The following is a 288358-nucleotide window of genomic DNA, read 5'->3' on the forward strand; positions in this document are numbered from 1 at the left end:
CTCCAGGTGAAGCAGTGGGCGGAGCAAAGTGTGTGCGTGTGAGTCAGATCAGGTGTTATTTTCCATCATGTAACTGAGTCTGTAATGAAGGTCAGAGAGGAGGAGGAAGAGGAGGAGTAAAGTGTGATGAAGGTCAGAGTGTCATGTTCAGGTACTGCCTGATCTGTCAGTGAAACAGATTACCTGGATAAGTGAGTGTGATGTGATGTGAGTGTGCCCCCTGCTGACAGTGCACTGAAACCTGCAGAACTCGGCTCCAACCTTTAACTTCTGCACTTTGATTTTCCAGTTCAGGGGTCATTTCCACTGTAACGAACTCAGTGCTGGACTGTCTCTGAAAATGCTTCTTTTGGGTTTGCTGTGGTTTCTCCAGCTGTTTCCAGCTGCTGTGCTTTGTGCTGTACAAACTAAAGCTGCGTGTGATCTCATGTGGTGCTGTCTGTTCAGAGCAGCGTGCTGCATACGTGCACAAGCTTGGCAGATGATGCAAGTTTATTTTAAAACGATGAGACCCAAATTTCATCCATCCATCTTCTTCCGCTTATCTGGGTCACGGGGACGCTGTCAGATCGCCACCTCCTCCAGCTTCTCTGGGGGAACGCCAAGGCATTCCCAGGCTAGCCGACAGATACAATCTCTCCAGCGTGTCCTGGTCTGCCCCGGGGCCTCGCTGGGGACCACCCAAATTTCATTAGCAATTAAAACCATTCATGTACTTTCAACAGCATCAGGTCTCCTTCTTAACACCAATAAATGTGAATTAATGCAAATTAAATATTGTTCAGATATTATTGTTCCTGTTAAGAATGAGATTTCATGCTTTGGTACAAGCAGTATGGTGGCACGGTGGTTGGCACTGTTGCCACAAAGCAAGAAGGTCCTGAGTTCAATTCCACCATCAGGCCGGGGTCTTTCTGTGTGGAGTTTGCATGTTCTCCCCGTGTTTGGTGTTTGCATGGGTTCCCTCTGGGTACTCCGGCTTCCTCCCACTGTTCATTTCACATTTAAGGTTGGCTGGATTCAACAATTATTGAGCTTCCTACAAATATGTGTGATGTCATCCTCTTCGTATCCTTTCTAAAATCGCAGGTTTAAATTAATTTCTTGTCTGTAATTATGATGTTGACAAAATGTATTTTAAGCTTTCAGGTTTTCATCATCAGGTCTTCTTATTCTGGTCGCTCATGTAAATCATAACTCCTCCCATCATCACGATTTCTTCTGGAACAACAAGAAAAAATCACAATTCTGTGACTCCTGGTTCTGAAACACTCCTTGTGATAGACTGTTATAGACCGTTATGTGTTTAATTATTGAAAATTAAAGAACACCTCGTCACCTTCCTGTAACTCATGGGAACATGTCTTTGGTGTGTCTCATCTAAAATCAGTGTTTCATCACGGGCCCAGACTGGATGAGCACCACCCTCCTGCTCTGCTGTAGGTGAAGCGGTCAGAGCTCTGTTCCTGGACCATCCTGTTCCTAACCATATACAGTCTTCTGTTGGAATCCCCTCATCTCTGCTATTAACTGGAAGAAGGACGTGTCCTTTAAACGTGTCCACAGGTGTGTCCTACCAAAGGTGTCCTTAAAACTGCTATAAAACGTGACTCTCAGGGGTTTTGGAATGACGTCTTATCTGGACCACATCAGGACAGCAGCATAAACTCGTCTCTATCTTCCATGTCCTCACTGTCATGATGGAAATGCACAACTATACTGACACTATCAAACTTTCTGCTCTTGTCCTTTTGTCAAATAAAGCTTTTTTTTTAAGTGTGCTGTGTCTGGGTAAAGGTTAAAAGTTAGTATGTGAGTGTGTCACGTGCTTCAGAGCTGCAGACTTCACACTGATTCAGCTTCAGAGCTGTGAGCCTGTGCTGCCCCCTGCTGCCTGCTGCCTGCTATTGCTGAGTGTGGCTTTACTTTGTTTCTATTAGATCTAAGAGAGTTCTGTTGCAGTGCTTCCAGTTTAGTGACTTATTGATTAAAATTATATTTTATTTTATTTCATGTATTCAGTAAAGGAAATACCAACTTTTAGAATAAATAAACTCTAAGATTATCTTATGTTATTGTGTGTGTGTGTGTGTGTGTGTGTGTGTGTGTGTGTGTGTGTGTGTGTGTGTGTGTGTGTGTGTGTGTGTGTGTGTGTGTGTGTGTGTGTTTTAAGGTCAGGTCTGAGCTGAACGGTTTGAACTTTATAACACAATCAAACATTACTATGTTTGTTTACACACGTTGATAAGAGGATGAGGTGTGGTGTAATAACACATGTGTCTGTGCAGATTCTTAGTTTATAACAGACTCGTTTTCCTTAATGATTGGTTATTGGAAAACATAAACATTTGAAATTTATGTTTCAGCTGTGTTGTACTCAGAATTATTGCTTCAATCAATCACCCAGTGCATCATGGGAATCCCCAGCAGCCTACACCTACTGCAGCATAACTAAGGGAGGATTCAGGGTCACCTGGTCCAGCCCTAACTATATGCTTTAGCAAAAAGGAAAGTTTGAAGCCTAATCTTGAAAGTAGAGATAGTGTCTGTCTCCTGAATCCAAACTGAAGCTGGTTCCACAGAAGAGGGGCCTGAAAACTGAAGGCTCTGCCTCCCATTCTACTTTTAGATACTCTAGGAACAACAAGTAGGCCTGCAGAGCGAAAGCGAAGTGCTCTAATAGGGTGATATGGTACTACAAGGTCATTAAGATAAGATGGGGCCTGATTATTTAAGACCTTGTATGTGAGAAGCAGGATTTTGAATTCTGGATTTAACAGGAAGCCAATGAAGGGAAGCCAAAACAGGAGAAATCTGCTCTCTCTTTCTAGTCCCTGTCAGTACTCTTGCTGCAGCATTTTGGATTAACTGAAGGCTTTTCAGGGAGTTTTTAGGATGCCTGGGTCGTTGACCCAGAGTTTTGAGTTTATTATATTATTTATCTTTGTAGTCTTTGGTTTCTTAGAGTTCTATCTTATGGTTTATGTCTCTGTGTCTCCCTGGTCCCACGTCTCTGTTCCCCCTGTTGTAGTGCCTGCCTGTGAGTCTGTGTCTGTAAGTTCAGTCTGTGTTATGTTTCCTGTTTTACTTTGAAAGTCCTTGTCTCATGTAAATGCGTCTGGTTGTGCTTCCTGTGTCTCGTTAGGCCTGATTTGCCCCAGCTGTGTTTCCCTCCTGTTACCAATTCCCTGATTGCTCCCTCTGTGTATTTAAGCCCTGTGTTTCAGTTTGTCCGTGTCATGATCTACCCTTATTTTGCTGTATGTTCTGTCTGTGTAAAGTTTACCATGTAGTCTCAGTTTTGTTACTTTTTTGGAGTTCAGCGTTAAAGCTGTATTTAAGTTCACCTTTGATTTCTGTGAGTCTACATTTTGGGTCCTTCATGTAGTGATGGGCAGATGAAGCCCCATGAAGCACTGAAGCTTTTCATCCAATTGGTTCACCCCAACACGAAGCTTCATGAAGCTTCATTTGCTCTAGCAGGACACCTACTGGACGTAAAAATAATAGCTGGCATGAATTTGAAGAGTGTGGCATTTTGCACACAGCCTGTAAATGTCAACAACAAAAGGAGTGTGTAAAACATGTATATTGTAGTGATGGCAGTATACTGTGTATATTTATAGTGGCAGTATGGGAAATGATTATTTGGAAATGCTTGAAATGGAAATGATCATTTACTGTGAGGTGAGGTGTGGTTGGGGTGTGGACAGTGGTTGTGCTTTTGTAACGTTGAGGTATGGACAGCTACACACTGAGGCTTTGAGCCTCAGTCCTGCCTGTTCACATTTTATTCTGTAAAAACAAAATTTTCACTGCTTTTATGACCTTTTTAGTGGGGAGAACATAGCTAGGATTTAATGATTTAACAAATCTTTTGAATCCTTTGTCCTCCACAATGCTAAATGGCTGGGAGTCCTCAATCACCATGCTGACCAGGTCTTCATCTATTTGAGATTGTTCTCCTGAGGAAAGACAATAAAGATAAAGCACAAATATAAATATCACACACGTAACTTATAACAGTTGTATAATATTGTTATATCATTTAGTAACATTACTGCATCCTATATTATCATTGCATTTGATGGCTCACCTGGTCTTGCTCCACAATCGGTGTCCCCCTTATTCTCATGCAAAGCTCTGTAGTGCCCAAGCATGGATGAGGTGTTGTTGTTGTTATATCCCAGCTCCCTGGCACATAGCAAACACTTCACCTTGTACAAAAGTCAAGACAGCTCAACATAAATTGTATTGCACCATCAGTATCATGAAAATACATCTTCTGTAGAAATTTACATACCTTGTTGGGAGGAATAAGATCAAAATGTTCCCACACAGGGGAGGACATCCTCCTCTTCTTAGCTGGCTCCATTCTCTCCTGACTTTCCTCACTCTCATAAACCTCCAAACTGTCTCCAAACTCTCACTAACCGCAACTCTCCATCAAACACCCACATTTTTGAATGAAGTCTGAGGGGTTTATATCGCTGTCATATCTCGCGGCAAAGTTCGAACCACTTCATGAACCAGTCACGTGGTACAGCCGGGCAGCGAGGCTTCGGACGTCATCATTTTCAGCTCCTCCCATAAATGAAGCAAGCCTCGATACGCGCTTCGCGGAAACGCCCCCTCCATTACTCGACACACGCTCCGAAGCCTCGATACAGAACGTCCCATCACTACCTTCATGTCACCACTCCTGCCTGCACACAGCCTTCCCATAACACAGTCGTCCAGCCTGGAAGTAATAAATGCATGAACTAGTTTTTCAGCGTCACTCTGAGACAGGATATTTCTAATTTTAGAGATGTTGCGCAAATGGAAGAACGCAGTCTTACATATTTGTTTAATATGTGCGTTGAAGGACATGTCCTGGTCAAAAATGACTCCAAGGTTCCTCACAGCGTTACTGGAGGCCAAGGTAATGCCATCCAGAGTAAGAATCTGGTTAGACACCATATTTCTAAGATTTTTTACTGTGAATATTAGAGATAGTCTCATGGTCCTCACGTCTTCTCTGGTGTTCTCTTTGTGGTTCTTGCTCCCTCTTCACTCCTCCCCCAGCAGGGTGGCGCTCCTCCCCAGCAGACCTTCCTGGACCCCTGCCTGTTTCCTTTGGGCCCTGTTTGGATGAGCATGAGTGAGTTTCTGCGTGGGACTGGACTGAGAGTGTGTCAGTCACAGACTGTGTGTAGAGGAGTGTGAACGAGTTAGCCTTGCCCTGTACTTTTACCCTGGAGTCTCAGTCCCTTCGTCACAGTACATATGTATATATGTCACCTGGTGTTGTAAATAAACCTCCCTTTAATGGCACAATTCTGAGTCCTGCCTGAGACAGATTAATCATATTTAAGACTGAAGCATTAATTAATGGCAGGACTTCTTTGAGCAGTTTTGTAGGAATGGGGTCTAAAAGACACGTTGATGGTTTGGAGGAAGTAATTATGGAAGTTAACTCAGAAAGATCAATTGGAGAAAAAGAGTCTAACTTAACATCAATGGTACTAAGAGTAGCTGTAGATAATATTACATCTGTGGGATGATTACTGGTATTTTTTTCTCTAATGATAAAAATTTTATTTGTGAAGAAGTTCATGAAGTCATTACTAGTTAATGTTAAAAGGATGGTTGGCTTAACGGAGCTCTGACTGTTTGTCAGCCTGGCTACAGTGCTGAAGAGAAACCTGGGGTTGTTCTTATTTACTTCAATCAGTGACGAATAGTAAGATGTTCTGGCATTGTGGAGGGCTTTCTTATAAAGCAACAAAATATTTCTCCAGGCTAAATGATGATCCTCTAAATATGTGACACGCCATTTCCTCTCCAGATTACGAGTCATCTGCTTTAGGGTACATGTTTGAGAATTATACCACGGAGTCAGGTACTTCTGATTTGAGACCTTAGTTTTCACAGGAGCTACAGTATCCAGAGTCGTACGTAGTGAGGAAGTGAAATTATTAACAAGATAATCGACCTCTGTTGGGATAGTGTTCAGATAGCTGCTCTGCTCTATGTTGGTACAGGGCATTGAAGATGATAACAGTGGGTGGATTATGTTAATGGATTATGTTATCTTAAACTTAGTTACAGCGCTTTCAGAAAGACATCTACTTTGATAAAGTCTACTCTCCACTGCTGTGTAATCAATTATTGTAAATGTAAATGTTATCAGGAAATGATCAGACAGGAGAGGGTTTTCAGGAAACACTGTTAGATGTTCAGTTTCTATGTCATATGTTAAAACAAGATCTAGAGTGTGATTAAAGTGGTGGGTGGGTTCTTTTACATTTTGAGAGAAACCAATTGAGTCTAATAACAGATTAAATGCCATGTTGAGGCTGTCATTTTTAGCATCTACGTGGATGTTAAAATCACCCACAATAATTATTTTATCTGAGCTCAGAACTAAATCAGATAAAAAGTCTGAGAAATCAGACGGATTTTTGATTCATTTAAACAACATAATCATCCTGCTGTAACCAGGTTTCAGTAAATCAATTTGTTGATCAATTATTAAGTCATGCACTAACAGAGACTTGGAAGAGAGAGACCTAATATTTAATAATCCACATTTCCTGATTTATTTAAAAGCAGCTTGTCATCACTGTGCCACCACGAGAGGAGAGCAGAGACAGGAGCCTGCTTATCTTTGTTTGGTCTCCAGTTTGAGCCTAAAACTCATTTCATGTTTATTTATAATAAGCCCTCTTCTCCTGTCTTCTTCCAATAATAATTATCTGAGTAATAAAATCAAAGACTAACAGGAGGAGCGTGTAAGTCTGTGCTTTTACCGATAATAAACCTTTGTCTCTGATGAAAACACTGAGCGCGATCCGCAGCCTTCACATTGAAACCTTCTCTGTGTTACATAGCAAACATGGACAGAAACATGTAGACTACTTCCTGTGAGGCCAAACTGAGCCTGTGTGTTAATTAAAGCCTTCATCAGCCTCCTCCTCCTCACGTTTTGAGGACAGACAGAAAGACATGCTGTGATCTGAAACTGGTTTGAAGCACATGAGAACATGTGGAGGTACCTTTGGAGGTCAGATGACAGATACACTGGATAATATTTCCCCAGAAATCCAACCAAAGGTATCAGTTTAAAACTTATTTCATATATTTATTGTCTTTAAAGTGTTTTCATGTCTTTTAATCCTTATTTGAATTAATGCTTTACTTCACGGAGGTGTTTCTAACAGACAGGAAGCAGTGAAGCCGATCTATGGTGAACGTCATCACTCAGGTGTTTGCAGGTGTTTGGTGGTCCTCTGTGTGAGTCCTCGTTGATGCCTTGATGCGCTCAGTGACAGCACGCTGAAAGTCAGACCGGTGAGCCGCTTTTATTCTGAAAAACCGGAATGCTTTTATTTTGTAGAGCAGAAAGCGGATGTCCTGTGTGTGTGTCGATCGAGTTCGTGAGCTGCAGTACATCAACAGGTGAGAGAGACGGCGCGCGCTCAAAGGAAACGGAGAGGTGCGAAGGCGAGAGGATGGAAGGTGAGGAGGTGTCAGGGGAGGAGGTGTCAGGGGAGGAGGTGTCAGGGGGTTCCGCTCCTCTCTGAGCGGAGGACGGCAGAGGGTAGCAGACCTGGGGAGGAGGAGGTCCGCTACTTTCCGGAAAAACAGTCCGTGATTTGTTTCCGCCTGCTCGCGTTAATGATCGACCAGGCTTCGGTTAATCGACGCGCCGAGCAGAGTCATAGGAGTTGAATCAAACGCCGCGCTCAGATCTAACGACGCTGTCATCTTCAGTATCCAGTCATCAGTTACATCGCTGTTCATTGTTATTATTAAACACACAGGTCAGGTCATACACTGTTCTTCCACCATCCTCTCAGAGTAACACACTGATGGTTTCAACACATTTATAGTTTCATTCAATCTCTGTCAAACCTTGTATGACTTATTTATTGTGTTATTTCAATCACTTTCATGTTGTAGATGTCTTTCCTTAGAGTCCAAACTTTCTCCTTAAAATAAACACTTTGGTAATATCAGCAGGTTTAGTCTACAAATGATGGGGTTGATTTAGCCCTCTGCCCATGGACTTCAGTTCTGTTACCATTTTGCCACATGAATCTTACAAAATTAAGTAATAACTTAATTTTGTGCATCTCCTGCCTGATGTGCTTCGGCAGACGTGTGTGTTTCAGGTGTTTGCTGAGTCCCGTGCTGCGGAGTCCTCTGCTGTCCCCGCGGTCCTCGATGAAGATCCATGAAGGTAATTTGTGTTTCTTCTTTGTGGCGTCGCTTTAAGCAGCTGGACACGGTCACGGCTCAGCGATTAGGGGCGGGTTTTTATAATCGATTCATCGATTAAAATCGATTCTGGCTTGGATAACGTAAAATCGATTCATTAAAATCCTGAATCGATTTTTTTAATATAAATTTATTGTGCCCGAAATGCCAGAATCTCTGGTGACATCTCACAAAATTTCAAGAACCACCAAACAGTTAAGACAGTAAATGAGAGCAGGAACACGGATTCTGCACATAGACTTAAACACACAGCGCGACCCGCGGATCAGAATCAGTTAGATGTCGCCTTTCTCACGGTCGGGGCTGAAAGCCGACAGCTCGCTGATCCTGATGTTTCGGCGGGTTCGCGCTTTGTGTTTACGCCCTTTTTGCGCCGATTCTAAAGCTGTTAGTTTGATCTCTCTCCAAACAATATTGACCGAACCAGCAGCAAAAAAAGATCCAAACGCTTCACATAAACATCATCATGAATTCACTCTGACTTTTACTGTTTTGCTTCCACCGCGATGCACAGCTCTCTCTCTCCCTCTCTCTCTCTCTGTACTTCAAGAACAGTTTCCCTTTCGTCATTATTCGCTTGCTTGTTACGCACAAGTCTACTGTTGTTTACAGCGCTGTCGGCCGCTGTTTTTTTCCCTTTTACATTCTTCCGAAAAGACAACCTCATTTCTGCTGTTCAATACTGAACAAATTTAAACTTTTTAAAATTATATAAAATGCAAAATGCTCAGCTGTGTCTGTAAAAAAACCCGCTGTAATTTCAGAGGTAATGTTCATAAGGTGATCAATGTTTTTCGTTCGTTTTTGATGTACTGCAGAATATTTTTATAAAATCCCAGGCCAGGAAAATCACCTTCATGTTTTTCTGTGTTTTATCTTCAGCTACTTTGACACAAAGGCATCTGCTGTGACGCTCACACCTGTGATAAAGTCTTGCATGTGTCAGCTTCCTTTTTATTGATACAAAAATATGTAAATGTACTGATCTGAATTATAATATTTCTCACTGTCAAAATTTCCCAGATTTAAATCAAATCGAATCGAATTAAATCGAATCGTGGATCGAATCGATTCGGGACCTTGTGAATCGGAATTGAATCGATTCTAGAAATCAGTGACGATACCCAGCCCTATCAGCGACATCAGCAGTGACACATCTGTGACCCTGTCACAGATACTCACAGCAGTTTCCTGAGTGATTCACTCGCTCCGCTTGAACTCTGCTCTCTGATTGGACGGTTTCTGTCAGTGGTGACGTGACTCTGTGGCCGGTCGTGGTCACTGTGGACCCAAAGAGGCGACTGGACGTGCCTGACAGGAGAGTGTGACCGCAGACTCCGAGGTCAGGCTGAGACACGATCCACCCACGCTGAGTCAGAGTCGAGCTGACATCACCTGAGCTGCTGGAACAACAATAGCAACCAGACTGAGATGTCTGTAGCTTTACTCTGTCCAGTCAGGCTGTGATGGGTCTAGATTTAGACCTCAGAGAGCTCAGGTGTGTCAGGTGTGACAGGTGACACTTTGTACAGCTGTGAGTCAGATTCCTGTCGACAGCACGTATTATAATATTTACTGAAACTAAACAGTAAAATAAACGTTTCCAAATTGACACTGCCTGTAGGGGGCGCCACAGCGGATCATCTGCCTCCATCTTTTCATCCACTCTGATGCGAATCCCCCTGTCGTCTCTGCAGCTCCGCCCATCATCAGTGCATCCTCTCCTCCTCCCCCATCCTCCCCCATCCTCCCCTCTCCCTGAGGTCACCTCGCAGCCTGAGAGCGTTCACACCAAACCTAAAACTTTGTTAGAGTCAGTCATTGGACATTGAAGTTTACTGAGCACGAAGCATCGGATCAGTTTTCCTCACTGTGTGAAGGAAGTGTGGCAGAAGAGACAGGAACCCTGGATCTGCTGCTGATGTAGAGGTCCGTCCCAGGAAGCTCACAGGTAGACGTTGTCAGCTGAGTGAAACCTCTCGCTGAACGATCGGATCGGTGAGGAGCGACAAGGCCTGTCTGTGTCATGTTTCACTCTCAGGTTTGTCATAGTTGCTGTGATTTAATATGAAGGCGTGGTCTAATCCCGGCTTGGAATGTGCACGGCTCTGAAAGCTTTCCAGGTACGAAGCGTACGAGCTCTGGACTCTGAGCAGCGTGTTTGCTCTGCAGGTGGTGAATGCCTGAAGTGTCACGTCACTTTTAAGCCTTTCTTTTCCTGCAGCACACCTGAATCGTCAGCCGATCAGCTGACCGAATCCGGCCCCGCAGCATTCCTTGCCCACATTTCCGAGGATGTTATGAGCAGGATAAGCCGCTCCCGCCCTGCACACTCACCCAAACACGCCGCTGTGAATCTCATCAGCCTGCCGGGCTGCGGCACGAAGACGTCTTCCTGTTTATTCCCACTGACACGCTGGTCATCAGGCTGAAGCTCGGGCTGAGAAGGTGTGAACCTGCGCCGCACACCAACTCTGTGGAATAATAAACTGAAGTGAAAGCTTCGAGTGAGAGGCGCTTTCTGTCAGCTGTTCCTGCCCTTGGACCTGGATGATGTCACTGAGGAAGGACGATGGGATGGTGTGCGCTACGAGGTGAGTCCACCGTTCCCTCTCGGTTCCCCGGGTATCCTGACGTCAGAGATCAGGGCGGTCGGTTTCCAGCCCGCTGACTGAACATGGCTTTCTTGATCCAGGCACGAGGGCGCTCACCTGAAAGTTGGCGGAATCTGACCAATCACAGTTATGTTAGGAGAAGAATAAAGTATAAAACCAAGACGACTCAGAGGTCAGTGTCAGCAGCTCTGCATCAGTGTGTGTGTTAATAAAGTTTGAAGCCTGGACAGGAAACCATCCATCATTCAGGCATTTTATCAAATAAATGTCTGTAAAGTCAGTAACCGTTAGAAACGCGGCACGTGTGCGTGTGAGGGCCGAATCGCATGTTAAAGGTTATGAAACAGAAACTGAACCCAAAACGAATCGCATCAAAGTTGTGACTGAGAATGAACATTTGTCACTCGGAGTCACACAGACTTCAGACCTGCTGCTGTCGACGCTCTGAGGGATCCTTAGGAACGGGGACGTTGTTTTCCTGAGATCTGATTGGGTGGGGATTTCATACCTGCTGATCGCTAATCTGGAGCAGGTTCGGTTCACAGCATCAGTTTATTTTTTTTAACCCCCTTCACAGAAACCTGGAGTTACCGGGGTTACCTGGATCAGGTGAAGTCCTGCTATGTGCTGCAGACCTCAGATCTGACTCTCTGTTTCTAAACGTATCCCCCTTACTGTCAGCCTGCTGCTCCTTGTCACCCCACCTGGCCTGCCGTGTTTGCACTGCCCTCTAGTGACGTCTGGAAGGGGGCGGGGTTAAAGCAGCTTCTTTCACACACAGGATGAAGCAGTATCAGATACAGAAGGATTATTCTGAACTGCGAGTCAGGCAAAGCTGCTCTGTTAGAGTCTGGATGTGCAGTTCACTCACAATACAGGATAAAGTCTTTATGTTTGGGGTGGTGTTCACTTCCTGTCAGGGTCAGAGGTCAGAGAGAACCTAAATGTAAACCCTCTTTGTTCTCAGAGAATCTGAGTGATCCCTGTGAGGAGGAGGAGGAGCAGGAGGAGGAGGACCCACAGCACTTTGTCTCCTGTGAGAGGGAAACTTCAGCCTCTGCTGCCTGAAGCTCTGCTGCATGGACCCCACCGTGTTTCATCAACATGTCCTCTGATTGGTCCTTCCCTTCAGTCTGAAGATCTGTCAGCCAATCAGTTTCTGTCTGGGTGAGCGCCACTTCCTCTCCCCACCAGCTGCTGCAGTCACTCAGCTTACTCAGCAGCACGAGTGTGTGTGTTGTCCTGTGTGAGCCCTCCCACCTTCTTTTCCACTCCCATCCCCCTTCCTCACACACGGCCTGTGTGTGTGAGTCAGTGGAGAAAGTTACACTCTGTGTGTGTGTCTGTCTGTGTGTTGTCCTTGCAGCAGACTTTGCTTCAGTGCAGCGGGGGAGAGGAGTGAGCGAGGACGCTGCAGCTGGGTGAGGATCGGAGCTGAGGGGATCGCAGCGTTTCGGGGTTAAAGGTGAGCGTGTGCTTCCTTCAGTTTGTCCCCGCCTGCATAAAAATGGCTCTGACCCGGTTCAGACCCGGTCTGAGGGTTTTAGGTGATCAGGATTATTTGTGAATCATCGGTTTTCTACAGAGGGTGAAGGAGTTTACCATCAGAGGCAGTGCTTTGGGGCTGTTTAGACTGAGGATTTTAAATCTCAGTTATCCCCTCTGTGGGTCACCGTGCCCCCCCAGATGTTCCAGCCGTGGTGGTGGGGAGGGGGGGGTGGACACTTCCTGACTATTTGTGAAGGCTCTCAGTCATCCAGGTCATTGCAGTCTAAGGAGCTCGGGGTGTGTCTGGACTTCTTAAGTTTGCTTAAAGACGTTTCACCTCTCAAGGAAACTGAAAGACGTGCAGACACACTTCCTCAGTCATTTATTCAGTGTGTGTGTGTGCTGGAAAATCTTTTTCTTTAGTTTCTGTCGTCTGTAGTTCAGAGTTATCTTTATTAGTTATTATTAGTTATTGATGATCTATATTGATTAACAGTGGTGTAGTACACTAGTTTAAATGACGTGTAGGTGCCCTGTGTTTGTACGGCGACTGCAACCGTCTCTGTGCTTTTCTTCCTGCGAATGATGATGCTGTGTGTGAGCAGAGTGCTGATTGGTTGAAAACTCTCCTTCCAGCTGAAGTTGTTCTTTGGCGACCTGGTTGTTTGTGTCAGGCTGAGGACGTCTGTGTGAGTCTTTGTCATTTGCTGTTATTTCCCATGGAGACAGCGCGCCGTCCTCTCAGTCATCAGGGAATGTAAAGTCTGCAAGCTCCAGAGCAGACTGATGACAGCAAAATGCTCAGACATGTAATGAAATACCTGACAGTCTGTTTCTTTCACAGCCGTCTCCATCATGGAGGTGCCCAGGAGGCTGTCCTTCCCACTGGTTCTCCCTAAACCAGCCTCGTCTGCTCGGTCTCCTCTGGGAGCTGCAGGTCAGACAGCTGGAAGCAGCAAAGATCAAACTGGAGGGGAAAAGTTCATCTCAGAGGAGAAGACGCCTGAGTCAGGGGTGATTGTAGTGGTGGAGGCGCCACCTGAAGATGGAAAAGCTGCTCGGCGATTCTCCTCTCAGGACAGTTTCTCAGAGGAGAGCTCGTTATCAGAGGAGAGGCTGGAAGAGGAGGCCAGAGAGACCCAGAGGAGGGCCGAGGAGGAGGAGGCAGCAGCCAAGGAGAGGGCGGCCCAGAGGCAACAACTGGCCATCCAAGAGCTTGTGGAGTCTGAGAGGAGCTACCTGCGCCTGCTGCAGCTCAGCACCGTGACCATCAGGAGCAACCTGCAGCAGCAGCTACAGGTAGGACCTAGGAACACACCTGCCCATCGAAGCAGGAAGCAGGGGGAGGGGCCAAACTGCTTGTTTCAGACGGAGGGCGACCCTAGGGCCTTCACTGAGCCCTGGGATCAGACACAGAAGGATTATTATCGACTGTGAATCATGCAGAGCTGCTTCAGCTTTATTTATATAGCACCAAATCACAACAGCGGTGGCCTCAATTTGCTTTATATTGTAAGCTAAATAATGATAATATATAATAATACAGAGAACACCCCAACAAGGACGTCTGAGAACAAGCACTTGTTCATCGAGCTCATCCAGCTGGGGAGGAAGAAGGGCTGAGGGAGGGGACAGAGATTAATAATAAGCAGTGAATAAATGCAGGGGGGTGTATACAGTCACAGTGACAAACTCTGATAGTGACAATACAAAGAAGCAAAAAGAAAGTGGCTGAACGTAAAGCTACTGCTCAGCTGTGCAGCAGGTGAAGGTTTTAGCATCCTGCGCCCTCTCAGTGGCTTCTTATCACCTGCTTTTCATTATGCCTGTTCTGTTGCTTAGTACTGCTAAATGACAGCTTATTATCACTGTGCTAATGAAATGAGGCCTCATAAAACATAATGAAATCAGGCTTAATGGGCAAGAAGAGCTGAGCTGTGGAAACACAGCAAGGGAGCAGTGTGAAGGCGTGAGTGAATGGCGGCTCTGTGAGACAGATGAGCCACTGGATTGTGCATTGTTCAGCCTCCCAGCACCCAGCGCCCCCGTCTGTCCAGCATGAGCACAGATCCATCTTTATTATCAGAGGTCAAAGGTCAGCCAAGCTCTGACGCTGCTGCAGCACATCCCCATCACTTTTTCAGCGTTCCTCAGATGTTTTTATATACTCAAAATACATGAACACAATATGTTATAATGGGTAATATGGGTTATAATGGGAGCGTATGGGTTGTAATGGGGAACCTTCAGACTTTGGGGTTAAAGAAGTGTCTGATATCAGGTAAAAACCCTTATTTTCTGTCTCCCCTCCACCTGCTCTGACCGAAGCCGCCTCCAGCTGGACTGGACAGCATGTTTCTGCACATCGAGGAGGTGATCGATGTATCGAGCCGTCTCCTGAGCCTGCTGGACCAGAAGCAGCTTCAGTCTGGAGAGCCTGACTTCCTGCAGAGTCTCTGTAAGCGACCTGACACCAGACATTTACTTTGACGTGTCACCCTCACAGCTTCAGTCTTTCTGTCGTTGTAAACAGGAAGTCAAACAGGAAGTGGTTGTTCTTTGTTGTTTTTCTGACTCTTATCCTTTTTCTTTATTGACACAAATTTAAAGATGGAGTATTGTGATTCAGCTCAGGTGAGTTCCTGAATCACACAGGTGTCACCTCTTTGTTTTTGTTCCGGGGAAGACTCTTCTTCACTGACCAGCTCAGCATGTAAAGTCCACCTTAATGTCAGACGTTGTGGCGCTCTGACGTCTGATAAGCTGATGTTTCTCTAACTTCTCACAGTTTTTGTTGGATAAACACGAGATGATCATCATCGAGAAACCCGGGAGGTAGACAGTGAAAATGATGATTGTCTTCGCTCTTTACTCGGCACAGCCGTTTCCCGTGATGAACGTTAAAACTTCCATTCTGCTGCTTCTTGTAAAGGAGTAAAGGTGTGTTTTCCTTCGCTGACAGGTGACTCGTTTCTCAGCCTGTCATCAGAGATGGAAGCCGCCTATAAGGAGTACCTGGCGCACTACAATCATGTGACGGAGGTGGAGAAGAGCTACAAACAGAAGGAGGCTCTGTGGAACGAGGTTGTCAGAGTCATCAAGGCTGCGGCGTAAGTTTACGGCGCCTCGTATCGCCTTGGACAGGAAGTGCTCAGAGCCGAGGAGCTGACTGATGAGTCTTGTGTCTCTCTTCACCTTCAGGCCTGACGTCAACGCCACGTCGCTGAGCTTCTTTTTGGTGATGCCCGTGCAGCGGATTGCCCGCTACCCCCTGCTGCTGCAGACCATCCAGAAGCACACCGACGCCTCCCACCCGGCCTACGCCCTGCTGGAGCAGACCGCTCACACCTCTGTCGCCTTAAACTGTCGTATCAACGAATACAAGCGCTTCCGGGAAGTCGGTGAGGAGCGTGACTAATGGGGCCGGATGTTGGCGTGAAAAAGCAGAAGGTTTTAACTGTCACTCGTGTTTTCTAGCTGACAAATACAGGAAGACGGAAATGCTGACCATCAAGGACAAGATCGTCCGCCTCAACACCCACAGCATTGCCAAGAAGACCGCCAGGCTCGGTCAGCAGATCAAACACGAGGCCGGACTCAAACCTAAGGTAGACCGAACCCTGAGCCTCATCCACAGGAAGCTCCGCCCACATGTTTGTGAGGAGCAGCCAATCAGCAGAATGCTGTCTTAAAGGAGGAGGAGCTAAAACAGCTTGTGTCAGACAGCACCAGGATGACGCATAGAAGGATTACTGTGAACTGTGGATCATGCAAAGCTGCTCTGTGTCATGGCACAGTGGCCCGTGGAAATGGGATGGACTCAAGTGCAGATTCAAAACCGGAGGCCAGGGGTGAGGTGTAACGAAAAGAGATTTTATTTTACAATGCTCAGAGGCTAACAGAAAGTGCAGACTAGAATCAATGAACATAAACTAGATGTCTGAGGCGAGAGAAAATACTGTGATGATAACTAGATGGCAGGGATAACTGGGTGCAGGTACTGGGCAGGGGAAACTGTGGCGGGCCAGGGCAAAGCTTGCAGGTGGGGTTGCATGGAGGGGGAGGCAGGAGAGGTCCAGGTGGGTGCTGTATGCAATGCAGGGAGGCAGGCAGGAGAGAATGGCAGTTCCAAAACGGAGAGGGATTACCGGCGGCAGCAAACTGGTATCCAGGAGAACTTGGTAGGTGGGTTTCAGAGGCTGACGAGAAAAACAGAGATACGGTTAATACACACGATGAGTCACCAAGGAATGGACATGAGGCCGAGAACTGACTAAAGTTGGCAGATAATCTGGCGAAGACCAGTTGAGTGCGCCGGTCATAAATACTGCTGGTACGATTGCCATCAGGTGAGGAACAACAAAGACTCCACCCAGTGGGGAGGAGCCGATGCTGTGGAAAACCACCCAGACCACGACACTCTGGTGGAGTCCAGGAGTGAGAACAGCAGGTTACAGCTCATGCAAGGCCTCCGTCAATCATACACTGTAATCATACGTGTGGAAGGATCAGCAGGGGGAGCAGGCTGCAGACAGGAAGTGTCTGATCAGACCTCCCACTCTCCCCAGGCCACTGCTGTGTTCACAGTGGGTGTGAACGTCCGAGCCAGAGTGACTGTACAGCACACGTCCTCCATGAGTATAAAAATTACAATCGATGTCTTGCAGTAAGTTACTGTCAAGTTTGTTGGCGCTGGACTCTGAACTGTGGAATCAGACAAGTGGGTTTATTTACAACACCGGTGATGTGTACATGTATAGAGTGAGGCAGGGAGAAGGGGGCTGGGAAAAAGGGGAACGCACGCTCAGTCCAAATCCAGAGTCCACACCCTGCTCACTCTCACTCACACTCATCTGGGAAGGGTCCAGAGACGGATTGTACAAGGGAGATGGAGATAGACGTCAGAGCTAGGCTCAGGGAGATCAGCATCAGTCTGAGCCAGGCTACACTAACATGCATTTGTGTTGGTGTGAAGCTCAGGTGACCACTGGCAGGTCTGATCGACCAAATGCTGTTAGGTGGAAGCACAGCTGTGGACTAGGGAGAGTGGAAGGTCTGATCAGACACTTCCTGTCTGCAGCCTGCTCCCCCTGCTGATCTTTCCACATGTATCATTACAGTGTATGATTGACTGAGGCTTTGCATGAGCTGTAACCTGCTGTTTTCACTCCTGGACTCCACCAGAGCAGCTTTGCATGATCCACAGTTCACAGTAATCCTTCTGTGCGTCATCCCGGTGCTCCTCCTATAAGACAAATGTCTTCTGATTGGCTGCGCCTCACAAACAGCAGGTCTTCTCTGAACCTCTGGCTCCTACTGACACTGACCCCATTACTACACGTTTTAAAGCAGTGTGTCACACAGCTAGTTTATGTAGCGCAGCAGTGTGTGAGCTCAGAGCATCTCTTTAGACCGGTGTGTTGGATGTCTTGCAGCTGGTGGACGAGGAATTTGATGCCCTGGAAGGATTCTTCTATGTTTTGGAAAACGGCATCCTGGAGCTGCTGGACAACGTGGAGATGTACCTGCAGCACCTCCAGGTAAACTCACGGTCACACTTTGTCTTGGCTCTCGACTTCAAAGCTTTAGTGGACTTTATTGACTAAAACTTCAAACCTGAATAAACTCATTTGTAAAACATAAATTTGCAGCAGTCACTGTTTCAGGCTGTGACTCACGGTCAGACGCTATAATTACAGACGTGCAGTCATGAGTTTGTGAGTCTCTGTCAGGAGGCCACACACACACACGTACCTTTCTGTTTTCCTCATTCTGTCCTTCACACCAACACTCAGCTCTTTGTATCTCTCTGCTGTTTAGCTTGTTTAGACGTTAGCGAGGATGACCCGCCCACATCTCCTGCTCTCCGTCTGCAGCACAAACACAGACTTTAAGAAATGCTCAGAAACGTTTCTTTGCTTCAGCTTCACTCTGATGTGTTTGATTGTACATGTTTGGTTTGTAAAATAACGTGCTGAGGGCGGCGAGTCGTGTTTGGACAGCCAAGTGCTCAGCTGTGTGTGGTTGCTCTGCAGGGCTTCCTGTCCTGCCGCACGGAGGACTTTGACTTGGACATGGATGGAGAAAAGGCACCGATCTGCTACAAAGAGATCACGACGGCGCTTCGACAGTGGATCCTCCCGATGTTTGTGAGTGATTAACTCTGAGAACGGTGCTGCGGTCTTTACAGGTGCAGGAAATGTCGCAGCACTGCATCCTGTCGGCTCGTGTCCAGTTAAGAGGACAGGATGAGCTGCGATTACAGACACAGCACCAAACTTTACAGATTACATCACAGACTTCTCTCTGTGTAAACAGCTTCTGATTGGTGGATGGTCTGCATCCCACCTCCGATCTCCTCAGAACATGATCAGAGGTCAGACACAGGCCGCTGTGTCTCTGAGCGCCTGCAGAGGTGGACATGCATATTTTGCCCCCTGTGAAAGGATGATGCAGTGAACGACGGTCTGCTAATGTCGATCTGTTCTTTGTTCCTTCTTCCAGGAGAAGAGGATGAGGAAGCTGATCCACCAGCCGCTCTGCGCTCTCCGGGACCTCCTGGTGGGCCCGAGGAACCTAATCAGGAAGAGACTCGACAAGCTGCTCGACTATGAGGTGATTGAAGGAAAACCCAACCTGAGCTACGAGGAGCAGGCTGTGGCCAACACGTACAGGTGGGAACTGGTTTCTGTTGGTTCCTGATGGTTGGAGCTGTGAGTGACCTCGGATGATCTAATATCCTCATGTTGGTGTTGTTCCCAGACCATCGTGAAAATGTTGTTCCAGGTTCAACATTGCAAGTGACCAATCACATTGTTGTGACGTTATTCTTTTGCGCGCCAAGCCATTCGTGCATTTATGAAATTCCAATGTTGCAAGGACAATATCAATTCTGCTCACTGTTTATTAAAGGGTTACGGTTAGGGTTAGGGTCAGGGTCCGTTGATCGGCGGACAGAGGCGGTTTCATGCAGCTTAAGTACAGTTTTTTGTTTTACGCCAGTTTTTCCCGAAGTCGCAAAAGTATGATGTCACAACATTCTGATTGGTCACTTGCGATGTTGATCCTGGAACAACATTTAGTATGATGATCTGGGAACAACACCAACACGAGGATATCAGATCGTGCGAGTGACCTCCTCTACTCCCCTCTCCTCCTGACAGGACGTTGAACACACTGCTCCTGACGGAGCTCCCTCAGTTTAACGGGCTGGCTCTGCAGATGATGTGGAGCACGTTGGGGACGTTCAGCTGTCTGCACAGAGATCTCGCAGCAGACATGGAGCAGCTGTTTCACAGCTTCGCTCAGCAGGTGACGTCCTTACAGACAGGCTGATGCACAAAAACACGTTGGATATCTGTGCTCATCCTTCACGTGTCTCCCTGCAGCTCCCTCACAGCAGCCTTTCTCCTGGTGCATTCTGGGAGTGGGCAGAGTCTTCGGTGCTGGAAGGAGCGAGGAGGCTGCAGCATTTATGTCGAATGGTGGAGGACAAGCTCAACGCGCCAGATGCCCAGGTTAGCGTTCAGATCGGCTTTCATTCATTTATACAGCAGCAAACCACCTCAGGGAGCTTTACACTGTAAGCTACAGAGCACTATGGGCAACAGTGGACCACTCAGCTGACCTCAGACATGTTTGACATGTTTCAGCTGATTGGTTACTGCTGAAAGGTCAGAATAAAAAATATAACAGTGATTTTATCATCCAGCAAACATCCTTCTCCGAATATTTAACCACACTGACGCGATGGTGTCACACCGACGCGATGGTGTCACACCGACGCGATGGTGTCACACCGACGCTCCCAGTCTGAGCTTCAGTTTCCTGAGATTGTTGGTGTTCGGTGGGGGCAGTGGAGTTTGCTGTGTGAGCGTCGAGCATCGTTCCTGAAGTAATCTGTCTAAAAAAACGCCACCTGTATTTCCTGTTCTGCCGCATGTTTTGTGTGAACTGGTTCAGCTACTGGTCCCAGTAAAGATCTGAAGTTCCAGTCACGTCACACTTAGCTGGAGGTTATAATACAAGGTTCTGGCTGAAGAATGTGGCGAATCACCATCATACGTCATTCGCAGGCGATAATGAGTCAGAGACGAGGAAGCGGTGAATGTGCCACTTCTGGTTCTTCAACTTTGCAGCTGCAGAACCAGAAGTGTCTCTTTCTGAGCCATTGTTTTCATTTCTGAACACCTTCCAGGTAAATTTGAGCACGTGTGAGTAATTCAGCAGCTCTGCCCTCTCTGAGATCTGACGTCTGCTCGTGTCTTTCAGCCTCTCAGCCCGTCCTCTCAGCGCCGTCTGAAGCAGCTAACGGATAAGCACGGCTCTGGAAAGATCTTCCAGGTGATGAGCACGGTCGTGGGCACCCGGGACCTGGACCTGAACTTGACTAAGGGCGAGCTGGTGGCAGTGATCAGCGAGGCCGACAGCCGTGGAGACAGGAGGAGGTGGCTGGTCGATGCAGGAGGTGAGACTTTTTATGACGTTTGCACTAAAACCTGAGAGGAAGAACTGTGGTGCCATCTGCTGGCGAGCCGCTGTTATTGCAACTGAAACAGACGAGCAGCCAATGGGATCGCTCTGTGAGGGCACACCGGGTTGGTCTGACACTGTCAACAAATAAATGTTAAACTATATTTACATCTTCACGCAGGGAAGCGAGGCTACGCTGCTGCCTCGAAACTCATTCGCTATCACCAGCCAACAGACGAGCCGCCCCCTTCACCACACCCGAACCTGACAGAAGACGTGACCGCACGCAGAAGACACTCCTACAGCCCGGCGGGCAATGCCCCACTGCCCATGAGTCAGCCCTGCTTCCAGGTAATTGAATTCCTCTGCATTAGACTGTCCAGGAGACGGAGGCCACGTGCTGTCCACCAGCGCAGGGCTGCAGGTTGATCATCCAGCTGCAGTCAGAATACTTTAATAATCCCGACAGTCGCCCCGAGATAATAAGAACAGACTGAACTAATTAAGTAATACAACATGTTACAAAGTTCGCTCTGATATATACAAACGGGCAGGAATGACGTCCTGTGTCATTCAGTGGTGCATTATAGGTAATGTCAGTCTCTGACTGCGTGTGCTCCTGTGACTGGCCAGCACGTTGTGGCGTGGGTGGGAGGTGTTGTCCTTATCTTGGACAACACCCTCCTCTCCACCTTGACAGCGTCCAGCTCTGCCTGTTACTGGCCGTCCCAGCATGCAGCAGCACAGAGGACGGCTCTGGTCACGACAGTAAGACTGAATTTGTTGTTGTGCACAGCAAATGCGATGCTGTCACATCCTTGTACGTGTTGATACGCTGCTAGATGGAGCGCCGGACTCTCAGCGGTCTGCTCCTGAACAGTAATGTGACACAGAGTGGCTCTACCTGAGCAGGTGATTTAAAGACAGGTAGCTTGTTGTTGATACTGGATCCTGTCTAAGCTGTCAGTGTTTACAGTGTTTGGCCCACCCAGTAACAGCCTTCATGTGGATCTGACTCGGTCACACGCTCTGGGCTCCTACGACACGCTGCTGATGCTCCAACACAGCATCCAAGGAAGCTTCACGTTTTCATTCAGTGTTTGCACAAGTTTGTAGGGATCATTTTGGTTTGTAGGGATTTTTGTAGTAAATTGTAAATATTGTAGAACTTTTCTTCTGTCATTTAATGGTCGGGCATTGTACAGCTACAAGCATTTCACCCCCATGTCATACTGTGTATGGTTGTGTGTGTGTGACAAATAAAATTTGAATTTGAATTTGAATTTGAATCAGTAAGAATGTCAGATACAATCCTGTTCCACCCACAGCCCGTGGGTATTCTGTGAGGCGTTCATGGAAAGATCTGCTTTGTGCCAGTGCATGCACACGTCTCCAGTAGCAGCAGCAGGCCTGTGTCCACCTGTCCTCACACGCTGTCTTTCTGTACCTCAGAGGCGCAGTCCACACCGGTCTCTCAAACCTACGGTTTTTATACCATCATCTGCTGATTGTTTCTTAAACGGTAGAAGAAGATATGTTCTGTGCTGCCCTCGTCTTACACGTGACGACGTGTGCTCGGAGTACTTCTTCTTGTCTTCGTGTTGATGCGTTGCACTTCTCTGAGCGTAATTCAGTGCAAAATAAGCGCTGCTGCTGTTGAGCACGGTTCATTAGAAAGAGCCGGGTCAGGTGGTAGTAACGACCCCACGCTGGTGTTTACAGCCGAGTGTGTGTGTGTGTGATGTGTGATGACACACTGATGTGTGTAATGCTGCTGTATCAGCCTCTGCAGCTGGAAACATCTGCGACTCGCAGTGTTGTTCTGACCTTTATTTAAACGCCGTCAGGGAAGACGCTGTCACTTCCTGCCTCTGTTTCCTGTGTGCGGTCTGCAGGTATGAAAGGAGCGACTGAGTGGAGCTTAATCACAGATGGGCTCTGTAACGCTGATGATGTGTGTTCCTCCTGACAGCCAGGAGGTGCATGTACGTGATGGAGGAAGGATGTGTGGATACAAGTGACGGTGTGGAGGCGGAGACTGTTAAATGCTGCTTTTTTTTCATGTTTCCAGGTTGTGGGCGCCTACGACTTCACGGCTAGATCCAAACACGAAGTATCCTTCCGGGCCGGAGAACCCGTTCGTATCCTGGAGCCTCACGACAAACGAGGGAGCCCCGAGTGGAGCCTGGTGGAGGTCAGAGGAGGTCAGAGAGGCTACGTGCCCTCCAACTACCTGGCAATCATGCCCGTGGGAGCGGGGCTGCCCCCGAACCCCGGCTTCTTCCTTTAGGGGGGGAAACTGCAGCTGGTGCAGATGAGAGGATGGATGGAAGAGCCTCCCGGGATCAGCTGTTTACAGTCTCAGTGTTAATCCTGCCACTTTATCCAGTTTACGAATGGAAGTGTAAAGTTTCTCCTGTGGCGTTTCCTGCTTCCACTTCCTGTGCAGCGTGCACAGGATCGAAGCTTCAGGAGCAGCAAATGAAGTTTACTGACTTTAGCTTTAATAATGAAGGTTTACTGGTCTGCAGTGATCTCTGCACTAACATGCACAATCATCCAAGAACGCTCTTCAAACATGGCGTCTGTAACGCCATGAAGCTCTGACGGCGTGTCACCTCAAACAGCCTGAACATTTGGACGATGTTCGGTGTGCGGCGAGGACACAAAGCTGTTTTTAAGATGAAGGACGATTTTCATGGCTGCTGTACGGTGAAGCGCTCATTTCCCATGAACCTCAGAGTGATGCTGCATACATGCAGGGTGTGAGCTCTCTCAAGCTAACTGTAACGTGTGTGTGTGTGTGTGTGTGTGTGTGTGTGTGTGTGTGTGTGTGTGTGAGAACCCTCTTCACCTGCAGCAGCGCTGACAGGTACACAGCGCTCTCATCATCTCAGACTGAGTAATGTGATGTAAATGTGAAACGTCTCCGAGGCCGAGGAAGAACAAGACTCAGCAGGAGGAGCAGCTGGGAGAGGGGCGAAGGACAGCGGCAGTTTCTGCTTTGCCTATGAGCGGATTTAAATTTCGTTGTACTTTGATTCCAGAGTTTTACGTAGGAGTGAAATGGGTCAGGACAGAATAACCTCCTCCTGCATTCACATTCACCTGACGATGCTTGTTGCTATGGATACGGCTCAGTCAGTGCAGGTCACGTCTGTGGCATTTGCTCGGCCGGACTAAAGCTGCAGCAGCATTTCTTGATTCCCGCACTTTTGGGTCAGAATCATTTGAAAGCATCTCTGAGCCTCCTGATTGGCTCTTAGGTCATAAACAGGAAGCTGAGCTCCAGTAGTTTTGCAGCTAACAACAGCTTGAATGTTTGAGCACCACAGACTCTCTCCTGGCCTCCTCCTGTGGGGCTGAGCAGCCTCAGCTGCTGTGAGCGTGGAGCAGAGGGAGGGAGGCCGAGAGTCAGAGCTGCTCAGCTGTTCCCATCAGGCTGAATGTCAGGAGGAGGAGGAGGAGGATGCTTCTCTCCTAAAATACCAGATGTCCTCAGGGTTAGTCAGATGGACTGAAACCTCAGCCTGAGAACATTTACCTGATTTCCCCTCCTCAGAGCCCGGTTTAGGATGAGGGGAGCGGTTCATTCCTCAGTTATTTTGGGAAGTTTTAATTCCACAGACGTGCAGATGAAGCTGCAGCGTTCCTTATTTGGAGGAAGTAGATATTTGAACCCATACGCACACGGAAACCACAGAGGGAACATTTCTGGTCAGCATCTTCCTCACATGCTGTTCTCATTTTCACCACCAGAGGGAGGCAGAGACTCGGAGCGTGTGTGCATGATCAGACTAACTGTGTGTGTGTGTGTATGCATGTTTGGTAATCGTGGCCACAGTGTGTACTTCCTGTTTTGTTTCTGTGTGGTTTCACGAACCTGCTGCTCAGTCGGTCCTGCTGAGTCATTCTGTTTCCTCGATGCTGCAGAGCTGCGTGACCTCTGCTGAGCTGCCACAGTTGTGATATTGAACTCAGTCACACAGCAGGTGGGAGGCTGAGCAGCAGCAGAGTGTGGCTTCAATAAAACTAAACTCAAAACTTTTTTGTGGCATTGCATCATTTCATAATCAGATGTTAGTTGTGAGAAGAAGCACCTGAATATTTGTGATGATTTACGACGCTGTGGGGTCCACACCCACTCAGCCCCTTTTACAGTTAAACATCTGGAGACACAGCTGTTCTTGTTCATGCATCATCATCATCAGTGTGCACATTTGCACACAGCCTACAAGTTTTCGCCATCTACTGAATAACAAGCTGAAAGAGGAACCTGCAGTTCCTCTGGTGTCCAGCAGAGGCAGCAGTCCCCATACACGCCAGTGTTTTTTTTTTTTTTTTTTTTTTTTTTTTTTTGCCTGTCCCGTTTGGCTCTTTTGCCATCAGAATTGTTGTCTAAAGGCAAAGAAAGATGCCCAACGGATTTACTTTACCAAATTGACCATCCCAGCCTTGCCGTAATGGTCCATCTGATTCACCTTTTATTGTTTATTTTATTTTCACTTACTGAATACGGGACAGACTTGACTGGGGGAAAGAAGGGGAGAAAGAAAGAGGGAAAGAGAAACAGCTGAGAAGAGGGACGGGGGAGAAGGGCAAAAGACAAAAACCAACAGAATGGGCAGCAAAAAAAAAGAAAAAAAAAAAAAAAAAAATGCAAATATCAATCACCTGGATCACCTGCTGAGAAAGAAAAAAGAAAACAAGCAGAAGAAAACAAGAGTAATAGAATAAACAACATCACAATGATATATGGGAATATGACAGTAAATACTAAATATTAAACATTATTGTGCAGCACATAAGATCAACAGAACACAGTGTGCTTTGAGGTAGGAGCCAAAAAGGGTGTAGTTTGTCTGAGTTTGTGGGTGTGATCACCCGTGTGTACACCTGTGAGCATGGACGCGCTTGTTTTTTGTTTTTTTAAAAGGTTCCTTCATGTAATGATCTGCTAGAGGGTAGGGGGGGGGGGGGGGGGGGGGGGGGGCACAGCCCCGTCCTCCAGGGCATGAAGCAGGTATGGAGGAGATCAAAACTCCAGACATCCAGAGGCCCCCAGAACACAAGAGACCAAGGAAGACCAACAGAGGGGCAGCCGCGCCACTGTCCCAGAAAGAGCTGAGGAGAGTCCCAGATGAGGGCTCACTCAGCAGCTGCGGAGCAGAAGCTAGGGGGAGTTGCAGTGACGCGCCCGTGAGCTCCGCCGGCAGCCAGCCGTGCCTGAGTGACCGGGCCCCAGGGCGAGAGGCCGGGGGCACCCCACCTCTGAAGTGGCCTGAGCGAGCCCCAGGCTCCAGGCCCCGATAAGCGGCCGCCAAGGAGTGAGCCGGTGTGTACCTGGACGCCCATCCCCGGACACAAAGAACCACCAACGCACCGATGTCTGAGGGAGTCCGCCACTGTTAGGGGAAGTGGTGGGGGGAGATAGGCCTCCAAACCTTGGAGGGCCTGAGATGTCCCCAGAGAGGTGGCGCCTGACACCCAACCTGACATATAGACACAGACATACGGGCACACACAGATACAAACATCCATTCCCACCCTCATGCTCTCATATGCACTTACTCCACACTCAACCAACGTGGAGACAGACATAAAGAGACGCTGTACACACGATCACACTCCCCAAGCGTACTCTACGAACCGGGTCTAGGTACCCTTGCCCCTGGAGGGGGGAACTGCACCCAGACCCAGGTGGTGTTACCCTTTTCCCTGCGGTGGGGAGAGGCAGACCGCCCCGACTCCGCAGCAGCAGGGAGGCCCCACACTCCAGACCGCAGTCGGACGGCCAACTCCTCCTCCTAGCCCCCCCGCTCCAGCAGGCCGCAGAGAATGGGGGTGAGAGAAGACTCCAAACACCAGTGTTAAATAAACAGCCTGATACAGGAACAGCATTGGTCTCCATAGATAATTTACTCGTTCATAACAGCTGTCTTAACCCTGTGTTGTACAGAATAAAGATAAGAGGAAAAAGAAAAGTCATTATATGCAGATGACACATTTTTATTTTACTGGACTTTGTTTGAATTCAGAGACAAAAATAACAGCTGTCCAGGTGAGGATGTTTCTGTACCTCACCTGTTTAAATTATATTAAGGCTTAAGGTTTGCATTACTAGGGGCGTGGTCTCTTCGACTGACAGGTGGATGGTGACACAGGTGGGTGTAGCTGCTAGCTTCACCCGAACAGCACCTCAGCACCATGTTTGTGCTGCTTGAGAGTTTTGAAGCATTTTAATGACATCATGTGACCAATAACATTGCTGCGGTGAGGTCACTGTACTAACAGATTGTGCAGGAAGGCGGAGCTCCAGATTTAGTGCAGGGGAAATTTCTAGGATTTTGATTGGCTGTTACTGATTAGGTGGTGTAGCTGATACCTTAGCACACCCTCACGGTCACTTCAGTCTCCAGAAAACACGACTGGACTCTGAAGCTTGGATATGTTGAGTTCAAAACTAGCCGGTGCCTTGACCTCCACCTTTTTTAAATCTTTGTCAACACAGTGGTGAAGAGAGAGAGGAGTATCCTTTATTGTCCATCCTTCTGCATGCACGATGACAGTCATATGGAGTCACACAGAAGTAAGGAATAAGAGACTACAGGAAATGGAGAAACTGTGCAAATACCAGCAGGATGTTGGTATTTATTGACTTCATAACCAGTGATGGTTATGAAATCTAACGGGGAGGAAGGACCTGTGACAGAACTGGACCTCTCCAGCTGTGTGTGTGTGTGTGTGTGTGTGTGTGGGGGGGCTTCCTGATGAGCTTATCCAACTGATAGTCGATAACACTAACACACAGCATGGCTGACGCCACCCTCAGAAGCGCGTCCTCCGTCTCCTCAGCAGGTGGAGTCTGCTCTCAGTCTTCCTGTAAAGAACATCAGTGAACACCCAGGTACTTCATTACTGTACCTGTGTAGAACTTTCAGGTATCTGTACTTTACTATTTATTTTTCCCTGAAACGTTTTACCCCAAACATTTGTACACAAACATCTGTTCTTGCTCCTCCTTACATTGTCAAAATAGGCTTGTTGCTTTAGGTTTAACGTCTAAACGTCTTGATCCTAAACCCTGTTGGTTTATTGATCACTGAGGGATGTCCCACAGAGGTGAAACCTTTAATTTATGTATCTTTAAAGCGCATTTCTCAGAGGTTAATGGTGTTCACGGTGCAGATGTTAATAAAGTTGCAGTACTTCAGCGCTACAGAAGAGGAGCGGGCATAAAGGGAGGAGCTCAGCAAACATCAGCAAACACACAAACTGCTGGTGTGTGTGTTTGTCTCAGTATGTGTGTGATCTGAAGGTCCAGCTGCTGGATCACAGCATGAGATGGAGAGAGGGGGAAGAAAGAGCACAGGGAGGAAGAAGACCGTTGGATTTAAACAAAAGGACTGTTCTGTAACTCTGTGTTGTTGAACAGGTCAGCTGATCACAGCCTCACAATGTGCTGCTACAGCCACGGAGAGCTCCTCCACCTTCTTACACCATGTTGTAACAGCTGATTTCTGTTTATGGTGGCGGTGTAACCCCACTCAGTCTCTATGTCCGGTGCTGTATGAGTAAAACTCTCTGGACTCAAGATGGGTAGAGCTCAGGCGTGGTTTATTCCCCTTTTGTGGGTCTCTGCAATAACATGGGACATGAATAACCATGGGTTTCTAACGGGATAAGCTTAGGGAAAACCAGCTTACCAGTAGCAGACTTCGATTGCAGATTTTCAAAATAAAAGTTTCAAAATCAAATCTTTCAAAATAAACCCATGGTTGCGATCCCAAGTTTAACAGGAATTTAACCACAACAAAACCATGTTCATTCTTTTACATTGTTACAAAGGCAAATTACAAACTTCCTGCCCTGACGCAGAGTGTGAGCTGATAGGGATCACACCAAAGAGTTCAAATGAACTGAATAAAAACGGCAGAGTGTTGTGTTGGGTTCTTGAATGAAGACTCCTGCTCATGCAATAACATGAAGCAGTATATTTTTAATAACCATCTTCGAGGCTGTTTCCATGCCAAACCATTTCCCATTTTGTGGGTAAGTGGCGCATGCATATACAATCTATATAGTACCGCCCTATACAATTAGGGCGGTACACTCTCTCACTCGTAGCTGCATAATATTTTTTTTCAATACAGACATACCCAAACATAAACTTTGCTATTTTCATAAACACCCTTTCATCACTCTCTTAACCCAAGTTAAAAATAGTACGGGCTCAAATTGTGGTCATAAATATTTTGTACTTGCAAATCAGGATTTGTAAAAAGAATTTGTGTGTGCGTAAAAAAGATTTGTGTGTAGCCAAAAAATACGTGTGAAACTCTGCACTCAAGTTACAAGTATAAATTTTGACCTTATTTTTCTTCCTTTCATCTGATTGGCCAATGTCATGTCAATCATAAATTTAACTATCCAATCAGATGAACAGATGGGTTTGGCTATTGGAGGAGGCAGGAGGATTAGAGCTCCTCTGCATGTTGTGTTTGCTTTAGTGATGGTAAATTTGATTCTTTTTATTGAATCGAGTTTTAATGAGTCACTCACCAAAGTGAATCGAGTTTTTTGAGTCATTTGATTCACTGAGTCAGTTGACCAGAGAGTGCAAAAAATTTACATTTTCACTCAAACTTAATTAGTTTCTCTTTTCATGTAAATCCCACTGCTAAGATGAATGATTCTAAAAAACCCCCAACTATTTTATAGAGCAAAAAAAAGAGCAAAAACATTTCTAAAATTAAGCAATTTCCTATCAAAATTGCTTAATAAACATTTATTTTGTTTATTTGTATTTTATTAGTATTTTTCTTAAATGTGTCAAATATATATTTTCTCATCTAAATGTCCACTGAGCTGTGAGCCAGGGGGCGGTAATGCGCCTTAACATTGGTTGCCAACCAAGAAGAAGAAGAAGCTGTGAGCCAAGAGGGAGGGGGTGAGTGAGTGAGTGGCTGTATCCCAATTCAGGGTCTGCAGCCTTAAAGTACGCAGCCTCAACGGTCCACAAGGGCCGAGTACTCAAAGACCACTAAGGCCGGAAGTGCGAGGCTTGTGAAATGGGCTCCGTTGCGCTGCCCAGGTTGCCTAGCAACCATGATACTAACAGCTGGAAACGTTTCATACAGCTTTATTTGACAGAAATGAAAGAGAAAATCTTTTGTTAATTTGTTTGTTTGTTTCTACATGAGCTTTGATCATTCTCTGTAAGATTAAGGTCAGCTATTGAACAGCGTATATTTTAAAGTAAAGGCTTTAAGTTAGTACAAACGTCACTAATGTCACATAACTTTGCCGACATGTGGCCAACAGTAATGTTTTAATGTTCTTCGTTATTAAACATTTGCAAATAAATAAGTGACATAATATTCAGTACATACTTAAAGTTTACTCTTCGGGCACCCCTCATCCGCCGTTTTTCTCGGCAAAATTATCCACACCCATTGCCGCGCTATGCATTCTGGGATATGTTGGGCCACGAAGTCTACACCACCACATCCTTAAAATTCAGGGAAATGAAGGACGCATTTGAGGGCCGCATTTCAAGCAGCCTTTGAATTGGGACAGCCTTCGTCGCGTTGCTGTGACGTAATCGGCCTTAAAATGCGGCCTTTAAGGCTGCAGACCCTGAATTGGGAGACAGCCAATGATTCGTTCGCTCTATGATTCAGCACAGGAGGCAGGGGGGGTTAGTGAGTCCTGAGTGATTTGTTCGCTCTGTGATTCAGCACAGGAGGGAGGGGGTTAGTGAGTCCTGAGTGATTCGTTCGCTCTATGATTCAGCACAGGAGGCAGGGGGTGAGCGAGTACTAATGGAATTAGTTTGCTAACAGCAACAGGGATGAGTCAGTGAGTCAGTTGGGCTTGTGAATCATGATTCACGAGTCAGTAAAGTGATTCTCGAGTATTGAACGATTCGTTCACGAATCGAACATCACTAGTTCACTTAGTTTTTGGGTCCAGGCAGGAGAGGACCCAGATGCAGACTCATACGCGGAGAAAAAAAGAGGGAACTCAAAACACTGCTTTATTGCAGGCGTGCAAGATATGCAAAGAATAAACTACACTGGGAAATGCTAAACTAAGACATGCGGAGACCCACAGGGAGACACAGACATGATGGACGATGCGACACCGAACTAACGAGGAACATAGGAGCACACAGGGATATAATGATAATAGTGAGACAGGGCAAGAGCAACACAACATGAGGGACACAGACGGAGACTATCCTTCTGCTCTTGCTCTTGACGAAGGCGGTCGCACTTTTCTCCTTTCCTCCTCCTCTCTCTTAGCTTCCCTGCTTAGCCTCTTATGTCCTTGTCTAGTCTCTCTCACAGTCTGAAGAAAAAGAGGAATTATGGATTGGATCAACTGGTCCCTAAATGCAATTGACACCCCTTTCTCAACGAGTGCTGAAGATATCTACCTATTCCAGGGGTCGGCAACCGGCTCCGGGTGGTTTGGGAAATTAAATTAGAAGTATTTAGCTGAAGTATATTTTATTTGTGTTTAGTTCTTCTTTTAACTTGTAGTTCTAAATTGGAAGATTATTGTGATATTGAAATATAAAAATAAAATTATATCTTATTATTTTTTCCTCAAAATAAGCGTCACACTCGCGGAAGCTGGTATACCCGCCGAAACGCCTGCATTTATTGTGACTTTCAACCCCAGGTAGGCCAATTATGGATCTTTGGATCCATATTATGTTGGCAGCTGTTCTCCACCGTGAACTACTGTATGTTAAAAACAAACACAGCTCACGCCTCACAGATGACAGCTTACAGTCCTGCCCCGATTTGCAGGTGCTGTGTGCAGAGGTTCAGGACCAGAAGTCCCATTGTAAACATATCACGGCAGACCCGACGATGTTTGCATGAACACGCTTTTCAGCATGTCTTTATCGATCGCTTTTCACACATGGTTGTTGTACGCATACAGCCGGCTGTAGCTTTTCAGCTCACAACCCGACACAGACCAACACAACAGCAGAGAGAGCACAGACTTTAAGGCGGTGAGGCGTGATTGCGGGTGCCGCTCAGGTGCGTCCGACTCCATACAGCGGCACTGCAGACCACGCCCCGCCACACACATTAACCAAGTAAAATACATATTTAGATTTTAGAATTCAGAATTTTTGCAAATATCTATTTTTTTTAGCAGCATAGTGCTTTTTTTCCAATTATGTTTTAAAAGTCAGGTCAAGGCTCTGTTGTGATATTTTGATACCATGGTAGCATTTACAGGATATTGTTTTATAGTGATATTATACAGGAAAACTGTTACTCAATAAGGCCCATTTACTAGTTGTTTTTCTCTTTCTCTGTGACCCAAGAATTAATGTGTAAGAATCACAGGATGGTACCTCAAGGTTGAAAACACCACAGAGATCACTTCCTTACTCCCATCCTCCCTTCTTTATCTCTTAGAAAAAGGCTTGTTAAAGGCCAGGTGGTTTGTTTCAGAATTCACTAATGAAAGAACTCTGTATTCTATGTCTAGGAGTGTATTTCGCTGGGATAATCATAAATTGTAGCTGAACTGATAAACTATACAAAGGATACTTCTTTGCTCAGAGGGCAGGAAGACGCTTCCTTATTTGGTCTGTACCGGTTTGAACTTAGAATCTGCTGACACACGAACCTTTTTCCTCTATATAAACTGTTGTATTATGAATAAACCTTTGAGTTGATTTTGGGAAAGCAACCTGAAGCAGTCTGTGTTTCCTTGTTCTCCCAAGCTACTCCCGACGTCGTAACTAACGGCATACCTGAGTGTTACTTTGAATAATTTTGAATCTTATAGGGTACCAAGATGGCGGCGCGCACAGACGCAGCGGCCCGGAGCTCCTACACTTTTGCACTTTTGGTGGTACTGTGTATTATTTCACACAGTCTGGGGTTACTTCAATACAACAGAGATGATCTACTACAACTAAGCCGTGGAGATCTTCAACTAACATCCGAGTATCTCATCCCCCCGGAGATCGTTAAGCAACCCCCGGGGCTACCCGCAACAGCAAGCCGCAGGAGGAGACGTTGCGAGCGGAGGCAGAAGAGAGGCAAGCGGGGAGGCCTGTGGGCACGGCTAAAGACTAGTCCGTTTAAACCACCACTCCCGATCATATTCCTCTCCAACGCCCGTTCAATCCGTTACAAACTGGATGAAATACGACTGCAGATTGCCACTCGACGGACTTTTAATAACTGTTCGTGCATGATTTTCACTGAAACCTGGCTGGACAGCGCCATTCCCGATGCGGCTATCGATCTAGCAGGCCGCACCGCCTATCGAGCCGACAGGTCTGCGGACTCGGGTAAGAAGACTGGCGGGGGGCTGTGCATCTATATTAACAACCTTTGGTGCACGAACGTCACGGTAACGGAAAAACTGTGCAGTACAGAGGTAGAACTGTTGGTGTTAAAGTGCCGTCCATTCTATCTCCCTCGGGAATTTTCTGCCGTTTACATCTGCGCTGTTTACATTCCACCAGATGCTAATGCTAAGCTAGCGTTAGCACAATTGAGCAGCAGCATCAATAACAGCCTGGTAGCACACCCGGACAGTGTCTTTATTGCGGCTGGGGATTTTAACCACGCGGACCTGAAATCTGTACTTCACAATTTCCACCGTAATGTGAAGTGTGCTACCAGAGGAGATAGAATGTTGGACCAGGTGTACACCAACATGGCGAATGCGTACAGAGCCCAGGCTTATCCCCACCTGGGTCTGTCAGACCATCTCTCCCTTCTGCTACACCCAATATACACACAAAAGATCAAGAGCACTGGGATTACAACCAAAACCGTGAGAACATGGCCGCAGGATGCTATTCCGATGCTTCAGGACTGTTTCCACTGCAGACTGGGATGTATTCAAGGTGCAGGACACTGACAATCGTGTCGCATTGGACAGTTACACCTCCACTGTCTTGGACTACATCTGTTTCTGTGTGGACAATGTAACAACTTGGAAACGATTCCGTGTGTTCCCTAATAATCCACCCTGGATGACACACGGAGTTCAACAACTTATTCGAACAAGGAACAACGCTTTCAAATCCGGGGACCAGGAGGCATACAGTGCTGCCAGGGCCAACCTGAGAAGAGGCATCAAGACTGCCAAGCAGCAGCACAGGAGGCGTATCGAGGCCAGGTTTGAGAACAACACAAACCCAAGGCAGGTCTGGGAGGGCATCAGGGATATCACGGACTACAAAAGAAGAACACCATCACCCTCAGCCGACAGTTCTACTCTGGCTGAGGATCTAAATCTCTTTTATGCCCGTTTTGACAGGGAGAACACCGACCCTGTCCTGTCCCCTCTCCCCTCAACCGACCCTGCTCCGGTCCTGAGCACTCATGAGCTGAGGCGTGTGTTCCGGAGCATTAACACCAGGAAGGCGGCCGGGCCGGATGGAGTGCTGGGCCGGGTGCTAAAAGACTGTGCTGCGGACCTGGCGGACGTCTTCACCTCTATATATAACACCTCGTTGTCCTGTTCACTGGTACCATCCTGTTTCAAAGCAGCAACCATCGTTCCCATCCCAAAACAGTCAAATGTCACATGTCTGAACGATTTCAGACCTGTGGCACTCACCCCCATTCCCGCCAAATGCCTGGAGAGACTGGTCATTAAACACATCAGAGCTGCTTTTCCACCATCCCTGGACTCGCACCAGTTTGCATACAGGGAGAACCGGTCAACCGAGGATGCGATCGCCACAGTGCTGCACACATTACTGAAGCACTTGGAACACAGGAATACCTATGCACGGCTCCTCTTTGTAGACTACAGCTCGGCTTTTAATACCATCCGGCCATACAAACTACGTCCCAAACTCCACCAACTGGGACTTAACTCCTCTCTGTGCAACTGGATTGTGGACTTCCTCACTAACCGTAGACAGAGTGTCAGAGTGGGTAAGAACACCTCTTCCACCCTTGTGGTCAACACCGGTGCCCCTCAGGGGTGTGTTCTGAGCCCTCTGCTATACACTCTCTTCACCCATGACTGTATTTCCTCCTGCGCGTCCAATCTCATTGTTAAGTTTGCAGATGACACTACAGTGCTCGGACTTATATCCAACAATGATGAGACAAACTATAGGACAGAGGTGCAACAACTAGAGTCATGGTGCCACGACAATAACTTGGTCTTAAACACCAAAAAGACCAAGGAGATCATTGTAGATTTCCGGAAGAGGGGTCATAACAACCATCTGCCTCTCTTCATTGGCAGTGAGGCGGTGGAGAGGGTGAGCAGTTTTAAATTCTTGGGGGTAACTGTGACCGAGGACCTGTCCTGGGGCAACCATATCACCTCAGTTGTACGGAAGGCCCAACAGCGCCTCTACTACCTGAGGAGACTGCGGAGCGCACACATTCCCAGATCTCTGATGTTGAACTTCTACAACTGTGCCATCAGCAGCGTTCTGACGTATGGATTTCTAGTGTGGTTCCCCAGCTGCACCAAGGCCGATCAGCAAGCACTCCAGCGGGTGGTGAAGGAAGCTGGCAGAATTATTGGAACAAGTCTGCCAGAGATCAGTAATATCTTCCCCACTCGCTGTCTGAGGAGGGTGCACAGTATCCTGCGGGACCAACATCACCCTGCGCGCCACCTTTTCCATCTGCTGCCCTCAGGGAGAAGGTACAGGTCTATACAGGCCAGAACATCCAGACTGGCCAACAGCCTGTATCCACAGGCTGTGAGGCTCCTGAACTCTCTGCCCCCCTCTCACGGACAATAACCATATCCAACTTCTTAATAGCAATGAACTGGTCTGCATTGGTGCATCATATCTTTATTCTCTTCCCCCTCCTGCCCCCCCCCCTCTTTCTTAAATAGATAACTATCATATCTGATATCATATCTCACAGTACAATAATATTGAATGGGTTGCATTGTTGTATTTTGTCATGTTTCTCAGGTCTTTGTCTGAATTTCTACGAACATTATTGCTAAGGATTGTCTTATTGCATTGGAGTCACACTGGGTTAAATATGTACACTTGGGTTTTAAGGGGTATTTATTATTTTCTTCTTTTTTTGGGTTGTATGGAAGCCCCAAACGCAATTTCATTGTTCTTGACAATGACAATAAATAAATAAATACTAAATAATACTATAGGGTAAAGACAAAACTCTGCTTATAGGTGCCCACGCCTCGGAGGAAACCCGATCCACGGATGACCCGGGACGGAGATTTCTTTCAGGCTCCAAAAGCCCAAAGGCGATATAAGGCTGGCGGCTCACAACAGTTTTTTTATGCTACATGGATCATTTTAGTTCAGCTGGGTGTCTTTCCTTTTGTTATATTTCTTTAAGAGTTCAAAATGTGTTCATTACATAAATAAGATGTAATTTTCTCTGTAGCACTTCATGGATTTCATAAGCAACACACCTTAGTTGCTCTGTGGATTCTTAAAAAGCAGTTAAAAACTTTTCTGTTCAAACAAGCCTTTTGTTGATCTACGTATTTTATATTCTTTACATTATGTCAGTGCGCCCCAGGGCAGCTGTGGCTACAATGTAGCTTGCCATCACCAGTGTGTGAATGTGTGTGTGAATGGGTGAATGACTGAATGTAGTGTAAAGTGCTTTGGGGTCCTATGGACTAGAAAAGCGCTATACAAATGCAGGCCATTTAAAGTTTCTCTCAAATCTGAAATAAAGCTGATCCCTCTCTGTCCTCACACACTTGGTATCTGAACTTCTACCCTTACATTTGTTCAGTTTTCTTTTCCCTTCTTTTCCTCCCCATCCCTGGCTGCCTCCTTCGCTCCAACACACCCACCCACACAAGTAGGGCCTGGGGTGCGGGTGTGTCACAGGGGTGCAGGGGAGGCATCCCCCCCCCCCACCCCGTCCCCTTCTGGCCACCTGTGCCTCAATTTTATTCCACAACTTAGACATCCACATTACTCACACTCTCATAACACATACATATAGGGCCTTGAGGGTGGGCACGTTAACGGCGTCCAGTGGACGATCTGTGTATTCAACCCCACCTCTGGCTCCGGTGCCCACCTCTTAATTTTAAATCCATGTAGACATTGAGGGTTCTCGAGAGGGGCCGTGCTAACACCTGCTGCTCTCTGGCAGCAGCACCATGCTCTCCCGTGTTTTAAATGCACCTTAGAACAACATGCAGCAACACTACACATGAGCGAGAGGAAGGAGGTTTGGGGTCTTCACACACCCCTGTTCTCTGCTGGCCATCGGGACGGGGGGGCTGGGAGGAGGTGTTGGCATCTGGGATGCGGGGCCTCCCTGCTGCTGCGGAGCCTGGGGCGGTCTGCTTGCCTCCACCCCGGGGGAAAGGGTAACATTTTCTGGGTCTAGGTGCCGTTTCCCCCTCCACTGGACCTGGGGTATAGAGTTTGTTTGGGGAGTGTGATTGTGTGTACAGTGTCCATGTATGTCTATCCCTACTTTGGTTGAGTGCTGAGTATTTGTATATGTGTGCATGAGGGTGGGAATGCATGTTTGTGTCTGTGTTTATATGTCAGGTCGGGTCTTACACTCCACCTCTCTGGGAACTCCCAGGCCCTCCAAAAGCCTATCTCCCCTCACCACACTCCCTGTCGGTAACTGATGCCCTCAGGGGTCGGTGCGTTGGTGGTTCTTGGTGTCCGGGGATGGGTACTCAGGTATGTACCAGCTCACTCCCGGTGACTACTTGGTGGGGCCTGGTGCCTGTTGTTTGGTCAGGCCTCTTCCGGGGCAAAGAGGCCTCTGGGCCTGCAGTTTGGTTCACTCTGGCACAGCTGGAACGCCACTGCAGCCCCCTCTGGCTTCTGCTCCGTGGCTACTGGGTGACCCCTCATCTGGGGCTCTCCTCAGCTCTTCCCAGGAGGGTGGCATGATGCCCCTCCGGTGGTCCTCCTTGGGCTCTCGCACTCTGGGGCCTCTGGAAGTCTGGAGCCTGGATCTCCTCCATGCTTGCTCTCTACATCCTCTAGCAGACTATTACATGGGGAAACCTTTTGAATACAAGCACGCTGATCCACACAGGTGTGCACACGGGTGTTCACTGTTCATAGACATAAACTACACCTTTATTGGCTGCTATTTCCAAGCACATTGTGCATTGTCGGTCCTGCTTGCTACACAACAACATTCAATATTTAGTATTTACTGCTGTTTACACTTAGCTAGATTAACGTGATGGTGTTGTGTTTAGTATGTTGCTCTGTTTTTTTTGCTTGTTTTCTCTTCTTTTTCTCTCAACAGGTGATCTCCCTTTCCCATGCCTCAGTCATGTCTGTCCCATCTGTAACAACTGGAGAAAAAAACAACAACAAAAAAAAGAACGACTTAAAGTTTAAAGATAAAGTTTCTCTCAAAACTGAAAATAAAGCTGATCCTTCTCTGTCCTCACACACTCGGCATCTGAACGTCTACCCTTACATTTGTTCAGTTTTGTTCATGTAGTGAAAGATATTTTGGGGAGGATTTTACGTGATGTCCTCGAACACAGCGCGAACATCCACACCTTTCCAGCTGATAATTAGAGGAATTATAAGAAACATTGGGGGAAATGAGAAGTACAGGAAGAAACAGGAGAGAGGAGATGGTTATATCTCTACTTAGATTCAGACACACTGGTTTGAATAGCACATTATTTTTAATAAAAAAAAACACTGTACAAAGGAGTGTGACTGCAGTAAGGAACAGGAAACAACACATTTTATTGCATTGTCAGAAGTATGATATTGAAAGAAGACAACTGATCAAAAAAGCTGGACGATATGAGAGTGAAGCTGGACTTGATTGATTTATTTCGTACAAACTATATAAGTGAAAAGTATCAGGCTGTATTTTGGTTTTTAAGGCAGACCCATTTGTGCGGGAGGATTTGAATTTTGTTTTTGTCATTTTGGTCCACACTCCACACCAGTTGGTGGCTGTAATGCACCATTTTGCTGTGAAGAAGAAGGAGGAGAAGAAGACGACGACGACATCATTTGGCATTCCTTTCTCATCCAAGGTGGCCCAGAGCGTGAAGTGGCTAAGCACTGCAGAGCGATTTGATGTCTTCAGGAAAGCTGCTCATTTTACTATTGCCCTTCAGAGAGTGGATCATGCCACGCTGCTTCTGTGTTGTAGTAGCCTTGTTGTCATTTTGCAAACGTTTATGGACTGACTCCTCGTTTTATGGTCTTTTACTCTGAATTGTTTGACATATTCTGATCATGCTTTTATAAATAACTTAACCGTAGGGTGTATTTGTTCCATTTGTCTTTTAGGGATTTGTTTAATGTTTGGTTGTTTTGTTGCTTTAATGGAGGTGCGGTCGCTTTTTGAGGGGCTAGGCTTAGCGGATGGCTGAACCTTTGGCCACATGTCGGCAAAGTTGTGACATTAGTGATGCTTGTGCTTTCAGAGAGAGAGAGAGAGAGAGAGAGAGAGAGAGAGAGAGAGACTAATTATAATAACAATCGAATATTACTTCAAATGTATTTTGTGGAAAATATTTATTTTTTTTGGCTAAAAAACAGTGGGCTCATGTAAAGAAACTGGGATTTGATAAGATAAGATACCTTTATTAGTCCTGCAAGGGGAACTTTCATGTTAAGGCTGCCGACCTAACTCCCCTCAGACTGAGCTCCAACAGGGAGATCAGTTTGAGAACAGAAAAAAACACCTCTGCACATAGCACATGAAAAAACTCTTAATACACCAAAGAAACACATGACAAGCAACAGGGGTGGGTAAAGGGTGAGAGACAGCCAGTGTAGACAGTACATCCAGCCCTGCAGCATAAGCGCTGGTCTCCTTGAGCCACCGTCTGCATCGGAGGGGGATAAGCGCCAAAGGCATTTGGAAAGGGAGGGGGGATGAGTGTGTGTGTGTGTGTCCAGAGTTCAGCTGAGACAGTGTCCTTCGCCCTGCCAGGCTAAGTAAACAGTCTTCCAGCCAACACAGGTGGCCTTGCATAGAATGGGAAGAACAGTCTAAACACAGTCGTTATCAGGGTGTTGTTGTTCAGCTCCAGCCTTGAGACCGCAGCTGGCGCCAAAGGGGTATCGGCATGAAGTGATGGTGGTTTTTACTTTAGTGCAAACAACTCATGAGAATTTCACAGCTGTTCTAGCAGTCTGACACTGGTCTCTCAATCTCCCATTGGAGAGCTGTGAGCTTCTCCATGATGTTATCAAACTTACGATCTGTGATGTTGTTCAGGGTTAAAAACCCCGAAATATAATTAAAACTTTATATGAATATTTCAGGGGGAAGTAGTTTTAAAAGACTGACTCATTTAAAGTGGAAAAAAATATTAATATATAATATTTTTATAGCACTTCTTGGGGCGTGTCCGTTTTGTGGCCTTAGGAACACTTAAGGATTGCTTTTTAAGGATTTTAAGGGTTAAATATGACTTTTTCTGGGTCACAAAATAAACTTTTAAGATATTTTCAGGTGAGAATGTAGCTGTGTAAAGTTCAAATATCTGCTCGATTTATCAAGATATCACATATTTGCAAAAATGCTCAGATGTTTTCGGAGACGTCCATTTTTTTAATGCTCTGTGGCAGATTTTGAACATCTGTGGCATCTATTAATGTCAAATCTAGCCTTTCTTTAACAACATAAGCAAACTGCTTTTATATTTAACCACTCCTGTTTAATTAAATTTTACATAATAATAATAATAATAATAACAATAGTATTTGTTTTGTTAAAAATGTGTTTAAAAACAAGTTTTGTTGTGAAAGCTACAGGGAGTGCAGAATTATTAGGCAAGTTGTATTTTTGAGGAATAATTTTATTATTGAACAACAACCATGTTCTCAATGAACCCCAAAAAACTCATTAATATCAAAGCTGAATGTTTTTGGAAGTAGTTTTTAGTTTGTCTTTAGTTTTAGCTATTTTAGGGGGATATCTGTGTGTGCAGGTGACTATTACTGTGCATAATTATTAGGCAACTTAACAAAAAACAAATATATACCCATTTCAATTATTTATTTTTACCAGTGAAACCAATATAACACCTCCACATTCACAAATATACATTTCTGACATTCAAAAACAAAACAAAAACAAATCAGCGACCAATATAGCCACCTTTCTTTGCAAGGACACTCAAAAGCCTGCCATCCATGGATTCTGTCAGTGTTTTGATCTGTTCACCATCAACATTGCGTGCAGCAGCAACCACAGCCTCCCAGACACTGTTCAGAGAGGTGTACTGTTTTCCCTCCTTGTAAATCTCACATTTGATGATGGACCACAGGTTCTCAATGGGGTTCAGATCAGGTGAACAAGGAGGCCATGTCATTAGTTTTTCTTCTTTTATACCCTTTCTTGCCAGCCACGCTGTGGAGTACTTGGACGCGTGTGATGGAGCATTGTCCTGCATGAAAATCATGTTTTTCTTGAAGGATGCAGACTTCTTCCTGTACCACTGCTTGAAGAAGGTGTCTTCCAGAAACTGACAGTAGGACTGGGAGTTGAGCTTGACTCCATCCTCAACCCGAAAAGGCCCCACAAGCTCATCTTTGATGATACCAGCCCAAACCAGTACTCCACCTCCACCTTGCTGGCGTCTGAGTCGGACTGGAGCTCTCTGCCCTTTACCAATCCAGCCACGGGCCCATCCATCTGGCCCATCAAGACTCACTCTCATTTCATCAGTCCATAAAACCTTAGAAAAATCAGTCTTGAGATATTTCTTGGCCCAGTCTTGACGTTTCAGCTTGTGTGTCTTGTTCAGTGGTGGTCGTCTTTCAGCCTTTCTTACCTTGGCCATGTCTCTGAGTATTGCACACCTTGTGCTTTTGGGCACTCCAGTGATGTTGCAGCTCTGAAATATGGCCAAACTGGTGGCAAGTGGCATCTTGGCAGCTGCACACTTGACTTTTCTCAGTTCATGGGCAGTTATTTTGCGCCTTGGTTTTTCCACACGCTTCTTGCGACCCTGTTGACTATTTTGAATGAAACGCTTGATTGTTCGATGATCACGCTTCAGAAGCTTTGCAATTTTGAGACTGCTGCATCCCTCTGCAAGATATCTCACTATTTCTGACTTTTCTGCGCCTGTCAAGTCCTTCTTTTGACCCATTTTGCCAAAGGAAAGGACGTTGCCTAATAATTATGCACACCTGATATAGGGTGTTGATGTTATTAGACCACACCCCTTCTCATTACAGAGATGCACATCACCTAATATGCTTAATTGGTAGTAGGCTTTCGAGCCTATACAGCTTGGAGTAAGACAACATGCATGAAGAGGATGATGTGGACAAAATACTCATTTGCCTAATAATTCTGCACTCCCTGTATAATCCAGATTAGTGGCCTGTTAAATGGTTAAAGTCTAGGTTGGCTTTATACTTGAGAAGTAAGTAATACAGCTTTTCCTTCTAAAGAATTAAGTTAAATTCCACAGTTGAATCATAAGAAACATTATGTTACATATAAACCCTGCCATATGTTAGATCTGGTCATTTTGCTTATTAGAAACTTTATATATTGGAAGTTAACTTTTAACAAGCTTGTAATGATTATATTTAAATTAGGTGGTCTTTTTTTTAAATGCATATCTCTTTAGGCCTAAACTGACAGTGCCAATACCACACACTCAGACACAGTAGTAGATGGTGTTACTATGTTAGTCTAATTTGGTTGTATGGGGTCTACAGTGACCTTCTGTGTTGTAAGTTACAATGATTGCACAGCTATTAAGGATCAAATCGGTTTCTGAAAAATGTTTAGTTTTTTCTCCCTCTGCTTGCTTCTTACTGTCTTTGAGGCTCGGGACCAGCACTCCTGTTGTTGGACAGAAAGACATCAACTCAGTAGTAAGTATTTTGGTTTTACAATATATTAGCAACTGTCAGTGACATTTAAATTAATCAGGCTGAACTTTAATCATTCTTTAGATCAGCCTGTTTTACTTGTTGTTTTATTTGTGCTTTGGTTTGGGGAAGTTGTTTCTTTACTGATCTTTTCCTGTCTTCTGTTATTAGACTTGAGATATGACTGCACTATGCTGTTGCTGGTGACTCCAGTTAATTCTACAAGAGATGCTGGGTAAGTAAACAAACAACAACAGTTTGGTCTGCATTTATTCAAAGATCACATCCCTCAAACTTAGTTTAGAGGGTCTACACTGTAAAAAGTGAAGTCGCAAGTTTTCTAACAGCAAAATTTGTTTTGTGCCCAAATCATTTTGCACATCATTGATGAAAGTTATTGGCCATGTTTGCATAGCCCTTTTTAAAATGATGCTTTCATGACATTATTGTGTGTTGGGTGGTGGTCAGGGCTATCCAGACTGACAATTGGGACATTGAATGTCACCTGTCCGGTGGGAAGCGAGCCTGAGATTGCAGAAAAAATGTTTTAAGCAATTAAGTTCATGTTCCAAAAAATATGATTGTTTTCTTGCAGGACAACAGGAGAGATGAGTCCTCTGTCACAGATGATGTGGTCAGTGAAGATGGTCGCCTGCAGGTTCAAGCTCATTGCATCTCCAACCCACATCCACTGCCACTGTACTTAAGGGAAGTTAAAGACTTTCTTCTGCACCTACATTTGGATCACCTCGATCCATGAAAATAAGATTTAGAGGACAGATAAAGAAAAAACTGAATTATAAGATAAGAGAGGATGAGAGGAGAAAGAAAGAAATTAAAAATCCAGCCCAGGGAATATCGTGGGGAGTGAGAGTTTTTTAAAGAGAATGAAAGAAGAGAAGGAATGATAGAAGGAAGGGAACATAGATTAAGAAAGTTAAAAGAGTCGGAAGGTGAAAAAGAAAGCTCAGAGAGAGCACCTGTAAATCAATCTTTTTGAAGGTGTGATTCACTAACCTGGTTTCCAACTGCAGTGAGTTCTTCTGATGCCTTTGACAGTATAACAAAATGTCAGTCAGGATTAAGAACTGGGGACATAGAAGAACATGTGAATCTTTGGGATTCTCTTCACTCATGTAGGAAAAGAACTAGAAATTAATTAGTTCAGCCGCCATTTGTCAGCTGTAACAGCTCTGACGCAGCAGAGAGAGTCACTCAGGGTGATGAAGACTTTTTAAAAAACCCTGTTTGATCCAGTTGTACTGACTGTTTTTTTTTTTAACGTGTGGCTCATGTTTTCCATGTTAGCCTAAGCCTTCCTAGATGAGCCTAAAGATGAAAAACTGTCAAAAATATGTTTTAATTTTCCTTTACCCTGCTAAACTCTCACTATATAATATATTTTTACATACATGTTTATGGTAGTGTACAACAAATGCTAGCACTCCTCACCTTGATTAAAGCTTTTGAGAATGACCTCTGTCCAGTGAGCAATATAAATGCACTCAAGGATGCAGGGGATTAATGGAAGAAAAAGAAAAATGGAAAGCCAGAGGCAGGGTGATAGGTTTGTAGCTTGAACCTATCCGCTGGAACATTGAGGACAATATAATTACACAGCGAAGCAAGACACGAGTAGGAAAAGTTCTTCATGTTACTCGTGCACGGGAGAGACCGGACAAACGCCGTTCCTTCGCTTGACCCCAGTTGCTCTCGTCCGTTCTCCCGTACCACTGTTCTTTTATTGAGGTTACATGAATATGCATAGGTTCATTAACATATGACGTCTACATACACACAAAGAGTACCTTGCCTGTGTATGTGTGTGTGTGTGTGCGTGCACATGTGTGTGTGTGTGTGTGTGTGTGTGTGTGTGTGAGATCCAGATGTGACCCTGTGAAGACTCCCCAAAGCTGGTGCCAGGAGTCTAGCGGTCCATCTGAACAAAAGGCTCTTATACTTAAACAGATATACGTGTGCTTGCTATACCATAAATCAATAAGAAAAGATACGACCTCTCCTAGGAGGTGTGATCTATGCCAGAACACTCTGTAGAGGAGTGAACGCACTCCCCCTTCATGCTACACAGAGCTGTTACAGACCTCCTAGGATGAGACATTCTTTCAATCTACAAATAATTATACACCTCTAAGCATATATGGTTAAATATTTCTAAGCATAAATGACAATCAACAATACAAATCTAACATTTCCCCCTTTTTGACCTTTATGCTAGAAAAGTTCCCAGTTATGAATACTTCATGTCTGACAGTTTCAATGCAAACATTTTTATACTCAGCATATGTCAAATCACCATAAATTACTGAAAAAATACACAGTTTAACAAATGTATTAGCAGTTATCCCATTACTCATTGATCTCATCCAATGGCAAACTGCATCCTACAAGCAAACAAAGAAATTATTAATTTAATAGTGAAAATAAGAAAGTAACATTTTCAAAAACAGCTCAGCTTGGTGGTGCTTCCTCCGGGTGTGCAAATCACATGTCTCTCTGCAGAGTGGTTTGAGTTCTGCAGGGCGTCATGAATGTCTCTTCCAGTTGTTTCCATCATTGTCCATAGGACCAGAGTCCAAATGTATGTAGAATAGACATTCAAACACCAGTTGGTTTTGTTGTTTGTCAACATGGGTCTCAGCTATTTCCAAAGCTGCAGACCTCATAGGAAACTGCTGTTATCACCACCATAGCTTCTGGTTCCTGTGCTTTTCACAGAATCATGATGTCATCCTTAGACTCCCTCTGCGCTGTCGATGGAGCTTGGCACGCTCCCCTCATCCCTCGAGTTTTCATGTCCCAACGCTGCTGAAGATTTAAGGCAGAGCACGTCGTACACCTTAGTTGTCTTCCTCAGCGTCAATATTGAATCTTTCATTTTATTTAAATCTTGCTGTGGGACGTCTCCTCTTGATCTCCTGGAAGCTCAGTAGCACAGCTCTCCGTGTGATGTCTGCTGTGCTGAAGATGATCTCTGATCCTCCTGAAGCCTCTCTCCTGGCCTCAGCTCCCATCTTGTGGACGATCCTCTCAGGCACTCCTTCTCGTCATGCATAGTCCTGATTTTGGGCCTGCTGGATCTGTCTCTCTTAGGTGAGAGTTGTCATGTGTCCATCTCCTCTGCCTTCCTCCTGGTTCAGCTGTTTCCGGCACCAGCTTGGGTCCTATAAGGATGAGCGTCGTAGTCAAGGTAACCAAGAGGGTCCTGGTCGCACACAGATCCGTCACGCCTCACACTTGGTTGCCCTAGAGTTGATCAGAGGCTGGAGACAAGTGTCATGTGCAGGTTTTCTCAAATCAGTAAACTACAATTATTTTCATAAGTCGCCTCAGACATGGATCATCCCATGTACTCAGTCAACATTAATGTAATCAGTGACTGCTCTTAAGCAAAGTCACTCCACTCATATATTACTATGAGCTCAATAGCCCATCGTCAACTATTCCATAAACAATCCCTTATATATTTTTCTCATGTCACAGCTGAATCTTCTACACGCAGTCATAGAAAAACAAACATTAGCAACACACATTGATTATCCTGGTGGGCAGGCGTCGCCCATCCACATTCCAGAGGTGCCATAAAAACACCATAAAGTTAGCCAACCCTAGCCGTGGAAAGAATGTCATTCACATATAAACCCAGAAATCCTGTAGTAGGAAAACATTAACTAATCCTCTTATAAATCACATGATCAAACACATGATTAACCATCTGCTGTAAAAAGAAATGTAAATGTTAGCGCTGCGCAGGTGTGTACACTTTCTCACAGTAATGTCTGTGAGCAACACAAGGTAGTGAATGACACACACATAGTAAATTCACAGACAGAGAATTTAAACTAAAAAGGTTAAATTTTCAGAGTTCACAAACATAAAAATGGCATTTAAAAGGTTAAATGATCACGCAACCTCGGATGTTGCTGTCATCTTTCTGCTCCTGTAAAAGGAAACACACATAGATTCATCTGCACCTTTGTCAGGTGGGGGTTAACTTCGCACAGTCGTGTTACGTCAGTAAAGTCTTGTCAGCTTTTGTCAGCATTTACCAGTCAGTTTTTTTTTCTTTCACTCATTCATTCATTCAGTCATTCTTTCTTTCTTTGCTGATAGTGGAACCTGTCGTCGCATTTAGTTTCCACTTCCAGCAAAATGACGTTATTTCAAAAAGAAAAAGAACTTTAGATCGGATTACATCGCTGCTGAATCCCTTTTAGGCCGGGACTTTCATTTAATATTGTCCCAAATAAGTAGCTTTCTCCTGAGCCCATTTCAATGTGGAGAAAACTCACTTGTAACAGCTTTCTCGACAGGTCGTAAAGCACTTTCAATTTCTGACGTGCAGATCTGCTTAAAGAAAAGAAATAGACAAACAAAATCAGTGCCTGTTCAAAAATGAAAAATGAAAAATAACAGAGATTATCAAACCAAACTCTCAGTGCACTGTGAAAGTATCAAAATAAAAAGGCCTTGTTAAGTCATGACACAAGCTCCTCATCAACTTCACAACAGGAGAAGAATCATCAGCTAGATTCACTCCAAACCAACCATCAGCTGCACAACTCACAACATAAGCCTAATGTCTTCTTTAACTTGTGAATTTAATCACCAGGTCTGTGCTCTTCACTCATTTAGGCCACAGATCTATTTTATTCAATTTTCCTTTTTTCCCTTCATCATAAAACATGTGACATGCTGTCATGCACTTCACAAAAGAAGTTTGTTCTGACGTATTCAGAGTTGTGTATCTAAATACAGGATTCACTCGCACATCAAAGCAGGAAACTCAGTGTTTTAGAGTCTCCACTCAACACACAACAACTCCAACACATCCCATTCACTCGTGCTAGAATTCAATCACCTTTCATTAATCTAAGAACGATCAACTAATTTGAATCAGCTATTAACCCACTAAGTTGACAGGACGACAGAAATGCATGTTCAAAATGTTATCACTAAAAGAGAATTTCCCTCATACAGTAAATTTAGTAGTAAACTTGTGCTGCATCAATCAAGCAGGAAGCTTCTCCCAATTTACTATATTAACAACTAAATTTATTATCTGATCACTGGTTGGTCAAACCAGAATCTTTTTTCCCACAAAAGTTTAAATTGTTGTCCTGCAACCTAGAGAGTCAATTTTTGCGTTGGATAAATTCAGTATTTGATAACAAGTGTCTGCTAAATTGACACTATTTTAACACTGATGAAAGATAACAAGCTAATTTTCATTGCATGTGTGTTTGTGTTATTATGCAGGTTTAATGCATGTCTGTGGAGCTGCATATCCAGCAGAGCATGTTCTCTGCCTTTCCTACACATTTCTCTGCTATTATTTGATCACTTCTTAACTAATGTGCTATGAGTCCACTGGTCTTTGCATCACACGAGGTGACTTGGATAAGATGATAAACAGACTCACACGCTTAAGATGTTGTCTAATCTTCATAAGCTCTCTTGTGTTTGGAAGTGTTAGTAGGGTTAATGCATGTTGTGCTTGTGTGTGTGATTTTGTATATGTTTCTTTTTCGCAGTGTTTCAGACTCCTTCACAATTTTCCAACTTAAGCAGTCAGTTTTCTTTTCCCCAGGTTTGCTAACCCAAATTTTGATTTCCCACATTAAATAATTCCTATGTGTTCTCACCTAGTCTTCTCACTCTGTTGTCCTCTCACTCTTTTTTCCTCTCCCACTTCAACAGTCCCGGCAGTTCTCCTTCAGCTTTGTCCTGTGTTCCACTGTCTCTTCTTGCCATTTTACTCCACAGGTGGCAAATGTCAAACTCCAACTGTTCAGTTCTCCTCAAACGTTTTCTTCACATGCACAGTGAAGTTTCAGCTTGTTGTAGACACAGTGCCATTCATCCGATCAGTCAGGATGATGGGTTTGCTCTTCTTTTCTGATGCTGTTTGTCCACATTGCTGCTGCTTTGCTGGGACTCTTTGCTTAGGACTTTCTGCTGTCTTTATCTGCCATGTTATTGCTCTTTGGAGCTGCATTTTTCAGGGAGGAGTGAGCACTTGCTTGTGAGGTTGAGAGACACATACACATTAGTGATGGGTCGTTCGCGAACGAAATGGCTCTTAGAGCCGACTCTTTGACGTGAACGACACGAGCCGGCTCCTTATCGCGAGCCGTCACGTGGGGTTTTTTTTTTTCTTTCTCTCAGCCTCTCTCTCGCACTTTTTTTCCGCTTCACTCTGCACGCGAGCCTTGTGCTTTACGCTGGGCAGAGGGGGGAGGGGCGGTAGTTACACTCAGTAGCACAGGAACAGAGCCAGAGAGAGAGAAAGAGAGGCAGGGACAACAACATTAGAAAGGTATAGTAATCATCCACAACTATTTTCGGTTGCAGATGATAAAGGATTGAGAAAGTTTATTTATGCAGGTCCATATGACAGAGAATATGCATGTTCTTTTAGTTTTCATATTATAATTTATATTTAATTGTGTTGTGGTTTGCAGTGTTTTGTGTTCTTTTCACTTTAAATTTGTGAAAGGAAAAAGCTGAAAATTTAAATAGTTAAAACTTGAAATGTGAATAGTTGATTTTTGTATTATATGATTTATTTATTACATTTTATGTGGAGTGAATAAATAAAAGTATATTTACGGTGGCCCCTAGAGACAAAGCACATACAAACTTCAAATCACATACGAACTCTGAAGCATGTACAAACTCCAAAACACGTAAAAACACGTACAAACTCCAAAACACGTAAAAACACGTACAAACTCCGAAGCACGTAAAAACTCAGAAGCATATAAAAACTCAGAAGCACATAAAAACTCAAAACACGTACAAAAGACAACAGAAGTGCTCCAGGATGCTGGGCGCAGTGTTGAGCCTTTGTTATCTTGTGGCTACACAAGCCAGCAAGTACCAACGACCGGATTTGGTGTGTGGTAATAACAGGTAAATGAACTTTTTTTTAAATTATTTGAATATATATATGAGTGCCTGTGTATAAATACACAAACAATACACACATGCTTTCAATTGTGTCATTTAAGTGATCTAGTAGCTCTGCTTTGGAAGTTCAGTTCATGCTAGAAATGTGTTTTGGAGTTTGTACGTGTTTTGTCTCTAGGGGCCACCGCATATATTTATATATAAACATATATAAATAAAACCACTTGTTTTCACGTTAGTAATTCCTTTTGTGCATAATTTTATATTATTGTTAATAATAAATTAATTAAAGCAACAAAACAACCTGAAGAGCCGGTTCGGAGCCGAAAGAGCCGGCTCTTTTTAGTGAGCCGAACCGAAAGAGCCGGATCTCTAAAAAGAGCCGGAAATCCCATCACTAATACACATTGCGCTGTAAATAAGTCAGCCAGAAACTTGGCCTGCATGTTTCCAATGATGTTAAACTATAACTTTCTTCCGACTGCTGCATGTGGAAAATTGATTCAGGTCTGCTTTTCACCTGAAAGTGACAAACTAAGACATTTTCATTATTATCATCACTGCTTAATCAACACACATCTCTCTCTCTCTCTCTCTCTCTGTGTTTTTGTGAACAATCCTTTAAAAGCAGAAAATGAAATTGTGGTTGTTTTTGGCTGATCAACACAAAACCTTTTCCCTATGATTATTTTTCATCTACAATAGAAATTCTTTCTCATTTTCATCTGCATAAATAAATCACATGGCTGATGATACCATGGTGATCCATAAATATGATCACCAGTTTATTTAATTATTTTTAACCCAAAAAAACAAAAAACATGATGCTGATGCTACACACACACGAGTCAAGGTGCAGGAAAACTGCTCACGGAAACGCTGCACACTCCAGTTGTCACAGTTATCAGAGCTCTGTTTCCCTCTCTTTGAGTAGTTCTCAGACAGCTCTTGATCTGATAATGTGTAGCTTGCTCATCAGCTCAGAAGAAAAAAACCGCAACGCAACATCACACAGTAGTTGCATGCTCTGCCCACAGTGGCAAAGTCTTACACTTTCATATTCAATTCAGCTTCTCCATCATGTACTTTTAGATGTTTCATACAGGGTTCAGCATATTAGTTGTTTTCACAGGTGTGCTCTATATCTCAACAATAGCTCATAATAAGACGACAGTCTTTCACACAGGTCAAGTGCCTCTATGCACTTCATTAGTTTAAATATTTATCTATATCACTTCACCTCATATGTCATTTTACAAAATTTGAGCAACCACAAGCTTAATGTAGTTTACTTTTAACAACTATCCACCTCAATTAAATCTATGGTCTGGCACACAGGCTGCTGTCGATCAGGGCAAGCTAAAGAATAAACATTTTGTGTCAGCAAGGGGGTGGGGGAAAGCCATTCACCAGAGCATATCTTAAGAGCTGCTGATGTGGGCTGGCCCTCTCCACACACTCTTCAAGACTGGTGTGTTTTCTGAAAACTTCTCTCTCATCTTTATTTAAATACTTTGTGCTGCCAGGAGCAAAGTCCAGCACAAACGTCTGTCACGTGTTCTGCTCCGCACACACTCACACAACAACAACAACAAAAACGACGATGACAACAATGACAACAACACAAAATAGGCCTATTGTCCAGCACAATCTGGACCCCGCGGAACTTCTCAACACCCCACTGAGCGGTGGAGAACTCAGTACAGTACCCCACACAGCGGTCTGTATTTCGCCCCACTAAGACGGCGAACAAAAAAAAGTTCGAACTGCGCAACTCTGCGACTTAATGCTTCTGTACAAAAAACCCCACTGAGCGGCTTTGTACATCGCCCCACTTAGACGGCGAATTTTAGCCCCACTGAGCGGCCACGGACAATGCCCCACTGAGCGGCGAAGACGTAATTTTAGCCCCACTGAGCGGCCACGGACAACGCCCCACTGAGCGGCGAAGACGTACAGTTATAGAGTTGGACTCTAAACTTACTCGGCGTTGCTTAGCGTGTAATACAGCCTCGAATCCCGCCGATCATCATTCATCGAGGAGAGAAGATAGACAGTTAATCCACAGGAACTTCCTGGCTGACGTCAGTCTTTCAGCGTGCCCCTTCTCCCCTCGGTGAATGCCGACTCCAGGGATCCGACATCGAAGGACCAATTAATGATAGGTTTGTAGCTTGAACCTATCCGCTGGAACGTTGAGGACAATATAATTACACAGCGAAGCAAGACACGAGTAGGCAAAGTTCTTCATGTTACTCGTGCACGGGAGAGACCGGACAAACGCCGTTCCTTCGCCTGACCCCAGTTGCTCTCGTCCGTTCTCCCGTACCACTGTTCTTTTATTGAGGTTACATGAATATGCATAGGTTCATTAACATATGACGTCTACATACACACAAAGAGTACCTTGCCTGTGTGTGTGTGTGTGTGTGTGTGTGTGTGTGTGTGTGTGTGTGTGTGAGATCCAGATGTGACCCTGTGAAGACTCCCCAAAGCTGGTGCCAGGAGTCTAGCGGTCCATCTGAACAAAAGGCTCTTATACTTAAACAGATATACGTGTGCTTGCTATACCATAAATCAATAAGAAAAGATACGACCTCTCCTAGGAGGTGTGATCTACGCCAGAACACTCTGTAGAGGGAGTGAACGCACTCCCCCTTCATGCTACACAGAGCTGTTACAGACCTCCTAGGATGAGACATTCTTTCAATCTACAAATAATTATACACCTCTAAGCATATATGGTTAAATATTTCTAAGCATAAATGACAATCAACAATACAAATCTAACACAGGGATAAATAGAGTCAGGCTGGGCTGGGGAGATGCACAGATACATTGAGGAGAGGCCAGCAGGAGGGACAAGTATAGATACCTAAATAGAAGGCTTGGAGATTGAACTACAGACAAGCTGAAAGAGATGAATGGGCAGATGGAGGGATAAATACACACAAAGAATTGAAGGCTGGATAGTGTCTGGCACAGCAGCATTCCAATTTGATATCTGTTGCTGTGATCTAATGTAATGTTTCCATGTTTCTATTATTCTGTCTGTTCTGTCGTGGAGTAGAGTACTTGCTATTTTCTTTACACACACACACACACAACAACAAAGACACTTAAACTACTTATTGTTGAGGTGCCTGGGTCGACCCAGTGTTTTGTGTTTTATTATATTTCTTTATTATTATTATTCATGTTTTTTTGAGGTTATATTTCGTTTTTCTGGTTTCAGTCAGTGTGCCTTCCTGTGTTTAGTGGCAAGTCTGTACCTTTTGTGTGTTTCCTTTTTATTTTGATAGTCTGTGTTTGTTTGTCTGTGTCGTGATCTCCATCTTCCCATGCTGTGTGTTCTGCCTGTCAGCCTGTTTTTGCTTGGTTTATGTGTCACAGTTCTGGGTCATTTGACGCAGCATTTTCGGTTGTATTGTGGTATTTATCTGTATAATGGTCTATGTTCTGATTCTTTAGTTATCCTATTTTGAATATTATATTCTATGTTTCAGTTTATTCTGATTTAGGGTTTTGTTCTCAGGTTTTGCATTCTTGTGTTTAATGTAGGTTTAGTTCAGTGTCAAGTCTGCGTCCTTGTGAATTGTTTCCTGTTTTATTGTGAAGGTCTGTGTCTCATGTGAGTGTATTCAGTTTTGCTTCCCCTGTCTCGTCTTGTCAATTACTTCCAGCTGTGTTCCCCACCTGTGTATAATCTCCCTGTGTTCTTCGGTGTGTATTTAAGTCGTGTCTACTTGTGTAGTAGTTGCTGGTCTGTCTGGGAATCTTCTGTAACTCTCCCCTGAAGTCTCCATGTGGTTTTTCTGCCGTCCACCTTCTTACGCCTCTGCTCATCCTCCATGTTCGTGTCCATGTTTGCTGTTTAGTTTTTCCCCAGTATAGATTAGTTTTAGATTAGTTTATTTGCTATTTTTCACCTTGTGCTTTATTCTACAATAAACCACCTTCACATCTCAGCGAGTGCTTGTGCTTGGATCCTCATTTATTTTCTCCACACGGCTCATCCCCTTAGCTGTGACAGTACAGACCAGCCAGATTATGGATCCAGCAGCAATCGCCCCACCCGAGAAGCTTCAGGATGTCCTAATCGACGCTGCTTCGAGGTTGGTTAGCCTGTGGCTGGAACATGAGTGAGAAGGATTTCTCTGCGCTGTGGAAGCCAGGCTGCAGCAACTTATTTCCGGTCACCCCTGGCTATTGGACTCACTGCACCTGCTCGTAAAGGATTTCATCCTCCATGAACTTCACCTTTAACCCCCGCCGCTACCGCTCGCCTGCTCGCTTTGGCGGAGGATGTGCTGACCGACCCGCCGGGCGTGGAGTTACCCGGCCCTTCGGAGTGATGTCCTAGGAGGAAGCGGCGTTTGCGCCGCCGGCGCATCACCCCACAGCTGGATGTTGAGACTTCAGAACTGCTGGATGTGGTGAGTGAAAAGAACTCTGACACTAAGACATTTCTTGTAGCAAGTGAGAGAAATTGTGTTTTTCCCGGCTCACCTACAACTGCTGTAAATAAGACTGGTTTTCCCGAGACTGCAGCTGCCCTCAGTTCAGTCTGCAGCCCTCCTCCAACGCCTGCAACTAGTCCAAAATGCCGCACCACGTCTTTCAAGCGGCACCGGATGACATGATCATTTTATACCTGTCTTAGCCAACCTTCACTGGCTCACCATGAAATACTGCTTCATTTTTTAAATCCTTTTGTACACTTTCAAAATTTTAAAAAACTTGGCACCCAGCTACTTAATCGACCTCCTTGACTTATATACCCCCAATAGAGCACTTAGATCCTCTAATCAATGGCTCTTGTGTTAAAAATCACAAAGTGCTTCACAATAAAACCAGAAATACAAATAAAATAAAACTGTGAAAAAATTATTAAAAGTTTGTTTGTATAAAAAGGTCTTCAGCTGCTTTTAAAGGAGTCCATGGAGTCTAGACAGCGTAAAGACTGCAGGGAGATCCACAGCCTTGGTGCCTGAAAAGTCCCCATGTGTTTTAAACCTAGTACGTGGGAGCAACCGTAACCTCTGACCTGAAGACCTAAGCGCTCAGGATTAAAATGAACCCTAAAATTTACGGGCAACCAATGAAGAGAAGCTAAAACTGGAGTAATGTGTAACCTCTTGTGCCAGTTAAGTCTTGATGCAGCATTCTGTACAGACTGAAGGCGATCCACAGCTGATTTGTTGAGACACGTAAAAAGACGTTACAATAATCCAAACGAGAAGAGAGGAAAATCATGAAGAATCATCTCAAGTTCTGCCTCTGACACCAGTAGTCTCAGTTTAAAACGTTTCTTAGATGATAAAAACAGTTCCGGGCTAGTTGTTTAGTGTTTCTCAAGAGACATTGAACCGTCAAATATAACACCCAAGTTTCTGAGACTCTACTGAAATGAAGGGTCTAAAAACTGATATGCTGCTTTATTTCTGAGAGCATGTGATCGGGTGCAATAATCAAGGTTTCTGTTTGATCTGCATTTAACTGGAGGAAACTGTCATTTAACCATTGTTTGATTTCTGACAGACAGTCATTGAAACAAGACAATTTATAAAACTCAGAAGTTTTGAAAGAACAGTAACTGAATATCATCAGCATAAAGATAAGAAATATTATTGTAACGTTTGATAATTTGGCCTAGAGGGAGGATATACAGCAAAAAGAGAATAGGACCTAAAACAGATCCTTGAGGTGCCCCAGAGGGCAGAACTGTTTCAGACAACACATGATTCATACAGACGGTAAAGGATCTCTCAGAGATACGACATAAACCATTTAAAACAACATCAGTTATCCTAAACAAGTCCTTCAGCCTATTTATCATGATGCTGTAATCAACAGTATCAAAAGCAGAGCTGAGATCCAACAGAACCAGAACTGTGTACTCTCCAGAGTCTGCTGCCATCAGTGTCACCACACACTTTAAGGCTACGTTCACACTGCAGGTCTTAATGCTCAATTCCTTTTTTTTTTTTTTTTTTTGTCTGCTTGTTCACACGACAAATAAAACGCACTCAAGTGTGAACGCTCAAAGCGGCTGCATGCACAAAAGAAGACGTCACACACAGTGCGCTCTGTTTAGACCCAGAGCAAACGGTATTGTTTGACTGATGGCCTTAATATAAAGACTTGTTTCAGACTTTACGTTTCCCAATTTCTGCTTTAAGTTATTTTGGTATTTACATAATAATGTAAATAACCTAATAATTATCCTTATTGCTGTTTTAGAGAGGAGCGGTGCTTCAAAGGATAGTTGCAGATTTCTGTCAGAATCTGCAGATTATACAGTACAAATAAAATGTTCACGTTTCTCCAACGTTGTCTTCCCAACAGTTTCACTGGATGTCCAGGAAGCGTTCACGATGTCTTCTCCGGCGCTGATACTTGGCGTCTGTCTCATGTCTGTGATGTAAAAGATGGATTTAATGCAACATGACCGTCAAACAGCAGTCGCTTTCTAACACATCAGATATGTATCTGATTCAGTACCACATACGAAAGTGACCCAGGTCCGATTTGAAAATATCGGATTTGTGCCGTTCACACTGTCATACCATGATCAGATATGGGTCACATTGGGTCAGAAAAGTCTGATTTGATGCACTTTCGCCTGCAGTGTGAACGTAGCCTAAGTCCAGACTGGAAAATGTCCAGAACATTGTTCTTCTCAAAGTTGTTCTGCAACAGTTTTTTCCAAGATCTTTGACACCAATGGTAATTTTGATATTGGCCTGTAACTGTGTATCACAAGTTAATCTGGCTCTGTAATAAACAGAAACAAATGATCCCTGTTGTCTTTGCTTAATGATTGGCTTGACAATCCACATTGCTGGCATTGCATCTTTCAATATGTTTGTGGGTCGATTTGAATGATCCAGGTGTAAGTGCTCAGCCTCTACTGCAGATGTGTCACAAGTTAATCTAGTGGCACTTGGCCACAGGTGGCAGCAGTGGACTGAACTCCATTTGAGACTGCTCCAGCTGCTATGTGATAGTCGTAGATCTGCTACAAATTGCAGATCATATGCAAGTTTTGGAAATAAATCAAGAATATTCCTTGCTTAGCATTAAAAGTAAACATGTCTAGCTCTCCCCCACACTCAAAAACAGATGACAAACCAACTGACACACCTGAGTTACTCACTTTCTTAAATCCACTCAATCACACCGGCTCTGATTACTAATCACTGTGTAACTGCTGTAAATCCAAAGTAACTGCCATCTCCTTACAAATGTTTATTAGATTAACCACACTTATACAGACTGCATATAACAATCAACTCTCTCCAGCTATGTTGATGTATTTCCTATATTGGCTGAAAATGTTCATTTCCAGAGAAAAGACACAGGCAGACTGTGTTTACAGGATGTGATGTTACAACACTAGCGAAATAGACCCTATGCACGAGAAAATGCTAACTTCCTGGTTTGAGACCGGATGTGGGGTTGCACATTTCCGGTAGCTTTGTGGTCAATCGCTACTGCGAAGAAATACTCCAAAATCATGTCCAAAACTCGAAAACGGAAAGATCGCGTTAAGTTACAAAAAGAACAGAAGGTGGGAACACTCACCACTGTTTTGTCATAAAAAATCTCATGATCAATTTTGACATTTAAAAGAGTTTAGATCGATCAGTTGTTTACATCACTCAACACAAGCAGAACTGCATTACTGCATGCAGAAGACACATCGTCCACATTCAGAAGCACATCTCTGTATAGTGACTGGTCTTATGATTTAAGACATTCAAACTACAGGTGAAGAATAGTCAAACCAGATGTTTCCCCCATTATGTCGAGATCAGCTAGTTAAGTACACACCTACACAGCATGTTAACAAACCGTGAAAAAAGCCACACAAAAATGAATGATTGCTGGTAAGGGTTTCTATACATTAGTATGTACGAAGGGTATGTTGTGACTTACCTTCAAAATTACAGTGGTCCCTCACTATAACGCGGTTCACCTTTCACCTCGCTGTTTCGCAGATTTTTTTTTTTTTTTTTTTTTAGTGCAAGTTTGCAGGCTTTTTTTTTCTTTTTTTCTTACACATCACATTGTGTCATGTGTCCTGATCGCTGCAGACGATCTCCTCTGACGTCTCTCCTGTACAGTACAGAATCGCTGCATCGATCGCTAGCAGTGTGACTCTGCAGTGCAGTACTGTATGGCCACGAAACGTTTTGCACCGTCAAAAAATAAAATTGGCTACTTGATCTCACCTATCGCTGGTTATTTTTAGAACATAACACCCGCGATAAACGAGGGACGGCTGAGAAATATAACATTTGAATCCCTTTTCTCTTTTGCTCTGAGGCGTGGGGGAAAAATATCGACAAGTTGATGAACATCATTTACAGATATATTGGGTAAATGCCCAAGACATCTATAGAAATGTAAATCGCCGCTTGATTCATTCATTTGCTTAACTTGTTTTGGACCGTAAACAAGGCGCGAATAGGACACCGGAAACAAAGCTCCCCACAGGAGCCGGAAGTAGCATATGCTAACGTGCACATATTTGTTCAAGACGTATTTCGTTGTTATGGGAAGAAATATTATAATCATCATGAACAGCAGGAGTGGTGATTTCTATAACTTTGTGTATATAATTTTGCATTTCTTACTGATGTAGGCCAAAAATAAATGCATAATACCATTTAATTTATTTTAAAGGTTTATTTGCAAGACACAAAAACAGTCAAAATAGAAAGTTCCAAATGTATCGTGCATGAAACGAATTCTAACATGGCGATAGAGCCAGGTGCAGATGTGTCACAAATTAATCTGGCTGTAGGCTGTGGCACTTGGCCACAGGTTGAGCTAATTGACGCAACTCCATTTGAGTGCACAGCAAGTAAACTGCACGCTGTAGTTGTGAAGCGAAAACACTGAAATCGGAGTAATAACACGTACGAGGGAAACGATAACGACGACAAGATTCTCCCAATCGTTTACTCTTGCTGTCCTGTGAGCAGCATCGGCGTGGTGTTAATAGTTTGCTGTTTCCGCGATCGCCTCCTGCGTGAGAATATCACCAGGTAAACTCGCGGCATTTTTAAACATTTAGTTGTTCAACAGCAACAAGACTGACGGAGTGTGTTTGAGGGACCCTCACAAATATCACAGATGAAATATTTAGTGTTTATTTGCTGTTTTGTCGATAGCGGTTCCTGAAAAGCAAGTCTACCACACGTCTGTTCGACCAACGCCAGTTAATCTGTGACGCCAGTTAATCTGGAACACCGGCCCTCGTTCCCCTTTTTCCTCTCTTGAGGGTGGAAGTCCTGCCGGTTGTGCACAGTAGCACGCACTCAGGTGAGGAACACACCAGAGGAGGAAAAGGTTTTCTGTAGCTGTCCCAGCTGTCACACTAGCTCTCCATTGAGTCCTTGATGTTTAACAGTGTATCCCGATCATAAATTAAAGCAGCAGAAGCAAAGTCAGAATACAAAAGAGCAAAAATTATATTGCAAATAGGGCTGGGTATCGTCACTGATTTCTAGAATTTATTCAATTCCGATTCACAAGGTCCCGAATCGATTCGATTTAATTCGATTTGATTCGATTCAGTTTGATTTGAATCTGGGAAATTTTGACAGTCAGAAATATTATAATTCAGATCAGTACATTTACATATTTTTGTATCTATAAAAAGGAAGCTGACACTTTCCAGACTTTATCAAAGGTGTGAGCATCACAGCAGATGCCTTTGTGTCAAAGTAGCTGAAGACAAATCACAGAAAAACATGGTGGTTTTCCTGGCCTGGGATTTTATAAAAATATTCTGCAGTACATCAAAAACAAAAGAAAACCATTAATCAACATATAAACGTTACCTCTGACTTTACAGCGGTTTTATTAGAGACACAGCTAAGTGTTTTGCATTTTGCATAATTTTAGAAAGTTTACATTTGTTCAGTAGCCTGTTGAACGGCAGAAATTAGGTTTTATTTTCGGAAGTATGTAAAACGAAAAAAACAGCGACCGAGAGCGCTGTAAACAACGGTAGACTGGTGCGTAACAAGCAAGACGGGAAACTGTTCTTGAAGTACAGAGAGAGAGAGAGAGAGAGCTGTGCATGAAGTGTGGTTTTTTTATTTTATTTTTTATTTTTATTGTGGTGGAAGCAAAACGGTAAAAGTCAGAGTGAATTCATGACGATGTTTATGTGAAGCGCAGTTTGGCTCTTCTTTTGCTGCTGGTTCGGTCAATATTGTTTGGAGAGAGATCAAACTAACAGCTTTAGAATCAGCGCAAAAAGGGCGTAAACACAAAGCGCGGACCCGCCGACAGATCAGAATCAGCGAGCTGTCGGCTTTCAGCCGACCGTGTCCGTGCAGTCAGGTGAGAAAGGCGACATCTCACTGATTCTGATCCGTGGGTCGCGCTGTGTGTTTACGTCTTTGTGCAGAATCCGTGTTCCTGCTCTCATTTACTGTTTTAAATGTTTGGTGGTTGTTGAAATTTTGAAGGTGGTGGTGGGGGAGAGGGAGGTCTGGGCTTCTCTGCTTAGGCTGCTGTCCCCATGACCCAGCCCCAGAAGAAGATGGACGGATGGATGACACTGTTTCTTCTTATTTATAACATTTGTAGTGGATTTCTGTTTGTTTTTGTACTGTAATACATTTGGGTGCTGTTAGAACCATGTTCTAAGACAAAATATGGCAGCTGCATATTTACCAAGTAAAATTCTGTTGACAGCTTCAGTATTTACAGATGAAAAATAGCTGCTGGACTCCTACAGCAGCCTTCTATGTCCCCACTGAACCCTTCCTGACTACAACAACAGTTATTACCGTAATTGTCGGGCTATAAGCCGCTACTTTTTGCACAAGCTTTGAACCCTGCGGCTTTTAGTCAGGTGCGGCTTTTCTATGGATTTTCCATGATTTTTGTGATATCGTAAGACGATTTGTTTTGTTTGTTCCGCTGTTGTACGGCACTACGTTGCCTGGCGGAAGGATCGGGGTTCAAGAGTGGTATGTTAGTCACATGTCCGTCCGCCAGGCAACGTAGTGCCGTACGAAGTAGCGCGAAAAACAAACTTCAAAGTAGCGCTACGCATTCAGCGGGAGGCGTGGATGACGAGCGGCGATAAACTTGCGAAAAGCAAGTTATGCCCAACTCCACCGGTGGATTCTGACAGCGTGGAAAAGTGCGAAAACATTCACGATCACCAACGGATTTTGAAGGGCTGGACTGCTGCATGATGGAGAGGAGGACACCGCCACGGCCCTTCTGAGGGTGTTCGACTCTGACACTGACAACGAGGATTTCTTTGGTTTTGAAAGTGACAACGAAGGAGAGAAGCGGAGAGTGGATGACGAAGCCATCCTGAGCCTGTTCGTTTCCGACATTGGAGAAGAGGACTTTGGTGGTTTTAGAGCGCAGGAAGAAGAGAAAGATGGTGAATGACTGACTTTTCTTCTTGTTAAAGCCGTGTCACTGCACCTGAGCCTAAAAGGTAGTCCGAATCTATTTTTCTGGTGTGCTGTAGGTTACTGTTATCAGTGTTGGGCAGTGTTGGGAAGGTTACTTTTAAAATGTATTCCATTACAGAATACATGCCCCAAAATGTATTCTGTAACGTATTCCGTTATGTTACTCAATGAGAGTAACGTATTCTGAATACTTTGGATTACTTAATATATTATCGTGCTTTTTACAACAACGTGAATGTACTATTGCTGTGTGATTTATTACTATTACTGAAGGTCCGCGACTCCGAACTGTAGTAAAGGGACCTCTGACTAATACGGCGGGGTCCCTGTCGGCTCATAGCCGAAAAATAGCTTTACTTTGTTGTGTGGGTCAATTTTTCTTGCGAGAGACAGAGAGAGGCGTTGAAAGACTGCTCCAACGGAACTTATTGTTTTCGGAGGAAAACACGAACACGGTGTACAGTCGAGTCTTAATAGCTTACTTACAACTGGGCTCGTCAGGCACTCTTCTTGGCTGCAGTGGTTATTCCGTTCCAGGCGGCAGCGTTACGGTTGCCATGGTTACAGGGCGACGCTCTCTCTCTCTTTCTGCGACTGTGTGTTTCCTGGGTGAGAGAGCGCCTTTTCGTTGTTGTTGTTGTGCTAAGCTAACAGGCAGAATGCTACAAGCATAGCTCTAAAGAATGTAGCATCATGGGCAGTATAGTCCGTGTTGCAGGGAGAATGGACTGCCATACACGTTATGTGTCTGTGAGCGCGAGGAGGGAGAAAAAGGCGAGTGGAAAGGTACGAGTTGTCGTCGAGGAAAAACGAGAGCTGGAAGCATGTAAATATAATAATAACCACTGCAGCCAAGAAGAGTGCCTGACGAGCCCAGTTGTAAGTAAGCTATTAAGACTCGACTGTACACCGTGTTCGTGTTTTCCTCCGAAAACAATAAGTTCCGTTGGAGCAGTCTTTCAACGCCTCTCTCTGTCTCTGCTAGCAAAGTTGACCCACACAACAAAGTAAAGCTATTTTTCGGCTACGAGCCGACAGGGACCCCGCCGTATTAGTCAGAGGTCCCTTTACTACAGTTCGGAGTCGCGGACCTTCAGTAATAGTAATAAATCACACAGCAATAGTACATTCACGTTGTTGTAAAAAGCACGATAATATATTAAGTAATCCAAAGTATTCAGAATACGTTACTCTCATTGAGTAACGTAACGGAATACGTTACAGAATACATTTTGGGGCCTGTATTCTGTAACGGAATACATTTTAAAAGTAACCTTCCCAACACTGACTGTTATGTACTACATGTGCAAATATGTACCCATAACTTGTTTTTCAAAATATTAATAAAAGGGGTGTGTCTCCAAACAGCCATCTCTTTCCTGACAATTCCCTTTGTGCATATTCTATTACATATGATAAGTCAACATTGAAACACCTGCGGCTTTTAGTCAGGTGCGGCTAATGTATGTACAAAACAGGATTTTCCCCTGATTTTAGCTTGTGCGGCTAATATTCAGATGCGCTTTGTAGTCCAGGAAATACGGTAATTATATGCAAAATAAACAAGACCTAAAACGGGCTGAGCCATAAAAGTGAAGCTGCTGCCTCCTGTCTTCTCCTCATTACTTATGTACAAAGTACGTGTGTGAGATTCATTAACCATCATTGCAGACAAAAAACACATCTGCACTGTAAACCAGCAAAACCTAATAAAATGCATGGACTTCATTCTTTAGCCCTTAAAATAGTTTGAAATATAATAAAATTCTATGAAGCATTTTGACATTTTGGTCGCTCTTAACTTGGTAACGGAGGTTTTGTACAAATGAGTTGCAGCTCTGTTTTATGTTTCCTCTTTCTTATATTCTAACACTCTTATTTTTGAAAAAACAAAAGAAAACAACCTAGATGAGTGTTCAAAGGTGGTTGGGATAAAAAAAAAAAAAAAGAGAAGCAGATTAATTCCTAATTAGCCTTTGTTCATTAGACTTTAGTGATAATGGGGCAAATGGTAAGATGATAATTAGATTAAAATGCTAATTAAAAGTAAACTAATATTCTCTCCCAGCAAGCAGCTTTGTGAGCCCTGGAGGGAAATGTACAGCACAGGGTAATTTGTGACTCCTAACCTTGAATATATTGTATATGAAAAGTAAAAAGGTGATATAGTGCTGGTTTGAAAACAAGCTTTTGAACTATTCTAAATACTAGACACTGGAATTACAAAGAAAATATAATTGTGAATAATCAGTTCCAATATTGGTCAGAGTGCTATGGACCGATGCAGACCTGTGAAAATACATGCTGTGATTCAATAGAACCACATTTATCATCATTACACTGAAATGTGTGTTTTCTGTCAATGCAGAGGAATCCTGGCTCGATACTAAGTGCAGCATTACCTCCGCATTCTGGACTTTAATCCCCAGCAAACTGTCGATACCAAAACTCAATGGTTTGTTTGGGGGTGGCATGATCCAATATAGGTCAGTTCTGCTCCTGGACTGAGGTGGAGGTGGAGAGCCATGATTTGGGCTGGATTGCAGTTGCTTACCTTATAGTGATGAGTAGAGGGAAAGATGTAAAAAAGACAAGAACAAGGAAGACAGTGAGCTATAAAAACAGAAAGGTTTGTATAATGGACATACAACTGTTCTGAAATCAAGATTGACTTTGCTGTTGCTAACTTTGTATGTCATTGTTGAAATTAATAAAACAAAGTTGGAATAAAACAAAGGTTTCATCGATCATACAGGGAGACTGAGGTTAGCAAGAAAGCAAGGCGATTGGTTATGAGTCAGGATAACGTCAGCAGCTCGGGAAACTTAGAAGAAATCAAGTGAGCTGTTGCAGAAAATTAGTTATGGGTGAAGATCAGAGGTAAAGACTCAGTTCTATTAACTTGACAAAGTAGAACAGCAAGCACTTTGCATTTTGGTAATTTGGGCAATTTGCCAGCTTATTTTACAGCGAGTGAATCGAAAGTCACAAGGTGATGACCGGGTCACAAATGAGTCTAATAAACACCATCCAGTATTAATTTCAGTGTTAGGTGGCAATGCAGCATTCAGTGTGTTATATTGTGTGCTTCAGTAGCTGGTGGCTTAGAACTGAGTTCAATTTGAGTAATAATATCACAATTAGAATGGAAAAATAAACCTGATACCAGACGGAACATGAAATTGAAAATGAAAAGAGGTGAAGTGTGTGAAGAAAGGGCAGCACAGGGGGTACATGGAGGCACAAAAAAAGGAGTCTAACAGAAGACAGAAAGGCTCTTAAGGAAAGAGGAGAGGAAGTAACAATATTAGAGAGGTCACAGGTCAAGTGTGTGATGCAGAAATGAAAAAGAGGAAGGGGTACAGACGCTTCAGAGGTCACAATCGACCACATTTGAGAAATCCTGTGATCAGTATCTTGCACTTAATCTGATCAATATGTAAAATCCATAAACAGACTCCTGATTGTCAGTAAGACCAATTAAACAGGTGTCCGTCTTAGCACCTGTGCACGTTTTCTTATTTTATATAGCGCTCAGTTTTAAACGCACAGCACAAAGGGGTCTATGAGCCAATCCTCTAAAAGGAGGAAACCTAATTCCAATCTGTCACGTCAAAGTGTCAAAAACTGCAGTTCCTCAAGCAGGCGCTCAAAGATGGGTCCAAAGCTGTGAAACTTTGTGCTCACTGTCAGAATGTGACTGACGCGAGTGATAACTTCAGTTTGATTTATGCAGCTCCAAATCACAACAGTATCCTCGAGGTGCTTCGTACTTTGAGGTAGGAACCTCTGCAATAACACGGAGAAAATCTCACAAGTCCACAAACCGCTTTGACGAAGCACTCGGCAATAGTGAGAAGGAAGACCTCCCGTTTACCAGGAAGTAACCTCTTACAGAACCAGGATCAGTGTGGTGAATGTCGAGATAGGACAGAGAGAGAGACATCATGCCAGTTAGTGTAGGTGTATAAACACACAGTGAGTGAAAAGGTTGTTTAACAAGAAATGGCCAGTGGATCATGGGAAGCCTCCAACAGCCTACTGCAGTAAGTAACGGAGGATTCATCAATCTGGGACCAAATTTCACAGGTCAGCGTGTGACATGACGTTAAAAATCATTTCATATCTCAATAACAATATACATCACAATATAGTGCAGTTTCTGTAAATTCGGGGAATAGTTTATATAATCGCCTCATATGTTTTACACTTAAATAATCAAGTGTATTTAAGTGTATTGTGTATTACACAGTGCATCATTCACACAGGAAATAATCGAGTATAACACGAAACAATAGGAATTTAAATGTTATTCAATATGCTATTCAACATGCAGCCCTAAAAGTGGTGCCTGAACGCTGAAGGCTCTGCCTCTGTTTCTGCTTTGAAATATTCTAGGATGTGTGCGTCTGTGTGCTGCACCCGTTTTATGGATGCATGTTGATAAGCTTGCTAGCATAAAGTGCTAATTTAGCAATCTTGTCCAAAAATAGTCGCATCAATTCCCGTTCATTTCCTATGGCCGATTGCAACAACAGACCTCTTAAAAATAATGAGAACACGTGCTTTACATAGCTGTGTGTGTGTGTGTGTGTGTGTGTGTGTGTACTCACCTATTAGTATATAGATTAAAAAAAAAAAAAAGTTGTATTTCACATGAGAGAACTTGTGTTCAAAGATTGAAGAAAACTATTTAAATTGTCTTTGAATTTAAGCATTTGACATTCTTTGTGTTTATTCTGCATTTACTTCATTATATTGCAGAAATGTCTCTTACTAGAGTTGGATGTTTCAAGACCGGTATCAAGACCACTTTTACGTGGTCTTGGTCTTGTCTTGGTCTCGACGGACTTTTGTCTCGGTCTCGCTGTTTCGGTCTTGCGTTCTCAAATTGACATAGTGTTCGGGAGATTTGGAGTCAACAATCAGCGGAGCGGGGGGGGGGGTGGCTTACTGGGCTTAAGCCCGGGTCATTTTTTCAGAAGCACGGGGTCTTTTGGAGTGTAATTTGTTAGTTAGATGCCTGACTGACAACTGTATAAAACAAAAACAACACACAAAGCACAGAGCGCACCGTCGTAAATTCCCCCTAATTTTGGTATGATCCGAGCTCAGGCACTAGGCGACTGAGCGCAGCACCCATGTGAGCGAGGGGGGAGAAGCTGCTGCCTGCGAGTTTGCTGCAGACAGAGGAGAGCTTAAGTTTGACCAGGTACCAAAGCAAATCATTCGTACTGAACTAATAATGTAAATATGACGGTGTATCACAAAAGATTGATATCAAACTGAGGTATATAAGGTAAAACACAGAGCCTGTTTCTTTGACATGGGAAAATCAAGAGATGTCAACCAAAACACCAGGAAAAGAACTGTGGAGCTCCATAAGTGTGGCTCAATTTTGAATACAATTTGGTGCCATTTGCAATTACAGATAGTTTCTCTCTTTACTCTTAAAGTTAACATATGTTTTTTTATATTTATCAATCTAAAAAAATAAACATTTAGTCTGATTTAATGTTACAATGAAAAAAGTGTTTTTATCTGAAGAGTACATAAATATCTGGTTTCAACTGTATATTTGATGATGTTGGTGTTTGGCTTGATTGTCAGCACAAAGAGGGAGAGAGAGGAACAGAGGGGGAGAGAGAGGATGACGACAGAACAGAGATGGAACAAGAGCAGGTGAGAAACATATGTTAGTCAAATGATTGTTTGCCAAAACTCAACACACACACACACACACACACACACACTTCTATATACATATGCAGGACACCTTAAACTAGTGTTTTAATTAAACAGCAAGGCAGAACAAAGTCGGGCCTGTATCAAGACACGGGGACTAAACCCCAATTCAACCAGACCCAGAACTGATCAGGAATTAAAAGTCATTCTTTTTTGAACAAAACTCAAAACAGACCATAATAATCTTTCAGTCATTATACCCTCACTTAATTTCCTTTCGCTGCTCAGCTCTCACAAAGTGGCCCAGTTATGCTCCAATCACTCCATATTGTGGCCAATCACATGCGAGGATATAGGATAATATCATTATGTGAAAAACAGAGGGTGAGAGACGCGACAGTCAAGTGGAGCGTCCGTCTGTCCTCTCAGTAAGTGAGTGAGACAGACAGCGGTGAGGAGGGCTGTGCGAAAGCAAAAACACATAAATATGCCTGACACCCGTAAACGAGGCAGCATCTGGCTTCAGTTTAAAGACTTTTTTTGTCTTGGTCTTGGTCTCGTCTCAACTTGGTCTTGTCTTGGTCTCGATACCCTCTGTTCTTGGTCTTGTCTTGGTCTCGGATTAGGCGGTCTTGACTACAAGTCTCTCTTACAAGCTTAAATATAAAGTTGAAAAAATGTAATTGCAACCAGGCAACTGATCAAGTAATTGTGATGAATCACGATTAATTACAGAAGATTCTGCAATTAATCAGTTAACTGTTTTAAATCTATTGACAGCACTGCTAAAAAGACTTTGGGATTCAGAAATAAAAGAACTCATAAAAAAAAGAATTTGCTTAACTGGCAACAGGTCAGTAACATGACTGAGCAAAAGATTTGCACTATTGATAGGTAGAAGTTTAAGACGTAAAGATGGTTCACCAGTCTGCAAAAAACAGCATCTACAACAATTTCAGCTTCACAATTTCAATTTCAGCAAACTTTACATAAACATAAAACTTTACATAAAAAGCAAAACCGGTTCTTTCATCCACTACTATTCCAACTTTACTGACGACAAGAAATATATTGAGTAACTGAATCACATCTTCCTTTTCAAACTTAGGTTATTTCTTCTTGGCCTTCAAAGCACTAATACAAGTCCAGCTATTGAAATCTATTGATCGTGTATCATCTATCGAGTCAGTTTCTCTTGTAGTGTAAATCAGTTTGGGAACAACACCAGGAAATATCTGAATCACGAAGTGGTTATAACAGGAAGCCTGGCCAAGTTAATAAGGAAGAGTTAATAGGGGAAGTGGGAAACACGGGGAACATGACAAACACTGGAAATCTTGACAACATTATCGGCGTGACAACAAATTAAGTGACAGTGGGGTGAGTGATCAGCAGACTGAGTTCAGGTGGAAGCAGCAGTGGAAGACAACTCAGGGCAGACGATAAACAGGACTGAAAATTACCAACAGGAGAGTATAAAAGTCTCAGGAATAGAAGAGTGAAAGTCTAATTTAAAAGAGAGAGATTTAAAAGAGATCACAGATTATGTTTCAACAGTGCCCTCTAGTGGAAGCAGCTGCTTTGAATGACGCAAAGGGAAAGGTGGGTGATGCAGGTCAGAGGCAGACTGCTGTATTTCTAAAACATGTTGGTGAGATTCGATCAGTCACATGACTCAGTGAGCTACTCCCCTTTCTGTGCTGCATGATCCATCTGACTGTTTCCTTGGCACGCACAAGATAAACATTACTGACAGAAGATATAAATAAATGTATATTCCAGTATTTTAGTAAGTACTGTCTTTGTTCCAGGCACTCTGTGTGAGGTATGCTGTGCCAGAGCTTACAGCCTTAGTGCCACCATGACTGTGATATATGGCCACCTCTCCTTCAGTAATTAGGACTAACCGTTATGATTCACTGAAGCTGGCAATTCAAATTAAAAGCAGTGCATTAGCAGTCCACGCTAACATAATTGGCTACACTTTGAAGGCAGTATAATCACAGAGCAGGAACCCCTGGGCCTCCTTGCCAACACACAGGGTTAGCAACCCTGAAGTGATTAAAAACCTGTCATGTATGAACGAGGAAGGAGAAATCCAGTGGATGTTAGACTGAGTGGCAAACAGCCTTCTTATTTGGCAGGTGATTTATACGAGTAGATTACGTACTGTAAAATCTCCACCAGTTTCTCCAAAGTCGTGCTGCTGAATATTCTTACTTACGAACGATGAAGAAGATGTAACACCTTTGGCATTAGCAATAGTGAATTACCACCTGACTCATTTCTATGAAGCTATGGAACTTAACATCCAGTACATTACTGGTAACCAGTTTACACCGAGCTATTCTACAAAATGTTGTCAGTCTTTACAGAATTTTGGCCCATTTGAAGTGTTTGGGTACAAAAATGGAGTGTGTTTAACTAAAACGTATAATGCCACAATGGATGAGACTTACTATGATTTGTAACATTTGACCTGTGGGTAAAACAAAACCCAACACAGTACAGGGTTGAGCCTCATTTGTTCCACTCGTGTTAGCTCTGATTCCAGTAATACCCGGCTTCTCCAAGAGCACCAGAGCCTTCTCGGCTTCTCTGACAAATTCAGAGGTAACGCCACACATCACCTGAGCATTAAAGAAAGAAAATCACTTTCAGGTTCTGTTGGAAAAGACTTTCTCAGCCATCTCTGCTGATGGCACAATGAGCTAACTAAGCAAAGCTACAGTCCATTTTCTTTCAAACTGTGAGGTTACAGTTGTGATTCTATTAAATCACTTTTCTCATAAAGTTATCGTGTCATTAAATCAATATCAACATGACTCTCTCTGGCTTTATTCCCAGTGTGTCTTTCGTCCCCCCTCACCCCAAAGTGCTCACAGCAAATGGCTGCATGTCGCCCCCCCAGTCTGGCTCTGCCTGAGGTTTTGTCCTGTTTGTCCTGGTGTTTTCCTTCCCACTGTCGCCAAGTGCTTATACATATATGTGATGTGTTATGTGCAATGCTGTGTTAACATCTTGAATAGAACACCTGGCAAACGTGAACACTTGGAGGATGTTCATGCAGTTAGTTTACAAAAAAGGTTTGGGTTATATCTGTGATTTATTTATTTGCTCCTGTCTTTCCATAATTTTTGTTAGGAGCTGTATTACAGTGATGTCTCACATACTTTGACACCTTTCTACAGAATGAGTGACAGCTTAACAAGTGGTAAAGATGTGGTGTTGATACTGACAGCCCACTGAGAGCAAGTGCATATGGTTTGCATGTCTGTTAGGAGAGACATGCAGTCAGACGGACACGTGTGCTAATGAGTACAGTGTTTTCAGTGTTCGCTGACATCTGTATCAGTGGCAACCATCTGCAGCTCTCATCTGCAGGAGACTGAAGGACAACAGTTTAATATACACTCAACAAAAATATAAACGCAACACCTTTGTTACTGCTCCCATTCCCCATGGGATGGACGTAGAGACCTAAAATTCATTCCAGATACACAATATAACCATCCCTCCCAAACAGTGGTCACAAATCAGTCCAAATGTGTGGTAGTGGGCACATCTGCTATATTGAGATAATCCATCCCACCTCACAGGTGTGCCACATCAGGATGCTGATCTGACATCATGAGTAGTGCACAGGTGTACCTCAGACTGCCCACAACAAAAGGCCACCCTGGAATGTGCAGTTTTTTGCGCCTCTCCAACGTGCCAGACGCCATCGAATGTGAGCATTTGCCCACACAAGTCTGTTACGGCGATGAGCTGGAGTCAGGTCAAGACCCCGATGAGGACAACGGGCATGCAGTTGAGCGTCCCTGAGACGGTTTCTGACAGTTTGTGCAGAAATTGTTTGGTTGTGCAAACCAATTGTTCCAGCAGCTGTGTGGGTGGCTGGTCTCAGACGATCTTGGAGGTGAACCTGCTGGATGTGGAGGTCCTGGGCTGGTGTGGTTACACGAGGTCTGCGGTTGTGAGGCCGGTTGGATGTGCTGCCATGTTCTCTGAAACGCCTGTGGAGACGGCTTATGGTTGAGAAATGAACATTCAATGCACGGGCGACAGATCTGGTTGACATTCCTGCTGTCAGCATGCCAATTGCACGCTCCCTCATTGCTTGTGGCATCTGTGGCATTTTGCTGTGAGACAAAACTGCACATTCCAGGGTGGCCTTTTGTTGTGGGCAGTCTGAGGTACACCTGTGCACTACTCATGATGTCAGATCAGCATCCTGATGTGGCACACCTGTGAGGTGGGATGGATTATCTCAATATAGCAGATGTGCCCACTACCACACATTTGGACTGATTTGTGACCACTGTTTGGGAGGGATGGTTATATTGTGTATCTGGAATGAATTTTAGGTCTCTACGTCCATCCCATGGGGAATGGGAGCAGTAACAAAGGTGTTGCGTTTATATTTTTGTTGAGTGTATTTTTTGTGAATTTGTAAATCTTCCACATTTTGGTTTTTAAAGACTAACGACTCCAGACCTGTCGGAGAATTCTGTGCCATATCTCTCATGCAGCATCTCTGTGTAGAGAAAAGATCGCCAAACCTCAAAGAGGACATAAGCATTATACATATAAAGGCTAATTTACACCACCGAGCCCTGCTCTCAAAAACTGACATAGATGTAACTCTGTGAGGCTAGATTTTTTTTTTTTTAACTCTTTATTTTGTACTTTTTCCTTTGTATTACATACGGACAAGACAATAATAATAATAACACAACAACAAACACACAAAAAAAACAAAAACAAAAAAAAAAACAAAAAAAAACAAAAAAAACACGAGAGGTCCCGCCCTATAAGGCTGACTGAGACTTATAAATTATCCATTTTGTCCACTGTTTTCGGTGTTTGTCAGATTTCAGTCTCAGAGTGTAAGTCATTTTTTCCATTGTATATATGTCCTCGATTACGTCCATCCAGTCTTCCAGTTTTAAAGGATCGCTTTTCAGCCAATTCTTTGTTATCACCTTTTTGCTTGACAACAACATAATCTTAAACAAATACCAGTCCTCCTTTTTTACATTTTCCCATATTCCAAAATACATTACTCGTGCCTCACACAGTACTTCATACCCCAGCACCTTCGTCATTGTTGCCGCGATTCTTTCCCAATATGATTTAATATATTTACACTTCCAAAACACATGTGAGTGATTGGCGTTCCAGTCTCCACATAATCTCCAGCATTGTTGGGGTGTTTTCAACTGCTTGCTTTTGATATACGGAGTAATAAAAAACCTAATCACATTTTTCCAGCCATATTCTCTCCATCGTCTAGAGCTAGTGGAGTTATGCTGTGTGAGACATAAGGATCGCCAATCATCCTCTGACAACTCAATTTGTAGTTCCGATTCCCACTTTTGTTTAATATATAATGTTTCATTCCTATTCGAATTTTGTAGGCCATCATATAATTTCGACAGAATTCCTGATGGAAGATTTTTATATGCACCTGTTATTGTTCCTATTATACGATTTCTTTCTCTCGAGAGCTTCTTTCTAATTTCTGTATTGTAAAAGTGTCTTAATTGAAAGTACCTAAATAAATCTGATTTATCCAATCCGAATTGTTTCTGTAGATTCTCAAAAGATTTAAATGTTGTCCCATCTATTAATGTACACATTGCTGTAATTCCTTTATTGACCCATCTTAAAAATGTGCTATCCCATTGTCCACTTTGGAATTTTCGAGAGTATGCAGGCCAAATCAGCAATTTACAGTCTTCTGTAATTCTATATTTCTTCATTATTGTCCACCAGAGTTTAATAGTAAATTCAGTGATGAGATTTTTGTTCGTGGGCTGGGTAGTTTCTTCTCCCAATCTTGCTTGTGGATGACATGATAGGCAATAATTTAACTCTATATGCTTCCATTTTGAAGTATATTCTGATGAACACCAATAAACAGTATATCTCAGCTGAGCTGCATAGAAATATTCCTTGAAATTCGGGAGGGCAAGTCCTCCTTTTTCTTTTCCTGATTGGAGTATTTTAAATCTTATTCTTGGCTTTGTCCCTTTCCAAATAAATCTACTAACTAATTTATCCCATTTACCAAACTGTGCATCTGTTATTTGGACTGGTAATGAGGTGAATAGGTACAATAACCGGGGAAGCACATTCATTTTTATTACCTCTATTCTTGAGCTAAGGTCCTTGACAAGCGGAGCCCATTTAATCAGATCTTTTTGGATTGTGTTACTAAACTTCACATAGTTTGCCTCGTATAAAGTACTTGTATCACTAGTTAAATAGACACCTAAGTATTTGATCTTATTTGAATCCCATTTTAGTTTAAGTTCATTTTGTAATAATTCTTTGGGGAAATAATTCAGACAGAGTACTTGAGTCTTTACGATGTTTAGTTTATATCCTGCGTTTTTACCAAAATATTTTAATGCTTTAAACAGCCAAGGAAAGGTCGTATCAGGATCCTGTAGATATATAATTATATCATCTGCAAAAAGACCTATTCGTTGTTCAAGTTTGGAAACAAAAACCCCTTTTAAGTCTGTACTTTGCCGTATATACTGAGCCAAAGGCTCAATATACAAAGCAAAAAGAGCTGGACTCAAGCAGCAACCTTGCCTAGTTCCTCTAAAGAGCTCAAAGCTGTCTGTCAAGTCCCCATTTATTTTAACTCTAGCCATTGGCCTATGATACAGGGATTGTATACACTTGATAAAGATACTGTCAAAGCCCATTCTCTTCAAAACAGCAAAAAGAAATATCCAAGAGACTCTGTCAAAAGCCTTTTCAGCATCTAAACTCACTAAGGCTGTTGGGATTTTTTCTCTATTAACTTCATTAATTATATGCAATGTGCGTCGTATATTGTCTTGTGTCTGTCGCCCCTTAATGAACCCTGTCTGGTCTTCATCCACCAGGTCAGGAAGGAACAGCTCTAGGCGTCTTGTGATTATAGATGTAAATAGTTTATAATCAACATTTAAGATGGAGATTGGGCGATAAGAATCACAGTTTTCCTTGTTTTTACCTTCTTTCGGTAAGACTGAGATGATGGCCTCTTTCCAGGAAGGTGGAATTTTAGCGTGTTTTATTGTCCAATTAAAAGAATCTATCAAAATAGGGGCCAAAACCTCTTTGAAAGTCTTATACCACTCATTGGGGTACCCATCACTCCCTGGACTTTTATTCGTCTTCAATCTCCTTATTGCCTTCTGTGAGGCTAGATTTAAGACATAAGTACTTAAAAACATGTTTAGCCCTATTTTTTTTTTTTTTTTTTTTTTTTTTTTTTTTTGTCAATATGTGACGTCATGTGGGCAGTCGGTCGGTTGCAGCTAATAGCTTTTTTTATTTATTTATTTTTTTTATTTTGTCCCGTTTGGATATTTAGCCATCAGAATTGTTGTCTTAAGGCCAAGAAAGATGCCAAGTGGATTTATTTTACCAAGTGGATCATCATGGCCTTGCCATATTGGTCCATTTGATTGACCTTTATTATAATTATGTATTTATTTTATTTTCGGTTGCTACAAACAGGACAGACATGACTGGGGGATAGGACAGGGAGAAAGAATGAAAGAAAGAGAGGGAAAGAAAGAAAACCAGAGGGGAGAAGAGACGGTGACAAAGGGGGCAAGAAAGAAAGAAAAACAAACAAAACACCTGGATCACCTGGGCCCTATTTCAAGAAGCCGGTTTAGAAAACTCAGAGTGAAAAACGACACTCAGGGTTGAGTAACCCCGAACTGTCCAACTCGGAATATTCGGTTTCAGAAAGGCTGATAACAATTAGTTCAATCAACGCGGAGTTGCTTTAACCCCAAGTTAAGCGCGCGCACGAGGATACATAAAGCCCTGATTAGTGGAGCACAGATTAAGCGAGTCACCATGGAGACGGAGGGAAAGAAGGCGCGGTCAATGTATTTTACAGCGCTTGAGGCCGAAATTCTGATGGCAGCATATGCCGATAACATGCCAATTTTGCGGAAAAAAAGTTACACAGCCTCAGCTGCAAAAGAAAGGGAGCATGCATGGCAAAACATAGCCGACAGAGTCAATGCGTGAGTGTTAATTTAAACATTGATCTAGGGATTTCCACCCATTTAACACGTTATTTTATCATATGTTATTTTATTTGTTATTTTATACATTTTATTTTGTGACGTGATGTGAGCGCAGGTGCAACCCAACAGGCCCCAAACGTGCCTGGCAGCAAGTAAAAATGAAATATAAAAATATAGTCCAAACAGGTAAGGTGTAATTGTAGTATGAGCCATAGTGCTTGGTCTGTTTGTCCGATGTAAATCAATTGCAGTTAGAGGCTACATTAATTTTCTTTCTGTAAGCACTTATTGAAATTATCTGAGCACATTACAAGTACATATTTGCTTACTCTGTATACTCAAATGTGACCCCGTTATAGCCAACAGAAAAAAAGCGGAGGCCTGAAAAACACCACCACTCACAGAGGCTGAGCAGTTGGCCCTCAGCCAAAACAGTGGGCGCCCTGTGGCTGAAGGCATCTCTGCGGGGACATCCTCTGAGTCAATAACCCCGCAAGACACAAGTGCCTACATAGGGGGTAAATTCAAAATAATACATGATGTGCATACATCCTTTCTTCACAGTCACCTTTGCAGTGCTACTCATTCATTTGATAAACTCTTCACCATAATGAATTTGTTTGTAGTGAAGTTATTTTCCTACTGATTTTGCCTTCCCTCAGTCTTGGTTGTCTTTGAGAGCATAATGACAATGAAGTGTAAGCTGAGTGCTATATGTTTGTTAATTGCCATTTGGTCCCTTGTAAGTTATAAGTGACCTGTATAAACCTCATATTCTATCAGTTGATGGTGGTGGTGTACTGCATCTGGTGCAGCCTCCTGTTGAGCCAGACCAACATGCAGTTGTGAGTAATACTCCACAGATTATATGAGTTTACAGTAGAACAGCAATGTTGTTTATTTCTTTACTACAGGAAAATAATGAAGAAACATTGACAGCTGTTACAGAGGAGGAAGCAACAGAGACACTTTATGAGGTTTACATCTTTTAATACTTTGTGTACAGGAAACACAGGCGACCAATAAAGCCAGTTGAACAAAAAATCTGTTTATTCTTCTTTCAACATGTTGAGGTGATGGGTCAAAGGAAATGATTGTGACATATGGTGTCTCTGACTGCGCTTCCATCTTGTATGTCCGTGGGAGGGTCAGGATGTTCATGGTTTGGATCACTGCTGATGTTTGGTTCAGAAGGACAGTGTTCTCCTCTAATTGTGGCAATGTTGTGAAGAATCACACATGCCACAATAATGTCACATGCCCTTTCTGGGGTGACCCTGAGTCTTTGCAGGCACTGGAACCGGGCCTTAAGCATTCCGATAGTCATTTCAATTCTGGCTCTTGTCCTGCAATTAGCCAGATTATATCGCTGCTGTGGGCCCGGTTCAGGGTCAGGGTAAGGGGTGAGCAAATAGGGTAAACATGGATACCCCCTATCACCAAGCAAGTAGCCAGTGAACTCTCCTAAGACAGAAGGATACACTTCAGTTCAAATGTCCCTGAAGCAATTGGTCTTTATATATTTTAAAGTATTCTCAACTCACCATGTCCAAATTTTGTGCTCAGTGTACATTCACGGAATATTTGTGAGTCATGGACAGAGCCTGGCCACTTGGCTTCCACATTTGTGATAATGTTGGCAGCATCACATATGATCTTCACCGTGCAGAGAACACGAATTAGCATCCATTACTATAATGAAATAATTTGTTAGTTTGAAATGCTACAGGGAACTATGTACCTGTACATTGATGCTGTGGAAAGACTTCCTGTTCACATAGTCTCCTTCATTTACTGAAGGAGCAATGATTGGAATGTGAGTGCCATCTATACACGCCTGGGAACCCTGAAAATAAATGTAAAATTTAAGTAGTAGTCCAAGTATCACCACATCATACATTACGTTTTGGTCACCCTGATACCTGCAATTTTGTGGAATCCCTCTTTGATAAATCTTGTGGGTCTGTGACCGGGGAACACCACAAACGAGTACAGGAGACGTTTCAGCGCAACTGTAACATTCCTGACTGCCCGACAGAGGGTAGCCTTGGAAGCGTGCTCAGCATCATCAATATTATACAGAAAGCTCCCGTTTGCAAAAAACCGAAGTGCAATACAAATAATATGTAATGAACTGAGAGCATGTCCGCGATGTGTCACATGCGTAATATATGGCCTGAGGATGTTATTAAAATAAATTATAGATTGTGCTGAAAAACGGTAACGTTCGCACAGAAAATCATCAGGAAATGATAAGATGTCCAAACGCGCTCTGATCACTCTCTCCCGGTGGAGAGCTCTGCGGAGAATTTGGGCTTCACGATCTACTGGCTCTTCAAGGAAGGAGCACGCCATGTCCGACACTTCCTACTGTCAGGTTTCCGACAAAGGGGCGGAGACAGTCAGGGTTAGTTGTAGTAAACCTGCTAGGGGGCAGGTTAGCTTCACGGCGTGTGTCGTCATAGTGACTCACTCAGGCTTCAGCTGAACTCGCTTTGTGAAACCGAAAACCCAGAGTTTTCGTTAACTCAGGGTATACTTACTCAGTTTTTCCACTAAACCGGCTTCCTGAAACAGGGCCCTGTATGGAGAAAAAAAAAAAAACAGAAGAGAAAGCAAACAACAAAGAGCAACATAATAAAAAAAACAATAAACTAGCTAGCAGTAGATAACAGTAGATACTAAATATTAACACTAGCATCCCCCAGGCTTCTACCTTTCTACCTATAAAACCTGAGAGCAGCCAAATGGCTGGTAGGCTTTTAGCTAGGCTTTAGCTTCAGCCAAGTGGAAGCTAAATTGGCTAGTCATTCATATGTAAATTGGGTCGTTATCTGGGAATTCTGGAGGGAGGGGAGTGGGGGTGTGTGATTGAGGGCGTGGGGGAGCTGCTAAAAGCTGTGCACTTCCTTTTGTGTTTCATCTTGATGCATTCTCAATCATCCAGGGAAATAAATCTCCAAAAGTCACCAACTTGGAGTGTTTCAGTTTGCCATCTTAGGGAGAAATCAACACACATGGGTGTATGTCCTTTGTTGCTGAGATTTATTGATAAAAACAGTACAAAAAACCAACCATTTGTACACATATTTACAAATGGCCTGCTGAGTGGTGCATGGAGCATGTTCATTGGTTCATGGACCTCCCTGAACTAATGGCATTTATTGCAATTGTCATCTTGCGGGGGATTAACAGGGTTCCATCTCTAAATGACTGCTGGTGGGCAAACCTGGGAAACCCACAGATAATTGGAACTATGGCACGAATCATGTTATAAAACACGGCGACTGGCCAGCGCCGTGTTCCTCTGCGGACAGTGTACTCCCGAACCATCTGGTCCATCACATCCACGCCACACTTTGTTTTGTTGTAAAGGGAGACAGTGTTTGGCTTCCTTTTGGTGGTGTTATCAGTCTGAACCACGCTGTGCATGCTGCTAAGAATATAGACTGTCTTCTTCCGTTTGGCCGCATATGCCGTCAGCGGAAAGAAAATGCAGAGAAGACTCACCACTCAGCAGGCCTTGGAAATGATCCTGACGGAAGTCGACCCTTGTGACTCGGATGGAGAAGACCTAGAAGTTCAGCCGGATTCGGACTCAGAGCTGTCTGATCAGTCTTGCGGTTAGTTTCATTTCATGTTATTTCCTTTTTCATTTCAAACAAGTAAGTGGATGTAGTTAGTAAGTAAGATATTTCAGACATTATTCTGATACAGAGGAGGAGATACTGGAATTATAATTAGTATCTATGCATGCATTTGTGATTTTGTTTGACCTTCCCATTTTGCTCACAATTTGAATTTGTTCACACTGCAGATGAGGAGACTGCTTCTCCACCGAAAAAGAGAGCTTGTTTGGGGACTGAGACAGCGAAAGATGGCACAGTGTGGCGTGAAGAACATGTGGGGACCTGTCTCCCTTTCACCCCAATAGAAGCGTACGCTGCAGATGGAGAGCCAACGGCTAAGGCCAGGAGAAGTATCTCGAGTCGCCTTCAGAGCTTCCTGTGTTTCATCACTCTTGACATGCTTCGTAGCATTCAAGAATGGACTATTCAACATGCACAGCAAACGGAGCATGTTCATTGGTTCATGGACCTCCCTGAACTAATAGCATTTATTGCAATTGTGATCTTGTGGGGGGTTTACAGTGTTCCATCTGTAAATGACTGCTGGTCAGCAAACCTGGGAAACCCACAGATAATTGGAACTATGGCACGAAACCGCTTCCAAAACATCATGCAACACCTACGCTTTGATGACAAGTCCACCCGCTGTGATCGAGCAAAGACTGACAAGTTTGCTGCAATTTCCAGTGTGTGGGGATCATTTGTCACCAACTGCATCACGTGCTACAACCCTGGTCTACATATCACCGTTGATGAACAGCTTTTCCCATCAAAGACTCGGTGCTGTTTCCTGCAGTATATTGCAAGTAAACCTGACAAGTTTGGGATCAAGTTTTGGGTGGCTTGCGACCTAAAATCCAAGTACATTTGCAATGTCTTCCCATATCTTGGCAAGGACCCCAATCGTCCCACTGGGGAGAGACTTTCTGAAAATGTAGTAATGAGGCTGATGGAACCATTCCTAGACAAGGGCAGAAATGTTACCAAGGACAATTTTTTCACATCGCTTTCACTTGCACAAAAACTTCTTAGACGGAAAACCACCATCCTCGGCACAGTCAACAGGATTCGCAGGGAAATTCCTCAATCCACTAGACAGACAGATCGCAATGAATTCACCACTCAGGTATGTTACAGGTCTTTTGTGGTTCTATGTTTATGTGTTTCATTGTGTGTAAAAGGGCTATGGAAATAACAATTTATCTTATTTCTTAGGTGTTTTCAACCTCTGCTGCCACACTGACGGCGTATGCGGCCAAACGGAAGAAGACAGTCTATATTCTTAGCAGCATGCACAGCGTGGTTCAGACTGATAACACCACCAAAAGGAAGCCAAACACTGTCTCCCTTTACAACAAAACAAAGTGTGGCGTGGATGTGATGGACCAGATGGTTCGGGAGTACACTGTCCACAGAGGAACACGGCGCTGGCCAGTCGCCGTGTTTTATAACATGATTCGTGCCATAGTTCCAATTATCTGTGGGTTTCCCAGGTTTGCCCACCAGCAGTCATTTAGAGATGGAACCCTGTTAATCCCCCGCAAGATGACAATTGCAATAAATGCCATTAGTTCAGGGAGGTCCATGAACCAATGAACATGCTCCATGCACCACTCAGCAGGCCATTTGTAAATATGTGTACAAATGGTTGGTTTTTTGTACTGTTTTTATCAATAAATCTCAGCAACAAAGGACATACACCCATGTGTGTTGATTTCTCCCTAAGATGGCAAACTGAAACACTCCAAGTTGGTGACTTTTGGAGATTTATTTCCCTGGATGATTGAGAATGCATCAAGATGAAACACAAAAGGAAGTGCACAGCTTTTAGCAGCTCCCCCACGCCCTCAATCACACACCCCCACTCCCCTCCCTCCAGAATTCCCAGATAACGACCCAATTTACATATGAATGACTAGCCAATTTAGCTTCCACTTGGCTGAAGCTAAAGCCTAGCTAAAAGCCATTTGGCTGCTCTCCGGGTTTTAAAGGTAGAAAAAGCCAAATGGCGATCCGTGGGGGTTTAAACGATATTGTGCAGCACGCAAGATCGACAGTGCACAATATGCTTTGAGGCAGCAACCAAGAAAGGTGTAGTCCGCGTCTGTGAACACCCGTGTGTACACCTGTGTGGATCAGCATGCTTGTATTCAAAAGTTTTCTCCATGTAACGATCTGCTAGGGAGTGTGGGGAGCCACAGCCCCGTCCCCCAGGGCATGAAGCAGGTATGGAGGAGATCCAGGCCCCAGATATCCAGAGGCCCCAGAGTACGAGGACCCGAGGAGGACCACCAAAAGGGGGGGAACCGTGCCACCCTCCTGGGAAGAGCTGAGTAGAACCACAAACGAGAGGTCACCCAGCAGCTACGGAGCAGAGGCCAGAGGGGGTGCAGTGGCTCGCCCGCGGGCTCTGCCGGCAGCCAGCTGTGCCAGAGAGGACCGAGCTTCAGGCCCAGAGGCTAGAGGCCTGAGGGCACCCCAACCCCTGGAAGGGGCCCAGCCGGGCCACAGGCGCCAGGTCCCGCCAATCGGCCACCAGGAGTGAGCTGGTACATACATGAGCACCCAGCCCCAGTCGACAAGGACCATCAACACACCAACGTCTGAGGGCATCAGCCACCGGCAGGGAGTGTGGTAGATAGATATAGTTTTATTTCAAACATGCCAATATAATTGAAATAACAAAAGAAAAAAAGAGAACAAAAAAAACAAAACTTAAAAATCAAGTTTTCATGTATATATCTTTGTCTACAGAATGCGTGTGCTCAAAAAGGAGGTGAGGGGAGATAGGCCTCCGTACTTTGGAGGGCCTGAGATGTACCCAGAGAGGTTGAGTCTAAGACCCAACCTGACATATAGACACAGACGAACAGGCGCACGTGGATCCCCACCCCATATACACAACCAAATACTCGGCACTCACCCAACGTGTAGACAGACACAAATAGACACTGCACAGACAGTCACACTCCCCAAACATACTCCATATCCCAGGTCTAGGTACCCCCGCCCCCAGAGGGGCAAGCCGCGCCTAGACCCAGGAGATGTAACCCTTCTTCTTGGGGTGGTTGCAGCTAATAGCTAACGAATGTCAGTCTAACTAGTGAAAGAAACAGATAACTCAGAGGAAAGTAAAAATGTGTTTAATGGGATCACTTTTGTGCTGCCCTTAACTGCAAAAATGAGTTTTATGTTAAGAAACTAAAGATATACTGTCCACTTTCACTGTCTGTCTCTTTAGCAGTAGTGGCTCTATGTTGTTTGCCTATCTGCACTTAAATGGGAAAATGTTTGGGTTTGTAAAGCACTTCATGAATGAGGACTGTGTGACCCTGTTTGAGTCAGGTGACAGGTTGATCTGGAGTCAGAAACTCTGATCCAGCTGCACGGAGTGGCACTGACGTGATCAGCACTATTTTATTCATTAAAATCCAAACAGTTTACTACTTACACAACTACACCACAAACATAGCTGAGGCTCTTCCTGAACCACGACTGGGAATCGCATCAGCAGAGTGTCTGCAGCAAATAGATCAAAATGTGCTTTGGACAAAAGAAAAGAAAAGTGGAGGCTCTGAGGAAGACATGGCACAGTTTTTGGAGACCTTCTTTTTCCCCCTCACATCATCTCACTGACTGGAATACTTCATATTAAACGTGAGGAAAAGCAAAGCCCAAATGTAATTGAGGTAACTGTAACATGGAGATTTTTTTTTTCCTGCGGACACGTTGATGGATGTTAAGATTTCAAATAGTCTTTGGTAAAAAAACTGTTTTTGGTGTGATACACGTGTACTAACCTGTTATGTAGTAAACTGTTTGGTTGTGTTGGTAAAAAGAACACTTTATTCCATAGAAGAGTGCTGATTGCATCATGTGAACAGCTGCTTTGTTAGCTGATTGAACTGCTCGGCACATCGGCTTGGTGACGACAAGCTGGAGTCTAGCTTGTTGGTCCGGTGCATCAAACAGGCTGAAAAAAGGCACAAATATTGGAGAATACCAAGATAAAAACCTTTGCTAACCCCTAAGAACACAAAGGTTTGTTATTGTTATATAAAAAACATATTTAGTTTCCAGACTAAACCTGTTTTTAACAACAGGTTAACAGTAAGAAGTTAACTTGTCAACAAGCTTGGAAAAAGCAAGGTGGGATTAAATACTTTATTTTGATCCTCCTTTAGAGTTATTAGATCCACAACTATATGACCTGTTTTCACATCATAATGGCAGAATTGCTTTTCCCACAGATAAACAGACATCAGGCATAAATAATGTTCAATTAGACATCAGGGCCCTGTTTCAGGAAGCCGGTTTAGAAAACTCAGAGTGAAAAACGATACACAGGGTTGAGTAACCCCGAACTGTCCAACTCGGAATATTCGGTTTCAGAAAGGCTGATAACAATTAGTTCAATCAACGCGGAGTTGCGTCAACCCCAAGTGAAGCGCGCGGACGAGGATACATAAAGCCCTGATAAGCGGAGCACAGATTAAGCGAGTCACCATGGAGACGGAGGGAAAGAAGGCGCGGTCAATGTATTTCACAGCGCTTGAGGCCGAAATTCTGATGGCAGCATATGCCGATAACATGCAAATTCCGCGGAAAAAAGTAACACAGCCACAGCTGCAAAAGAAAGGGAGCATGCATGGCAAAACATAGCCGACAGAGTCAATGCGTGAGTGTTAATTTAAACATTGATCTAGGGATTTCCACCCATTTAACACGTTATTTTATCATATGTTATTTTATTTGTTATTTTATACATTTTATTTTGTGACGTGATGTGAGCGCAGGTGCAACCCAACAGGCCCCAAACGTGCCTGGCAGCAAGTAAAAATGAAATATAAAAATATAGTCCAAACAGGTAAGGTGTAATTGTATTATGAGCCATAGTGCTTGGTCTGTTTGTCCGATGTAAATCAATTGCAGTTAGAGGCTACATTAATTTTCTTTCTGTAAGCACTTACTCTGTATGCTCAAATGTGACCCCGTTATAGCCAACAGAAAAAAAGCGGAGGCCCGAAAAACAGGTGGGGGTCCTCCACCACCACCACTCACAGAGGCTGAGCAGTTGGCCCTCAGCCAAAACAGTGGGCGCCCTGTGGCCAAAGGCATCTCTGTGGGGACATCCTCTGAGTCAATAACCCCGCAAGACACAAGTGCCTACATAGGGGGTAAATTCAAAATAATACATGATGTGCATACATCCTTTCTTCACAGTCACCTTTGCAGTGCTGCTCATTCATTTGATAAACTCTTCACCATAATGAATTTGTTTGTAGTGAAGTTATTTTCCTACTGATTTTGCCTTCCCTCAGTCTTGGTTGTCTTTGAGAGCATAATGACAATGAAGTGTAAGCTGAGTGCTATATGTTTGTTAATTGCCATTTGGTCCCTTGTAAGTTATAAGTGACCTGTATAAACCTCATATTCTATCAGTTGATGGTGGTGGTGTACTGCATCTGGTGCAGCCTCCTGTTGAGCCAGACCAACATGCAGTCGTGAGTAATACTCCACAGATTATATGAGTTTACAGTAGAACAGCAATGTTGTTTATTTCTTTACTACAGGAAAATAATGAAGAAACATTGACAGCTGTTACAGATGAGGAAGCAACAGAGACACTTTATGAGGTTTACATCTTTTAATACTTTGTGTACAGGAAATACAGGCGACCAATAAAGCCAGTTGAACAAAAAATCTGTTTATTCTTCTTTCAACATGTTGAGGTGATGGGTCAAAGGAAATGATTGTGACATATGGTGTCTCTGACTGCGCTTCCATCTTGTATGTCCGTGGGAGGGTCAGGATGTTCATGGTTTGGATCACTGCTGATGTTTGGTTCAGAAGGACAGTGTTCTCCTCTAATTGTGGCAATGTTGTGAAGAATCACACATGCCACAATAATGTCACATGCCCTTTCTGGGGTGACCCTGAGTCTTTGCAGGCACTGGAACCGGGCCTTAAGCATTCCGATAGTCATTTCAATTCTGGCTCTTGTCCTGCAATGAGCCAGATTATATCGCTGCTGTGGGCCCGGTTCAGGGTCAGGGTAAGGGGTGAGCAAATAGGGTAAACATGGATACCCCCTATCACCAAGCAAGTAGCCAGTGAACTCTCCTAAGACAGAAGGATACACTTCAGTTCAAATGTCCCTGTAGCAATTGGTCTTTATATATTTTAAAGTATTTTCAACTCACCATGTCCAAATTTTGTGCTCAGTGTACATTCACGGAATATTTGTGAGTCATGGACAGAGCCTGGCCACTTGGCTTCCACATTTGTGATAATGTTGGCAGCATCACATATGATCTTCACAGTGCAGAGAACACAAATTAGCATCCATTACTATAATGAAATAATTTGTTAGTTTGAAATGCTACAGGGAACTATGTACCTGTACATTAATGCTGTGGAAAGACTTCCTGTTCACATAGTCTCCTTCATTTACTGAAGGAGCAATGATTGGAATGTGAGTGCCATCTATACAGCCAATCACGCCTGGGAACCGTGAGAATAAATGTAAAATTTAAGTAGTAGTTCAAGTATCACCACATCATATATTAAGTTTTGGTCACCCTGATACCTGCAATTTTGTGGCATCCCTCTTTGATAAATCTTGTGGGTCTATGACCGGGGAACACCACAAACGAGTGCAGGAGACGTTTCAGTGCAACTGTAACATTCCTGACTGCCCGACAGACGGTAGCCTTGGAAACGTGCTCAGCGTCACCAATATTATACAGAAAGCTCCCGTTTGCAAAAAACCGAAGTGCAATACAAATAATATGTACAGAACTGAGAGGATGTCCACGATGTGTCACATGCGTAATATATGGCCTGAGGATGTTATCCAAATAACTTATAGATTGTGCTGAAGAACGGTAACGTTCACACAGAAAATCATCAGGAAATGATAAAATGTCCAAACGCGCTCTGATCACTCTCTCCCGGCGGAGAGCTCTGCGGAGAATTTGGGCTTCACGATCTACTGGCTCTTCAAGGACGGGGCACGCCATGTCCGACACTTCCTACTGTCAGGTTTCTGACAAAGGGGCGGAGACAGTCAGGGTTAGTTGTAGTAAACCTGCTAGGGGGCAGGTTAGCTTCACGGAGTGTGTCGTCATAGTGACTCACTGAGGCTTCATCTGAACTCGCTTTGTGAAACCGAAAACCCAGAGTTTTCGTTAACTCAGGGTATACTTACTCAGTTTTTCCACTAAACCGGCTTCCTGAAACAGGGCCCAGCTGGCAGTCTGTATGTAACAATACCTTTTCATGCACCACAAAAAATCAACAAAATTTACTTCAAGGTCTTGGACACAAAACAAATCCCACTTATAAACTGTAATGAGCTTTAGTAACATTAATACTTGTTTATTCTGTCCCAGCAAAATCGAAAGCTGCCTCTGGCTTTGGACCGGGTCCTGAAGGAGACCTGCCCAGCATCCTTAGCAGCCCCCCTCTGTACTTCAAGATTACTTATCCTGAATGACCATACCAAACGCCTCCAAAGGTTTAACTTAATAACTTTATTGATCTTTAAATAAACAAATAGATGAAACAGGGTCACTAGGTTGACTTGCCTTGTAAGTGTAAACCTCTACACCAGGGGTCGGCAACCTTTCTGTTGGCGAGTGCCATCTAAAATTTCCTCAGAAGTCAGTGTGCCATATGATTGCATTAGCAATAAATTTAAAAACACTATATATTAACAGTTACACAATATATAGAACCACTTTATAGAATCATATTTGTTCGCAGATGTTGGCAGCTATCAGCGAATAGTTATCAGCTATTTTGAAACCAAAAAAATACTTTTTATCCAGAACAGCAAATGAACTGTACAACAGAAAATGCAAATGCTATTTATGGTCTCCTCAAAACAATAAGAAAAATAAACTGAGCCAATATGGCATGTTTGTTAATACACATGTTAATCTGATCTCTGGTCCAGAATTCAGACGGCTACCTGAGGACACTCTTCATGTGAGTAAAAACCTGCTCACACAGACATGTAGAGCCAAGTACTGTCAATAAGGCCTCTGCAATGTTCTGAAGACAGTTAAACTTGTCAGGTAGTGATGTCCAGCAGGTGAAAATGCAGCTCCATGAACACGCACAGCTGTGGATTCCAGCTGCTTCGATGTTGCATTAACTGGTATGAACTCAGCCAGTTAATGTGAGACAAATCCAGCTGCTCATTAAAGCTTTCTGGTTTGATCAGAAAATAAACATTGGTCCATACGCCTGAAAGTCCTGAAAACACATTGTGAATTCTGTCTCAAGTCTACGGATGTATCCGTGTATTTCCACGGTGCTGATTGCTGTGCTGAGCGGAAAGCTCCTGAAGCATTTGAAGAGTCGGAAAGCTAACAACGTCCCTCTCACCAGTAGGTTAAATTATTTTTAGCCAATTACAAGTTGAATCTGGTAGTTGGGGTTGTTAGCTAAGATACCGTCATTAAGAAACTGCACAACTAATGTGTCTATGCGAGCTGATTTGCAATGTGCACTGCTGGTGTGGCCATGTTTATTTATTTATTTTTTAATGCACCTTCTCAGATTAATTCACTGCGTGTCGTGCCCAGGGCTGGACTGGGACAAAAAAATCTGCATTTTGACTGGAGACCGGCCCACCAGGTATTAAAGCCATAAAGCCTTTGAATGAAAACAAATGCTGTTGTGACAGTGATGTACAGTCTTGTTGGTATATGTATGATTTCTATACATTTTACATCAGATAAAAACTTTGGTTGTAAGCTTCAGATAATTATTTAATAACAGCCAGACATTTTAAATGAGAATAAGGAAGAAAAGTATATCTTTGTGCCCCCCTTTCCCTGTTAATGCCCTACCTGGCCCCCTGGCAAAACTTTGCTAGACCCGCCCCTACACAGTTACTCGCTGTCAGCTACGTAGAAAAAGGATCCTGGTGTTATTTGTCTGCCAGAAACAGTTCATAACTTCCCCTCAACTCATTCATGTCACCTAAAAGGTAAACCTGTTTCTCCATCACCTGTTCAGCTCTGATGATTCAGTAAGGACATCTCCTGGTTTCATCTTCATGTTTCCCTCTCACCACATATCCAAACCGACATCATGACCAGCAGTTTTACAGCTGTGGCTCCAGCAAACATCAGCTGATACTAGAAATTAATATTAAATCAATTCTAACAACAGCTGATCAAGCTTAAACGTGCTGCTGTTGTTTAGCGCAACATCTGCTGGTTTCCGCTTTCTGGCGCAAAGTGGGCGATAAACAAACAAGAGAGAACAGCCGATCAGCTGATCATTGATCAGTTTCATGATTGAAGTAGGAACAGGAGAGAGAGGGGAGAGAATGAGAGAAGAAGAGGCAGCTGTGCAGCGTAACTGTGATTTGCACAGAAGTCCAATAACAAAACACCACTCGGGTTCAGATCGGAGGGCCGTGACTGGGAGGAACGGCCAGTCACGGAGGAACCTTGTTGTGGTGTTGAGTGGATTGTTTCAGTAAGATTAAAATAACTTTGGATTTCTCTCTTTTCAGCAGTCCAACCATCTGAGCTTCTCACCTTGTGATTGAACAGAGAAAACATGAATCAGGTGCTGACAGTGTTTTTGTGAACATTAATTCCATTTTCATCCTTAGTAAATATCCTCCTTAGTCTTCTTTATAGACAAGGGTAAGTTTAAATGTACACTTTACTTTTTCCTCAGAGAATTGGGTGTAAATTTACTTCTATTTTTTTAATTTAAGGTAATTAACACTGAAGTAATAGTCCTTTGCGTAGGTCTGTTGTCTGCTGGCTTTAAAATTTCACGAAGAAATTGCCTTCATAAACCTAAACATGAGAAAACCAAGACTAGAGACACATTACATCCATGGACCATGAGGTGAGAATAACAGATGACCGGACAGAGGTTAAACTAGCCTAAAACGCAACTAAATCCTGACTAATATGAGCAACACAAGAACTTAACATATTTCCAATATAAGAAATCAAACATTCAGAATAAACTCAAAGTGCTGGGTCACATAGCTGGGCCCTGACAATAGTCTGCTGTGTGCCTTTCTCCTTCTTTCCTCAGTTTCCCTGTCTCCTGTTTGCCTCGTCCTCTCTGTTTCAGCTGATGTTTATCTTATTATTGCTTCGGGCCTCTGGGCTTGTGTGATCAACAGGTTATTTCTACTGCACTGCACTATCTACACTGAGCTATACTGTGGGGAAAAAAACCCAAAAACCCAAACTGCCCTACATATCTGCTTCATTTCTTTAAAGGAATGGCGATGTATGCTTTGCTGTCACCATAGTCTGTATCATTTTCCATAAGGTGCATTTACTAATATCAGCTTTTAGGCCTGAAAGGCCTGCGTACATAATTCAAGGGCTACATTTCAGAGCAGTAATCCCTACAGTTGTAGGGAAACATTTGTCCAACAATGTGGACTGTGCACAAAAGACTCACATAGCAACATGAGTCAGCCATTGGTGTTTGACTCCACATTTTGAAACCCCAGCATTAGCATTTTGGCTGTAGCCATGTTGGTGTTTAGACAGTGATATCAGTCAGTGCTGGCAAGCTTGATGATCAATACGGTGGCCCTGAGAGGCCAAACGGACTGCAACTTCAGAAAACACTTGCAAAAAGAAAAATGCTGCAAAAAGAAAAACGCTGCAAAAGCACACAAAGCACAACGGAAATAGGAAAAAAGACAACGGAAATGTTTCTGGGGAGACAATAACCGGATGGACCAGTTGCACGAACCAAAACATGCTAACAAGAGCACTGGGACTGGGAGACACTTCAAAGAAGTGGAGCGGCCAAAGAGTAAACTTTCAAAAGTAAGTTCTAACAGTGGCGTGTCCAGCGGGGTGGCCTGGGGGTACACAGGCCACCCCCCCCAACCAGACTGGCCACCCCAGGTGCCACACCAAAGGCAAAACAATAAAATTCAATCAAATATCAAATGTCCGATTATGTTTTCACGGTGAAGCTCAGATATCCGAGTGTAAGTGAATGCAGCATCTGCTTCTGCGCTATGCAGTGTTGCCAACTTAGCGACTTTGTCGCTATATTTAGCGAGTTTTCAGACCCCTTAGCGACTTTTTCTCTAAAAAAAGTCGCTAAAAAAAGACGTGAAAGCGCATATCGCTTTTACTCTCTTTTACTCTTTTACTCTTATGCTGTTTTGTGGATCACAAGGTTTAAAACTACTTATAAACACACACGCACACAAAGTAACTCCACCAGAGTGCCTATTTCGGGTCACTTTTGCCGGTCCAAGCCCGGGTAAAGGAGCAGGGTTGGAATTGTGACATTAAAAAAACCAATAATTGCTAAAAGAAATTTAATTTGTAGTTCTAAATAAACTCTAAATGCATTTAGGACGTTTTTTACTCACTTTATGTCTCTTTCACGATGTTATTTCTCTCTCCAACAACAGAGGTTATAGTTACATTAGCATGACCAATTATGCAAATTAGGTGATGATGTCATTTAGCGACTTCTAGCGACTTTTAGGACAACCAATAGCGATTTTCCTTACTGAGGAGTTTGCAACACTGGCTATGTGCATCACGTTAGCAAAGGTAGGCGAGCCAAGCACGAAAGACGGCACTCAGGAAACAATTTTTCGGTGAAAGAAAATGAGGACAGAATAAATGTCCCGGTAAGTAATATTAAGTTTGTTGAGTTTAGTAAACTTCGGTGAAATTAGAATACCAAAGAAAAAATAACACTTAAAGAATTATTGCATCCGTTGAATATTTCAGACAGTATGCTACTGAGGGCAGCTAACATAAGAATTATGAGTTATAAGATATAATCTAAGTCGTAACATTGCTGTATGGAGATATAAACCAAGTTTAGGTGGAGTTTATTTTAGTTGTGCTGACTTTTTACCCTCAGTTGCAATAACTCGTACTGCGTTCTAGCCAGCTTGACGGAGTTTTTATACAGCTGGGTGGGTGCTATGATGTTACTGATAGTGAACTTTATTTTATTCATAAGGTTAGTTATTGAGCTGAGAAAGAACAAGTTTGTCCCGTACTTTCGCTATAATGAAAAAAAGACACAAAGCTGGAGTTATTCTGTCGTTACGCTGCACAGCTGCCTCTTCTTCTCTCATTCTCTCCCCTGCCTCTCCTGTTGCTACTTCAGTCATGAAACTGATCAATGATCAGCTGATCGGCTCTCTTGTTTGTTTATCGCCCACTTTGCGCCAGAAAGCGGAAACCAGCAGATGTTGTGCTAAACAACAGCAGCACGTTTAAGCTAGATCAGCTGTTGTTAGAATTGATTTACTATTACTTTCTAGTATCAGCTGATGTTTGCTGGAGCCACAGCTGTAAAACTGCTGGTCATGATATCGGTTTGGATATGTGGTGAGAGGGAAACATGAAGATGAAACCAGGAGATGTCCTTACTGAATCATCAGAGCTGAACAGGTGATGGAGAAACAGGTTTACCTTTTAGGTGACATGAATGAGTTGAAGGGAAGTTATGAACTGTTTCTGGCAGACAAATAACACCAGGATCCTTTTTCTACGTAGCTGACAGCTGGTAACTGTGCAGGGGCGGATCTAGCAAAGTTTTGCCAGGGGGCCAGGTAGGGCATTAACAGGGAAAGGGGGGCACAAAGATATACTTTTCTTCCTTATTCTCATTTAAAATGTCTGGCTGTTATTAAATAATTATCTGAAGCTTACAACCAAAGTTTTTATCTGATGTAAAATGTATAGAAATCATACATATACCAACAAGACTGTACATCAATGTCACAACAGCATTTGTTTTCATTCAAAGGCTTTATGGCTTTAATACCTGGTGGGCCGGTCTCTAGTCAAAATGCCCGATTTTCTGTCCCAGTCCAGCCCTGCAGATTAATACTGGCAGTGTCACCATGCCAGCTGACTGTATTTCATCATCAGCCAGTGTTGTTCTTAAACAATATTACCAAAGTTTACCATAAGGCAGCATATACAGTGGGGCAAAAAAGTATTTAGTCAGCCACCGATTGTGCAAGTTCCCCCACTTAAAATGATGACAGAGGTCAGTAATTTGCACCAGAGGTACACTTCAACTGTGAGAGACAGAATGCGCTTTACTAACATCCTCCCCTCACCAACCACCTCCACAGACTCCAGAGGACATCCCAGCACGGAGCTAGACCTCCGCACCAGTTTGTCAATCCTGCTCCTGTCCCTGTCTGTGCATCCATGGTGTTCTTGGGATGCAACTCAGTATTCTTCTTCCTCCAAACACGACGAGTTGAGTTTATACCAAAAAGTTCTACTTTGGTTTCATCTGACCACATGACATTCTCCCAATCCTCTGCTGTATCATCCATGTGCTCTGTGGCAAACTTCAGACGGGCCTGGACATGCACTGGCTTCAGCAGCGGAACACATCTGGCACTGCGGGATTTGATTCCCTGCCGTTGTAGTGTGTTACTGATGGTGACCTTTGTTACTTTGGTCCCAGCTCTCTGCAGGTCATTCACCAGGTCCCCCCGTGTGGTTCTGGGATCTTTGCTCACCGTTCTCATGATCATTTTGACCCCACGGGATGAGATCTTGCGTGGAGCCCCAGATCGAGGGAGATTATCAGTGGTCTTGTATGTCTTCCATTTTCTGATGATTGCTCCCACAGTTGATTTTTTCACACCAAGCTGCTTGCCTATTGTAGATTCACTCTTCCCAGTCTGGTGCAGGTCTACAATACTTTTCCTGGTGTCCTTCGAAAGCTCTTTGGTCTTGGCCATGGCGGAGTTTGGAGTCTGACTGTTTGAGGCTGTGGACAGGTGTCTTTTATACAGATGATGAGTTCAAACAGGTGCCATTCATACAGGTAACGAGTGGGGGACAGAAAAGCTTCTTACAGAAGACGTTACAGGTCTGTGAGAGCCAGAGATTTTCCTTGTTTGAGGTGACCAAATACTTATTTTCCACCCTAATTTACGAATAAATTCTTTACAAATCCTACCATGTGGATTCATGGATTTTTTTTTTTCACATTCCTTCTCTCACAGTTGAAGTGTACCTCTGGTGCAAATTACTGACCTCTGTCATCATTTTAAGTGGGGGAACTTGCACAATCGGTGGCTGACTAAATACTTTTTTGCCCCATTGTAAAGTATTTACTTGCTTTCAGGTTTTATTCAAATGTTAGTCTTTTCAGTTGTTTCCCCACTTTTTTCCTGTTTCAAAATCAAACACCAGTTTGTGAGAAGATTATCTTCTTTTTTTTAATAGGCAGATAAATTTTTACATTGGAATTGGCTAATTTGTCTCTCTCAAATTATGAATTAAAATACATTAAACATCCCCACAAGCTCATAGTCTGTCATTTGTGCTCTTCAGGAGGTCATTCCATCTTGGGTGTTTGTTGAACTTTATTACTAAGACTAATCATCACAATATAAGAAACATGGTTATACATTGGTCATAAATTACTGGAAAAATTATACTCCATTTATACGTTTTAAACAAAAATGTTTGAAAACTGTAAACTTTGTGACAACTTAAATGTTTGGCTGATGTTGCTGCTGTAAACAAAAGACACTCATTACTTACACTAAAACTTCTTTTGTTGATCTGTTCCAGTTTTACAGCTGTGGCTGCACTTGTAGGAAACACCCTCCTTCAAAACTGATAAAGATGGTTTGGTCCAAAATGAAGATGCGTCTGGTCATCATTATACAAACAGCTGTCAAACGGTAAAGCTCTGCAAGTCAAAGAAGCTACATTTATGAGGCCCAATATTATGCAAAATAAGCCTCAAATGTTTCAGAACTTTCTATTTAACAGACTTCAAAGAAGTGAACACAATATCCAGAATGTATGCAACAAAACATAAAGCAAAAAAAACAAATGAAACTCATTTTAGCTCAACTTAGCAGTGACCAAGAATTTTATTTGGCTTAAATTCTCCTACAGTGAATACTTCTGACAATTTTTATCTCCTCCTGCTGTTTATTCCAGGATCCTTTTTCTTTTTCTGTGAATATGACAACAGATGTTTGTAAAATTATGAGAGTGAATGGCACTATAGTTTTTTATACATGTACAAAGAGAAATAACACAAGGAGGGTAATGGCTGTTGGGGAGATCGTGGCTCAAGAGTTGGCAGTTCGTCTTGTAATCGGAAGGTTGCTGGTTCGAGCCCCGGCTCTGACAGTCTTGGTTGTTGTGTCCTTGGGCAAGACGCTTCACCCGTTGCCTACTGGTGGTGGTCAGAGGGCCCGGTGGCGCCAGTGTCCGGCAGCCTCGCCTCTGTCAGTGCGCCCCAGGGTGGCTGTGGCTACCATGTAGCTGCCATCGTGAATGTGTGGATGACTGAATGTAGAGTAAAGCGCTATACAAATACAGGCCATTTACCATTTAATAACTGAATACATAAAATAGTGAAGTACACAGCCTCCACAGCAAATAAAGTATAAGGCATAGTTGGTATGCAGCGCTCAACTTTTATAGGCATTTGTCAGGTCCATTCATAAAGAGCACATCACATCATCGCAGTAAGTAAAGTGTTTCTTCGCTGGAGCTAGACTGAAATGATAAATTATGACCTGGTCATGGTCCCCTGTCCTCCTGCTATCTCTATTCTCCTCTTCCCAGTCTAAGTCCGTGTATGTGTATGAGTGTATGGCTCAGTACGTACTCTGCTTATTTCCTCTCAGAGTGGGCGTGGCTTCCTGAGACTGGTGCACCTGTTTCACATTAACACTTTAACTCTAATGTGCACTCTTAGAAATAAATGCCAGCATATTTAACTGGAATGAAAATGTTTACCATTCTGTGCAATAAATCATGTTAATGACTAACAATCGTCTTTTGACCTTTTTACAACAGTCATGTGTTCTGTGTTCATGATAGATTTTAAATGACTGTTTTCTAATGTTTCTGCTGTAGTTCTCATAGGGATCGTTTTCCTGGGAAGACTATGGATAATGGAATGCCCAGTTTCGAGTTGATGACCACTCGTGTCATGTGGACACACAGGGTGAACCCTGCGTTAACTTAACAAGTCGATGCGACCAGTTATCCTGACTGCCACGTTAGGGTAAGCAGATACCCTTATACTACAAAGTAAGTCTGTGTTTGCAGCTGAGAAGATCTGGAGAAGTTTGCTTACCGTTTGACCTGTAGACAACTCAAGGCAAGTAACCCTAAGACAGTGAAGATAAAGAGAACAACTGAGCTAAACATTAAAGGTCAACATTTACATGTGTCTAAAAGGGTATTTCAGAATTTTTAGCCGAGACAGCACATTACATTTCTCTTTATCAGTCATGTGAACGTTGAACTCCAGCTGAGTTAAACTGGACTGAACTACATCAAAGCCAAAACGGAGAAGTGTAACAGAGGAAGTATAATAGATAACTGTCATCTGCATAAAAACAACAAAGCATTTAATAAATTATAACAAAGATTATTTATAAATATGATGATGAGCAAGAGTCCTAAAAAAGCAACACAGTAATTTAGCAGTCCATTACCTTATGTAATTTAAATCTAATTTACTACTTGAACCAAGGCAGTTATTGAGTTGTGTTGTTTTTAAACCCTGAGTGGTGTTGGGGGAAAAATCTGTATTTTTGTCATCAATAAAAAATTTATAATACTTTCACTTTCTTACTGAATTCAGAAACAAAACAGAAGAGAACAGAAATACTGCGAACCAGAAGAAACCGAAAAAGAAAGAATAAGAAAGGAAGGAACAGGAAACATGGTAGAATACAATTACTAATAATAAACATAAACAAATAAAAAATAACAATAAACAAACAAACATATAAGCCACAAAATGTAAGCAATTACATTTAAATACAAATAAAATATTTATTGTGTACAGTAAGTATCTGAGGGGAGAAAGTATCCAGAACTTCATTGTTGTTTCTTCAAATGTAACAAATACATAATGCCACACTGTTAAACGTCTGTCATAAGAACAAAACACAAATATTTTAGAAATCTGTCAAAAACATCTTTGAAAGAACAAATTACTAAATTTACTGAACTGAAATTATATTTTTATTCACAAATTGAAGGCAACACACTGGCCTTTACTGAGAAGTCAGAAATTAATCATTCAACATTCAACAAGTAAAGCAATATTTTCTGGTCAGAAATGAAAGTAATCGAATGTAATTTAATATCTCAATCAAAAAATGATAATGTGCTAAAAATGTTTTTTGCCGATTATTACATTTGAAAATTCATAGATTGGTAAATGATAATAATAATAATAATTTTAAATTGTTCCAGGAAAAAAACTGAAAACTGAGGTGCGTTTCCGTTCTTTGTTTAAAGCATCTCCTGTCTACTCTGTTGCACTAAATCTGCAAACCTTAACAAAAGACGCTCACGTCTACCAATTAAAAGCACATTAGCCTAATCACCCAGTACAAAAAGAAAGAACCATCCATTATTGCTCACTTTGTAAATTTTATCGGTGCATTTCACCAGAGAGATGGCTCCGCTCCACTGCAAGGGCACCCGAAAGTCATTAACATTAATGGAGATGGTTGGAAATGTGTTGACAAATCAAATGAGGTGTGCAATTACCAGCAACCAATCCTTTTTTTTGATATGTGGTTTATAAAAAGTGTCTGCATGTATCAGGACATGAAATTACTGGATGCGAATTGCACTGTTTCTTCATCATTTAATCAGTGTGCTTGACACCTGTGATGCCTTAATATGCAGAGTGCCCACTGTATGTGTTGGTCATTCTGGCCACACACAGCTACACAATCGGGAGATCCTTTTAATATATGTAATAAAACTTGATTGTCATCTCCCTCTTGGCAAGAAGTGTAGCATAATTTACTTTTTAATATGTCACGGTTTATGTCCAACTTGGCTCATCTTGGATTCCATTCAGGTCTTTTAATCTAATGTTATCTGATGTACGGTCGCAGTTTTTTAAACTGAAATTGTGTCGTGTATTAAATATACATGGATATAATCTAAATAAACAATTCTTTCTTCAGGAGAATGTTGTGACTTTGCTCTTTTATCAAAACAGAAAGGTTAACAGTATAACCACTGATTGCCACCCGATCAACACCTGTTAAGAGCAATGCAAATTTGTGAAACAAAAATGAGCAAACCCACTGTGAAAGTGGGAGGAGGTGAGTGTTTTGGACTTGTGAGGGAACTCCTCTTAAACTGTCGCAGACTACGTGTGATCCTCGACCTCTAGTGCCTAATATACTGAACATTATTTACCATCAAATTCTGAGCCTTCCATGGGTGAAGATATTCTTACTGTGCCACATGTGTAAATGTGCACATGTGAATTTATACTTTGCTTTGATGCAGGCTGTGAAAGTCTGACACACTAACAAAGTCACTGTAATAGTCATCAAACATGGTGTGCATGTCTCTGATATAGAGGTGAAATAAAGGAATGACATGGAAATCACACTGCTGAGAAAAGACCTGTAGAGATGTTTTACTTACATACTGATCTATGTTTTGAATTGTGATCACCATTTTTAGAAGTATCCAAATTCATGGGCTGCATCCTCAGTCAGGTTGACCGGAAGTAAACGGCTGTGAAATTGGACGGTCTAGCCTTCAGATTTGCGTCATCGCTTTCTCGGTGGAGTTAAATAAACTTGGCCGTCTGCTCCTTGCTATCTAAAATATAACAGGACACTGGAGTTATATCTCGACCACCTCACATTTCTGTTTAATCAGTTTTCTGTTTGACGTTTACTCAGCTGTGTAAAAACTAATCTCTTGCTAATCTTACTAAACTAATCTAATAACTTTGATCTCAGCCAAACTGATTTACTCAGGAACAAATAAAACACTGAAAAAGGACAAACAATAACATTTTTAGGTTGTCTAAGTGACTTATATATTACGTTTAACCTGAGTAGTAAAAGTTGGCGGAGATCTGAAAAGGATGTGCCAGGAGTTTGCCATTCTCAGCGGCTCTAGTCACCCTCGAGCTCCCGGCTAGCTATCGAGCTGGTGGGTAACAGACGTCTCCAATAACGTTGGACGTCTTGATAAACCGAGCAGATATTTGAAGTTTACACACCTACTTTCTTGCCTGAAAATATGTTAAAAGTTTATTTTGTGACCCAGAAAGATTAATAAGAGTAATATTAAAACTTAGTAGCGGCCGCCATTGTTGAAAACTGGAATTGGCTGGGCTGTGCTATGAATTCTGGGATATGGTGGGCCACGAAGGACACACCTGACCCATACTTCAAATTCGGGGAAAAGGAGGACACATTTGTCGGCTGCATTCAGCAGAGAGTCTTCAAATTTGGCCAGCCTTCGGCGCATCGCTATGACTTAATAGGCCTACAAATGCGTCCTCAGGAGGATGCAGCCCATGAATTTGGACACGACCATTATTCATGGTGTCTGACATCCAGTCTTGGGTGTAACGCGTTACTTAGTAATGCTGTAATTAAATTACTTTTCCACTGAAAAAGTAGAGTTACTGATTACTGTTCAGTTTTAGGTATTTTAATTACAGTTACTTACAATGTACTTGCGTTACATTGTAAAATAATTAAACTCGCTGAATATCATTATTTAATTTCAATAATTTATTTTCTAAAGGTAAAAGTAAACTCTGCCGCTTTAACATCGCTGTAGTGCAGCTGCACGTCATTTCGCGCCAGTTTGCTGCACAGTCATATTCTAAAGCGGAAGCTGTCGGACTCTGTTGAAGCGAGTGGCTGTTTTATGAAATGGACATATTCCCGTCTCTTCACTTTTCTGAAACAAGCAGACAAGAACATTACAGCAATATGTAAAAACTATCGGCTGCTGTTAATAGCACAAGTAATCTACTGAAGCGCCTGACACGAGAGCATAGACGAACACTTCTAAGTGATCCTTGTTCATCATCCATGGATAACACCACAGCAACTCCTGCTAAGTAGCAAAAACTGATTTTACTTCAGCAGCACAGAAAGTGTCTGAAGGTGAGCTTAAAAAATGATTGCAGACTACATTGTGGAAGAGATGCCACTACTGCGTACTGTAGAGTCTTCGTCTTTAAAAAAAATATTTATTATTTAAAGAGTTTAATTTCTATTGTTTGTCCACTCAAGGTTTATAGGGATTTTAAGAAGTTATTGAGTAATTAAGTTACTTTTCAGACACAGTAATTAGATAAGTATTTTAAATACAATATTGATTAAGTAATTAGTAATTAATTACTTTTTTAAAGTAACTTACCCACCATTGCTGACATCTAATGGCTGTATGATTGATGCTTACACAAATAGCATTAAAGCTCTGATCTTATGTAAATACCTGTTGTATCTTATTTGCCTGTTGTTCCCATTAACTGTTTTTACACACACATATAACAGCTTACAAAAGCAAAGAACGACTGAGTCAGATGGAAGATGTATATGCACACAGTGTGTATCTGTGTCACTACAAAGTTAGACAATAACAATATCATCGGCAGACAGAGAAACACTTAGCCAAGCTGAAACCTGCACAAGAACGCTTACAGGAACTCGACCCTGTGAAGAAACTGAATACTCTCACCTCCCTGACAAGAACAACAAAGACTTACCTGAAATGTGACCTGAGGCTCAGTCAGTGCACACTCACCTGTCTAACTGGGCTTTGTCTTATGGAAGAATAAGTCTTGAAATCCTTTGCTTGATCAAGAGCAGAACACATTTCTTGAATAGTTACTGTAGCTGCAGGTGTAACTGCCCTGAAACTGGTCACCAAAGATCATTGGACTTTGGCTAAAGACAGGAGTCGCAGGGAAAACTGTGACACAAACATACAGATGATCCCAGCCACTAACCAGAACAGCACTGCTGTTGTAACACTGTTACAGTCTGATTAATATTCAACTCTACACTGGTCGAAGTAAGAACACAAATGTTTAGCTCAGCTGAGTCTTTTTCACTTTTCTTTGTTCCTTTGCTTTTATTAACTTGGGCCTTTATTCATCATTGGAAAGTCTTGTTCCTATAACCATGGTGACAATCTGGGTAAACACGATAACAATACTTTTTAAATCACCTGGGATGTGTGTCTGCTTTACTTAAAAGTATTTGGTAATAAACAAGGCAGAGCGCTAACAAACCACTGGAAGAAATGCACAGAATATAGATGATATGAGCACTGTAAGGTAAATGTAAGGGCTCTGATCCAGGGTTCAAAGTGAAAAGAACATCTCTGAGCTTCTTTACTGAGCCAAGCACAGATTCTGACAGACTGACCCCCGCGGTCTTTCACTACTCAGGTTAAACATACTACTCGCTACTCAGATAACTTAAAAATGTAATTGTTTGACTTTTTTCAGTGTTTTATTTGTTTTTGAGTAAATCGGTTTGGCTGAGATCAAAGTTATTAGATTAGATTAAATAAAACTTTATTAATCCCTCGGGAGGGTTCCTCCGGGGTTTTCACAAAGCTGCATAAACGTCAAACAGAAAGTGATTAAACAGAAGTGTGAGACGGTTGAGAATTTACACCAGTGTCCTGTTATATTTTAGATAGCGAGGAGCAGAGTTTATTAGCTGAGTTTATTAAACTCCACCGAGACAGCAGTGACGCAAATCTGAAGACTAGACCGTCCCATTTTACAGCCTCACACTTCCGGCCTTCTCGGTCTTCCAAGGACCCGGCCCACGTAGACCGCGAAGGCCGGTTCAATTCAATTCAATTCAATTCAATTTTATTTATATAGCGCCAAATCACAACATAAGTCGCCTCAAGGCGCTTCATAGATACAGAGAAAAACCCAACAATCATATGACCCCCTATGAGCAAGCACTTTGGCAACAGTGGGAAGGAAAAACTCCCTTTTAACAGGAAGAAACCTCCAGCAGAACCAGGCTCAGGGAGGGGCGGCCATCTGCTGCGACCGGTTGGGGTGAGAGAAGGAAGACAGGATAAAAGACATGCTGTGGAAGAGAGACAGAGATTAATAACAGATATGATTCAATGCAGAGAGGTCTGTTAATACATAGTGAGTGAGAAAGGTGACTGGAAAGGAAACACTCAATGCATCATGGGAATCCCCCGGCAGCCTATGTCTATTGCAGCATAACTAAGGGAGGATTCAGGGTCACCTGGTCCAGCCCTAACTATATGCTTTAGCAAAAAGGAAAGTTTTAAGCCCAATCTTAAAAGTAGAGATAGTGTCTGTCTCCCGAATCCAAACTGGAAGCTGGTTCCACAGAAGAGGGGCCTGAAAACTGAAGGCTCTCCCTCCCATTCTACTTTTAAATACTCTAGGAACAACAAGTAGGCCTGGAGAGCGAGAGCGAAGTGCTCTAATAGGGTGATATGGTACTACAAGGTCATTAAGATAAGATGGGGCCTGATTATTTAAGACCTTGTATGTGAGGAGCAGGATTTTGAATTCAATTCTGGATTTAACAGGAAGCCAATGAAGGGAAGCCAAAACAGGAGAAATATGCTCTCTCTTTCTAGTCCCTGTCAGTACTCTTGCTGCAGCATTTTGGATTAGCTGAAGGCTTTTCAGGGAGTTTTTTGGACATCCTGATAATAATGAATTACAGTAGTCCAGCCTGGAAGTAATAAATGCATGAACTAGTTTTTCAGCGTCACTCCTCCAAAGGATGCGGCCTAGACTTTGGGACAGAGCTTATGTGTTTTCCTCTGTCTGTTGTTGTGTTGTACATGCTCTCTGCTGTGTGTTTCTCTTGTGGTCCTGTCTAATTCCTAGCTCTCAGTTCCAGGTCTGTCTTCTTGTTGTCTAGGTTGAGTTTGCAGTTTCCCAGTGTTTCAGTTGTGAGTTTCCATGTTCATGGTTTTGGTTTGTTTTTTGTGAATTGATTTTATGGAGGACTTTGCAGCAATGAAACTGCTGTTTTCAGTTATAGTCATGTGTTGTGAGTCCTGCGTTTGGGTCCTACATCCTGCCTGCCACAGCGCAAACAGAGACACAGTGGTAGAAGTATCACTCTGAGAGGAAACACACAAAGATTGGAAACTGCATTTGTAGAGAAAATTGCCAAACATTTAAGAGAATTTTATAATTTCACTGAATATTTTGTACATGCAGTTTTTCTGTCCTGTTAAACATTAAAATGAAATTGAATTGTTAAGTACTTCCAAGTAAGTGCCCTGGTGTGTTATGTAACAGGACCGGTTTCTAGAAGAACTATGGAAGGGGACATCTGTTTGAATTTAAGTTGATGATGTTCTTTAGTAACCGTGGTCAAATTCCATTTTATAGGTATACTGACCACGAGTTGGAAAGCCGCCATGATGGCTCATGTAATGTACTCTACATACTACAGACTGTTGATGGTTGAATCCACAGAGCTGGTGTCCCATAAACCCCAGAACAGCGGCCGGTCCACAAAGAAAGCAAATCTCCTGGAGCTCACAACAGAAATGATGATTTGTAAAGTGAGTCATTTCTTCATGCTGCACTGCTACACCAGATCTTGGAGATCATCCACCTGCCCACTTTAACCCCTAAATGGGACAAAGGTTAACCTTGCACCTCTCCTTACATTTTCTGCAGTTCATATGTGAAAACTGCGTTTAGAATGAAAACAACACCTTTAAAGATTTAAAGTTTCTGAAAACAGTTCTATTAAAAAGTTTTATTGAAAAAAGTCATACTTCAAAAACCATGTTCTATAAAAATCTTATGCATTGTAACTTTTGATTCAGTTATATTCAAGTAATAGAAAATTTTTCATCTTTGTGTCTCTGTATTCTTCTTTTAGAGAAATCTGAAAATTTGTGATTGTAGCTTAGCAGGCAAGATATGAATGAGTATTCATGATGACAAATGTTTGGTCAACAGTAAGAAACATTTGCACTGTCCATTGTAAAAATGTATATATTCATAAACACCTGCTTCACACAGAGTGCCCTCTGCTGCTGAGAAGCTGAAGTGATACTGTGTGGTAAATTGTGACTGCTTGGGGAGTGAACTATTTGGGACAAGGGCCCTCCAGAAGTCCTGGCATGCTTTAACCTACCTCGGCGCTTTGCAACATGCTGATGATGCACTGCCCATCAGCAAATAAGCCCTAAAGAAGGCCACTCTAAAAAGTAATTCAGAGGCTTAGTAAATATCACTATAAATATAAGTTAGATGAGCCTGATAAAATCTATGAATATCCTTTTAGTAATTATTTGAGTTTGATAAATTGAAATAAATGTCTAAAATGTTAACGTATGTGTTTGTGTTAAATTAAGGTATTTATTTACATTTATCTCAGACAAGAAATTCAGTATGTGGTTCACAGAATACCTTCTTTGCATGTACTTAATATTTTTGTTTAAATTTGAATCAAAATATGTGAGAAATAGGTATCTATACTGATCAGTATCTCGTACTAAAATCATTAATTATTCAAATCAATATTATTTACTACAACTGAAAAGTGTAAGTAAAACACGATAACGTAAAGTAATTGAGTACCATGAGCCTTTTGCATTGTTTTGTTCATTTTGTTTTTCAAATACTCTGAGCGTTTGTGTTTGCTCTCCTGGTTTGACATTTATCCTTCAAGTATGTGAGGCTTTGAGCTAAAAGGGAAAAGGCTCTTGTCTTTTTAGTGCTTCTTTATTGCGAGTTATTGCCATGTTTATGAAAATTAAATTTTCATTTGGAAAAATGTTAACATGTGGTCATTTTTCATACATGTTGTTAGGTTTTGTATTGTTGATTGTCATTTATGCTTAGAAATATTTAACCATATATGCTTAGAGGTGTATAATCAATTGTGTAGTGATAGGACTGTGATCTTTAGCAGGCTGCAAAGGCTTGGTGTGTATTCCACACTGGAATGCACACCTACATCCTAGGAGCATGGAGAGGTCGTACCATGTTTTATTGTTTTATGGTAGGATTAACGTAGCTACGTCTGTTCTAGTCTAAGTGCTTTTTGTTTAGATGAACTGTTGGATTTTCCAGACCAGCAGGTTAAGGAAGTCACACACACACACACACACACAGGCAAGGTACTCTTTGTTTGTATGTAGACGTCATATGTTAATGAACCTATGCATATTCATGTAACCTCAATAAAAGAACAGTGTTACGGGAGAACGAACGAGAGCAACTGGGGTCAAGCGAAGGAACGGCGCCTGTCCGGTCTCTCCCGTGCACGAGAAACATGAAGAACTTTGCCTACTTGTGTCTTCTTTTGCAGTGTAATTATATTGTCTTCAACGTTCCAGCGGATGGGTTCAAGCTACAAACCTATCACATGTATTATGAAACACACAACTACATATTAGTTTGTTTGGTTTTGTAGACTTAAACTACCAGTGAAATACAATAACATTCATGTTTGAATGTTAGGGGGCGATCGTGGCTCAAGAGTTGGCAGTTTGTCTTGTAATCGGAAGGTTGCTGGTTCAAGCCCCGGCACCAACAGTCTTGGTTGCTACTGGTTGCCTGCTGGTGGTGGTCAGAGGGCCAGTCAGTGCGCCCCAGGGTGGCTGTGACTGCAATGTAGCTGCCATCACCAGTGTGTGGATGACTGAATGTAGTGTAAAGTGCTTTGGGGTCCATAGGGACTAAGTAAAGCACTATACAAATACAGGCCATTTACCATATTTAATATTAAGTACAATTTTGATTATATTGCATTCAGTTTACAATATTAAGAAAATGGAACAAAATTTTGGATTAACTGACCATCTACAGGGTGGGCCATTTATATGGATACACCGTAATAAAATGGGAATGGTTGGTAATATTAAAGTCCTGTTTGTGGCACATTAGTATATGTGAGGGGGCAAACTCCTCAAGATGGGTGGTGACCATGGTGGCCATTTAGAAGTCGGCCATCCTGATTACAACTTTTGTTTTTTCAATAGGAAGAGGGCCATGTGACACATTAAACTTATTGGTAATGTCACAAGAAAAACAATGGTGTGCTTGGTTTCAAAGGTAACTTTATTCTTTCATGAGTTATTTACACATTTCTGACCACTTATAAAATGTGTTCAATGTGCTGCCCATTGTGTTGGATTGTCAATGCAACCCTCTTCTCCCACTCTTCACACACTGATAGCAACACCGCAGGAGAAATGCCAGCACAGGCATCCAGTATCTGTAGTTTCAGGTGCTGCACGTCTCATATCTTCACACCATAGACAATTGCCTTCTAAGGGGGTCAGATCGGGAGAACTTGGGGGCCATTCAACTGGCCCACGATGACCAATCCACTTTCCAGGAGACTGCTACCAATAAGTTTGATGTGTCACATGGCCCTCTTCCTATTGAAAAAACAAAGGTTGTATCCAAGATGGCCGACTTCTAAATGGCCACCATGGTCACCACCCATCTTGAGGAGTTTGCCCCCTCACATATACTAATGTGCCACAAACAGGACTTTAATATCACCAACCATTCCCACACTGTAATCCCTAACAGTTGTTCTAGCTCATAACTAATAAGCTCATAACACTCAAATGTCGTTTTGTAGTTGAGCAAACTATAAAGTATTGAGCTCTGTTGGCTTTTATGCAGCTTTAATTGAATAGGGCTCAATATTTTTTAGCTAAATTTTTTGGAACGCTCAAAAAGTTTAAGAAGCATATATTAGTGACGTTCTGGTGGGTGGAGTCTTGTCGCTCCCTCAGGAAAGCTTAGTCAGCCATCTTGAATTTACCTTGATACGGGGAAGTTTTGGCCAGCCCGTGTGGATTAAGAGTCCCCAACTTCAACCCACCACCTTATTTTTTTTCATCAACTGCCCTAAATTTGGTAAGTCTAACGTGTTTTTGTTTTGTTTAAATTTAATTTCGATAAACATTCTTTTTTATTTTTTACTGGAAATATATTCGTACTTTGTGCACAGTGAATGTTTGTTATAAATGAATTCGAATCCAAGTAATTGTAATTTTAGAAGTTTTCTAATGTGACAAATACGTAATGTTATTTCAAATTAGAATGATGTAACGTTTTGGCGGTTTTCCGTGGGGGACAACATTTCCCATAATGCATTGTATTCTTGCCCGGGAAGTTGACGGTGGCAGTTCTAGCTCCATGCATTTGAACTTTCTACTAAAACTTTCCACTGGTTGTCGTATTCGCCGGTAATGTACGTGCGTATTGTGAGTATACTTATTTCAATAAGTGTCCGTGTTACACAGTCAGTAGTTTACGCTGTTGAGCTGTGTGTGTGTGCTAGCATGAAGCGAACAATAATAAACAACATGAGTGTGTTATCATGATGGTAATTAGACACGTTTGTATTTTTTCGTAGTCTCAAATGTGTGGTTGTGAGATAATCTCGAAATCCTTTTAACAGTTTAGAGGGGTATTCCACTAAGCGAGCTCTACAAGTCAAGGCTTGCGGAAAAATGCATCGCCTGATTCAGCCTAACATTATACACTGGTCGAACTCGGTGCTACGAACGAAGTTCAGCTAAATTGTTCGCGCTAATTCGACAAGGCTCAACCAGCCAGACTGAGGCGCCTCCTTGACACCTTTAAGCCAGACCCTATCGATCTTTGCTAGATAAATTGAAATGAAATGAAAATAAAGAGCCGCGTTCTGCTCCCAGGCTAAGAAAGAATCATTGATGCAGACTGTGCGGATCACAAATACTCCCTAACCTGTAAGGCTGGGGTGTCCAAACTTTTTTCACTGAGGGCTACTTACTAGAAATTAGGTAAATAACCTTAACTTTAGTGTATTAAAGATCACAAAATCACTTAAAAGTGGTCGAATATGTTATATTGTTGAATATAATTAAAGACAAAACTGCTTTCATCACAGCTTTCCATAAATGGATCTTTATTGATTCATTCAGAAAAAGCTTTGGTAGCTTATTTTCAGAACAGCAGCCTCAGATTTCTTCTTAGACAGAAGATTTACAGCACAGAGAAAAAACAATAAAAGGGAAAATAGGACGGGTAAATTTCAAGTTTGTTATTTAAGTTATTAAGCTTAGCAACACACCTATCAACATTAGTTTGAAACGGTTAACATTAACAGACTGAACTGGACTTAATAACAGGAGTGCATATAATCTTAGTAAATTATTGTGGTGAGTATCAGCTGCGCTGGGTATGTAAATCGGGCCATCCAGCTGCGGTGCTGATTCGACGTCACTCGTGCCAAAAATCCGGACAAATGTCACTTGATCAAGGAGCAGATCTGCATCAGATGAGATCAGCTGACTACTTGTGTGTGTGTGCTGTGCAAGAAATGTTTTTGAACATTAATAAGTCGTCTTTGTGCACATATTGTTTACAGATATCAGACTGCAAAGAGCGCTACAGAGAGTCAACATTTCACCAGTTGTCAGTGGGTGAGTTTTATAATTTGTGTCCCAATTTAAATAAAAAATAAATACAAAGAAACTAGAGAATTTTGCCTTGAATTATTCAAAATTTTTAGATTTTTTTTTGGGTTACCCTTCTAGATTGACAGGTTTAGCCCGTTACACAAAAAGTTTGGACACCCCTGATCTATAACAATGACAATCAGAACATGGCTATCCAACACTTTGTTTTTACTCTGCATTTGTGTAAATACTATTCTAATAGATATTGTGTGTTCATCTAGGAACAGCATGATGTAAATACAAGACGGGCCCTCGTCCTTCGTGCACTTCCTGTGTACCTGCGTGAAGATGCCTCCACGTTATTCAGGACTTGTGATGTAAGTGTACTGGCCTCAGCATCAACCATATGACATTGCTCAGAACTCAAGGAGAACCAGGGTGTACAGTGGGGCAAAAAAGTATTTAGTCAGCCACCGATTGTGCAAGTTCCCCCACTTAAAAAAATGACAGAGGTCAGTAATTTGCACCAGAGGTACACTTCAACTGTGAGAGACAGAATGTGAAAAAAAATCCATGAATTCACATGGTAGGATTTGTAAAGAATTTATTCGTAAATTAGGGTGGAAAATAAGTATTTGGTCACCTCAAACAAGGAAAATCTCTGGCTCACACAGACCTGTAACGTCTTCTGTAAGAAGCTTTTCTGTCCCCCACTCGTTACCTGTATGAATGGCACCTGTTTGAACTCATCATCTGTATAAAAGAGACCTGTCCACAGCCTCAAACAGTCAGACTCCAAACTCCGCCATGGCCAAGACCAAAGAGCTTTCAAAGGACACCAGGAAAAGTATTGTAGACCTGCACCAGACTGGGAAGAGTGAATCTACAATAGGCAAGCAGCTTGGTGTGCAAAAATCAACTGTGGGAGCAATCATCAGAAAATGGAAGACATACAAGACCACTGATAATCTCCCTCGATCTGGGGCTCCACGCAAGATCTCATCCCGTGGGATCAAAATGATCATGAGAACGGGGAGCAAAGATCCCAGAACCACACAGGGGGACATGGTGAATGACCTGCAGAGAGCTGGGACCAAAGTAACAAAGGTCACCATCAGTAACACACTACAACGGCAGGGAATCAAATCCCGCAGTGCCAGACGTGTTCCGCTGCTGAAGCCAGTGCATGTCCAGGCCCGTCTGAAGTTTGCCAGAGAGCACATGGATGATACAGCAGAGGATTGGGAGACTGTCATGTGGTCAGATGAAACCAAAGTAGAACTTTTTGGTATAAACTCAACTCGTCGTGTTTGGAGGAAGAAGAATACTGAGTTGCATCCCAAGAACACCATACCTACTGTGAAGCATGGGGGTGGAAACATCATGTTATGGGGCTGTTTTTCTGCCAAGGGGACAGGACGACTGATCCTTGTTAAGGACAGAATGAATGGGGCCATGTATCGTGAGATTTTGAGCCAAAACCTCCTTCCATCAGTGAGAACTTTGAAGATGAAACGAGGCTGGGTCTTCCAACATGACAATGATCCAAAACACACCGCCCGGGCAACAAAGGAGTGGCTCCGTAAGAAGCATTTGAAAGTCCTGGAGTGGCCTAGCCAGTCTCCAGACCTCAACCCCATAGAAAATCTGTGGCGGGAGTTGAAAGTCCGTGTTGCTCGGCGACAGCCCCAAAACATCACTGCTCTCGAGAAGATCTGCATGGAGGAATGGGCCAAAATACCAGCTACTGTGTGTGCAAACCTGGTAAAGACCTATAGTAAACGTTTGACCTCTGTTATTGCCAACAAAGGTTATGTTACAAAGTATTGAGTTGTATTTTTGTTATTGACCAAATACTTATTTTCCACCCTGATTTACGAATAAATTCTTTACAAATCCTACCATGTGGATTCATGGATTTTTTTTTCACATTCTGTCTCTCACAGTTAAAGTGTACCTCTGGTGCAAATTACTGACCTCTGTCATCATTTTAGGTGGGGGAACTTGCACAATCGGTGGCTGACTAAATACTTTTTTGCCCCACTGTATATCAGGAAGGATGTTCAACACAGTCCTCATCTGACTTGTTTTCTCCCATATATCAACTATTGTTGAATAAGATTGCAAGAAGATTGTTACGCATAAACCAGAAAACATGAAAATAGTTGAAAGATTATTATACAAAAAAAATCTGCAGATAAAAACTATCTCCCTTTTTAAAATTCAAGTGTTCTATTTTTTTGGAGGTGCCATGTTGTGGTCAGAGAAATGTTTGGTAAATAACAAAAACAAATATCTTGGCATATATTTATTATTGAAAACATTTATTTACACATATGTTTTGAAACCAAACCCAAATTAAGATTATTGTAATGCATCATGATGTATCGCAATATCAAATTAAATCGTTGACATTATAATCCTAAAAGAAACGTGCGACTTATGAAGATTCACACCTCTAATCAATAGCATGATTTGTGTCCTTGTGGGGCTGAACTCATTCTTGTATTATTTTTGTTTTGCAGTCAGCAGATGGTCCAGACCTCACTGACACTCCTGTGGCTCTGCTGACAGTTGTCACGGATGACACTACTGATTCGGCCCTCTTCAGTCCCGAAAGCATCTGCATTGTCGTTGAGGATGAAATACTTGTGAATGGTCCCACAAATCTGGCTGAGTCATTTCTCCTGCTCTTTGGGTACATCTATGCATTAGACCTACAATACCCAAAGAAACTTGAACTTACATTCACATTTATCCAAAAGGTTGTGATGTGCCTTGAGGACAACAAACCACTGAAAGGGCGTCTACTGATGCTGAAGAATGATTTGTTCAATGAGTGAATCACTCAGAATGGACTACTTGTTAAGCTGAGTATTGAGGAAGCTTTTTTGTTTGTTTTTTTCCTAATCATTTGCCTCTTCTACCTCACATTTAAGATGAATGACTGTTCAGTTCACTATTCATGTTTAATGTTCTGTTGCCTAATACGTAAATGCACTGCCTTGATGTTTGTTCCCTATAAGTACAGCAGTGGAAACCAGTACTGTTTTTTTTATGTATTTTTAAAAAAGAAAGTGAGCTGCAGCTGTCAAGGTACAGTAAGTGTTAAATGCATCAATGTTCTAATAGCTGCAATTGCTGTTAATACTGAAAATGTTATTGAATTTTAGAATTGAGATGGAGACCCTTGGAGTCTTTTTCTCTTGTTTTATTTATGAAGCACTTTTTTATGAGTGAGCTCTGTTGTTTGTGCCTTTTTAAAAGCACATTGTGTTTAATAAAAAGTTGTTAAATTGTTAGTGTTGTTACTTTCATGTTTTCTAACACTTTTAGCTGATTATAATTTACTGGGTAAACAGTTTAGAATTATTTGTAAGTGTATTTCCCACAGTATTTTAAAAAATATTGAAGATTTTAAGTGTTATTTCCCATATTATAAGTTAGAAAATATGAAAAAGTTTGAGTTTATTTCCCACATCGTATGAGTTGCAATATGTAAAATATTTTGAGTGTATTTCCCACCTTAATTAAGTTGAAAAAATTGAACATTTTGAGTTTATTACTCCCTAATTATAAGTTGAGGAATATCAACATTTATGAGTTAACATTGAGGTAATTTAAGGCAACTGCAACTATAATTTTTATTGTAGTTAAACTTAAAACTTTTAAAAACATCACTAAAAAATTGTTGTGTAATCTGTTACACAACAATTTTTGAGTTCTGTGAACTTATTAGGTTTTACAGTGCATGTTATTATGGTGTATCCGTATAAATGGCCCACCCTGTATATTTCAGTTACACTGACCAAGCATGTCAGTGTTATTTACTCAATTTTTTCACGTTTGTGTAACAACTACAATTATTAATTTCAACTTAATATGTTTAAGCTTTAGTTATTCAATTGATCAAGTATATTGAACAGATTTGACTGGTTTCCAATCTACTAAATATTTTTAAGTGTAAAAGTGTTGCCTCAAAATTTTTAAGTAAACGTCAGTTTTAGTTTTTAGAACAGCTACTGGTTTTTATTCCACCACCTTATACGCCATGCACATCTTAACCCCAAGCAATTTTAACAATCCACAATAAAATAAAAAAAATGCTGTCATCAAATTCTGCCCCTGATTGGAAGAGTCACTCATGAAAGAGTTTTTATTTTATACTTTACTAAAAAAAAACTAAATATATCTCATGAGCAGAGGTAATTGGTTCCCAACCCAGAGGACATAATCTTCAGGGTTGTGAGATGATCAACAAGGAAGCAGAGAATCAATATCTTTGCTGCACAAAATCCTTTTTATGTTTCATTCCTCGAGGATTTGCTTTTTTTCACTTCTCCTTCAGTGCATTCTTTCCACCGAGGAGTGTCGAACATCTCCACATAATAAGCAGGTTGTCAATTTTTGCAACTTTAGCATCAAAATCGGAAAGCTCTTTTATTTGTTAGGTGTTATGTACCCCTGCATGAATATCAAAATGATATGATCAATAGTAGCTCAGTGTCCTGACATGTGCTGCAGGTCAATCATGCTGATTGAAGAAACGTTGTCATCTAAACAAAAGGCAAAGCCAAGAAAACCTGTTTGAGTCCCAGAGTTCAAACCTAAATACTGTATTTGCTGTCTTTCTACAAGACTCTTAGCTCAGTGTAATGCCCTGTCAGGAAGTAAAAGTCGATTTTATAGGTGTCATTGTGCTGGATTAGGCCCCAGTCACCCCCACCCTGCCTTTCCTTCTGCATTGCAGTAGCAGCTGTAGCAGCATGTCAGGCTGGTCCTCATAATGAATCCATTTAGGGCCGGAGTGATTAGGTCTGCCTTCTGCTCTGTTCTGCACTACTGTCAAACCAGCGTCAAAGTCATTTTCTCAATTAATAACTCCAATATTAGACCCTGTGTGTGTGTGTGTGTGTGTGTGTGTGTGTGTGTGTGTGCGCGCGCATCAGAAATGGTGTGCGCTCTGCCTGAAGCCTGCACAGCATAAGAGGAATGTAAGCTGCATTACTTTTTGGTTTCTTTCACTTTCACTACTGTTTGTAGCTTTGGGTGTTTCTCTGGATTTAAATTGAAGGTTTTTTGTTGGTGATATTTTTTCTGATTCGCTTCATTTTCACAATTTGTTCACAGTTACTGTGGACTGCAACAGTACTCTGCATTTATAAACGAAGAAGGTCGAAGGTTCCCAGGTTTGAAAAATATTTTATGTTTAATGGGATTTATTTCTGAAGGCTCAGTTCTTCAGTAAAGGCGAGTGTAATTAAATTTATGACCCTGTTCATTTAATCTCACATATTATTATTATTATTAGAGTAAGTAGTCAAATTAGTACATCCATCTAATTTTATTTGAGCAGACTTAATGCTTGGAGCGGCCTGAATCACAGTAGAAGGATAACAAATACAACTCTGACAGCTCATTGATGCTCATGTTGCATATTTTAGGGTTTAAGACTTTTTAGCAAGACTCGGGCGCCCAGGGAGGAAAAGCACTTCAATTACAATGCCTAAGAAATACAGCAAGCTGTCCATACCTGAGGCCTTGGAAACTGCCAAGCAAAGACTCACAGCCTTGGCCAGCCGCTTGAGGAGGTACACCAGAGAGATAGAAGGCAGGAGAATAAACCAGCTGTTCTCCACAGAACCAGCAAAGGTGTACTCTCAGTGGCAAGGGAACAATAAGAGAACAGCACCACCAAGGCTGGAGACGGAGCAATACTGGAAGAGCATATGGGAGAAGGACGCAACCCATAACGGCAATGCTCAGTGGCTAGAGGATCGGAGGGCAGACCACAGCGACCTCCCTGAACAGGGTCCAGTAACCATCACAGTGGCAGATATCCAAGAAAGGGTCTCCAGTATGAAGAGTTGGACAGCACCAGGGCCCGACATGGTTCACGCCTACTGGCTGAAGAAGCTGACTGCACTCCACGAGCGTCTGGCAGCACAAATGAACCAGCTGCTAGTTAACGAGAGACACCCGGAATGGCTAACCGAAGGTCGAACGGTCCTGATCCCCAAGGACCCCAAGAAGTGACCGGTCCCCTCCAACTACCGACCAATAACCTGCCTCAGTACTACATGGAAGCTCCTGTCAGGCATCATATCGGCTAAGATGAACAGGCACATGGGTCAATACATGAGCGGGACACAGAAAGGAATTGGCAAGAATACCAGAGGCGCAAAACACCAGCTACTGGTAGACAGAACAGTCAGTCGAGACTGCAAGACCAGACTGACCAACCTGTGCACTGCCTGGATTGATTACAAGAAGGCCTATGACCCAAAGGCCCAATGCCCCACAGCTGGATACTGGAATGCCTAGAATTGTACAAGATCAATGGGACCCTAAGAGCCTTCATCAGGAACTCAATGGGGATGTGGCGTACAACACTAGAGGCCAACTCCAAGCCCATAGCACAAGTCACCATCAAGTGCGGGATCTACCAAGGAGATGCTCTGTCCCCACTGCTGTTCTGCATAGGCCTGAACCCCCTCAGTGAGATCATTGACAAGACTGGCTACGGATACTGGCTATGGAACGGAGCAGTTGTCAGCCACCTCCTGTACATGGATGACATCAAGCTGTATGCCAAGAGTGAACGAGACATCGATTCACTGATCCACACTACCAGGCTATACAGCAATGACATTGGAATGTCGTTCGGACTGGAGAAGTGTAGTCGGATGGTAACAAAGAGAGGGAAGGCAGTCAGAACTGAGGGGATTGAACTACCAGAAGGCAACATTGCAGACATAGAGGACAGTTACAAGTACCTGGGGATCCCGCAGGCGAATGGGAGGAACCATGAAGAGGCTGCTAGGAAAGCTGTAACCACCAAGTATCTGCAGAGGGTCAGGCAAGTCCTGAGGAGTCAGCTGAATGGTAAGAACAAGATCCGGGCCATCAACACCTACGCCCTGCCCGTGATCAGGTACCCTGCTGGGGTAATAGGCTGGCCAAAGGAGGAGATAGAAGCCACTGACATAAAGACAAGAAAACTCCTTACCATGCATGGAGGGTTTCACCCCAAGTCCAGCACCCTGAGGCTGTACGCTAAGCGGAAGGAAGGGGGCCGGGGACTGGTGAGTGTCAGCACCACAGTCCAGGATGAGACAACGAACATCCAAGAATACATTGGGAAGATGGCCCCAACTGACCGAGTGCTCAGTGAATACCTCAGGTAGCAGAAACCCAAGAAAGAGGAGGGAGACGAGGAACCATCATGGAAGGACAGGCCCCTGCACGGTATGTACCACTGGCAGATAGAGGAGGTGGCTGATATCCAGAAATCCTACCAGTGGCTGGACAAAGCTGGACTGAAAGACAGCACAGAGGCACTAATCATGGCAGCACAGGAACAAGCTCTGAGTACAAGATCCATAGAGGCTGGGGTCTATCACACCAGGCAAGACCCCAGGTGCAGGCTGTGTAAAGATGCCCCAGAGACAATCCAGCACATAACAGCAGGGTGCAAGATGCTAGCAGGCAAGGCATACATGGAACGCCATAACCAAGTGGCCGGCATAGTGTACAGGAACATCTGTGCCGAGTATAACCTGGAAGTCCCGAGGTCAAAATGGGAGATGCCCCCAAGGGTGGTGGAGAATGACCGAGCTAAGATCCTGTGGGACTTCCAGATACAGACGGACAAAATGATGGTGGCTAACCAACCGGACATAGTGGTGGTAGACAAACAGAAGAAGACGGCCGTAGTGAACGATGTAGCGGTTCCGAATGACAGCAATATCAGGAAGAAGGAACACGAGAAGCTGGAGAAATACCAAGGGCTCAGAGAAGAGCTCGAGAGGATGTGGAGGGTGAAGGTAACGGTGGTCCCCGTGGTAATCGGAGCACTAGGTGCGGTGACTCCCAAGCTAGGCGAGTGGCTCCAGCAGATCCCGGGAACAACATCGGAGATCTCTTTCCAGAAGAGCGCAGTCCTGGGAACAGCTAAGATACTGCGCAGGACCCTCAAGCTCCCAGGCCTCTAGTAGAGGACCCGAGCTTGAAGGATAAACCGCCCGCAGGGGCGTGCTGGGTGTTGTTGTTGTTGTTGTTGTGTATATATATATGTGTATATGTGTGTATGTGTATGTGTATATGTGTATATGTATATGTGTATGTGTAGAGAGAGAGAGAGATTCAGCTACTCTTAAAAAAAAAGATACATTAAAGTACCTGAGTTATTAAGTTCTTTATTTTAATATGTTCTCCTCTATAAATAACTTATTTAAATTTAATGATTATTTATTAATAATAATGATAATAACTGAGCAGGATCCTCTTTCATTATTATTATTATTCTGTTTAAAGATTTGTATTTCAGTGTTCATTTGTCTTCCTTATTACCAGATTGTGCATTTGAATGAGGTCCAATGAGAATTGTTCTCCGCAGAGAGAAGCCTTTGTATTTAGAGCATGACATGCATATGTATCCATCAGTGTACTGACTGTAATGCTAGCATCTCCCAAGGTCATTATGCTCTGTTGTTTGACTGTTCTTTGCTTCTCAGGTTTCCCTAAAATATGTCATATGTGGAATGATATGTGGGAAACATGCTATTAAAGAACACAAGTTATCTGGACAGCATAACAAAACAGGGCAAGGATGTTGTATCCAACAAATCTGAAGCTTCACAAAAAGTTTCAAAATATCTTCTCAGTCCAGTCCTAAGAATACTTCTTATAGATAAGATAAGATAAGATAAGATAAGATAAGATAACTCTTTATTGTCATTGCACAGTCATACATAGTACAGTAGTACAATGAAATTGGAAAAACTGTCCTACGTCGGCACTACATATAACACAACACGACACGATATGACACATCACAACGTAACAAACAACACAACACAGTATATTAACTTAGTATAAAAAAGAAGAATAAGTGTATGTGTATTGCACACTGTTATTATTGCACATTAATTATTATTGCACCTTGTTATAAATATAAATATTATTGTTATCGTTTTAAACATTGTTACCTCCCCCTAAAAAGTCCAGGGAGGTATCCAGTCAGGTCAGCTATTTACATTGATCAGGGCTATTGCCCTGTTGTAAAAGCTGTCCTTGAGTCTATTTGTTCGGGACCTCAGCAGCCTGAACCTCCTGCCAGACGGCAGCAGCTTAAACACCCGGTGTCCTGGGTGTGTGCAGTCCCGTAGGATGCTGCGTGCCCTCTTGAGACAGCGAGTGCTGTACAGGTCCTTCAGGGAGGGAAGAGGATGTCCAATGATTTTTTGGGCCATGTTGATGACCCTCTGGAGTGCCTTTCTGTGTGCTGTGGTGCAGCTGGAGAACCACACACCGATGCAATATGTCAGCACACTTTCAATGGAGCAGCGGTAGAAGACGGTCAGCAGCTCCTTCTTCAGGTCCATTTTTCTGAGGATTCTCAGAAAGTGGAGACGCTGTTGGGCCTTCTTTAAGACCGCAGAGGTGTTAGAGCTCCATTGGAGGTCTGTGTCTATGTGCACACCCAGAAACTTGAAACTGGAGACCCTTTCCACGCACTCCCCGTTGATGCTGACAGGCTGCAGCTCGGACTTCCTCCTTCTGAAGTCAACTACCAGTTCTTTTGTTTTGGTGGTATTGAGATCCAGGTTGTTGTCTGCACACCAATCTGACAGCCTCTGAACTTCAGCTCTGTATGCAGTCTCATCTCCCCCTGAGATGAGCCCCACCACAGTGGTATCATCTGCAAACTTGATGACTGTGTTGTCTGGGTGGGAACTAACACAGTCATGTGTGTACAGAGTGTACAGTAGGGGACTCAGTACACAGCCTTGTGGAGAGCCGGTGTTGAGGCTGAGGGCTGAGGAAAGATGAGGCCCCACTCTAACTCTCTGTACACGGTCTGAGAGGAAGTCTCTGATCCAGCGGCAGGTGGTGGAAGGAAGTCCAATTTCCAGCAGTTTATCTATTAGTCTGTCCGGGAGTATCGTATTGAAAGCAGAGCTAAAGTCAACAAAGAGCAGCCTGGCGTAACGGCCCTGCACTTCCAGGTGAGAGATGGTGGTGTGGAGCGTTGTAGCAATGGCATCTTCAGTTGATCTGTTAGCTCTGTATGCAAACTGGAGCGGGTCGAGTGTGGGTGGCAGGCAGGACATGATGTGACGTCGGACCAGTTTCTCAAAGCACTTCATTATAACAGGTGTTAGAGCAACTGGTCGGTAGTCGTTGAGGCTGCTAATGTTAGTACGCTTTGGCAGTGGGACAATTGTGGCTGACTTTAGGCACGGCGGGATGCAGGACTGGGACAGTGAAGTGTTGAAGATCTTAGTGAAGACCCCAGCCAGCTGGTCTGCACACTCTTTTAGGACCTTTGCGGTTACCCCATCTGGTCCGGTGGCCTTCCTGGGGTTCACTGCCCTCAGTGTGCGCCTCACCTCATATTCCTGCACTATGAGGCTTGGGCTGCTGCTGTCCGATGTTTTTGCTGCTGCTGCCTCTGGTCCCTTCACCTCAAAGCGTGCAAAGAAGTGGTTCAGCTCCTCTGCAAGCTCCGCGTTACCCTCAGTCAACGTGGTATTGCCAGGTTTGTAGTTGGTTAAGTGCTGAACTCCCTGCCATACCTGTCGTGAGTTGTTGGTGGTGAAGTGGTCTTCGATCCTTCTCTTGTACGCTGCCTTGGCCTCTCTGATGCCTCTTTTCAACTGAGATCTGGCTGCACTGTACTGCATACCATCACCGGATCTAAAAGCGGCGTCACGTTGCTTCAGCAGGACCTGGACCTCTTTAGTCATCCAGGGTTTCTGGTTGGAATACACCCGGAGACGTTTGTCCACAGTGACACTGTTGACACAGAAGTTAATATATGAGAGCACTGATGTTGTGTGCTCTTCAAGGTCCTGATGTTCGAACACGCTCCAGTCCGTGTTTTCAAAACAGTCCTGCAGCTGATGTGATGCACCTTCTGGCCAGGTTTTCACAGTTTTTGTGACTGGGGGGGCTCTTCTCCTAATGGGAGTGTATGCAGGGATCAACAGCATGGACATGTGGTCTGACAAACCTAGATGTGGTAGAGGGGTTGCTCTGTAGCCTTTTTGGATGTTGCTGTAGGCTTTATCCAATGTGTTTTTCCCCCTCGTTGCACATTTAATATGCTGTTCAAATCTGGGGAATACTGACCTTAAATCAGCATGGTTGAAGTCCCCAGCTATAATGTGCACTGCGTTTGGATGGGAGTTCTGCTGGTTGCTTATTGTCTTGTGCAGCTCCTCCATGGCAGAGTTAGCATTAGCATCGGGTGGTACATACACGGCCGTTACCATGACAACAGTAAACTCGCGAGGTATGTAGACGGGTCTGCACTTCACAGTCAAGTATTCCAAATCCGGGGAACAGTGGCTGTCTACAGTCTTTGTGTTTTTGCACCAGCTGTCATTGGTGTAGATGCATAAACCCCCTCCTTTGATCTTACCGGAGTGGCCGTTCCTGTCGTGACGGTGAACCGTGCGGCCTGCTAGCTCAATAGCCGAGTCCGGAATTGATGGCTGCAGCCAAGTCTCTGTGAGTAATATTATGCTGCTGTCCCGTACACACTTATTGACTGCAATTTGTAATCTCAGTTCGTCGATTTTGTTGGTTATGGACCTGACGTTGGAGAGGAAAATACTCGGAAGCGGTGGCTTAAATGGCTGTTTCTTTAGCCGAGCTAGTGGACCCGCCCTGCAGCCACGCTTTCGCCTCCTTTGTTTACGTTTCCTCTTTGTCTTGCCGCTGGGAAGAACCAACCACGGAGACCCTGGAGCTCTTATTATGTCCTCCGGAATGCTGTGAAAGTGGTGGTAGTCCGATGTAATGCTCCTTGCACAGCGTAATCCCAAACTCAAAAGGTCCTGACGACTGTAGGTGGACTCTACTCGATGTATAATGATAAAAAGCACACACATCCACACAGATACACGTAGAGAAAGTAAAAAACAAAACACCGAACGTGAGGAGCAGTGAGCCGCTGCGTCTGTGCGCGCCGCCATCTTGGAAATCCAGACAGAATAAACTTTCTGTGCATTCCACTGGTTATATTATTGAGCGAGACAAGGAGACCAGTGTAAAATAAAAACTGACTCATTCCCCGTGCTTCCTATGTGCTGATTTCGAGGTGACCTCTCGGTTTTTATGCTGAAATCACAATAAAACTTTAAACGGATTCCCAGCATTTCTCAGGTCTGTAACTGTGAATTTTAAATCATCAGTCCTTTTTTATTTTCTCAGGTTCACAGAGCTCGGGTTCAGGTTGGGACTAGGTCATCACTGACGATGAATTTGATCTACCGGAGTTAACCAGAACCCTTCAAGACATGAGGTTAGTTCCAGATTCTTTGCTTTCTAATGTATTCATGAGTAAAAACTGCTACTCGGGGCTCTTGGTCACTTGTCATTTGATCTTCGATGCCTCAGACAGTCATGTGTTTGATCCTTTGCTGAGCAGATAACGTTCTTTCCCTCACATTATCCAGCTTAATGAATGTGGGACTGTGGCCGGGCTTGAGTTAATAAAGGATGCTGAAAAGCACGAACGTGTGGTCGGGTGTGCCGTGGGTTCTTTACAAGGACATTTGAGAGAAGCACATGCTAGGACATCACAACGTAATTTATAGTGATCAGCAACTCTACAGGAAGGTAGCCGCTATAATGCTGTACCTTTCAAACATCCTCAGTAAATTCATTCATTTGCTTGCTGATGTGAGGGTCACACAGTGCAAGCCAGTTACAAACACTTTGGGATTTTGGATATCCTCACCCTGCTGAGAACAAGCCAACACCTGTGCTGCAGAAGACCAGCAGTGTTAACGCTATGCAAAAGAATGTCAGATATCTGAGACCAAAACTTAATGTGAGGGGTGTAATCAGCATTTGGCATCTTTAAGGCTTTTCTGTGTCCTTGGATGATCTGTGATTATGACACTGCATCTGAACTTCAAGAATAAAGGACTCATGTCAAAGTCATCACAAAGCTTTTCAGCATCCAAAGCACCATAAAAATGTCCACGATTCATTTGAATGGACCAACCGAGTTCATCCTCGTGGAACTTCAGGTGGGCACTTATTTTGGATTCGTGCCCACTGGGTTCCTTGACATCTCCAGTGGTACCCACCATGTGGGGAAATGAGTCTGTAATTAACCAACATAATTCTTTGTATTATATAATATTCCACAGCTTCTATTGTGTATTTGCCTTATTTACAAAAGCCCTACTCCAATGGCACACACATGCAATAGACTTAATGGATTTATTCCCATTTATGTGTCAACAGCAAAACTTAATACTTTGCATAAACACATGTAAACTGTTACTGGGGCAACGAGCTGTGGAGCAAAAAATAAGGTTAAAAACTAAATGGAGAAGCAGCCTTTAGCAGAGTGTCATGGGACGTATGTTCCAATTAAGGATATCTCTAAGGTGTGTGGAAACGGATCCTGTCATGACTGGCAGAGCCTCCTCATGTCTGCTTCAATCCTCAGGAGAAATAACGGTTATGCAAAACCATGTGACTTCATCCTACGGAAAAAAAAACGTGTGCAGAGTGAAGCATGTTACTGAGCAGCATGTGAGATTTGTACCTCGTGGCTTCAGCGTAAGACGGCACTCAGGATTTAAAACCGCTCTTGCATGTGTTCCTCAACAGGCCCCATGTTAACAGCATTTCAGTTGTAAATCCCTCCTCTCCGTGTGCTTTTCCATGCATGTGTATCTGTTTTCCAGCCATGTTTAGAACAGCTGTGTTATAAATCTCCGTTCTCCAGGGTGTGTGTGCAACAGGGCGAAGCTTTGTCGCCTGACAGGCAACATACGGACTGAGGATGCTACTCCAAGATGCCTGTCATGTCCTCCCAGCCAGTGCGCTCTCCTGGGACTTTACTGCTTCCACTTTCTTTCTTTCCCTCTTTTTACTGTACCTTATAATGCTCTCTGCAGACTTCGGTGCTGGCGCAGTCTGTTCACATACAGAAATGAAAAGAAATATTACCACAGCAAAATAGTTAGAGAGAGGGCACACACACATAACCAAGAAATTATCAGGAATAGGAACAATGAACCTCATTTTCGTCATATTGTTTCTTCAGGGGGCTGTGTTTGATTTACAATGGAAACAAAGTGGCTGATCACAGCACACACTCATCCTGACAGGCTGAGACGTAGAGATCCTTCATGATCAGCATTGATCTGCTCTCATGACAGACCAACCTGAGCACCACCTGGATTGACTACACTAAAGACTGTGAGTCCTCACACATTGATTGTTGGACGCGTGGTGTGTTTGGCACTGTACAAGGCTAAGAGCAACCGACTCTAAGCACCAGATCCACAGAGGCAGGCATGTACCACATCCAATAGGAGCCAAGCTGCAGACTGTTCAAAGGTGACCTGGATGTACAGTAGAATCAGAATCAGAAAGACTTTATTTATCCCCAAGGGGCAATTAACATACAACAGAGCAGCATGGCGTTGAAGATGAGGACAGGTCATAAACAGGCAATAGGAGTGAGATAATAAATACACAGAATATACAGTATATACACAGAATTAAAATTACACAGATTTAAAATTAAAGTGACTGAAAGGTGAATAAATAGCTGTAGTGTGAAAGTGTTTGCCCTCCTCCTGATTTCCAATTTTTTTTTAAATATTTGTGACACTTTAAATTTTTCAGATCATCAAACAAATATAAATATTAGACAAAGATAACATAAGTAAGCACAAAATGCAGTATCTAAATTAAGGTGCTTATTTATTTATTATTTATCATTTCATTAAGAGAAAAAAAACCCTACATGGCTCTCTGTAAAAGTAAAAACAGATTGCCTCCTAAACCCAGACACTTTCTGATTATTCATGAACTCTGACCTTAGCGGAGACACGTGAAGCCTTGGTTCTTCAACGTTGTTCTGGGTTCCTCCGAGATGAGTCATCGCTGCGCTCTTGGAGTAATTTTGGTAGGCCGGTCACTCCTGGGAAGGTTCACCATTGTTTTTTCCATTTGTGTATAATGGCTCTCAACTTGGTTCACTGGAGTCCCAAAGGCTTAGAAATGGCTTTGTAAGCTTGTCCAGACTGAGAGATGTCAGTGACTCTCAGGTGATTCTTTAAATCGTGGCGTGATGTGTTGAGATCTTTTAGCCTGCTTCACTTTGTTAGACAGGTTGCATTTAACTGATTTCTTGGTTCAACAGATTTGCCAGTAATCAAGCCTGAGAATGTTCAGTTAAACTGAATCTAAGGAGCTTGAAAAGAAAAGTGTCTTGAAGACGTATCACCTCTCATCCGAGAAGCTTCTTCAGTTCCAGGGTCACATGGTGGAGAGTCCCAGAGAGTCAGTGAAACTGAACTTACCTTTCCAAAAAATGTGGTTAATTCATGATTTAACAGGAGGGGCAATTATTTTTTCACACAGGAACAGATAGGTTTGGATAACTTTTCTCCCCACTCTCTTTAATCAATGAAATCATCATTTGAAGTTTTATTAGACAAAGATAATCAAAGTAAATACAAAATACAAATTTGTTTCATCATCTGAAACATGTAAATGTGACAAATATGCAAAACAACAGGGAATCAGCTGGTGCAAACACTTTTTCACTGTAAGATGCAAGCTGGACCTTCATACACAACCGAGCGGACGGATCGAAACATCTGTGTGTGTTATCCCACAGATTATGTGAAACCATATGTGATTAAGAATGGATTATAACACACACACACACACACACACACACACACACACACACACACACACACACGCACACACACACACACACACACACACACAGAGAACTGATTCCTGCCTTTTTTGCCACTTTGGGAATTATCTTCAGTTTCAGTATTTGCTATCATAAAACAATGAATAAAGAAATCTTGCAGCGCTTTGAACAGTTCACGACTTTACGATGATGACACAAATGACCTCAGCCAAAGATTTTTTTAACGTTTCCTTCTAAATGCTGCACAGTGGGAATAACAAACAACATAACAAGGCATGCTGGAGTGCTATGGGGCACATTCATGCATATGCCTGGGAATCCACTTGCATGTTTAGAAAATCCAGAGTAATTGTGAAATTCGCCTTTGATCATATTTTCTCTTTCTGCAATTTCATGCTTTCTGACCTCTTTCCCGCTGCTGTTGCATGATCTTACAAGACTACATGTGAATTTTTCTGAGGCAATGATAATTAGCTGTGCCTGGGAATATGGTGTCTTGTGTAAGCGAGCCAAGTCATTTGATGTTAAAAAAAGGTTGAAAATCCATCCCCATGGGGCTGGCAGTCACATGCTCCAGAGTCATCTACTGACTCTGTTTCCCTGGTGTCATCAGCGATGCAGGTTTGTACTCTTTCCCCCTTAAAGTTTGTCAGGTTTGGAAGCATTTCAACTCCAGCTGAACTCCTCATTAGACCTGATGTAAATATTTCATATGTTAGTCTTATTTTGCTCCTCACACACTGCTAAAAAAATCAACTTGCCTCCTTTATCCTGAGGTAACATAAATCAGCAGTGTTATGTATGAACCTGTAAAGTTTACATACTAAGTACCAGAAACATCAACAAGAATTTCTTCACTCATGTCAAAGCTCTTCTGTAAGTAGCTGTGGTTCCAACCAACTCACTCTGCTGACATGGCAGTTTGAATTAAAAATGGATGAAGATGTGATGGATGGAACAAAAACTTTAGCTCATCAATGGGACTTAAACAAGTCACACACAGGTCAAACGTGTTAAACTGACTGAGACAAATGGTCTCTGTGTGACGACACAGCATGACAGAGCGGGTCAGACACTTTAATTAGTTGAATTTTTAAATCTTTAATAGTTTAAATGCCAGTAGTAGTGCACATGATTGAAATAAATCCGGCAGCTTGGGTTGAACATGTCTCTCATGGAGTCCTTTGGTTGTACAGACAGTGGAGGGCTATGATAACATTTCTACAATGGTGTTAGATTGGGGTGGTTACAGTGGAGTCTATTGTTCCACCATGCCCACGCCTACACCTTCTCCTCCACCTCTGGATTTTTATTAATGTGTCAGGTCTCTAGTCACAAATGTAAAAGCTGAGCACAAATTGAACAATTGTCCCTCCATTATGCACAAAATGTTTTCTGAGAGGACACTGCAGTTTTAGCAACCTACATTTACTTTTATTCCAAAAGTTTTGTTTTAGCATACTTTTGACTTTTGTTTCACTTGTAGTTTACCCAGGTACTCTGGATAAACCCAACATTCTTGTGTCCTGTACATTTTGCAACCAGCTGCCACCAGATGGAGCTGCAACCCAGAGATGGTTGTAGAGAAATGTTAGAATTCAGTTTTTCTTAGGCCTATTATTTGTTTTTGTTTTTTCAAGGCTGCAAAAACTCTTTTTCACAAGCGATGAAAATGAGATTTCCTCAAAGGGTAGCTGGTTTGTCGCCTCTGTCAGTGCGCCCCAGGGTGGCTGTGGCTACAATGTAGCTGCCATCACCAGTGTGTGAATGTGTGTGTGAATGGGTGAATGACTGGTTGTGTAAAGCGCTTTGGAGTCCTTAGGGACTAGAAAAGTGCTATACAAATACAGGTCATTTACCATTTGTCAGCACCAAACTTTTCAGTCACAATTTATTATTGAACAGTGTGATCAATGGTTCCAGATGCCTTTGTTTAGACAGTTTTTGACATTTGCAATTAACGGTCCTCAAACTTAACTTGATATCTGAGTTTTTCTTAGTTTTAGTCGGTTACTCTAAATGTTTTTCTTCATTTATTTGACTAAGAAATATTGAACATCCCTATTCAGTAACACAGCAACGGGTGCATGAAAGCCAGTTTGGTGTTCGTTATCTTGCCCTCCTTGCCATCTTTGTCCTCCTCGTTGGTCAGCTGCTCTGTGGCTGTATGATTCACGAGGCTGTTATCACACAGCTCATAAGCAAAGAATAACATAATAAAGGAACATAATCACTGTTACACTGTCTTAAATGTTACAGTTAATTAAGAATTATGAGGTGGTTGGATATCACTGTTTCATCCATTTTTTAACTGATTATCCAACTCAGAGTCTCAGAGCGCTCTACCCTATCCCTGCTGACAGTGGCCAGAGATGGGGTACACTTTGGATAAACCACCATCCCATGACATGGCCAACAAAGGTCGAATCACCAGTTAATCTAACAAGAATGCGTTAGACCTGTGAAAGGAAATCCATGTAGTCAAAGAGGAAACAAGCAATTTTCTGACAGACAGGTAGAGCAGATGTTTAATCCAAGAATGTTTTTGTGATGAGAGGACAATGATTGCATGGCCAGGTCACTCATACGGACATGGCTGCTATAGTTCTTATGATAACTTAGACTTATTTAAATTACAAGCAACATGTTGACCTTCGTAGCACTGTAGGTCTCCTTTGAAAGTGTCCTGATGTAATAACTTCAGTAGTGATCTTTGATTAGATCCTTCAACATCAGTTCTGAAACAATGAGCTCAATTTCTTGTTGTTCTCTTTCTCTGTGTCCTTCTTCATTTCTGTCTCTCTAGCTTTAAACCATCATGACCCCAAAGCAATTCTCACAGGCTGGTTGTCATGTAAGATGGATAAAGGCATCAGCAGAGAGCCTGTGGTGGGGAGGAGGTTGTAGATATGATGGAGATACAGGACCTAGAGCTTTAATCCAAAAATAGGATGTGAAGTTTCTTTTCCATTTCATTCATCCTGTGTTGACTTTTCATCTGCATCTGAGTTTCCTCATTTCTGTGTCCCACCTCCCTCTTTCAGCACAAATGTGCAGGGGTCAGCTGCCAAATTAGACGGATGGAGCTATCACAAAGCCTGCTGCAACTCCTCACTGGAGATGAGATGAACGAGAGGTATTAGGACACGTCGTCAACTTAATGAAATGTAAACACAAAGCGGAAACAGAAAAAGCTGTCCTCATGAAACAGCACAAACTTAGGGGAATAACGTCAGAAAGAAACAAAAATAAATCAACGCTCTGTTCTGCATTCTTGCATTGAACGTCTGTTCTTGTTGTAAATCCCAGTCTCATCCACAGTGACCCTGAACCCACTCTCGCAGGTCAGCTGCCATTTTAGATGGATGAAGCCATCAGCTGTGCTGACCTTTTTAGCCCACATTACCCACTACTGGCTGTCTGGTTGACTGTACACTCTTTGTCTGTCTCTGTTTAGCAACAAAACACTGAAACACTGGCTTTCTGATATATATATATATATATATATATATATATATATATATATATATATATATATATATATATATATGTATATGTGTATGTGTATACATATATATATATATATATATATATATATATATATATATATATGTATATATATATATATATATATATATATATATATATATGTATATATATATATGCTAAAGCAGCAACCGACCGCTGCCCTTTGTTATAGGGAAGAGTGATACCACAAAGAGATGCAGTATATAGGAAATCATTTGCACAAAGCAGAGAGAGAAGAGACAAAAGAGCAGAGTTAAATACAACGTGTGAAAACGAGCAAGAAGCAGGATGGTTGCAGTCTGTTTCCCACATCATTTTCTCAGCGAATGTAACTTTGCCCATCCATCTAGGGTCACAGATCAGGGTCACATCAAAGTGTGCAATAGACACTCCGGTGCACAACTTTGCAAGATGTTGAAAAATGCATCTACTGCCTGATTTATGTCAAAACGAAATCAACAAAGTATTCCTTGAAGAAACTTTGCTGATTTGCACTATTTCATAGAAACCATCACATGTCAGATTAGACGCATAATCTCATCAGTATCAGAGCATGGCTCTGATGTCAGAGTCATCAGACACTTCATTCCAAGTGTCAAAGTCAGTTATAACATATGCTAGCTTCCAAAGAAGTTAAAAGAAGTGAGATAGCTGTCATTTTGTCAGACTGCTATCCAGAAGGTGCAGTACTGGAAAGGATCTGTTGACGCTGCCCTTCTAATAAAGAAATTGCAGCTTACAGCGTGTGTTTAGTTAAAGATCAAAACAGAAATGTAAAGAATTGAAACTTGAAAAAAAGTAGGTGAATTCTGAATGAACACCACGTGAGAACCAGTGCAGCTGCACTTTAAGCTGCACTACATGGAGCTTAAGATTTCAGCTGTATTATAAAGTGTTCTTGATCTGGTTAGGTGCTATAAAGCAGTAATTTGCAATCCTCCACTTGGACAATCTTCCAGACTTTTTGCTGTTGCAGCACTGGCCCTCTGTTAGTTAGTTTTATTTATTCGAGTGAAGAGCTCCTATAATTGTAACCACATCTCTTTGGAACTCATATTGAACGTTCGGATCAGCAGCTTCCAAATACAAGTTCAACACTTCAACTGCAAATATTCTACATGAGTAATTTGCATTGCAACAGGACTTGCTATGAAAACAGAAGAGTGTATCCAAATCTGTCTTCTGGGATTTTGATTCTTCCACTATTGCTCTGCTCTTTGAAGGGTTTTGACAATTTCTTGCGAAGAGTTCAATAACTAGTGCTCAGCTGTTCCTTTAATGAGTAACTGTTGTGACAGCCTGTTAAACATGCCTGGAAACGCCCACATACCCTCCCAAAACTCACCGATTGTTCCTGGTTGGTGCAAGCATTAGACACACACCCATGAGAACAGCAGGAGATGCCAGCTGAGGTGGGGACAGCAGTGGCTCGAGGTCAGAATATGCACAGATCGTATATTACGAGCAAAGCTGGCAAAGAAGTTGATTAATCCCTTTAACAGGAAGGTGCTGGAGGCATGTGTCCGCTGGAAGACTCCATCTATATTTCCTGTAACCTTCTGAAATGTGCAGACTTTCACCTGGATGCTACAGAAGCACTGAAATCCTGGACTGGATTGCACGTTTGAGATTAGACTGAAGATCTAGTGAAGAAAAGAAATAAGAACTAGAAGGAGTGTTTTGTTTAGACTGCAAAAAAAGGAGCTGTTTTGTTTCTTAGTGTAAATAAGACTGTTGGTACTTGAATATATTTTTTATGGTCCGAGTGCTACGTATCTTCATCTGTTTGCACCCCTTATGTGAGGTAATAATGTGAAGAGTTGTTTATAAAGGAATAAATCCAAACGGTCACTGTATAAATATTAAGGTAATAAGGACTCTCTACACATGGCCTTCCTTTGAGACAAGCTTCCAGTTATAAATTTTTTGTGTTACTTTCTGGTACTGACAGCAAAAGTAACATTAAAATTCTAAGTGCATCAAATATTTTTATGGCTTACATAGATAAATTCCTTTGGTTGAAACGTTAATCTGAACACTGGCCACCAGGGGGAGTGCCAATCATGTTCTGGAGGCTCCCTGAACTTTGTGTGTTCTCACTTTTTGACAAGCAGTGGTCATTTTGTTTCCTGAAACATTTCAACAGAATCTGTCATTTCACAAACAAACAAACAAACAAACAAACAAACAAACAAACAAACAAACAAACAAACAAACAAACAAACAAACAAACAAACAAACAATCTTTCTCACAGAGAATACAGTTTAATGTTTGCCAATCATTTTGTTATAGTTTTTTTTTCAAGGTACAGTTTTATGCTTGTAGCCTCACAGGTATTAGTCTCTCTCGCTCCTTGGCAACATTTCAGTGAACAGATCCTAATTAGGTTTTTCATTGCAGTGGGAATATGGTTTATTGTAAATGGTGAAAGGCCTATTAGCACACGCAACACGAGGCACTGTGTGGCTAACAGTTACAAAACTCAACATTTAATCTGAAATATTTTTTCCTGTTAAACTTTTTTTGCTGTACTCTAAAGTTTTTCAGATTTTTCCAGGAGGCACTTTCACACATTTATGGGCATATTTCTTTTGGTGGCAGTCAGGACTGGACTGGGACAAAAAATTGGCCCGGGCATTTTGACTAGAGACCGGCCCACCAAAAATGTGATGTCATTCAGGGGTAAAACTGCAAAGGATTCTGGGAACTTGTGGCAAGAGGTACTAGCGCATGCAGGCGTTCAATTGAACTCAGTTACACAGTGATAAAAAGAAACACAAAAAATGGCAAGAAGCTGTTGTATTATTAACTGCAATAGCCGGTGTTGTGCCAAAAAGTGATTGTCTGGCAAAAACTGATTTCCGGTATTTGCCAAAAACTGATTGCTCGTATTTAAATTGCTATAAGTAACTTGTTGGGCTATAATATGTGAAACATATGTCAAATGCATCCCTCATGGATGACATAAAGTCATCTCTCCATCTTCATCTCTCTCTCCAGCTCTTTTATTTCTCTCTCTTGCTCCATCTCTCTCTGCTGCTCTTCTGTCTCCTCTGTCACAGACTTCTCCACTTTTGATGATAAATCAGCCTGGTGCAACATGTAAGGATTGGCACAATTTGTTAAGATTTTGAGGAGTTTGAGAAACTACCTTAAGCATAAAATAAAATTTACTATCAGTAACTTCATAGCACCCGCCCAGCAGTATATAAACTCCGTCATGCTAGCTAGTACGCAGTACCAGTTATTCTAAGCGACTGTAAAAAGTCAGCACAACGAAAACAAACTACAACTAAACTTGGTTTATATCTGACACAGATAGACAGCAGGTCATAACTTCTTACCTGAAGTTCAGTTCCTCTGCCACTATGACCGGCGGCCACCTCGGGTCTCTCCTCCTCTTGCCTCCCCTTTCCCTCATCCACCCTTCTGGCCTCCACCACTTGCTGATGTTGCTAAATCTGTGGAAGCTATGCCATAGCTACCGCCAAACAATTCAGTTATTTTTACACATTTGGCAGCGTCTGCCTGAAGGGCTTGTTTCTTTTTGGCCCTAATTTTTTCTGCACCTCCTTTCCTTTTTTTGTTCTCCATTTTCTTTAGTTTGTCTATAAGATTACTAAACAAGGGGGAGGGTGCATCCGACCTCCTCGGCTGTAATTGGTCCAGCCCAGAGTCGATCATGACCAATTGGCCAATCCAACACCTTTCATTATTTATACCCTTCCAAAAAAAAAATAAAAAAATTGATCGGCCCATAAAAACAAAAAATCGCCAGCGGCCCACCGGGCAAATGCCCGGTATGCCCGATGGCCAGTCCAGCTGTGGTGGCTGTAGAAAAAAACTGACCATGCTTTAATCAGCTACACTCAAAAAAGTGAAATTTGGTGGTTATTGCATTTACAAGACTCTAACATGTAATTTGAACACAATGAATTTATGTTTCTAAGGTGAACGTAATAAAATCATATAAGATCTACATGAAATTTACCAACTTAGCGCCTTTTAAATTTATTCTTGTTGATATGACATGATTCTAAACAACAAGAGGCAGGAAAGCACATGGTTTGCTTCGCGGTCATCTTGGAAAGGTAAGAGTGAATCTATCTTCATCCATCTTGATGAAAATACTTTTTGCACAAAGGTATCATTAGTTTGTCGATTCTTTTCAGTTCTATTTATTCACATTTGTTTTTTTGTTTTGTTTTTTAAAAAATATCTGTTTGTTTATGCCATTCTAGCTAGCTAACATGTTAGTGCAAGAATATAGCACAATGTCATGCTAGCATGATAGCCTAATATGAAAGACTTAGCTACTCCAAATATAGATATTGTTTATAACTTAACCTCTGCACATAAGCTAGTTTGGCTCTACCACAGAGACTGTTGTGATAAATTTACATTTTACGTGTGGGTTGTTGAAATTTGTAAGTTTGTAAGTTGCAACTGATGGACAGTGGTTTATTTAACAATTTATGTGTTTTTAGTACACTGAGGAGGAAAGACAAAACATGAACAGATAAGTTTTCCTGTTTTTTAATTTTTTTGAAATTAAATATTTTTCTACTTAACAAACTTGGAGACATGCAGTTCCCTCCTGTAAAGATAATACATGTTTAATCTTATCAGGTGGTGAAAGGTCTGGAGAGCTGGTAGGCCAGTTCATCAAATTCATGGTGAGCTAATATTTTTCTTAAAAATGATCACATTCCCATGTTAAAAATGTAATATATTCATTTGTAAGTGACATATAGTTTTGAGACCAAGAAAACATTGCATTCTGATTTTATGTACACATCATCTAAACTTTCTTGAATTGGGGGTATGGCATGATTAAATTAATACACAAATTACAAAACAATATTAAAATGACAGACTTGTCTAAAATGCATAAATACTATTTGAAAAGATTAAGACTGTAAAACAATAGCCTCTGTATTTCTCACAAATTCCTGGTAATTCAACTAAAAGTTCTTTAATCCCACTGCTAGGTCGTTGAGATGGATTTCCGTATATATTTGTTTTTTTCCCCCTCTGTGTATAAAGACTGATGCTGTTGAAATCAGAAGAGAATACATCGCCAAAGGTCTTTGCGTGTACCTGAATGAAGATCCTGAGAAGCTGGTGAAGGATTACCTGGTATGTTAACTTGCCTGTATCCTTAACTAAGGAGATGATCAAAGATAAGCTTGAACTACATACAAAAAGTTTCAGGGGATGGGGTTTTCCTATAAATTACCGGTGGCTGTAAAAAATACCTTTTAAAATAGGAAAAGTAAGAGCTTTAAGTTTCTCACTGGATACTACACACACCATTCTTGAGTGTTTTATACTATCATTATTATAATATCATTATAATAACCTCATTCATACAAGATTTTTATGTAACATTTACACTTCAATGGATGTATCAGGAGCAACTTGGGGTTCAGTATGTTACCCATTGATAGTTGTAGTATCAGATTAGAGAAGCCAGGGATTAAACCAGTAGACAACTTGCTCTACCTCCTGTGCCACAGTCACCCCTATCACAACTCAAGATTTTGAAAGACAGGACATTGTTGAGGTATTGAATGAACTTCTCTTGAGTCAGGAAAAATATCGGGCAGTCATTTTTGATTACATTTACATTATTATAAGGCTTGAATGAATAAAGCTTTTAGGTATTTTACATTAATGTAAAACAGATATTTACTTTTAAAACTGTTTGCAATGGACATTAGTGAGAAATCATTATCTTTTTTTTGTTTGTTTTATTGTCACAGGAAGTTGATAACAAGCATCGCCACTGCCATAGCAGAGACAGTCTTTGGAATCTGTGTCATTCGGTCAGAGGGTGTTGAGCCTGGCGATGACCCTCAGGATGTTGTGATTGTTCTAGAGGGGGTGGAAGTGATGGGTGAGTTGGGCAATGTAGTTTTGCAGTGACAATGTTGCTTGGTCTGGTCTATTCACTGAACCTGAGCTACCCTCTGGAACTCAGGTACACCTTTGAGGTCCTGCAGAAGATTCTTATGGAATTAGATGCACACGAACAATTCAACAGCACACAAAGTACAGGTTCTCAAAACACTATTTTCTCGTTGAGAAATGTTTCCATTACAACAGCTACACCATGTATCTGGATCATGAACCTAAAATAATTGCAGATATTTTCTTTTTTGAAAGTGCATCTGTTGACCTTCAAAGTAGTTGTATTGGTCATCGGAAAATCACCTGATTCAGCCATTCATTGTTGTTAAAAATTGTTTTAACAGGTTAACTTTCCACTTTGTCCACTACTTTTTTTTCTGTTATGTAACTTGTACTTGCATTTCATGTATTCTTTATACATTATGTGAAATTTGCTATAAATTCAATAAATTGGAGAAAACAAAAAGATGTGTATGACAAATTTTTATTTACCTTTTAGATGTAATAGTGAAATGTATGTTAACCAGACTCTAGACTTTGTTAAATGCTCCAAAAAATTACTCTTTAAATTAACTTAAAATAATCATGGAAAGAATTTCCACGTGATTAAATTGCTTTCTATTAGCATTAAAGACTTGTGTTGGAATAACTTAATTTGTATGAGTTGGTTCAACTCAATTAACTTAAGCTGGGACCAAATTTAGTAAATTAGTTGGAGAAAACCTACTGAATTGAGTTGGAACAAAACTCTTTAAGTTGGATCAACACTATTAAAATATATTGGATCAAAATGCAGTAAATACGTTGATTCATCAATCTTTAATTAAGTTGGTCCAACTTGAGTGCATTAAGTTGGAGTAACAGAATTTCATAATGCTAAAATAAAGCAATTTAATCGCGTGGAAATTCTTTCCATGATTTTTTTATGTTCATTTAAAGAGTTATTTTTTTGAGTGTACAGTTACATTCAGTAAGTTCTTTTTGTAGTACAGTTTATTACACCTGTCTTCATCTGACCATCATCTAGCAATGTTTCAAAGTGTTTTGGGTGATAAGTCTGACATTAGTGTGACACTAATGTCACATACCTTATATCTTGTATCAGGTAACCAATTAAGGGTAAAAAACAAAAATCTGCACTCGCCCCTGCAGGCGGTCTTTATCCTTCAAGCTCGGGTCCTCTCATTAAGTGAATAAGTGATCTGCTGTCGTATACTATAAAACTAGAGGATTTTGGAATGTAAACCAGAGCAAAAAAACCGAGAAAAGTTGATAGTCGGAGCGGAGCGGTCAGGAAGGTGTCTGGACGTGGCCGCGCCATCTTCGGCATTCTTGTTGTTTCTAGTATATATAGTTCTTGTTGTGATAGTATAAGAACTCTAGATCTTATATACAACAAAAACATGCAACCTTTTTGCAAACTCTGTAAAAGAATGAACAGGATATTTGGAATAAATATTGTTAATGTTATCATTTTTCATGGCATGTTGTTTCTATACTTTCTTCCACCCTTTCCCCCTTGTTTGTGTTCATGTCTTAGCCAATAAGTTAACACTTTGTTTTCTCTGTTCCTCTAATTGACACTGAACATTTCATGAAAAGCAACTGAACGAGTTCAGTCGAGCAGCACCTTTTATTACAGGGCCAGTGATGGAATAACATTGACTCAGTGCTTTTGTTCTCTCATCTTTCCTGTTTTTTTTTTTTATCTTAAAGAAACAGTGAGTTGTTGAGTAATCACACAGAGAGAGAATGCTTTGAGCTACAAAATGATACTCGTGAGTATTATTCTACAACAAATGTGGATACAAAAACAACAAATGTGTTTGATACACAAAGAAACCTGCAAACAGTCACCTAAACACAAAGTACAGTACAAATAGTCTTTGTATTGTTCATTTTTCCTAAAAAAAAAAAAGATTTAAAAATGTTATTTAATGTTATTCCTCTGATGGACTGGAAACATATCAACACTGTAAAAAACATGTAACAGAAGTTATCTTATAAATTTCTCCTGTTATTCTTGTTTATAATAATGCAGTTTATTTTCACCTGAAAACGCAGTAAAAATACACGCCTCAGTTTAGCATCATTTCACTGACATGAAATGTTTATTTAATAAATAAAAGATATAAAACCAGTTAAAGTTTAGATCTCAAATTTTATATGATTAGTAAAAAGGATGTTAAAATTACATTTCAGTTAATTCGTTAGCAGATTGTCCATTGATTTGTTTGTTACACATGTTAATTATTTATAGATATTATATTTACTAACTACATGTATTTGTTCAGGCGTTCCCTACACTTCTTCATGCATTATATGACTTCTACAGTACAGATGTCAGAGGGTGTATTTCCACTGTAAACATAAAACATGTTAAATAATTATGCTCGTCGTAGCTGCGGCTTTTCTGTGAAAACCCTATAAGATCATCAAGGACTGCACAAAAATGAGGCACATTACCAGTGTGCATGTTGTATTGGGGGTTGCAAGTCTTCTTTTGGGTTCAAACGTTTTATTTATTAACCATCACATTAACTTTCATCTTCTGTTTCACTCCAGGAGGCTTTGCATGGACCCTTTATGGAGCCCTTTATGGTGCTCACTCCCATGGACTCCATTTCTGAGTCTGTTTGGTCAGGAATGTGCATGAGATCGTTTTCTGGGACTGACAGTGTCTGTTCTGTTCCACCTTACACAAAGAAACAGACACTGGTCCTGTTTGATGCTTTTCTGCAGCCCTATCCTCCTCATGTAACACCAAACCTTTGTGCAGCTATACCTATGCATGTGCCATCGTGGTGGAAAACTACCTGTGCAACCTGAAAGCACTGCTTGTACTGTCTCATACTTACAGTAGTGATTGGAACAATAGTAAAAACTGTTTGTGTTTTTACAGTAAAGCTGAACTATACTGACTGAGACAAACTTAGCTACATGTGTCCAAACATCTCCAGGTGTCTGTATCACCAGAACAAATTTCCATAGTCACTGGGGCTCTGAGTTCAGGTCATTATGGGGGATTTTCCCAGTGCCCTAGGTGCTGGAATATTACTATTTAATATGGATATTTTATAGTTATTTTTTTGTACCCTGCACTTTTATCCACTGCCAGCTTACATAGGCTTGGCCCACCTGTGCGACCCAGTATCACAGCACAATGTGTAATAGACACGCCGGTCCACTGTGTCCGTCTGGCGCTTCTCCAAACTGAAATGGACTCACAACCTCTGCATGCATTTTCCAGCAGAGGGAGATAATATATTTAAAGCCAAGTTGGTAATTAGCAAAAACACATATACAGTAGATTCTGGCGTCATCCTTCATCACCTGAGATGATTTTGCTAGACAGCTAAAATTTATATACATATAAATATGTTAAAAATGTCTGTTTAAACACTTTCCCATGGTTATTTTCATGTTTGAAATCAAATAAATCCCTCTTCTGCTACTGCAAATTACTGCAAATTACTGCAACTTACTGTAACGTCTGCATGGTTGTCTATTTCATGTTTTGGAGAGGCAGAGGGTGACATGGAAGCGGTGCACCGGAGTGTCTATTGCACACTTTGATGTGATCCTGACCTGTGACCCTAGATGGATGGGTCATTTAAACATTTTACACTATTTTGCATTTGTCTAATTTCATGCTAAACGTCATATAAGCTGAGCTTAAAAATCTGAGTGAAAGGCTGCAAAACTGATAGCCAATGATATATCAGCATGATCTGGCGCTGGCTTCTTGTGATATCAGGTATGCCGTCAAGTGCCCCATAAATGTCCACTGGAGGTGAGGTCCAGTGACTGGAGAAAAGCCAGTTAAGGTTAGAAGTCCACGGACTTGTTTCAAGCATGTTCTGCTGAAGTGTGAGTCCTTCTTCACAAAGCTGTGCTGCATGTTGTCAAATGTAATGATATTTTCTGTGAGAGTTTCTATTACAGAGAAACTTTCATTATTTGATGTAGAAAAGGTATTTCCATCTGTAGACTACCAATGTTCTCCTCAACCCATGACAGATGTAACTCAGTGTGGAGTCACACCTCCAACTGCTGAATGAGTCTTTTTTAATTAAGCTGTCAGATAGAAATATATTGGCAAGCTTTGGGCATGTTTGTGAAACAGGAACTTATTTATTAATAGTGATTCATACTGATATTATCTGATATTTTGCTCTTGTCCATCACCTGCTGGAAAATCTATTTGATCCAAGAATTCATAACAAGATTTCTAAAATACTTCCTCTTATCTTTTTAGTTCTGTGTGTTCATTTTGTTTTAACATTTTTAACAACAAAAATCAAGATAATTAATTATAAAAGACTTGTAAAGTCATGTAAAAATCCATAATAGACTCAAAGAAAGTGCTCTGCTTTAATGTACTGATTCACTGCATCATTGGAGTAACAGTTTGCAACAGCAGCCACACAAATGTGCAAACAATGTGAGAGTGTCAGGAGTCAGATTTGGACCCAAGCCTCAGTCTATGGTCTGATCTTTCTAAGTACTGACCAGTGTTCTGCAGAGCACTTAAACAGATGAGTGATTTCTGCTCTCTGATATTTGCTCATATCCACAAGAACTTCTGATCTCAGCTTTACATGAAGGATGCAGGTCGAGAAATGAGGAGTTAACATGGTGAACTTTTCCCACAACAGTTATTTAATGGCAGCCTTTGTATATTGGGACAACTTTTAAAGCTGAATATATTAAATATGTGAGAATTATACTTGTGATGTGTAACTGTATGGAGCTTATACATAAAATATTTCCCCTTCTATTGTTTATCATCTTTAAATGTGACTATAACCACACTTGCATATATGCATGTTTACTGATGCCTGTCAAACACCTCATGCTTGGCTGTATTGCATCAGTTTTCTTTGGGTGTTTTTTTTTGAGGCTGTGTGTTTTTCTGAAGACTGTGTGTGTGTGTGTTTGTGTGTGTGTGTGTGTGTGTGTCCACTGTGAACAGGTCCATGTGTGATATATCAGCATGAGCCACCTGTTCTTGAAGCATTGCAGGGAGCGCAAGGTCTGGATCTGCATGAATCCTGGAGAGCTGACACCTGTCAGCCTGTCAGCTCGTCTGCTTAGCCGTCCTGTCCTGCACTGGAAAGCAGCTTCCAGCACTGATAACCCACAGACCATGTCTAACACTGACAGCTCCAGTGCCTTACATGGGGACATCGGGGAAAGACACTGACAACAGAAGAGCTCAAAAGATGCTTCAATTCAGATATCTTGTTGTGTTTGGGTCAAATACACTGTGAGAGAAAACTTGGTGAAAAGCTATTGTCCTCTGTCTGTGGGGAGGGTTATCTCCCAGGAGATATAAACCAGTCACAAGTATAGAGTCAAAGCTGAATGTGGGATTGAAATTAGATTTCACTCTAATAAAGACATCTGCCGTATAATGTGACGGTAATAGCATCCCAGCCTACACGTGAGGTCCATGGCCCCCTGGTGGCTGGTTGGAGTATAACGTAGGTCAACCATGCCTTGTAACCCAAACTCAAAAAGTACCTGGTGCAACATACATATATGTTTGCAAAATATTTGTATATAAATCAAACTCTGTTATTTTGAGGCTTTTGACACAAAATCGTTTACACATTGCTCAACCACTGGTTGCCAGGGAAACATGTATTCGCTGACTGGTGGCCTTGGGGTTGCTGGATTGTACTAACAGGAACCTCCTACTGGTTGATGTTGTTGCTTTATTTTTTCATGTTTGATAGTCTAACTTGATCACAGGCACTCACCCTCAAAGTAAAAATGTGTCGCAGTGCTGCAGGAGGCGTGTTTCATGCATGTCTCCTTTTCTGCTTTGTGTCGTACTTTCACAGTTTCACTTCAGCTTGGAGAGTAGCTGCCCTGTGTTTGTAGACAAGGCCAACGCTTCCACTCAAACTATGACCGCTGCAATATGTCAGTGACCAAAGCAGTCACAAAGAGGTTTTGATAACAGAGTGGCGATTGCACATTTTTCCATAGCAACAGGTGGTTGCCACTGACGGGTCTGTAGGCCTGTGTGACTTTAGCATATTATTCTCCAGGCAACTACCATTAACCTCCAACAACCTGTCAGGAGAGATTTTTCACTCATTACCAGTTGTTGCTAAACTGGCCTTTGTGACTGGGGCCATAGTCATGTGATCCGATGTTACCAACATGATTGTCACACATCCAAACTGGTTATCTATCTATCTATCTATCTATCTATCTATCTATCTATCTATCTATCTATCTATCGACCTGAGAACAGCTGAATGCATTTTCCCCTCTCAGGCTGGCTTTTTGGGTATGCTTTAGGTATTATACGCTTTACTTTTATTACTCTGTGTAAGTTATAATTTTATTGTATTTCATTACTTTGGCGGATTCAATCTTTTAGGTTTTATCTAGTATTCAATGTTTTGTTTTCTGACTCAAACTTATTGTTCATAAGGTCTTGTGCAAGGGTTTTGCTTTGTTTTTCAATGTGTTTGAATTCAAATGTACAGCAGCTATAGCCCAGCCGAGGAAGTTTAACCATCTTAAAGTCTGAGCCATCATCAGTGTCTACATAAGTCTAATTGCAATCTAAGGCAATCTAAATATGTAATTTTTCCAAGTCTTGGAAAACAGGAAATAATAACAATTATTGTTTGACACACAAGAAAAACTATTTACAAGCTTTCCAACAGATACAATTTTGTTTTTCACCAAATACAGGATGAGGAATGTACCTCAGTTTGAAAACAATGTGTCTTATAACGCAATAAGAAAAAACAAGACAAGGCTTGAATACACTGTTCATTTTTGCAAAGCCTTCATTTTTCAGAGTTTATATGAATGCTACATAAAAGTCTGTCTGCTTTTAAACTTGTTCGGCTTTCCACGTTAGTTAAATCAAAACCAAACATTTGACAAATCTTTCCTGCGACTTCAGAGAGGGTGAGCCAGTTTGGCTCAAACGCATGTCATGACAGTGTGAGTGATGTGCCTCTGGTGATGTCGTGCATCATCCACAGACAGCAAGATTTCACTGATTTACTGTGTGTATGTGTTCAAAGTCCACACCTGCTCACAGATTAGCTGTCATGACCGCACACACTTGTCTGCACTGCATAGCCCTGCTTTTTCAGTGTATACACACACACACACACACACACACACACACACACACACACACACACACACACACACACACACTCAAAGGGGCTACTGAGCCATGGCCCTGTGTCAAAAGTTTGTTAGCAGTGGGCAAAGATTCATATCACAAACACCAACACAAACATGCAAACACGGACCATCCGAGGCCATCACATCACATATTTAATTTGCATCTAAAAAGAGAATAACACTGAACACACTGAGTAGTTATATTAGCATGAACAAAATATTGTTTAAGAAGATTTATATGATTACGCCCTGAGATGTTAACACTCTGACGTTTGATTTCAAAAGCAAAGCCCGTACATGTCTGTCATGTCCTCTCTGTGCCACGGCTTTCCTGTCCTTTCTTCACTCTGTCTGTCAAATAAAGCTGAAAAGGGCTAACACAGGGCTATTTAGGTTCTACTATTATTGTAATATTTCAAATGAAATAGTCACTAAAATGTTTGTTTGTGAAAATGAGCGCAAAGTGCTCTGCACTCCTCAGGCTGCTTTTCACAGAACAGAGAGAAGCTTGAAGAGTTTCCTTCTCAGTTACATTACAGAGTAGAAATAGGAGAAAAAGCTAACCTTGCTTTCTCCACAGCTAGGATGAAAAAGGACACATCATTACTAACGTGTAAGTGTCTGTAAAACCACAAGTTTGCTTGCTTTTTCCTGTCTCTGTGCTATGTTAAGCTAGTCTGAAGTTTGCTTCCCAATCAAATAAAACTGTCCTCCTTCCCTGACTGTATTACACAGGATCACAGGCTTATACTTACACATCTGTCTGTTTTCTGTCAAAGCAAAAGGGCACATTATAATGATTAATTGAACTTTAGTGCAATGTTAGTACCCTCTTAGTGGCTTAAAATAATGTGCCCTGGCTTAATGTTAAAGCAAATAGCTGGCCTCACAGTTCATCATTCTGTGCTGGCTGCTTTTGGCTCTGCAACCCGTCTCAGCTGCAGCCTGGCAACACACTGAACAAACATGATTGGTGTGTGAAGCTCTGATTTGTGCCAGCCATCTCTAACGTGGTAGTCAGGAATTGTCTTGCAGGAGATGAAATGCCCCCCCTGGACCAGTTCCAGGAATATGAGCCTAATTTACAGCGATGAGCGAGCCAAGGCAAAAAGAAATTTGCTTTTTGGCACTTTTTCACCTGTATGTTCGTCTCAACTTTGCCCTTCAGTCTGGGTGTTTTCAAGGACAAGGAGGAAAGACAAAGATTCATCTGTGTCAAAATGATCATTATCATTATATATGCACACTGAAAAATATTCTATTTTATCTCTATATTTGTAATAACAGTCTCTTTTTCCACTTGCTGTTTTTTATTTTACAGGGATTTACAGAGTAAGCAGCACAGAGCTACTTTTCAACTCATCCCAAAATCCTCCCCCTGCTCGGTCAAACAGCTCTTACAAAGTCTGAGGTAAGTTTTCACCAGAGGATGGTGTGTCTGTTACGGAGTATAGCATGGTGGGAAAGGACGGAGAGAAACCCCCCCCCCCCCCCTAAGTTTTGTTGGTTTTGTTTTTGAGTTTGTTTTGGATTAATTGCATGTTTTTGTGTTTATTTACGGTTGTTGCACCTGTGTGGGAGGGGAGATTTTACTCTAGCCCAGCTGCCAGTGAGGCGGAGTTGAATACAGGGAGCGGCTGATTGGAGTTCCTCTTTATAAAGGGGAGAGGAAGCAGGAAGTGTGGTTGTTGTTTTTAGTAGGACCTCGGTGAAGCAGGAGAGCCCCGGAGATCCTGGACAAAGTGTGTGCATTTTTAATAGAAAGGATTTTTTTTTAGCCTGGCCTGGTTTTTGCTTTTAACGAAACGGAGGACGTGGAAAGGAGGACGTATTCCTATGGAGCTGTGAGAGGACGTGCTGGAAAAGAGAGGACGTGCTGGAAAAAAAGGGACGTGTTGGAAAAGAGGAAAACGAGCACTAGACTGGAGACCTCCTGCGCCCCGATAAGAAGAACTGGACCAGCTCGGGGAAGTTTAACTGCCGGGAGGTAATGTGGAGACCCAGCCTCGAACAAAGTTAAAGCCTGAAACGGTGGGTGGCAAACCTGTTTTAGGGAGCTGCAGGATTGATACGTGTTGGTTGCGTGTTCGTGCAGTGACCCTCTCTCCCCTGTTTGTAACTAGGCGAAGAACTCGGACCGCGGTGGTCTTTGGGCTTTGGATCCCTGGCCGGGGTTGTCTTCAGCCGGTAGTTTGCCTAGAGGAAGAACAAATAAATTTTGTGTAACCCATTGCAGTGTGTGCGTGGTGGTTTGTTGCTGGTCCCTACTAGAATTCCTATTCTTTTTGCACGGAGGCTCTCTTAACAGACCTCCCGTAACATTTGGCGTTTGTCGACAGGATTTGTGACCAGTATACAAACCTACCTGCCTTAGACTGATTAATATGGCGGATGAGTTATCTGAAACCAGGAATATGGCGTCACCATTTTTTATCGGTGCGCCCTGGGTACCAAAATTTTGTGGGCTTAATACGAATTATGAAGATTGGGAGAGTCAAATTAGCGCAATGCTCCGTGCTCAAAAGTGGTCGATAGAACAGCAATGTGATTTTGTATTGAGTGCATTAGGAGGAGAATCACGACGTGAAATTCTTATTCTGGAACAAGCGGAGCGGGATACGCCAGATAAAATCTTTCTTCAGCTTAAAGAACTGTATGGGGACAAAACAGCCGTGGGTACCCTGCGTGCCATGTTTTATGAATGTAGACAAAGGACAGAAGAGCCTATTAGAAAGTTCACGTTACGCTTAAGGGAGTTGGGCCATCGCCTGCAGACAAAAGAGCCACAAGGGTTTCGGCGGGCTGACCTGCACCTGCGTGATCAGTTTGTCTTGGGTCTTAGGGAGGGTGAGATACAGCGTGATCTGCGGCGTTTATTAAGGCACGATCCTGACCTCTCATTTGAACAGGTGCGTAAAGAGGCTCTGCAATTGGAAGCGGATGCGCTGTATGGCGTACATGAGGACTCCGCTTGTGCTGTAGTAAGAGGGGATTTAAAGTGGCAGGATACTCTGAATTGGAGAGATAAGTTTAAAGTGGAGATCCTTGCAGAAATGAAGGAGCAAATTATGGATCTCAAAAATACTCTTCAGGAGGAGCTGAGGGAATTTGTCCGACCAGCACCAATGCCACGGACGTTTTCAGCTCCTAGAGGTGAGCGAGAAAGGTGGAACCTTAGTTCCCCTCAATATAGGGGAGGTGTTGAAGTGTCCGAGCCACCCCCGGTGACAAAGCAAACCCCACGGTTAGTGGAGCGACCACGGCACAAGTGGGATGAGCATGGGCAGCCTATTTGTAGTAGGTGTGGAGTTAGTGGACACATGGCAAGAGAGTGTCGGGGCACTTCATCTCAGATGGCTTTAAACGAGTAAATCCAGTCGCTATGGGCCAGGTGATTGGAAAGGATGATAGTGGTCCAACTCAGTTAAACCACCCTCAATTTTTAGGGGCATGCCGTCAAGTAGAAGTATTCATTGATGGTAAAGAAGTGACATTTTTGCTGGATACTGGGTCTAATGTAACATTAATGCCACAAGCCTGTTTTAGGAGATTGTTTGGTGAACAGGAGCCGGGGAAAGAGAGTGATCTTAATTGGCTAAAGCTGAAGGCCGCGAATGGATTGGCTATTCCTTACGTGGGCTATGTGTTAGCTGAAGTACAGGTGGGAGACATTACCCTGAAAGATATGGGAATTGTGATTTCAAAGGACGACCCCAATAATTCTAATGCATTACCTATATTAGGTATGAACATCATCGTTCCATGTTGGGATGTGTTTTTTTTGAAACCTCAGACGCAGACCCAGACCTGGCCTGTTGGCTCGACTGTAGACGCTCAACAAGCGTGGGCATCTGCTTTTCAGGACTGTCAAAGAATTCAGGCAGCTGTCCCCGTACCACAAGTAGGGACCCTGCGACCCGCTTACCGCCACCCGGTGAAGATCCCTGAGCACAGTGAGCAGGTGATTTGGGCTAGGGCCCCACAGACACTGAGGAAAGGACAATGTATCTTGGTGGAGCCATTGGAAGGGCCTAGTACAGTTGCCGTTGCTCGATCGCAAGGAACTGTCTATAGAGGCCGGGTCCCCATCAAAGTAAGGAATCTCAATCCTTTTCCTATTACGTTACGACGTTATGAGGCCCTGGCTACATTCTCCACGGAAAATGTCGACATTCAGGAACCTTTTGAAGTCACGTTTGAGCAAACCAGGCCAGGCATCGTTGAAGTGGGCGTATCCCAGGTGAGCTCGGAACCATCTGGTAAAGCTCCTCACATTGAAGTTATGACACAAGGGCGGTCGAATCTATCTATGGAGGAGCAGGAAAAGTTAAATGGTCTCTTGAGGAAGTGGGGCGATGTGTTTGCTGCCGACGAAGAGGATTATGGCCACACAGATGTAATTACGCACTCTATTCCGACAGGTATGGCACCTCCTATTAGAGAGCGGTATAGGCCAATCCCCCCTAAAATGTATCAGGAAGTGCGAGAATTGCTGAATAATATGATTCGATCAGGGGTGGTGCGAGAGAGTACAAGTCCCTGGGCAGCACCCATTGTCCTGGTAAGGAAAAAGAATGGGGAATTGAGATTTTGTGTGGATTACCGCAAGTTGAATGCAGTGACACATAAAGACGCCCATCCATTACCTAGAATTGAAGAGACCTTGACGATGCTGACTAAATCAAAATACTACTCCACCCTTGATCTAGCAAGTGGGTATTGGCAAGTGAAAGTTTCTGAAGCTGACAGGGAAAAAACTGCATTTTGTACTCCTTTTGGCTTGTATGAGTTTGAAAGAATGCCTTTTGGATTGTGTAATGCTCCAGCAACATTTCAAATGTTGATGCAGAGTTGTTTGGGAAGTCAAATCACAGAGTCACAGAGTCAAATCACAGAGTCCGCTTTTGTCTAGTTTTGTCTGATGTGATAGTATATTCACCGGATTTTGACAGCCACCTAGAACATCTGCAGGCAGTGTTTGCAAGATTGAAGAGCTATGGGCTGAAGTTGCGACCTGATAAATGTGTTCTTTTCCAGCAACAGGTGAAGTTCCTGGGTCACCTGGTGAACAGTGAGGGTGTGGCTCCGGACCCTGATAAGATTGCCGCTGTACAGAAGTGGCCGGCCCTGCAGACTATTCATCAGGTGCGTTCCTTCTTGGGCTTTGCCGGTTATTATCGGCAGTTCATTGCAGGGTTTGCGGGTGTTGCTAGGCCTCTTAACTCGCTGCTAGTGGGAGTACCGAAGAATAAAAAACAGAATATCCCCATAAATTGGGATGAGGATTGTCAGCAGTCCTTTGATCTTCTGAAGCAGAAATTGCTCGAGGCTCCTATTTTAGCTTTTGCTGATTTCAGATTACCCTTCCGGCTTTATACGGATGCCAGTAAAGTGGGCCTTGGTGCAGTACTGTCTCAAGTACAAGATGGGAAGGAATGTGTGATAGCCTATGCTAGCAGAAGCTTAGCACCCGCCGAAAGGGATGATGCAAACTATAGCTCCTTTAAACTGGAGCTGCTCGCTTTGAAGTGGGCGGTGACTGAGAAATTTAAAGATTATCTATGGGGGTCTCTGTTCACAGTTTATACTGATAATAATCCATTGGTCCATTTATCGACTGCAAAAGTGGGCGCAGTGGAACAACGGTGGGTAGCCCAGCTCGCAAATTATCAATTTGATATTAAGTATCGGCCTGGCCAGGAAAATGTGAATGCTGATGTTCTGTCTAGAATGCCATTGCAGGTGCAACCCCAGGATTTGGTGCCTCCACAGAGGGTGGACGAAAAAGCATGGGTTCAGGCTGTGAACATCGATTGGGATCCAGGATGCTGGCAAGGCTTACAAGAGCAGGACCCCACGCTGCATAGAGTGAGATACTACATGGCCCGAGGAAAGATGCCATCTGGGGAGGAAAGACGCCAGGAGCCTACTGCAGTCTTAAACTACATGAAACAATGGTCACGGCTGGAGTTGTTGGAGGGTGTTCTGGTCCGCAGGGGGGTGGATTCCAACACCTGTGAGGCGTACTACCAAATCCTTGTTCCTTTGGAGGAACAGCAACCAACATGGAAGGCTTTCCATGAAAGGAATGGTCATTTGGGGGTGGCAAAGACACTTTCGATGCTGCGCCGTAGTTTTTATTGGCTTCAAATGGAGAAGAGAGTGCGGGACTGGACAACATCCTGTGAACGGTGTGTACGTCATAAAGGTCGTGGTGACGGTCAGGCCCCACTTAGTCCTGTTCTTACACACGCACCTCTCCAAACCGTGGCAGTTGATTTCCTGACATTAGGTAGACCGGCAGACTCATACCAGTACATTTTGGTCGCCACTGATTTGTTTACAAAGTATGCTTGGGCAATACCTACCAGGGACCAGACCGCTGCAACTACAGCGAAGATGTTGTTGAAACATATTATTCAGCCAATTGGATGCCCAGAACAACTGCACTCGGATCAAGGTGCTAATTTCGAGTCCGCCCTCATAAAGGAGCTCTGTCAGTATTATAATTGTCGGAAAAGTCGAACTACTGCCTATCATCCTCAGGGAAATGGGGCCTGTGAACGTTTCAATCAGACATTAATAAATATGCTGTCCACCCTAGAGGAAGAGAGGCGGACTCGGTGGGTACAATGTTTGCCCGAACTGCTCCAGGCTTATAATAACTCTGTCCATGCGTCTACAGGTTACACCCCCCATTACCTGATGTTTGGATGGAATGCTCGTCTGCCAGGCGAGCTGTTTATGGGGACGAAGAGACCCATGGAGTCAACCACGACGCAGGAGTGGGTGAGGAGACATCATGAGCGCTTGAGGCTGGCATACCAGATGGTGGAAAAGAGCAGCCAGAAGGCTGCAGGCCGGATGAAGGACAGGTATGATGTTGGGGCTAGGGCAGCACCATTGCTCCCGGGGGAAAGGGTTCTAGTCCATACGACAAGAAGGGACGGACAGGGTAAACTGGCAGCACACTGGGAGGAAGAGATCCAAATTGTAGTTGGCCAGCCAAACCCTATGAACCCAGTCTACAGGGTTCGGCCAGAAGGTAAAGATGGGCCTGTTAGAGTGGTCCATCGTAATCGCCTGCGCATATGTACTTTCTTGCCTTCCGTCAATGATAAAACAGGAGGTGGCGCCTTAGAACCAGGAACGGCAGCTGCGCATGATATAGCGACAGCCTCAGACCAGTGGTTACTTCTATGGAGTATGGCACAGCAGATGCCAGGGCCAGGTCACTATCCGTCCTCCAACAAGTCCGCCCCTGCAACTCAGGAGGGTTTAAGGAGATCTGCCCGTGAAAATCTCGGGAAGCCCCCACCTCGATATACTTAGTAGAGTGCCCGAGGACGGGCTAGGAAAAAGTTGGGGTGGGTGTTACGGAGTATAGCATGGTGGGAAAGGACGGAGAGAAACCCCCCCCCCCCCCCCTAAGTTTTGTTGGTTTTGTTTTTGAGTTTGTTTTGGATTAATTGCATGTTTTTGTGTTTATTTACGGTTGTTGCACCTGTGTGGGAGGGGAGATTTTACTCTAGCCCAGCTGCCAGTGAGGCGGAGTTGAATACAGGGAGCGGCTGATTGGAGTTCCTCTTTATAAAGGGGAGAGGAAGCAGGAAGTGTGGTTGTTGTTTTTAGTAGGACCTCGGTGAAGCAGGAGAGCCCCGGAGATCCAGGACAAAGTGTGCGCATTTTTAATAGAAAGGATTTTTTTTTAGCCTGGCCTGGTTTTTGCTTTTAACGAAACGGAGGACGTGGAAAGGAGGACGTATTCCTATGGAGCTGTGAGAGGACGTGCTGGAAAAGAGAGGACGTGCTGGAAAAAAAGGGACGTGTTGGAAAAGAGGAAAACGAGCACTAGACTGGAGACCTCCTGCGCCCCGATAAGAAGAACTGGACCAGCTCGGGGAAGTTTAACTGCCGGGAGGTAATGTGGAGACCCAGCCTCGAACAAAGTTAAAGCCTGAAAAGGTGGGTGGCAAACCTGTTTTAGGGAGCTGCAGGATTGATACGTGTTGGTTGCGTGTTCGTGCAGTGACCCTCTCTCCCCTGTTTGTAACTAGGCGAAGAACTCGGACCGCGGTGGTCTTTGGGCTTTGGATCCCTGGCCGGGGTTGTCTTCAGCCGGTAGTTTGCCTAGAGGAAGAACAAATAAATTTTGTGTAACCCATTGCAGTGTGTGCGTGGTGGTTTGTTGCTGGTCCCTACTAGAATTCCTATTCTTTTTGCACGGAGGCTCTCTTAACAGACCTCCCGTAACATGTCAGGTGGTTAACATCAGTTTACTCCAAAGTCCTTCTCCTTCACAACTATCTTAACCTCATGGAAAACTAACAAAATCATTCAAACTATTCTGTGAACCACATTTTGACTGGTGTGATGTTACTGGTTTGTAATTCCTGTCTTCTCTTATATGTGTCTGCTGCAGATCATTGCAGCTGTTCCACCATGGATGTCTGACTCACAGTCTCCTCTCAGAAGGTGATGTTGACATGTGTGTGATATGAAGCCAGGTGAGCATGGCAGGCTCTAACCTGAGGTCCTACTAATTGCTGATTGTTGCAGCACAGGTAACTTTGATTTATGCACCTGGAGCAGAGCTGATTGCAGATAACAAATTAGACACATAACAAAAGACCCGATACATACAAACAATTTAATTTCTACAGAAGCAGAATATTATGGAGAAGCTAACATTTATTTTTGGCTAATGTTTCTTATTTACACAAAAATAAAGAAATCTATGAAAAAGATTGATGAAACCCGCCTATCAGTAATATCTCGCCCGCTCCAGCTCATAATGTAGCATTCATATCAAAATGTGTTCAAAGAAGCAGCTCAGCACCATTGTTGTTTAACGTTAACGTCAAAGTGATATCCAAAGTGTTTCTGGTGGTGTATGAATGTATCGGTGGTCCCAAACGGCACATTCACTAAATTATCATCATTTTACAGAGATGAGATGGTTTATTTTGACAGTTACACGTCTTAATAAATCGTTGCACCCATAGAGCCCCCATAGAGGTAATGCTTCCTCACCCATTTGCTCAAGAATGAGCAAATATACATTATTTTAAAGGTCGGACAGTTTGAACAAATTTTTCTGCCATTCAGGTCTCAAAGTGTTCATTATGGGCATGAAACAGGGACTTTGTGCACTTTCAGTAGAACCCAATTAACAGTCCCCCCAGCACATCAAGGCAGGTTAAAGCGAGCGCCCTGGAGAATCAGAAAGTGTTTAACTAACAATGTGACCCTGGTCTGTTGGCCATAAGGTTTTCAAAGCAGTTAGAGTTGTCACCTGTCAGGGGACGGAGCACCCGCTACGCCAGCATCTGTCCCTCTGACACACACCACCACACACAAAGAGAATGACTGTTCCTGGACAGAAATACAGATGCTCGCGCCCTCAGTCTCTACCACGGAGCATCTGTCCTTTCTTGTCCGTGGTGTTAGAGTCCACGGCCTCTAAAGTGCTGCAGCAGATGGGAGCTGATTCCCCAGCTCACCTTCTGACACTCCTCCTGTGTACTCGTTTACCCTCCAGGCACCTTTGCCTACATTAGCATGCAATTACTGCGAATTATTTCAACCTTTGAGGCAGACGCATTAAAAAGGGAAAACAGCTCTTCCTGTTGTATCAAGGTTAGCTGGCAGGTTCTGTTTTTCTGTCATTGTAAAAAAACACTAACTTTACCATTTCCTTGCTAATCTGAAGGATCTGTTTGCTGAACTGTCACCAAGTTTTGGAATGAATAATGCAAGGACTAACTTTGACCTGTTCGGCTGTCAGTTTACTGGTTTGATATCCATGTTAGTTTAAAACCAGTAAAACCAGCCATTGTTACGTTAACAAAAGAGACAAAAATATAAATCTTTCAATAGAATAACACATTCAAGAAATATATCAGTAACAGCTAAACTAATTCAAAAATCACTTTTAAATCACCCTTAAATAACTTTTAAAATAATGCAATTTTATGCAACATTAGTTGAGATATTTGCATCCTGGCTGAAACTGCGGCATGATGACCACTGCTGCTGTCTTTCAAATGAAATGGCAAATTTAGTAAGACATCAACTAACGAACTCAATAACAACCTCTGACGGGAGGCTGACTCTAAAAGTAAGTTTTTACAGCTGAAATAAACCAAAATGCAAGGCTGCTGTCGAGAAACATGCACGTAAAGTACAGAACTGCTCCTGACATTACCATCTATGGACAAAACAATGAAACTATTGTGGTAGACAACTGGAGGGCATCACCACTTTTAAAATGGTATTAAAATCCCGTCGTCTTCGACCTTTTCTAAAATAAAGATATTGATCAAATCCTGAATTTTGGGGTGTGTGGAATCGATAGAAAGAAATTATGATCACTTTTACCCAGAATGTCATTTTGACCCCAGACAAATGAATGTAAAGCCACCCCGGGTTGCCTAGCAACACAGTTGTTTAAACACGTGTTTACATGACGGCTGCTTTAACATGAAGCGCACCGTGCTACAGTGATCGATACCTAGGGGAATGTAAGGTCATTAGTTATGTTCTTATTTTTATATCCTTTATGAGTTTATTCTGATGTGTAGTTTAACTAAGCAATCTCTAACAAAATCATCTAAAGAATTTATAAAAATTCATAAAACCCTTTAAAATGAATCTTGGATACTTGTTTTAATAATACACATACAAATACATGAAAGTTTACAGCTGAACTACTTGAAGAACTTTACTGCGCTTTGTAATTCTTGGTTACATCCTACAAACAAAACTGCTTTCAAACATTAAATAGATTCAGTGCATGTTTTTCAGTGTTAACCATCAAAAAATGTGACTCTTTTTTTACAACTTTACACTAGAGAAGGACGCAGCGATGCTCTGATAAATACTCTTTTCCTCTTGTACTGCGTGTCCCTCTCGAAGTTCCTGTGAAAAATATGGTTTCATCAAAGTTTTCTCCTAAAACACAAAACTTCCACTGCATGAAGGAGGGGCAGGAGGCAGGGCAGGGTTATCCTGCTCTGACTCAGGAGTCACTTTCAAAGTTTTCTGCCAGCCTTAAAAAACTCCTGCTTTGCTTTTTTCCTTTATACAATCTACATGGGAGGCGTGGCTAATTATCTGTCATAATAGCATTTAAATCACTTGCTTAAAGTTAGTTGCTGAGTCACACTATTAATATGCAGACATTAATTCTGGGATTTTATTAACATAATGTTTATCTTCTGCTGTCTAGTGGTGGCTTATTTTCTTTGTTTTTTATTTTTATGAGCATTTGACATTTACTATCACTTTGGTATTTTTTTTTTTTTTTTTTTTTTTTTTACAACTTTATTTATAGTTTTCCAACAAAACAGTCCAGAATTTCTTACAAAAGTTGCGAACCCTACCCCCCACCCCCATCCAGGTGGCATCCCCACAACCAGGAAGCACAATACACACAACACAAAAAAAAAAAAAAAAAAAAAAGGGGAGAAACACTCAAACCAATCTGTGACAGTCATTATAGCACCAACAGCCGGACCCCGGCACATGAGAGAAGAAACAAAGAAGAAAAAGGGAATAAAGAAATCCCAACAGTCAAAGTACGGGCATTGAGGAGACTATGGACAGCAGTCCGAGAAGAGAGCAAGAGCATAAATTACCAACAAGTAAAGAACAATAAATCAGGCAAAAGACAGACTCTTGACATGAGTTATGAACCGTGACCAGGTTTTGTCATATTTACTCTCCAAGCCGCGCACGGTATACCTAATTTTTTCCAGAGCTAATCCCAACATCACCTCTCTAATCCAATGGACGTAGGAAGGAGGGTTCGACGCCTTCCAGCTCAGCAGTATCAGACGGCGGGCATGCAACGAGGCAAAGGCTATTGCGTTTTTGTGGAGGGGAGAGAGTCTCAGCTCTTCCCGAGGTACACCGAAGATAGCTATCAAAGAGTCAGGCCGCAGTGTTTCACCCGATATAGCTGACAGTGATTGAAAAATTGATGTCCAGAAACCATACAGGGAGGGACATGACCAAAACATGTGCCCCAAAGAAACAGGAGAGTAATCACATCTAGGACAATTCGGTGCAACATCAGGGTACAGTTTAGACAGTCTGTCATTAGAATAGTGGAGCCTGTGGACGACCTTAAATTGAATCAGGCCATGTCTAATACAGAGAGAAGACGTATGTATACGCTGTATGGCTTTCTTCCAGATGTCTTCTGACATGAGTTCTCCAACCTCCCCTTCCCACGCCGCCTTAGGTTTGTCCCATGTATGAGGGCAGCTTTCAAGAATCAATGCATAAATCTTCGATATTGCTCTTTTAGTGGGCTGACTCACATTAAGAACTAGATACAGTAGGTCCTTAGAGGGCAGAGACGGGTACCCTGGGAGAAATTTAGAGGCAAAACTCCGAGCCTGAAGGTATCTGAAGTAGTGAGACTTTGGTAAGTTATGGTCTTCACACAAATATTTAAATGAGACAAAGCCATCCTCAGTGAAGAGATCTTGAAAGAAAACCAGACCGTTTCTGTGCCAGACTGCAAATGAATGATCTATTTGAGATGGTGTAAAAAGATGGTTGAACATTATCGGAGAAAAGCTACAAGTATTTGTCAAGTTAAAATGTTTCCTGAATTGACCCCAGATCTTAATTGAATTTTGAACCACCAAATTGGAGTTCAGCCCAGATGCTTTGACATTCAGTGGGAGAGGGGCAGTTAAGATCGAAATCGGAGAGATTGGGAGTGTAGCTCTCAGTTCCATATCTGCCCAGACTGGACCCTCCCCATCCGCAAACATGGTTATCCAATATGTCAGCTTGACAATGTTAGCAGCCCAATAATAGAATAAGAAATTAGGTAAGCCCAAACCACCATCAGCTTTAGCTCTCTCCAGGCTTGCTCTCCTTATGCGTGCAGGTTTTTTGTTCCATATGAACAAAGAGACAAAGCGATCCAGCTGGGCAAAATAGGATTTGGGGAGAAAGATGGGGATCATTTGGAATAGATAAAGAAACCTGGGCATTACAGTCATCTTCACCACATTTATCCGTCCTGCCAGCGAAAGTGGAAGTTTTGACCACCTACCCAGATCAGATTTAGTACTGTCCAGAATAGACCTGTAGTTATACTGGAAAATAGTCTTAATCGAGCCAGCTATTTCCAGTCCCAAATATGTGAATTTGTCATTTTCAATTTTAAAAGGCAAATCGTCATAAGTGGTCTGTTTTGCCAGATTGTTCAATGGAAACAGTAAAGATTTTGATAAATTAACCTTATACCCCGATATGTTGCTGAACTCCCGCAGCCAGCGGAAAAGGTGGGGCATACTCCCAATTGGGTCTGATATCTGCAAAAGGAGATCATCAGCATAAAGCAGAGTTTTATGAGTTACCTCACCCCTGGATATACCTTTAATCCTCTCATCAGATCTGATAGCAATTGCCAGCGGTTCGATCGCAATGTCAAACAGGAAGGGTGACAGGCAACAGCCCTGCCTCGTCCCCCTGTAGAGCGAAAAATATTCCGAAATCAGACCATTTGTCCTGACTGCAGCCATAGGCGTTGAATATAGGACTTTAATCCATCTACAAAAAGTAGGTCCCATGCCGAATTTCTCCAGAACTGTGAAAAGGTAGGACCATTCGATTCTATCAAACGCCTTTTCAGCGTCAAGGCTCAGAATAACTTCCGGTTGTATTGTCGAATGGGGGGAGAATACCACATTAAACAGTCGTCTCACATTAAAAAATGACTGCCGTCCGGGAATGAAGCCCGTTTGGTCCTCATTAATAATGGTGGAAATAATAGGGTCCAACCGTAGTGCAAGAGTTTTGGTTAAAATCTTATAGTCACAGCACAAAAGACTTATTGGCCTGTATGAGCTACACTGTACAGGATCTTTATCTTTCTTTAGTAAGACTGAGATCGTGGCCTGGGTAAGCGTCTGCGGCAGATTGCCAGTAGCAAAAGATTTAGCATAAACTGATTCTAAAATAGGTGTGAGCTTCGAAGAGAATTCCTTGTAAAACTCCATGGGGAAACCGTCCGGACCTGGCGACCTTCCAGTCTGAGATAATTTAATAGCGTTCGTTATCTCTTCAATCGACAACGGCTGTTCCAAAGGCGACTGAGCGTCCGGAGAGAGCTTGGGAAGATCCAGCGAGTCAAGAAACGAGTAGATCTCGGATGAATTACTGCCCACCTCTGATTGATATAGGGTAGAGTAAAAATATTTGAACTGGTCATTAATGACTCGGGGGTCGTCAGATATCGAATCAGCACCTATTTCAATTCCCGAAATCACGCGCTCAGCTGACCGCTGTTTGAGCTGAAGTGCAAGGAGCCTCCCCGCTTTATCTCCATGCTCATAATATACCTGCCTGGATTTAAAAATATTTCTTTCGGCTCTCCATGTCATAAGCGTGTCAAATTCAGTTTGCAACAGTAATTTCTCCTTAAAAAGATCTGGCGTAGGTGAAAGAGCGTAACGCCTATCCATATCCGCAATCTTGTCAGCCAGTTCTTTAAGTCGTTTAGAGCGCTCCTTGTCTCTGTGTGCCACATAAGAAATAACTTGGCCCCTAATATAGGCTTTCATAGACTCCCACAAGACTCCCCTCGACACATCCTGGGTGTCATTAATTTCTAGAAAGAAGTCAATCTGATTGCTGAGAAACGTTTTAAAGCGTTCACATAAAAGTAATAGGGGGTCTAGCCGCCACGTTCGTTGGGGCGCTACATTACCTGGAAAAACCAGACCCATCTGCACAGGGCTATGATCTGACAACACTATACTGTGGTATTTGGTGCTGGAAATTAAGGGAAGTAGCTGGTTATCGACAATGAAGTAATCAATCCTGGAGTAACTATGATGTACAGGGGAAAAAAAGGAAAATTGCTTCGTAGATGGGTTTGTTGCACGCCAAGGGTCTGATAAGCCGTAAGAACGAAGTAGGGAATTAATAGCCACTGCTGCTGACGAGAGGGTGTTGCTCGACCTTACGCTTGATCGGTCCAGCTGGGGAGAAAGGACACAATTAAAGTCTCCACCTAGAATTAGTTTATAGGAGACAAGGTCTGGGAGAGTCGAAAAAAAATTAAGAAAGAACTGTGCGTTGTCCCAGTTAGGTCCATAAATATTAGCCAGTATTAGTGGTGTGTTAAACAACTTGCCCACTACAACAACATATCTGCCATTAGGATCTGATATCACTTCAGAGTGTTCAAATGGAACCCCCTTCCTAATTAAGATTGCTGTTCCCCTGGCTTTGTAGTTAAAACGTGAATGATATATTTGTCCAATCCACTTACAACCTAATCTTTTTTGGGAGTTAGTATTTAAGTGTGTCTCCTGTAGAAACATCACGTCAGGTTTGAGCGATTTCAAATGACTAAATACCTTGCTTCTTTTAACCAAATTATTCAGCCCTTTGACGTTCCAGCTAATGAATGAGACCGATTTCTGTTGATTATTCACATTATCCAGAGTCATAGTGCCACAATCGATAATAGACTGATCCTGCACGTTGGTTATATCTCAGTGTTTCAGTGCCTGTTTGAGCCACAACATAAACCACAGATAAACCCAAAGCAAAACTAACAAAAACAAACAGATAAACATAGATAAACCTCTCACCATCCTGGACCCCTGGGCTGGTCTTCCACAAACCTGAGACTGCCCTGAAAACACTCCTCTCTCTCCTAGGCATATAACACGTTTACACTAGCTTAAACTCTTACATGAACTCAGCAAAGACAGAACAAAGTATAATAGGACCCTTGACTCAGCATCATTATTGCCGCATGCATGTCAGCACCCATCCACTTACAGGCCGGTACGGCTCTGAACACTCACGGTTGGAAAATAATCCCACAAGAAAGGGGTAAAACCCAATAAAAATAATGACACTGGTGATAAGAAAAAGGGGATTAATTAATCAGAATACATCAAAAAGCAAAATAAAAGCACTGTTGGGGTTATGGTGTCGGGCTGGAACTAAGACCAATGAGGATACCGAAGATATTCTGAAATAAAATATTCCCCAGGCCACATGACATCCACAGAAATCCCCAACATCTTATAGCTATACCTTGTCCAATCATAAAGGGCATCCAACCGTAGCGTGGCGACGTTCACCAGTCAATGCACAGCCTGTGCAGACTACCTCAATGGTAGCACGCAGCGTGTGATACTTGTTGTGGTCCGTGAATTAACTGTCACTCTCCCTCCGTCTCCCGTGGGCGCAGATTGGTCTCGACGTAGTGCCTTGCCTTGATCGGGTCTTCGAAAGACATCTGTTCGCCAGCCGGGGTCGTGATTTTCAATGTAGCTGGATACAGGAGACCATATTTCACTCCCGTACACCGGCGAAGCAATCTTCTCACCTCGGTAAAGGCCGATCTCTTCTTTCTAACGGTGGCCGAGTAATCTGGGTAGATGTAGAAACGCTTCCCATTACGGGTAATGGGACCTGCCCCCATGGCCTTTCGAAGAACATCCACTTTCTCCTGAAAATAGTGGAACTTGACGATTATCGGTCTCGGGGCATCTCCATCCTTTGGCCTCGGCTGCAGGCTCCTATGCGCCCGATCGAGCGTCGGCGTATAGTCGAGGGCGAGCGCTTCCTTCAACAATTCAGCCACGGCTTTCTCCGGTCGAATATTTCCGAATCCCTCTTCCACTCCAATTAGTCTGCAGTTATCACGACGTTGCCGGGACTCCAAATCATCGGCCTTGTCTGCCAACCGGACGACTTGGGCAGATAGCGCATCAACTTTAGCTTCCAGTGCTACAACACGGTTAGCCTGGCCATTAGCTTCCTCCTCAAGATCATCAGTGCGGGTCGAGAGCGTGGCGTTTTCTTTCTGCATGTCTTCGATAGCCTTCGCAAACTCTGCGCGCACACTCAGGACCTCTGACCTTAAATCACCCGCCAAGTCGTCTATTTTCTTGTGTAGTTCACCTGCAGCTGCCATCACAGACGAGTCGATCTTGGCTAGTACATTCTGCTCCGTTTGCTTTATGGCAGCCATGATTGTGTCGAGATCCGGCCCGGCCCCCACCCCCGCGGCCGGATCCGCACCAGGCAAGTCCGAGGCATCAGGCCCCGGCTTCTGCTTGAGCGATTTAGGCATGTTGAACAGCTTTAGACTACAAAATACAACTGATTCGAAAGATTAGGCACTTGTGAGACGGGTTCGCGCCGGGATGTACTAGAAGGGGAGCGGGAAAATTACGCAAATGGTCAATCTAAGCAGAGCTCGCAAAAACACGTCTTCACATGTCGCTGCTCTCTCCCCTCCCCCATCACTTTGGTATTTAAAGCACTTTGCAGACTTTTCATAGGTGGTGACATGCAGGTGGCGGCCAAAGAGCAAATCTACTCACGCACAAAAAGTACAGAGTATTGTGTTTAAAAAAGCCACTTCACAGTAAGACACTGTTAGACACTAATAAGAACTGATATTATTTCTGCTTTGCATCAAACCAAGCAGGACACAGCTGCTGACAAATCATAACAACTCTCTGATTCAGCAGCTAAGGATTTACGACCCTATCTCCCCAAACTGGTGGAAAAAAACATGTTTGATTAGAGCTTAGGCTGTGGCGAGTATAACTACAAACACTCTTTACAAAATATCTACTAAGTGCTGTTTGTTTGTTACTGTTTCATTGTTTTCAACTTCGTTAGTTTGAGAAAATAAGAAGTTTTTGTAGTTTTTGGATTTTACACAATCGAAAGACTTAAAAAAAGACTTACTTGTACCACTGAGTCACACGAGCCTGTGACGTACTGCTGAAGATCCAAAGACAGATTGCATACCTGTGTCCAGTTTTCAGTCACCTTGTTTGTGCTGTACGTGCTATAGGAGCTGCCCTATAATAGCGTTAGCTAGGTGTAGCATATGTGTTAAATGCTTATGAATTTCACCAAAACAACCTTTTTTAATTAAATATTTCATTTTGCATTTTTGCATTTATGTGTTCTGAGTCTGTGTGTGTTCGTGTGGTTGTGACGCAGGTGTGTGCATGTGCTCCCTGGTCAGTAAGTCACTGTTACGTTGCTCTTAGCTAATGACAGTTTCTAAAGGCCACAAGCTGTAATTTACATATGACTGAACTGCCACGTTTTTGGCCTGTTTGATATCGGACTCGTTCGGTGTAAGTCTTCTACAGGGCTGAGTACACTAATCAAAGTTTTTAATGAGTTTTAGCCCGAGGATCCAGGTGTTATACTATCATGCTAACTTAGCCTGGCCTTTAAGGCTTTAAGGTGTGGCAGATAAATACAACAAAGTAAAATAATACGACTAAGACACAAACTGTGGTATTTTGTACATATAATAATAAACATGAATTCACTGTGTAATTGTGTAACTTTATTAGCAGCAACCTCCTGAAATGCACCAACAACATTGAGAGTAACATCCTCCTCTCTGCCCCTTAATGCTCTCTGGTCGCTATGGTAACATGTAAATATTTCTTTCACAATAAGACACACAACTACAACACAGGGAAAGACCCAGGGAAACCGAGTTAACAATAAAAACCCCGAAAACCATAAATTTCACACCCGAGCCTCAACTCTCACGGCCCGGTACCAAACGACTCACGGACTGGTCTGTGGGCCAGGGGTTGGGGACTGCTGTATTAGCAAGCACACAACACACACAGATCACAGCTCTGTACTTCTGTATGTTGCAGTTATGGAGATATTTCATGAATTGCTTTTGTGGTACAGTCCTGTATTACCTGTTAAATGGCATTTATTAAGATAATTGGATTTGAGTTTAAGGTTTAAGGTATGACGTTTTAAAGCATCATCTAAATGTTGTTATTGAGTTGTATTCTTTGTCTGATTGTTTAACTGTTTTTGTATTATTTTGTGTATTATTCTTATAAGTTGTTTTTGATTATTTTCCAGTGATACATTACTTTATATTATTTATTTTTTTGAGGGCTTAAGTTGATATTTTAAAAACAATTGATTGTATTTGATGTATTATATTATTGTGGAGTTAACACAGCTGCAAGGCACAGCTCCTTTCAGCATGGCAGGAGCAGAGGTGTCCTAGCAGGTGCGACACGCACGGATCACACTTCTGTATTTCTTCATGTTGCAGCTCGCAGATGTTGCTGCGACTTAGTAAACAGCCCAGAGATCCAGTGTTGTCTCCTGCCTTTTATTTATACACCAGAACACACCGCATCGACAGGTGTAGCACACAGACGGGTTACATAGGTACAGGTGTGGTGATGTTTCAGCTCGTGCTTCAGCTTTGGAGAGTTAAACGAGATTATTTTGTTCATCTGTTACGTAGCTGTGTCAGTGAAATTCATCCACACAGTTTATGGATACAGTGTCGCTGCCAGGCTTGCTAGCATGAGCGGATATTTACTACCGTGTGGTCACTCTTCAAAGAAACCCTCAACAAGCAGCAGCCAAAATATTAATACTGACACTCAAAACATCATAAATGAATGAGAGTGATGTCACAGCGACTGTCTCGATCTTAATATGCAGTCCAATGATGATCAAGCCTTTGATTAATAAATGCGGCGCACCTCAGAGGTCGGCCCTGCCAAGGCTTGGTCAGTAACATGATGCAGATTATTTCCCACTCATGACAAAAGCCACAAATTACAGGAAATCACATCATTTTCACTGAGCTTCTATGATTGCTGGGTTAAATTTAGCTGTTTTTTCTGAGCAGGCGTAAAAATATCACTAATTTGAAGTATTAGTGAAAATTCAATTCAATTCAATTCAATTCAATTTTATTTATATAGCGCCAAATCACAACAAAAGTCGCCTCAAGGCGCTTCATAGATACAGAGAAAAACCCAACAATCATATGACCCCCTATGAGCAAGCACTTTGGCGACAGTGGGAAGGAAAAACTCCCTTTTAACAGGAAGAAACCTCCGGCAGAACCAGGCTCAGGGAGGGGCGGCCATCTGCTGCGACCGGTTGGGGTGAGAGAAGGAAGACAGGATAAAAGACATGCTGTGGAAGAGAGACAGAGGTTAATAACAGATATGATTCAATGCAGAGAGGTCTATTAATACATAGTGAGTGAGAAAGGTGACTGGAAAGGAAAAACTCAATGCATCATGGGAATCCCCCGGCAGCCTAAGTCTATTGCAGCATAACTAAGGGAGGATTCAGGATCACCTGGTCCAGACCTAACTATATGCTTTAGCAAAAAGGAAAGTTTTAAGCCTAATCTTGAAAGTAGAGATAGTGTCTGTCTCCTGAATCCAAACTGGAAGCTGGTTCCACAGAAGAGGGGCCTGAAAACTGAAGGCTCTCCCTCCCATTCTACTTTTAAATACTCTAGGAACAACAAGTAGGCCTGCAGAGCGAGAGCGAAGTGCTCTAATAGGGTGATATGGTACTACAAGGTCATTAAGATAAGATGGGGCCTGATTATTTAAGACCTTGTATGTGAGGAGCAGGATTTTGAATTCAATTCTGGATTTAACAGGAAGCCAATGAAGGGAAGCCAAAACAGGAGAAATATGCTCTCTCTTTCTAGTCCCTGTCAGGACTCTTGCTGCAGCATTTTGGATTAGTTGAAGGCTTTTCAGCGAGTTTTTTGGACATCCTGATAATAATGAGTTACAGTCGTCCAGCCTGGAAGTAATAAATGCATGAACTAGTTTTTCAGCGTCACTCTGAGACAGGATATTTCTAATTTTAGAGATGTTGCGCAAATGGAAGAAAGCAGTCTTACATATTTGTTTAATATGTGCGTTGAAGGACATGTCCTGGTCAAAAATGACTCCAAGGTTCCTCACAGTGTTACTGGAGGCCAAGGTAATGCCATCCAGGGTAAGAATCTGGTTAGATACCATATTTCTAAGATTTTCAGGGCCGAGTACAATAACCTCAGTTTTATCTGAATTAAGAAGCAGAAAGTTAGCGGCCATCCAGGTCTTTATGTCTTTAAGACATTCCTGCAGTCTAACTAATTGGTGTGTGCTATCTGGCTTCATGGACAGATAGAGCTGGGTGTCATCGGCATAGCAGTGAAAATGTATGCTATGTCTTCTAATGATGCTGCCTAAGGGAAGCATGTATAATGTAAACAGAATTGGTCCTAGCACTGAACCCTGTGGAACTCCATAATTAACCTCAGTGTGTGAAGAGGACTCTCCATTTACATGCACAAATTGGAGTCTATTAGATAGATATGATACAAACCACTGCAGTGCAGTACCTGTAATACCTACAGCATGTTCTAATCGCTCTAATAGGATATTATGGTCAACAGTATCGAATGCTGCACTAAGGTCTAGCAGGACAAGCACAGAGATGAGTCCACTGTCAGAGGCCATAAGAAGATCATTTGTAACCTTCACTAAAGCTGTTTCTGTGCTGTGATGAGCTCTGAAACCTGACTGAAACTCTTCAAATAAACCATTCCTCTGCAGATGATCTGTTAGCTGTTTGACAACTACTCTTTCAAGGATTTTTGATATGAAAGGAAGGTTGGAGATTGGCCTATAATTAGCTAAGACTGCTGGGTCTAGAGATGGCTTTTTGAGTAAAGGTTTAACTACAGCCAGCTTGAAGGCCTGTGGTACATAGCCGATTATTAGAGATAGGTTGATCATATTTAAGATCGAAGAATTAATTAATGGCAGGACTTCTTTGAGCAGTTTTGTAGGAATGGGGTCTAAAAGACACGTTGAAGGTTTGGAGGAAGTAATTATTGAAGTTAACTCAGAAAGATCAATTGGAGAAAAAGAGTCTAACTTAACATCAATGGTACTAAGAGTAGCTGTAGATAATATTACATCTGTGGGATGATTACTGGTAATTTTTTCTCTAATGATAAAAATTTTATTTGTGAAGAAGTTCATGAAGTCATTACTAGTTAACGTTAAAGGGATGGTTGGCTCAAAAGAGCTCTGACTTTTTGTCAGCCTGGCTACAGTGCTGAAGAGAAACCTGGGGTTGTTCTTATTTTCTTCAATCAGTGATGAATAGTAAGATGTTCTGGCTTTGCGGAGGGCTTTCTTATAAAGCAGCAAACTTTTTCTCCAGGCTAAATGATGATCCTCTAAATTTGTGACACGCCATTTCCTCTCCAGATTACGAGTCATCTGCTTTAGGGTACATGTTTGAGAATTATACCATGGAGTCAAATACTTCTGATTAGAGACCTTAGTTTTCACAGGAGCTACAGTATCCAGAGTCGTACGTAGTGAGGAGGTGAAATTATTAACAAGATAATCGACCTCTGTTGGGGTAGCGTTCAGATAGCTGCTCTGCTCTGTGTTGGTACAGGGCATTGAAGATGATAACGGTGGGTGGATTATATTCTTAAACTTAGTTACAGCGCTTTCAGAAAGACATCTACTTTGATAAAGTCTACTCTCCACTGCTGTGTAATCAATTATTGTAAATGTAAATGTTATCAGGAAATGATCAGACAGGAGAGGGTTTTCAGGAAACACTGTTAAATGTTCAATTCAATTCAATTCAATTCAATTTTATTTATATAGCGCCAAATCACAACAAAAGTCGCCTCAAGGCGCTTCATAGATACAGAGAAAAACCCAACAATCATATGACCCCCTATGAGCAAGCACTTTGGCGACAGTGGGAAGGAAAAACTCCCTTTTAACAGGAAGAAACCTCCGGCAGAACCAGGCTCAGGGAGGGGCGGCCATCTGCTGCGACCGGTTGGGGTGAGAGAAGGAAGACAGGATAAAGACATGCTGTGGAAGAGAGACAGAGGTTAATAACAGATATGATTCAATGCAGAGAGGTCTATTAATACATAGTGAGTGAGAAAGGTGACTGGAAAGGAAAAACTCAATGCATCATGGGAATCCCCCGGCAGCCTACATCTATTGCAGCATAACAAAGGGAGGATTCAGGGTCACCTGGTCCAGCCCTAACTATATGCTTTAGAAAAAAGGAAAGTTTTAAGCCTAATCTTAAAAGTAGAGATAGTGTCTGTCTCCCGAATCCAAACTGGAAGCTGGTTCCACAGAAGAGGGGCCTGAAAACTGAAGGCTCTGCCTCCCATTCTACTTTTAAATACTCTAGGAACAACAAGTAGGCCTGCAGAGCGAGAGCGGAGCGCTCTAATAGGGTGATATGGTACTACAAGGTCATTAAGATAAGATGGGGCCTGATTATTTAAGACCTTGTATGTGAGGAGCAGGATTTTGAATTCAATTCTGGATTTAACAGGAAGCCAATGAAGGGAAGCCAAAACAGGAGAAATATGCTCTCTCTTTCTAGTCCCTGTCAGGACTCTTGCTGCAGCATTTTGGATTAGCTGAAGGCTTTTCAGTGAGTTTTTTGGACATCCTGATAATAATGAATTACAGTAGTCCAGCCTGGAAGTAATAAATGCATGAACTAGTTTTTCAGCGTCACTCTGAGACAGGATATTTCTAATTTTAGAGATGTTGCGCAAATGGAAGAAAGCAGTCTTACATATTTGTTTAATATGTGCGTTGAAGGACATGTCCTGGTCAAAAATGACTCCAAGGTTCCTCACCGCGTTACTGGAGGCCAAGGTAATGCCATCCAGAGTAAGAGTAAATGTTCAGTCTCTATGCCATATGTTAAAACAAGATCTAGAGTGTGATTAAAGTGGTGGGTGGGTTCTTTTACATTTTGAGAGAAGCCAATTGAGTCTAATAACAGATTAAATGCCATGTTGAGGCTGTCATTTTTAGCATCTACATGGATGTTAAAATCACCCACAATAATTATTTTATCTGAGCTCAGAACTAAATTAGATATAAAGTCTGAGAAATCAGACAGAAACTCTGTGTAAGGCCCAGGTGGACGATAGATGATAACAAGTAAGACTGGTTTCTGAGTTTCACAGCTGGGGTGGACAATGTTAAGCATCAGGCTTTCAAATGAATTAAAAGTCTGTCTTGGTCTTTCATTAATTAACAGGCTGGTGTGAAAAATTGCTGCAACACCGCCCCCTCGGCCTGTGCTTCAAGGTTTCTGGTAGTTAGAATGACTCGGGGGTGTTGATTCATTTAAACTAACATAATCATCCTGCTGCAACCAGGTTTCTGTAAGGCAGAGTAAATCAATTTGTTGATCAATTATTAAGTCATGTACTAACAGAGACTTGGAGGAGAGAGACCTAATATTTAATAATCCACATTTCACTGTTTTACTCTTTGGTTCAGATGTGGATACTTTATTGTTCTTTCTTTGTAATTGTTTATGTTTAAGTTGTTTGTTGCTGGTTTTTAGTTTGTTTTTTGTCTGTTTGGGAGCTGACACAGTCTCTATGGAGATGGGTTTTTGGGGGGGTAGCAGGAGGAGAGAAGCTGCAGAGAGGCGTGTAAGACTGCAACTCTGCTTCCTGGTCCCAACTCTGGATAGTCATATTTTGGGGGGTTTAATAAATTTGTCCATATTTCTAGAAATGAGAGCTGCTCCATCCAAAGTGGGATGGATGCCATCTCTCCTAACAAGACCAGGTTTCCTCCAGAAGGTTTGCCAATTATCTATGAAGCCCACATCGTTTCTGGGACACCACTCAGACAGCCAGCAATTTAAGGAGACCATGCGGCTAAACATGTCACTCCTGGTCTGATTGGGGAGGGGACCAGAGAAAACTACAGAGTCCGACATTGTTTTAGCAAAGTTGCACACCGATTCAATATTGATTTTAGTGACCTCCGATTGGCGTAACCGGGTGTCATTACTGCCGACGTGAATTATGATTTTACTGAATTTACGTTTACCCTTAGCCAGCAGTTTTAAATTTCCTTCAATGTCGCCTGCTCTGGCCCCTGGAAGACAATTGACTATGGTTGCCGGTGTCTCTAGCTTCACATGTCTGAGAACAGAATCACCAATTACCAGAGTTTGACCCCCGGCGGGTGTGTCGCCGAGTGGGGAAAAACGGTTAGACACATGAACGGGTTGGTGGTGTACCTGGGGCTTCTGTTTAGGACTATGCTTCCTCCTCACCGTGACCCAGCCGCCCTCTTTCCCCAGCTGCTTGGGGTCTGCCGGGGAACAGCTAGCGGGGCCTATGCTATCTTCGGCTGCACCAGCTACAGGGGCCTGGCTAGCTATGGGTGAATGAACGGTGCGAAGCCGAGTCTCCAATTCAGTAATCCTGGCCTCCAGAGCTGCAAATATGCTACATTTGTTACAGATATCATTACTGCTAAAGGAGGCCGAGGAGTAACTAAACATCTGACACAATGAGCAAGAAAGTGCAGGAGGGACAGGTGAAGTAGCCATGGTGCTAATGAGTCGGCTACGAGCTAAGCTAAGCTAGCGAAACAGTACAGAGACTGTGAGTGAATACTTTGGCTATAAATTAGGTAGTGAGTACACAGAAAGTGTGCTTCGGATGAAGTACGTGAAAATTATACTATGAAAGAAGAATGTATTTAAAAGTTGTTAATTAAATTGCTAAGCAAATAAGCTACTCAGAAACACCACTGTGTTTGAGCAGGAACAGGAAGTGATACTCTACCGCAGAGCGAGCGAACACCAAGTGACAGCGCCACCAAGAGTGCAAATGATGACTCACAACTGGAGACGTGTTTGTGATGCAAGAGAGTTTCACGACACTACGCCTACAACATGATTTATAGATCGAGTACACAGCTGAGTGTGAGCAGAAGTAGAAATCTTACTTACTAAATGTTTATATTAGTGAAGCTCCCAGAAGTGATGGAACTGCTGTGGAAGGCTTGAAGCTGTTCCCAATCCGAGTCTGTCCTTTTGGATTTTCTGAGGATACAGAAAAAAAATCTGTCAAATTCTCAGATTACAGACCAAAGCACTACAGATCTGTTTAGCAGTGAGCAAATGCAACTCATGCATTTATGCTGAGTTGCATTTGCGATAGTTTTAAACACAACATAGAATACGCAAAAATACACAAGTGTAGCATCGCTTAGCAAGAGGATAACTCCCCGTGTGTGTCTCTGTGCGTACAAACGTCCCTCCGCTTCTTTCACTAACATGCCATCTGTGTTTCATCTGCTGAGCTGTGAGAGTGCAGGAGGGGTGTGTGTGTCCAGCATATCTGCAATGTACCACTTCTACAAGAGGGGTAATCTCATCAATGAGCAGACACACACACACACACACACACACACACACACACACACACACACACACACACACACACACACACACACAGTGATGTATTAGGCTGCTCTCCCACTATCAGTGGGGGGATCATTAGACCAGACCTGCGACTGTGAATACACAACATCACCGTGCACAGGCCTGATTAACCTGTGTGTTTTTGAGGGGCCGTTGCCTGAGAGCCAAATTCTGATTGCTCTGACTGCTTGTTACTCCACATCAAAGGGTAATAATGTCTTTTCCTTTCTCAAAGCTTTTGTGTTCTTAGTTTCTGTGCTGCCCTCTCCTTCCCCTCTTCTCTTGCTCATCTCTCACATCTTTATTGCTTCCTCAATTTCTGCCTTCCCACTTCTGAACTTTCATCCAATTTGTTCTGTCTCATCTCTCTTCTTTTTCTCCCATATTTGCTGTGTATTTCCTCTCTTTTCCAATTTTTCTCCCTGGCTAATCTCTTTGCCCTCTGATTCCGCCTCGCATGCTGTGTCTCTTTCAACAGCCTCTTCCTTCCCATTTCATTTCCTCTGCAGTGCTCGATTCAGTTTAAATGATGCTAGTGAAGAGCAGAGAGTGACTCTCCACCTGTACAGCATGTCATCACATTGTCCCATCTCTCTCTGAGTATCCACTGGGATTTTTCTTCCAGTATCTCTCTGAAAAGTAGCGATACAAAGATTGTATGTTAAGGAAGCTGCTGAGCCTGTGAAACCACTTATTTATTAAATGATTGAAGGATTGTGAGCAATGGGATGGCACAGAGTATATGCATGACATGCTTTATGGAGTCTGCAGGCCTCCACAAATGTGCACACACTGCTGCATAGAAATCACGTGATCAGGTTACCGACGCTCCTGCAACATCAGGATACGATCCACACTCTAATTACTTATAAATGGGTAATGTGACCATTAACAAAGAAAAGCGCTAACGAGGAACAAATGATCTACACCCTCAAATTAAGATAATGTCACTGACCTCATGTGGTAGTAAATTAATAACCAATCAGCTATAAATTCGGAAGGGAGCACAAAAGACACAATTTAGAGCTAATGTGATCTGTAAGAGCTTATTAATGAGAATCACCAAACATGAATGTAAGTCAGGTTTAACAAAACAGGACCTGAGGAGGATGTCGGTCGCTTCCAGTGGGCAACTGTGCATACAGCTGGCCGTCATTCTTCAACAATACAGTTGTTTAACAGCTGGAATTAAAGTTGAAAATCTTCAGCTCAGCCCTGACTGTAAAAGATTGGCGTATGCTTAAAGAACAAAATCACAACTCTATTTGAATCACACGTTTTCGCTCTTATTGAAGCACTCAGCCATGCAGTCTGCCTTCATGTGACAGAGTCAGTCACTCAGAGGTGCACAACAGGGTACAAACGATTTAGCAACTCAATCACAAAGTGGGAGACCAAATGAAATGAGGTTGCTGAGGTGTGTGGTGCATAAAAGTGCCCAATGCTCTGCTGAGTCAATAACTGCGGAGTGTTAACATCAGCACAACAACTGTGTGCTGGGAGCTTCATCGCATACATGGACAGGCTGCTCCTGTGCATGTAATGTATCAGGGAATGTGTAGGTGGCCCAGTTTTCCCACATAGTATAGTGTCCCACAGAGATGATAAGACCAAGTGATGAGTCCAGATGATGATTAGATGATAAGACCACATGGGAATGAAATTGTTCAGCAAAAAAAACCTATCTAATAATACTAATCTACTCTGAACTAAACATCAAACGTCATGCCAAGGACTGAGAAAACAATAAACAAAAGGAACAAAATAAAGAGAAATATTTTAAAAAGATGTGCAGAAACTGCAGCATCTGGTGTTACAAACATACAAAGCCACAGAGGAGACAGGCCAGCTCTGCTGAGCTGTGGGTTAAATGTGTGTGAGAGTTCCTGGCTTAACATCGTCCCCAGTAAATTATTTTACCATCTGCAAGACTGGCTGAAGTTATGGATGAGCCTTTCATTCCTACTGGTGATTCTGTTGCTGTCCACAGAGAATTAGACTAAATAAGTCACAGCCGACAAATCAGGACACATGTGGATTTGTTTGACTGTCAGTAAACAAATACAGAGTCTGTTTGTAGCTACAGTGGGGCAAAAAAGTATTTAGTCAGCCACCGATTGTGCAAGTTCCCCCACTTAAAATGATGACAGAGGTCAGTAATTTGCACCAGAGGTACACTTCAACTGTGAGAGACAGAATGTGAAAAAATAATCCATGAATCCACATGGTAGGATTTATAAAGAATTTATTCGTAATCAGGGTGGAAAATAAGTATTTGGTCAATAACAAAAATACAACTCAATACTTTGTAACATAACCTTTGTTGGCAATAACAGAGGTCAAACGTTTACTATAGGTCTTTACCAGGTTTGCACACACAGTAGCTGGTATTTTGGCCCATTCCTCCATGCAGATCTTCTCGAGAGCAGTGATGTTTTGGGGCTGTCGCCGAGCAACACGGACTTTCAACTCCCGCCACAGATTTTCTATGGGGTTGAGGTCTGGAGACTGGCTAGGCCACTCCAGGACTTTCAAATGCTTCTTACGGAGCCACTCCTTTGTTGCCCGGGCGGTGTGTTTTGGATCATTGTCATGTTGGAAGACCCAGCCTCGTTTCATCTTCAAAGTTCTCACTGATGGAAGGAGGTTTTGGCTCAAAATCTCACGATACATGGCCCCATTCATTCTGTCCTTAACACGGATCAGTCGTCCTGTCCCCTTGGCAGAAAAACAGCCCCATAGCATGATGTTTCCACCCCCATGCTTCACAGTAGGTATGGTGTTCTTGGGATGCAACTCAGTATTCTTCTTCCTCCAAACACGACGAGTTGAGTTTATACCAAAAAGTTCTACTTTGGTTTCATCTGACCACATGACATTCTCCCAATCCTCTGCTGTATCATCCATGTGCTCTCTGGCAAACTTCAGACGGGCCTGGACATGCACTGGCTTCAGCAGCGGAACACGTCTGGCACTGCGGGATTTGATTCCCTGCCGTTGTAGTGTGTTACTGATGGTGACCTTTGTTACTTTGGTCCCAGCTCTCTGCAGGTCATTCACCAGGTCCCCCCGTGTGGTTCTGGGATCTTTGCTCACCGTTCTCATGATCATTTTGACCCCACGGGATGAGATCTTGCGTGGAGCCCCAGATCGAGGGAGATTATCAGTGGTCTTGTATGTCTTCCATTTTCTGATGATTGCTCCCACAGTTGATTTTTTCACACCAAGCTGCTTGCCTATTGTAGATTCACTCTTCCCAGTCTGGTGCAGGTCTACAATACTTTTCCTGGTGTCCTTCGAAAGCTCTTTGGTCTTGGCCATGGCGGAGTTTGGAGTCTGACTGTTTGAGGCTGTGGACAGGTGTCTTTTATACAGATGATGAGTTCAAACAGGTGCCATTCATACAGGTAACGAGTGGGGGACAGAAAAGCTTCTTACAGAAGATGTTACAGGTCTGTGAGAGCCAGAGATTTTCCTTGTTTGAGGTGACCAAATACTTATTTTCCACCCTAATTTACGAATAAATTCTTTACAAATCCTACCATGTGAATTCATGGATTTTTTTTTCACATTCTGTCTCTCACAGTTGAAGTGTACCTCTGGTGCAAATTACTGACCTCTGTCATCATTTTAAGTGGGGGAACTTGCACAATCGGTGGCTGACTAAATACTTTTTTGCCCCACTGTACATATCTGTGGACAGCAGTTGAAGTGTACTCTGTTAGCCAAACTCAATGTTAGTGGTCTTGGGTCTTGAACCAAGAGTTTTTGAGATTTTACACGTTTACATCCTTCGGATGTTGAGTTTTTAGTTCTTACTCCCATGATCTGTTTGTATGTGAGGTTGTTTTCACCATTCTCTTCTACCTGTGCCTTATTTTTCAGCTTCACCTGGATCATCCTGTGGGTGTATACATAAGCACTGAGTCCCCATATGGTTCCTCCTGCCTGCTGTGTTTGGAGGGGATTTTGTGCTTCATGGTACAAACTTTGTGTTGGACCTTAAACTGTGGCCTAGGTAAATGTCTCATAGTTTCTTAATTCAGTTTGAAGTTTCCTGTGTTTTGCATTTAGATCCTAATCCTGCACTGGCAGTTAATCGGAGCCAAACAATGGACCCCGCAGACTTGAAAGCATGGTGGCACGTGGCTCTGACACACCCCAGAACAGGAGTCTTTGAGGAGCACAACAATGAGTTTGTGATTTGGCACCCAAATTCTCAGTCCAATCAAGCATCTGTGGAATGTCCTGGACAAACACGTCAGGACACGTCAATTATAAAGCATTCAATGACACTGACCAGAATGGACAGGGTTAGACAGGAGCAGTCTTGGGTAAGTTACTTTAAAATAGTAACTTAGTTACATTACTAGTTACTTCTCTCAAAAGTAACTCAGTTACTTCAAGTTACTCGTTACTTTCAAAGTAACTAGTTACTAGGGAAAGTAACTTTGATTTTACTCAGAATTCTCTTGTTAATGTGTTTCTTCCATAACTTTGCCAGTCTTCTAGCTTGCTTACTTGCCACAAGTGCACTGTGCCACCTACCAATAGAAAGGAAAAGATAATGTGCACATTTCCACGAGAGAAATCCCACGCCTGGACCGTCATTGACTGCTGCCATGATTCTAGCCTACGTCACAGCATCATGTGCGCCTTTTACATCCAACACAAAAACTGCAGTCGTGGTGCTTTCGATTGTACTCAGAACTTCTGCCTTCTGAATAGGAAGATGTAGGCAACACCAGACTGCATATGAGCTGCATACAGGGCTGGACTGGGACAGGAAAAACAGTTCACACAAAGTTCAGGGGGCCGGCCCGGAGGCTGACGGCCCAAGAGCCCAGAAAACAGTCCAGGGGGACGGGCAGGCGGCAGGCACCGGCGGCGATGGAGCAGACCAGGAGGCCGGCCGGGCGGGAGGCACCGGCGGCGACGTAGTTCAGGGGGCCGTCCATGACGGCGGTGTAGTTCAGGGGGCCGTCCATGATGGCAACGACGTCCGGTCATCGGCCTGGAAAGCGGCCGAACAGGACGTGCAGGACAAGCAGGCCGGACAGGATGAGCAGGACCAGACGGCATGGGGACCTCAGGCGCAGACGAAGCTGAACACTCGGAGGCTGGACCAGGCGGAGCTGCAGAGGCTGAGGCTGGACCAGGCGGAGCTGCAGAGGCTGGACCAGACGAGGCGGAAGCAGATGCTGCGGGCGGCTTGGATGTTGAGGTTGCAGGCGGTGGAGCTGGTGGTGGCTGAATGGCCTCGCCAGAACCGTCAGCAGACACTGGGATGTGCTGGCTGGGTCCTCCCGGACCCCCAGCTGACGAGGCAAGAGGCTGAACGGGCCCCTCGGACCCTCCAGCGGAGACAGGAGGCCGAACGGGCCCCTCGGACCCTCCAGCGGAGACAGGAGGCTGAAGCGGTTCCTCGGACCCTCCAGCAGGAAGAGACGGCTGAAGCGGTTCTCCAGAACCCCCAGCGGGAACAGACGGCTGAAGCGGTGCAGGTGTTACAGCAGTGATACATGTTGCACACGTCTGCTGTTGCTCACAGTGGTCCAAGGGGCCTCTCAGGGAGTTTGTGTGTTTGCTCAGACACATGAAATATTAGAGGGAACATTGTTTGTAATTATGTGAAAGTGCATTTGTTTGTCTCACTAGTCTTGGTACAAACACTTCTCCCAGTGACATTTTGTGTCTTGGTCAAGTGCATCAGCACCTTTCTGTCAATGCATGCACGTAGTTTGAAACACGAGTAGGTGCATCCCAATATGTGGTGGTGGTGTTGAAAACCAGTCCTCAGGGACATGTTATAGAACACAAACTGGGTACATCTACTTATTTTTGAGAAAAACTTTATCAGTAAAACAAAATATCCCTGGATTTCCTAAAAGCTTCTGTGCTGTTTGTATGCCATTAAATATTTTAGTTAACAGAGGTGTGTTGGAGCACACGTTATAATTGTGATAATTTTTCACCAACATACTTATTTAAAATATAAAAATGGAAAATCTGCAATTATAACAGACAAAGCAAAAATCAAGCATGAGTGAATTCTACTCTTTATGTTACTGCAATGTCTCCTGCTGTTACATCCAATCTCTCAGAGAAAATTACAGGGTGCCTGATTTCTTTCCCAGATGGTGCACACATATTTGAGCCCACTTATGGCACTTGTGTGGGCCAAATGTGGCCTGAATGCTACACCACACCTGACATGTGACCTATGTAATGTGGAACTCATCAGCCAAGAACATGAAAAATGGTCAATTCTGACCACATTTAAGCCACAAACTCAGTCATAGTTATTAAGATACTAATAAGAAAGGTTAATATAACTGCAGGACATATTCCCTGTTTCACTCAACAGACCTAATGTGACTAAGCAGAGCACATCTGCTCTCTAACTCTGTTACGACAAGCTAAATGCTGCATTACCCAATGCAAATGCTAACCACAATCAAAACTATGTTTCCGTTGTTAACTGGTTAAGGACGTTAGGCATGATTTGACCAATGACAGATTAGCATAACAACAACAAGAAGTACTGTAAAAGTACACAGGAAGTAAGACTCCTCTGTAAGCAGGTCACCAAGTCACATGGTTTCCTACCTAGGGATGGGTATCGGTATCCGGTGCCATTATTACGGAAGAGGATTAGGGCCACTGGAAAAAAAATCTGAGAAAAAAGTCAGAATTCTGAGAGGTTTTTGGAAAAAGTTTGATAATTTTTCCATTGTTTAAGCACTGCTTCCAGCCAAGAGTGATACCATACAGTATATCCCCTATAGCTGCAGAAAAGGCTAACATTGTTATCTTTTTACCAAAAAAAACCAGCTGAAAATGAGAGGTTTTCGGACAAAGTGTGTGTTCTCCATTCTTTAAGCACTGGTTCGAGCACCGGCACCGTTTCAAAAGTATCGGTTTGGTTCTGGTATCGGATAAAACCTAAACAATACCCATCGCTATTCCTACCTGCAAATTCCACAGTGCCCTTTCCCAGTTATCCCACTAATAGGTTTTCTTAAGGACTTTAATCTGATTATTTTTAAATAATCCACATTGAGAGGTTGGGATGGTTTATTTAATCTAATTATCATTTTATATTTTGATCTCTTGAAAAGGGGCAGCACGGTGGCACGGTGGTTAGCACTGTTGCCGCACAGCAAGAAGGTCCTGAGTTCAATTCTAACATCAGGCCGGGGTCTTTCTGTGTGGAGTTTGCATGTTGTCTGCGTGGGTTCCCTCCGGGTACTCTGGCTTCCTCCCACCGTCCAAAGACATGCAGTTTGTGGGGATAGGTTAATTGGATAACCCAAATTGTCACTAGGTGTGAATTTGCAAATGAATGTGAGTGCGAATGGTTGTTTGTCCCTGTGTGTTAGCCTTGCGACAGACTGGCGACCTGTCCAGGGTGTACCCCGCCTCTCGCCCTATGACAGCTGGGATAGGCTCCAGCGCCCCCCGCGACCCTGAAAAGGATAAGCGGAAGTGAATGGATGGATGGATCTCTTGAAAACAGAGCAGGTGTAAACTCATCTGCTTATGTACAACTGCTAGTCACAGTGAATGCAGTGTTTGTGCTTGTGAGACACAACAGCAAGGTTAATGACTGAGCAACTGAGAGCTGGCTTCAGTGCAGCTAGAAGGCGTTAGAGCTGCTAATAGATATAAGAAGGCTGCTTGTGTAGTGGATTCCCTGTTGCTCCTTCTTGCTTTAACCTAGCCAGGCTAATGGAGAGAAGGAGACGCCAAAGAGTTACTTGTGCATTAAAAAACCCCCCCAAAAAACAACTTCCTTTGTATATTTTTAGTCATCCGTGTGTGTGTGGCATTAGTTCCAGTTCAGGTGGTACTACTGCATTATGATTTTTTTTCATATCTTATCGCTTTTATATCTGTTTCTTACTTTGTGAAAGAACTTCCAATTATGAACGTTTAATCGTAGCAAAACCTGTATTGTTTGAACAGGCCTTAAACTTAAACTTAAACTTAAACGGGCGACCGTGGCTCAGGGGGTTGGGAAGCGTATCTGTAACCGGAAGGTTGCCGGTTCGATCCCTGGGCTCTCTGTCCTGGTCGTTGTGTCCTTGGGCAAGACACTTTACCCTACTTGCCTACTGGTGCTGGCCAGAGGGGCCGATGGCGCGAAATGGCAGCCTCGCTTCTGTCAGTCTGTCCCAGGGCAGCTGTGGCTACAACCGTAGCTTGCCTCCACCAGTGTATGAATGCGAGAGTGAATGAATAGTGGCATTGTAAAGCGCTTTGGGTGCCTTGAAAAGCGCTATATAAATCCAATCCATTATTAAACTTGCCCTGTGTTAGCTACCTGTGTCTGTTTTATTGTATGTCATTATAGGAATAGCCTGTGTGACAGCAAACACATGCTTTTGTTACGTTTGATTATATCGTCAGAATGTAAATCATATTATATTACCACATAGCAGTTTTACCCTTTTGGACCCCAAAGAGTGCTGTCGGGCTCATGTACGCTAGCCAACAGCGGTTTTGTTTTGTTTGTTTGTTCTGGCTTGCTCCTGTTAGTGTAACACTAACATTATGCTAATGTTGTGTGCTTGTTTCATGGCAGATAAAGAGTAAGAAAGTTGGTTCAAACAGGCGATAAGTGCACTGTTCTCATATGTGTAACATGCAGGTATCTTATATTTGTTACTGTAACAGCTCCATGTTTGATTGCCACTGGAAACTCCAGCTAATCCTGTACAGCTAAACCTTTAATGTATTTACATCCTGTCAGAGGTCAGTCATCTGTATGCCTTACCTACACTGGTAGTTTCTACAAGTGCTTCCTTTAAAGATGAGAAAAGTTCCATTCAGGACCTGCACACTTTTCTTTGCTAGATGCTAAGTCACTGAATTTTACTGACAAACCACAATCTCTGATTTAATGCTGCTAGTCTTTTTCTGTGTGGATGTCCCTTCACAGTCTCAGCTTCAATCAACTAATGGATGCACATGTAAAGTAGTTTTTGTGTAAAAATAAATAATATGAAAATATAACGGAGTAGGGTGTGTACAGCCATCAGGACAAAGCTGTTAAAGGTGATTGATATGCACTAGAGTAGCCTGACATTTACCCAGTACCTTCACTACCACAGTTCCTGTTTGGCCTTTTACACCTGCAGTTATGTAAAGTGATACCAAGTAGAAAACATGCTTGGTCATGCCCAGCTTGATAACCTCACACTGTGCTAATGCCAGTACATCTCTGCTTAATCGGTATTATTGACAGTGATTATTTCATTCCCTTTCAGCGTTCGTGGACTGTAACACTGGGAGACGTGTGATGGGGCGCATCTGACTGCAATGGGGGAATGGTGGGAAGTCGTTTTTTTGTCAAGTAGTTTTAAACTTCTTTTATAAATGTTTTTGATAGTTTTAAGTGTTGATGGACAAGCAAGTGACCAGGACGTCAAACAATAGTCCATATGAGAGATGATCATTGAGTAAAAATACATTTTTGCAACATTCATATTTAAATTATTACATATATGATTAAAATTTTGATTATTAAATTTAAGTACCTGGGACACTTTATTTATGTTGGGTCTAGAATGACCCCAAGATATTTAAATTCTGGAGCTAATTCAAGCTCTACTCCATCCAGGAATATGTTTGACTGCCTCAAGTTTCAGGGGCGTTTTGAAAAATACATACAGACAGTTTCTGAGGTGTTCAACATTAGGTATGAGTCCTCCAGCCAGCTATGCATTAATGCTAAAGCAGCTGTAAGATCTTTTGCCACCTGCTGGACACTATTTGCTTGCGTATATATAACTGCATCATCCGCATGCCTTTGAGCAAATATATTTGGACAGACTTCAGGTAAGTTATTGATAAAAAGAGAGAACAATAAGGGCCCAAGAACGGATCCTTGAGGAACCCCTGTATCGCAGTCTAAATATGGAGATTTAACCCCGTCGAACACCACACACTGTTTCCTGTGTGAGAGATATGAGGCAAACCACTGAAGAGCCTGACTGGAGATATTAAACTGAGTCAATCTGGACAACAATATCTGATGGTTTACAGAGTCGAAAGCCTTCTTCAGATCTAAAAATACAGCTCCAACACAAGGACTCTTGTCCAGCAGGCTCTTCGAGTTCTCCACTAACAGACACAGGGCAGTATCTGTGGAGTGATGTGCCTGAAAGCCAAACTGCAATGGATGTAATGAGGGCTGGGCGTTTTCTAGGTGAGCAGTGAGGAGGTTAACCTCCCACTTCTCAGCTATTTTAGATACGACCAGGAGTATGCTTATGGGGCGATAATTAGCCATGTCAGTCTTCACACCTGCTTTGAAAATTAGGGTAACTGCAGCATTTTCCAATCTGTTGGAACAATGGAGTGTTCGAAAGACATATTCAAAATATGAGTTGTTTGAAACCTTGTTTTAAACCTGTAATTAGTTTAGCAACTTCAGTGTCTGAAATATGAGTGATGGTGAACAAATTTTGACCAACATCATTCACATTATCAGAGCATACGACTGGGTCAAAACTCTGACTGATCTCCTTAACAGATGAGATAAAGAAAGTGTTTAAATTACTGGCAATAGATAGAGGCTAACAATAGAGTTATTTACATAAAGTTCAATTGTATTTTTACTTTTGTTTGAATGACGGCCTACTAATTTATTTAAGTGTTGCCAGATAATTTTACCATTACCTTTGGCTCTTTCAATTATATTTATAAAAAAATTGCTTTGGCCTGTCTCAAACTTCTTGTTGCTTTGTTCCGCATTGAAGTAAATCTCTGTCTATCCAGAGTTAGACTTGTTTTCAGGAACCGTTTTAGTAATTGAGCTCTTATTTTCATTAAATTCTTGCACTCTTTGTTTAACCAGGGCAGATTAGATGTTGTCTTTATTTTTTGTCGACCTCTAATGGAGTATGTTGATATAACATCCTTGACAATGTCAGTGAAGTGACTGCTGCAGAATTGTGGATCATCACTACACAATAAAGGCTCCCAGTTAACTGATGCTAATTCTTCTGCTACATTTTGTCGCGGACTTCTTGGTATGAATTCATAAAAGGATCTCCTATTAGATGAACTATGAAAGTGATTCTTTACCCATGATTTTAAGTTTTCTAGAAAATAATATAAAATTGTGGTCTGAAATACCAGTGATAAAATTATAAGATCTATTTTAGTTTTAGAGTGTCTAGTTATTCTTGTGGGTTGTTCAATGTGTTGAGTAAAGTTTTTCTCCATTATGTCCTTGAGTGTTTTTCTGTCCTTTTCACAGTCCCATTTACATTAAAATCTCCCATTACAATTATTTAATTAAACTTATTATTTGTATGATATTTAAGTAATATCTGTAGTTGTTCATAAAAAATATTCTTTGCAGAAGGAGGGCAGCCAAGATTGAAACCCAGGCAGCTGAGGTGGAGGCCCAGGCAGCCGAGATGGCGACCTGGGCAGCCGAGGTGGAGGCCCGGGCAGCCGAGGTGGAGGCCCAGGCAGCTGAGGTGTAGGCCCAGGCAGCCGAGATGGAGGACCAGGCAGTCGAAATGGGGGCCCAGGCAGCTGAGGTGTAGGCCCAGGCAGCAGAGATGGCGGCCCAGGCAGCCGAGATGGAGGCCCAGGCAGCCGAGATGGAGTTCCAGGCAGCTGAGGTGTAGGCCCAGGCAGCCAAGGCAAAAACCCAGGCAACTGAGGTGGAGGCCCAGGCAGCTGAGGTGGGAACCCAAACAGCAGAAGCGGAGGCCCGGACAACAGGGGCGTAAACACTATTAGTTGCAGATGTAGCCTTACTAACTGGGACGGTGGTTGGAGCACAGTTAGTTGAGGTGGAAAGCAATGCAGCGATAGCTGTGCCCATAGGCTAACTAGTCTAATTAGTTAGCCAGTCCAAATCACTGATGTTTGAATTAGGTCCAGGATTTAGTTCTATATCACTAGCCAAAAGTAGCATCAGAAAAAGTTTCAGAATCTCCAGGGACAATTGTGGTGCATTTAATTGTTCATGTTTACCTGGGGGTGGTCTGGCATGACCAAAATCCAAGAATCTTGTGAACAAAAGATGTTGACTCCATTTGGCTGGGAAAGTGGTATAGTTATCCAGCTTTCTTGGACATGTCGAATTCCACAGAAAATAAAAATGTATAAAAACAAAAAGACAAGTTGATGTCAAGGTCCAAGGGTTTTTAGATGTTTTTTTAGGTAGTTTTTTTTGGCAAAAGCACAGGACCTACCAAGCTGTGTGTCTGCACCCTAGCAGCCATCTTGATTTTGCTGCACCAGAGTTGCATTTGGTTTTCCATTGTTTGTTCTGAAAGAAAGAGTTTTGGTCATTTTGGAGGTTTAAAGAAATAGACTGATACTATATGGACAATTGGAACACCTGGGTATCATATCCACACAAATTCAATTTAAATTAATTGAATTCAATAAATCTTTATTCATGGAGCACCAAATCACAACAGCAGCTGCCTGAAGGTGCTTCATATGTGTAAGTACAGACCCTACAACACACACAGAGAGAGCAAAACGAAGAAAATCCCAACAATCAAACAATCCCCTTTGAACAAGCACTTTGGCGACAGAGGGAAGGAAAAACTCCCTTTTAACAGAAAGAAACCTGCAGCAGAACCAGGCTCAGGGAGGGGCGGGGCCATCGGGAACAACTAGTTAGAGATCATATTAGCATTTATCTAGCAAAAAGTGTATTGTCAGTGGTTTCAACAAATGAATACATCTTGACTTCATCCTTAGCCATAAATCTAAACGCTTCATTGTGCAGCCTATCCCAGCTCTTATACTGTTACCATCTGTTCTAATGGACATCAGAGTGTAACGCTCCTCTTTCCTAATGCCTGTGTTAACTAAAATCCTTGGGAAAATTATCATTTATGTTTTTTTCATTTTGTGACCCAAGTAACCACTTTTCAGATTCAATTCCCATCATTGTCAAAAAGGCAGATGAAGTAAACCATTGTTTTGGGTAGCTTCCGCTGTGATTGGCAGTTTGCTAGCATATGGCCATCAGTGTCACAACCATCCCACTCTTGTCACTTTCTGTGCTCTCTTCATCTTGTGTTGAATGCAGTTTGAATAATTTGAGATTTACAGATTTACAGAGTGGGGATTCATAATCGGGAATGAATAGCGATACCCTTATTTGTGATATATTTTCCACGTGACACTATACTGTCAGATTTGTGAGATCTGTGGTCAGAGTCCAATAATCTTTGCAGCACCATAGTTTAAATAGGAGCCATTCTGATTTTCCTGCATCTCAGTCATATCTGTATTACTCAGTGCTGGATTGCTAATATCAAACATGCCAACGTTTCAAATAATGAGTTGGTTTGTGCATACGGAATTCATGTGATCCGGACTACAGGGAGTGCAGAATTATTAGGCAAATGAGTATTTTGTCCACATCAACCTCTTCATGCATGTTGTCTTACTCCAAGCTGTATAGGCTCGAAAGCCTACTACCAATTAAGCATATTAGGTGATGTGCATCTCTGTAATGAGAAGGGGTGTGGTCTAATGACATCAACACCCTATATCAGGTGTGCATAATTATTAGGCAACGTCCTTTCCTTTGGCAAAATGGGTCAAAAGAAGGACTTGACAGGCTCAGAAAAGTCAAAAATAGTGAGATATCTTGCAGAGGGATGCAGCAGTCTCAAAATTGCAAAGCTTCTGAAGCGTGATCATCGAACAATCAAGCGTTTCATTCAAAATAGTCAACAGGGTCGCAAGAAGCATGCGGAAAAACCAAGGCGCCAAATAACTGCCCATGAACTGAGAAAAGTCAAGCGTGCAGCTGCCAAGATGCCACTTGCCACCAGTTTGGCCATATTTCAGAGCTGCAACATCACTGGAGTGCCCAAAAGCACAAGGTGTGCAATACTCAGAGACATGGCCAAGGTAAGAAAGGCTGAAAGACGACCACCACTGAACAAGACACACAAGCTGAAACGTCAAGACTGGGCCAAGAAATATCTCAAGACTGGTTTTTCTAAGGTTTTATGGACTGATGAAATGAGAGTGAGTCTTGATGGGCCAGATGGATGGGCCCGTGGCTGGATTGGTAAAGGGCAGAGAGCTCCAGTCCGACTCAGACGTCATCAAGGTGGAGGTGGAGTACTGGTTTGGGCTGGTATCATCAAAGATGAGCTTGTGGGGCCTTTTCGGGTTGAGGATGGAGTCAAGCTCAACTCCCAGTCCTACTGCCAGTTTCTGGAAGACACCTTCTTCAAGCAGTGGTACAGGAAGAAGTCTGCATCCTTCAAGAAAAACATGATTTTCATGCAGGACAATGCTCCATCACACGCGTCCAAGTACTCCACAGCGTGGCTGGCAAGAAAGGGTATAAAAGAAGAAAAACTAATGACATGGCCACCTTGTTCACCTGATCTGAACCCCATTGAGAACCTGTGGTCCATCATCAAATGTGAGATTTACAAGGAGGGAAAACAGTACACCTCTCTGAACAGTGTCTGGGAGGCTGTGGTTGCTGCTGCACGCAATGTTGATGGTGAACAGATCAAAACACTGACAGAATCCATGGATGGCAGGCTTTTGAGTGTCCTTGCAAAGAAAGGTGGCTATATTGGTCACTGATTTGTTTTTGTTTTGTTTTTGAATGTCAGAAATGTATATTTGTGAATGTGGAGATGTTATATTGGTTTCACTGGTAAAAATAAATAATTGAAATGGGTATATATTTGTTTTTTGTTAAGTTGTCTAATAATTATGCACAGTAATAGTCACCTGCACACACAGATATCCCCCTAAAATAGCTAAAACTAAAAACAAACTAAAAACTACTTCCAAAAACATTCAGCTTTGATATTAATGAGTTTTTTGGGTTCATTGAGAACATGGTTGTTGTTCAATAATAAAATTATTCCTCAAAAATACAACTTGCCTAATAATTCTGCACTCCCTGTGTTGGCTCTGTATGATGTCAGAGAGAGCAGAGCTCTCCAGTCTTGGCTCATCCCAGGGAAACTACTCTGGCTGTGAGCACAATGGACCCACCCATTTACTGTTTGTGAGTGATGTTGACTTTAACCCTGAATAGTGGACACTACAGTGGACAGCTATTCAAAGGCTGCTTGCTTGTATTTGTGTCAGTGTTGATGGTGTACTTGCATGGACACTGATGTGTCACTCCACACCTGCCACCCACTGGTCATTTACTGTATGACGTGTTTCACTGTAATTATTGTTATTCAACCCTGTCATGCATGAATTATGACCTCAATCAGGATTTTATTCTTATGTATTTTTATTCATCTTTTCATGCCTAAAGATGAATTAAAAAAATCCTGATTGAGGTCATAATTCATGCATGACAGGGTTAAAGAGAAAGGCACTAAATCAGCTTGTTTCAGACAGAGGCTGAGCTGAAAGGCTTTAGCCATTGCTGGATTATAATCCATGAATAAAAATATGGAGCTGGAAATGTGCATAACAGGCTCTCTTTGATTAACACAGAAAATAGAAAATCTTATATTTACATTAACATTACTAGAAATACTATTGGACCCATCTAATTTTTGCTCCTATTTCATTAAAAAAAGAAAAAACATTTCCAACATGTACATTTGTCTGCATTTCATGCCCAGTGGCGTGTCTAGAAAATTTTTGTTGAGGGGGCCAGGTAGGGGCACAGATTTGGAGAAGGGTGGCAGATTTAATTGGCAGATAATGTTTAAAAAAAAAATTCTACCAACCCTTAACCATAATTCAATAATCCTATAAACCTAATAACCAAATGCACTTTTAACTCTTATTAGAATGAGATTTTAACCACTACGGTGCAAAGTTTTTAGATACTGCGTTGATAAAGTACAAGAGATACAATCAGTGCTTTGTCAGTGTTTACTCAGCATTCAAGGACAGCAATATTTGCATAGTATTTTTACTGACATATACTGCACATATGTTTTGGGCAAAAACATTTTTGAATATTAAAATACGAACATTTGTAGCAAACAATTGACAAATTAGCCAGTTCCAATGTAAAACTTTCTCTGCCTGTTAAAAAAAGAAGATAATCTTCTCACAAACTGGTGTTTGATTTTGAAACAGGAAAAAAGTGGAGAAACAACTGAAAAGACTAATATTTGAATAAAACCTGAAAGCAAGTAAATACTTTCTATGCTGCCTTATGGTAAACTTTGGTAATATTGATAAAGAACAACACTGGCTGTTGATGAAATACATTCAGCTGGCATGGTGACACTGCCAGTATAACCTGCAGGGCTGGACTGGGACAGAAAATCGGGCATTTTGACTACAGACCGACCCACCAGGTATTAAAGCCATAAAGCCTTTGAATGAAAACAAACCCTGTTGTGACAGTGATGTACAGTCTTGTTGGTATATGTATGATTTCTATACATTTTACGTCAGATAAAAACTTTGGTTGTAAGATTTAGATAATTATTTAATAAAAGCTAGATATTTTAAATGAGAATAAGAAAGAAAAGTATTTCTTTGTGCTCCCTTTCCCTGTTAATGCCCTACCTGGCCCCCTGGCAAAACTTTGCTAGACCCGCCCCTGCACAGTTACCAGCTGTCAGCTACATAAAAAAGGATCCTGGTGGGTGGTCTTCACGTTTCCCTCTCACCAGATATCCACACCGACATCATGCTTTACAGCTGTGGCTCCAGCAAACATCAGCTGATACTAGAAATTAATATTAAATAAATTCTAACAACAGCCGATCAAGCTTAAACGTGCTGCTGTTGTTTAGCGCAACATCTGCTGGTTTCGTCTTTCTGGCGCAAAGTGGGCGATAAACAAACAAGAGAGAAAAGCCGATCAGCTGATCATCGATCAGTTTCATGATTGAAGTAGCAACAGGAGAGGCAGGATGAGAGAAGAGGCAGCTGTGCAGCGTAAAGACAGAATAAATCCAGCTTTGTGTCTTTTTCCATTCTAGCTGAAGTTCGGGACAGTTGCGTCTCTTCTCAGCTCAATACGAAACGTGTAATATTTTCTCTGATTGAGGGACCATTCCATTTTTTTAAGGAGCCGTTGGCAACTCTACTAACTAACCTTATGAATAAAATAAAGTTCACTATCAGTAACATCATAGCAACCGAACAGCTGTATAAAAACTCCAAGCTGGCTAGAACGCAGTATGAGTTATTGCAACTGACAGTAAAAAGTCAGCACAACGAAAATAAACTCCACCTAAACTTAGTTCATATCTGACCCAGATAGACTGCAGGTCATAACTTCTTACCTGAAGTTCAGTTCACCTGACACTCGGACTGGCGGCTGCCTCGGGGCTCTCCTCCTGCCTCCCCTTCCCTCATCCACCTGCTGCCTCTGTGGAAGCCCCCGCCATAGCCACCAGTTATTTCTACACATCGACCTGCATCTGGCCAATCCACCACCTCTCATTGTTCATGCCGTTACAAAAAAAATAAAAAATAAGTCAAATAAGCCCGATGGCCAGTCCAGCTATGTTAACCTGCAACCAAATCTGCAGCTCCATACAGCAATGTTACGACTTAGATTACATCTTATAACTCATAACTCTTATGTTAGCTGCCCTCTGTAGCATACTGTCTGAAATATTCCACGGCTGCAATAATTCTTTAAGTGTTATTTTTTCCTTGGTATTCTAATTTCGCCGAAGTTTACTAAACTCAACAAACTTAATATTACTTACCGGGACATTTATTCTGTCCTCATTTTCTTTCACCGAAAAATTGTTTCCTGCAGTGACGTCTTTCGTGCTTGGCTCTCCTACCTTTGCTAACGTGATGCACATAGCGCAGAAGCCGATGCTGCATTCACTTACACTCGGATATCTGAGCGTCACCGTGAAAACATAATCGGACATTTGATATTTGATTGAATTTTATTGTTTTGCCTTTGGGGTGGCACCTGGGGTGGCCAGTCTGGTTGGGGGGGTGGCCTGTGCCCCCCCAGGCCACCCCGCTGGACACGCCATTGTTCATGCCATCAGTGAAGCATTCTGGTGACATTCCAGCAGTCTCCTGAAGTTACTGGTTGTGCCACCGACCCCTCTGTCAGACATAACTGATGTTGTGGGAAAGTATAGATTTGCTGATGCTGAATTGATGTGACAGGTTAGCATTATTGAGTTTCACTGCTAGCAGTCTTGTGGTCTTAGAAAGAGTGTTTACAGGAGCTCTGTTCTCTTGTCTGAACAACAGTATAGAAAATCTATATTAATGTAGTGCTGCATCCTTACATCTGAAATGTGTTTGTATTTTACCTACACATGTGGATGGATAGATAGACAGTGAGATAGCATTTACAGAGGAGGTGATATCAAGAAATTTTCACTTCATTCATGATGCACGTACGTCATGTTCCATGTTAGCCGGAGGCAATTCCACCAAATATCAACATAATAAAACAGGAACAAACTCACACTTTTTCTCTCAGATAGATGGCACATTCAAGTCACAAACATGGAACTTTAAAGCTATAAAACTCAATACTGAATAATGGTTCTACCTAGTGATGCATGGAGTGGAAATAGTGTCTAAAACGGAGAACCCACAGAGAATTATCCCCCAACCCAAAGAAATTGCATTCATCTTCAAATACCGAATCTGTCATCTTATTCCTTAAAAGAAAGACGAGGGCTGTACATGAGCAAAGATGGCTTAAAAACATGCCAGACATGTCACTGGACAGGTATGGATATATGATCAGAAAGTAACTGTTACGTGGCACTGTGTGGCAGGTTTAGGAATAAAAGCATGCAAGACACGGGACTCACGAGCAGAACAGAGAGCGAGTCCATATTGCTGCCTAATCTCAAATAGTAAAGTAACCCAATGGGAATTATGAAACAGTGAGGTGGTGAAACACACAGGACCATATAAGGTCCTCAGAAGTAAACGGAGGACTTAAATATAGAGATAAGGGAAGAGTGGAAACACCTGGGGAACATGGGTGAGCAAAATCTAACTAACGACTCAAACACACAACACGAGAGACAATCAAAAAAAGACAGGAGATGGCAATCCAGACACAAGAAACAACAAACGTGATGCAGTGGAAAGCATAGTCTTGTCTCCTCGGTCATGTCTCTGTGTTTGTCTAACTTGACACAACTGCCAAAACAGGGGACAGTGAAACCAGACAGACTGGGGGGACAGACAGGGAGCACTACAGGGAATTAACTGGAATGAGACACCACAGGAAATTACTAAACAAATGACAAACCCACATATATGAACTAAACAAGGAAAAAGAAATGTGGGCTTGACACAGAAACGTGGAGACAGGACACAGGGAAACACAGAGGGATGACGAGGAGGATAATGGCTAAAAATAAAACTACTAAGGTACGACAATACAGCAGACGATGATTTAGTCACTGGGGAAACATGTTCAAGCCAAAGTTTATTTCAGTATTTGTTTTAGACCTTTAGACCTTCATTTCTGTCTTATGTATTTTGAGCCAATGACAAAGAAATGTGCCTTTACTCATACTCTAAGGTGTTGCTGGTGGTGCTAAAGACAAACATGGTTATGTTTCAACTATCATAATTCCCTAGTTGGAGGTTATGGTAAAAACTCTTCCTTCTGGCTACTGGAAACAGACCTCACATAAACTGGTATCTCCATGTAAAGGCTAATGGAATACTATATTTCAAAACTTCCCTTCAGTCTCATTCAAGTTCAACATTTGTTGAATGCCTGCACAGCAAAACAGAGCGAAATCTTTAACTTGCTCTCCTGCTCCATGAAATATGGATTACCAGACAGCTGCTATTGCATTCATATGGCAGATTAACACTATTGCATTTTCAAGCTTGGAGCGTTTGACGTTGTGGAGCTGTGGTCTTTGTGAACAAGGATCCACTGTGAACTTTTATTTCTGCTCTGCTTACAATCATCATTTCGATCTACCAGTTGGCTTATTTTCTCTTTGACTGATGCATTAATGAAAAAGACAATCAGACAAGAAGTTGTGACTATCATCTATCTTTCCATCTCAATATTCCTATTTGCACAATGATCCCGATCAAGTGTGTCCTCATTTAACAGAGGCTTTAGGGTGTAACAGGTCGTTGGCTGATTCTTGTTAAATTAATGTTGCTACTGATGTTTTGGGCAATTTGGCATAATTTCAGAAATCTCAAGCTAGATTGGCTCCTTCCTTACAGTCATGATTATGTTGTTGCATAGTCTGCTTCTCTGACATGTGCCTTTTCAGCTCTTCCTCATCAAAATAGGAAGCTCAAAAAACAAGATCAATCCCAAGATTCTTCCTCTGTAAGATGCGTTTTCACATTTCTCGAGTAATGAAATTACAACGCAGTCATAATCCCATCAGTCACAGGACACATTTCATTCATTTTTTAAAATAGTACAGCTAGAATATTCAAATTCAAATTTTAGTTGTCACACACACAACCATACACAGTATGACATGAGGTGAAATGCTTTTAGCCCGACCTTTAAATGGCAGCAGGTTTACAGTAAGATATACAAATTTACAGGTTACTACAAAAGTTACAGCTTTAACTTAGAAATTTACAGTAAAAATGTGCAAATGACAGATTATTAGTCAAAAGAAATTATAAATTACAGGAAGTGTGCAAGAAGAAAAACCAGAGTGCGTGTGGTGATGTGATGTGTGTGAGAGTCCAGTCCTACACCTGGTTCAAGGCCGAATAGCCTGGGGGAAGAAGCTCCTCCTCATTCTCTCTGTTTTGGCCTTAAGGGAGTGGAAGCGCTTCCCAGACCTCAACAGTGAGAAGAGTCCATTGTTGGGATGGGAGAGGTCCATCATAATCTTCCTAGCTTTGGACTTGCACCGCTTGGTGTAGATGGACAGCAGGTCAGGAAGCTCTGATTGAATGATGCGTTCGGCTGAACGCACCACTCTTTGCAGATCTCGTCTGTTCTGCTTGGAGCTGTTCCCAAACCAGGTGCAGATGTTTCCATCAGGAGACTCTCGATGGTGCAGGAGTAAAAGTTCTTGAGCACCTTCAGTGGCAGATGGAAGTCTCTGAGTCTTCTGAGGAAGAAGAGACTCTGTGTTAACGTGACAGGACCATGACAGGTCCTGAGTGATGTGGACACCCAGGTATTGGAAACTGTCCACTCTCTGCCACTGCTGATGAGGGGTTTGTAATTCCTCGCCTGCTTTGTAGTGAAGTCCACAATCAGCTCCTTAGTCTTGCTGATGTTTAGGAGGAGGTTATTCTCCTGGCACCAGGTCTCCAGGTTCCTAATCTCCTCCAGGTAGGCCATCTCGATGTTGTCAGAGATCAGGCCCACAACAGCAGTGTTGTCAGCAAACTTGACAATGGAGGTGGTGTCTGATGTGGCTACACAGTCATAAGTGTACAGTAAGTACAGCAGGGGGCTTAAAACACAGCCCTGAGGTGCTTCAATACTGAGTGAGATGGAAGGGGAGACTTGTTTTCCCACCCTCACTGATTGGGGTCTGTCTGTGAGGAAGTTGACATTCCACTGACACAGTGATGAGCTGAGTCCTAGATCTGTCAACTTGGTGAAAAGCTTAGAGGGAATTATTGTGTTGAATGCTGAACTGTAGTCCACGAACAGCATCCTAACATAATTCCCTCTGCCAGTGTCCAGGTGACTCAGGGATGTATGGAGCAGGTGAGATATGGCATCGTCTGTGGAACGATTAGTCCGGTAAGCAAACTGGTGGCAGGAAGTGAAGAAGTGATGTGATCTCTCATCAGTCTTTCAAAACACTGTCAGTGCTACTGGATGGTAGTCATTGTGGCAAGCGGGCTGTTGTTTCTTTGGAACAGGGACAATGATGGACTGTTTGAAGCACGTGGGAACCACAGCTTGGGCCAGGGAGAGGTTGAAGATCTCTGTGAACACCGGTGCTAGCTGGTCAGTGCAGGCTCTCAGGACCCGGCCAGGGATTGCATCTGGTCCTGTTGCCTTCCTGTGTTCACCCTCCTGAAGGTGTTCCTCACGGCATGCTCTGTGATGATAAAGGTGTTGTCTTCACTGGTGCACTCCGTGTGCGTGCAGCCATTTGTTGTTTTAATTGCTGCCATGTCGAAGCGAGCATAAAACGTTTTCAGCTCATCAGCCAGTGAAGCGTCGGCATTCATCATAGGAGAAGCTGGTTTTTATAGTTCGTTATTGTCCGCAGTCCTTTCCACAGATTCCTAGAGTCGCATTGTTGTAGTTTCCCCCCGTAGCTCCTCTTTGCCTTTCTGACCACTCTGCGCATGTTGTATGACGCAGCCTTGTATAGGTCCATGTTGCCGGAGATGAGCCCTTCATTGTAGGCAGCGGTGCGTGGTCTCAGAGTGTCGCAGATGTTTTTATCTACCCACGGCTTCTGGTTGGGAAACATTTGGATGATAGTTCTTTCTGCTGTGTCATCCGCTAGTTTCCCGATAAATCCCACAACCTCTTCCGTAAACATCTCTTTAAGTTTTAAACATCTTTAAAACTTAAAGAGATCAATATGCATCCTATAATGATGTCCAGTAGGTGTAATGTAGCTGCACCAGGGAAGAAGCTCCTCCACAGCTACAGCCACACAGATGTTTCTATTAAATTAAAAGCCACCTTTATACTGTAAGGTAAAGACTAACTAAACCCAGTGCTCAGACGATCCCTTGTGAGCAACCACTTGGCGACAGTGGGAAAGAAGACCAGGCTTCTAGCTGGAAGATATGCAAATCCTGCACACAGCCTCTTGTTTTCCAACAGTCCTTTGTCCTGTTCCTGCAGCGTGCAGAGTGTTTGGACAGTTAAAGAGCAAGCTCCAGATGACCCAATATTTGCTAAGGATTGGAGTGAGAGTAATTTGATTTACACCTGTAAGCGCTCAAGTGTTCAAGTGCAAAGTAAATAAAAACAAACCAACAATTAGAGGAGGTATTTTCAGACGGTATTCAACGATGACTTGGAGCTCACAGACCTAATAACATGGTTTCAGTTACCACAGTGATTTTTTTTTCTGTGGATACAATTTGCATTCACTTTTGTTATTTTTGCACCCCATCTTTGCACATTCTCATTTCACATAAATATTAAAACACAGAACACAGCACACTTTCAATAAAATGAATTTGCTTTCTTCAGGGCCAAACCCAGATGTTAATTCTAATCAAGTTTCAGACCACCTCACTGTGTAAGTCTGATTACCAGATTCTAATGTGGTGTAGATTCTCTTCCTCCCTCTATACTACCCACCCTTTCTTTCTTTCTTTTCCATTTGCTGGCTTGCACAACAGAACACCCAAATCAATATGGCAGAGGCGATTAATGCGCTGGCAGTGGCAATGTACTTATAAAGAGCTTTCATGGCCCAGTGAAGGATGAAATCACCCTCGGAGTCCCAAGATCTTAAAAACCTGAGGTGCACTGGGCAAAGACAGACAGAGAGAAGGAGAAAGGGAGGAGGGAGAAAGAATTAGTGCATTCCAGTGCAGAGTTTACTGGATCTCTTTCAGTGGGTGAAAGTGTAGAAGGAAAGAGAAATGTGAGATTTCTGAGGGGTGCATTGGTCCTTCTCCAATAACCAAATAAAAGAGCCATGGGTCCACTTTTGACAGGGGAATGAGAGGAGTGGAGCCACGCCATTCTCTATCAGTGCATGCTGCTGCAGAGAGAATGACGTGCGATTAGTGCTTTTAGTGCTACTGTAATTTCCCTATTTAACGCCCCACTGCTACTGCAAAGGATCTCTGGGAATGAAGAGAACCATTCACCTTGTTAACAGTCACAAGTGATTTTCTGCTTAAATGTTGCCTATTGACCCTTGAATGAACACAGGTGGACATAATAATTTGTTAAATATGAAATCGAGAAATGTTCCATATAATGCTAAAACCAAATATTGGTCAAACTCCAAAGCAGGTACCGTTCCCTAAAATATTAGTGGCAAAGATTGTGGGATAGGCTCGAAACTAGGAGGTAAAATAAAGCCTGAAAGAGCCTGCACCAGTGTGTTTATGGTGTTGTCTTTGAAGTCACACACCATTTAGATTTCCTTTATGTATCTAATTACTAATTGTTTAAAATAAAGGCAACTCTTCAGTGCATAGTTAAAAGCACCATTTGACTTGACTGTGTACAGAATAGCTGCACTAAATGCATTTTTGCTGACGAGCAGTAAGTTTGGCGGTCACTGATGTTCGATGAGGTCGTCTTTGCTTTCGGATGCAGCTGACGCCTTTGGTTTCATCTGTTTTCGCTCGTTGTGGTTAATGACGGTTTCTGCAGCAGTTTTTTTTTTTGACTGCTGGTCAACAGAATTCATGAGCCGGAAAACAGGAAAATACAAGAAGTACAAAGTGACTTGAAGGGCCATACAAACCATCTACAATACTTTAATAATTCCAAAGATACAATTATATATAGCCTTCATCCTCCCTGTTACCTCATCTTACCCTCTTGTATGTTAAGCACTGTGGTACACCACTGGTTTTTAAATGTGCTATAGAAATAAAGTTTGTTGTTGTTGTTGTACATTACATCATCACACAGACACACATACATGTAATAAAACATCTGTTTTGCTTTTATTGAATTCCTTGAGATATTTTATGCTATTGAGCCAGTTTACTACACGAGTTTCCGCTTTTTACATCCGGTTACTTTTGTCATTTTACATAATTGTTACATTTTGTTATTATATATTTAGAATTTTCTCCCTTTTTTGTAATTGTTTCACTCTTTTATTTTTACTCTTTAGAAGTAAAAGTAATGCAAACATGTAACAACATTTATTGGAAATGTTTCAGGGTGAAATAAATTCCAAAAATGTTTGTATTCATTTCTCAATGAGGTCACGCTGGACAACAAATTACCTAAAACCATGGTTACCTCTGATTTGTTTGTTTGAACTTTAATGAAATACGAGATAATATAAAAAGTTCAATGATAAGTAGCTGCTCGATTAACTGAATACTTTAATTAGCAATTTAATCCAATTTAAGCAATACTTTAATTTCCATGTTTTTCAATGGGTAATATTTTATTCTCAAAGTGGTATAAGACACGTGTAGTGTTTCAATTCAACATATCTCCTCGTGTTAAAAAAGGTATTCAAGGACTTGCAGTCTCAAAACTTGGAGCATCAATAAAAAGCAGGGAAATATAAGCAAGGTACAACATCCAGACAACTAAGCTACTGAATTTATGGAATTAATGTGCATAATGTGCAAGAAATGAACATTATACTGACTTTTTATTTGCAAAGAGAAATGAGAAAGAACTGCCTTTTTTTAAAGTAATAGCATAAGTATAATAGTTATACTTTTTTAAGTGCAACTAATATTTTGCATATCTTGAATTAAAACCTGCATTTGGAACTGACAGTTAAAATAATTATATGTAGTGAGAGATATATAATCAAATTCTTCATTATGGTCTTATTCTTTTTCTTAGTAATTCCAAAACATTATATGAGCTTCCTTTCTCTGAAGATTAAGTTTTAGAAATTTAGAATTTGTTTTGAAGCACTGACTGTCTAAGTCAGTCACTGTATCCCTCAAAAAAATGTGTTTCACCATCAGGTTGTTACTCGTGGTACAAACTGAATGCAGCGTCTGATTTTTGCAACTTTAACCTGTGAACACACATGCAGGTTTCCTCTTCATTGGGCATCACTTCTTCCTCATCTATGTGTCGGGATGAAATGCAGAGGTCATCCTGCCTGCTCTCCACACTGAATGAACAACTGAAGGAGAGAGATAGAGAAGAAGAGATGCATGAGATAGAAGAGGTACATGAGTGTGGGCTGAGACTGCAGACCAGTTTGTGGCACTGAATAAATGCATGCTTGCATACACATATCATTTTATTTTACAGAAAACAACAGAAACAATATTCATGTCCATAAAACATAGTTTTATGGACATGAATATTGTGGGTTTAAAAAGCTTAACACACTGACAGGTGTGAAATGTGTGTGTGTGTGTGTTCATGTTTAAAATTAATAACCTGCCCACTTTACCTTCAATCAATCCCGTCTCTCCAACTTCCTCTTTTATCTCCCTAATGACCTTCTTCTCCCTCTTGGGAGAGTCCCGGGATCTGCCAGAGGACAGCTACAAAAATGATCTTAGGTAGAGCAGAAAATTCTCCGGTTGCCTTTTACTTCATAGTCAGGAGAAGTTTTTGATGCTATCTGTCAGATGACCTTGTAAGGTCCAAGACGAATCCACAGGCAGATTTTAAGGCAGATTTTAATGACCTCTTACGAACCTGTTCGGCATCATTACAATATGCTAAGACGAGAGCGTTCTCACTCCCGAGGCGTAACATGTCGACGTTTTGTCACGTCCCGCGGCGTTCCTGAGGAACGCGAAAGGAGACCTTCGGCGTTCTTATGGTACGCGGCGGGTTATTGCTGGAATCCAGTGCAATGACGCTCCCGCGGTAGTAGACGTTCCAGCCCTGTATTCCAGCCCTAAACCTAACCTTATCCCTAGCCCTGACCATAACCTTATTCCTGACCTTAACCAGGACTTTAATGATGTTAAATAGCGTGTTTCTAAGCGATTTGAAGAAAAAGAGCGAACATGTGTAGGTTCAGTCCAGACGGTTCTCATATTTCCTCTTTTTCCGAGGTCGTCATTTAGGAACGTGGTGGGTAGCCGAAAACGTAATATGGTGACGATTTGTCACCTAGCGTAAAATGTTACGCTTTGGGAGTGAGAACGGGTTGTAAGACAAACACTGTTTAAAGCCATATACATCCAACCACCACTCCAGAACAGTGGGAAGGAAAAACTTGCTTTTAAAAGGAAGAACTCTCCAGCATAATCGGTGAATGGTTTGGTTCAGGGTCACATGATCCAGCTCTAACTATATCCTTTGTCAAAAAGGAAAGTTTTGAATTTAAAGTAGATAGAGTATCTATCACCCAAATCCACACTGGGAACTGGTTTCATGAAGAGTGGCCAGGAATCTAAAGGCTCTGCCTCCCACTCTACTTTTAAAAACTCAAAGAGCCACAAGTAAGCCTGCAGTCTGACAGTGAGGAGCTGCACTGGAACAACGTGGCTCTATGAGGTCCTTAAGATATGATGGATTGCAAATTCAACTTTAACTTCAGTTCAGGTAGCTAGAGAGGAGAGGCTAACATGGGAGAAATATGGTCTGTTTCTAGTCTTTGCAGGATGATCAGTTGGCTGTTTTGCAACTTTTTTGGAAAGAATAAATAAAGAATTAAAGCTGTGGCTACAATGTAGCTGCCATCACCGATGTGTGAAAGTGTATGTGAATGGGTGGATGAATGGATGTGTAAAGCGCTTTGGGGTCCTTAGGGACTAAGTAAAGCGATATACAAATACAGGCCATTTACCATTTACCTTCCACATCCTGTGGTAAAAGCTAATTAATAAAGATAAATTGATCATATTTAAGATTGAAGCATTAAACCATGGTATGTCTTTCCCAAACGTGGTTACCTTAAGTAAGCTTTACTCAGTTTTTTCGAGGCAACAAGTTTGCATAATTTTTATAATTCTGAGAACAAATGAAATTTTCGAGTGTAGGAAGCGGGTCTGAAAGATGCGATGATGGTTTGGGTTAACCAGAGACTCAAAGACTTAACAAATAAGTGCTCTGGCTTCTCTTTGTAATAGTGTGGAGTCTTTACAATACAACATGAAATACCCTGAGGTGACTGACAGTGATAGCCCTCCACCTGTGACCCTGAATTGGATAAGCAGAAGAGAATGGAAGGATAGATGGATGGATGGAGGATGGATGGATGGATGGATGGATAGATGGAGGATGGATGGATGGATGATGGATGGATGGGGATTGTTACTGTGAATTGGCACTATTTAAATCGAACCGAATCCAGTTGCTGAATGATATAAATCATTCATGAATTCTTTCGCAGTCCTATACCAGGGTTATGAAAAACACGTTGTTTTATTCAAAGATCCTGACAGTCCACTGACTTTGCTAATCCCAGTCACCACTGGGATTAGTTATCTACACTGTGGAGTGAAGTTCACTGTACTTTCTCATAGGTGCTTGTTGAGTGGGTGAATAGGCCCACAACTTTCTGATGTCACATAATGATGTGGTAAAAAAAGGACTGATGCTAATGTGGCATGAGCCAAAATAAAAGATATGATTTGGACTTTTTTATCAAACACAAAGCAGCACTGAGCTGTATGGACGCCTTTGATAACAGTGCAACCCTGTGGTTTCCATGTCATTGTCAAGATATTATTACTTTTGTATTTTAGGTTCTATTTAGTAGAGTCTCATACATAGAGTAAGAGAATGATTTCTCTTTTATATTTGTTATATATTGCTTCAGGAAGTTTTTCCAGCAACATCTGAGATATTGCTTAAGATGGATTAAGATGGATTAGAAAGATAGACGGCGAGATCAGCGCTCAATCACAGATATCACTGTTGTGGGAAAAGAAACGCTCTGCCTCCTACTCTGTGCTTCCTTCTAAAATTGACAAGTCTTCATAAATTTTAATGATTTGCCACATTATTATGATGATTTACCACAGTGATATGTAAAGACATGCTCCATGGGTGTATTTGACTGATGCTGGCTCTGACTTTCCTGCAAATCCTTGGCTGAAATCATATTCAAAGTATAGCTGGTGCTAGCAGGCTTTAAAAGGCTGCAGTGTGCATTTCCCAACCCGGACTCTACTGTGGCATTGTGGGTGACATTGAAAGGCCATAGAACTTCCTGAACTGCCTGAGCAGCACTTATGTAAAGGCAGTAAAATAAGGCATCCAAAGCATTGGTGTCTGAAACTGTGAACGGGCAGTTGATCAACAGATAAGAATGATCTGTTGATCAGAAACACAGAAAGGAATGATGTTTACTGTGTTCTCATTCATGTAGGAATATTGTGTTGATGCATGACAACACAACTGCAAATTGAACAGTTTCATAAAAATTCCAGTCCTCAAACTCTTGATTGATTAATATTAGTTTAATCTGTTTGTGACACATGTTTGTTGTCATGTTTAACACACAGAGCCCTTCCCAAACAGGCAAAGTAGGAAACACAGACAGGGGAACAGCAAACTAACAAGCAGTAAAGAAATCCCCCAACTGACACCTTTGCTTTAGAAACAGCAGCTAACTAATAAACACCAGCATTGCTCTGTGAGCACTGTCTGTCATCATCAGCACAGAAACATTTGCTGATTCGTAACACACAGATCTCATTGAACATACATTTTTGTAACTCATTAGTTTATGGGTCACACAAAAACAGTCAACACTGGAGTATTAGTGACTGGGAAATTTGCAGATAAAGAAACTGCTGTCAAACTGGACTGTAAGGAACTAGAATGGTCACTAATTACATTAATATTGCTAAGCTGTTCCTAACACTCCATCACAATAATGAGGTGATTAACCTTCTAAGTGCTAAATTGGTGACTTGCTCTGATCCTAACTCTGCAGGAAGATAATAATCAGCTCAGACGAGAGGTTCAGACTCTGCTTGGTGCGCTCTCTCTCCGGTCCTCAGCCCTCCAGACGTCACCAGTTCCCCAACCTTCTGCATTAGGCCCCAGTACCCAGGACCAGAGGCGGTCCTTGTGGACTGATTCCATGCCTCAGTCTCCTCATCCTGACCATGCCTCCAGGCACTACCCACACACTGTACGTTCCTTTCACATACCAGAGGATGACATACAGGATTTACCTTGGCCAGAGGCATCACTTCCACTTGATCCTCAGAGTGCTGAGCCATTCCCTGTTCCACCACCTCCAGCATCAGAAATTCCTGCTAGTGCAGCAGCCTCAGGTCCTTTCAGATGTACGTCACCTTATCAGTACAGTCAACTTCCTGTGACTGAACAGGTCAGGAAAATTAACGTGAAGGACGAGTATGGCCCTGAAGCATTTGTGAAGAGACAGGTCACCCCTGAATATGCAGAGCCATACACCTTTCAGCGCCAACAACCAGAAAGCCTCCGGGAGATGACTGGGGACCCGCCTCGCTGGGCGCCAACTGATTCCAAAGCCTGGAGGAAATATGGTCAGCACGAACCTCTACCAAGTACAGAGACTGTGTACCGGGGACCAACACCACACATTCCATACTTCACGTCTGATGACCCCAGCCAGTTCGCTCGTTTGCGAATGGCCCTTGTGTAGCACTTACGTGGAGTTACATAAAGTAAACCTTCCGGTTTCGCTCTGCCCTTGACAACAACAAGTGCAAATACATAATTTGTGAAAAATATCAGTTTAGATGGTATTTTTTTAACTCGTTAGAGGTTAATTTCTCCAGCTTACCGATAACAAAAGTTTTAGTCCGTCTGCTCTGTTCGGCTGTAGAAGCAAGAGACTGAAAACTTGGGAGCTGGTACTAAGGAGGGACAAGAGCTGCCTAGAGCTTCACCGATTGGCTGACATGCGAGGAGTGGAGTAAAACAATAGGCTCTCATCAGAGCTCATCAACCCTCTGAGAAAACTTAACCCTTGTTTGACCAGAGCATATCATATATAATCTGCGTCCCTTCTATGTTTAAATAAATATTTTGATCTCATTTCACTTTCATTAACAGGGACAGTAAGAACAGAACAATGAACATTAAATGTTTTAATTTGTCTTCTCTTTTTGTTTGAGATGATTTTAGGAACTGGGTTACACCCTCCCCTCTTGAATTCATGCAAGTCCCTTTGCATGTCCACTGTGAACTGCATTATCTAAGAACAATAATTCAGCTTTGGCATTTAAAGAGTCAATGAAAGCTGTGGTTAAACCCTGAAATAGTGATTTGACCACAGTGACAAGGGGATTTCCCAATTCAGCATAGTCTAGCCTTTTTGGTGGCTGGCGACTTCTTTCTGATCTTCGGACAGGAATTTCCTTTGCTTGTTTGTTCATCTCTCTCTTTGTTTACTGTTTCCCTGTCAAATATCAAGTCCTCTCCTTCCTCATCACTCCCTAACATGTCCGAAAGAAGTAGGATTTGTTCATCCCTCATGTCAGGGCGATCCGTAGAAGGTAAGTCTCTATCCTTTTCAGGTTTGTCATTTCCGGGTAAGTCTCTTTCCTTTTCAGGTTCGTCATTTCCGGGTAAGTCTCTTTCCGTTTCAGATTCGTCATTTCCCGGTAAGTCTCTTTCCGTTTCAGATTCGTCATTTCCAGGTAAGTCTTCCTCATACGAGGCTTCTCCATAACTCGCGATCTGATTGTCATAAGGTTGGTTATGGTCAGCATGACTGGCTGGAACAACATCGGAGATGGTGTCTGCACAAGCTGGAGTATTACCAGCCAACTTGTCTTGATCTGCAGTCACATCATCTTGACCAAGACTTGATTTATGAGTCAGCAGAACATCTCGCTTGACAATGTATGCCGAGTCATTTGGCACTGATCTATCTGCAAACCAGTGGACTGAAACAATATCATCCTCGTTCGAGGGGTGATCTGCTCTTTCATTGTCTTTGTGAGTGGTCTGTCGCGTTCTGGGCCTTTTCTTTGGTTCTGGTTGTTCAGGTTTCACTTCCTTGGCTGCAGAGAGGAACCCACGAGGGAGTAAGAGGTCTCTGTGTAGGGTGCGTATGGGGCCATCTCCGCCCTCTGGTTTAACAGTGTAGACGGGGAGGTCTCCAGCTCGTTTCACCACCACATAGACGGTCTGCTCCCATTTATCGGCGAGTTTGTGTTTTCCTCGAATGCGTATGTTCCTGACCAGCACTCGGTCCCCGATTTCCAAGGTAGATGTGGTCACATGTTTGTCAAATCTGGTTTTGTTCCTTTCGGCTACCTTTGCAGCACTCCGTGTAGCTATTCTATAGCTCTCCTCAAGATGGGATTTGAGGTCCTTAACATATCGGGAGTGTGACTTGTTTTGTTATTCTCTCACAGGTAAACCGAAAGCCAAATCGACAGGCAACCGTGGCTGGCGCCCAAACATCAGCTCATACGGTGTGAATCCAGTTACCTCATTCTTGGTACAGTTGTACGCATGAACTAAAGGCTTTACAAAATCCTTTCAATGTGACTTGTCTTTGTTCTCCAGAGTTCCAAGCATACTTAAGAGTGTTCTGTTAAAACGCTCCACTGGGTTGCCCCTGGGGTGGTACGGCGTAATCCGAATCTTCTGTATGCCTGCTACTTCACACAGCCCCTTGATCAACTGAGACTCAAAATCAGGCCCTTGATCGCTGTGTAATTTTTCAGGAATGCCATAGTGTACTATGAAATAATCCCACAAACACTTTGCGACAGTCCGAGCTTTTTGGTTCGATGTTGGGATAGCGACTGCATATTTAGTAAAATGATCTGTGATGACAAGAACATCTTTCACATTACTGCTGTCTGGTTCAATGGATAGGAAATCCATGCAGACTAACTCGAGGGGTCTTGTCATCATGATATTCACCAAAGGTGCAGCCTTCTCAGGTAACGTTTTCCTGCGTACACACCTGTGGCAGGTCTTTATCTTTTTCTCCACATCTGTGGACATTCTTAGCCAGTAGAACCTGGCTCTGACCAGATCGAGTGTGCGCTCTATTCCCATATGACCCATATTGTCATGTAGGCTTGTCAACACAGACTCTCGCAGGTCTTCAGGTAAGACCAACTGGTAATGTTTATTACCGCCTTCTCTTCATGTTCTGTAGAGAATGTCATTGCACAGCTCGAACCTGTTCAACTCTCTCAGCAACAGGACTACGTCTGGAAGTTCTTTCCTCAATGTGGGAGGGGGTTTCTCCCCACTCTCCATCTGGGTGATAATATGTCTGATGCACCGATCAGATCTCTGGCTGTCTCTGAGATCTGCCTGTGAGAGTTTGGGAATGATGTCTAGGCCTCCCAACGTCTCTTCGTGCTCAAAGCTGTCAGGTACAGCATCTTCAGAAATGGCAAGACTTTCGACAAAGGTTATACCTGCATCATCACCCAAAGCTTCAGAGGTGGTTGAATGATAAACAAACTGTCTCTCACAGATAGCATGAACAACGTCCTGATCGACTGAGTCAATATTGTCTGGATCTGACAGATGTTGTTTTGCGAACTGGCATATCCGGTCTCTCTCTTTTTGAGATGTAAGGTCATCAGGTAGCCTGCCATGAGGACGACGCGAGAGTCCATCGGCATCTCCATTTTGTTTTCCAGAACGATACTGGAGTCTGAAATTGAAGGTAGAGAGGGCCGCCAACCACCTGTAACTGGTTGCATCGAGTTTTGCTGAGGTGAGGATGTAGGTCAGAGGGTTTTAGTCTGTGACAACGGTGAACTGATTGCCATAGAGGTAGTCACTCAGCTTCTCTGTTACAGCCCACTTTAAAGCCAAAAACTCGAGCTTATGTGCTGGATAGCGGGACTCACTACTTGACAAACCTCTACTAGCGTAGGCGATAACCCACAGCTGTCCCTCCTGCTCCTGGTATAAGGCTGCGCCAAGGCCCGTAGTGCTTGCATCCGTATGAAGGATGTAAGGCAGCTTCGGGTCAGCAAAGGCCAGGACTGGAGGCGACGGTAGCTTGTCAATGATAGCCTCAAATGCTTTCTGGCATGCAGGGGTCCACCGTCCATAAAACGGCTCCTTTGGATCATGATACTGATTACTCCTCCCTTTTGATTTGCCATGCTTCCTCAGTGGTGGATAACCGGACGTTAGATCGTTCAGCGGTTTCACAATACTTGAGTAGCCTTTAACAAACCGTCTGTAATATCCACAGAACCCAAGGAAGGATCTCAGCTCCTTAAGGTTCTGAGGGACTGGCCAAGTTTTAAGTGTGGCTGTCTTTTCTGGGTCAGTTTCTACTCCGTGTTGAGAAACAACATGCCCCAAGTACCGAACTGAGGACTGGAAGAACTTGCACTTCTCGGGAGACAGCTTTAACCCATACTCCTTTAAGCGTTCCAGGACTTTCATGAGTCTGGCTTCATGCTCCTCAAGGGTTTTCGAGAAAACTATGAGGTCTTCCAGGAAAACAACAACTTCCTTCAGATTTATGTCTCCCATGCATCTCTCCATAAGCCTCTGAAAAGTACTTGGCGCGTTTGTCACTCCCTGTGGCATACGGTTGAACTCCCAGAAACCTAGTGGACAGACAAAGGCAGTCTTGGGCTTATCACTCTCTGCAACTTCGATCTGATAATAGCCGGACTTAAGATCGAGTGTACTGAACCACTTGGAACCTGAGAGTGGGGTGAAGGTGTCATCCAGTCTTGGGAGGGCGTATGCGTCTTTCACTGTTTGTAAGTTTAACTTACGGTAGTCAACACACAGACGTACCTGACCGTTCTTCTTCCTGACCACAACAATTGGCGAGGAGAATGGGGACTCGGTCTCGCGGATTACTCCAGTTGCGAGAAGCTCTTGCAGATGCTTTCGAACAGCCTCTATGTCGTGTGGGTGAATCGGTCGGGCTCTGTGTTTGAATGGTGTCTCATCTGATAGCTTAATGTGGTGTTTGACCTTGTCCATCCTTCCAAAATCCAGATCAGTCTGGATTTGGCATACTGCTCAGCTTTTGAGTAATGCGGTCTTTCCAGTCAGAAGGGATGGGAGAGTCGGCAAAGTCAAATGTCACACTAGAGGTCTTGGATGGTTCACGCTCTGATGATTCGCTCACACTTTGCTTGTGAGGTAGGACAGTCTGTATTGCACTGAGTTCGGCAATCACGCTCTTAGCTGGGATGGTAATGTCATGCTCTGACTCATTGGAAACTACTACAGGTAGTTTGCACGACTGGTTACTCGGCAAGTCAAGGAGACAGGTTTGTACTAAAAGCCCCCCAGGCAGGGAAGATACTAAAGGATATTCTAACAGGGCAGATCTCTCAGTGTAAAATTCCTTGATTGATACTGTCCCCTCAAGAACGACTGTTTTCCCAGCTGGGACGATCACTTCATCCTTGCCACGCATCCTCACTAATCCAATGTTTTCATCTGAACCTTGCTTTTGCCGCAACTCCAGTACTTTGAGTACGGTTCGGTACCCATGAGGAATGGGATGGTAGCCCTCTGGGTTTGCCTCTCTGTACATTTCATACACTACATCAAGAGTGTTTGTTCCAATCAATACACAAGACTTCGTTAATGTCCCGGTGTCTGGGACTACTAGAGCTAGCGTTTTGACTTCTAGTTCAGCACCAAGAAAGTCTTTAGGAAAGGTGATTCCAATCTCAACATAACCCAGGTAAGGTACAAGCTGCCCATTGGCCCCTTCAACCTCCAGAAGGTCATGTAGTGGCTCTATCTGTTGCTCAGACAAATACTGGTCATAGTAGGACTTGGTGACAGTGGTCACTTGAGAACCTGTGTCAAGGAGACAACTGCACATCTTACCTTTGATCGTGACTTGACCTGTACTCTTTGTGCCTATGAGCCTCTTAGGTAGTCTGAAAGGTTGTTCTCCAACATGGGATTGCCTCAAAGTGGCCTGTGCTCTTGGTTTAGCTTGACTTCCAGATTTAGCGGGACGATGTTGACCTGCTTCAGTCCCAGTTTGCCCCACAACTGAGACTGCGTCTAAAAATCCTGGTCAGCAGGTGGAGTGTTTTGCATCTCCCAAATGCAACGCTTCTCTCTCAATTGCTTCCTCTTATCAGCGACAAGAGTGGGGTCTGGGTCATTACTGCAACTTGCTGAGATGTGGCCATCCTGACCACACTTGAAGCAGTACCATGGTTTTGGCTGGGTGCTCTGCTGCAAGTTGGCAGGCTTCGCACTTGTGACCTTGATGCTAGGTGTTGCCATAGCCATCTCACGTAAATCACACTCAGCCTTGTCCTTAGGCTTCGAGCTTTTCTTCTGTTTCTTTGCCATCAAATTAGTAAGCTGACTCTGTAGGGATGCAACTTGCTTCCTCAGACCTGTCAACGGGTCAGAATCAGATTGAGTCACTGCCTGTAGCTCACTACAGGTGCAAGTCTTTTGACAGTGTGCCACAACCCGCTGCTGGGTTGAGCCAAGGTGTTTCTTCATCCGTGTAGCTTTAGCTGCCAGTCTATCTTCTTCTGTTCGGAGCATTAATAGAAGTTCTGAGAATGTTGGAGGTTGGCTTTTCTTGTTTTCAAGATTAAGATCCGAGAGCAAGGTGTGGTTGTCATGGCTACTGAACGGACTCACGCGCAGACAGTTCTTTCAAGGAAACAAAAAGGGGATTTATTTACAATAGGGATCACCTTAGTGCAAAATATATGTACAGTGAGTTGGGAGGGGGTCCAGGGCTCCAGGGAGAGAAGGGGGGGGGGGGGAATCCACACACACGCTTCCTCTTCCACTCAGTCACCGCCACCGCTCCTCCGCACACACGCACTCCTCTTCAGCCGCACTCGCTCCAACACTCCACACACTGCCCCACTTGGACAGGTCCGGTGATTCGGTCCAGAATCTACAGACAGAAGGTCAAGGTTAGTTCCACAACATAAAACACATGTAAGCGATTCTTCTTTGAATATGCCGCGAGCACGAACTCAGGTGGTTCAACGTTCCAGCGGTGAGCTGCTCTGTGCCACTGCCTTAAATAGCAGCTGGGGAAATCAGGCAGATCAGCCGCAGGTGGACACCATCACACGGGTGCGTGGGCCAAGAGTGAGAGCCCGTAATGAGCTCCACCCAGGCAGAGAGGAGGAGGAGAGACAAAAAACCAAAACTAACAACAACAAAACCTGTAGCCAGCGTGGGCCAACCAGAGAGACACGGGGACCGTAACAGTGGTCCCAACATCCACGACAAAACTGCTTGAGAATGTGTTTATTGGCATCCCCAGCAGAGACTCCTCCCCTCTTCAGAGTAAGGTTCAATGCGCCCTGAAGACGACAGAGGTACGCAGAGGCCTTTTCACCAGGATCCTGAAGAGTGTTCATGAATTGGGCGAAAAGCTCCTCTCCGTCCTCCACTGTTCCAAAAGCTGCATCCAACAACTGAAGGTAAGTCTCAGGTGTAGCTTCTGGGCTCAGTCTGTTGACAATGTCAGCTGCAGGGGACAACAAGCTCTCAAAGATCTTCCTAGATTTTTGAAGTTCAGACATGGCAGGGTCTTTCCTGAGAAGTAACTGAACGTTTCAAGTACCAGATCCTAGTCGATCACCTCAAGTTGGAATACGCCCTCCTTATTGCCGATTCCTACAGCAATAGTCGCTACCCATACAGCCAGACCATGTCATCCCTGATAGAGCTGTATGGTCAACCTCACAAACTTGCCCTGCAGCGGATCACTGACGTGTTGTCAAAGTCTCCGGTACGGAGTGGTGACAGCCGAGCGTTCCGTCTTTTTGCCCTGAAAGTGAGGGCTCTCGTGGGAATGTTGGAACAGCTTGGGAAAGAGGGGAGAGCAGAACTAGAGTGTGGGTCACACGTCACCAGACTGCTGTCAAAACTGCCACACAGTCTTCGAGCGCAGTTTAAGCGGTTCATCAATCCTCTTCAGACACCCATCTCAACCTTAGCAGATTTGGCAGAGTGGCTTGAATATGAAGTCCGCATCCAAGATGATGATGTGTATTTCCATCATCCTCAGCAACCTCGAGAGCCACGTGTGGATCGTGGGAAGGGTGCCAGACCCAAGCAGAGATCTGCAGCGGCTTATTGGGCTACGACCCTCCTGCTAAAGGCCCAGAGCCTCCAAAACAGGCATCATGTCCAGTTTCCAAATTGGGGAAGCCAAAGAAATTCTGCCCCTTCTTTAACCCTCCTGTTATGTTGCGGGTCCGATTGACCCAGAACAGAAGAGATGTCACATGTCATCTGCATCGCTACAGAAAACGAAAAAAATCAAAATTATAAAAGAAAATTGTAAAATAATCAGTGCCAGTGTTTCTGGCACCTTTGGATGAGTAAATTTGCCCCGGGTCAAATTAAACCAGGAACATAATTGGTGTTCCTGGAAACCAACATAACAGGAGGGTTAATAATCTTCAGCACTATTTCAATCAGTGCACAGATTACAAGAAGCTCAATATAGAGCAGAAGTCTTGGATTCGGACAGGCAAGCGGTGCTGGAGATGCAGAAGGGACCATCCAGAGGCGCAATGCTACCTGAAAGCTAGATGCCAGCAATGTAGTCAGGTGCATTTGGAGACACTCCACGAGGTTAATGCATCGCGATCCACTAGCTCTGACAGACCGGCGGCGGAAGCTGCCCAACCCGTCACGTACTACGTTGATCCAACCTGGGGGACCAGTTGTGTACTACTGAAAATGGTCAGGGTGTGCCTCTATAATGGCAAAATGAAGCTCGAGACATATGCCATCCTAGATGATGGGTCAGAGCGCACAATCCTTCTTCACAGTGCTGCCCAAGAGCTGGGCCTTCAGGGAAAGAGGGAGGAGCTGATGCACTGCAAAGGTCCTACCACCACCTGCGAAGTCTTCCATAGGTGTCCATAGGAGTCATTTTTGACCAGGATATGTCCTTCAACGCACATATTTAACAAATATGTAAGACTGCGTTCTTCCATTTGCGCAACATCTCTAAAATTAGAAATATCCTGTCTCAGAGTGACGCTGAAAAACTAGTTCATGCATTTATTACTTCCAGGCTGGACTACTGTGATTCATTATTATCAGGATGTCCAAACAACTCACTGAAAAGCCTTCAGCTAATCCAAAATGCTGCAGCAAGAGTGCTGACAGGGACTAGAAAGAGAGAGCATATTTCTCCTGTTTTGGCTTCCCTTCATTGGCTTCCTGTTAAATCCAGAATTGAATTCAAAATCCTGCTCCTCACATACAAGGTCTTAAATAATCAGGCCCCATCATATCTTAATGACCTTGTAGTACCATATCACCCTATTAGAGCACTTCGCTCTCGCTCTCCAGGCCTACTTGTTGTTCCTAGAGTATTTAAAAGTAGAATGGGAGGGAGAGCCTTCAGTTTTCAGGCCCATCTTCTGTGGAACCAGCTTCCAGTTTGGATTTGGGAGACAGACACTATCTCTACTTTTAACATTAGGCTTAAAACTTTCCTTTTTGCTAAAGCATATAGTTAGGGCTGGACCAGGTGACCCTGAATCCCTCCTTAGTTATGCTGCAATAGACGTAGGCTGCCGGGGGATTCCCATGATGCATTGAGTTTTTCCTTTCCAGTCACCTTTTGTCAGGGCTCTGTGTGCGGGCAGGCAGAGATGAGGATCCAAATGCAGGACTCGAACACAGAATTGAAACTCAAAAACCTCAGCTTTATTGCTGGCAGGAAAACAAACATGAAGTGATGATGGAACACTGAGACCAAGGACACTGCAAAAAGTCTGATTGAGGTAGCGACTGAGCCATGGATAACTGAACTTGAGGTGATAGTGGTGGTGGTGGTGGAGTTGGTGACTGGGCTACAGACGGCTGCTGACCAGGTGACACTGGAAACTGTGCTACAGACGGCTGCTGACCGGAAAACTGAGCTGAAGGTGGCTGCTGACCGGAAAACTGAGCTGAAGGTGGCTGCTGACCGGAAAACTGAGCTGAAGGTGGCTGCTGATCGGAAAACTGAGCTGAAGGTGGCTGCTGATCGGAAAACTGAGCTGAAGGTGGCTGCTGATCAGAAAGCTGAGCTGGGAACTGCCATAAAGGTTGTAGTGATGGTGGTTGTGATGGTGACTGAGCTAATCCTCCTGAGCCTTCTGAACACGACAAAAACTGCTGGAAGGGCTCACCTGAGCCTCCAGCTGACACAGGAACGGGTGCCGGCACCAGCTGAACACCAAACCCTTCCACCCGAGGAACTGAAATGGGTGGAGGGGAACGCTGGGCCCGAGCTACCCTAGGAGCAGAAACAGGAGGAGCGAGAAGCTCAGGAATGGTCTCAAAATGCCCAATATTGCCAACTGGGTCTGGGCATATAGTCTTAGCAGAGTGGGCAACCTCAGAAACATTCAACCGGGACACAGAACAGTCCCTGGGAAGAGCCACGGTCTTAATAGACTGTAGAGAGGTGCAACTAGAGTCCTTAAATGTCCTTGGGGAACAGACAGCCCCTTCCTTCAGAGAGCCTGAGTTACAGCCTGCAATTTCTGTCCCTACCAACTGCCTGCGCCCTTGCTGAACAGTACATGGTTGAAAGGCTGGCTTAGAAACATTAACCACCCCCCTTTCAGCTGACTTGAAAACAGAACTTGAAGCCTCCGGAAATTTCACAGCAGTTCGAACATTTCTCCCCCCAGATTTAAGTGGAGTAGTCTTATTCATTTTAACACTAGGTTCAGATTGGGCAGAATGAAAACCGGTTCTTAAATCCTCAGAGCAGGGGTTCACAGGGTTAACAAACACAGACTGAACTACCTTTAAGTTAGTGGATTTAGATTCACTTGAATGGCAGGTAGTCTTCAGAATCTTAGGGGTGGATTTATTGTTTGTTATGTTCATGAGTTCAGGAGGTGCATGAGATAGACAGTCTTTGTTGCTCACCACTGCTGACTGTCCAGAGGAAGCGGAGCGACGGCTGCGTGAGCGTCGCTCACTCTGGGAAGAGGGAGATAAGCCAGACTGCGAATCCTCCTGCAGACCGGGCCGAAAGTCTTTCGGTGGGCCGGGCTGGGACGAAGAGGCGGGAAGTTTGTGTAGCTCCGAACGTGGAAGTCCCAAAAACAAAGCAAAGGATTGCAGTGGAGTAAGCCCAGTGTCTTCCACCACATAATCCTTCTTTCGTCGCTGCTTGCCCCTCCTGCAGGGCCTGAATTCTGAGAGCAGCGGTGGAGTGACGCCAGAAAACGGAGGAGCTACTGCCGTCGAGGGAGAGCGCTTGGCCCCTTGCATCCCTGACGGAACAGCTGATGGAACGGCGGTAGCCATCGCAGTTTGGAAGCTGCGGGGCCCACCCAGAGCCAAACGAGACCCATCGAATGGTGACTCGTGCTCCCAGGCACACCTAGCCCCCTGCCTCTCCCTCTCCTTGAGGAAGGTGGAGACTGCGGGTCGCCGATACCATACGGAGTCTGCTGGATCCATTACTGGTCGCGTCGTTCTGTCAGGGCTCTGTGTGCGGGCAGGCAGAGATGAGGATCCAAATGCAGGACTCGAACACAGAATTGAAACTCAAAAACCTCAGCTTTATTGCTGGCAGGAAAACAAACATGAAGTGATGATGGAACACTGAGACCAAGGACACACAGGCATAATCTGATGGTACGACGCGACACCGAGCATGGGAAAACACAGGGCTTATATACACAGGGTAGTAACGGGGGAATCGGCAACAGGAGGGAGACACAGCTGGGAGAGATCAGGGCTAACGAGACAGGGGGAACAAAGCTGCACACACTAACATCAGACAGGAACAAGAACCCTCAAAGTAAAACAGGAAACAAAACACACTTTACTAAGACACAGACTAGACAGAGACAGACTTGACACTGACCAAAGGCTACTAAATGATAATCATAATCACAACAGTATCAGATCATAAATCATAATATAGAAAAACACCAAGATAACTGAAACACCAAGTACCAGAGAAACACAAAGGAAAATCCATGATGCAAAAGTACCAAAACATAATGAACTCAAAATACTGGGTCCAACGGACCCAGAACCGTGACACCTTTCTCACTCACTATGTGTTAATAGACCTCTCTGCATTGAATCATATCTGTTATTAACCTCTGTCTCTCTTCCACAGCATGTCTTTTATCCTCTCTTCCTTCTCTCACCCCAACCGGTCGCAGCAGATGGCCGCCCCTCCCTGAGCCTGGTTCAGCCGGAGGTTTCTTCCTGTTAAAAGGGAGTTTTTCCTTCCCACTGTCGCCAAAGTGCTTGCTCATAGGGGGTCATATGATTGTTGGGTTTTTCTCTGTATCTATGAAGCGCCTTGAGGCAACTTTTGTTGTGATTTGGCACTATATAAATAAAATTGAATTGAATTGAATTGAATTGAATTCCACTTCATTCGTTCCACCAAGCTCAACCATTATTGCTGATTGGCTCTGACTACCCACATCTCCTGACTCCAATAGAGCCTGTACATCTGCGTCCACGGGGAGGACCAGCTGCACTCAAGACACGGCTGGGTTGGACTCTGCAGGGTCCAGCCAAGGTTCTTCTACATCAAGCCTCCACTCCTCAGTGTCTACTCACAAGCACCCTGACTCCCAGTGCTGAATTTCTCAGTAATGTAGCCAAGCTCTGGCAGATGGATGTTCTCCCATACCAGAATGAGAAGGTGGCTACACATTCAAAACAGGATACCATGGCTGTCAAGATGCTAGAGGAGAAGACCATTAGAGTGGAGGTGGATGGTATCAACCGGTATGCCACCCCGTTGCTGTGGAAAGAGGAACCAGTCCCGCTTCATTCCACTAAGGACTCTGTCTTGGGTCACCTGTGAGCTACGGAGAAGCGCCTCCTGAAGACGCCTGTACAAGCAGCCACCTATAACCAGGAAATTCAGAAGCTGGTGGATGCAAGCTATGTGAGTAAACTGACTATCGCAGACATGGAGATGGATGGCAGCACCTGGTACATACCACACCACATGGTTCATCATAATGGCAAGGATCGCATTGTCTTCAACTGTTCTTTCGTGCACAATGGTAACAGCCTGAATCAGCATCTCCTACCTGGTCCTACCCTGGGCTCGACGCTCCTGGGTGTGTTACTTCGCTTCCGGGAGTATCCCATTGCAGTGAGCAGTGACATCAAGGGGATGTTTCATCAGGTCCGCCTCTTGATTCAGGACAAGCCCTTCCTCCGTTTCCTCCGTTTCCTCTGGAGAGATATGGATCGCACGAGGCAACCAGAGGTCTACGAATGGCAAGTGTTGCCTTTCGGGATGACATGTAGTCCCTGCTGTGCCACCTATGCTCTGCAGCGGCACGTTCTGGATCTCAGCAGCCCCAGCGAGGATACCCGTCACACAGTGGAGAAATGTTTCTATGTTGACAATCTCCTCCAGAGCTTTGCATCAGCTTACGTTCGAGCCGTTCATGGGACAGCTGCTGACTCGACACCCACGGCAGAGGATTACAGGCAAGTGGAGTTAGCACTCCTCCGGAAGGTACAGGAAGACAGTTTCCCTGAAGATTTTGTTCGGCTGTCATCTCACAAACCGGTAGCTGCCAGCAGTTGCCTACTTGCCTTAGCTCCTGAGTATGGCCCAGAGGCTCAACTGATTCGGGTAGGGGGGCGGCTTCGCAGATGTGAAACCCTCAGTCAAGACATCTTGCATCCTGTTGTTCTTGACCCTCAGCATCCTATCACTAAGATCATCGTCCAGGATTGTGATCGCCAGCTTGCTTTGCTGAGCTCCGGCGCAGATTCTGGATACTTCGAGGACGAGAGGCCGTCCGGAAGCACCAGTACAACTGTCCTGAATGCAGGAGGTGGCGCAGCCAGCCGGTCATTCCCAAGATGGCTGACCTTCCATTATCCAATTTAAGACTTCATCACTGGGGTGGACTGCTTTGGTCCATACCTTGACAAGATGGGGCGGCGTACAGAGAAACGGTGGGGGATCATCTTCAAATGCCTAACGACCCACGCAGTCTACCTTGATCTGCTTGCCAGCATGGACACTGACTCATTCCTGATGGGACTGCGTTGTTTCATCTCGAGACATGGGAAGCCCTTCGAACTACTGTCGGATCAAGGTACCAACTTCAGAGGTGGTAGCTCTGAACTCCAGGAGGCTTTCAATGCACTCGGCCCAGCTCTGAAGTCACAGTTGGCCAGCCAGCAGATTCATTTTCGTTTCAACCCTCCACAGGCTCCACATTTCGGTGGTTCCTGGGAACGGGAGAGTCATTCCATCAAGTCTGCGCTGCATACCATTCTCGGCTCGCAGCATGTCACCGAGGAAGTCTTTAGGACGATACTCAGCGAGGTAGAGAGCATCATCAACTCTAAGCCGCTAGGTTATGTCTCCTCAGACGTAGCAGACGCTGATCTGATCACTCCCAACATGTTGTTGATGGGGCGGCCTGATTCCGGTATGCCACAGGTCGTCTACCCAGAAGCAGAACTCCTGAGCCGTCGTAGGTGGAGACAATGTCAAGCCTTGGCGGATCAATTCTGGATCCACTACATCCGGAACTATCTACCTTCACTCCAGATGCGGCACAAATGGCAGCAGGAAAGAGATGAGTTGACTGTTGGCACTATCGTTCTCATCGTGGACCAGCAGCTCCCTCGTGCCCTATGGCCAGTTGGTAAGGTCATCCAAGTCATCCCTGGAGCAGATAGCAGGGTTCGGACCGTTCATATACAGGTTGGAGACAAGACATATACACGACCAGCGGCACGACTTATCAGACTTCCAGCTCTTCCACCGGAGTCTACTGCCTGACCTTCCTAAGTGAAGTGCACCTTTGCTCCGCAAAGTTGGGGGCAGCTGTACAAAAGGCCAGCCAGTCGGCAGAACTCACGAACGGAGCCACATCTGCTGAGTAAGATATCAGCATACTGCTGCCCTTTAGCCAATGAGCGGTGAGGCAACCCATTCTCTTCACCAATCAGAAGACATAATTCTGCCTCATCATTACGCACGCGTCGATGCAGAGAGTTTGGTCGGAGCTGCAGGTGGGAAGAGTCAGCAGAGTTTTACTCACTGTGTGGATTTTCGTTCCGTCTAATGCTGTTAGCAGTGTGCGTCCATGAGACTGTAAGTTTCTGTGTTTTATCATGTTTGTTCTTTGCTGCGGCCATTATCCTCCCTTGTTTAAATCCTTGGCGCACACTTTGTTTACCGAATGTTACTGTCGTTTACTGCGAAGCAGCCTCTGCCGTGTGGTCATTAAGGGACCGTCACTAATTTCTCATGTTAGCTCTAGTGTAAAGTATGGAGCGCCAGGACTGCCATAATGAATTAATTAAATACACCATTAAATAATTAATTAAATGTGGCAATAATTAATTAAAATTGGAATTAATTAATTAAATAAATAGTTATGACACATGTAATTAATTAATTATTGACACATTTAATTAATTATTTATGTATTTCACATTTTAATTAATTATTGACACATTTAATTAATTAATTATTGACACATTTAATTAATTATTTATGTATTTCACATTTTAATTAATTATTGACACATTTAATTAATTATTGACACATTTACTTAATTATTTAATGATATATTTATTTATTTCATTTTGGCAGTCCTGGCGCCTGGCTCTCATCATGAAATAATTTTATCTGTCAGCCTCACCCATCAAACTCAGGGGGCGGGGTTAACGCTGATCGAGTCAAAACCATTGCTTTGGCCTGGTGGCCATTGTTTCTAGCACACAACAACCTGCATGTGGAAGCTAACAGAACTGAACTTTGAAAAACCCTGTTTGTGTGTCACCAAATACCGTTTTAATATTTTTTTAGCCGAGAATGTAGTGGTTTAATCTTCATGTGTCTGGTCGGTTTGTCAAGATACAGCCTCTTTGCAAAAGTGCTTCGATGATTTCGGAGATGTCTGTCCAGTCCAATAATTAATTAATTACATGTGTCATAACTATTTATTTAATTAATTAATTCCAATTTTAATTAATTATTGCCACATTTAATTAATTATTTAATGGTGTATTTAATTAATTCATTATGGCAGTCCTGGCGCTCCATAGTAAAGTGCCTAGTTACGATTTATGTAAATAGTAAAATTAGCATTTGTTGATACTCCCTTATTTGGTTGAATGTTCCACTATCCAGTATTGTTTGTATTGTTGTATTACACATTTAATACACTCTGTTCACATAATTATGGAAGACTTTTATGTTCTTTCCAACAGAAACCACACCATCACTCACCACACGACATATAGCATTTTACAGCCTGTTAAATCCCCTCACTCACATTATGGATGTGTGCTTCGGATTCTTGTTAAATAAATGAGTGAACGACAGATACCTGAGTGGCAGTGGATTTTGTGGATACGCCATCTGTTCCTATCGGACAACCCTGTTGAGATTGTGGATTCATAGAGTCAGCACCTTATCATCTACATCAGGGGTGGGCAATCTCAGTCCACGAGGGCCAGTGTCCCTGCAGGTTTTAGATCTCACATTGGGTCAACACACCTGAATCACATGATTAGTTCGTTACCAGGCCTCTGGAAAACTTCAGGACATGTTGAGGAGCTAATTTAGCCATTTAAATCAGCTGTGTTGGTTCGAGGACACATCTAAAACCTGCAGGGACACCGGCCCTCGTGGACTGAGATTGCCCAGCCCTGATCTACATCATTCATAGTCAGGAGGTCAAATCCATCCCTCTTAAAGTGACCTCCTCCATTACACTAACCCTAACCCGAGGTCACTTTTGTCCCAAGTATTGGCAATCAGGGAGTAAAGCAAACAATCATTCTATTTAACACACATCAAACACAAAAAAGCAACAAAGAAAAATGAAAAGGACATTTTTCTAGAATTATTTGTTTTGCCTTTCTTGAAAATATAGTTTTAGGGTTAGTGCTGTCACCTATGATGACTTAGATATCAGTGAGTTAACTTTGAGAGGACAAAGTTTTGATGGCTCAATTTAGTGACGTGACATATGCTTGGGGGCCATAACTACATTGTGACACCATTCTGCCACGCCTACTGCCCTTACGGGGGTAGTGCAAGCATCTTTGGGTGTTATGGAGAGTAAGTGCTGATTGCTGAAGCTCGAGATTTTCCAAACGTGCTGTTTGTGTCAGATTCACCCAGTGTCCCTCCGTGATCGTTTCAGCAACACCGTGATACATAGTCAATGTCACCAACAGCCCTCAATGGAAGAGCTGATTAGGAAGCGACGACTGCAGTGGTTTGGCCACATCTGCCGCATGAGCAACCATTGGCTGCCATATCGCCGCAGCAGCAGCACCTCGCCCTCTGGAGAGTCAAGTGTGATGCACCCAAGACCACAAGGCCTGGAAGTGCATCGTAGATGGAAACCCTACGGCACCCACAGCAACGTATTGGCCTCGTGGACAGCCTCACCTTACAAGCGCCAGCTAGGGACAAAAGAAGAAGAAGAACTGCTGATTGTATCTACACCTGACAACGCGTCGACAAAGGCTGGCTGGTCTGGAAGGGACAACACTTCATGGTAGACTTTCCTTACTCTCCTGTCTGCTGCAGTTTACTTTAGCAATTTAAAATAATACCCAAGTTTCTATAAATTATATGTCGCAGCTTTTAAAGGCAGGTTGTAATACACATCACTTTGAATAAGGATGGTAATAGTTGTACTGGTCTATGGGCTTTATATGGTGCTTCTTGACACCAGCTGTATTTGACAGTTGTTAAATGGTTTTCCCTGGCTAGAGTTAAAGTTGGAGAAGGCTTGTTCAGCACTGCTTTATTATAGGATGGCATAAAATGGCATGAATTGTAAATAACTGCTGACAATACAAACATACACAAATTGAAACTAGTTCTTAAATAATCCATAAGCCCTTTAGACTCACAAATCGCTGTGTTTCTCGTTTCGCTTGATATAAAGTGAGCTGGAGTACAGAACACAAAGGAGAAACATTACCAACAACACAAATATGAGAACTGAGGACACACAGGTGCTTGTGTGTCACACACGCACTAATGCTAAATGTGCTAGTGCACAACGGCACACGCACACATCAGTCAATCAGTGTGGCATGCTCCTACAGTTTGATTGTAGCAAATATCTTGCACAATCACCTCAAGGTTGCTTGTTATTGTGCTTGCACTGCCTTTTCTAGCTTCTTCTCATTGAATTAACCATGTATCAATCAATGCTGTGCCTCTCCTGTCCTCCACTTCCTCTTCTCTCCTTTCTTGTCTTCCGGAACAGAAAGGTTGTCTTTAAGATTTCAACCTACTGGAGCGAAACAGCACAATTGGCCAATCAAGAAGTGGCTCAGGAGGCATTACCAAAGGTTGTGGCAAGGCGATGCACAACTGCCCACATGCATATCTGTGTGTGTGTGTGTGTGTGTGTGTGTGTGTGTGTGTGTGTGTGTGTGTGTGTGTGTGTGAAAAACAGGGAGGAAGAACACAAAAAAATAAGTATGAGCTATAAATCAATAGATGCCATTATTAAACACCATCCATCCTCTTCCACTCATCCTTCTGAGGGTCGTGGGGAGCTGGAGCCTATCCCAGGCAGGGTACACCCTGAACAGGTCACCAGCCGAGAGACAGACGACAGACAACCATTCACACCTATGGTTAATTTAGAATCACCACCAACTGCACGTCTTTGGAGGAATCCACATGGTTTATAATTGTGTTTACAACCAATACAAATTTTTCCAGTATAGCAAAAATCCTTCCACATCGAAAAAACAAAGAAACAAACAATCCTGAATCAAGATTCACTGATCAGCTCTTTTATTGATTGTTCATACAATCAAACATTCATATGTGGCAATAATTTATGATTGATAATTTTCCTTCAGTAATGCGCCACAATATTTGATTATTTATTTTTGTAACTCTTATTTTATTGTTGCCTATTCTTTCCACACGGTGTTAATTTCTTGCCTAAAAGTCGTGAACACTTTTTGTGGCATATGTATCAATATTTGAACTCAACCCCCTTTGAAGGAAAGTTTTAAAATTAATAATTCAAACATGATTTACTATTATTTGTGTTAGACAATTTATCATGTAACACTGACAATAACCACACATAACTGTAGTAGTTCCCGCTATGAGTGTTCATTCGTACTGTTTGGCTTATAAGTCTGTAAATGGCATTACGGGAGAACATGTTGCTACATTCAGAACTCTTAAAGTAGCATTTTCTGACTTTAATAATCAAATTCTGACCATAAATGAAGCCGTTTCTAAGGTTTGGGGACTCCAGTGAACCACAGTGAAAGCCATCATCCACAAAGGGAGAAAACTTGAAACAGTGGCAAAGCTTCCCAGCAGTGACCAGCACAACAAAATTATCCCAAGAGCGCATTAGCAGCATAGGATGTAGCCATGATTACATCAGCCATTGGTGTGTGTACTCAACCCGTTCTCACTCCCAAAGCGTAACATTTTACGCTAGGTGACAAATCGTCACCATATTACGTTTTCGGCTACCCACCACGTTCCTAAATGACGACCTCAGAAAAAGAGGAAATATGAGAACCGTCTGGACTGAACCTACACATGTTCGCTCTTATTCTTCAAATCGCTTAGAAACACGCTATTTAACATCATTAAAGTCCTGGTTAAGGTCAGGAATAAGGTTATGGTCAGGGCTAGGGATAAGGTTAGGTTTAGGGCTGGAATACAGGGCTGGAACGTCTACTCCCGCGGGAGCGTCATTGCACTGGATTCCAGCCATAACCCGCCGCGTACCATAAGAACGCCGAAGGTCTCCTTTCGCGTTCCTCAGGAACGCCGCGGGACGTGACAAAACGTCGACATGTTACGCCTCGGGAGTGAGAACGCTCTGGTGTACTACTGTTTTGCATTCTGAACAGGATCATCTCAGGGCTATGGTTTCCACATGAACTATCAGGTAAAGCTAAACTATTTGAAGCTGAGCCTGAACCCATTATGAGTGGCTGTAAGAATGTTGATTTCTGCTGTAGAGTTGCACAGTGTGGCTAATCTGTATCAGCAGATAAATCTCAGCGACCTTAATTGGCAGTTTGTCTTGTCTGCAGCGAGACTGGATCTTTGACCGTGTGCTTTTGGTGACTCACTACCTTTACCTGCTCTATCCCCTTTACATGGTGATCCATTAGAGACCCAAGTTGGCAGAACAGATGTATTTGAAGCAGTTTCAATTAGTTCTATGAACTTGAGCCATGAATCTTTTGATTACTCATATGTAAAGAAAGTGGAATCAAGCAATAACTAGCTAGTACGAGGATGCACAAGTACAGATTGTAAAAAGCCAGGAAGTGGAGCACAGCCGTTGCTGTATTTCTCAAACAGCCTCCCAAATTCATAGAAAATGACATGAAATGTGTTCCCAAACCACACTTCATGGCCACTGACAGACATCAGTGTTGTTTTGAGTCAATGTGGCAGTGAAGGTATAACTGGAACACTGTTTGAAAGTAACTAGAATGGCAGTAAATGAGCGTGACTCACTGAACTGGTAGTTTGGACTCGTGTTTTACATTAAATTTGTCTCTTTTCTTAAAGGAGAACCACCAATGGCACAAAGACGCTGAAATGCAACGTTTGGGATGAAATTCAGCTTTTTGGGTCCGTCCTCTAAGTTCTTTGAAAGGTCACTAGCTATGCCATATTCAGCATTCAGCATCTCTTGTGTATAGTGCCAGTGGAAATGAACACATTTCCACACATATTTTTGTTATTTGTCCTTCTTAGCATTGTCACAGACTGTTTTTATTTAGATTTGTGTATTTTCCCTCCAGCTGCACTTTGTTTCTCATATTGTTTTCTCTGTCATTGTTTGTTCTTTCATCCTCTCTAATAATCAGCTATGTATGTTCCTCCATCTGTTCAAATCTGGCCCGGTTTTATGGCGTTATTTTTGTGCCACTATTCTGAGCGCACGTAAAAAAAATTTGAGCGCACGTAAAAAAAGTTTGCAGGTGCAGTGTTGTATTTTGAAGAGAAATTTATTTTGAGCGAAGAAAAACTGAATTTGAGTGAACAAAATTCATTGCTGCGTGCAAAAAATGTATTTCAGTCTTTGCTGTTATGCACACACACAATAGCAGCCTGAATCAGAAACAGAACCTGAATCCTGCTGGGCTTCCCATGATCTTTACTCATTTTTTAAACTGATCTTAATTGAATGAAATGAAATTAAAAGGTAAGAATATAAAATAACACAAAGAAAACAGAGACAACCTCAACAATTAGGGGACCCCCAACACCACCCCCAACCTATGAGCAAGTGCTTTGGCGACAGTGGGAAGGAAAAACATCACTTATAACAGGAAGAAACCTCCATCAGAACCAGGCTCAGGGAGGGGCGGGGCCATCTGCTGTGATTGGTTGGGGTGAGAGAAGGAAGACAGAATAAACACATGCTGTGGAAGAGTATATCGTATAATAACTAATAACTAAACACAGTGAATGAAAAAAAAAAAACCACTCAGGTGCAATAGGTCTAGGCTGCTGAGGGATTCCCATGATGGACTAAGGAAGGATTCAGGGTCACCTGATCCAACCAGATTCTTTGTTTAATCACAAAGGAAAGTTTGAAGCCTGGTGGCCGTATTATTCTGTGAGGAGCTTTTTGCTTGTATGCCTTAGGTCTTGCCCTGAGAGGGAAGGGTGGCTGCCAATCAATACAAAGATGTTGTGAGCAAGCATCTTTATCTTCTGATAAAACCCTAATGACAAACGCAGTTTCCAAGACAACAGTGGCCCCATCCAAAGGTCGCTTCTAACCAAATGCTCTGATGAGTCCAAAAATGATGGGAATCCCGAGGACTTTGCACTCACCAAATCTAAACTCAGGAGAATAAGCATGTGAACGATGTTCCATCCGTCCACACGGACTTCAAACATGTGGCAGTCCAACACTTTAAGTCTGACTTTCTTTGAATTTGTCGCTCATCTGAGGTTTGAGTATGTTTCTGTGCTACTGCTTCATGTCTGAGACAGTTTGAAGGTGCTTTGGCTAAAACCTATATATGAAACTTATAATAATATAATAATAATAATAACTATACGTACTTAACTACATATAATATTCATGAAGTGGTGGGTGCTGCATAAAATGCAAGAATCAGTCTGTACAGGATTTAAATTACAGGTGAAGCAGAGAGTTTTGAGAGAATCAGTAGGAAACTTAGGCTGCCATTACTAGATGAAGGAATGAGCCAGTTGTCCTCTTACACTCATAAAGGATGCTGGTAGTGTTAAAAACACAAGTCTAAAGGAACTAAAGAAATGCTTCCAATCTGAATATGACTGGATGACTGTGCTGGCAGTCTAAGCATTGTCTTTTATGCTGCAAAGACAGAAGGTCAGTTCTGATCAACCTTTCTTTGAACCTTCAGACTTTGTTAGTCATCAAAACAAAAAGATGACTCGACCTCAATCAACCTCATTTAACAAAAACTAAAGGGACAATGAGACCCAATGACTCCGTCTCTGTTTGATTAAAGCATAAGAGAGTCAAACGTTGACAGAAATTTGTTTCAATGTTCTTTTTCTCAGGGCAGCTTCATATGTGTGCTATTGAATTGATTTTCATGCATAATAGAGTCTCAAATTGAGTGAGTGTGTTTCTGTCCTTTAAGTTCATGTGCTTTGGCTCTTGTGAGTGAAGGAAGAGACCAAGTTCATCCATGCAAGGCTTTTCTGGCAGCACTGTCAGTGAATCTGTACACGATTTATATTTGGCACACTGTGTGTGCGCGTGCATGTGTGTGTGTGTGTGCGCGTGTGTGTGTGTGTGTGTGTGTGTTTGGAGTGAACGTGCATATCTGCGCTACTGTCTCAATAGCCCATTTCCCTGAAGCCGTGTCTCATCTCTGTGATGGTCTTTGGTTCAAGGATGCAGACTCATACCCTAGGGTGGGTTTTTTTTACCATCACAAATAAAACAGCAGTGCTGCAGTTTTCTCAGACATTATTTTTATGGGATTTCTGCTCCATTTGACGGGACAAAGAGGGGCCTGACAGGAAAGACAGACGAGTGGCATTCATTTGAACTCAGGCTGCCATAAGCACCTACAGGATTATACATCTTAGCTAGATGACTTGTAAGGTCACCTCACCATTTAAAGCTCATACCTTGCTTAAACTTTGCATTATGCAGCATTATAAGCTTGTTGTACCAATTTATTTCTGATGTTGTTTGTCCTTGTCTGAAACAAGTCTTGGAGGGGACAAGTAATAGAACGAGCATTAAGCATTAACGACAGCGAGCTAATTGGTAACAAAGATTTTGTTACCTTTTTATTTTAGAGTTAATGTCATTAAGAACCACAGTTTTAGTTTACAAGTTTACTGTGAATCTGAAATGTCTTTCAATGGGGAAATTACACATTTCTTTTTTTTCCAGAAAGTGCAACATTTCCAGGTTTTAAAATAAGTATAAGGAATTTCTATTATGGCGGTGGCACGGTGGCATGGTGATTAGCACTGTTGGTCCCGAGTTCAGTTCCACCATCAGACCGGGGTCCTTCTCTGTGGAGTTTGCATGTTCTCCCTGTGTTTGCGTGGGTTCTCTCTGGGTACTTTGGCTTCCTCCCACAGTGCAAAGACATGCAGTTAGTGGGGATAGGTTCATTGGCAATACTAAATTGCCCTTAGGTGTGAATGAGAGAGTGAGTGTGATTGGTTGTCTATCTCTGTGTGTTAGCCCTGCGACCAACTGGCGACCTGTCCAGAGTGTACCCCACCTCTCGCCCTGTGACAGCTGAGATAGGCTCCAGCACCCCTGTGACCCTGGAAAGGATAACCGGAAGCAAATGGATGGGTGGTCTACACAAATCTGCCACAGGCCTGGGCTAAAGTTTGACATGAAAAAGGTGAATTTTGTCAATGACAGGTGGAAACTCAAAAAGAACAACCTTGGGTTGCAATAATATCATGCTTAGTAACATTTTGATTATATTTCTATAACTAATTATTTAGATTTTTTGGTCTTGAATCAGACATTGCAGCTGTTCACAAGTTGACCTGTACGCTCTCTCGTCCAGCCTTCCTTTCTGCCTGTCTGTGCTCAGCTGTTGGAGAGGAGGTGTGGTTTGTCAACAGTCAGCAACAACCCAAGAAAAGCCACTGGAGCACAGATGTTGGTGATTTTGGTTGCTGTTAAGTTTGTGTTGTTGCACGACACAACGTTGCCGTCACCATCTCTTCCTTCATGCACTCACACCAGTAACAGCGCTCTCTATACACAGCATTGTTGTCATGGCTGTGTGGCCGAGTCTGTGGTACACCCAGCGATCTAACAATGAGCCAGTGTTACTGATGACATTAAACCTGATATTAAATCTTACTTGGCCAATTAACACATTAGTAACAGAAAATAATCACAACTAACCTGACATCTGTTTAATCTAACATCATTTTTTCACTCTTTATGCCTCACAACATTAAATACCTCGAGGTGACTGTTGGTGTGGTTTAGCACCATATAAATACAAATGAACTGAATTTAATCTTTGTAATACTCAGTGACCTTTTCACTGAATATGTCATCTATGAGAAATGGTGCCAACAAACATGCAATGGAAACAAATAGACTACTTGCACTAGGGCATGTGACGTATTTCCGTTTCCAAATAGTACCGCTTGTGCGTTTCCGGTACGTTTGCTTATCTATCGGTAGCTATGCTAATGTCGCTTCAGAATGAGTATAAAAAGGAAAGTATTTAAAACAGAACATTTTCAAAAACAGGAGAAGAAATACTCCGAGCATTGCTGTGTCCCACTTTGTTCAGCTTCAGCCAAATTTAACGGCATACTAAGTTTTCATGCCTTTCCGACCCATTCCGACTTGAGAAGACAATGGCTGGTAAATATACGCCGGGATCATTTCACGATTACCTCTCACACCAGGGTCTGCTGCAGACACTTTGCCAGTGATCAACTCATAGAGCCAACAACCCTCGATGGTCGAAGGCGGCTTATTAAAGGTGCTGTACCAACACTTTTTGAGTGGAATGGCTATAAAGTTGAACCACCGCGGCGTAGTGTTTGGGAGAGAACGGAGCGACGCCCTGAACTAGTTCCTCCTGACGATCAAGAAGAGCACAGTCTTACAAGAGATCATGACTACTGCTCAGTCCCTGAGCCATCTGCATTGGACATATCTGCATCAGCTGCAGAAGACCTGTCTGAAGACGTGGAGACTCTGAGGAAGGAAATACAGGAGTTACGTGTCCAGCGAGAATTTGGGTTACAGCGTTTTGCTGGCTCCGACACTGACATCCGATTCTATACCAGGTACATCTAAGTTCTATTCAAGCTAACTGTTTAAAATATACCAAGGTCACCATCAGTTAAATTTAGAAAGCTTTTCCAGTCTTAATGAAAACAAAATAGAAATTTACTTTTTCTCTGCTGATTGTATGTTTTATGTAGATGCTTTAGTATTTAAACAATATCCTAATGCTACAGGTAAAATACAACACCAAATACTCTTAATCAGACTATTTTATACAGCATTCCATTAGCATATTTGTCACAGTTCACATTATTTTTATGTCAGTGTGTAATGTTAATTAATGATTGACATGATGTATGTCTCTCTCGTGAATAGATTTCCAAGCTATGATCATTTGATGGCATTCTGGGTTTTGATTGAGCCTTGCATCTATAAAATGATCCGGGTTTCAAGAGCCAAGTCAGCTGCCAATCGGAACGAAGAAGTGTTGACACCTGCACGCACATCAACAGTAGGTTATGGGTTTGTTGGTAGTTAGAACTAGAGGTGTAATGTTATTGTATTTATGTACAATAACATTACTTTATGTACAGTAGCATACATACACAGGTGTATGTATGCTAGACTCAGTATCCTTTACATACATACACCTGTGCACTACAGCACCTCATTGTTTACCCCATGGTACAGTATGGTATGCCTAACCATTACAAAACATTTAGCCAAGAAAAGAATAATTTTACTAGTTCATAGCTTAAGGAGTAACATTTTCCCTTTTGTTTTCACCTTCCAGAGGCAGCTGCTACAGCCAATTGATGAGTTTTTTCTTTTCCTGGTTTTCCTGTCAGTTGGTTTGAAGGAGAGGGACCTGGCACACCGATTTAACATACACCAGTCCACAGTGAGCCGCATTATTGCAACATGGACAAATTTTCTTGCCACTGCACTGGGGTCTCAGTGCATCTGGCTTACACGTGAAGAAGTGCAAGCTTACCTCCCTGAGGAATTCAAAGATTTCTCAGACACCCAGATGATCCTTGACTGTACAGAGCTGAGGTGTCAGACACCATCCTCACCACTTCTCCAAAGTGAAATGTACTCTTCGTACAAATCCCACTGTACGATGAAAGCCCTGGTTGGCATAGCTCCACATGGTCCAGTGACATTCATCTCTAATCTGTATGCTGGTTCGGTTAGTGACAAGGAACTATTCAAACAATCAGGCATTGCTGAGAAGTTGACTGAAGACATGGCAATGATGGTAGATAAGGGCTTCCTAATCACTGATTGTTGTAAATGCAAAGTGTACTGCCCACCTTTTCTATCTAAGCAGAAGCAGATGCCAGCATACCAGGTTAAGGAGACGCAGGCCATAGCCAGACTCAGGGTACATGTGGAGCGAGTCATTAGGAGGATCAAACAGAACAAACTTTTTGATAGCATCATTACCATGTCACATGTTTATAATATCAACCAACTGTTTGCAGTGGCATGTATGCTGTCAAATTACCAGAACACAGCATTAGTTAAAAAATGGGTTAAGTGAGACAAGATGGATTTTTCCCAAGACACCAGTGCCAGTACAAGTAACTTATGGAAAATGACCTGCAGCTGAGGCCACTACAGTTGAATTTCTTCCTTCTCAGCTGACAATACTTGATTACAGAACTGGTACTTGAGTGCCGATAGTTGAGTTTCAGTTATTGATAATTCAAATTCATTGCAAATGTTTAATGTTAATAATACTGTTTAATTATACTACTATTATTACTATTCAGATTCAACAAAACTATTTATCAAAATTATAAAGTAAATCACTAAATCGTTTTAAAACCATAAGTGACATTGAACTTTTGTAACATCAAAAATACCATTTGTCATTTTCTACAGTTCAGTTATTGTCTAAATGTATATCAGTATGCTAGGCATGGAGTTTTAAATACTTACCATGTAAATAAGTTCTGCACAAATTCAACGTTTTAATGTGTTTTTAAAAATTAAATTGATGCCATTGCTTAAATAACAGTTTATTGATGTCACATAAAAGTAACATGTAACAACAAAAGAATTCATGAAATATATTGAAAATAAAACATCAGTTATTTTGTTCCAGCCAGCCTGAAGGATCTGTTTTTCTTTTTGCTGTTTTCACTGTTCATTTTTTCAAACACAGGTATCTTGGCATATATATGTAAAAAAAGAAATAGTCTGCCTTTTCTCTGATTGCATTGTGCACATCTATATCCATGTATATTCTTTGCACTAGGTAGTCCTCTTGTGCCCACACAACAAAGTCACACCACTGCATCCCACTGATGAGCAGTTGTCCTTGCACTTGCCAGTAATATGCGTGGCTCTTTTTTAGTTTAGGGGTACCACATTCCATCTGCACATATTTGCAGTCAATAAAGTTTTGTACATTGGGACATTTGAATTCGACGAAGCCAAACTGGGGGTATTCATTGGGGTCAAAAACAACACCATCAGGAGATGCAGCAAGCCAGGGGGCAATGGGGTGAATGACCAGACCACAGGGTGAGTAGTTAACATTCATTAGCCTACTATACTCTGCTGCTATTGCAGGCTCCATCTCAGTTCCTCTCCTCATGTCTGCTGTCTGCCTTGTTCCCTTCAATATACGCTCTGCTAGTGACTCGGCCGAGCTCTGGCCTCTGACGTGACACACCTCCCGAAACCTAGAGGCAGTCACTCTGGGCCTGCGGAGCTGATGCCACTCAGACGAAGAGCTTTGCTCACGTGTAGCTTCCTCTATTTTGTGAGCCATTTCCAGAGTTACAGACAAGATTTTCAGATGCAGAAGCTCTTCTTCTGAGCACACAAACACACAATCTGATGGCAAGATGTCATACCCCTCCAGAGGCAAGTGCGGTGTTGGTGGTGCATCGCGGTGTAGTGTGATGTACCGGGTTGTCAAAACCGGCTGCTGATATGACAGAACACTGCCCTCCTGCACCAGCCCAAAGCCACTTTCCACAAGGGGCTTGTCAGGTCTCATGTTCATTGTGGTCACAAGTGGCCTGTCCTCAATATTAAATTTTGCATATGCCTCCGTTATTCTGAACAAGCAGGGATCTGGTAACGGACCCACCATGCCTCTGTAGAAGCCACTCCTAAAGAAAACATCAATGACAATAATGTAAGGGAGAAGGTTGTTATACTGAACAACAACTAAACTAAAAACTAAAAGGTGTAAAACAGTGGTGCATAAGTTAGAGATTGGGATGTATATGTACATGACTGAGTTAGCCGTCTTCAGAAAGTGTAATGTTGTATGTAAATTAATACCTATTCTGACACATGTATGTATGAAAAAAATAGCAACATACATTTGTAACACATGAAACCAAATTTTACAAATGTAATTACCGTACTCCAGTCCGGGCCATCCTATTTGGTACTGGCTTAGTGAAGATCATGGAGTTGATGGGTCCTGGCCTCACACCCTAACAGAAGACACATTTACTATGGATGGTGTTGCTGTTCATATGTAAACATGGACTAATTCAAAAACTTTAACCTCATTTAAATTACCACTGTCCGTGGCTTGTGCCATTGCTGTTCAGATTCCGTGCAGCTATGCACAAGGGGGACAACTGGCACTCTGAGTTGTGAGTAGTGTGCTGTTTGGAAGAGCAGTGCCACTGTGTGATTGCACATAACAGCGCCTGCCACACAGGAGCACTGGCTATGTGTCAGTATCACCGGCGATGAATCCAGAAGCTTAATCTAAGAAGAAAGAACGAAAATTAAAAATGTAACATCTTCATGGAAGAGCTGAACAGGAACATAGTTCAGTGTTATGGTTACGTACCCTCCTGAATGCTTAGTGTTTCCTTCTCTCCCTATTAAAACAACTTAACCATGCTTGATAACTGTAATAACTTAGATTGTGTATATTTGCAGTATTAACTTGTTGTCAAATGTTTCTGATCACCCAAACACACGTTGATTTAACTATCTGACTAGTCAAATTAGGAGTGATAAAGCAGGGAGACAAGGAAAACATTCAAGTTGATGGGCCTTTAGGAATGAACTTAACTAATGCTTAAATGAACTGAACCCCACAGAACGGGGATTAACAACTTTACACAGCTTCCTGCCTACACTTAGTCTGTGTGGGGCCTCACTCTTCCTCATCGACCTGTAGCACAGGGCTCTCACACCGACCTCCCCTGACAACCTGTCTTTATTGGACACTGAATAAAGATACAAGTACCATTAGCATTATTTCTGTATTACTCATTTCAGCATGTCTTAAACATATATATTTTACACTTAGCAAGAGTAGCATTAGGTAGTTAACTACCTCCATAGTTAGCCAACTATAGGGTTGCCAACCGTCCCTTAAAATACGGAATCGTCCCGTATTTCGAAACAAAAGTACACGTCCCGTATTGAGCTAATAAGGGACGCACTTTGTCCCGTAATACAGTGAGAATCAAAAGTAGTCTATAACTTTTAATGGAATTAACGCTTTGTTTGAAAACATAATTCCCAGCCCCTCTCCTGCTTTGTGACCAATGAGCTGACAGCACACTTATGACAATTCGAGTATGACAATTCAGATTACCGCTCATCTCATTGGTCGAGGAAAGGTCGCTTACGGAGAAAATACCGGAAGACAACAGATGACCACAACAAGAAGCATGGCCAACAGGGAAACAAACGCCGACACGGCGGTGCAAGTCTCGGACGACAGTACACCTAAAGCTGGGCAAACACTGTGCGATTTTTTTCAGTCACGTTATTCAGCTCCTGCTCAAACTGCACGATTGACTCGCAGGGGTTAGAAGTTGGTAGGTCACGATGCAGGGTCTCACACTATACCGCCCGATGCTCTGATGCGACCTGAGTGCTCACACTGTGCCTCCATAACACGAAGGTTATAACAGAAAATCTGTCGCGCTCTCTCTCTCTCCGTCTTACACTCACACAGACACACACACCACCACCATCAACTTTGCTAAATTGCTAATGAAAAACATGATCAGGCAGCTGTGATTGAGCAGCAGTGTAAATCCAACTGTTTTCACGGTTGTTGTGGTCGTGATAATTTTGTGATGCCACATCGAAAAGGCTCGGATGAGCTTTCCAAAGTTCTACAAGTTGTGCCTCCATCGCTTGTGTCCAGATCACACGCTGCACAGCCGTGCTGCTCCATCTTTTACACCAACGTTTACGTGTTTGCGCGTGAGCAGTGTGAGCGGCTGTGATGAGACCCTCACGAGCGATTGATGATCGGGAGCTGGTCGTGAGGTGTTAATCACTTCTCGTTACCCCACGTATACTACACGATGCACGATGAAGGCCAAAATCGGTCAAAAATCAGCTCAAAATGGGCCTAAAACCGCACAGTGTGAGCCCAGCATTAGAGCAGCAATGTTTGTTCCCCTCAGAGAAAGGGAAGAATGGGAAAAGGAAAACACCTGGCTGGAAAAAGTTAATATGGGCATGTGCAATGAATATCAGCGCTATGTGGCCAGAAGTGTGATAATATAATTTATTTTGTGTAATAAACAACTGCAAGGATAGATGATTACAACAAATAGATGACTAATACATAAAAGTAATACATAGATGAATAATGATGATGAGTTAAGATGCGTAATCATGGGAACAAGTGGGTTTACAAACAGGAGCAGCTGATTAGCATTAGAAAAGCTGAAATAATATTTCAACTGAAGCCGATTGTACTAAATGCACTAAATGTGCACTGTTACAAGAATGTTTTTCTTTCTATTGTTTTCTATTATTTTAAGTTAAGCAGGACAGAGTTCTTTTAAAGAAAGATTTACTTATATTCTCAAAAGTTAAGCATGACAGGCTTCTGTTTAAGAAGGAGACCTGTTTTATTGTGTTAATGTTGTCATTTTGAGCTAAAAATAAATGGCTAAATGATCATTTGTTTCACATGTGTTCATATCACAAAGAATACACATCTACTTAAATCAAATTCAAGTCAAAGGGTTAAAAAAATAATTTCACACACAAAAAAAGAGCTAGAAAATTCACCACACTGGGAAGGGTGAAGACAACTGGGTCGCCCGGCCCTGGCCACGAGGTGTCCCTTATTTATTTTTCAGGGAGTTGGCAACCCTAGCCAACTACCTAACGCTAATATAACAGTGTCTAACAACAAAAGTGACATTAGTTAAGAAAACCTCAACTATAGTTTAGGACGACATAAAACACCGTTTAAGAAAACATGTAATGTAGAGAACTGACATCAAATGAAGGACATAGCGGAGTAACGTAGTGTTTGCATTTGACGTTAGCTAGCGTTTCTTTGTCGGTTAATTTACGTTTTCTTACCTTCGTAGTTGTGTATATAAGATGCAGCATATAACTTAAATCCTTTATCTAATTTGCTGGCGGGGGTAGTCGTCACTCTGCAAATCCGATGAACATCGGTGATGTTCAATTTTGGGAGCTCTTGTAGGCATCGAGTGTAGAACGTCGCCATGGTTTAACCGCACCGGAAGCACTGGAGCAGGACTACATAGAACGCGGAAGTGTTAGTGCAAGTAGTCCATTAAGGGCTTCTAAACTAGAGTTTAGCATCGCTGTTATATACATATAACTAATTACATGTATTTACAACTGTTTACTCTGCTTGTTCACAATAGTGCCACAGTTTGGGGTCATAGTGTGTTGCAAATATAACATTGGAGGCTTTGTGTCTATTGTATATCAGTAGAGGCCTTTTCAGAGTTTTCTCACTTATGAATTTCAAGGCACAGCAAATGTTCAGCAATCACAGCGAGGTTGGGAAATACATGATACCTGTAAGCTCAATCATCTGATATGCATACTTACAGTGCAGCCGTAGCAGGCTACCTGCTGAAGGCATGTCAGACAACAAAGAGGCATTATGTGGGAGACGCTGTCTAGTTCTGATTGCTTTCATTCAAGAAGGAGGGGTTAGTCTTACTTATGATCATCTAACCATCTTTAAGCACTCTCAGTGTTAAACAGTGGGGGAAACAATAGCTACCAGTGAACAACCGTGGCTCAGGTTCCACATCTTACTAATTAAACTGCTGCCATAGCCACACAGCACAGCTTTACATTCAATGTTGTGACAGCTTCTGGGTCTGAAGAACAAAGACAGTTTCACTGCTGCACGAGCTGGTACATTTTATTGCTTCTCACACATGGTTCATCTTGGAAAACATTATACAAGCTGATTTAGGAGATGATGTGGTGGGGTGAATTTTTATCTATGTGTGTAGGAGTTTCATACACAACTGACTTTGTTATAGGTTTGTAAGCCTGGAGTTTTAAAGTTGGAATCACACTTTTACTTTTATATAGAAGAGAAAAGGACAAGTGGTATTAATTTGCCTGTTAACAGCCATAATGTCAGTTATAGGCAAGAAACTTCATGTTCTGCATGTTTTGATGGTCCTGACAATCATTATGTATACGGTAATATAATGTTAACTTTCTATTAAACAGATGTAGAGATGCTGTATTGAGGCCATATTACAGTGCAATGCACAAAAATGGCAGCACACTAATACATCCAGCTAAATTTAATGTGGTGCACACTGTGGAAGAGCGACACATATTAACAGTAACTAATGATTCAATGCAGAGTGGTGTATAAACACATCGTGAGTGAGAAAGGTGACTGGAAAGGAAAAACTCAATGCATCATGGGATCCCCCAGCAGTTGTTTGAGTAAAACTTTACCCTCATGCACCTCAAATGAGGGTCAAGTAACACTTGCTGTTATGATGATAAAGAGAGGTGTTGTTGTGTTTTTAGGCAGTGTGTTTGAGAGAGTGTAGTGGTGTTCAAGGAATATCCAATCCACTTTTATTTATAAAGCACTTTAAAATACCCAGCACAGGATCAAAGTGCTGTACAGAAAATAAGTTAAAAACAATAGAATAACAGTAAACAGCAAAAATAAATAAATAAATAAAACACATAATACATGAAATTAAAACGCCTATATTTAAAAAAACAAAACAAACAATGACATCAAGAGACCATTTCTAACCAAGCATGCTGCCATGATCTTCACAGTTGTCAGGCAAAATTATTTCAAACCTTACAAAATCAGCAAGCCTTTTTTCTGATGGCAAAGTTTTGAAAAACTGCTAGCAGCACCTGCTGTAATCAGTCCCAACAACAAGGCCTAGGCTGACAATGTCAGTCAATCAGTGTGTGGAAGAAATTCATCAAGACGTGTTGGCTGTTTGTTAAAAAGGGAGCTGACTTCACATATTCCTGGATCACTTTGGATGAGAGCGTATCAAAGATGCAGTCCAGTGACAGGTTTGAAGTAGGAGGAGTTTCTTGCCATGGAATCCATGACGAAGACAGCATGGGGATCAGACTTCTATCAGGGTGTCTGGAGAAAACTAAACTTGCCATGGACTAAATCGCTGAATGGAACTAGTGATGAATCACCAAACCTCACAGAGAAGAACTCTGGGTTCCTGCAGAAGATTCAGGACCAGGCAAGGGATGCCAACCCAAGCTCTGATGTGAACTTTCTACACTGCATCATTCATCAGGAATCTCTGTGTAAATCTGTCTTCTCACTTGATCCTGTAGCCGAAATTGAAACGAAGTATCAATTTTGTGTGAACACGAGGACGTAATCATCACCAGTTCATCCAGCGACTGCAGGAAAGTGAGACACACATTTCATTTAAATGTTCACTGGCTGAGTCTGACTCTGATGATCTTGCAAACAGAAGTGTCCTTCTTAATTCTTCACATTAGGCTAAACGTGTTCTTTACAAATATTTTCTTAGTTGTTGTCAAATATTAGTTTAGTTTACTTTAGAAAACACAGTATAATATAAATCACTGTGCCTACATGAACAAAGGTGTTTATTCAAATGTACATTTGGTGACACGCGTGTTCTGCATGAAGTTTTAAAGTGAGAAGTAAAAAGCAGTCTCACAGTAATGAGTTAAGCGCATGCATATAACCATGGATGTGTAAGGTTTCATCTTTGGTGTCCATGAATAATAATTTCTTCATTCACTGAAGTCCCGATGTGCCTAAAGCCAAAATCAAATTTTGATCAAATCTGTAAATCTGCCTGCTTTGTGTCAGTTTTGACAACAGTAATGTGTTTTATCAGCGTGGTGCAGAATGATAAAACGCTGTAAAATCAAAGTTGATAACACATCCAAATGGATTGTAAGCAACGTTTCGTTGTAGCCTCCGTACACGAGAGCTGTTTCCTCACAGAAACACAGCACAACATAGCCTGCTGTAAAACAACAGTGCAGGCTGTTTAATTCACAATGAAGCAGTTTTCTGTCACGATACCACAGAATTATTATGTAATTAGATTACACAAGAATCTGTTGCAGGAGAGTGGATGGTGATTAAAATGTTCCAGCTGTTTTAATGATATACTCAAGCTTTACTTGCAGACTTGGATGGCCTGAGCAGATTTCCCCTTAAAAGCGATACTCCGAAAGCAAATTTCATCTGCTGCTGTATTAAAGTATATTACTGTATGTTAGGACCTCACATCCCTCATGATGAAAGGTAGAACAGGCTGTTAATACTCCTACTTATCTCCAGCTCTGACACCCACCGTCTCCTCGTGGTCCTCTGTCCTCCTCGCCTCCCTTTAAATCTGCCTGCATCATCAGCTGGTGGAGATCCTCTGTTGCCAAACAGCCCAGCCAACAGTTACTCGTGACATAAGCGAACCTGTTTTTTCATGTTCATGGACATGCATTGTTACCTTTTTTCATGTCAGTGTGAACATTTGTAAATAATTCATGTAAACAGAAAATATATTTTGTGTCAGGAGAAAAAACAGGGAGGTGTTGCTATGGCAACGAGGAAAGCAAAGTTTGGACATGAAAACACTGAATTGTTTTTCTGAGGTTAACTGAGTAGTTTTTAATGCTCAAACAGATCCTAGTACTTTAATGCCTAATTCTAACCAACCAACATATTTGTAATGGATAACATACTTAAAATGATATGTGAAAAGAGCACGTATGACTCAAACGTCCGTGTCTATTATTAAAGCCAAGATGACGTAGTCCTCCACCACCACTCCAACTTTTAAATGGAGGCTTCTTCCATGCCCCGAGCCACGATAGCCACAGTCGCCACGGGGCGACTGTCGCTCAAGAGTTGAGAGTTCGCCTTGTAATCGGAAAGTTGCCGGTTCGAGCCCCGGCTCGGACAGTCTCGGTCGTTGTGTCCTTGGGCAAGACACTTCACCCGTTGCCTACTGGTGGTGGTCAGAGGGCCCGGTGGCGCCAGTGTCCGGCAGCCTCGCCTCTGTCAGTGCGCCCCAGGGTGGCTGTGGCTACAATGTAGCTTGCCATCACCTGTGTGTGAATGGGTGTATGACTGGATATGTAAAGCGCTTTGGGGTCCTTAGGGACTAGTAAAAGCGCTATATAAATACAGACCATTTGCCTTTTAATAAGCACGAGGGCAGACTGATGCAAAGTCACATTCAGGGACAGAAAATAATGTTAGAAATGTTTTGTTGAGAAATATACAACACATTAAAATATTCATGTCCAGCAACAGGTTCAATGCTGTGACTAAAAGTAAACTACTGTGAGATTCATTAGGGGCCATCAATGCAGGCTGACCTGCATCTTAGATTTTTTATGATATGTGACCTTTAACCTCAAAGGGATGTGCCTCCTTCCCAGATGGAACTGGGAATCTTTTGTGATTGAAAATAACAAATAGGTCCCCTTTAGAAATATGTAAAATATATTAGAAAATATATAGGCTGGCTGATATTACGATAAATATAATGTGGTGTGTCTTGAGCAGCTAGTTATCTCCCATCATGCCTCGGGAACATGTGTTGCCAGTTCAGAGGTTTAAACTGTGTATTTGCATTTCTACATAACTCTTATTCCTGTTAAATTCCCTGATGGTTGCTGTTCTGATAGAAAGAGACGTTACACCATGAGCGAGTTCATGTGTGGGCTTACTGACCCTCTGAAGCACAGTAGCTCACAGCTGTTCAAGAAAGAGCTCCCCCTTTCTGCTCACAGTGGAATAGCAGGCTCAACCTCAGAGTGGGTTGTTTCTTGTTCCCGCAGCTTGCCACAGTTTAAAATAACATACAATAACATTTAACAATGTGACAAATGGAACAGATTCACAGATTTTTTTGTAAAAACATATTTTTCTGCATATAAATGATATAGAATAACCCTTTATGTAAGATCTATGCTTTATTAATTTTCAATATGATAAGGAGCACCACCATGTGAACTATATACACTTAGTTTTGTGTAATACTGGGGTATTTATAATTAGAGCCATTTGTGATATTTTCTAAGTAAATATATTATATTATTTAATTTAGTTTAGTTAGTTAGTGTTCTTGCAGTCTTAGAGCAACTGTGACCACATAACTTCCTGTGGGATTAATAACGTGTTCTGATTCATCAAATGAATTATATTCTTAAAAAAAAAGTTTTCTTTGGTAAATTGCTCATTTCAAGACAATCACAGCTGTGTTTCCTGAGAAGTGGGGGCCCCTAAATGCATCCTGAATGTTTCCAGTCAGTAACAGAGAACACACTTTCTCTGCCTAAGGTGACAGGTGACAACACTCTGCTCCTCATTTCATCAGCGTTATACTTTGTGGTGCGGCTGTTATTGATGCCTGCTCACTGTTGATCATTACGATGTGAAAAGACAAGCACAGCGTGACATCTTCAGAGCTTAATGTGCGTAGGTGTGTGTGCAGGAGAAAGCAGATGCCATTGTGCCGTTCCAGTTTGTTTCCTGCGGAACATTAAAGAAAACGATGATCACTGCCACAGTCATTAACATGCAGAATTAGAGTTCAGTGAGTGCTGTTTTCAAATTGTAGATTCGTAGTTTTTTATAGCTTGCTGACTTTTGTCATTGCAGCTGTAAATGACTTCCTTTTCTAGTGAATGTACTCCCTACTGTCTGCATGAGATGAATTCACAAACTTAGAGGAACTTAGAGGTTGCAGTAATCTCGATGATATCAGAGATTGTTTCCTTGCTCCACCACTTTGCACTACAAGTGTGATATATTGTACAGTTAGACTTGTGATGTATGGCTGTGTGTTCCTCTTGTTACACAGCAAAGTAATTATGATTCATTTCTGAGTTGCTCAGACTTGTGTAAACTTCATGGCAATCCATCCAGCGGTTGTTGAAACCTTTCACTAAAAACATGCAATCTGGTTTTACAATGCAGCCATTAGGCATGACTGCAGACTTTCTTCTTATCCCCATAACGACATATACTGCAGTGTAGTTCAGTCTGAGGTTTAATTTGACCACCTTGTCGTTTGTTTTCTTGCTTCTTCTAATGCGTAAACTGTTTTTTCGACAGCATCAAATAAATGATAGAATATAATCTGAAAAGACAGACGCTATATCTCATTTTGTAAGCGAGGACAGTGTGGAGGAGAGCCTGTGACAGGGGACAGGTGGTTTAGCAGACAGATAGGCTGGAGTCACAAACTCGGATATTTCCTTGTCTGCTGAGGTGGACACAGGACATTGTTTTTAGTCCCCTTGCTTTCCTCTGAGTTTTGTTCCAGTCACTAGTTAGCAAACATAAGCTAACATAAGCTAATATAAATCTACCACATTAGTAACCTACCAACCAACCTGATGATGTCACACTCTGTGCTGGCACAAGATGACCCTAAACATGTCTTAATAACTTTACCTTAAAGACGCATTTCTTAAATCTAGCTTCACACACACTGATACATGTAACGCTGAGCTAAAGCTAGCATCCTCAGCTGTCACACCAGCCTTATCTTTGGTCTTCCTCTTTTCCTCCTGCCTGTAGCTCTGCTCTCAGCATCCATCATGTCCACTATCCCTTCTTCATCATCTCTTATCCATGCCTCTCTGTCTTTGCCTCCAAAGAGCTTGAGAGATTATATACTCCCCACATCTAAGGTCTTGAATAGTCAGAGTACGTCTTAGCATAAAAGCCTCAGAGCCCTTCGTCCTCAGTCTGCAGGTTTATTTGTAGTTCTTTGGGTTTTAAAAGTAGAATCAGAGACAGAGTTTTTCTGTCCCACTGTTGGTGCATGCTTGCTCATAAGGGATTGTGTTATCGTTTGGTTTTCTCTGTATTATTGTTCCGTCTTTATTTTGGCAAAGTGCCTTGAGGCGACTGTTGATTTGATTTGGCTCATTATAAATTGAATTGAATTACTGAAGCATGAAAAACTAGTGTTATGTCCACATGTAACAAAGGGCTCATTTCAAATTGTATCCTTAGACGCTTTGTTGGTTGCAGTCTGCCACAAACACACACCAAACACATTGTTTTGGTACAAAGGACACCAAAGGTAACACAGTTGGTTATCAAGCTGCATCCATACTTTGTACAGGTGCAAAACACAAACACATCTGCTAAAGTAACACAGTGATATTAATATACTTGCATGACACTCAGTAAAGCTGCAGTGCAGACCTCTTGGATAAGACAGTGAATCAAAGCTATCTCTTTAAATGTTTTGCTCCAAATGTAAAATTACCATAAACAGGAAGGTCCAGTTCACTGACTCCAGCTAGCAGAGGTGAAGCCAAGCACACAGCTGCTGGCACAGCTGCCCAGCTACACCCAGTCTTGATGAAACCTAAACCCCATCATGCATGTGCTGAAGAAGAGAGACATTAGCTATAGAGGTAAAAACTTGGACATGTTATATTCATGGATGAATTGGTTCATTTTAACATGGTTGTGTTTGGGGGATGACCTGCGTTTGAAGCCAGCCTCAGGAGACTCTGGAGGTCCTGCAGTGTTTGGCACTTCCACATTGTCTTTAATTTGTCAGACCTGAGACAGGTGTCCTGACTGTAACCTCTTTGATTTATGAGTGAAGCAGAACCTTTGAAATGTGTTTCTGGAAAGTTAAGCAGAGAAAAGTCTACAAACACTTACCCCGAGGCTCCTCTTCAAATGAAGTATGGATGCATTTCTATTTCAGAATGAATTTATTACTTTGGCTTCTTTGCATAGAGTCTATGTGCAAATCTGTGCAGAGCTGTAAGTGTCTGAAAACATCTTCATGTTTTCCTTCCCTTATACTGTTGTTAAATACTAGTTTCATGTACTTTTGCTGTGCAACACATTCTCAGTAAACATAATCAGAAAGCCCTGAAAACTGATTACTCTAGTGTGACATTTAAGATGGAGAGCTCTCCCAGCTTGAGAATATGTTTGTGCAGTTGCTTGAAATCAGTGAATATGTTCTGAGCAGCCAATTTTCTTATATCATAGCGAGCATGCTTCACTGGCTTCGGGGCTAATTTGTGCATCATTTTTTGGTGCATGATATGGATAACAAATGTAAATGAGGACAGCTGCTCCAATACACCTTTAATATCGAGCCTTGGCCAGAAATGTATGAAGAACACCATTTAAAGAAGCTATTAACCAGGCTCTAGATGTTCCATATTCCAAGAAGTTTGTAATACTCAAAACATCACTTTGAATCCTTTTCTATACGAGAAGTGTTTTCTCATATGAGTAGAAACTATTTTACATCTGTGCGGAGGTGTGGTCCCTGGCTCAGCTGCAGGGAAGGGGTGGTGCAGTGAGCTCAGGGGGTGGTGCCAGGAAGGCTGGAGCGACAGGTGGATGTGATTGTGCTGATGAGGATTTCCCTTTTTCAGTGACGTTTGAGACCAGAGGGAAGGAGAACGAATGTGCAGCTGCTGTTGAGCCAGGAGGAAAATCTAACTGTGTGTGCAATAACATCAAACAAAACGGAAACACGAGTTTTGTGTCGGAATCCTTTTACAGCATCACAAGAGAAAAAAGTAACTGTTGTTTAACAAACACAAAAATGCTTCAGCAGCAGAAACTTTAATTACCTACACTAAAGGAGATGTAGTAAAGATTAAGGCCAAGCAGTGAGGACGAGCTTCTCCTAATGTTTCTTAGTCTGCAAAGCAAACTGATACAGAGGGACCATGAAGTGTTCAACGTGGTCCTTCATCTTATAATGTGATCAATGTAGCAGCTCTAAATAAGGGCAAATACTCGTACAGGCACCAATGAAAAATATGATTTAAGAGGCTGAACAGAGTTATTCTCATCTTCACATCTAACTTACTGCCCAGCCACTGATGCATTTCCTCAGAAATACACAATCCGACTGTGCTCTATGCTACATGCTGTATCTAACAAGGAGGGAAAGTAGCAGCACGGGTTGGTAAGTTTGTAGACATTTACTGATATGTCACACCGTGGGTTCCAAAAGATTTTTTAAAAATACAACCTGACTGTGCTCCACTAAACATGGAGAAGCTTAACAGCAAGTTCACAGCATCTCTCACATCTTTTCACATTTTCGTCTTCACTCCACAAACAGGATTTTATAATTTAAGAGAAAATGAATCTGAATCATTGCTATATGAAAAAAAAAGCTGCTTTAAAAAAAGCCTAAAATGTCCCATTCACACCGTTATAGTTTTAAGCAGTTTTTAGGTGTTTTTTTTTTCATTTGAGTCTATTTTGTAGTCCAACAGAAGGTGATTATATTTTTTAATTCAATTCAATTTTATTTATACAGCACCAAATAACAACAACAGTTGCCTCAGGGCGCTGAATTTCGTTGCCCTGTACCTGTGCATGTGCAATGACAATAAAGTTGAATTCTATTCTATTCTATTCTATTTATATTGTACAGTAGATCGTACAATAATACATACAGAGAAAAACCCAACAATCATATGATCCTCTATGAGCAAGCACTTTGGCGACAGTGGGAAGGAAAAACTCCCTTTTAACAGGAAGAAACCTCCGGCAGAACCAGGCTCAGGGAGGGGCGGGGCCATCTGCTGCGACCGGTTGGGGTGAGAGAAGGAAGACAGGATGAAGACATGCTGTGTCGACAGCGAGGTGTCATATTTGACTGTCGAGTCCATCATGACTAAATCTGTTAGAGACGAAGACTATCTGAAAATCAAAGGTCATATTTACCAGACTTCTTAAGACTGAATCATCTGAAATGGAGCACACATTACTTTCAAAGGTCATAAAACTGCTGTTCTTCATATTTTAATGAAAAGCAGGGCTAAAGTATAAATGGCAGCGGTGTTCACCTGTAAAATCAGTAAACAGAAGCTTAGTGAAGTGTCAGAATGATGAAGGATGCAGTCATGAAGCGAGATTTTTATCTCCGTGGTGAGTGGATAACCATTAGTACAAGACTTGTGCGTGAATCTCAAAGCCACAGGATGAAAAGATTATTTTTTATCTAGAATTGTTAAACAGTACCTTAAAAAAAAAAAAGAATAATAAATAAATTGAAAATTGATCTGCGTATGACACAATTAGCAAGATGTAGGCGAGTTTTAAGAGGTGATCAGGTGGATTAACTAAAAAGCACTCGCAATTTCTCAATTACAAAACAAACAAAAGAAAAAACACTATTTCTTTCCCTCTGTGAATCGCCACCTTTATGATTGAGCGGTTGGTGCCCAAACGATGCCAGGTGGTCTGTTCCCATCTGCAATTTGCCCCTAAGGGTAGGGTCTCTCAAGGAAGCTGGTCCTGAATGTGATCCAAGTACTGCAGACTAAAACCTGTGAAATGGTTGCTCTGTCCAGGGTGGGGTTACTGGGACCCCACCCCGGAGCCAGGTCTGGGGGGCCTGCTTGAGGAAGACCACCTGGTTGCTCGGCTGTACTCCATGCGATCAGACTGGGCAAAGGCCAAAAGCGAGACCCGTCCTCTTATAGGAAAGCCAGCTCTTCTCATACTTCATGTGAGTGTTAGTAGCTGCTTCAACAACACAGAGCAGTGAATCGGAGCTAAAAGTGAGGCCAAGAACAGAGTAATCGAAAGCAGCTGCTCCAGCACACAAACACACACTCTGTATTAGAAACATATTAATGTGAAAACATCACCAATCTCAGAACGTGTAGAGTCAACTGGCTGCACTTTCTCACATCAAATGGAGTCGGCCACATTGTGTATGGGCTCAAACCGTGGCCATGAATATTTTTGTACTTTAAGTCAGACTGCGTAGTTGTGAAATTAGTTTTTTTTAACCTTGTAAATCAAAATATTTTATGTTTGTGCATCCACAGAGGATTTGTGTGATTTGTGCTTTTATGTTAAGGTCTGGTTACAGATACAAAGCAAAAAACTACATGTAAAACTCCCAAGAGCCCTCGCCTGTCTGTGAGTACAAATTCTGAATAGACTTTTCTTCCTTTCAGCTGATTGTCATGTCAATGTCATGTCAGTCACAAATTTAACAATCCAATCAGAGAACAGACAGTTTGGCTGTCGTGGCGTTTCACTGAGCCTCAGGTCTGTTAGGAGTGAAACTTTTTATTGAAATTATTAAACAAAGCTGTTTAAATTATTTTATTTCTACACACTGCAAATGTGCTCATATGAGTTACAGGTCGAGAGCTTCGTTTGGCATGACTGTCTGGACTGATATATTAGAGGAATGATGCAGAACCAGACCTTAGAATCAGTAGAAGAACAACAAATACTAACATTAGATAATCAAGGCTGATTTGTGTCCATGTGATTCCAGGAAGCAGATAGGAGGTCGAGGGAGTGAGCGGACGGACGTGAACGGAGAGAGGAGGAGATTCATCGGGGGATGGGGGAATTGAACTCAGGACCTTCTTGATATGCAGTGCTAACCACCGTGCCACTGTGCTGCCAGGGATGAAATAGTATATTGAAAATGGAAATAGTTTCTAAACATGGTTAGACGTGCACACTGGCTGGTCGTATAAACTAATAAAAGGAAACACAGAGCAGCTGGCAACAGCAGAACGAGACTGGTGATGCAGAGCTTCATTAAAAGAGTGTTTTAGCCCAGCTGTAAACACTCTACTCATTCATCCTCAACATTCAACACCATAGATGAAATAAACCTAAAAAGAAGCGACACAATCTTAGTGGTAAATATAAACTTAAGATTATATTTCCTGCTGTAAAACCAAAAGGATTTTGTATCGTGGTGTGTCTCCGGGACCAAGACACTGAGGCTGAGGCCAGAGGGCCAGCGAGTAAGTGACAAAAATGAACATAACACCTCTCAAAGAGGTTTGAACGTTGTTTTCCTTTAGAGAAGAACCCAAATGAAGTGGTAACACAAGAAACAAAAAACATTAGTTTATCCTAACGTGAATATTTATGCTGCCCTTCCTTGAACTCACACTCTCAGTGGACAGCAACAAAATACTGATACAAAATGCAAGAACTTCCTAAAACTTCCCAAAGAAATATGGTACGCGTGTTTTGGTACTAAAGTCATCATCTTGTGCATTTAAATATGAGGGAGTGTGCATGATGTATGTGCGTGTGTGTGTGCAGGCGGACAGATGCTGGCGTAGCAGGTGCTCCGTCCTCTGACAGCTGACAACTCTAGCTGCTTTTAAACCTTATGGCCGACAGACCAGGGTCACATTGTTAGTTAAACACTTTGGTCGTTCTCCAGGGGCGACCGCGTTAACCTGCATGACAAACCTTATGGCAAACTGACCCTGGCTACTTTTTTAGATAACCACACAAACAAAACAACAACAAACCCTCAAGGTCAGATCGTGAGTTAAACATATTTTTAAAGTCATCTCTTTTTTGTAATAGATAATCATGAGTTTGATGTTATTATTCCTAACATACTTTCATTGGATGAACACAAAGGCCTCTGGAGAGCCTTTAAGAGCCATTAGAAATAAGACAGGCCCACTGGAGCACAGTATATGTTTATTAAGGTTAGTAAGTGGACAAGCATTTACATGGTCATCTCAGAAAATGTCAATATCTTGAAAAGGTCCATTTTAGTTGTAAAATTTAGTTTCAGTTTTGATGATCAAGGTTTATTGATCATAAAAAGAGTATATTTGAGTGTAAGTACATGATTATTCAAACAGTAAAAATACTGAACATCTCTTGTTCTAGATTACGGAGACGTTAACATGGGGAGGACAGCTGACTTTAATTGGCCCAGGAGAAGATCATTCACATCCTCTACAAAGAGGATAAACCACAGCTCTTTGGTGAAAAGCATTTTCATGGAAAGTTGAGTGGAACAGGAAAGTGGAACTCCGGGGATGGCCACAGGCTTCAAGTGAGTTCAGTTCAAGTTTGGTTATAAAGCACCAAATCGTAACAACAGTAGCCTTTGAATTCAGGTGTTTTCAGTCCCATTGCTACCGCTGGTTTGAACCATTAGAATGACTCACTGTGTCACAAATATTTTTGAAAGGCTGGATGGCTAAGTAGCTGAATGGTACGCTAACAGGATGGCACTGCTACATCAAATCAAGTGTAAGTGGTGAGCTCCAAACCTCCTCTAACATTAACATCAGCAGAAAAAACTTCATGGCAGGAGTTTCCATGGTAGCAGCTCCTGATGGTGTGCTATGTGACCCAGATCGTTGGGCACAGTATTTGTCCATACACTCTGTTAGACTGGCTTTTGTTGAAAACAGGAATCTGATGTAAACCTTGATCTTTTGGAAAATACTTGTTGTTATTTAAATACCTAAATTGGAACGATGTATTCGGTAGATAATGTGGCCATGAGGTGTACCGTGCATGATCTACTGTAGACGTCCAGCTCAAACTAAATGCCTTCACTTCATTTTATTCAATGGTTTTGTATTTACAGCAGGTATGTGTGCTAAACAAAATATGGATAGTTTTGTGAAACAGAACTGTAAAGCGTAAAGCTGAATCACTGCTAACAATGAAAACCTCCACAGAAACAACAAAAATCACAGTGAGGAAAAAGTCATTTATATTTTTAACCCAGAATGAAAGAAAAACTTCTGCTGACAACAAGTGTTGATATGGGAAATGTGACAGAAACAGGTACAGTTTCCTGGGGTTCATGAGTCCAGAGAGTGCAGGCTGAAAGACCGTCATGAAGAAAGTAAAGGTGATTGCACACAGGAGTCAGACTGTTTCACTAATAAAACAGATGTGTATTGATGGTGGGGCTCAGTCTTCCTGTTAGTCATGTGATTTATTACAGTTACCATCTGATTTATTGACTCTTTGGTCAGTGGTTGGAGCGCTCTGAGGGAGTTTAAGATCACACACCAAGATTCTGTTGGCCTGTATAACACCTGTCATCAAAACAATTGTGATTCAAATGAAAACAATACTAAATACATTTGCAAATTAATCAAAACTTCTAATTAAAAATGGAAGCAACAGCAAAACACTGGAACCAGGTTCAGCTCTCTGTGAAGACTGGTGCCACTGGATCAACATCCTGTCATCTACCAAACAGTGCGGGTATTAGGGTTTGGTTAATATCATTCTGTTTACATGGAATTCCTCTGGGTTAGGGTTGACTTCTTTTTGGACATCATAAATACTTTGTCCTTCCATTGTTCACAGTGCTGAATACACTGAGTCGTATCAGGCCCAGTCATGTGTTTGTTGGAGGAAGACACACTCCAGCCATGTCTTCACATTGCCAATCGCTGTTTGTTTTCTGTCTCTGCATGGCCCACACTACAGCTCTTCTTTCCCCTGTAAAATGCAAAGTGTAGCATCACATACACTGGAGAGCGTTATGAGTTCATTCGTTTTCCACATAGTAACAGTATTCACAGTGAACTCAGGTCCTTTGTGTTGGTGCGATTGCCTGCTGCTATGATTGATTGAGGGTAATTTTAAAAAGCTATGGGTTGTAACTTTGTATCTACACCAGCAACAGTTCCACAGCCTTCAGAACTCATCCATTGTTTTTCCACTTCTGTGACCTCTACTGTTGAACCTCCCTGCAATATTAACATATTTACCTTATTAACTTTATTTGTTTCCAGCCTCACTGTGCAGATCTCAAGAGCCTACTTACTGTAGAACACACGCTTTGTCAGCATGCATAATCAAGTTTAGAAATCATATTTTATGCAGCTGCTGAAGCTGATTTATTTTCTGTCTGCACAGAGTGGCACTAATTCTTGCTTTTTTTCCTTCTAAGTCACACTTTTGCCTCATCCATCACTTCTCTGTGAGACTGCTGCATCTGTCCTGTTTCTTTAGTTCTGCAGACACTCCCAATCACTTCTGCCAGACTATCATGAAGTTTGGAAAAGAAGAATCAGGAAGTAAATAACTATACCAAATATACATCCATCTTGTGCAATTCCAGGTCTTGGGTGGTGGTGCCTAACTCAGCTACAACAGGGTAAGAGGCAGGTACCCTGATAGATTGCCAGTTTGTGGCAGGATAACACAGAGCTAATGAAAAAAAAAATCCAAAAATGACAAGTGATGTCTATTCTTCCTTCAAAGCTCTGCAATAGAGCAAACACCATTCCAAAATAAAAGCACAGGCATCAAAACAAACAGGAGGTTTAGGCTACGTTCACACTGCAGGTCTTAATGCTCAATTCCGATTTTTTGATCAAATCAGATTTTTTTGTCTGCTCGTTCACACTACAAATAAAATGCGACAGCAAACGCGCTCTAGTGTGAACGCTCAAAGCGGCCCGCATGCGCAAAAGAAGATGTCACACACAACGAACTCTGTTTAGACCCAGAACAACAGTATTGTTTGATTGATGGCCCTTAATATAAAGACTTCGGACTTCACGTTTCCCAATTTTTGCTTTAAGTTATTTTGTTATTTACATAATAATGTAAATAACCTAATAATGATCCTTATTGCTGTTTAAGAGAGGAGCGGTGCTTCAAAGGATAGTTGCAGATTTCTGTCAGAATCTGCAGATTATACAGTACAAATAAAATGTTCACGTTGTCTTCCCAACAGTTTCACTAACATCTACACTGGATGGCCAGGAAGCGTTTGCGCTCTTCTCTGGCGCTGATAATTGGCTTCAGTCTTGTGTCGGTGACGTAAAAGGCGGATTTAATGCGACTTGACCGTTCAAACAGCAGTCGCTTTCTAAAACATCGGATATGTATCGGATTCAGTACCACATACGAAAGTGACCCAGATCGGATTTGAAAATATCGGATTTGCGCCGTTCACACTGTCATAGCATGATCGGATATCGGATTTGATGCGCTTTCGCCTGCAGTGTGAACGTAGCCTTAGATACTATAGCAGAAAATACACTTTTAACATTGGAATTTTGTAATGATTTTACTTTTTGCGGTGTAAATAGTGTAGCCCACCACATCCACTAAGCCATCATGAATGTTTTGTAGTTCGTTTTTTAAATTGTCATATTTTTTTGTGAAATGCAATGCTTTTATTTTGAAAAGAGAAAGTAGTACAAAAAATATGGTGTGTTGGCAGTGTTGGGAAGGTTACTTTTAAAATGTATTCTATTACAGAATACAGAATACATGCCCCAAAATGTATTCTGTAACATATTCCGTTACGTTACTCAATGACAGTAACGTATTCTGAATACTTTGGATTACTTAATATATTATCATTGTCAGGGTTCCTGGGTCGTTGACCCAGTGATTTCAGTTTGTTCATGTTCAGTTTAGTTCGCCACATTAATGTTCTCACTTCCTGTTTTTTCCCGTGTCAGCTTGTCTCCCGTGTCATTAGTCAGATTATGTTCAGCCCTGTACTCACCTGTTTCCAATCATTGTCATCATTCAACCTGTGTATTTAAGTTCCTCTGTTTCACCAGTTCTCTGTCGTGTCATTGATGTACATGTGATGTTCCTGTTGTCTCCCCGTATGTATGTTCAGTTAGTTAGTCAGCCAGCCATTCATCCAGTCTTTCAGTCAGCCAGTCCTTCGTTCCTGCTTTGTTCATTCACCCGCTCCAATAAATCCCCGTCATTTCTGTACCTGCGAGTCCTGTGTTTGGGTTCCTTCTTCCTCGCCTCCCCACAACGCCTGGCAATCATGCTTTTTACAACAACGTGAATGTACTATTGCTGTGTGATTTATTACTATTACTGAAGGTCCGCGACTCCGAACTGTAGTAAAGGGACCTCTGACTAATACGGCGGGGTCCCTGTCGGCCGAAAAATAGCTTTACTTTGTTGTGTGGGTCAATTTTTCTTGCGAGAGACAGAGAGAGGCGTTGAAAGGCTGCTCCAATGGAACTTATTGTTTTCGGAGGAAAACACGAACACGGTGTACAGTCGAGTCTTAATAGCTTACTTACAACTGGGCTCGTCAGGCACTCTTCTCGGCTGAAGTGGTTATTATTATATTTACATGCTTCCAGCTCCCGTTTTTGCTCGATGACAACTCCTACCTTTCCACCCTTTTTCTCCCTCCTCGCGCTCACAGACCCACAACGTGTATGGCAATCCATTCTCCCTGCAACACGGACTACACTGCCCATGATGCTACATTCTTTAGAGCTATGCTTGTAGCATTATGCCTGTTAGCTTAGCACAACAACAACAACGAAAAGGCGCTCTCTCACCCAGGAAACACACAGTTGCAGAGAGAGAGAGAGAGAGAGCGTTGCCCTGTAACCATGGAAACCGTAACGCTGCCGCCTGGAACAACAGACCGTAGCTGTCAAACAAAACCCAAACAGTCCTGACCCATGACAAAATGAAACGGGAAAGTACCGCAGTGTAATCCATTTATTTCAACAAAGTAACTGTATTCTGAATACCACCTTTTTAAACGGTAACTGTAACGGAATACAGTTACTCATATTTTGTATTTTAAATACGTAACGGCGGTACATGTATTCCGTTACTCCCCAACACTGTGTGTTGGAAGGATAGAAGAAGAACATCATGGTGAAAAAGGATCTTCCAAATAAAAGAAAGTTAGACACTTTTATTGCCATTATCACATCACTCATTCAAACATAACATTATGCTTTTATTTCATATTGCGATCAACACATTGCGAGTAACATTAACAAGCTTTAAGTGAGACTGTGTAAGCCAGCAAATAACTGCACAGGCGCTAGCCTAATAGCCTAATAATAGCTTCACAAAAAACATTAGATGAGTTAAAGTTACATTTCACATGTGATCAACTTATGGAACATTGTATTAATTACCTGTTTTCAGCTGTATTTATTTTAGTTTGAATGTTGTGGTGCATTTTATGACACATGGGTTATTTATATATTTATTCTTATCTTTTTTTAATATTTTTGACAGAGATGTACTTAATGTAAGAGCAGGTTTAACAGTGTTTTCTCCCTATTTGACGACCTTACAGTCATTCAGTGTTTTGCAAACCTCACTCTTGCCTGTTGATGGGGACAGAGACTTGATTTGTTTACTGTGGATCCATAGAGCACAGAGGGAGTTCATGTTGGCCTCAGACTTGTGCTGCTTTTACTGACTGGATTCGATTATGTTTTTTTTTTCTTCAGGTGGTTAAAAAGAGTTATAGACTGTGATCAGCCCACCCGTGCACACAGGCTTTACTCCATATGCTCATGAAGTGGACCTTTGCATTTTAAGCAAGTGCAATGCCGGGTGTGTGTTGGGCTTGTAACCAAAAAAAATCCAAAATGTTGTTTTAGCGTCTATAACAATCATTTTTTAACACGAAAAATAAATGTTTAAAAAAATAAAAGCCCTCAGGACTCAGTTAAATTACTGGCATTTAAGATGAGCTAGCAGCAAGACAGCCTCACCAATTCTTCGTTTCAAACGATTTATGCTAACAGTGCTGTTACATGGATTTTATTGATGCATGTACACCCTGCACCACAAACAGACACTGAAGCCAACAAAATAACATGTTGTCTTTGTTTTGGACACATCTTATATAGATGCCACTGAATCTTTGTAGATATATTATGATGTGACAAACACGATACATACAAAAGAATCATTTTGCTTTTGAATGTGTGATGTCTGTCTCAACAGATATTTGAGATTCCATTTGCATGTACGGTTCTCCCAAAGTAAAGCTGGGATTAGGGTTAGGGTGATGGCTTTGATGTCTGAGAGATAATCACATTATTATTCCTTCAAACCAACACGTATCCAGCTAACAACATTGGTTGGTACATTTTTGTTTTGACAATCAGAAGCAGAATTATCTTTATTTGACCAGGTTTGTGCTAACGAGGGATTTGACTCTGATTCACTGTGCTCTCTTCATTCATCTATTCTCTTAAGTTTTATAGTCTTTATCATTTGGTAGAATAATTTATGAACGGCTGAGCTTTAAAAGCTATTAATGCTGTACATATAAAGATGATCTTATTCCAATGTCCACATTTAGCAGACACAGAAGAATAGCATTAACCTAGAATCCTGTCTCTGGCCAACTAACGAATTTAAAGACTCTGCTTTGAGTAGGTTTCATTTATTTATTTGATTTCTTGACTCCTTAACAGTGTTTTGTGTAAGGTTCTTGAATTGATTCATTTTTGTATGTCAAATAATGAGAATCACTGAAGCTTTAAGTCAAGAAAGTCTTTTGTGTATTGTTTTCTTATCTGCACCAAAGTTCATCTTTTGTTTTGGAACTTTTTTGCAAAAGAAACCTCATAAAACTAATTAAAACTAATTAAATATAAAACTCATTATAATTTATCACATTATTAAAGGTTAATCAAAAGCATCTGAACAATACTTACATTCAATTAAAAACTGAAAGGATAAAAAAGCCTTTGCTAAAAATGTAGAGATGTATGTCTGTCTGAATGTAGCTGAAAAGTAAAACAACCGTTCTCATTCTGACAACCAACTAAACTTTGGTTCACCCCCACCATCTCACAGCAGCATGTGAACAATCACGTTCTTGGAGGTTCTTCAGTTTTAAACCAAATAACTCAATAACTCAATGACTGACTGGACAAAACATCCACTGAGGTCTGGCGCTGCTATCAAACCTCGGACATGTCACAATCCGTGTTTTTCTTTGTTTGATTCTTTGGTAGGTTTTGGATTTTCATTATTCTAGACTTTAGCTTTGATTTTGATTCTAGGCAAAGTTTTCTTATTGTTGGTTTCTGTGACTCACTATGACTATTACACTCATTTTGCTCTCTGCAGTCTTCTGTCCTGAGTTCTCCATGGCTGAGTTATTGCCTGTTTTATGTTATTCGGTTAGTGTCTCATGTTTCGTTTGTGTTGTGCTCTTAGTGTTACTTCTTTTCCATCCATCCATCCATCCATCCATCCATCCATCCATCCATTCGCTTCCGCTTATCCTTTTTCAGGGTCGCGGGGGGCGCTGGAGCCTATCCCAGCTGTCATGTTACTTCTTTTATTGTTTTAATTAGTTTGTGTTGTGATCTTTTTTCTTCAGTGTGGACTGCACTTTGTTTTTTTCTTGGACTTCTGCCTTCAGCCAAATAAAAGTTTGTTGTTTTTCCTTACCCCTTCCTTATGTCAATGACAGGATAATTCCAATTCTGATTTTGTTTTTCAATCTGGACTTTGCAATTCATTGCTTTCTTCTTTCTTAGGTTTAAGGCTTTTATGTTAGCATATTCTAATAGATATTTTAAACCACTCTGCCATGTGATAAAAGACAAATATTCTACTTGTGCACTGACTAAAACCAATGACTCCGACAAACTCTTTCACCTGACAGTTGATTTACATCATGCACATTTACTGCAAGCAGGAATGATTCCTATGTTCTGCTGTTTAAAAATACAGTGAAGCCTCTTACTTTTTCACAGAAGTTAACTATCGTATAAAAGCTTGGTTTGGGTTTTTTTTGTTAAAATTATTGAGGAAGTGCTGGACTATTTGCTGGAACAGGGCTTAAGCTAGAAAAACTGAGATTGCTCATGTGAAGAAAGAAGTCATGTAACTTTAATAAAAGTAAAACGTTGATCTGTCTCGATGTCTCTGCTAAAATGATGGTTACAGAACAGCAGAAATAAGTCAGTAAAACATACATATTCAGCGTTGGATAACAAAACCTTTGTTTTCATCGTGGTTCTTCCCAACAGTCAATAGGTGCTTCAGTTGTTTTAAACCATTGACAGTTGTGTTTTTAGGTTTGGGGAACAGTTATATGTTTTTCACAGCAGACTGTGTGAGATTACATTGAAATGACCGATTTGTTTGGCTTCTAAACTGCGGCATTCACCTCATCCCCCAAGTTTTGATGTCATCCAGTTGCATCAGAAGAAAGGATGTGCCAGCTGTTGTGTCACCATGTTTATGGAAGTGAGGGAGCCACCCGGTCAAAAGTAAGATGTTCCCCTTGGAAATGGGTTAGCTGTCATCATAGCTGGTCTGTTGTTCACGTTACTTTAGGACGTGATGAGGATGTGGATGCTTCCTCCAAGATGAGCACATGATCATGCTCTGCAGGTTCCTGCTGCAGATAGTACACACTTCTAACTCAGTTCTTGGGTAATGCTATATCCATCTATTGGTGTCCTGGGCTGACAGAATTTAAGAAAACCTCCTTTGATGTTTGTGCTTCAGTAATTTTTCACTCCAGCTTCTTATGTCATATTACTGCAGCCGCTGCCAGAAAGGGGCTTTCACCTCTCAGCCTTCTCTTTGCAGCACTCACTTGGCAATGAAACGATGGCGAGAAACCTATAAGCCGGGCCCTTCGGCACTTTGAGCTACCAGTTCACCACTCACATCCGCTACAGAGCAATTCTGCTCGGACGATTTCCACTGAAAGCTACAGATCAGGACACACATTTTCTTCTAGGTGAAAGCATTAGGAAGGATCCCACGCCTGTTTCCGTGCCTGCTGTGTTGGAATAGTTTATTGAACTGAACACATCTCTGCTTCTACTTGGGTGGCTGCAGCTCACGCCCCATTGAAACTCGTGTCGTGGTTGAACTCATTGGGGTAAATGCAGATACGAGAGCGAATTGTACAAACATTTCTGGGGGGCAAACTCATTCCAGAGGCAGAAGTAATCTCATTAAGTGTACTGAAGCTCAGTGGTAAAAACCAAAGACGTTTGTGTGACTAAATACTGTAAAATAACACAGAAAACATTACAGCAAGCAGCAGAAAAAATGCTGTTTTATTTCATTTCATTTAGCCTGACTCTATTCATCATCTAAGTCAATATCAGTTGTAAGTGTTGCTGCATACCTGCACAAATCATTTCCTTCTGCCTGGCTTCATGTCAAAAGCAGAAGCAGAGCAGAATGGTGAACTCGATCTATTTAATAAAATCGTCTTCATCGTCTTCGTGTATTCACAACGCATTTCCAGGAGATTTGATTTCCTCTAACCAATCACAAAAGACCTGTGTCTTCCTGAAAATAACATCTTTTGAACTACGATGTCACTTTTTAAAGTTAATCACCCTTCCAAGATCCTCTCCTTACAGTACGTATGTTTGTACGTGGTTGAGTGAGTGTTGCCATCATGAACACATTAACAATAGCAACTAAAACAGAGAGGTGATGCCTATAATGACTAAAAATTACTGACTGAGTTGGTGTTTAAGTAACATGTTAGCAGATTGCTAACTGACTGTATGTCTGTGGTAATTTGTTGAGAATGTGTGGACAATGTGGACAATCCCAGAATGAAACTGGGATCAATGCAGCATGTGTGTGTTTTTTTGGTTAGTTTTTCAAAGCTCTAATACAGATATTTCCTCTCATGATGTCTGTTTGATTACTTACTTTTTCCAAGGCAAGGTATTGTAGGAATACAGCTGGAAATATGCTGAGGAAAAAAGAGTGTTTTGGGGGAAAGAAATGATAAAGGGATGACTGATGACTATTATGCCTGTTCGGAGGGACAACGGGGTATAAAAGGAGGCCGTCAGGGCCGACCTGGGCATTCTGTGAGATGTTACAGTGAGGGTAACATGCAGACTGGCTCAGCCGCTTGTGTTTTGTATATAGATTTTTTTGTTTTGTTTTGAATTAAGTCAGTTGTTTATTTTCTTTGTAAATAATCTTTTGTGAACCTCGGAGGCCAGCAGAATAAACTATACACATTGAGTGCTTCCTGACTACGCCTGGATTTGTTCGGGAGAAGTTTAGGAGAGGAGTATTCTAAACATGTTTGCATTAATCCTGACTGAACAGTCTACAGGCTAATATTTAGATATATAAAACATATAAATCAATTACTATTTCTCTATATAGCACCAATCACAGCAACAGTTACCTCAGGATCAGGAAGAGGCCATTCCCAAACTGTCCCCACAAAGTCTGGAGAGTGAAGACAGAGAATCGTGATCGACTCCAGAAAACACGTCTCAGCAGCTCTGTATTCCACTGCAGTAAATGTATGTAGTAAAATGAAGAAGCTGGCATCCAACAGTCTGTGTCTATTTCCTGTTCCACATACTGTACAGTCAAAACAACTGTTCTGGAACAGCAACTTTTTAAAAATGTTAACTTTTGTAAAACCCCAAAACAAATCAAAACAAGAAAGGACAAAGGCACAAGCCTGACTCCTAATTGCAGAATGTCCTTGTTATTATATTAAGTGCATAATTTCTTTTGTTGTCACTGTAGAGCCAAATGCCTTTTTAAAAAAAAATATCTGCTGCTTCTTTGTGTTCATATCAGCAGCGGCGTTTAACAGATTTATTGCAAACAGACAAAGCATCAGCTGACGCACATCAAGTGTGGGACTGAACATGAAAAAAACAGACGGGTTTCTATTCATTTGAATATTGTGCCTTTGTGTACATGCTACTATCCATTTGTCTTTAAGAACAGGAACTGGGCAGAAGAAAACGATATTTCCAGGCAGTGAACTTTGTGTTTTTAATGTTTCCAAATGTGTATTTTCTGCTAGTGTTGCACACATGTACTTATGTTGTTTTTATGCTTAGTAAAAGGACAACAAATGATTGGAAGAAGGGATTTTTTGAGGCCTCTGCCAACTTAAAGTTTCATTTTGTGCTTCGTTACCTTCTTTGTGCACATTAACCAAACAACCTTTTTGACCTATCAAGAACTGCATTTATGGCATATATGGAGTGTTTCTGCCAGACACACCAGTATTCCTGACAGCTCCAGTCGGTTTAAACTCCGCAGCTTTCAGTGCTTTGGCTCTGCTTTCATACTGAAACTAATACAGTCTGGTGTTACGGTTTCCACTGACCCGTTTTATTTTTCTGGTCAATCAAACACGTGATTGTTGCAAAACATAAAGTTTGTTTAAAATGGGGCCTGGAGCCTGAGGCTCGCTTGGGCCACTTCGGAGGTGGGGTGCCCCCGGCCTCTCGGCCTGGGGCTCGGTCACTCAGGCACAGCTGGCTGCCGGCGGAGCTCACGGGCGCGTCACTGCAACTCCCCCTGGTTTCTGCTCCGCGGCTGCTGAGTGAGCCCTCATCTGGGACTCTCCTCAGCTCTTTCTGGGACAGTGGTGCGGCTGCCCCTCTGTTGATCTTCCTTGGTCTCTTGTGTTCTGGGGGCCTCTGGATGTCTGGAGTTTTGATCTCCTCCATGCCTGCTTCATGCCCTGGAGGACGGGGCTGTGCCCCCCCCCCCCACACACACCCTCTAGCAGATCATTACATGAAGGAACCTTTTAAAAAAAAACAAGCACGTCCATGCTCACAGGTGTACACACGGGTGATCACACCCACAAACTAAACCCTTTTTGGCTCCTACCTCAAAGCACACTGTATTCTGTTGATCTTATGTGCTGCACAATAATGTTTAATATTTAGTATTTACTGTCATATTCCCATATATCATTGTGATGTTGTTTATTCTATTACTCTTGTTCTCTTCTGCTTGTTTTCTTTTTTCTTTCTCAGCAGGTGATCCAGGTGATTGATATATGCATTTTTTTTTTCTGCTCATTCTGTTGGTTTTTGGTTTTTGCCCTTCTCCCCCATCCCTCTTCTCAGCTGTTTCTCTTTCCCTCTTTCTTTCTCCCCTTCTTTCCCCCAGTCAAGTCTGTCCCATATTCAGTAAGTGAAAATAAAATAAAAAATAAAAGGTGAATCAAATGGACCATTACGGCAAGGCTGGGATGGTCAATTTGGTAAAGTAAATGCGTTGGGCATCTTTCTTTGCCTTTAGACAACAATTCTGATGGCAAAAGAGCCAAACGGGACAGGCAAAAAAAAAAAAAAAAAAAAGTTTGTTTAAAATGGTTCCAAAATAAAAGTTACTGTTGAGCCATCAGCACAGCACACTATGCAAGTCTTGGTTTCCAAAAAGAGGACAGTTTGCCTAAATGAAGGTTCCCCTCTTCTCGACCGGAGTGGGCAACATGTTTAAGGGATTTAAATGTTTTAATTTGTTGTGTTCTGCTGAATTTATTGGTAAATGGACTGATTCTTACATAGCGCTTTTCTACTCTCCCGGAGTACTCAAACCGCTCTATACAGGGAGTGCAGAATTATTAGGCAAGTTGTATTTTTGAGGAATAATTTTATTATTGAACAACAACCATGTTCTCAATGATCCCAAAAAAAGGGGGGATATCTGTGTGTGCAGGTGACTATTACTGTGCATAATTATTAGGCAACTTAACAAAAAACAAATATATACCCATTTCAATTATTTATTTTTACCAGTGAAACCAATATAACATCTCCACATTCACAAATATACATTTCTGACATTCAAAAACAAAACAAAAACAAATCAGCGACCAATATAGCCACCTTTCTTTGCAAGGACACTCAAAAGCCTGCCATCCATGGATTCTGTCAGTGTTTTGATCTGTTCACCATCAACATTGCGTGCAGCAGCAACCACAGCCTCCCAGACACTGTTCAGAGAGGTGTACCGTTTTCCCTCCTTGTAAATCTCACATTTGATGATGGACCACAGGTTCTCAATGGGGTTCAGATCAGGTGAACGAGGTGGCCATGTCATTAGTTTTTCTTCTTTTATACCCTTTCTTGCCAGCCACGCTGTGGAGTACTTGGACGCGTGTGATGGAGCATTGTCCTGCATGAAAATCATGTTTTTCTTGAAGGATGCAGACTTCTTCCTGTACCACTGCTTGAAGAAGGTGTTTTCCGGAAACTGGCAGTAGGACTGGGAGTTGAGCTTGACTCCATCCTCAACCCGAAAAGGCCCCACAAGCTCATCTTTGATGATACCAGCCCAAACCAGTACTCAACCTCCACCTCGCTGGCGTCTGAGTCGGACTGGAGCTCTCTGCCCTTTACCAATCCAGCCACGGGCCCATCAAGACTCACTCTTATTTCATCAGTCCATAAAACCTTAGAAAAACCAGTCTTGAGATATTTCTTGGCCCAATCTTGACGTTTCAGCTTGTGTGTCTTGTTCAGTGGTGGTCGTCTTTCAGCCTTTCTTACCTTGGCCATGTCTCTGAGTATTGCACACCTTGTGCTTTTGGGCACTCCAGTGATGTTGCAGCTCTGAAATATGGCCAAACTGGTGGCAAGTGGCATCTTGGCAGCTGCACGCTTGACTTTTTTCAGTTCATGGGCAGTTATTTGGCACCTTGGTTTTTCCACACGCTTCTTGTGACCCTGTTGACTATTTTGAATGAAACGCTTGATTGTTCGATGATCACACTTCAGAAGCTTTGCAATTTTGAGACTGCTGCATCCCTCTGCAAGATATCTCACTATTTTTGACTTTTCTGAGCCTGTCAAGTCCTTCTTTTGACCCATTTTGCCAAAGGAAAGGACGTTGCCTATTAATTATGCACACCTGATATAGGGTGTTGATGTCATTAGACCACACCCCTTCTCATTACAGAGGTGCACATCACCTAATATGCTTAATTGGTAGTAGGCTTTCGAGCCTATACAGCTTGGAGTAAGACAACATGCATGAAGAGGATGATGTGGACTCATTTGCCTAATAATTCTGCACTCCCTGTACAACATGCCTCATTCACCCATTCACACCCACTCATACAAGCATTTCTATACAGGGCAGGGTACACCCTGGACAGGTCGCCAGTCTGTCGCAGGGCTAACACATAGGGACAGACAACCATTCACACTCACATTCACTCGCACATTCACACCTAGTGGCAATTTGGATTATCCAATTAACCTATCCCCACAATAATAAAATGATTCCTCAAAAATACAACTTGCCTAATAAGTCTGCACTCCCTGTACACAAGTGCAAACTAACCTGCATTCACTCGCATTCACACTCCAATGACACACAAAAGCCCCAAGGAGAAGTTAAGACTGCATGCTTTTAGTGCTGGACTACACTGATCTTTGTCATTGTCCTGCTGTGTTGTTTTTGTTTTTTGTCTGCAATTGCACTTGCTTGAAGATGTTTGTCATAATTGGAAATGTATTAAATCAGACACACGCTCGACCTTTCTCACCAGAATGTGGCTGAGGGGATATCATGTCCTTGTTTTTTTGTTTTAGGCTATATGTTGATTTTATCAAGTCACCAATGACCAGAAAAATCAGCTGCCTATGTGGGGTAGTAGTTCTAATGTGTCTGTATGCCAAATTCAAATGGCACAATTAATTCTTTTAACTTTAATTTCACTCCTCCATGCATTTCACCTTCTCTGTGACACTTCATTTTGAATCTCACAATGAGTCACAGACTGTAATGAATTAATTTCCTCTATATCATTGGAAAATCTAAGAAAGCCATTACACAAATTTAATTCATGCATATGTGAAATAACCTGAAATGAACTGGACACACAGTTCAGCCTGTGGCGTTAGCCTGTTAGCTGGCTGCCTTGTCAGACGTAATTAACTTTCCACAGTCTTTCCTGTCACTTTTGCTGTAATTTGATAGAATCATGGACAGAAGATTTGAAAAGGGGGTAAAAATGCTCTCAGAAATGAAAAAGAAATCCAGGTCACAGGTAGAATCTATTGCTGTGTAGATAAAGTAGAAACTGAGTAAAACTGGGTAGCCCAGTAGTTTAGTCGGTTCAGTGGGTTACTCCAAAAAGATATGTGATACCCACTAATGTGTGATCACATTTATGTGAATTAATTTAAGTAATTTCACTTTCAATGTAAGTGATATTTCCATTTGGAAATGCCCTAAATAACTACAGTAATTGTAACAGGAAACTTGGTAACTACCCTGGGATATTTGTAGCGGACGCTTCATTTTTATACCAATAGGTGGCAGTGTGAGACCATGGTTTGGCCTGTTGTTAGCAGCCTGAAGCGCATGCTCCGCGCTGTTTTCTCATAATGGCGGAGTATTCAGGAAACGGCAAGCCACGTCTCCCTGTCTGCTCATTTCTCTCCTGTTTACAGGTTCGTATCGTGCCCGAAATAGAATATAATAGCGATCACATCCATTATATAGCATAGACTAACCATTACGGTTGGAAAGTGAAAGCGTACAACATTGTGTAGTACAGTAAATTACACTTTTGTAAGTATTTGTTTACGGCTTTAGCAGCATGCTAAGGTTAGCATGTTAGTTTGGGTCGCACACCTCCTATGCTCTGTGATGTTAGTGATCGGCTCCACCGTTATTCTGTATTGTTTTAGTATCTTGTTTCTGCCATAAAGTGTTTCCGTGAATTCAGTGCACATGTCAAGATGGTGCTGATTATACCATTCTTTCAAGCTATTTGAGATTTATAGATTTGTCCTGTTGGAATTCATTTTGAACCAAGTCTTACAAGAAAATTGGTCATGTTTATAACATTGGAATGTGTTATGGAGAATGTGTGTGTGAGCTATGTTAAGAATAAGTAAATACACAGTTGTAATACTGTAAAAGTAATGAAAGGAGTGCATAATTGTGAATTTGAATAAATAATGGCGGAGTATTCAGGAAACGGCAAGCCACGTCTCCCTGTCTGATCATTTCTCTCCTGTTTACAGGACACATATATAGCTGCCTACAGGTGCTGCCACCCGGTACCTGTAACAGATACACAAAGCAGATGACATGTTTGACTCGATGCAATCACGGATCTTTCATTTGAATTGTATTTGGTATATTTATTTGCTCTGCACAAAACCCAGGATCAAGTGCATTATCAAAATGCTGTTAAATACAATATATGATAAAGCCACCCATTTATCAACTAAGACATACAGAGCTCAATACTAAGTCAGACTTTTGGGGGAGTGGTGGTTAGTGATGGGTTGTTCGCGAACGAAATGGCTCTTAGAGCCGACGCGAGCCGGCTCCTTATTGCGAGCCGTCACGTCGTTTTTTTTTCTTTCTTTCTCTCACCCTCTCTCTCGCACTTTTTTCTGCTTCACTCTGCACGCGAGCCTTGTGCTTTACGCTGGGCAGAGGGGGGAGGGGCGGTAGTTACACTCAGTAGCACAGGAACAGAGCCAGAGGGAGAGAGAGAGAAAGAGAGCCAGGGACAACAACGTCACATTAGAAAGGTATAGTAATCATCCACAACTATTTTTGGTTGCAGATGATAAAGGATTCAGAAAGTTTATTCATGCGGGCCCATATGACAGAGAATATGCATGTTCTTTTTGTTTTCATATTATAATTTATATTTAATTGTGTTGTGGTTTGCAGTGTTTTGTGTTGTTTTCACTTTAAATTTGTAAAAGGAAAAAGCTGAAAATTTAAATATTTAAAAGTTGAAATGTGAATAGTTGATTTTTGTATTATATGATTTATTTATTACATTTTATGTGGAGTGAATAAATAAAAGTATATTTACGGTGGCCCCTAGAGACAAAGCACATACAAACTTCAAATCACATACGAACACTGAAGCATGTACAAACTCCAAAACACGTAAAAACTCCGAAGCACATAAAAACTCAAAACACGTACAAAAGACAACAGAAGTGCTCCAGGATGCTGGACGCAGTGTTGAGCTTTTGTTATCTTGTGGCTACACAAGCCAGCAAGTACCAACGACCGGATTTGGTGTGTGGTAATAACAGGTAAATGAACTTTTTTTTAAATTATTTGAATATATATGAGTGCCTGTGTATAAATACACAAACAATACACACATGTTTTCAATTGTGTAATTTAAGTGATCTAGTAGCTCTGCTTTGGAAGTTCAGTTCATGCTAGAAATGTGTTTTGGAGTTTGTATGTTTTGTCTCTAGGGGCTACTGCATATGTTTATATATAAACATACATAAATAAAACCACTTTTTTTTACGTTAGTAATTCCTTTTGTGCATAATTTTATATTATTGTTAATAATAAATTAATTAAAGCAACAAAACAACCTGAAGAGCCGGTTTGGAGCCGAAAGAGCCGACTCTTTTTAGTGATCTCTAAAAAGAGACGGAAATCCCATCACTAGTGGTGGTACAACCAATGTATTTTCTCTGGACCATCCACTTCTAGTTTGCTTCTCTCACATTGGATTTTCTTTTATTCTTGGTGGACTTTCTCAATTTGTCTTCACAACTCTGCTGATGCCTCATCAAATAAAAATAAAAATATCTGTTTATCTTAAGCACACAATCATATGGGACCCACGGTTTCCCAGCAGAATATTGCCCAAAGCATCACACTGCAACCACCAGCTAGTCTTCTTCCCCTAATGCATCGAAGTGCAAGGTGTTCCCCAGGTAGGTGATGTACACGCATGCAAATGTGTGCATGGTTTATCAGACATGGCCGCTTTCTTTCATTTCTCCATGGTCCAGGTTTGATGCTCACGTGGCCATTGTTCATGCTTCCAGCACTGACAGGGCTCAGCATGAGCACCCGGACTGATCTGAGGCTGTACAGCCACATACTGTTGGATCAGACCTCACAGACCTTCACTCCCAGCATGCATCAGTGAGCCTTGGCTGCCCATGACCCTGTCATTGGTTCATCACTGCGCCTTCCTTGAACTGTTCCTTCCTTGAACTGTCCCTTTCTTAATACTGACCACTACAGATCAGACAAAGCCCACATGACCCTCCATGACCAGCTGTCGAGTCATCAGAATTCTGCCCGAGTCAAACTCACTCGAATGCTTACACTTGCCCGTTTTTTCCAGTTTCTAACACATAAGCATTGAGTGCTCTATCTTATTCATTAACAGGTGCAATGCTGACAGGACAATGAGTGTTATTCACTTCACCTGTCAGTGTTCATAATGTTATGCCTGATCAATACATTTTTGGCCTTCAAAGGTAGCAAATAGTGACTTTGATAATTGGCCAGAGGTTGTTAAGTCATTACTCGACAACCGGATGAACTCACAATGCTAAAGTCAGTGCACTCAAGTATAAAAGCATATACATCATACAAGAGGCAGACAGAATGGCGTCTGTATGTGTCGTGGTGGCAGCATGAAGCTTTCTGTTCCACTTTCCCCTGAATGTTAGACAGTCAAACCTGATGAGAAATCAAAGGTTGGTCAAAGAGAAGAGGTGGGAAGTTATCAATGCAATAATCCATTAAATGTGTGCTACGTCAGCAAGATGATGAAAAGCTAGACCTTCCCAAGCAACTGAAGCACGCCTATAATTGCAGAGAGCAGCTCGATCTGTTGGTGCAGAGACAGTGGGCGAATCTACAGAAGACACTAATGATATTCACAAGAGGACAGTGAGCCATTGAGTGGACACAGCCCCACTGCTGCTCCCTGTGGGATCAGAGCACAGGAAGGCAGTGAAGATCCACCTGATGGAGGATCAGCACAGCACCGCATGACTGATATGCTCCACTCACAGGTCACCAGCACATCATTAGTCTTACCTGTTCGGTTCAGCATGCCCCCCCCCCCCCCCCCCCCCCCCAAGGGTCACATGTTTCAAATGCAATAGTGCATTTGTGATTGTGTGATAGAAGCATGATTTCTAATCTTGGTTTAAAGCAACAGAGAATCTCAGCTTCCACAATAGTGTGGAAGCTTGGAATGCCACGCTACAGCATCAAAAATATATACACTACATTTCTAACTCAGAGTGGGTGAACGTGATTTATTAAGCTTAGACTTCATGTTTGTCCAACCTCATAATGACAACTCTTAAAAAAAGAAACCAGCCTGTATTATTTGGATATAAATGTAGTCAAATGCATACGATTCATCCAGGTGAAATTCTTAGCTTACAAAGGAATTGTAGGGTTAAGATAAGACCCACCCCTTTTCTTTCATTTCACCTGTGTTATGAAAGCACAGCAGTGGGTAATTTAACTTAAACTTGCTTAACTTGAGAGCACTCAACCCAACTTTCTTTATGATGTCTGCAACGTTTTGTGAATTTCTATAAAACATTCAGGCTTGTGTTGTGATAGTCTTATACAAGTGTTTTGGGTTTTTTGTATTATCAGCATATTTAAGGTGAACGTACTCTGTGGCAGTAGGGCCTCAGTGTGTCTCATTCTTTCCAGAATGTGCCGTTTGACTCTGGTTTTTTCAGTAGTCTGGTAACCTCAAGCAGTGTTTATTGTTATGAAGATAACTGAGACATTTGAGTCTTGACATACTGCTCACTTTTATTTATAAATGCTTTGTAAGCACAATCCTCAATTTACACGAGGTCACACAAAATAACCTGCCTGAATTAATCATGATTTTTAATAATTAACACTTAATTCAGATAAAACTGAGGTTATTGTACTCGGCCCTGAAAACCTTAGAAAAATGGTGTCTAACCAGATTCTTACTCTGGATGGCATTACCTTGGCCTCCAGTAACGCTGTGAGGAACCTTGGAGTCATTTTTGACCAGGATCTGTCCTTCAACGCTAGGGCTGCTCGATTATGGCAAAAATGATAATCACGATTATTTTCACTGAAATTGAGATCTCGATTATTTGACGATATTTATTTAACCCTTTAAGACCTACCATAGTACCAAGTCCGCCAGAGCTCATATTATTTTTTTTACATGCTGTAGTGCCATTTGTGGGAGCATTTCAAGTTGCTATACATCAATACAACTGTTATAGCCCATATTTTAATAATATGTATGCATTAAGTCCATAGTAACTACATTAATTGCAAAAAAGTGCAATAAACTACAAAAAAATTGAAAATCGTTTGTTTTGTTTTTACATATATTTCTACTTGGAGAAATTTAAGAGGTTTATCCCTCAAAACTTTAAATACAAAAAAGTTGCAAAAAATAGTTTACAACAACAGGAAATTTATTTTGAGTGTCTTCATAGTTTTATTTTGGAGATACAGGAATTTTTATATACTGAAGGAAAAACAAAAAACAATCCTATGATGCAAATTTGCAAAGAAAACAGCATGTGCATCAAAATAAACTATTTCCAGCAGTGCAATTCGAGTTCTACGCATCCCAGCAACTATTCAGAAAAGTCAAACATGACTTATAAAAACACCAGTATAGGCTTTTAAAGCCTACAAGTAAAAAACTACATTTTCTGCGAAAATGGCATCACTTCCGGTTTCGGGCAGGAAATGCGATAGTTCGTGCTGATGTCTGTTTCAATGTGGGAAGTGTTAGGAACAGCTGATCGGATCGGCAAAGCGTGTTTCTGGAATATTATGTTTTTGTTCCTGCAAGCACTTTTTATGCAATTTTTGCAAAGCTTTATGTGGAAGGAAACCGTGACCGAGGACAAGCTGATGGTTCCGGTTCTACAGGGATTTAAAAATAGTTAGCAAAACCTCTCTGACCGGCTTTAAAGGCTTAACAATAACAATGTATTGAATAATGACTTTAAAAAATAATATAAAATAGTGTGCAAATACTGATAACAGTGCAAATGTTTGCAATATAAGAAATAAATGAAAACTGTAAACATCTATGTTTAGTGAACTTTGCAGTGTTGCTCTGTGGTGCAGCTATGACACAGTAGCAAAGTTTACACACTGTGTCTACTTGACCCACGTCTGACTCTGCGAACTCATAATGTTTCCACACCAAGTTTTTTTTTTTTTTTACCTCTCCTCTCCAAATAACTTCTGCTTAGCTTTCAGAGCTTCCCTCGGGTCCTCTTAATTGTTGTGACCCGTGTTCGAAATGCAGAGAGGTGCGCTCAATTTGCCACATGGAGCAGCGCGAGAATAAAGCATGAGGGAGGGGCTAATAATCGGCTAAGTCATTTTTAATGATCGTTGAAAGCCCAGATCGTAATCGTGATTAAAATTCGATTAATTGAGCAGCCCTATTCAACGCACATATTAAACAAATATTTAAGGCTGTGTTCTTCCATTTGCGCAACATCTCTAAAATTAGAAATATCCTGTCTCAGAGTGACGCTGAAAAACTAGTTCATGCATTTATTACTTCCAGGCTGGACTACTGTAATTCATTATTATCAGGATGTCCAAAAAACTCACTGAAAAGCCTTCAGCTAATCCAAAATGCTGCAGCAAGAGTCCTGACAGGGACTAGAAAGAGAGAGCATATTTCTCCTGTTTTGGCTTCCCTTCATTGGCTTCCTGTTAAATCCAGAATTGAATTCAAAATCCTGCTCCTCACATACAAGGTCTTAAATAATCAGGCCCCATCTTATTTTAATGTCCTTGTAGTACCATATCACCCTATTAGAGCACTTTGCTCTCGCTCTGCAGGCCTACTTGTTGTTCCTAGAGTATTTAAAAGTAGAATGGGAGGGAGAGCCTTCAGTTTTCAGGCCCCTCTTCTGTGGAACCAGCTTCCAGTTTGGATTTGGGAGACAGACACTATCTCTACTTTTAAGATTAGGCTTAAAACTTTCCTTTTTGCTAAAGCATATAGTTAGGGCTGGACCAGGTGACCCTGAATCCTCCCTTAGTTATGCTGCAATAGACGTAGGCTGCCGGGGGATTCCCATGATGCATTGAGTTTTTCCTTTCCAGTCACCTTTCTCACTCACTATGTGTTAATAGACCTCTCTGCATTGAATCATATCTGTTATTAACCCCTGTCTCTCTTCCACAGCATGTCTTTTATCCTGTCTTCCTTCTCTCACCCCAACCGGTCGCATCAGGTGGCCCCGCCCCTCCCTGAGCCTGGTTCTGCCGGAGGTTTCTTCCTGTTAAAAGGGAGCTTTTCCTTCCCACTGTCGCCAAAGTGCTTGCTCATAGGGGGTCATATGATTGTTGGGTTTTTCTCTGTATCTATGAAGCGCCTTGAGGCGACTTTTGTTGTGATTTGGCGCTACATAAATAAAATTGAATTGAATTGAATTATTTATAACACTTCTATTCATATATTCAGGCATTTTGTGCAACCAAAATCAGGATTTGAATGCACTGTGGTGCCAGACATATTTGATTCTCCAATAAGAGCTCTGTATGAAGATCCTCTATGTGAATTAAGGAATTTCACTATTAAATGATGAAACCTAAATGATTAAACTGTGATGCAAAAAGGGATAAATGGACAAAAAAGTAATACAGGTATTGTCTAAAGGCCAGCACATCTGGGTCCCTTAAAAGCTCATTTTGATGACTGCGATTTTCTTGAAATGGATCTGACTTTATTAATGTGATACTTTTTCCTGAAGGACAGACAGACCTTCGTTTGTGCGATGGTATCTACACAAATCTGACGGGTTCAGCTTTGACGCGAGGATGATTGTAGTCATGACCAACCCTAATTACAGGTTCTCCTGCTGTGAATGGTGAGGAGTCCAATTTGTGAATAAGTACAAAACCAAAGGCTGACCTTTTCCTTGACATTATCAGAGATGTGATCACCACTTGCTGCCCACTGAGCTAAAATGAATAGCTAAGTTAAGGTGTTGAATTTCTAACTCTCCTTTAAAATACAAAGCTTTATAGTCATTGTAAGGTCATTATTTGGTTCCTAGTTGTTGCTTTCTGAGGGAAGAAGTTAAACTATTGCAGCAGACCATAGACAACCAAAGCCACAAATAGCTGTTAGTATAGTAAGAAATACAAAAGATGTGCAGAGTGAAGAGTGTGTGAGGGGTGTGTGACTTTGACACAACATGACTTTGTGGATGCAGTGGATGCAACAGGTGTCCTTGATGGAGGGAAGAGAGGCTCCAGTGATCCTCTCAGCTGCTCTCACTATCCGTTGTAGGGTACTGCGATCTGATATGGTGCAGTTACCGTACAGACAGTGATGCAGCGTTCACGACGCTCTCGATAGTGCCTCTGTAGAAGGCGGTGAGAATGGATGGAGGGAGATGGGCTTTTCTCAGCTTCTGCAGGAACTACAGACGCTGCTGGGCCTTCTTAGTTATGGAGCTGGTGTTGAGGGACCAGGAGATGTTCTCTGACAGGCAGACACCAAGGAATTTGGTGCTCCACAGAGCATCCATCAGTGTTAAGTGGACAGTGATCTCTCTGTGCTCTCCTGAAGTCAACAATCACCTCTTTTGTTCTGTCCACGTTCAGAGACAGGTTGTTGATTCCACACCAGTCTGTTAGCTGTTGCAGCTCCTCTCTGTATGCTGACTTGTCGTTCTTGCTGATGAGACCCACCACAGCCATGTCATTGGTATAGGAACACTACACAGACAGTGAGGAAGGCTCTGCAAAGAGTCATAAAGTCTGCAGAGAGGATCATGGGAACAAAACTTGCCTCCATGGACCTTCTGTACACACAACCCTGCCAAAAAAGAGCAGAGCGAATTATCAGGGACTCACACCATCCAGCTCACTCTCTGCTCAGACACAAAAACTGCACATACAGGGTGGGCCATTTATATGGATACACCGTAATAACATGGGAATGGTTGGTGATATTAAAGTCCTGTTTGTGGCACATTAGTATATGTGAGGGGGCAAACTCCTCAAGATGGGTGGTGACCATGGTGGCCATTTAGAAGTCGGCCATCTTGGATACAACTTTTGTTTTTTCAATAGGAAGAGGGCCATGTGACACATCAAACTTATTGGTAATGTCACAAGAAAAACAATGGTGTGCTTGGTTTCAACGTAACTTTATTCTTGTTGTTTACAAGTTTCTCTTTGTTCACAGCCATTGACATGTCGAAGAGGTTAACATGTGAGGAGCGGATCGAAATCGTGTTGATATCTGGTGAACGCAGTTCATTGCAGAAGATTTCAATGCAAGACACCGTAAGAGACCAACCATCTCCCATGCTACAGTCAGCAAACTGCACATATACTAATGTGCCACAAACAGGACTTTAATATCACCAACCATTCCCATTTTATTACGGTGTATCCATATAAATGGCCCACCCTGTACAATCTCAGACACAACAGAGTGGACAGCATCATCACACACAGAACAAGATTCTTCAATAACTTCTTCCCCACAGCTGTCAGAATACTGGCAAAACAGTGAAATATTCACACAACACTGAATACGCCACAGTCAGACTGATGGCAAACAAAAAGCACCGAACACTTAAAATAACACACAACTACTTAACTCCACTTGAATGTATGATCGGGTCACTGACAAATGAGCAATACACTCACAACAGACTTGTGAAACAGATCTGTGGAACAAACGTCCAATACTGTGAAAAATGTGCAATACTGTGAGTGCAATAAGAGGTAGAAAGCTACAAACTCTGTACAGTTTTTTCTTTTTCCTTGTATATAGAAAATAGTATGATTACCCCACTTCGGACTTTATTTCTATCCTTCTGCTTTTTCTGTCTTTATATTGTTCTTTTATTATATTGTTATATTGTTAAAGTGTGATTTGACTTGGAAAGCTCTGCACAAGAATTCGATGTACATGGACTGTTGGTCCTGTGTGCAAATGTCAAAATAAAAATCTTGAGTCACTGATGAACTTAATGATGTGGTTCAAACTGTGGATTGCTGCACAGTTGTGTCTCAGCAGAGTGACCAGCAGTGGGCTGAGCACACTCAGATAATGAGAAATGATTGTGTTGAATGTTGAGCTGAAGTCTATGAACAGCATTCGTCCATATGTGTCTTTATTGTGCAGGTGGCAAGATGTAGGGTGGTGGGGATGCTGTTATCTGTTGACCGGTGGGGCGACAGGTGAACTATGGTGGTCCCAGTGTGGGTGGCAGCTGGGCTTTAATGTGCCTCATGATGAGCACTTCATCATGATGGGTGTAAGTGCAACGGGAAGCTAGTATTTGAGGCAGGACACTGGGGACTTCTTTGGCACAGGAACAAAATCATTATCAAACATTATCAACATGCAACTCTAAATTTAGCTTGATATTGGCTGGATGAGTAAATGTGTCGTTGATGGTGATAATGTTTCTATATTCAAGAGCTGTCAAGAGCAGTCTTTTTTTCATTGCCTCAAATGGCAAAGATCACACACTAAATGAAAACATTTTTGTTTAAACAAAAACTAATGCAGCACATCATTTCTTTTCACAATACTTAAAAGGCTTTTAGGGACTGAAGACACCAAGCGATGAAGTGTTTCAGTTGTCATTTGGTCCCAGTCTCCAAACTTCCTCTGCAAACCGTTTTCTTGAAGGCAGCATATGCTGCTCCAAAATCTCCATGAACTTTTTAGCATTAACGGTGCCATCACAGAAGGGCAAGTTACCTTTTCCAAGGGCACGGACACGACCCCGTACCATGACCGACCTTGGCTTTTGGACTTGTTGCTGGTGACAGTCTGGATTAGGGATGGGTATCGTTTAGGTTTTATCCGATACCGGTGCCAAACTGGTACTTTTGAAACGGTGCCGGTGCTTAAACGGTGCTCAAACCGGTGCAAAGAATGGAGAACACAAAATTGGTCAAAAAACCTCTCATGTTCAGCTGGTTTTTTTTTGTAAAAAGATAATAATGTTAGCCTTTTCTGCAGCTATAGGGCATATATGGCATCACTCTTGGCTGGAAGCAGTGCTTAAACAATGGAAAAACACAAACTTTGTCCAAAAACCTCTCATGTTTAACTGTTTTCCACTTTTTCTTTGGTCATTTTAGCCTTTTTGGCCAGGGTGAAGGGAGTATCTGCCATCAAACAAGAAGACAGCTGCATGTAACTACGACGGTGTTTGCTAGTTTACCTTACATGCATTAATTTAATAACGTGGTTAGCCTACTCAACGTAAATTGCACACGAACGTCATTAAGCTACTCACGCAGAGAAGAACGCTGCTGCTGCCATCATCATCCGTCATCATTTCTGCTACACTTGCAGGGCTAGGGGCCAGGACTCTACTCTTCGGGTTTTTGGGGGATGTTGCTAATTCTGGGTCCGATAACAGGCACCACACCCGCAGTAGATGCGCTCGGTGTGAGGTCTCGCAGCAAGCTATCAAATACGGCGCATTTTTCGGCTTTTAAAAAAACGCTATGCGTCACCAGGTGTTTCATCGGATTTGAGGTGTTACCTCCTTTGACAGTATCACAGTATCACCTTAAAGCACTTGTTGCAGGCTGCTGAGTTTGCATATTTTGCTGTGAAGTACAGCCAGACTTTTGACCGCTTCGCCTTGGGCATTGTTAATCTGTAGCTCTGCTCTAAAAGAACGTACGTACCTGGACCCGCCTACTATCCTCGGAAACGTAAAATGATTGGCTAGAATTCAAAGTGTATGACATCTCAGAAAAAAAAGCACCGAAATAAAGCATCGAAATGTGTGCTGCTTTTTGGTCTGGTTACTACCGTTTATGTCAGAACCATACCGGTATCCATCCCTAGTCTGGATGATTCTTTTCTTATTTGGTTTGGAGCACAGGGCGTCCATTTCTCCCAACAAATACCCGAAACACTGATTCGTGTGACCACAGTGCACGTTTCCACTGTGTGATGGTCCGTCCCAGATGCCCCAAGCCCAGAGAAGTCGACGGCGCTTCTGGACAGTGTCGAGTAGCACCATACGTAGTTACATCCACAAATGCTAGTTAAAACTGTACTTAGTTTCCTCTTCAGTTCATTTGTTGCCTTTTGTTTTCTATGTCAATTCTCAGCCTGCAATACACGGTTCACCTTCAGTTTAAATCATTCACGCCCCCTGTGGGTCCACACCACGCACTGGCCATCAGGCCCCCGAAACTGGTTTGTTTCTGCCACTGGTCGCTCAGCCAGCCTTCTGGACTGTGTTTGGTCATGGACTCTCTGGTGTTAGACTCTAGTGTTTCAATTGTGTTTTCCTTTTGGTGTGTCTCACAGGTTTTGCCACCTTTAGCAGCGAGAACGGCAATAATTCACCTGCAATGACTGCCAACGACTCATATTGCTGTGGATTTGGAGTTAACTGATTGTCAGTTCTTGAGTTTCAAGTCTTGGGGACCGTTAAGATGTTTTTTGGCAAATGAGTTTTCTGCTTAATTCATGACTTCTGTTTATCAAAAAGGAGAATCTTCCAACAATTCAAAGTAAAATTACTTTGACATAAATCAAGTAAAAGAACAAAAAAATTTGGAGCAAGGTCTAAAAACTGCAGAATACAAGCAAGGTGTATTGTTGCTTAGTGACTGTGATTTTCAGTAACATTGCTCCTGGCATTGTGTCTTTTATGCTGGAACGTTGATCATCAGGAAGAATGGACTGAAAACCATACAAAGGCATTTAAACATGCTTTCCTTGGAACTGGACTTTGTGTCTTTTCCTCCTTCAACTAAATATAACCTGAAGGAATGCAGTTTTTCTTTCTTTGATGAATAAAATCTCTATGAAAACATTCAGTATAATTCAAAGGTTCAAGTATGTGGTGCATTTTTAGCTGTTTGGCTACTGTTGTTTAATAGTTCTCTACTGTGGGGGTAAAATGATGAAAGCTCTAAATGAAACTGAAAATATTAACATGGACTCTGAAATAAATGTACTGAAAATGTTTTTATTGAAAGTGAAACAAAAATAGACAGTGAAAAAAGATTAATTGAAACTCTAAATATTGACATTAAAGCAAGTCAAGTTATCACAATGACATCTTTCTTTCACGCTGACACTGTTTTTCTTCAGTGCTGCTGTTCTTCACTTTCAGTTCGCTGTCATTGTTTTGGCGTCCGTAAGGATGTAAGCTGTCTGGAGTACTGCACACGTAACTTTGTGAACAATACCTCATTAAGAATAATTCAGACTATCATTATTATTTTAGTATTTTTTTTATTAGTCCTTCATTTATCCAGGTAAATGGCTGTAGTTGGTTTCAGTACATAAATTCTGGGCTTTGCTATTTGAATCCACAATTAATGATTAATGAGGAGTTACTGAAGCACAAGCTTTTTTTTAGTTGTTGTTACTGTCCGTACAGATGTGGCAGGAGACAGAAAACACGCTGCTGTTTGCACATATTTAATAATCAGCTCTGCACAGGAGCTGAAGCAGAGTCCAGCCTGTTGCTCTTACAGTATAATACTCATAATAAAAGAACAGTAATGGTAGTTAGTTAGTGACTGAGCAGCTTTTGTCTTCTTTAGCCAGGTGCCCTCGCCCCAGAGGGGCAAACCGCACCTAGACCCAGGAGATGTTACCCTTTCCCCCGGGGTGAAGACAAGCAGACAACCCCCGGCCCCACAGCAGCAGGGAGGCCCCGCATACCAGACCCCAATTGGACGGCCAACACCTCCTCCCAGCCCCTCCGCCCCAATGGCTAACAGAGAACAGGGAAATGTGAAGACCCCATACCTCCCTCCTCCCGCTCATATGTAGTGTTGGGGCATGTTGTCCTAAAGTGCATTTAAAACACGGGAGGACATGCTGCTCTGCCAGAGAGCAGCAGGTGTCAGCACGGCTCCTCCCGAGAACCCTCAATGTCTAGATGCATTTAAAATTGAGAGGTGGGCACCGGTGGTTTTGAGATTTACTTGTCCCATCCTACAACTGCATGTCATGAGAGTTGCATTTAGTCCCATTAACGCCAAACTGAAATAATAATCAAGTGTAACAATGAACATCTTCCCTCTAACAGTAAAATGTACATTAGAAAGTTACTGTGATGATTAATAATACTGTGCTGTCTTCTTCTTCTAAGAACTACAAACTGCTTAGAATGAAACACCTACACAAAGTCAGTGACCACTGTCAGTGAATTCATATCAGGACAGCAGTAGAAAAAAATACCTTTTCTTTTTTAAACTAACCTCGTCCTTGACACGTAAACCCAGCTGCCCACGCATACCTTGCAGCACCATCCCTGAAACAGGCACTCACGCACTCCTGTCGGCACCTGCCAGCTTGGATCGTCCCTGAGACATGTCAATCTTTTACAGGCTATGTGGGATTTATATAACACCCTATTAGTATTCACAATATGCTACACGTGCACCTGTGTGACTCCAGTTTGGGGACTGGAATACTTGATATAGCTGACATTTGTTCAGAAAACAAGCAGTGTTATTCTCCTATTGGCACTGCGTGCAGGAGAAGGGAATCCTGATATATCTGACATTTGTTTTGGTAGCAGAGGGAACTGCTTCGGAGAGGGTTTTTTTTATGTTGTATATCAACTGAATACAATGTGAGTTGCAGGCAAAAAGTTCTTCCCGTATGAATATTGGCTAATATAGACACTGAGTCATCCTGCCAGATAGACACAGTGTTTTAGCAATAGGCAAGAAATTAATACCAAAGTGAAAGCCATATATACTGACATTTTGTATGAACTACTGATACAGCAACAACTGTTTAATTTTGCTCACATCTGTTTTTGATATCGTTCATATTATTACAGGAATGCAACATTTCTATTTCTATTTTAATTTATAGAGAAATAAAAATAAATCGATCTCAGTTTGTGTCTACCATCCTCAGCTATTCCACGGTGGAGCTGTAATATTCTTGGTATTACAGTAGTTCAAGAAAAAGCTTGCTAACACAAATTTAATGATATACAAATATTACTAATATTGCAGAGTTTTTTTGTCCCATTTTGATGGCTTGAATGGAGACTATTTTGCATCTGTGCCTTTAAAAAAAAGTAAATCTTAGTTTAACACCATCATTCTAGTTTGTGCCTCTCAGAGCATATTGGCAAGAAACAGCCACAGTGCTTGAAACTCTTTAAAAAACCCTAATATTACAGAAATAAGATGGATAAAATATGTAATGAGGCAGCATAATGGTACTAAAGTTAGCACTGTTGCTTTAGAGCAGTGAACGTCAAGTGGCTGCCCCGCCAGTTTTCTACCCGGCCCCGAGAATATTACTGCATTCAGGACTAGCCTAACGAGGAGGAAAAAGTATCTCTCATTTACAGTGTTGGGACTAACGCGTTATTAAGTAATGCATTACAGTAACTACGTTATTATTGTGGTAACGAGCACGGTAACTAGTTATGCCAAAACCGGGAACGTGTTACTCGTTACTGGGATTTAGATAGGCTCGTTATTCGTTACTTCGTGTGGTGGCTATCGCGGAGCTTCCACAGATTCAATAACATTAGCAAGTGGTGGAAGCCAGCAGGTGGATGAAGGAAAAGGGAGGCAAGAGGAGAGATCCGAAGCGGCCGCTGGTCCGAGAGTGTCAGGTGAACTGAACTTCAGGTAAGAAGTTATGACCTGCAGTCTCTCTGGGTCAGATATGAACCAAGTTTAGGTGGAGCTTATTTTCGTTATGCTGACTTTTTGGTACTGCGTGCTAGCTAGCATGACGGAGTTTCTATACAGCTGGGTGGTGCTATGTTACTGATGTTGAACTTTATTTTGTTCATAAGGTTAATTATTAGAGTTGCCAACCGTCCCGTAAAAAACAGAATCGTCTCGTATTCAGAGACTTCAGCTACAATGAAAAAGACACAAAGCTGGAGTTATTCCAGCTTTGTGTTTACGCTGCACAGCTGTCTCTTCTTCTCTCATTCTCTCACCCTCCCTCTCCTGTTTCTACTTCAATCATGAAACTGATCAATGATCAGCTGATCGGCTTTTCTCTCTTGTTTATTTATCGCCCACTTTGCGCCAGAAAGAAGAAACTGCGGTAAACAACAGCAGCACTTTTAAGCTTGATCAGCTGTTGTTAGAATTTATTTAATATTACTTTCTAGTATCAGCTGATGTTTGCTGGAGCCACAGCTGTAAAACTGCTGGTCATGATGTCGGTTTGAAGATGAAACCAGGAGATGTCCTTACTGAATCATCAGAGCTGTGATGGAGAAACAGGTTTACCTTTTAGGTGACATGAATGAGTTGAAGGGAAGTTATGAACTGTTTCTGAGAGACAAATTGAGTTTACGTTTTGTCTCCGTGAGTTTGCGTTTGGATCCTCTCCTGCCTGCCACACAGCCGAACCATGACACAGGATCCTTTTCTAAGTAGCTGACAGCTGGTAAATGTGCAGGGGCGGGTCTAGCAAAGTGTTGCCAGGGGTCCATGTAGGGCATTAAAAGGGAAAGGGGGGCAGAAGGAAATACTTTCTTATTCTCATTTAAAATGTCTCACTTTTAAAAAATAATAATTATCTGAGTCTTGCAACAAACAATTGATAGATTGATACATATATACTAGGGGTGCAACGATATTCATATTGATATTGAACCGTTCGATACAGTGTTTTCGGTTCGGTACGCATATGTATCGAACAAGACAAAATTTTTAATTTATTTTATCAACTTTCCTTCTGACGATGCTGTCTGTGTTGAGCGCTCAGTGGATCTGCACTCGACAGTGCAGCCTAGGCGGAGCAGTCGAGTGCAGATTCACTGAGCGCAGGGCAAGCTAGCGAGACAGAAGTTAAGCTCTCCTTGCAACATGGCAAATCGACCCTCCCCCACCCTCATTCAGATCTGGCGTTTGGAACTATTTTGGTTTTCATGTGACATATGACCCTGAAGGTAAGCGCGTCATGGACTAAAGTAAAACAGTATGTTGGATGTGCCACGCAATGCTCAATTACATGGGTGGGAGCTAGTGTGTTAGCGCAGTTAGCTCGTTAACGTGTTGACCGTCCAGCCCCACGCTCAGGCCGATCCGCGGTAGCTCGTTAACGGAGATTTGCCGTGTTGTGGCGTTAACATCATTTCAACGAGATTTACGCTGACAGCACTAGTGGGAACACAACGAATATGACTGCACATTTACTCCGACATCATCCTAGTGCAAAGACAAGTGGAAGCCGACAAAAACAACAAGCACGCATGCTACAAACTTTACCCGAGTCATTTAGACAGCCGTTAGCAAATGATTCTCCTTATGGGGACCTGATATGTTTAATATGCTGCTGAGAATATAGCTCAGAAGAAGCGTATAGTATAGCTTTTATTTTGGAAATAGACATTTCTCTGTAATAAACTCTCTTTTCCAAAGATGAGTGATTCCTCAATCAGATACAGGGCTTGCAAAATTTTTCCAGTCGGGCTACCAAAATCTATCTCCGCCCTGCCCGTCGGGCTATCGCAGGAAGGAAAAATATATGTCAATGCTTTTGCATTCTTTCGGAAATGTAGCTGGGTAATTATGTCATTGGCATCGGTGAGCCACTGTCAATATGTGACATACTGAAATCGCGTTTGAATTTGCGCTTGTTTTTTGCTTTCACTTTGCAATCGCGTGAACTGTGTATAGAGAGCGACAGCACTGATTGGTGAGTGACGATCATTTGCGCACCAATTCCTCTGACATCGTCTTATCAATCGTTAGCTTACTATGCAAACATGACAAGTGAAATCTCCGGCAGCTTAAACATGTGAGAGGTTGATCACGCAGAGGATCGCTGAGCGTTGTGTGAGTGCATGTGTAAAAGCAGCAGGATATATATTTTAGTTCTGCTGAGCCAAATAAGACAGGTCAGGGTGAAGAAGTGACAGCCAAAGAAAAGCTTACCACAAAACGGAAAAGTTATGACAAATCAGACTATAAGGCAAAAAGAAAAAGTGCAGCTTTATGGTTTCATGGACAAAAGTATTTCTGTGGCTGCAATATGACGAGCTAAATAACCAGGGCTGCACATAAGTGGTCCGCAGGTGCGCATTCGCTGTCAAAATAAAAAATGCTCACAAGATAAGAAGTTGCAACGCGTGTTTGCGTACATAAGATTTTCAGGAGGACAGACATTTGTTTAGAACTCTTAAAGATGTCGAAGAAGCTCCTTTAAGCAATTACTTTGGTGTTCCTTCACCTCCAAAGAAATGTCAGAAGGAGTCCGAACCACAAAAGAAGCACGTATTCTCGGAAAAGTGGTTGCAGGAGTTGAGCTGGCTTCAAACAAATGATGAACGCACAGAGATGTGGTGCGGAATGTGCCGTGAAAATGTAATAAATGACAAATTAAAAAGGTATGAACATTTTTTTTGTATCGAAAAAATATCGAACCGTGGTATCGAACCGAACCGAACCGTGAATTTTGTGTATCGTTGCACCCCTAATATATACCATCAGAACAGTGTACATCACTGTCACAACAGTATTTATTTTCATTCAGAGGCTTTATGATTTTTCCTATAATCTAGTCAAAATGCCCGGGACGATTTTTTTGTCCCAGTCCAGCTCTGTATGCAGCTCATCTGCAGTCTGGTGTTACCTACATCTTCATATTCAGAAGGCAGAATTTCCGAGTTCTGAGTACAATCGAAAGCACCATGACTGCAGTTTTTGTGTTGGATGTAAAAAGCAGGCTAGGATAGAATCAGGTGTGGGATTTCTCTCGTGGAAATATGCACATTATTTTTTCCTTTCTATTGGTAGGTGGCACAGTGCACTTGTGGCAAGTAAGCAAGCTAGAAGACTGGCAATCTTGCTGGGTATCCAGTTACGGAAGCAACACATTAACAAGAGAATTCTAAGTAAAACCAAAGTTACTTTCCCTAGTAACTAGTTACTCTGAAAGTAACGAGTAACTTGAAGTAACTGAGTTACTTTTGATAGAAGTAACTAGTAATGTAACTAAGTTACTAATTTAAAGTAACTTACTCAGCACTGCTCATTTATCATTTCTTTTAGTGTTTCATGTGCTCGTGTTACCTACAGTTGTTAGCATGCTCAGATTATGATCTTTAGCAGTAGTGACAGTTTAGTTGCAAATCAGGCACACAGGAACAGTATTTCCTATGAATACATACTTATTGGGCCGTGCTTCATGAAAGCTGCAGTTTTCTGCATCAACCTTCCACTTAAGGCTCTTCGAGTGCCATTTTTCAGGCATGAAATTGATTCAGAAATCCTTTCTCCTACCAATGTTCTCCACAAACTGCGACACTGCAGTGTTGGATAGCTTGAGAGTCTCACAAATATGATTCGGAAAATAGTGCCCTCGCCCTGTAATTGCTTGTAATTGCTTGCAATACAGGTAATGTGCACCTGTTAACACTGACAAAGGCTAAGGAATAATATAAATTTGGAAGGAGAATTATTATAATCGAATAATAATATATTACCTACAATGCAATCTTAATAGCATTTGGTCATCAGAGTGTCCGCTCAGAAGAATTCTGACCATTAGAAAAATGCAGTTGATGACCCCGGCCTTAGAGCAAGGACATGTGAGTCTATGTGAGTCTCACTGATCAAACATACGAAACATCCTCTCATCTCGAGACAGCTGACAGGCTGGCTATAACAATAACAGCTAGCGATAAGCTACCATTATGCTAGCTAACATTAGCCTTCTGTTAGTGTGCTAAATATCACACTTTTTCTCTGCTAATAGTCCAAGTCTGACTACATTAGATACACTTCATTCAAAGCAGCTAACAGCAGCAAAAACAGCAGGGCTGACTTAGCTTCACTGCTAATGGACAGAAGTGAGGCCAGGCGTAGTTTATACAAAGTTGTACAGCCTCCTCCAAAGTCAAGAACTGTTCACAGTCTACACTGGTCATTTTAAAAAGCTTTAGTGAGCTGGTAAGCAGAGCAGCAAGCGAAAAACAGGAAGTTATTCAGTGTTAAATAATCCCTAAATTATAAGGTAATTTGCTGGCAAATGGGCTCTTAACTAATTATGTCAATAGGGAGCAATACTTTCAGTTTTCAAAGACTTTGAACTGAAGACCATTGCAACTTGTAAATCAGCGAAATTGCCCCAAAACAATACATATTTCAACCTTTATTTCAAACTTTATTTTGTCACTTGCTGTGTTAGTCAGCTTTGAGTAATAAAGCAGAAAGCCATTTTCTTTTTCTGGATGTCTGAAGTTGGAACAAGGAATAAATGAAAAGAAAGTAATTAAGACAACTCGAGGTCCATTAAAAAGCATACCTTTTGTAACTGCTGAGTCACTGCATATTTTACAGTGTAAATTGAACATTTATTTCTTCTAAAAACTCATTTCCAACCTGGCTTCAAGTAAAACATGGTATTATTTTAAAACATTACAGCTTAAACAACTTCTATTAGTCCCCTGCTGGTATGAAGTTGACAAACTGACTGAAGATAATTTATAAAGGGTAAATAAACTCAGCATCACATTAATCATTAAAATTGCAAATACTTCCTGCCACCATTGAAAAAGTACATCAAAATACATCAATCATGCAGTAATGAGTTTCCTTAAAATTTCGCCTCTATTTTGTGGAATAATAGAACAACTATGGCAACTATGGAGTGTGTTACAAAGAACAAATGTAATTTTGTTTTATCTGCTCTACATCAGCTCTACCTGTTGTTTAAGACCCACAGCCCATTACAGATGCGGATATACAGACACCTATGTTCTTCATGCTGTGTGGTCACCTAGTTTGGCCTATGTGTCCTTCCCCTCCTTCACCTAATCACCAAACCTGCTTCCTCATTGATGACTGGTCTTCCTCTTAGTCTTTGCCTTGTCTGTTTTCCTCAGCTTGTTGTGATCATTGCAGACCTTTGTTTGCACTTTTTGGACTTAAAGGGTTTACTTGCATTTAAATCTGTCACGTTACACTGCATGAACATGGGTGTGTTTCTGCATGTTCATTTTTGGGATTTGAATTTGTCCTTGTTGAACCAGAAAATTGGGGACCAAACAAGGGGAACATCACTGATGGAGTCACAAGAGAGTGCTAAAACTGAAACTTTAATCTAGAAACAAAGAACAGAACTGATACACTAAGGGGAAAAGGGTACAAAAAAATATAAACCCCAAGAGAGCAAGAATCACAGATTTAGATAATTGAATGAAAAAGTGTCTTAAGCTTTAAATCAGTAAATCATTGCACTCTCTGTTTTCTCTCTTTGATGCTCTCCCTCTGTGTAGGCTGGTGGCTTGGTGGGGATTCCTCCTCCTGGGCCTCCACACCAAAGATGGCATCAGCAGCTGCTGCTTGAGCTCAGCTGAAATAAATGATTCCCGATCCTTAATCACCTGCAGTGGATTTTAGGTGTGATTCATTATATCGTTGTTACTCTAGTAGAGCCAATCAGGGCAGGACTAGAGCTAACTGTAAATACACTGAAAACACTTGAGCCTATCTTGATTCTTGTTCTTGCCTTTAGGTCCTTTCCCATATGCGTGGCATTGGATTCACTGTCTGTTGCAAATGCGGCATTTTGGTAACTCTGCCCGCCTGACAAAGAACAGACTCATTGTGCCAGACTAACCTTGCTAGTCCATCCATGCTTTTAAAAAATAAAAAGGTTCTCGCCATTATAGCTACCAGCTTAACCGCATGTGACCATCATATAGTCACATGTCCAACCACAGGAAGGGGTTGAAGATTCTCCAGTTGGCCCATCTCCTCTCTCCTTCATTCTCAGAATATGTACCTGCTCTCTGCCCTCATCCTAATTTATAGCTGACAGGTACTTCCTGTTTGTTCATGTTGTTTTAAGACAAAATCCTTATAATGCGCGATTGCAGTCTGGGACTGTTCAGATCATGACATGGTCTTCACTTTTTGAGTGATGAAGCTTTGCCTCCATGAATTTGTTCATGGAGTTCCTACAACTGACTGCTTACTTTCACGCAACACACATTTACTGTACAACAGCTCTGTGTTGTATCAGGTTTAACAGGCAATGGGTTTATGGTTCCCATGCTCTGCTCAGTCTTTCCAATCATCAGCCTTCTTTAGTGTTAGTTTGTATAGAAACAGAATGAACCCTCGCAAAATGTCTTTAAAGGACGTGCTTAATGAAACGGTCATTGTGGAGAAGCTTTTGTAAAGTTCCCAAAGCTCTGAGACCCTGAAAGGCAGCTTTTCTGTGTTTGTTCCAGTGCAAAATTAACATTATGGGCAAGTGGATAAACACCAAGGGAAACAATGCATCAGTTCTGCTGTCTGGTGCGTGACATTATTCTAAAGTGTTGGTAGAGTTCCAGCAAGAATTAGTTTGCCTCTTATCAATGCCTTGTTCCAATAGAAAGAGTGTATGCATGTTGACATAGCGATAAAAGAAGAGTGAAAGATATGATACAAGTAACAAGAGAGAGGGGAGAAAAAGATAGCAAAAAGACACAAAGACACAGGGCAGAGCTCATCATTATTGGTGTCAGTACAGTCTGATTCATTCTGTTATCTGCCATTATCTTGTTCTGCTAGGAATTCAGACTCATCTGTATTGTCTGCTGTTTGATTACGAACAATGCCGGGGGCCAGTGTAAACACTCGCGCTGCATGCTGATCAGGAGACTGGTCTTTATCCTGCACACTGCTGATTGTTTCATTTGTTGCAATTTTGCTTTTTAAAACTCTCAGTGTACATCGAGGGTAATGGCTGCATTTTATTACACACATCCAGGGTAATTTTCTTCCATTACAGAAGTGAAAACATTTGACAGCTGACAGACCATAATCAACATAAAACTGAGACAATGTACGTTACTGAAAAACACTCACGTATCAGTTTAATCTCCCTGCCAGTCAAAACGCACTAAGGTTGACGTTGTTTTGCAAGTCTGATTACTTGATGCCTGTTGTCTTAAAAGCTACCACTGCTTTAGCTGTACACGTTGACCTTGAGCCATATAAGTTACTCTGATTAGTCATTACATTGCGAGCAGAGATGGGCAGTAACGCGTTGTAATCTGATTACTTTTTTCAAGTAAGGGATTACTATTGCAAAAACGGTAATTCGATTACCGTTACTTTCCCGTAGGAACGCTGCTTTACTGCGTTACTAAAACCGTGAGTTTTTTGAGAGAATGTCTCATGACAGTGACATAAGCGAGTGTGACGTTCGTGACAACAGCTGTGTGCAGATCAACAGTGGATCATATATCGAGTGCAGGAGAGAGTATGAGCATGCAGCGTTTAAAGTGTGGAAGTACTGACCTTATTTTGAGTTTGATTCCATAAAAAGTGACAAAAACATTGTGTCCGTTGTGCGTGGGAAGAAAACTTATTTTTACAGCGAAAATAAACCCTAAACTTCCGAGCAAGCACCGGGAGTGCACTACGACGTAATGGGAAACTCACAGAGAAACTCGCGGATTCTTCCACTGACCACTGCGGCACACCTGCACCAGGATAAGCCTACGCCTACGCCTCTCAAGCTTTACAGGTGAAAATAGAGCAAAAGGACCGCTAGTCTTTGATTTTATTTATTTTCTGCTGTGTTTTACTTGCATCTATTTGAAAGACTGAGTGTAAACACAAAAAATATATGTATATATATTTTATGTGCTGGAATGTGCAGAAAATAGGTTTAAATATTAAACAAATTTCTTCCAGTCAGAGAATGTTGCATATAATTAAATTTTTGCTTGATGCATGAAGTTAAAAGATTGAAACTAATAAAACAAGTTTTAAAAAGGGACTTTTCCATTTGATTACATTTTGTATGATGGATTGTAGAAAAAGTAGAATTAGGCTGAAAGATCTATCGCTTTATCACCTATTCAGGTTGTAAATCGTGTTTTTAAAAAGTAACTAAGTAATTAATTACTTACTGATTACTTTTTTCAAGTAACTTGATCAACACTGATTGCGAGCAGTGTCAGGTAAAGCAGTCACATCTCCATCATGGTGCCTATTGTGAGATTATTATATTATCTTATGCCACGTTATGTCCCTAATTAAGGATTGTGAAGCTATTATGTAGTTTTAGTTTGCATTATTCTCCTGAATTAGAAGAAGGTGATAACAATTACATTTGTTAAACGGATTTGTATTACATTGGACTGCTGATTTATTGTGAATGAATGATATTGTTTTACGATGCATTATACTGCTGAGTTATAAGAAATACTGTTTTCAGAGAGTCAGGATCTTGCTTTTTCTGATAGTAGAGGGGACAGAGAGCACATTCCACGCAAGCTTCACTCCCACCGTTGTTAAAGGCAGACAAAATGGGGAGCCAAGGCCATAAGTCAGTCTCGCTAGGTGTTAGAAAAATGTGAATGTTTAGGCTTTTATGACCAGGTGGGGGTTAACCCACCTACTCCATGACGTGCTGGCCAGTCACAGGAGCACGCTCAGTAAGAGACTGAGATTACCCATAATGCACCACTGAATCATTCCTGTACAACTCCTCAATCTAATGCACGGTACACACTGCAACAGTGACCTTTTACACACGTCTACGAGGTTCACAGGTTAGAGTTAAATGACAATCATATATATTCCACCCCTGTAATATTCTTGATATTTATAATTGAGTGTTTTGTATTTATTAGTGCTATTCCCTACATTTGTAAACTCTGTAACATATTGTATTATTTAATTAGTTTTGTCTGTTACCGTCTTGGAGCAACTGTAACCCACATCATTTCCTCAGAGATTAATAAAGCCCTCTAATTGATTCTAAACTAATCATTTATTTCTGTTTCGGCGTATACGTTCTTTATATATTACGCACATTCTGTCATTTGGTGCTGATACCCAACCAGCATCTTCACTTTTGGCCACCAACAAACAATAGTTTAGTCCCAAGGGCGACCGTGGCTCAGGGGGTTGGTAATCGCATCTGTAACCGGAAGGTTGCCGGTTCGATCCCTGGGCTCTCTGTCCTGGTCGTTGTGTCCCTGGGCAAGACACTTTACCCTACTTGCCTACTGGTGTTGGCCAGAGGGGCCGATGGCGCGATATGGCAGCCTCGCTTCTGTCAGTCTGCCCCAGGGCAGCTGTGGCTACAACTGTAGCTTGCCTCCACCAGTGTGTAAATGTGAGAGTGAATGAATAGTGGTATTGTAAAGCGCTTTGGGTGCCTTGAAAAGTGCTATATAAATCCAATTCATCATCATTTAGAGACCTGCAAATCCCCGGTGCTTTAGCCATGTCCTGTTTGTATTATGGTCACTTGTTTCATGCCTAACTGGTTAGATTTAGCTACTACAAACTACTTTAGGCAAGAACAACCTTAAACAACAACACTGTCCTGCTCAAAAACAAAAACGTTGAGCGTGACAGACTTGTCTCACTAATGCCCAAACCTAGTGAGTCCTGACTTGTTTATACTTCCCTTTGTCATCATTGTGATGGACACTGAAAGTGATGTCACAACCACTGGCACGTCCTCCACTCTGATATAATTTCACTATAAAACATAACATATAATGAACATATTCATAAGAACAGTAATAATAAAGGAACTTGAGTCACAGTCAACATGCAAAAATAACACGAACAATGTTACCTACTGATGCAACAAATCACATGCATAACCTTTCAATCATGAGTCACACTGAGTGAGTCACCTCTTCAACTCCACCCTGTGAGTCACGTTAGCATTCATCATGTTATTTATTCAAATCAAATCCAGCTCATGTTGACCCTTTAATACAAACGGGACAGAACGCAGTAAATGTATGAGCTTAGTATGTGTGTGTGCGCAGCAGCTGCAACTGTGTGGGCCCCTAAGTGTGTGTAACACAGAGTGCACACAGCTCTACAGAGCTCTTCAGACACAGACCATTTTCAAAAGGTGAGTTATTATCATGATGTATAATGAATAAAATTTGGAAAATCTACTTTAAAAAAAAAACAACCCACATGGGCTTTGGAGTTGACGTCACGCCGCAATGCATTGTGGGAGCGCGGCACCATTTTCGGGGTCTACGAATCAAAACAGACACACTGTGTTGGAACGACGACTACAAGATGCTTAAAAGCAGCTCAAAAGAGAACGGACTGTATAGAGACCGATTTCGTTCAGAGGCGAAGCAGCGGTACTTGCAGAAAATAGTGGTCATTGGAAATGTGGACCCGTATGAAATACGGCCGTGGAGTAGAAACCCTGAAGACCAACCGCTATTGACATAGCCTGACATATGTTCGTACCTTATCTGTGGAGTCAGCGCGTACAAGTCGTCATTCAAACAAAGGTAAGTCAGCTCAAGTACTGCGTGTGAAATGCGTTTGATTTCCCTGCAAACATTCACATTAGTGCAGCATAAATTCATTCATGAGGGGAAATTACAGTGAGAACATGTGGAGGCTGTTAGAGGGATAACATAGTGAGTTCAGTGCATTAATGTGACATTGTCCTGAAGGATTTAGTTATTCTTTATGGTTAAAGAAATTGCAATAATTTATTCATATTTATTATAAATAATTCTAATTATACATCTTGCTTCCATATTTTTATCTTGTGTCACTAAAAATACATTTTATTTTAATTTTATACATTGATTAATGACCTGCAGAATCTCTTTATCATATTAAGTGATTCATAATTGTCACTTTATGCTTTCTCCATCTTGAAAGTGATGACATCCTTGCATTACATGCTTTAGGTTCATTTTCTGCAGGCAGATTTACACTATAACATGCAGCATTCTATAGATGGACACATAAAGAAATGAAAAATTACATGTATGTGCTAACTTTCTAAACACTTTGTTACATTTATGATAAAGTAGATGTTAGGATGCCTGGGTCGTTGACCCAGGGTTTTTGAGTTTATTATATTATTTATACTTTCTAGTTTTTGGTTTCTTTGAGTTCCGTCTTATGGCTTATGTCTCTGTCTTCTTTAGTTGCTCTGTCTCCCCTATCACCTGCATCCCCTTGTCTAGTTCGCGTCTATGTGTATCCTAAGTTCCTATATCCCCGTGTTCAGTCAGTGTTTGTGTCTGCCCTGTTCCCACGTCTCGGTTCCCTTTGTAGTGCCTGCCCGTGAGTCTGTGTTATGTTTCCTGTTTTACTTTGAAAGTCCATGTCTGATGTTAATGTGTCTGGTTTTGCTTCCTCTTGTCTCGTTAGGCCTGATTTGCCCCAGCTGTGTTTCCCTCCTGTTACCCATTCCCTGATTGCTCCCTCTGTGTATTTAAGCCCCGTGTTTCTTAGTGTCTGTGTCGCGATCTACCGTTTATTTTGCTGTGTGTTTTGGCATGCCGCTGGTGTTAGTGTATTTTTGACCTTTTTCTAGTTATGTTTGAGTTCAGCATTAAAGCTGTTTTGGTTTAAGTTTGTCTTTGGAGTCTGCATCTTGGGTCCTATTCCTGTCTGCACACAGCCACACCTAACAGTAGATTAAACACATTTATGTCTGCCTTGGCTCATAGTTCTTGTCTTTAAATGAACTTTGTTTGTGTTTCAGGTCCTGCACTCTCAAAGACTGAATGAACCAGCATTGCAGCCATGGGTCACTTTGAGCATCACAGGGAAGGTTGAAGCCGCCCACTGCACCTGTAAGGCCGGAGTCGCAGAGACCTGCAGCCATGTCCCTGCTCTTCTGTTTAATGTAGAAGCAGCAGTGTTGATCTGTGGCACAAGGACTGTTACAGATGAACCTGCATACTGGGTTTTGCTGGGTAATGTGACCAAGATACAGTCAGTGGTTGGACATAAGATAGACTTCTCCTCTTCAGCTGCCCAAAAAAAGGCTCTTGATCAAAACATAAACAGACCATCTGTAGTGACAGGTAAAAGGAGTCGTCCTCAAAAAAAGAAAAATCCCACCTGCTACTGTGGAGGAGTTGTCACTGCTATAATGCCATAATGTTTTATCTAGGGGTCTAGATTTATGCCTGTAGTGTACTGCAGTGTAAATAATTTGCATTTACTGAATATGTACTGACTGAGTACCACTGTTCAAAAGTTGAATAAAGAAACTAATTTTTGCCTCTTTTTTTTTTTTTTAACACTTTATAGAACATCACACCCGTTACAATGTAGAATCCATGTCATTTATAGTTTACAAATGACAAAATGTTTACATAAAATCATGAGTGTTTACATGATATCACCCACTACTAACACTATTTTATTTACTGTATCTTTTGAAAAAATACAGCAATTTTAACAGCACAATACTTAAGAATATTTAACAGGAGCAGGTTTCATTCTTCCCTGGTTTTATTATCACACTGTTCACCAAACGCAGCAAACCTTCACCATCTTATCCAGGAGGGTCACCTCTTCACCCTCACATGGAAGAAGTAATCTGATTGGCATGGTGGTATGTTTGAAGCAGGTCCCTTGTGTAGCGCTGGAACCCAGTCACGATGTTTCATCCATTTCATAGGCTGGTTTGCTGCAATAATGCCAAATAATTAGCAACTCTATAAATAGAAGGTAGTTCTGCAAAATCACTCAGTAGGATGTTTGTTCTAATTTACTATGACCTCAGAGCGCATCGAAAATAAAACTAATAGGCTATAAAGAGTGATATGAACATATTTAGAACTTACCAGAATGAAAATGTCTGGAGCACCAACAGATATTTGGAGATGGAAGAGAACTGGATATCAGCTCGTCTCACAGCTGCTATCCAGGCTAGACGCCTTTGTTTGGTAACATCGATACACGAGCTGCCTCATGTTGCTTCCAGGTGGGGAAAGAATGAAAAGACAAACCCTTTTCAAGCTTATTGTCTTGCCGGTCGTGCGATCGAACATTGCAGCCAACCACACAGCAAGAACGAACCATGGCTGTTTTGTGTGCCTTCGCTCCTTTTTCACTTGCACTTTGTTTAGACCCCCAAAATGGCAGATCGGGCCAAAATCCTTTCCACGCCCACCCCTGTGACATCACGCTCCAAAGCCCTATTAGATTTTATATATTTTCCCTTCTTACACTTATTTTATAATTAACAGTGTTTTTGCACAAAAAAGGTGATTCCCAAAAAGACACAAACTTTCCACATGTAGGCATGCTGTGCCAGAAGCTCTTTGAAGGTTTGAAGAAACTGGACCAAAAGGAGACAAACGCAGCGCTAAATGTGTCAAAAGCAATAGGAAATAAATCAGCAGTGACTGTACAAGAGACCTGAGAGATGGCGTCCAGTTGTTCCATCTTCTGTTTGCCAAAGTCTGATCACAAAGGGTATAAATGGTCAGGTGGCTGTCAACAGGTCTTAATGAAGGGAACCAGTGAGAATAGGCTGAGTTATGCCAAACTCCACAAGAACTGGACAGGAAACTAGTGGTGAAAGGTCCAGAGACGAGAGAACAGAACAAAATGCAATCAACAAGAGATGTCCTCATGCAGGTCAGGGAATCTCATCGCAGCAGTGGGACAAACTCATCCTTCTTTAGTCTTGAGCAAGAAAGCTTACCCAATGGAGTTCAGGCTGTGTTGGAGAATAAAGGTGAGCACACCTGACTTTCTGACTGACTTTCAAGCTGTTTTTGCATAATATAAAATTTCTTATGCTGCCATCAGATGTATTTTTCATCCATAGCTACAAGGCTTTCTGCTTTATTAAACTTTGAAATAAAACTGTCAGGTGCATGAATTTGTAACTAACAGTGAAACAGACGATAACCATGATGTCGAATTCATCTGTTTGTGTTCTGCCTTTACAAGGGCATTGCACCAAGCGAAGGACTGATGAAACTAATACACCAGTTCCTGCTTAAACAAAGTGACAAACAAAGATTTGGGAATTTGTGTGTGTGTGTGTGTATCTGAGTCATGTGAAAGAGAACAAGGTATGTCAAGTGTGTTAATGTGTGTAACTGGGTATTTAGTTATTAGCTTTCTTTGTTGCTCCTCTTAATTTGATTCTTCTTTAACACAAACTGGCCCGACACAGCGCTGCTCACTCCAGGCTCAATGTGCAATCAAGTTAAATGTACAAAATGTGAAGGAAATGTGAAAGAGTATATAAAACACAAAGCCAAGAATGAGTATGCAAATGAGGCAGTGCAATGCTGGCAAAAATCCATGAATGCATAATTAATACACTTAATCGCTCCCATGAAATGGGTCAAGCTTTTAACTTTGCATATGTCAAAGCAGCTGCTTTACTGTAATGTTTGTTCCCATAGCCTGCTGACTGACAAAGTGATTGTTTTCTTCTATTTATTCTTTCAGATATTATAAATGAGAATACAGAGGAATATGTAATCGCCTACAGATTGAACACTGGGGACAGAATCACAAGATCCAAATGCTAAACATTAACCGTTATATGTGAGGTGACGTGTTTGTCGTATGAAGCCAAGTAAAAAGATTTGTAGGACTGAAAAATAACTTTGGGCTCCACACTTGTTTGTAACCCAGTGTTGATCTGCAGTACACCCCTGTGTTTCCACCCTTGGTTTAATTAGGTTGCTTCATTATTAGTCTGAATGCAACAGCTCACTGAGAGTCTTCAAAAGTTGATTTTTTTCATCTGGACGTAGCAGAGGTTGGCACTTAACAGATGGTACATCCGTCACCATCTTACAATGCTGTGATTGCAGCCATTCCCCAACTCTCTGTGAATGGTACTCATGACCATTGATCAATGATTGTTGATCAATGGTCATGAGAATTTGCATAATCATGATGAAGGAACTTACCTCCCACTGGGCTCCCACTTTTCTTTCCTTCTCTGTATTTATGAAGAACACTACAGCCACTTTGTGGCATCTTTTACACTGTATACACTGTAATTCCAGCCGTGCAGGTAATATACAGACATAACATTTATCAGAAATATTAAACAATTTAACACTAAATTGCTCGTGATGTCTGTAAGCATCTACACATGAACCTAAGATGATACACGATCATATACATTGGAAAAAATGTTTCTCACGATTAGGCAAATAAGCGAATGATTTCTTCGTGCTCCAAAATGTGAAGAGTCGTTGTTTTTGAACAGAGTGCTCAAAATTCTGCTTTCTTCCAATTAAGGAGAAAGTAAGTAGCATACACTGAGCCACCATTTGTAGAAGTGTGAATTGGGAACACACTACTAAATCTGAATTCATTCAAATGTTTACACCAGCAAATGAAAGCCAAATATTTGTCTAATTATCCCAGATGCTGTCTTGATCAACAGAAGGAAGAGACAAAGAGTGAGACAGCGAGACAGAAATGCAGAATAAATTGCATTCTTTAGTGATGCATGATAGATAAGCTTTTTTCTAAACAGTGAGATGACACAAACGTAATCTTCGTGAGATATGCTCCATGTGAAACGAACCATTACAAAGTTATAGCTAAGATATTTGGATAGAGAACACCCACTGATCCTTTGTACAATGGAGGAAATCAATATTTGATTGTTAATACATGTTAATATAAGTGTGTGAGTGCAAACATTAGTAAGACATGTAAAATGATTAGTTTTATCTTCATTTATAAATTAATTTATATGAATTACTTTTCTCACCTTTTTTCCATTTTTATCAAGTTTTCTTATCTGTAAACACACAAACACATGCGTGGCCTTAAGTACGCACAAGATCATCAGATTTATTATTTTTTAAGATAACAATGACAAGTTCTCAGTTTTCATTATTGGACAAAGAGCCCTACACATTTTATAAGAACAGACTACACAATACCAAATAATTTTACCGTTAGTGTTTGAGAGCTAATCATGAAAGAGTCTGAAAACGTTTATTCTGTTACATGTTTGCTTGCCATAAAAAGAAAAGGCTGCCAGTGTGAATTCTCTTAGTGTGTTTTTGCTTTTCTTGTAGATAAAGAGCATGTGATGACTCCAAATGAAACCTGAATACCCCAATCAGACTCTGAGAAGCAATAATGTGATGATGAAAGGATTGCAGTATCAAAGCAGAAGTCAGAGTAGAGTGATTGGGAAGCGGGGCTCACTTTCTTAATCTGCCAAGGACTACAGTGCACAAATGGGAAAGAGGCCAGAGAAAAGTCACCAAACAAGGAACTAAAATGAAGAAAGATGGAGGCCTGAAACAAGGATAAGAAGGTGTGCAAACCAAAGCATGATCATAAGAAAAACAAAGAAAAATGAGTTGCTGAAGGCAGTTTCTACCTTTTTTAGATACTCTTTGGATATAGAGGTGTCACACTGATTTGTTGTGTACTGTACTCACGTTCAGCTTGACTGCTGATAAATCGTTCATTGAGAGATTTTGAATATCTTTGTGAGTCCTGAAACAACAAAATCGGTAAGGAGAGAAAAAGAAAGACTCTTTTAAAAAAAAAATAAGAAGTCAGTCACCAAATACTGACCTTCACAAGTGACACTAGCATGATCGTCCCCTGATCAGGGTCAGCTGGAGGATCACACAGCAACAGCAGGAAGTAGAGCAGTGAGTGTAGGCTCTATATGACATATATAATTCTTACTGTGTTTGGGGATTTTTGTTAAGAGGAAAAAGCAGCAGGGTTTGAGAAACAGGGGCTCTTTTTTCTGGTTACAATAAGTCTAGACCTCGATCTAACTGGGCATCACATGTTCCAGGAGGGACACCAGAGGATTCCCAAGACAGCTGACAAACAGGATCTCGTTTTTTCTCTTTTCAGCTGTTCTTTGTTTTTTGTATGTGTTTGTTTTCTTATAGCTGCAGCAGTCGGAGAAGCACTTCCACTTATGCGCCCTCATAGTTTTTTCATGTATTTTCTCCCCTTCGCTTTGTTCCTGCCTTTTAACACTGCATCACCATATTACACATACACTTACAAATAATAACAGAAAGAAAAAAGTAAAAACACAAACAAGAGGAGCCTTTACAGGGTCTATAGAGCTCATCTCGAAAAAGCAAATATGTACAACGATGCACTCAGATCCTGATACTGACTGCAAGAGCTGCCAGGCACGAAGGCATTAAAAAAGTTGATTCTAATAATAAAGACAACCAGCCATTCAAGCGCTGAAGGTGAAAATGATGTTGAACGATTATTGTCTACATTTAGTCACTGAGCGTAGTAGAGCAAATTAATTAAAAAAATCTTGACTTTTTCTTGATTTTTTGACCCTTTTAAAAACAAAGTTTTTTGTTTACAGACCTAAGTAGAGACAATTTGTTGTTGTTTTTACAGCTGATCCATTGTAAAAAAAAAAAGCAAAAACAAACAAATTTTGATAGATTATTTAAACAAACAGTAACGCTTTTGTCAATTCTTTATCTATTCCTTAATTACTCTGGAGAAGCAGGAACGGCTGTGGAGGAGGTCTTTATTAAAACGTAAAATACAGTTCAAAGTCATATATTTCTGCTCTTCTTCACATTTTCCAGCAGGCCAGATTGGAGTCCTTTTCTGTCCAGGTCTAGCACTTATGCCTTATGTTTGACACCCCTGCTACAAAAATGTCTTTTTGCTCAGTACGATGGCTCTCTGCATCCTGAAAGCTTTTTTAAGAAAGGAAGAGCTACACGAGTTTGTTGAACACCTTTATGGTACTGAGCAGGTACATGTTTTTATTTGAATAATCAGCAACCTTTTTCTTCCAGCATGCCCGGAGGAACTCCTGCACTTCAACTAAAACTGTAAGATTTTTTTTTCCAATCCATCTGAGAAGAAGTTATGTGGAGACCTCCAGAGGCTACCAGAATGTTTTTGACTTTTGCTTTGCAGACAAAGGGAAACAGTCTCTCATGTTCTCTGACAAAGACAAAGCCCTGCAACCAGCTCTGAAATAAGCCTAAAAATCAATATGAGATTCAAGGCCAAACACAGCAAGTAGCACATTCTGATTGCTAACAGTAAAAATTCTTTGCACAGATATGCTTCGACTTCCCCTGACAGTCACAGAGACTGCGGCGCCATGAGAACGCCACATCAATCCTCTGCTGTAAACATGTGGATGCACTGTTATTCCATTTTCTATATGAAGAATTCATTCCATTGCCCATACCTTTGTGTCAGAGCAGCAGGGTTTATGCTGGTTAAGTGCAACTAGTTTAAATCCCCAAGTGAGCTGAAAGCTACAAGCAGAGAATGTGACATGAATAGCATCCATCCCTCTAAGCAGCTGCTGTGGAGGCGCTTGTCCTAAAGTTTAACATTAGACAGAAGAAGACTTTGAAATCTTGTGTTTAAGCGTTCAGATGCAAAAGCCTCTAAATCTCTGTGGAAACAAAACAGAAAGTGATATCAGTCAATAGTGTTCAATTTTCAGATGTTTTTACGTGTAACTCTGCTAAATCGCACACTGAACCTTTTCCAACAGATGTTCTGTTGGCAGAAACCTTTGCGTGGCGCTTCCCTCTGTCAGCAAACACAAGAATGTCCACAGGGCGCGAATCAGATCACATTCAAGTAGTTCAAGTTTCATTTATCAGACTGTTAGGATGTTGCTGTAGCTTCATGCAGTACTTTTTTGACATGTGTCTTGACATCACCACAATACACGCTTTTCATTTATTTCAAGGGATTTATTTTGATACATGATATTATGTTAATATTGTTTTTTATCTGTTTAGCAATATATGCTATCATGTTGTGTTGCGGTTTAATGCTGATCAACTTGTTCAGTGTTTTATTCTGAATCCTGCTTTTATCATTTCTATCAGCTGCATCTTTACTGAAAAAAGCACAAACCATCGAACAAACAAGGACAAACAATCACATTTGTTAAACAAAACAACGATTAACCCTGCAGTGCCCGAATCATGAAATTGCCAGAAAATCTTGAACCTGGACATTTTCATTTTGGGAGATTTTAGATATTCAGGACTCTCGAGTACCTAGGAGGGGTGTGGTCCAAAGGAGGAGTCTGGGGTCCCCTCGCCTGAACTGAACCGTTGAGGAGGGTGCAGTGTGGCAAAGGCTTTCAGGTTGTCTGCTGTGTTTTAGTCTGCTGAATCCAGGTTGGGGTTCTGTTGAGTTTCCTCCAAGGTGCTTTCTGGGTTGCTGCTCTACAGCTGACTCACCTGTTTTCATCATCTTCAGTTATATCTAACAACTGGTGCTGGTGCCAGTCTTCACATGATAGTCAGCTCATCTAGTGGTAAATAGGCTCATTATACTCAGCATTTTAACACACTTGTTTCAGATTACTTTTCTTTGGCTCCTGAGACAAATCACTCTTCCCTGCCACTTAACTTCTGCTTCTTAGTTTCTCCTTAGACTCTCGCTGCCTGCTTACCTGCCTGCCCTCCTGGCACTCCTCACACGTTCATCAAATCAGCCACCTCCTCCGCAGCTGGACTAACCACTCCTCTCAAGTAGGCCTGATTGTT

At 42.3% G+C, this 288358-nt stretch overlaps 7 protein-coding genes and 4 long non-coding RNA genes across 25 annotated transcripts; 7 read left to right on the forward strand and 4 right to left on the reverse strand.

Annotated features, from left to right (window-relative positions):
- Positions 1-2966: 2966 nt before the first annotated feature.
- LOC309688152 (uncharacterized protein) lies at positions 2967-183053 on the reverse strand. Of its 5 annotated transcripts, none has more exons than XM_082503640.1 (6): positions 182773-183053; positions 182341-182426; positions 4304-4682; positions 4097-4217; positions 3829-3965; positions 2967-3488 (listed from the first exon to the last, which is right to left on the reverse strand). In XM_082503640.1, exons 3-6 carry the CDS (start codon positions 4373-4375, stop codon positions 3477-3479), a joined length of 342 nt encoding a protein of 113 aa, XP_082359766.1. In that variant the 5' UTR covers positions 4376-4682; positions 182341-182426; positions 182773-183053; the 3' UTR covers positions 2967-3476. The 5 variants fall into 5 exon arrangements, 2 of the variants coding, with proteins under 2 accessions (XP_082359766.1, XP_082359765.1); XR_014270968.1 differs by lacking the exons at positions 2967-3488; positions 3829-3965; positions 4097-4217; positions 4304-4682 and adding exons at positions 158137-161697; positions 164624-164716; positions 177098-177188; positions 177319-177395; XR_014270969.1 differs by lacking the exons at positions 2967-3488; positions 3829-3965; positions 4097-4217; positions 4304-4682 and adding exons at positions 158137-164716; positions 177098-177188; positions 177319-177395.
- LOC309687949 (rho guanine nucleotide exchange factor 37-like) lies at positions 6808-24887 on the forward strand. 6 transcript variants are annotated; one of them, XM_082503285.1, is made up of 18 exons: positions 6808-7503; positions 8145-8227; positions 10490-10859; positions 11848-12047; positions 12247-12345; positions 13213-13667; positions 14697-14826; positions 15331-15478; positions 15570-15769; positions 15846-15976; positions 17804-17908; positions 18404-18517; positions 18873-19042; positions 19532-19679; positions 19757-19885; positions 20640-20835; positions 21022-21191; positions 22912-24887. In XM_082503285.1, the coding sequence occupies exons 6-18, from the start codon at positions 13224-13226 to the stop codon at positions 23128-23130; spliced, it is 2304 nt and encodes a 767-aa protein (XP_082359411.1). In that variant the 5' UTR covers positions 6808-7503; positions 8145-8227; positions 10490-10859; positions 11848-12047; positions 12247-12345; positions 13213-13223; the 3' UTR covers positions 23131-24887. The 6 variants fall into 6 exon arrangements, with proteins under 6 accessions (XP_082359411.1, XP_082359409.1, XP_082359408.1 ...); XM_082503283.1 differs by lacking the exon at positions 10490-10859 and having other exon boundaries at positions 6808-7278; positions 7382-7503; XM_082503282.1 differs by lacking the exon at positions 10490-10859 and having other exon boundaries at positions 6808-7098; positions 7193-7503.
- On the forward strand, positions 48925-94978 carry LOC309688122 (uncharacterized protein). 4 transcript variants are annotated; one of them, XM_082503598.1, is made up of 5 exons: positions 58910-58926; positions 60084-61931; positions 66663-66734; positions 93012-93124; positions 94320-94978. In XM_082503598.1, exons 2-5 carry the CDS (start codon positions 61746-61748, stop codon positions 94429-94431), a joined length of 483 nt encoding a protein of 160 aa, XP_082359724.1. In that variant the 5' UTR covers positions 58910-58926; positions 60084-61745; the 3' UTR covers positions 94432-94978. The 4 variants fall into 4 exon arrangements, 2 of the variants coding, with proteins under 2 accessions (XP_082359723.1, XP_082359724.1); XR_014270966.1 differs by lacking the exons at positions 58910-58926; positions 60084-61931; positions 93012-93124; positions 94320-94978 and adding exons at positions 48925-49000; positions 53618-54029; positions 80600-80720; XM_082503597.1 differs by having other exon boundaries at positions 57023-61931.
- On the reverse strand, positions 75758-76503 carry LOC309691480. The gene is made up of 2 exons (XR_014272021.1): positions 76333-76503; positions 75758-76252 (listed from the first exon to the last, which is right to left on the reverse strand). It is a non-coding gene; the product is annotated as an uncharacterized lncRNA (long non-coding RNA).
- Positions 78282-81664, forward strand: LOC309715727 (piggyBac transposable element-derived protein 4-like; the record flags this gene model as incomplete). The annotated part of the gene is made up of 4 exons (XM_082549067.1): positions 78282-78411; positions 78606-79543; positions 79633-79719; positions 81659-81664. 4 exons carry the CDS (start codon positions 78282-78284, stop codon positions 81662-81664), a joined length of 1161 nt encoding a protein of 386 aa, XP_082405193.1.
- LOC309688182 lies at positions 105141-107088 on the forward strand. The gene is made up of 3 exons (XR_014270976.1): positions 105141-105476; positions 106625-106679; positions 106937-107088. It is a non-coding gene; the product is annotated as an uncharacterized lncRNA (long non-coding RNA).
- On the forward strand, positions 129948-132714 carry LOC309689427. 2 transcript variants are annotated; one of them, XR_014271364.1, is made up of 4 exons: positions 129948-129987; positions 130384-130572; positions 130943-131035; positions 131662-132714. It is a non-coding gene; the product is annotated as an uncharacterized lncRNA (long non-coding RNA). The 2 variants fall into 2 exon arrangements; XR_014271365.1 differs by lacking the exon at positions 129948-129987 and adding an exon at positions 129994-130040.
- LOC309688065 (uncharacterized protein) lies at positions 141172-147142 on the forward strand. The gene is made up of 5 exons (XM_082503495.1): positions 141172-143216; positions 144014-144121; positions 145662-145851; positions 146689-146941; positions 147034-147142. The coding sequence occupies exons 1-3, from the start codon at positions 142359-142361 to the stop codon at positions 145680-145682; spliced, it is 987 nt and encodes a 328-aa protein (XP_082359621.1). The 5' UTR covers positions 141172-142358; the 3' UTR covers positions 145683-145851; positions 146689-146941; positions 147034-147142.
- Positions 183054-189585: 6532 nt separating the features above from the next.
- On the reverse strand, positions 189586-209714 carry LOC309688194. Its single transcript, XR_014270982.1, has 3 exons — positions 209555-209714; positions 191059-191138; positions 189586-190782 (listed from the first exon to the last, which is right to left on the reverse strand). It is a non-coding gene; the product is annotated as an uncharacterized lncRNA (long non-coding RNA).
- Positions 209715-219093: 9379 nt separating this feature from the next.
- Positions 219094-221734, forward strand: LOC309687311 (uncharacterized protein). Its single transcript, XM_082502169.1, has 3 exons — positions 219094-219798; positions 220115-220250; positions 220533-221734. The coding sequence occupies exons 1-3, from the start codon at positions 219203-219205 to the stop codon at positions 221283-221285; spliced, it is 1485 nt and encodes a 494-aa protein (XP_082358295.1). The 5' UTR covers positions 219094-219202; the 3' UTR covers positions 221286-221734.
- A 16-nt stretch (positions 221735-221750) lies between these two features.
- Positions 221751-224094, reverse strand: LOC309687319 (uncharacterized protein). Of its 2 annotated transcripts, none has more exons than XM_082502183.1 (4): positions 223888-224094; positions 223292-223486; positions 223127-223203; positions 221751-222870 (listed from the first exon to the last, which is right to left on the reverse strand). In XM_082502183.1, the coding sequence occupies exons 2-4, from the start codon at positions 223415-223417 to the stop codon at positions 221895-221897; spliced, it is 1179 nt and encodes a 392-aa protein (XP_082358309.1). In that variant the 5' UTR covers positions 223418-223486; positions 223888-224094; the 3' UTR covers positions 221751-221894. The 2 variants fall into 2 exon arrangements, with proteins under 2 accessions (XP_082358309.1, XP_082358308.1); XM_082502182.1 differs by having other exon boundaries at positions 223865-224094.
- Positions 224095-288358: the final 64264 nt, after the last annotated feature.

Source organism: Aulonocara stuartgranti (genome assembly GCF_965226115.1).
Source record: "Aulonocara stuartgranti genome assembly, chromosome: 2".
Classification (NCBI taxonomy): Eukaryota; Metazoa; Chordata; class Actinopteri; order Cichliformes; family Cichlidae; genus Aulonocara; species Aulonocara stuartgranti.

Excerpts from the sequence above, each read along its gene's own strand:
- LOC309687949 (XM_082503285.1), top strand. The coding sequence starts at position 13,224 with ATGGAGGTGCCCAGGAGGCTGTCCTTCCCACTGGTTCTCCCTAAACCA. Across the intron at positions 15,479-15,569 it reads AGAGTCATCAAGGCTGCGGC|GCCTGACGTCAACGCCACGT; the intron begins GTAAGTTTACGG and ends CTTCACCTTCAG. Across the intron at positions 19,043-19,531 it reads GCTGTGGCCAACACGTACAG|GACGTTGAACACACTGCTCC; the intron begins GTGGGAACTGGT and ends TCCTCCTGACAG.
- LOC309688122 (XM_082503597.1), top strand. The coding sequence starts at position 61,746 with ATGGGCAGTATAGTCCGTGTTGCAGGGAGAATGGACTGCCATACACGT. Across the intron at positions 61,932-66,662 it reads AGTGCCTGACGAGCCCAGTT|CACAAAGAGGGAGAGAGAGG; the intron begins GTAAGTAAGCTA and ends CTTGATTGTCAG. Across the intron at positions 93,125-94,319 it reads ATACAAACAGCTGTCAAACG|TTCTCATAGGGATCGTTTTC; the intron begins GTAAAGCTCTGC and ends TTTCTGCTGTAG.
- LOC309688065 (XM_082503495.1), top strand. The coding sequence starts at position 142,359 with ATGGGCCAGGTGATTGGAAAGGATGATAGTGGTCCAACTCAGTTAAAC. Across the intron at positions 143,217-144,013 it reads TTGAAGTGGGCGTATCCCAG|CAACAGGTGAAGTTCCTGGG; the intron begins GTGAGCTCGGAA and ends GTTCTTTTCCAG. Across the intron at positions 144,122-145,661 it reads CCCTGCAGACTATTCATCAG|GTTACACCCCCCATTACCTG; the intron begins GTGCGTTCCTTC and ends ATGCGTCTACAG.
- LOC309688152 (XM_082503639.1), bottom strand. The coding sequence starts at position 182,946 with ATGTCCGATTATGTTTTCACGGTGACGCTCAGATATCCGAGTGTAAGT. Across the intron at positions 182,427-182,772 it reads AGGACAGAATAAATGTCCCG|AGGCAGCAGGTGGATGAGGG; the intron begins GTAAGTAATATT and ends GGGCTTCCACAG. Across the intron at positions 164,717-182,340 it reads TCAGGTGAACTGAACTTCAG|AAAATCCAAAAGGACAGACT; the intron begins GTAAGAAGTTAT and ends CTGTATCCTCAG.
- LOC309687311 (XM_082502169.1), top strand. The coding sequence starts at position 219,203 with ATGAGTATAAAAAGGAAAGTATTTAAAACAGAACATTTTCAAAAACAG. Across the intron at positions 219,799-220,114 it reads GACATCCGATTCTATACCAG|ATTTCCAAGCTATGATCATT; the intron begins GTACATCTAAGT and ends TCTCGTGAATAG. Across the intron at positions 220,251-220,532 it reads CACCTGCACGCACATCAACA|AGGCAGCTGCTACAGCCAAT; the intron begins GTAGGTTATGGG and ends TTCACCTTCCAG.
- LOC309687319 (XM_082502182.1), bottom strand. The coding sequence starts at position 223,897 with ATGAGGAAGAGTGAGGCCCCACACAGACTAAGT. Across the intron at positions 223,487-223,864 it reads AGGCCCCACACAGACTAAGT|ATTAAGCTTCTGGATTCATC; the intron begins GTAGGCAGGAAG and ends CTTTCTTCTTAG. Across the intron at positions 222,871-223,126 it reads ATGGCCCGGACTGGAGTACG|GAGTGGCTTCTACAGAGGCA; the intron begins GTAATTACATTT and ends TGTTTTCTTTAG.